Here is a 240235-nt window from a genome sequence, read left to right on the forward strand (position 1 = left end):
TTGCCATCATGATTATTGGTGTGTGCACATGCGCGACGCCATCAACGTCCATTGTTTATTTGTTCCGATAAAATCGTTTTAATTTCATTAGTTTTCGCTTTATTGTGTGTTTTGTTGGCCGAATGCCTCACCCAGTTGTTTGCATACTTTTGGTCTCGACTAAAAAATAGTCGTATTGTTCTCTGTTTATCTGTGACAAATGTCAGACATTCGATTTAATCTTAACTGTTCAATTGTTTTGGATATTGTTATGAATTCAATTAATAATACACATTATGAATCGTTGTTAAAGCTTTCCATAAAAAGGTTTGAACAAATTTACTACTGATTGGCAGTGCAATACACGACATTTATAAATACTTGCAAGAGTGATTTAATTATGAAAATATAATTTGTAAGCCAACAAATAATAAATTGTTCAATTGTAATTAAAAATAAAAAGGTATTAAAAAAGTATACCTGATTGCTTGTGTTAAACACACTTTTTTAAAACGCTTGTCGGCTTGACTTAATTATGAAAATTAACATCATTCAATAATCACATTTTGTGATTATTGTGTGGTCTCGTAATAGATTAAAATCGTTTATATATATTTTCATTTAATCGTTGGACTTACTTTACAAAAACCAAAGGCTTTTGTAAAGTCGTAAGCTGCCGCGCATATCCTCCAGACTACTTTTTACATGTCAAGAAGGACAATGGCCGACTTCAGCTTCCTGTTTGGTAGTTATCTTGAAACCTTAGGGGTCTGTCCATAAAGCAAACAATGCAACCCCAGAAAACCCAAGTAATAGCAAGAAAATCTATTATACTTGGAGAGCATACATATAAAGGGAGTAGACTCTGAAAGTTGTAATGAATGGAAATAATGGAGCCGCAGGTGAATAATCCGACACCATATTTGCTTCTCGGCTGCACTATGACGCAAATTTTTTCCTCCTTTCAAACCTGTCTGTTTTATATCAACATTTGCATTGTGCATTTTTGTTTTAAGACAATAGAAAAAATTTCCCCGGCCTTTTAGTTTTTTGGTCTCTCGATTTCTGTCGGCATATCAAAATCAGTCACAGACGCGATTGCTCCTGACAGCACAGCAGGAATGATATTCGTAAAAAACATTTCAATTAAAACATTGAACATTATCTTCAATTTAAGCTTCACTAAATAGAAAAAACACGATTGTATATTCTTAGATTTAATAAATTTAAATAAGCAAAAAGGAAGTATTCTTATTAAATATGTAAAAAAAATTAGATGAAAGTATTTCTGCATAAACTACGGATTGTATCCCCCGAATTCGTAGTTATTTTCATACAAAAAAAAAACACAGCGGTGATAAGCCGGGAATCATTTTTTTTTTATCAATTTTCTTCGCGAAACCTGGGCAGATGTCAAGCAGGATAATGAGCCTAGATTTGGGAATGCGGAAATGCCAGGGAGCTCTGAATTTGCCTGCGTGGAAAATCAGCTTAAGGCGTGCATGATATTTGAATATATATACATAATTTTTGGGCTCCCCTTTTTGGGTTCACAATGACTTTAAGGCGGAAATTCCGCATTTGACTAAGAAGAATGAAAACCCATGGGATTTTTATAACAAATTGAAAAGCATAACAATAAGAAGGGGGCATAGACTAAAGCTCATTTTTATTATGATTGTGTTAAAAATTTGTTAAACCATAGATAAAGTGATCCTTTTAAACAAAAATACTTTTGTCCCCACTTCAGCAATAAAAGCAGCGGTCGTTAACCTTGGTCAAATCAATTAAATGTGCAATTTTGAATTGTCGTGAGTGTTATGAATATTCACGAACTGTGCGCCACGAAATAAATATTTAAATAGTTTGAATATAAACGCGTCCCAGGGCTAGTGACGCCAGGACCTCCAGTCGCCGAGGTACTTTAGCCAGAGAGGAGCAGATCCACCAACAAACCGGAAAGTATTCAGCCGGAAAGAGTTTGCCAGAGAGATATATACATATGTACAGGCCCACGGTCCACGTCTAAATTAACAAATGAATTATTTAGTGCCAACACTTGTGTGGGCAATGTTTGGATTAGAGCGATGTGAATTAGGTGCGAATGACCAGGCGGGGATTACCCTAAATGCGAAACTGTGTAATTTGCTTAAAAGCGTTGACCCTCAGGCAGCTCTTTAATACGATGCTTGCATAGAGTTCTCTTTACTGCGCTCAGCCAATTCGTTGATAAAGAATTGGTTAATAAAGAAAAATTTAATACCAGTCCAATTTAGGATTTATTTTTACAATACATTGAATTAATTATTAAATCGTTAGGACATAATTTTCTATTCTCTATGCTTTGCATCATCTGGCAATCATTTCCGACTCTTTAAGTTATCCGCACTATAGAATATCAAATTTTAAATTCATTTGAAAAAGTCAGAACCAAAAACGTTGTGCACGGAAAGTTCCAGTTCTTGTTTGTTGTCAGTATACTTTTTTTTTCATACTTCTCAAAATAACTACGAAAGCAGTATTTTGTTTTGGCAGCACCTTTCCTGGAGATGAATGTCCGTTGAGCAGCTGTTGCCGAGCAATCCCCATTCCCAGTCCAGGTCCTGCTCCGATTCTGTATGCTAAACGTGTCAACAAGTCTGCTCAACACACTGCAATGCAGTGAAGCGTAATGGGTAATTTTATTAAATGCGGTCGAAATCGAACAGGAAATTTTGGGGGTTGGTGTGAACTGAAAACGATTAAGTTAGTGGAAGAATAAGGGTATTGCGCTGCTGCCAAGCAAAGCAGTGAAGCCAGCAATTGTAAGAAACATGAAAATCGCGAGGACACTTCCTGCTAGCAACTAAAGAGGCGGATGAGAGGTGTATTTATTTGTTAGCTTCACATACTTACGAATTGGAACGGTCTTATATTGCCCCAGCCGGCCACAATAATGTTTGCGGGGCAGCTCACGGGCAGCAAAAACTGATTGTGCAAAGCCGTGGCAAACGGCAGGGCAAAGGCTGCTCCCTGTAATATAACAATATTTGAAAATAATATTTTAATGTATATTGTGGATTTTATACATATACTTGTTGATTACTTACTCACCCCTCTTATCATGGTGGGAAGTGCTATTTTAGCCACGGTAGTACCCGGTGATAGATTCGTCAGCAGAGTTCCGTACAGGGCGCCAAGGATGAACTGCTGGCTGTCGAATTTACCATCGGGACTACCCATGGATCCTGCCACGAGGGCATTCAGTCCGCAGGCCTGGGCACAGAAGACACAGCAAACGGCGGCGCCCAGCATGAAGATGTCCGCCCAGGGAGTATTGTTGTTCACCGCCTTCCAGCTGAGGAGCGAAGGTGCAGTGCCCTCCTTTGTGGGCCGTCGGCAGGCATAATATTTGCAGAAGAAATAGTTGGCCGGGAGCGCAAAGAATACAATGGCCATGCCAATGGCCGTCACCGAGAGACCCGACGAAATTTTAAGGTTAAGATCATCCCAACCCAAGAACACTCGCGGTTTTCGAGTGGCGGCCAGTATAAAAGTCACAAGAATGAGGACAAAGACTAATATGGGATACAATGGCCAGGGTCCCATTGCCTCCTTCTTGTCGGCTATGGTCTGTTTAAATCCCGCTTTATTTCCAGCCAACTCGGCTAAATCGCGCTTCACACTGCCGCCGAAAAGTCCAAGGAAGAGGATTTGAATCCAGAAAACCATAACAACAAGTCCAAATAAAGCCGGGACCGCCATAATCATCATCATGCTGGTTACGCTAAAAAATCTGGAAAGAAGCAGTTACTTACCTTACTGCAAAGGTAGTAATTGATTACTAATTACCCCCAGAATGCGTCGACAATTGAACCGTTGGGATTCACGAAGGGCGAAAGACAGCCGGCCAGTGTACCGGCATAGCAACAGGTTAGATAAATTCCGATTACAGGACGCGTCGGATATAGTTTACTGGGGGCCGGATTAGCAGTTTACTTTAAGTGGGAGCAGTGCTATATAACTCGAGACTCACGCTCCAACCTCGTAGGTCCGTTCATCTGAGTTCATTTTCACCACGCCAGCCTACAGCAAACGGTACACAGATTAGGACTGTAGCCTATATTGGTAACACCACCTGCTTACATTATTGTATTCCGTTATGACAGCTTGGGAGACCTTCATCCAAAAGGCAGTGGCTAGAGTTGGATGCACCAAAAAGGCAACAATAAAAACGGCAACGGTCATGAAAAGCTGCAGACTGCGGATTGGAAACATTTAGAGTTGGAGTTCCCTGAGTTAGGATCTTACAATTTCAGACTGCTCCCAACAATGGCGATAACACACATCGCCAGGCGTTCACTGAGCTTCGAAGAGTCCATCATAATGCCAAGGAAGACAGCACCGTACACCAAGAATATTAGATCGTTGTAGTAGGAGGTACTGACCTTGCCAGAGCCAGCGATTCCCGAAATGGGTATAAAGGTGATGAAGATAAAGGCTACAGCCCCTCTGGCCATCACATTGAGGATATAGTACAAGTAAAGACATAACGATATGTATAGAAAGCGGAAAACCTACAAAAAGTAGGTTAATTTGATTTTTAGGATATGTGCAAAAACCTTACGAGTACTGGATGTCCGATTAAAACAGGTCCAAGTAATATAGGAATGAGCAAAATGAGAACGCCCTTGTAGTGGAATTTACAAAACAATCTGCGATCATCTTGCTCCTCCAATGGAACGTCGCCCGGCTTGTAATCTTGAACACTTAAGGAGACGAATACTTTTCGTTAAAATTCTCATTTGTCCATTTATATACTCACGCTGCCATCTGGTGCAACTACTTTAGTTTTCTCGAAATAGTTAATTTTGTTTCGTATAGATTTAATATTTGACGTTGAAACGGTTGCTGTGCTAGGTGTCCATATTTATTTAAAATAATTATTGATTTTCCGCCCGCAACATAATTTTAATTTTTCCAATACCTTGCATAAAATTGTTTAAACTTTCATCTAATGTTTTAGAAATATTTAGCCAATCGTTGGAATTTTTATTGGTAAAGTTTTTTCTTAATGGCCAAGTTAACTCACGTAGTAGGTCAAGATTTCTTCACTGACTGCAAGCTGCAACGCGAACAGCAGCAGGGAATTTGGCCAATAAAAACTTTGGTCGGCAGTGGTCGGTGGAAAGTGAGGACGGAAGACACCGCGACGCACTGCATTGTGGGTCGATTCTGATGGCGATGGCAACTTTGTGGGAACACGTGGCGCGTAACAACGCGCGGTCGTCGGCAATTTTGCGTAACTATTCAGCGTTCTGCTTCGTTAGTGCCCAAGCAGAAGTAGAAGTCCCTTCGCAGTGGAAGATCCTTAAAGTTGTCAGATGAGTCAAACGCAGTTGCAACTGCAGATAGTGTTGAATCAAATATTTTTGAGAGATTTAGTTTATTTAAATTGAAGTTAATATTTAATGGCGAAAGCGAACCTACAGTTATTTTATTAAGCTATCAATACGATTCATCCTGAACTGTTAGAAATAATTACTTAAATATTCTAAATATTATAGAATATCATTTATCAAAAAAAGCTTTAATTTTTAGATAAGTAAGCCGATTTAGCAAATAAATAGCAAATAGAAAACCAAATGTCCAAAAGCACGTCAAAACATAATTATAGAAAAATGACATAGCCTTTGCCACATTGCTTCAATGATTTTGAAAAAAAATATTATACAATTATAATTGTAGTATTTATTATTTAAATAAATAATAATTAAAAAAAAAACCAACTACAGAGCGCTTGTGAAATAAAATACTTTTCAGCATAAACAAAGTGCTGAAATGTGGGTATTAGTACGCCTGTGACATGTATGAAATCCGCATACTTTCACCGGGTATTATATTCCCATCTTTTCACTCTTAAACAAGCTGTATTTACGGGCGCCAACTTTCCGTTACTGGTTTGCGGATTGACACTCGGTATTTCGGCGTTTTAGTGGCTATGGCAACCATGCGAAACACTAAAGGAAAGAATCCTGAGATTAACTGGCCAAACATGCCAAAAAAGACTACGGCAAAGCGGAAGTTGATTGACTCCTTTGGACACTTTTTTTTCCATACGGAAGGTTGATAAACAAAAATGGCCGACAACGCTCTTTCAGCTTCATCCGTCGGCTATTGTTGTTATTTGCCTGAGGCGGCCTGACAAGCCAACATGACGTATATACACATAACGAACCATTTTTTGATTAGGGTTAACACGAATATATGATGGATGCTTCAGTTTTATGGCAGCATAGAGCCTGAAATCAACTCTAAAATCTGGGATCTGTGTGAAATTTGCCATTGTGTTCTTTATTTTCAGGCAAACGAAACCTTCGAGGATTTGGTTATACTTTAAAGCCTCCACACTCAGGCTATCTTACGGCACCGCCTTCCAGTCAGCACCCATCCGGACCAGCAACGCTTTTGAGTCTCGAGTAGCATTTCACCTGTCACGCCGAGCTGGTTGTTCAGAATAGAGGCACAACTAGTGTTTTCGAGCACTATCCGAAGGATCCGCTGCTGGAGGGCCCGGCAATAGGCCAGCTTGTCTGGCTGTTCCTGAAGCTCCAGCTCGATTTGAGCCGACCAGTTGGCTGTTTGAGTGTCCTGCTGCATCAGGACCAGAGGCAGGATTATTAACAATCCAAATGCCGTTGTCGTCGACGTGTTCATGGCGACAACTAGCAGCCAACTGAGCCAATGGTTGTTCAGTTGAATCCGACCAGCTGTTAATGATTTTTCGCAGTTTTTCTTTATTTGCCTTGTTACTTCGAAACATAATCGTTAGGTTCCATAGCAAGCGGTATGACTTGGATTACGGGCTTATACTTAATATACTTAATACTTAATTTAAAAACCAAATTGTAATTTAAAACAGTTTCACCAAATTGTTTGAGCAATTCAATTTTTGAAATCGGTTTTCCTTATTTAATTTTCTTGTAACCTGACACATTTAAAATGAAATTTTCAATATGTAATTTATGTGTTTCACGGACAGTTCTCACAAGAAATTTTTTATATAACACTTTGCTAAACAGTTAATTTTTCTCAAGCCACATTATAGCACAACCACTAACAGATAAACCATATTTAGCGACTTTAAAATAGCGTAAAAGGAATACTAAAATTCCTTAAATTTTTCACTCGAGTGAGGAGTGATCTGTCACCCATATCACCCCCCTTGGATCCGCGCATGATTACTTTTATCTAACGCTTTAATATGTAGTATAGCAGCCGGAGGTCTTTAAATAAATAGCATCGAATATTGTACAAGATAACATTTAAAACTTTAAAAAATATATATCCTAATGTGCCTTACACAAAGTGATTGTAATTGCGATAAATTTGTAGCCCAGTGCTGCATCAGATTTTACAAATAATTTCTTTCATTACCATTTTTTAGGCAAGCTGAATTTTAATCAATATTTTTTTATGATCCCAAAGTGAAATGCCCTATAATATTGTATTATTCGTTCCCCTTTGCCACGCTTTAATTTCGCACAAAGTTTTCGTTTGTTTTTAGCCCCTTTCAATTGCTTGTTAGCCATTTTTTCTTTGTTCGCCCCTTTCATTATCGCCACCTTTATTTTTTTGGACGTCGTCATTCTTCTGGTTGAAATTGCATTCGGCGAAATGAATGCACGGTCCTCGTCCCTTTCGCCACCCCCGGCGTGGAATCGACCTCGAATGATGCATGCAATCGAGTGTAAATTTCTCCGTTTTATTATTTAATAACGTGGCTGAGGAAGTAACTTTTATGCTATCTATATGATGGTTACTGTCGGTTCGCGAGACTCTCATATTTACGCGCCCATTTCCGTTTTTTCCCGCCGTGTCGGGCTGTATAAACAAATTGTCTGTGTAAATATAAGTGCAAATTGGACAACTGAAATGGCACCTTACCTGTGAAAAGTCAACAAGGAGAGAAAAATAGTTTTACTAGACATTCCGAATTTATTTTTGATTTTGATGGGTCTTTAATAAAAAAGCTTTAATTTTCTGTGTTAACCTCCCTCCTACTGAAAGGAACGCCGCTTAATAGACAAGTCTCAGCATGGAATTCATTTGGAATTACGCAAAGGATTAAGGTAACTTTTTGAAAAGGCCAGTATGACGGTCTTTTTAGCTCCAGATATTTTTTACAGCTCAAGTGGAGTCTGCCAGCCATTGAAAGTAAGTGCAATTGGGGGGCAAAGTAACTTAAGCATTTAAGTAAATTTAAAAACTTGCTAAGCCCTTTAATGAAGCGATTTCCACCAGTGCTCAGCGCCAAGGCCGCGAGGGAATCCAATATTGTTGGGATCTCGGTGTCTACGCAGCTTTTAAACAGCGATTTTCGTAACTTTTATTAATTAGTCGTACTATTAAATCAGATGGCAGGCCGACGAGCTTAACCTTTAAGATGCCTTCGCCCCTGCTAATGATGTTTGTACAACACGGGTGAGCCCCGGTAATGGCCCGGCCATGTGCCAAACATCGATCCTAGCCCGAAAACAACTCCATTAGGGCCAAAACAGACACAAAGGGCTGTGAAATCCAAAGGGCCCACCTGCTGGTTTTTTGCTTTATTGTTGATGTGGGTAGCTGCAGGAATTAAAAAATTCTCAACAGAAAAATTCAATTATGCCTTTCATTTCTGTCACTGAGGTGGCCTGAGGCCATTGTTCGCTTCGTTGAAAGCCATGGTTGAATCTGTGTAAAAATTATACATTTACAGGCAGTTGGGGTCTCTCACGGGCTTTCACTCGTTTTCGATTTGAAAAAATATTAAACGATTTCATAGATATACAAAAAATGTAAATATATATTCATTAATGGATTTAATTAATTTTATATGGATTTTGTTGAAAGGAATTCTTATTTCGAAGTCCTTCTCGTGGAGTTGCAAAAGGGAGCAAAGCTCCTTTGAATCGCATATTTCAATACTCGCGTTTCCGGAGCCAAAGTGGCGCCATTACTAATGACGCGCCGTAATTACTCCCTGCAAATTACTGCAATTATTTTTATGGAAGATGAGCAAGTTGCTGGCGCAGAGCTATAATCGCAACAACTATGCCCAACGCCGGCACACACATGCATATGTCTAATGCCCCATAAATCTTCATTCATTCGCTTCATCATGCAGAAGCCACGGGGCGACAATGTGCGCGTCATCAACATCATAGTCGATGTCGACTTATCCGCATCTTGCCGTACATTTGTTTCTCTTTCGCCCATTGTGCTCCCGGGGAGGCGTCATTTATCATTTGGTCTCTCTTAGTTGTCATATTTCCACTGCAGCTGGGTGCATCTGGGTAACTGGTAAACTGGCTGCGAGGATGATTTTTCACTTCCCATCGACAAAAGTTCGCCCGGCAGTCAATCGCCTCAAATGGATGATTGCCATCAGACATTAAAGCCATGCATGGATATTCATGGGGAATTATGGCAATGTCGATTCTTAATTTCCGCCGGAAATAATTCCATTTAAAAAGTGCACTTTTGAGCCCCAGCTCCAGCATGCGTAATAATAATAAAAAGGAAATGAGCTCGAAAACAACATCCCCGTAATGATAGCCATTGTTAATCGTGAAAATGTCAACACGAGCCTGCGTCTCATAATGCAATTTGAGCATTAAATAGCACAATTCGTTTATAACAATAATTAGTTTGGCCTTCCATGGCAGCTTCCTTTGTGCGAATTCAATACCATATTGTTGTGAGAATAAAATGCTTCTTGTAACTTATTAATCGGATGAAAGGAACTCTCTTGACCTTATTGTATCATAACTTAAAGATACCTAAACTGCTGAGCTTGTAAAATAAAAGATAATGGGGAACTTGCAATGCACAGTATTTATCATACTTACACATTCCTTACCGAATACCCTACTTATAGTAAATGAATATTGTGTACAAAATGTTTTATTTAAGTGAATATTAAATGCCATGAAATGGACCTGCCCACTTAAGGGCTCAACACCCTTTACTCTATTTGGTGAAACATATTTAATTTTCTGACCGGGTCCTTTCGCTTTAACAAATGTATTTACCAAGGTGCGTGGCCTAACACGCCCACAAGTTGGTAAATATAGACAGGCCGAAGCGCAAACAAGTGGCAATATAAGTACGTAAGTAGGTATATTTATGTATTTGCCCATACATGAATGCTGACTGACCCAGCCGTACCAAATAGGCAAACAGAAGTAAAAAACAGCTAGAAAGGACTTAGGACATTTGATACCTCTCAACTTTAAGGGTCAGGCGTAATTTTTGATTATATTTTAAATTAGCCTTTTAGTAAAAACATAGACTTTCTAATATTATACAAAACATAAAGAGCTAATTTCTAAAAAATTAAAACTATTCAAGAGCCCATCATTTTATCCCTGAACTTTCTTGAAGTTGGCAAAAAAAATATTATTTTATATATTTATATCGAGGAAATTATGAAATCCACTCTTCCAAGTCTTCTGCTTTCAAAGCCGCAATTTATTTCTCAGCTCACGAGCAGATCTGTAAAGTATAATGTGCAAGTGAGTGTGTGTGACTTTGCTGCAGATGTGTTTACCCTTTTTAGCATGAGTTGCTCTTTTTCAGTGGCTGAACGTGTAAATTTATAATTAAACGCCAACACTTTTTTCCCAGGAAGGTCCCAAAACTTGGACTTTGGGCCAAACCAGAACTCCAGCCGATGCCTGCTGTTTCCGCCTTCGTTTTCAATTTTCGTTTACATTGTGTGTTCTGGCCATTCCGGCATTGTGTCCCTTTTTGCTTTGAAATCTTTCGTGTAAGCACTTAATTAGTGGTAAAAGTTAAACAGAAACCGGCGCAAACATGCCACACAGAAGGAAAAAGAACAAGAACAATAACAGCAACTGGGTTGTTAGTCCCATCCCGCAAATAGGATGAATTTATTTCATTGGACGCAGATTAGATTAAATCGTACAGGCTTTTGCATTTTGGCCCGTCGAAGGTGGGCGACTGGTAACTGGAGGCCAAGTGACACGGGGTTTCCGCCCACCACGTCTGTGGTTTCCCGGGCAAGTGCCAACGTCAGTGGTTTTCCCATTTATTTATGCGATAGTGTGGGCCATTTGCGAAGATACTGCAGTAAGGGGTCAGCAAACATTATTGTTAATAGATGGCAGTTTTTTGGCATGTAATTTATTTTTATCAAGCTAATAATGCTTTTTAATAAGTGCCTTGTTATGCAAAATTTACTGGTATACACAATGGTGTACATTTATGGCTGGGATGCATGAATACTGTGGGTTAAGAAATATTTTCATATGGTGATTTGCATGTCAGCCGATGCATACAAGATAGTATAGTATATACTATCTATACTATCTATATACTATCTATCTATATTATAGTTCAAATATATTTATATATATCAACTTGATATTTTAACATATCAGGTAAATCATATAAACTAAAAAATACTATTTTAAAATACCAAATTTAGTCTTTTTTGATCAAATAATGTAAAATTAGATAAACATAATTCTTTTTCATATCAAAATAACTTGTTTTACAAAAATATAGAATTGATATATAATATATTATATTATAATATATGATATGATATATTTTTTTTTTCCTCAGTTACCTGTTAGTTCCACCGTACCACTCGTATCCAACTTAACTGGAAGTCATACAATGTAATGATTTGTATCTCAGACCCATTTGCACGCATGCAGCAGGGTTTGCCATCCAAAGAAGAATATTCCCCCGGCACGCTCCATTGCTCAAATAAAATTATGCTTAAAAGTGACTTACAACTCCCTTTCCTCGCTATTCCTCCGTCCATTTGCTTGCGGTGCTTAATTAACTTTCGCACTGTAATTGCTCCGAGAACTTTAAAACGATAAAACTTTTTATGAGCTGCCGTTTTTGGCCCGTTTGACTTTTGTCTGCCGAAATTACAATACCAAAATTTAGTTTCGCATACCGCCGAAAACAATTAAAGTTGAGAAAACGCCCGCACATAAAGCCGGCCGGGTGGGACGCTTCCTTCTCCGCTGTCACTGCTGACGTTCCGAATTGCATAAATGTTTGCCTTTGATGACAGCAGGAGAAAAAAAAGCAGGGAGTAAGGAGCAAGGACCAAAGAGCAAGGATCTGGGCCCGACGGGCAGACAGGTGACGAGTTGGACTTTTTCCGTAGCTCCTGTCTCGTTTATTGCGGCCCTGCGGTTATTTCTCCGCAAGTAAACAACAATAGCAGCGGAAAAACAAGCAAAATCGACTGGACGCCCCATCCTGAGCTGGTAAACTTTCTGACTTTCCGTGCTAATGGTTCAATTTATTTATCCTGCCGAGTTGCCTCGACAGTTTACAAAATATGACTGCAAAGACAGGAGCAAGAATTCAAGTTGCCATGAAACTATTTTCAGATTTTAATTGCAGCCGCTCACGGACTGACAAGCTTAATTAACTGCAAACTTTATTTGTCTTTCGTTTTAAATTTTTGCTAAAATTGCTGCGAAAGTCGCAGTCATAAAGGGTCTGTAAATTAGATTGTAAATAGGTTTTCGGAGAAACAATAATGGCTTTCCCTTGATTTTGCATTTGCATTATTTCCACCCAGTAACACATTTTTATAGAATAGCAGACACCCAGGCTGATTTAAATTAAACATAATTACGTTAAAAGCACGGCTTGTCAGTGTCCTAAACCATTTCAAATTACCAGCAAAGTCAGCTGAAACATGTATCAATCAGTGTGAATTGCGCTCGTCTGGAAAATATTTGCACACAATTAAGTGAAAGGCCGGCGAGTGTGTGCGGATAATTTATGATTTCATTTAAGCGACTCAACTGCGCGTAATTATGCGGACTCACAGCCCAGTACACATATGTACACACGCGCTGCGGTGGCTGATAATCGCGCATACGCCCCGTGTGGCTGGCGCGGAAAATTAGAAAGCCTAACGTATTGTTGTTGACCAGCGCGACCCCAACCCTTACTACCTTAAAGCACCGATTGTTATCCTATATCCTCTTTTCCCCGCCCCAACGGCAGTCAAGTGGAGCAGGTGAGGTCAAAGTTCGGAATTAAGTATACGCCGCATTGTGCACCTGGACTGCGTCTGGGAACTGATGACGCGTGGTGATGGCTTATCGAGATCCGCTTAATTCGAAATGCTTTGGTTGGCGCTGCGTTGATTAGACTTTCCGTGTTTTCATGTCAAGGCACGAATTAATCGAAATTAAATTAAGCCCACGCACATTATCGAGCATTTAACGATGTAATGATTAAACAAAGGGCATTTTCAAGTACGGTTAACTTACATAATTACACCATTCTGGTGGCAGAGAAATTTAATTAATGTGCTGGAAAATCGATACATGTAACAAAAAGAGCAGGTGAATACAGAGTAAAGGTGGTTAAATCAATTTTTTATTTCAACAAAATACCTTTTATTGTTTCTCATTGAGAATTTCGATATATATGGTTACAAATCGTTCATTTTGCACACTGATATCTATAACTAAATTGAAGTGAAATTAACTGTGGCCGTTTTATGTTTACGCTGACAACGCAATTTAAAAGTGTTTTTATTTTCAGCGCCCGTCGCTTTAATGAGAGTTGAGTTCAATTAGTTTTCAAGTGTTTTCACAGTGACAAATATAATTAGCTAATTGCAATAACAGAAAATACCCGAATAACAATATTTGCATTCGGAAATTAATGCAATGCAGTTTTGTGTCCGTTATCGCTATTAAATGTTATTATCGGGCGTAATTTCGTTAAATATTACATTTGATAATTACTTGGGCACCATCTTTTATTTTTATCGTTACAGAAATATTTACGCTAGGCATAAAAATTAGCATTAAATATAGTTATAGTTTAGTTTAGAGTATGTCAGATGGGAAACCACTTTAATTCTGGATAAATGCAAAATGCTGAATGTTTCAGAAACAAAGTTTGATAACCGAACACTGAATTCTGGGACGAAAAGGCAGTAACATAAACTAATTAATGTATACATTGTACAGTTTAGCGGTCTTCCCATCTCTTATCTCTCGGCTTTACACAAATAATTACGCTTAACTATGAATTCAGTTTATATACAAGATGTTCCTTTAAAATTGGCTACTACTTAATTATCATGATTCGTCCGAACACCGATGCTTCTCCAAATGCCTGGTGATTTTTGCGTGCAGGTTGCTATAATTGATATGCAGAGTGGATAAATTCGAGCGGGGTTCGCAGCAGCTGTCGCTGATGCCGATGCCGATGTGGCAGCCACCAAAAAGCCATCGCACGACGGAACTGGCCACCATGGCCAGGAGGAGGACCAGTCGACTGCTGCGACTGCTGCCACTTGTTCGGATGGCTCTGCTCTTCTGCATCGCTGCGGGGCTCTCATCTATGGCGAACAGGACAGGACAGGAAGACAAACAGAAAGTGTGGCTATATCAGATATACAACGGGTAAAGTCCGGAGCGCTCTTACCATTGATGACATTGACCACCACGCTGGCCGCTTCCGCTGTGGTCGGCATGCACGTATAGTTGCCCGTGTCCAGGAGCTGAGCATTGGCAATGCGTAATCTGGAAAACATGGAAACCAAAGCGCAGAGAAGCTTAAGGCAAACGTGCAGCTTAATTGCGTCAACTCTGTCCCCTCCCCGATTAAATCAACTTCATCGATCAAAGCTCGGCATACCGGGCATGAAGCAACTGGAAAACTCGCACCTGACGGCACGTTAAATCGCCTCTGGCATGCCAGCTGGGAAGCTGGGGGAAAATTCCAGCACTTGAAAGTTCAACGCTCATAGCCTGTTGAATCATTAAAAAAAGAAAGACGTTTCCCTATATTCCACAACAAATTTTGTCTTTTGAACCCAAATATAAAACCAAAATTTATAAGGCAATGTAAATACTTACGAAAAATCAACAAAAAATATTTTAATATGTTGAAGTATTTAAATGTTAGATCTATGTAAACATCTCTGACATCGGTAACAAATGAAAACACAATTAAAATTATAGGGGAGAGTGGGGGAATTTCGTCACAGGGGCAATTTCGTCACCTGCAATATCTCGGAATCCATAAGTCGTAAAAATATATAATTTTTTTGTTTTAGTCCTTCTAGACGGCCAGACACAACCAATGCATTTGTTTTGCACAGAAGGCCAAAATAATTAAGCTATAATATTAAATGTGTTTTAAAAGTTCAAAAGCTACATTTAGTTCTCGACGAAATTTTTTCTGTATGCCACAATTCAAAAGGAATAAGATACACGATTTTTTATATAATACACAATGCTATAATGTGCATTTCTGCGTCAGTGATTTTTAACTTCGCGCCTAATTTCGGAAGAAAAATAATTATTTCTAAAAAAAGTACTGTCTGGGGAAATTTCGCCACCCTACGCTAAGGGTAAATTCGCACCTATTTTAAATACATATTTTTATATTTGACGAGCTGGCTAACGAACAGACTACCAGCAGCAGCAACAAATATAGGACGTCAACAAAAATGGTACGCTTGATCAGTGTAGCATATTTACAGGCGTTAAACTCCCTACATTTTTCAGGTGACGAAATTGCCCCGGTAGTGTGGTGATTTTACCCCCCTGTGTGGCGAGATTGCCCCAGTATATTGGTTTTACATTTTATTTTTTTATAAATCACCAAGGTAATTAAAAAAATAGGGGAATGTCACATTTTAAAGCTTGGTGCTAACCGCATTCAACAATAAAAATAGAAATATGATAACGTGTCTCAAGATGGACAAAAAATAGCTTTGAAAAAATGCTGACGAAATTCCCCCACTCTCCCCTACGCATGTATACTGTTATGTGAATCATGATTTCACGACACAGACGAAATAATAAAATGATGTGAGCAGGGTTGCCACTGCAGTAAATTAATTCAAAATTTAGAGGTGAGATAAAGCAGATATATTATTAGATATTTACAATAAAAAACGAAAACACACATTTTATTAGGCAACAATTCCTCATGAGTTATGGCAAAGCATATTTTTTTATTTTATTGGCCTGTTTTTCCCAAGTGTAGGCGTTCAACCCAATGCTCACCTGCTCTGCAGCTTCTCTGCCAGCGTGGACTCCATGGAGATGCGCTGCAAATCGATGGCCGCGTCGTTCGGATGGGCCACGAATGGTGTCAGTATGTAGGGCCCGCGGTACCAGTAAATTGGCCCAATATCCTGCGCCGACGTCGCCGGCTGCTTCACGAGGCATGTGAGTGTTACGCTGCTGCCCACTTTGACGTACAAGTCCGTCGGGCCGGCAATAATCGCCTTGGCATCTGGCGGCGTTACTGCGATTCGCCGTGGAACGGAATGAAACGAGCCCGAAATTGATTAATAGCATTTCTAGGCGCTCCGACACCCTCCAGGCCCCAATTATGGGGTCGGTTGGGCGCTTGGTCGCTTGGTCGCTTGGTGGGTGTGGGTGGCAACTGCATCTAATCATGCGTCCGGCAAACGCAGATTTCAATGGGCCTCAATTGATTGGGTTGAAGGTTGAGGGCCGAGCAGGGGGAATGGGATTGGAATGGGTTGGGCTCAGTTGAATTGGGTGGATTGTATTGCCGGCATTTTCAGCAGGGCCAACATGCAAACCGCCCCTAGACGAACGTGTGCATGGTCGACCGGAATACCTGGGAGGCACAAAGCAGAAGCCTAGATTTCGACTGATAATGAGCAGTGTGAGGAGCCAATTGGCTCCCCACAAATAGCCACTCCCTAAATGTATATATAACCCCCCCACCTAGGATATAAGTAATTAAATAAGGCTAGAGTTAATCTAAAATAGTATTATAAGTTAGGTTTAAGGCTACAAGGCCGCACCCGATAGTTAATAAAACTGTCATCGCCATCGATACTTGCATCGCTAGCCTGGAAGGCTTATCCCACACCAACACACACATACCAGCGCTGAAACGAGAAATTCACCACGAAAAGCGGTCACATGACCCAGCTTCGCATAAGAGCGAGCGAGAAAAACGCATGATCGCGTTGGAAATCAACCCCCGAAAACTGGCACGCGCCCATGAGGGAGAGCGAGAGGAAGATATGCCGAAGCTTCGAGAAGCCAGGAAACAGAACGGCGAGAAGTTTCGCGAAACCGAGAACTCGGAGTTCTTTGGAAGAGGTCGACTGACGCGGACAAGGAATTTAAGTGCGGAAAAGAGTGGGCGATTTTTGCCACTCCGGGAGTGAAAGACGACAGAAAACACGAGGAGAAGCCGAGCAAGCAACGTGCTCGACGTGGAAAAAACACCAGGACACCGGCGCTACCTGAAAAGCAGCGGAACACCCAGTCGTCGAGTGACGGCTGATGAGGAGAAGGACAGCGAAGAAGGACAGAGGATTCGTGGATCACAGTGGTGCCGGCCCAGGACCAGCGGCGGAGCACCCCCAGTTTACGCGCGGAAACTTTGCGTGTGTGTGTGTGTGCGGGAGCGAGACGGGTGAGTGCCAAGCCAGTGAGACCGCAACGAGTGGCCAGCGAAAAACAAGTCTGGCCAAAAGGTGCAGTATGTGCGCTTAGAAATCTCGGCAGGCCTCGATGCGGTATCGCTTAATAGAATCCGGCTATATCAGCCATAACCCTTGCTTAAATAAAATACCCAACACATGTAACCCTAATGGGACTGAAAACCTAACCTCAAAACGACAAATGCGAAACATAAAACACTGTAGCTAAATATGAAGAGCTCACATACCAAATGCGATATATACATTTAAATAAACCCAGAATACCATGAAAAACCTTAGATATATCTTTGTCAAAGCAAATCGTTAAAGAAAACTGATCAAGATCCTAATAAACAGCGAAGATTCAACTTGAAGCCTAGAAATCCCACTATATTTTCTTGCCCATACTTGAACCGCCTCGAAATGCCCTCCAACGGTACCACCCCCGATTTATTTAACCAGATATTTTGTCAGAGGTCAGGCTCAGCCGACCGCATAACTTATTCCGACAGCGAGTGCTGGCGGCTCTTCATGTAAGGCAGCCACATGGCCTAGAATTGCCAGGCGTCCCCTAATCGATTCCCTCTCGGTCTCCTCGTGGCGAGTGCCGCGAGTCAGACCCAGTACGCGCTACCGCTGACCCCTTTTGCTTTTTGTTGATGCCCAAATCAAATCGAAACGGTGTTTTATACGATAACCCGGTGGCTGACACACTACATCTCACGTCAGCCCACCGCTCATCGAAGACCCTAGTCTCAATCTTTATAAATTTGTCTGTAAAGAGATCCTGGCGTGACCGAGCTTCACCCCAGCCTAAGAAACTACTTCACAGTCTGGCGCCCGAACAGGGACTTGAGGCTTATGAATTTTAGATGATTATATGGCCTAAAGACCCATCTGGTTACTTTCCTCGATTTGTGTTTTTTGGGTACAGCCATATAAGAGCGAATTTTTGTTCAAGTGGGTACGCACGGAGAGGAATAAATATCGAGGGACATGCAAATCTAGAACCAAAATTATCAAATATATATATATAAGCAAGACACAAGCGGGAGAACTTTTACCAAAGTATACCCAAAATCAAGACCAAACATAACCAAAAAAAAAAAAAAAAAAAAAAAAAACGAGAGGTTGTCAGAGGTAACAGACCACGTGGCCAACAGAACCACGTGAGTCGCATACAGGCATAGCAAAGAGAGAAAGAGCGGGCCCTCTATAGGTGAACCAGTCAGGCCGCGAGATTTTAACAGCACAAGCTAATCTATACTCCCCACAGCGCAGCCATCTTGTCTTCGCTCTCATCGTCGTCTCTCTCACATCCACAGCAATCGACTGCAAGTACAGTCATCGGAAGCATAGAAAAGGAATCTGAAAACCACTGTCGCCGAGTCAACACATTTTTCACGGAATTTTTCCGCTACATCCAGCTTTTACATCGCCGTCGAAGAAAATCTAAATCGTCGTCTTACGCCTTATTGTGGTTGCCATCGTTCCGCTAGGCAGTTATTAATCCGTTAGCCAATAAATAAACATTTTTCGCTGTTAAATTTTGTTAAACTTTTGAGCTTCGTTTGACCCTCGTTAAAAATTTCTTTCGCCGCACCAAAAATCTGGTTTTTCTTCGTTCTCCGTTGGATTATTTTCGCAAACATGGGGGCACGTTGGATTTCGTATCTCAGGAAGCGGGAATTGGAGGCAATTCTGAAGGAGTTCGCCTTGGACGGAACAGGAAACGTGGAGGAGATGAGGAGCCGGTTGGCAGCCTTTAATAATCGTGACGATCACGTTTTGGAGATAGCCGAGCGTCTTCAGGAATGCGAATCGGAAATATTGGCCGCGATCAACGAGCGGAAGCAACGGACGCCGAGTCCAAACCCTGCGGGTCCGACTAAACTCCATGTCCCACTGGGATGCGCCAACCCCGCTGAGGCAGGTGTCGACATAGAAGTCAACACTGCCAGGCGGGATATTTCTCCCAGAAAGCTGGAAATGACAGCGGCAACTCTAGCAGAAAAGCTGAGAAACTGGGGAATCACCTTCGACGGGACAACGGACCCGATCTCGTTTATTCAACACCTCGAGGAACGAGCAACAGCTTACGAAGTCAACGTGGAGAAGATGCCGCAGGCCATCCCTGGTCTTTTGACGGACACGGCCGAACACTGGTTCAGGACAAGCCAGCTATTGGGCGAATCCTGGGCAAACTTCAAGAAGGCATTTCTTGACTTTTTCCTACCACCGAGGTATTTCCAGAGACTCGAGGATGAGATTCGTACCAGGCACCAGCGACCCGGAGAAACATTTAAGCAATACCTTGTAAACATTCGATTAATGATGCACAGAGCGGGATATAATTCAGAACAGGAGTTAGAAAGGATTTATGAAAACCTACAGTCAGACTATCAACTGTTTACCAGGAGACATGAGTTCACAACGCTGGAACAGCTGACCGCCTTGGCAGTGACTTATGAAGTCACCCGCGATCGAGACACAGGAAGTCATGCAAGGATGCTGTCTGAACTGCAGTCACCGCCGAAGAGAATCGACCAGATCCCGTCGTACTCAGGGGCGCCACCAACGGGTCGCCAAGATACAGCACGATCACCCCGATCACAGCACATTTACACCGGCCGCCGTGGTACCGGAAATAGTTCCTCGGGTGGGGAACGTGTCCATCGTGCCAAACTTCAGACTAGCCTGCAGGAATTGTGCGCAGGCTGGGCATTTTTCACACGAGTGTCGCAATCCCCGAGTTCTCTTTTGCTGGGAATGCGGTCGCCGAGGAATACGAACCAACGAGTGTTGTCGTCGCAGTCATCCGGGAAACGAGAGGAGTCTTCGTCCCCTCGGGGAGCGGCCGGAGACTGCCAGGAGGAATCCCCAGAATTAAAGGATATTTTACAAGTCCAGGCGAGCAGAATCATCGCACAAGTACAAATCGAGGGTCGACTATTTAATGCAACCATAGACACCGGAGCCAGCAGAAGCTTTGTGAGCGAAAGAGTCGTTCAACTCGTGGGCACACCACATAACGTACGGACGGTACGCACCCAAGTCAGCCTGGCCGAAGGCTCCCGCAAGGAAATAACCAAGTCACTGGTGGCGAAAGTCCAGTTGGACCAACGTTGGGTCACCTTTCCACTCCTAGTCTTACCCTCAATCCTGGAAGATGTGCTTTTGGGCATGGACTTTCTCTGCGGCGTGTCCGCCACCCTCCAATGTGGTCGCGTTTCGCTACAACTTAACCCTCTTCTCGTAGCCAGCACCAAGAGCGACTCAGTTCTGTCTCCTCTCCTCATAAATGAGTCTTCGTCAGAAGAAATCGACAACTTCGATGCCACCGTCCCAGAACTACAAAGCAACGAACCAGAGCGCAGGATGCCAGCTGCCCCAACAAACAGTATTCTAGGGCCCAGAGAGGACACAGCCGTGCGAAATAATCCATTTCGACGGAACCCGAGTTCTGTATCGGCAGAACCAGCCGAAGAAGCGCGATTGCCTTCCCCAACCAGACCAGCGAATGCATCTGATACTGGAGGAGCATTAGCAGTAATCAAAGAGACCCCAGGGCCGGAGGATCTAGAACCCTGGGTACACAAATTTCTACAGGAGGAATTGGCCAAATTTGACGGACTGACCGGAGTGTCACACATCGCCGAACACTCGATCACAATGCGGGATGATAAACCCATTAAACAACGGTATTTTCCCAAGAATCCCGCAATGCAGAGGATTATTGACGAGCAGATCGACGATTTGTTACGCAACGATTGTATAGAACCTTCTCGGAGCCCCCATAGTGCCCCTATTGTACTCGTGGGCAAGAAATCGGGAGAGATGCGACTCTGTGTTGATTTTCGGCAACTGAATGCCCACTCAATCCCCGATGCGTACCCGCTGCCCAGGATAACTCACATTCTGGAGCGGTTGCGCCACGCCAAGTACATCTCCACTCTTGACCTGAAGAGCGGATACTGGCAAATCCCCATGGCCAGGACAAGTCGCGAGTGCACTGCATTTACAGTTCCAGGAAGGGGACTGTACCACTGGAAAGTCATGCCGTTTGGTCTTCATTCAGCACCGGCCACATTCCAGCGGGCGCTCGACAGCGTAATTGGACCAGACATGGAGCCCAACGCGTTTGCGTACCTGGATGATATAATCATCATCGGGCGCACGTTAGAAGAGCATGTGCACCATCTTCGAGAGGTATTCCGACGGCTACGAAGAGCGAACCTTCGCCTCAATGCAAAGAAATGTAGTTTCTTTAAGCGCAGCCTGGTATACCTGGGGCACGTCATCAGTGAGGAAGGGATCCACACTGATCCCGACAAGATTTCGGCAGTACGGCAACTGAGTCCGCCCACTTCATGCAAGGAACTACGTAGATGTCTGGGTATCGCGTCATGGTACAGGAGGTTTGTACCCAACTTTGCCGGCATCGTACAACCCATGTCTCTGTTGTTGAAAAAAGGAAAAAAATGGCAATGGCAACAGGATCAACAAGACGCGTTCGAAGAATTGAAGCGGAAGCTCACGGAGGCACCTGTTCTCGCCTGTCCGGATTTCAATGAGAAGTTTGTCTTACAAACCGATGCCAGTGATATAGGGCTAGGAGCCGTCCTAACCCAGAATATCCAGGGAGAGGAACGCGTCATCGCATTCGCTAGCAGACGTCTCATCGCCGCTGAAGAGAACTATTCAGCCACTGAGAAGGAATGCCTGGCCATTATATGGGCCATAAGGAAGCTTAGGTGTTACATCGAAGGGTATCGATTTGAGGTGATCACGGACCATCTCGCATTAAAATGGCTCAACTCAATCGACAATCCCACCGGCCGAATCGCACGCTGGGCGTTAGAACTGCAGCAGTACCAGTTTGACGTCACCTATCGGCGCGGGAGCCAGAACATTGTCGCGGATGCGCTGTCACGACAGCCCTTGGATGTACTGCAAATGATTCAGGAGGATAAGCCTGGGTGCACATGGTATCAGCGAATGCTGAAACTCGTTCAGGACAAGCCTGAAGATTTCCCGGACTACGCGTGTGAGAACCAACAGCTATATCGGCACCGCGGAACCCGACCCGACGATGAAGACTACGTCCCTTGGAAATTGTGCGTGGCCAAGGATCATCGTCAGCGAGTGCTGTCAGAATGCCATGACCAGCCCACGGCTGGACATCTCGGAATCAGAAAGACAACAACCCGGATCGCCCAGAGGTATTACTGGCCGGGACTCTTTCGTGATGTCGCCAGGTATGTTCGCAAGTGCGACACTTGTCAACGGTTTAAGGTAAGCCAAAACAAACCAGCGGGTAAGATGTTCACCAGGCAGATCAGTGAGCCCTTTGACACTGTCTGCGCCGACTTCATTGGACCCCTTCCGCGGTCTAAGAGCGGGAACAGTATGCTGCTAGTATTTTTCGACGCCTTTTCAAAATGGGTTGAGTTAGTTCCATTAAGAAAAGCTACTTCGGCACACCTTGAGAAATCCTTTCGGGAGAGGATTTTAAATCACTTTGGGATTCCCCGTACCTTTGTTTGCGACAACGGGACCCAATTCACAAGTCGGTCTTTCAAAGCTTTCTGCAAACAGGCGGGAATGGAGATCCAGTATACGGCACCCTATACTCCGCAGCAGAACCCGACAGAGCGGGCCAATCGCACCATTAAAACTATGGTCGCCCAGTATATCGAGGATAAGCAGACGACGTGGGACGAACTGCTCCCTGAGCTGAACCTGGCTATAAACAGCAGCGTTTCTGACTCCACCGGATTCAGCCCGGCGTTTGTTATACAAGGCAGAGAGCCAAGACTCCCAGGGGCCTTGTACGACGAAGTCACGCCGGGACCAAGCCATGTTCCAAGATCACCCGTCGCGAAAGCGGAGTTGCTGCGCGACGTGTTTAAGGCGGTCCAAACAAACACTCAGCGAGCTTCGATGGATCAGCGGAAGCACTACGACCTCAGAAGGCGCGCGTGGAGACCAACTTTGGGATCACTGGTCTTTGTAAAGCAGCATCACTTGTCCAGGGCGGCGGATAACTTTGCTGCAAAGTTAGCACCCAAGTATGAGGGGCCGTACGAGGTGGTCAAATTCATTTCGGCCACGATCGTGCGTTTAAAACACACACGAACTAAACAATGCAGGACGGCATCGCTCGGAGACCTAAAGGAAGCAGTCGACGACCCGGAGACCCAGGGTCCGGTACCGGTAGAACAGGACAGCCCAGACGTAGCCAAGACTACAGAGCAGGTTTAGTGGTCGGGTGACCCTAAACTCCAATACAGAAAGCCCGCACCGCGGCCTCATCGTAGAGAAAATACACATATCAAGCCAGCGGTCGAGTGACGCTCAAAAGAACCCTGGCCGAGGCAAGAGCCAATCCACAAGGACCACTGCGAAAGGAGCCAAGTTTGAGTCAGTGGGGGCCACTTGCTGGACGGTGCGCTTTCCCAACGTCCCCACTCCCCTCAGGGGAAACTCAATGCTCCCAGTGTCCACCGTAGCTTAGCCCCTCTAACTACAAAACTAACCAAAACTAAAACGGTAACCCCCCTTTTCCACAAACTAAAACTAATAAAAGGTTATCTTCCCAACAGACATGGCAGCGGGCGACTTCCCCGACTGGAGGCACCTGGTGAGGTGCGTGGAGGAGGCCATCGGGCCGTGCCCTGGCCAGTACGCCGAGCCAAGTGACCCCACCGCCACACTGGAAGAAGCCCCCCAGCGTGGCCAAGACGCATCCGGCCCGGAACACGCCAGGGAGGCTGACGAGGCCCCCGTCATGGAAGATTTCGCGGGCCATATATGGCGGGTGCAGGACAACGGATCCAGCGCAGTCCTGGAGAGGATGGACCCTAACGGGGTCATACTCGCATACGCGGATGAGAAGGGCAGCGTCTCGGTGACTACAGCACCGACACCCCCCTTGGAGACGATCGAGGTCTCCGATGAGGAGGACCTGCGTACCACACGGGACCCCCCACCGGATGATGAGATGCCCGTCCTCGTTCCAATCGACACCCCCGGAGAGGATGCGGTGATGGGACTAGCCCTGGTCGCCACACCTCCGCCGATTGCCCATTCCGAGGCAGACCTTCCACTCATGTTCGCGAGCTGGGCCGCAGAAATGGAGTGGGAGGACCGTCTTCGCGAGCGGGAGACAGCAGCAGCCGCCCCTGTAGCCACCAAACCAGCGCTACCAGCGAAGCCACCAGCAAAGCCACCAGCCGAGGACGACAGCAACGCTAAGGGACGTCCCCAATATCCATCGCCCGACGAGGATTGGGTGTTGCCACCGCGACACTGGCGTATTCGCGTGAGCGGTGGACGAATTCCCCGCTCCCTTGTCGAGCACGTTCGCCCACAGGAGGGAACCCGACGCCGTGTGGATCGGAAGTTTCTCTTCCATGCCGGAGGGGAGGAATTCCGAGTCCACATCAACAAGAGAGATGAGATCGCCGTCTCGTCGCGTCCCCCGAAGAAGGAGGGGAATGTGAGGAGCCAATTGGCTCCCCACAAATAGCCACTCCCTAAATGTATATATAACCCCCCCACCTAGGATATAAGTAATTAAATAAGGCTAGAGTTAATCTAAAATAGTATTATAAGTTAGGTTTAAGGCTACAAGGCCGCACCCGATAGTTAATAAAACTGTCATCGCCATCGATACTTGCATCGCTAGCCTGGAAGGCTTATCCCACACCAACACACACATACCAGCGCTGAAACGAGAAATTCACCACGAAAAGCGGTCACATGACCCAGCTTCGCATAAGAGCGAGCGAGAAAAACGCATGATCGCGTTGGAAATCAACCCCCGAAAACTGGCACGCGCCCATGAGGGAGAGCGAGAGGAAGATATGCCGAAGCTTCGAGAAGCCAGGAAACAGAACGGCGAGAAGTTTCGCGAAACCGAGAACTCGGAGTTCTTTGGAAGAGGTCGACTGACGCGGACAAGGAATTTAAGTGCGGAAAAGAGTGGGCGATTTTTGCCACTCCGGGAGTGAAAGACGACAGAAAACACGAGGAGAAGCCGAGCAAGCAACGTGCTCGACGTGGAAAAAACACCAGGACACCGGCGCTACCTGAAAAGCAGCGGAACACCCAGTCGTCGAGTGACGGCTGATGAGGAGAAGGACAGCGAAGAAGGACAGAGGATTCGTGGATCACAGTGGTGCCGGCCCAGGACCAGCGGCGGAGCACCCCCAGTTTACGCGCGGAAACTTTGCGTGTGTGTGTGTGTGCGGGAGCGAGACGGGTGAGTGCCAAGCCAGTGAGACCGCAACGAGTGGCCAGCGAAAAACAAGTCTGGCCAAAAGGTGCAGTATGTGCGCTTAGAAATCTCGGCAGGCCTCGATGCGGTATCGCTTAATAGAATCCGGCTATATCAGCCATAACCCTTGCTTAAATAAAATACCCAACACATGTAACCCTAATGGGACTGAAAACCTAACCTCAAAACGACAAATGCGAAACATAAAACACTGTAGCTAAATATGAAGAGCTCACATACCAAATGCGATATATACATTTAAATAAACCCAGAATACCATGAAAAACCTTAGATATATCTTTGTCAAAGCAAATCGTTAAAGAAAACTGATCAAGATCCTAATAAACAGCGAAGATTCAACTTGAAGCCTAGAAATCCCACTATATTTTCTTGCCCATACTTGAACCGCCTCGAAATGCCCTCCAACGGTACCACCCCCGATTTATTTAACCAGATATTTTGTCAGAGGTCAGGCTCAGCCGACCGCATAACTTATTCCGACAGCGAGTGCTGGCGGCTCTTCATGTAAGGCAGCCACATGGCCTAGAATTGCCAGGCGTCCCCTAATCGATTCCCTCTCGGTCTCCTCGTGGCGAGTGCCGCGAGTCAGACCCAGTACGCGCTACCGCTGACCCCTTTTGCTTTTTGTTGATGCCCAAATCAAATCGAAACGGTGTTTTATACGATAACCCGGTGGCTGACACACTACATCTCACGTCAGCCCACCGCTCATCGAAGACCCTAGTCTCAATCTTTATAAATTTGTCTGTAAAGAGATCCTGGCGTGACCGAGCTTCACCCCAGCCTAAGAAACTACTTCACAGCAGGTACTGGGCAAACTGAGGCCGAGCAGTCTATATAGCTAGGAGCCCAGTGTTATTAGCTGGATTCAGTTCTGACTTTAATACGGACATAACGTTGAACAGAAAGCTCAGGGTTTAAATGGTATTGCCTGTACTGAATACATTTTCATATGGATTGTAATGATTAAGTTTAATACGAGTTTCGAAATCAAGCAGGTTAAATAAATTAATTTAAACTGAATTTACTTGGTGTTATTCTTCAGATCGCTTAAATTGAGTAAATCATCTTTTATTCCAAAAAAATCGAAAGCCAACACTTTAAATTGTATACTAAAATGCCAGGATGTTGTAAAAATGTTCAATGTCGTCGAATCGAATTTTCATTCTTCTGGTGAACAACAAATTTTATAGTTTTTCACAGTAGCAAACGCTTTTCCCTCGATCGTGTAAAAAGACCGAAATTAATGAAAAAACTAACACATAAAAATTTGTTGGGTTTTTGATGGCCTTGGCTTTTGGGGAACTAGCCCTTGCTACTCGTGTCCGGCCAAATCATTGACCCATTGTTTGTCGATGAAGCTGTTGGTTTTGGCTGGTGGTCTCGCATTTTACACACATTTTAAGTGTTGTTAGCCGGTTGTTATTGTGAGCCAGTCGGTGGGCCATTGGCCGATGTATTAGTAGCCCCGAAAGCGGACGTGCCATTAAATGTTGTTCCCGCATACGTATATGTTTGTACGTGTGGCTTTTCTAATATGGGCGATGGGTTCTCGGGAGGAGGGATCAGCCCGCCAGCTGCCGCAGACAGAGACAAATGTGTGGGGGGAGGACCCAGCCTCCAGCCTCCTGTTACCACCACCACTTCCCCGTTATAGGCACTGAAAATTGGTTTAATGTTTTTTCCGTGCGTCGACCGACCGTTTTTGGCCAACACAGCAGGCAGTCAACAAAGTCAAATGTTGACGTTGTTAATGATGTGCGGGGCGGAGCAGAGGGCCGACTCGACCAGGATGGGTTGGCGGGCAGTGGGTCATGAAAGCGGATTTCGGAGCACCCAAACAACTGAGCAGCCGGAGCACACACTGCAGTGGATTCGGCGGCGAGAGAGCGATTCAGTTAGTTAGTTAACTAGGCATTAGTGTAGCCCATTGACACCCTCGTAGATAGCGTCTTAAGTGCCAATGCCTTGCTGAGATTGGAAATTCGAGGAATAAGCACGCGTAAATGTTTACTATTTTATGCAGGGGTCGACATCCTTTCATTGCTACAGCTCGATACATGAATTTTTCTTAAGGAAGGTCAAATCTCCCGATGAAGTTAATCAGTAAAATCGATTTAATACTAAATGTATTTTGTAAAACCTATATTTTAATTTATTATACCAAAATTTTTTTCGAATTTGTCTCTATAAGTCTTATAAACAGTATCGAATGCCAATGGTAAGATAGTTTATAAACGCCACGAGTTATTCATTAAAAACCTATAACATATTTCTCATTTTACATCATTAAACCAAAATAATATATTTCCAAGTGCTATATTTTAACCTTCTATATTAATGTCCCTGAGAATTAAATAAGCTGAATATTATCATCGTAATAAACTCCACTGCTATTATTTCCAACTTCTTAATTCCTGATTCCGGCATAAATCAGGGTAAAATATTTCCTTTGGCGCTTTACGTGATTCGCGTGACGACAGCGTAAATATTTCTATCACGATCTCATCGCAGTCGAGCGTTTCAGGCGGTGCAAATCATTAGCATAAATTCCTTAACTTGGCAGCGCCGGTCGCTTGAGTTTCTCCTTTTCCAGGGAACAACATGTCTGTCGGCTTCCTGTCGCCGATGAGCTCCACTCTCCGAAAGGAGCACGGCGAAGGATTACAACATCCGCAGTGCAGTTCCCGGGCGGGCAGGATGTTTTCCACCGCCAGGTTGCAGGCTAGCAGCGGCGGAAGCTGAAACGCTGATATGACTTCGGCTTTTGATGAGATTTACACCCTTTGACTCCAGTTCGTTATAAACTGGAGGCATGCAGCTTGCCGGTGGCAGGCAATTTGTTCCCGGCTGCCTTTTATCCTTTATCAACGGGGGTTACGCGCCCATTTAAGACGGATTTTCAACGGGTACTTAATTGAAAAAAAAATTCTTCGAAGGCTTAACTTAGCTTCATATTAATTTCTAGTTATTATTAGGTCCGAAATATAAATAATTTACCTGTAGTGCGATTAAAAAATATTTATAGCGAATAAATATAAAACAATGTAAAAAGTCACAAAACATTAAACTTTGTGCAGATTTACTGGTCGATCCCAAGAAAACATTGAACTAGAAACTAAACCAATCACTGCCAAAGTAGCAAACTCCGCCCGATTATTTCAATTAACTTTCACGCTGGTCAAACAAAACTTTCCGAGGACGACAAACGAGGAGACTAACTGCGAGGGACGTCGGGCAATCCGGGGACTCCCGCCATGGAGAATACTTTCTTGCTCGCTTGGCTGCCCTGGCACGGCGAAAAAGTTTCAAATCAATTTTACGTACATGAATGAAACATGAACGTGCATGCTTTGTGAAGCAATTTATAGCAACACACAGCCACAAACAAACAGGCTATCGCATCCTATCCCCCGACTTACCGACCAACCCGACTTGCCTCGGATCGCAAGCGGAAATCCATTGTAGAAAACTTGTGAAATGGCAGAACAATGAGACAAAAAGAGGGTTCGTGGTTCACTTCAAGGCAGGGCGTACCGCACAACAGCAAAAAAAAACCCCATCCCCCCTAACACCTCTCGCCAGTTCCAGTTCTCTAGTGTGTATTACAACAGCCAGCATATGAATTTAGTATTGAATTTAAATGCAAATTGCGTTTGCATGCAAAGCGTGTAGAAAAATAGACAAGCCGAACTTCGTGGCGAGAAGGGTGCTGTGGGGTGGGGGTGGGGGTGTAGGTTTTAAGGGGGCTGGCAGGTGCCAACAGTTGTTATTCCACAGTCTGACCTACAGAGCATCCACTTCACCTTTAAATCCTAACCCTCTAACACTTGCAAATGCCAGCCTCTATGCATACTAAAAACAGGAATATTTGATCAATTTATTTGTGGTTATTTTTACCTAAACGAGTCTCTGGGTCTTTCCCTCGTCTCTGTTTTATTTTATGTTATAAACTTAGAATGCTTTCTAAAAATATTTGGGAAAATGACTACTTATTAATGCGATTTTGACAAATTTAAATTGTAATACTTTTCGAAATCGTTACTTACAAAATTTAATTTGAACTTTATGGGAATTAAATTACTACCGAATTATATACTACAAAAAATAACATTACATTTTTTAATAGGTTAGTGTAAAAGCATAAAATGTAGTATTAAATTTCCTATCGACCCATACCATTTACATTAAGTTTCCAGACTCTTTCAATCAACAAATAAAATCTCTTTCCCTTAATGGCAAGAATGTCCTCGATGGCAGGGATAAACCATTATGACGTACGGGCAGAGCCATTTCCATATAACGAAGGAGGAACTTTTGCCGCACCCATAGCACTGCCAGTAGATCTGGCCAAACCCTCAGAAACTGGCAAAGTTTACGGCCAATTTACAAAGCCCTGCGCCGGAGTGAAATGCAGAGTGTATAAAAAGTTGCCATTGCAGGCAGGTCGTGCGAATGCCAGCAACTCGCTGACAATGCGTATGCATCTGGTGGAGGTAGGATTGCTGCGGGGGGGTGGGGAGGATCCTGGAGCCAGGACTTGGGGGGAAATGGAGCGGACAGGGCTGCCTTACTCACCTATGACATTCAGGCGGAATGCCATCGAAATCTTTGGCTCCGTATTCACTTGGCATTCGTAGATGCCGCTGTCACGTGGCTGGGCATATTTCACATGCAATGTCCAGTCCTTGGAGTCGGCGGTCCGCACCACCTGCTCGGGTTAGAGGGAGACGGTTGCACAGAGCGGGAAGGAGACAGAGACAGAGAGATAGAGCGGGTGAAACAGGATGCCAAGATAAATCGTCGCTGGGGTGTGGGTGTGTGGGCCCGAGTCCTTGGCAAATTTAATCAATGCATACAAGTTGCTTGGCCCGAATTGCATACGCAATTAAGATGACTTTGCTTACAAGCCCGCCGGACATTTAATAAGCTACCTGGGCCAAACGTGGAGATTGCGAAGGGGACGATAACTTTGGCCCAGATTACGTATACGCACCTTGAAACGCTCATCAGATGTGTAGGTCAAAATGCCTGCAGTCAGAATGTGCAAATCGCGTTTTCTTATCCAGGATACCTGCAATAGAATCAAAAAAAGGGACACCAAATGCTGTTAGTGCCAGTGCTTAAGTCAATTTTAAACAAGAAAGGAAGCTAGCTTCGGCCAGCCGAAGCTTATATACCCTTGCAGATCATTCCTATTAATTAACAAATTCCTATTAATATCCTAGAGTAGAAGATAATACAATAAAAACCAAAGAAGCTAGAATTTATTTCCTATTACTTTTCCATTAATTTTCCGATCATTCCTATGGCAGCTATATGATATAGTAGTCCGATTTTTAAAATAATTAATTCGAAATTCAGAAATATTTAAAAAATAACATCCCCAAAAGTAGAAGGTAATATTTCAAAAAACACCGAAGCTAGAATTTTTTAAAGTTTTTTTTATCCGATCCTTCCTATGGGAGCTATAAGATATAGTTGTCCGATCCGGTTCCGACATATATACTACCTGCAATAGAAAGAAGACTTTTGCGAAAGTTTCGTTCCGATAGCTCAAAAACTGAGAGACTAGTTTGCGTAGAAACAGACAGACGGACAGACGGACAGACGGTCAGACGGACAGACGGACAGACGGACGGACAGACGGACAGACGGACGGACAGACGGACAGACGGACATGGCTAGATCGACTCGTCTTGTGATGCTGATCAAGAATATATATACTTTATGGGGTCGGAAACGTCTCCTTCACTGCGTTGCAAACTTCTGACTGAAATCATAATACCCTCTGCAAGGGTATAAAAATTGCCTCCGGTCCTGCCACTTGGCTGCTTAGGAACTCGTTCGTCGAGAGCTCCGAGTCCCAAGTATAGATACGAAAATTTAATAAACCAAGCGGCAAAATGAACTAAGCAGCCAACTCTTAAACCTGCTGAAGGTTACTGCAAATACAGTGGGTCCTGGCAAAAGTGAAAAGATGTCACCTTACTTTTCAAACCTGATTACAAATTTAAAGAGTGCCTGAGAAAAAGCCATTCCTTTTTCGGGGAATTTAATCGGATCCGATATTCAACTGAAATCGATTGCATAAGACAATCACATCGAACTGAGGCATTAACTCCCCAATGGTTAAAAAAAGTTAACGATCTTAACTTAAAGTAGATTTCACCGTATCTTATGCCAAGTACATTTTTTATATTCAGTCAGCGCGAGAAGCACGAAAAAGGAGCAGATGGGGAAGAAAAATGGAGACAAGTGCGTGCCCAAAATGTCAGCAGCTTAAAGTTGCCAAAAGCCCCGCAAAATACCAGGCGAATTGAAAGGAATCCTGCCGCTACTGCAGCAGGCAAAAAGTAATCTCCCAGACGGCCGCGGGCAAACAAAACTTTTCGGAGCCCCAAAAGACGCAGAACAAAAAATGGCAGGGGGAAAGGCGAGAAAAACCAGGCAAAATATAAACGAAACTAAAAGTGTCAAAGTGGCGAAAGGGAACAGCATCTCAGACGAGCTCGCGGGAAATAGATGGACCCACAAGGTGGGCGATAGTAAATCTGGATCAGAACACGCTGCTAGTGAGCAGGAGATGGATGGTGATTGCGAAGGATGGTGAGCTCGGACTTGAAAGTGGCGGAATCCAAAAAAACTCTCGGAAAAATAAAACTCAAGGAAACGAGATTAATACTAAAACAAACACCTACCAAATTTTCCTTAATAATCCAAAACATCTTTAATATTTTCGTTACAAACATGCTTAAACTTAAAACAAATAAAAAATAAAATCGTACAAAACCTCTAACCTGCTTCGAGTTTCTTAAGAAAATAAATCTACTTTATTTCCTTATTTTTGAAAATTTATGAACCATTTTAAATCTTAAAGGGGCTTTCGTCACTAGTTTCCAAACTTGCTTAGAGATTTTTCGGTCAGATTTAATTAAGTACAGGACAGACTTATACAAACTCGAACACAATATACCCTGGAATTTGAAGGGAACGTGTATATTAAACTCAAAGAAAAAGAAAATAGGGGAAGTGAAGGAAAACAAAACGAGTTCGCAAAGTAAACTCGGCATTGGTCAAAGGGCAGACTGGAGGGTTTGAAGGCGGAACGCACAAACTTTGTCATTGAACCGGCAAAACAAGGGTGGCTGAGAACCGAGAGATGGCGACGAAAGCGATGGAAAGACGTTGCTCGGAAAACTGCATGGAAAAAGTTAGCGCTAACTTGATTTTCAGCTTGACTGACGATCCAAATATTTTCCTTAAAAATGCATTAAAATGAAAATCCGCCAGAGAAAAATCTATTCAATGATAAGCTGGTAAATGCAATCACTTGACTCACTCACCGATTTATCTCCCAGATTGTCGACGCGGCAGTTGATGGCCGCTGTGTGTCCCGTCCTGGTCGTAATGTTCCTGGGCATTCCGAAGTCAAAGAGGGGCGGCGGATAGGTGGTCTCATCTGGCTGCTGCTCCTCGGCCTCCTGGTCGTCGTCCAGGGAATTTCCGAACTGGGGAAACTTGCTATTGACCGATGCAATGTAAACGTAATCATTATCAACGCTCGATGGCGCGGAAACTATGGGCAACAGGTTGTTATTGCTGTCCACGATATTAGCTGAAGAGAAAAAGCGAGAAAAGGTGCTTAGAAACATAAATAAACATGGTAGTAAAAAACATTAATAGCTTAATTTATAGGTCTACAAAATTCCATTCTTCATGTGCCTTGAATTCTCAACCACTAATCCATTCGTATTACATATTGTGATTCCAGTTTCACAACTACTCTTTTCAACACAAAGTGGCAAATAAGCTATGGCCAAAAAATAAAGATAAATATAAACCGTTTACAGAACCACGCAAAACTACTTTTTCAACTTATACTTTAAAGGGTCGGGTCAAAAAAGGGATAGAAGAACGACCCTTATTGTCTGGACAGCGGAAAGGAATAGTTCAAAAGGGAGAACATTAATTAAATGCCACTCAATGCTCAGTGAAAATGTTCTCTTCCTCAGAGCCAGGAACTATATTACTGAGCTGTGCACAAGTGGGTGTGCACACTCGAATTTATTTCAAAAATTCACGATGACATACCATTTTACGGCTCGTTAAAATGTAAGGACAAAAAGCGGGAGAGCAATTAAACTAAAACAATGGGGATATTTCCCATAATAATTATATATCACACATGGCAAGCAATAAAACGATTTCCGTACTAGTTGAAGTCAGAGGACGCAGCTGAACAATGGAAATAGTTTTTAATTAAAACAAACGCTTGCTTTTAATGCCTTAAATGATTTCTCTGGAGAAACCCACCAAAAACCATGAAGCGAAATCATCAAAGCCAAACATAAAACTCATTTCCCCTTGTTGATGAGCTCAGGAAGAGAGCACTTAGGAATCCCGACCAATAAAAAAAACGAAAAGAGCAGTTAAAACCTATCATATTTCTCCGGCCAAACGAGCCGATTCAACTTTGAGGATACTTATGTATGTGAGTTCATGACACCTGTATTCAAACTTATGCTGTTTCAGTACTCTCATTGCCAAACCGCAACGTGCTCGGTTCAGCAAAGTTCAAAGTTCGCCCCGACAAACGCGTATAAATTATAAATCACTCAGCAGCAGCAACTATGCAGCGCACTGCGTCACGGACTATCTTCATTCCCCGTGAACTGCAATCCACACCTCACGTGCGGCACACCCATGCATTCGCACCTCGTGGCGAAGAGCGAAAAATCATGTTTTCTGCATTTGAATTTATTTGACATTTTAATGAGCGCATAATGGCGACGCGACTCGCTTGCTGATAATGGCCATGTAGTCGACGGCTCGCAAACTGGCAAAAGCTGACTTCCACCCACCACATATAGCATATACCATCCACCTCCACATCCACATCCTAGTCCACTTCCTCCTGTCAGTCACTGCTTCCAATCTCTAACTGGGTCACTCACTTTTGCCGGCTGCACTTGAATCTTTTAGGCCATTGGGGTGGCACTTGTGCATGTTAGACACAAAAATCTAAATTATTTAAGTGCCCACCCCCCACACAGGCACACCCATGCATGCATATGTGAGGGAGGGGGCGAAATAGCCACATGCAGATACAGCGATTTACAGTGGGCCACAGGTCAGTGGTATCCATTTGTCTTATTAAAAGAAACCCATTAGCCAAGGCTGTTGTATTCAATTTTAATCATATTTATTCAAATAACCCGCCACCTAATTCTAGGATTTGCCTGATAAAAATAAAATAAATATTACACCCAAAAAAACTTGATATGAAACGATGGTCAATTTGATATTATGTGGTATCAATTTTGACTTAATATGCGGCATATTAAGTCGATATGCTCCCACTATTTTAGAATTGAGAGAATTAGCTCTTGCTCCCACTCACGTAATATAAGTGAATATGCATAGCTCTTTTTTTCCGATGCCTAAAAAATTATTTAGGGTGTTCAATTGCGTTGCAAACTTTGTAAAGTGTAAAAGTGTAAATCAATTCCAACAACAATTTCTATACAAAATAGTTTTAAAGGCCTACTTTTGAAAACTATTTTGTATAGAAATTGTTGTTGGAATTGATTTACACTTTTACACTTTACAAAGTTTGCAACGCAATTGAACACCCTAATTGTATTATTTTAAATGAATACAAAAACCGAAAAAGACGTAATTATTATAATGGAAATGAAAAGAAAGTTTCATTCGGACAATGCTCACTGTAAAATATGCGGCAAAAGAACTCTCCGCTTTTATGGAAAAGTAGTCTAAACATGGAAAAAAACTGGCAAAAAATAAAACTAGAAACGAAATGCCAAAGTGAGTGCAGCACTTTTTGCAGCTGCAGCCTGCGCTCCTTTCTTCTCTTGTTGCTGTTGTTTTTTCTTGCTGTTGTTGCAGTCCTGTACACACACACAGATACACTTTCAGTTTTGGCATCATTTAGATGCTCGTGGAGCAACTGATGCAAATTTAATTTGGACACCTCGCAAAAAAAGCGGCGCATGCGAGTGCCTCTAAAGAGGGGGCAAAAGCGAAAAAAGAGGTGCCCAGGATGAGTTCGGGTGGGAATCGGGACGGGGACTGGGGATGGGGCAACTATCTGGTGGCATAACTTGCACTTGAGTGTGTGTGAACTGCAACTAATGATGTTGCAGGCACTCGCATGCGGCTTTTTGATTTAACGATCGAGCGCAGTTCGCGTTTTTTCCAACTCTTTGTGTTGATTCCCCCAAAAATGTTGAGTTCAGTAGCGGAGGAGCTTAATGGCTCGGTTTGGTTGGTTACCCGCACCCGATTGCTGCGGTTGATGGCCGCCGTCCTCTCGTTTTTTCCACGCTGCTGTCATAAACTTCATGCTTTGTTTCCGACAAGGTATATTTTTATTCGCTTTAACTGCTGCGAAAATACCAACAGCAGGCAAAAAGTATTTCACCTCCTAAGAGGGGTCATAAAAGACAAATAAAGCCTTCAGTCAACCAACAAAAAAAAGGCGTTGATTGTCCCTGAAATCGATCTTCTGCAGACGGAAAATCGGCTTTTCTTTTGAGTGCTAAGATTAATTTGGCGCCCCTAAGTTAGAGACGATTTTACTTCTCGGCTTTAGTGTAAATATTTAAGCCGATTTTACGCTGACAAGATTTTCGTGATAATAGACAGAATATTTTCAAAGGTGCACCAGACTGCGTATAATAGTGTCATTATTGCCCATTGAAAAGAGAAACATTTTGTAGTTGAACAAAAACCAATGGTGACACAGGGCAAAAGGATAACAATTTTACTTATTTAAAAAATATTTCGGTATAACGTAAAATAGTATACAATTATACAAATTAAACATTCTATAAGTAAAGATACAAAATATCTTAGTTCCTCATCCCTTCAAAAACTATATGGTTTTTTCGAGGGCAACATCTGATTAAATCTTAAAATCTTTAACTTCGAATAAACCCAAGCAAAAGCCCTTTAGCACTTGGCTTTAAACACTTTAAACACATTTTCCTCGGGGGAGTTGCTAAAAAAAGAAAAGGGCTTTTGAAAAATTCAATAAGCAGCCCGTTCTATCAATGTCCTCGAGGAGGTTTCTAGTTGTCTGTCTGTGCCGTCGTCACTGGCGAGTGGGTGTGTGGGGAATATTTATTAAAATCGTTGTTCACAATTTTTATTTAGCATATCAAAAGGCGTCCGTGGGCTGTTTCCCAACATTCTTGTGCGGAAACATGTCCCAGAGGTTTTCCATTTATTTTTCTTGCTCCCTTCTTTGGATATATTTGTTTAAGCGGAGTATCATTTCGCCACCGGCCAGCCAAACATATTTGCGGCTTAGGCCCATTGAAGTTGACGGTGGCCAAAGCAAATGGGCCTGCGGCCAGGGAATCTCTGCTAAATGGACACAGCCGAGATGGCCCAAGATTGTACGGCCTGCCTAGAATACCGCATACATACTGCATAAAACATCCGCTCGCGACATTCAGTCGCTTGGTGGACTGTGCAACGTGTTGAAGTTGAAAGTGCACCATCGCCAAAGGCTGTTGGCAAATGTCTCGCTCTCATGAATTTCTATGTGGCAGGAAGATTAATGTCCTCAGTTCTCACAGACAGCTCCTGCAAAGGCGTCGAAAGAACATAATGGCTCATGGAGGCAAAGTGGAGCGTTACTTCACAAATGGCCAATGGCTATTAATTGCCAAGAGTTATAGGTTCACTTGAAAATTTAGTTTTATGTTTCTAAAAAAATCTAAGACAAGTTTTAAAATTTGATAGGCATTTTGAAAAATCATCCAAACATTTTATATTTTGATTGAAATTGCTAAAAACAAATAAGTAATATTGGTAATATTAATTTTAAGGGTCTTATGTAAACATCGGGATCAAACGATTTTTATATTCTGGTCGGAGCATTTACCAAAGAGTATATTGTATTCGAGGAAATGTATGTAACAGGGGAGAAGAAAGCTTTTGCGACCTTATAAAGTATATATCTATTCCATTTCCGTCTGTCTGTCTGTCCGCATAAACCGTTGGATCTCTGAAACTACAAATACTAGAAAGTTGGGATTAACCACACATATTCTTGGGCTTCCTACGGAACGCAACTTTGTTTAAACTGAGCGCTACGCCAAATTTTTAAAGATTTCGGAAAAGTATAAGTTTAATTTTGTTGTGTTTGTTGTAGAAATGTTGAAGAAATTTATTAAATCTGACTATTCATTTAAGCGTTATGAGCGAACAACGGAACTCAAGCAATGTAAGCAGTCGCTTTGCTGCATGCAAATCTCCATCTTCCTTGCACTTCCTTTAGCTGAGTAACGGGTATCTGATAGTCGAAGTACTCGACTATAGAGTTCTCTCTTGTTATACCCTTTACTCGAAGAGTAGAAGGGTATATTGTATTCGTGCAAAAGTATGTAACAGGAAGAAGGAAACTTTCCGACCCCATAAAGTATATATGGACACTTCCAAAAAAAAGTCCACCAAGCCAAAAACCTTGAAACTTGAATAAAACATATTTCCACATGATTTTGCCCCGATATTAGTTTCTAATTACAAATTTGGAGTATAGTTTGATTATTTTTATGACAAACCCGACCAATATACGCAAAAATCAGTTTTTGGCTATTTTTTTGTTATTTTTTGGACTTGTCTTCTGTTGTTGATTTATCCTATAGGAATGCTAATATGTGACATTTTTCTGTACTGAATGCTTCATTCACATGCTAAACTGATAAGTTAAAAGCAAAACATCCAGCAATTGAGAGATAGAGGTAAAGAAATCCGCTTTACAAAACAGTCGGAAAAAATGTCCCGAGCGACATGTCCCGAGCGAATGTGGTTGAAACTGCATAAAAAAAAAACGGCAAAGAATTTTTGAGTAAAACCAAAAGCATTTCACAGCTACATGTTTGAACAACATTCTAAAAAAATCGCATTAAAATATTCCATCAGAATTCGCTTATTTCTGGTGTTGTATGAACTTCCTCGAAATCCACTTCTATTTTTGTCCCGAGCGAATACGGCAGTTTTTTACCGATATCTTAAAAACTAAAAGTGGTACAAAATCAAGATTTTTACCAAAAAATAGAGCTTGGGAAGAGTGAAAAGAAAAGCCCATAATTAAAATTAAAATCCATTGTTTTACAATTTTTTTTCAACTTTAAAGGTGTGGAAATGTCCCGAGCGACATTTTGGAAGTGCCCATATATGTATTCTTGATCAGGGTCACTAGCCGAGTCGATCTTGCCATGTCCGTCTATCCATCTGCCTATCTGTCTGTCCGTCCGTATGAACGCTGAGATCTCGGAACCTATAAAAGCTAGAAAGTTTATTATTACCTAAAAAATATTTTAAATCGGACTATTTATATATCCATCTCCCTCGAACTCCCTTTAGCTGAGTAACGGGTATCTGATAGTCGGGGCACCCGACTATAGCGTTCTCTCTTGTTTTTATGTTAGCTTACTTCAGCAAAGCACATTCATGACTAGACTTGCAAATCCCTCCGTTAATGAACGTTCTGGCAGACCAATTGGTTTGAGCTGAGTTTGGTCCCTTATCCTTGCTCGGGCAACTTTGTCACAGATTCTAGGCCAGCAAAGTTTCAATTTAATTTCATTAGCAATGCAGGGAAAACGACGATTTTGCTGCCTAAATCCAAAGTGGAAATTTGATAAAAATCAGTCTGCCATCGCCAGAACAGAGAGATTGAACTGGTCCCTGCCATTGCAACTAAGTCTCACAGAGCTCTTTGGACACATTTCTAAGCTCAAGCATTGGCACACATAAATATTTACGACTATTAGTTTTTACTCGAAGATCAAAACTTTTTCGATTTACTCTCGAGTCACTTGGACTTGGGCAAATTTGCATATCGATGTGAGCAGCAAGGAAAAAGCCAGAGCGGAGGCGCCAAAAAAAACAATTAAAATAAATTTTACATAAGTCCTGGCACATTGCTATTACTTTGTCTAAATGTTTTCAATATTTTATGCTAAATCTTTGCGAAAACAATTTTGCTGCACGAATTGAGTTGAGGAAAATGCAAATTAAAAGGCAAAAGAGCAGTTCGAGCATGAAGCTTCGACTTGAAGCCTTGTAAATCAAGACCCAAGCCAGGGGAGCGTAGGAAAGATGCTCCACGTATACGGAATACCATCATCATCAGCAGCCCGAAAGGTCCCTAAACCCCGAATGTGTCATGTTGTGTGTATGTAGGCCAGTGCTTGCGCCTGTATATTTATTATTTATGTAGCTCAACTAAACGTTTTGCCGCAGGAATTATGGCATAATATGTCAAAAGGCAAGCCGAGCCCCACGCCTTAAATAACAAGGAAAGACAGCTTCCCTGGTGGGCTCAGCCCAAAGTACGGATACTCTTTCTCCGAAAACGCCAAGGGTTTTTGTAAGCCTCTAATTGGTGACCCAGAACCCACAGTACCCACCGAGCCGGGAGAAAGTATCATATTACAGTTGTCTTATTCACGATACCATCAGGCCCCTAAAAGATACAGCAGCCAAAGCGAAATAAATATCAAGTCGACCTACTCGCAGGGGCAAATCACTTCGTCTTCGTTCCTAAGCCGTCTGGCAGTCCGAAAACTCTATAAATTTTAAAGCCGCTATTAGCCGAGACTTAGCAGCAGTAATAGCAGCAACGGCCCCGGCAACATCTCATAACTGCCAACGGAGGCCGTGGCAAGTGGATTTTTGTTGTCTGGCATGAATTTAAATGTGTTAAACGAGCCGCAGCACCGAAACATCTAGCGGCTGTCCAGTTTTCAGAGCGAGCTCTTAAACTTCCGCGAACGGAAAGCAGAAATCACCTTTAATCATATGATTTGAGGCATTATTTAAGGTGCAAAAAGTTTCCATTTATTGTGTGTGGTATTTTGGAAGAACTTTCCTAGGGTTTGCATGGCCGGGGCGCTGTAAAAGTTTTTCCGTCTCTGTTCCCCCCAAAAGTTGTGAAAGAGCGTAGGCCCCACAAACACCGAAGTCGGCAAAACTTCCCGGCCATTTAAATCATCGCCTGCCAGAAGCAAAAGACGCACAATTGAAAATCGTCTGCACACCTGTACTGCTATAGAATAAGGAAAATAAAATGAATTTACATCTCGATACGCGCACTTGTATAAGAATATAAATGGCGAAAGGAGATGGTGCTTGAGCTTTCCATTAAACGTTTTTTTACTGTCCACACTCTAAAGACTGAGGCTAACCTACGTTACCTATCGGTTGGGGAAATGCACAAAATAAATATTATACAATAAAATTGTAATCAAGAATAAATAGTTAAAGTTAAAGTTAAGAAAATAAAGAATGTAATAAAATTCATATGCTTTTATGGTTGCGATTTCATTTAGTTTTATTTATTGTCAATTCTTTCTTTATGTTTATTTGTTATTTAATAATTAAATAAAAATGTACCAGGTTTGAACTCCTTATCAACATTTCCATTCAAGAGTGATAGCTTATAGAACATTATTAATTTAATTTTTCGCCTAAAAAAGAAGTCCAAAATATTAGTTTCATCACATCACATATCGATCGATAGCTTAGCTTAACTGCAGCAGGACATTCTGATGCTCCAGAAAGGAGGCTCCCATCTCCACATCGCACATATATCGCCAATATATTTTGGAGTATTGGCATAGTCGCAAAGTAATGGCTGGCAATTTGTAGAGCCTACATTCGGGCACTGCCAGACAATGAAATATTCTTTGGCAAACACACGCTCGCACACACGTGGCGCACGTTGGTTTTCGTATATTCCCCTAAGCACCATCATCAGTTGCAAGTGTGAACAATAAATTGTCATCAGCTCGGCTCGACTCGACTTTGCTTTATTTCTTTTCAGTCAGTCTCCGCTCGCCAATTTATGGCGGATTTCAATTTGTGCGGGGCGACGGGCCTTCTTCGACTGCTCACACATACATAAGTATGCTCTACAAATGCGCACACACACACACTTGGAGAAAGCGGAAGTCCTGGAAAAGGAAGTCGAGGAAAACATGTGAAGTTTTCGTTTGTAGCTGACATTTATTGCGCACATGGCACTTGCCATTGATTTTTTATGCGTTTTTGAAGAAGTTCGAAGCACTTGGAGGCCCGAATAAGTGTGCTACAGTTTTTCAATTTCCATCCTATTGTTGTTGCGGCTCCGATTATCAGTTGTTGTGTGACACACTTTGCTTTATGATGTCGGCCATTCTGCGCCCCACTAATGTTGGCTTTTCTGATGTTGCCGAGTGCTTTTTAATACGGTTAACGTTCGCCCGGAAAACTAATAAAAGTTTGTTTTTCTTTGCCCCTCTGGGATGGAAATGGAAATGGCGATTGCGATGGCGATGTCGATAGAGCGCAAAAAACACGAACGCCATTGACAGGCCACGGCAAATAAGATTTACAAAGTTGAAAAGCCTGCAAAAGTAGTTACCTATGAATTTCCTATTATATTTGACTGACATTTCAAAATTGTGTTTTCATCTTGCTTACAAGTTTTTTTGGCACCGGAAGGAAAGACAGGAATTTAGCACAAGCACTTTTTGGTAACCGAACTTCAATTTCTTGGAGCTAAATGAAAGACAACTGGCAGTTCGTAGGCTGAAAATCCTTAACCCTTAAAACTTAATAATCAATTTAATTTTGATATGCTACTGTTTCATTTTTTCTTCTCTTTTATTTGCTTCTAAAACGATCTAAAGAATATCCAATTAAGCCCTTAACTTTTGACACCAAAAACTAAAGTAATCGCCTTTCAGAAGCTCAGAACGTCCCCTCATCATTCTCAATCCCGCCAATTTGCATTTTCCTCGTTTTTGGTGTCTCGCTCAACTAATATAAATGTATGGGCACAAGAGCGCACAGTGCGACGCAGACACGAAAGGCGAATGGAAATCAACTGGGGGCAGTCATTATGGCGGCTTTCACTTTCGCTAATGTGTTATGAGAGGCGAAAGTAGAAAGTAGAAGACGCAGCCAGCCGTTTTCCGAGGGCGCAGTTCTTTGCTCGGAGGCGTGGAGAAGTGGGCTGAGTGCCAGTTAGAGTGTGTTTAAGCAAATAGGTCGGCACACACAAACCCCCACCCCACCCCATCTCCATGCAAAGCCACTGAAACACACACACAGCCTCACTTAAACGCGCCGCAGCTTACATTGTAATCTGAAGAACGGAAAACCCACAAAAAAAGACGAAAAGTCGCACTTTCAGGCTGTCAATCTTCAAACACCCTTTCCTTCTGAAATGTCTTTAAAAAGATTGCAGAGCATTTTATAAAACAAGTATAATATTTCTAATCTAATTAATCAAATACTCAATCCATTAAATTTTGAAAATTAAAAAATAAGTGTACTTGGATATCTTCCTTTTATTTACGTAGCCAACTTGAAGAAGTGTTCTGAATACCCAATACGCTTTCGACAATCTAAGAACTTTAATGAAATTCCACAGTGGAATTCTCTTTGAAACTTTATTAAATTATCTAAAAATTAGCCTATTTTCAGCATTATATTTTAATTCTTATCAAAATAAATAATTTTTTTTTTTTAGCGTTTTGTAGTGATTTGGCTCACGTAGCATTATGAAGATTTACAGAGATAACAGAAATAAATAATTACGATAACAAAAATCATTTATGGAAACAAATTGAGGTCCAATAAAAATCATTAAACATTTTGCAAACTTCTTTCTAGGCTTATAATTAGCATATCTAAAGAGTCCACTGTACTTGTAGTTTTGAGTGGGCAATGCAAAAGTCAAAGCAAGAATTAAAGTCGAGCTTAAGGCAAAGGCAGATGAATTTTTTGGGCGAGGGACCCGAAGGGGGCTGCTTCTTCCCCTCGGATCTCCACATCCGCTGGGGATAAAAGTCATATAAGCGGGGCCCAACTCACACATATGCATGGGCATACACACTTGTATTTAATCAGATGCGCATACATACATATTTGAGTGAGCATCTCGGGTGTGTGTAGTTCCTGTGTGTGTGCGCGAGTGAATTTTTGTCGTATTTACACTTATTTCATTTCGCCCAACGCTTTGTTTACTATTTGCCTTTGGTGCGGGGAAGGGGGCACATCTTTTCTCTGACGTAAAATTTGTTTTCCCTCTGCCGGCGCTCAGGCTTTTTCTTTGGCGCCACGGAGCGTATGAGTGATTAAAAGTTTTAGCATTAAGCAAATTGCGTCTAAGCCTGGTCTTTGCCGCTTTTCTTTTTTCTTCCTTTTTTCCACTGCCTCTGGTGCCGAATCCGTGTCGATGTTATGCTAATTATATCACGCCTCAATAAACAGCTGACAAGGAAACGTGCCAGGCCAATCAACAGAGATTCGACTTCGCCAATCTGCTGTATTATTTTTGGTTTCCGGCTGCCTTTGGCGCAAGTCCTGGATTCGATTCTTGGCATTTCAAGTCGCCCATACTGCCTCCAATTATTATGCAACAAACAAATCTCATTTTTCCCCTTCGGCAGCTGTCGACTACAAGTTTCGCTTTAGCTGGCTGATAATGCCTGGGCAGCCCAAAAAGTTTTTAATCGATGAAAGTTTTCCCGAGCCAACATCTTGAGATTCGGCCACATTGATTTACGTGATTGAACTCTAACTTTAACCCAATTGACAACCACAGCTGCTCTCGTACATTTATCAAACACTTCGATGGGATTGGTCCTAATAGGTTCATACTCTTTGCTGCGCGAAATAAGTCCTAATATGTATTGATTAAAATAAAATATAGTTCCTCGTATAGGACCTAAAAGGAAAATATTCTTTATATTAATTTATTTTTGTTCTGAACGAGATAGATAAAAATAGTCCTATATACTTGTATAGAAATACATCAATGACTTTATTATCTCCTTGGTATTAACCATATTACAGAAACAACTATGTAGATTTCTTTCATAATTTACTTACGCAGACATATGCATATGTTAATAGCATGCCAATCCAAAACAGACCTACTAACTTTTATCTGATGTGTCATATAAATTTACTGATGATTCAGGGACAGGCATTCAAGTGGCATGTAATAATTATTAGGCACACGAACAGACACACACCCGAGTAAAAGGATAAATCGGAGTCCCCGAGGAAGATAAGCGGAGGCACACCCGCACACTGTGGCAAAAGCCATAAATAATAATTAAATGCGTGACTAATTACTTGTGTAATATTGCTATTATTAGGGCCGAGACAAAGCCGCAGAATATGTAGAAAACTGACAAAAGAAGGCATACCCATTGCCCATTAGGCGTAAGACGTTAGACGCTAGACATTAGACACTCCCACACTTGCAGACGGACGGGCGTAATGAGCTGGCAATATGTCGTGTTATCGCCAGAAAAGGAGTTGAAATTCCACTCCTAGAGGCGCTGAATGAGTTGTCTTGACGATGATTAAGTTGACATCGACTGTCGACTTTGCTTTGGTGCACTGAAATGGGCGAAATCGCAGATGGGAGCACAAACAACTCGTGTCGTGTTTACCTCGAGGCCTCTAATGAGCCCTGATTTATTTCATTTCCTTTCCATGTCATCAGGACTCGGCGGCAAGGACACATGGCGTCGGTGGCAGCTTATTGAGTTCGTTGCTGTCAATTTTGGATGCCATCGGCGTGAGTGACTGCAACAATTTAGCTTCTACTTCAGCGACTAATAAACCCAAAATTACTTAATTAGGAGCATTTAAATTTACTCCAAGTGTTTGTGTGCCGTAGGACTTGTGACATAAAACACACAAATGCTTTTGGTTACCTCAGATAGTATCGGTATAATTTCCATATAAAAAAGTGGTTTGAAAGGTTTGGAATATAAGTTCCTAGCCCCATTCAATATCATTTGCATGTAAAACGATCCAAACATCTTATTTCAATATAAAATTGTATTTTAAACGTAATCAACCAAATAAATGGTTATAAAACGCATATATAAAACATAGAAACAAATATGTGGAATGATAACATAAGTGTGGAAATAACCATTTTATAACATTGACAATACTACGTTATGCTACTACATACTACAAAATCAATAAACATAAGTTTCATTTAAATTATGGAATTCATCCGATCCAGCCTAGTAATATTCAGTTCGCTCTTTTTAGCTCTTCTCTCTTCTTACCTCCTAACCCTATTCGCATTTTTCTCAGTGTCTACCGGAAAAGAAATAAATAAACAAACTGTAAATTTCATAGAGAATCGAAGTTTTATGAGTTCGACATTCCACTTTTTCATTTTTTCTCGACTGGCATTCCCAATATTCATTCCTGTTTATTTGTCTAAGCGCCATTCGATGCTATGGTTTTATTTCCGGATCTGTTTACACTTGCTGGCTTGTATTTCACGTGGCGCTATATCTTCTTTATTTACTTTTTCACTGCAGCAGCTTGAGCATAAAGCTCGTTTATGGTGGCTTTTCCAACTTTTGTTTGGCGTTCTTTGGTCGCCCATTGCGAAAAATCAAAAATTTTACCGAATAAACATATTTTTTGTGTGTGCCCAATTTGATTCTGATTTATGGCTAACATGCGCTTAGCTTGTATTTGTTTATATTCGCGGGAAGATGACAAATGAATTTTAGAAATTCTAAGAACAATCAACCAAATCGAAATGGAGTCTAAGAAAGAATATATTGGCTTACATGGGAACTCCAAAGGCGCAGAAGATAGTTTCTTAAAAACAACTCCATATTTCTAGAAAAACGGCTTAGTTTAAACAGTTTTTACTTTTCAGAGCCAATTAAATTAGTACTTTTCAAATAAAGCGCTTTTAATTTTTTTCAATTCCGAAATAATAGTTTCCCCTAAATCGTAGTTTTATTTCTGGTTGTAATCCAAAGACTTCATTTGCAGTACACTTGCCAGCTGAGTAAGCATTTCTGCCTTGATTACGTGTCAAAACGCTACACTTCTAGCGCGACATCGATGAGTGGTTACGAAAATAAACAATCTGCAGGCCCAGATAGGAAGCCTTGGGACAGGGGCTGGGATGTGGGTGGGATGGGGTGGGGGTCGGAACGAATTCACTCACACTATGCATAATGTAAACAAATTGCAGGCCAATAAATGGTGACGAGCCCGAAGCTCCGACAGCAAAGACAGTTCGCCTCAGACCTCCAACGAATCCGTTTGCCAAGCTGGAATCAGCGCCATGGATAACTTCAAGTACGCGGTCGAGTTTGCCCACGATGAGAATCTGCTGAAGAGTCATGGGAATGTGGTAAGCCCAGATCCGATTAATGATATTTGAAGGTAACTCCGTTCCTTCCCCTAGTCCCACCTGTCGGAATTCCTGGCCTTGCTCACCCTAAAGTCATCCGGAGAACCCAATGAAGACTTCCATACTTTACACGATAAACTACAGCAGCTCAAACGTGAGGCGGACCTACTAGACAAGAATATTAATTCACCCGACTATTACACCAAGAAGGAGGAATTAATCTTCAAGGTCGTGTGCGAAATTAAGGGTATTGACCATGACGAGTGGCTTAGAGATGAAAAGGGATTCGTGGACGCCGTCTCACTTGGCAATTTTCTAGAGGACGAATTTATCTGCGATGGCGTTTGACAAATCACCCCTTGACTTTAAGCATATAGATCGAAGCTTTTGTTTATTTTAATAAACATATATATTTTGGAATCAATTTCTTACCTAAAACTGAAACGCTAGGACTTGCGGTTACCTGAATTAGCTGAAGAAACGCAAATCCTCAAATTAAATCAGCTCATCACTGGCTTACCTTTCTGTCGGCTTTTTCTTAAGCACTCCCTTTTTCCTTAAGCCACCAGCTCAGCCCCAGGTGCTGCACAAATTGTCCTGGTTTAGTCAACAATTAATGTTTATCTGGCAAAACATTTTAATTTAGGTTATTGCTCCAATCGCCCCACATTCGCCCTCGTTAGTTAACCCAAATTCAAATAAGAGAAGCCCAAAAAGACGACGATGTGATTGTGCATGCGGGTTGGGCCGCCTTTCATACCTTGTCCTGATATTAATTTAAACTAATGCCACAAGACAAAACACAAACAAGCACAAACACCCGGCCAAACAAAAGGAAGCAACCGAAGCATTCAAATCCGAGACGTGTAATTTGCCAGGAAAGTAGGGTAGGGAAATGGGGTGAGTGCTGGTCGGGTTGGCGGGTTTTCGGGGGTCGGGATGTGTGTCCCGACGACAAAGTGACTTAACATGTCAGCCCGCCCGTCTGATTATTCCGTTGACAGTGAGAATATTCCAGAGCAGAACGATTATTTGCTAACATCGATGGGCGGGGCTCATCAATGTCTTTGCCAAGTCAATTTAGAACTACATTGAGCGAAATTCCTCTGTCTCTTTTTAAAATAAAAATCTCAAATAACGACTATTAACGTTCCCTGGTTTCTATGCACTTTATAGACATGAACAAATAACAGTTAATTTGCTTTCAAGAATTGTTGACATGCACATACTTTGTGGACAAGAGTAAAAATAACGTTATTTTTGACGATTAAAACAAAAAATCACAGTAGTATATTTTTTAGAGTTAGTTTCTTTTTGACCATTAAACTCTAAATTCTTCGATGGGCCCATTTTTCTCTTCCGTATGTTTAACTTAAAGGAGGATTAGTAGAATCTTGAAAATGTATGGACACAAAAAAACTACGCCGCAATCAAATCTATATGCGCATGGTAAATTTATGGCATCTCGTTTTTGGGAGAAAGAAAGAGAGCAATAAGCAATATGGGGACTTAAATTACGTGAGTGGAAGAGAGAATATTCGAGCATATCAAGTCAAAATTAATACCACATAACATCAAATCGACCATCTATTTATATCAAGTTTTTGCATGTGAGTTCCGAGATTAAAGCATATTATAAACTTGACATGCGAGCGATAAAACTTGCTTTAAGGTAACAGTCTTTAATTAAGTACACATTTTTTTTTTAAAGATAATTATATTTATTTTTTTCCAAAATATTTTCCGCGGTGTATTTGGTCATGCGGGCTTAGCAACCTTTGGTGATTTGGCAGTCAAACATGATAAGGTGAAAAGTGAGTTTTTCTTCGTTGAAATTACTGTAAACTGACAGACAGACGGAAGCGGCCTTAAGATGTCTAGGAAATTAGCCACTAAATTAGATTCCCTACTTCATTACCATTAGTTAAGCTTGCATGCCTTACGCATTTCAATGAACTTGTGGCCGAAGGAATTTCCTCTTATTTAATTAAGCCACCTCTCTGGCTGCAAAGGCAGCCTGTCCCACATTCATTTCTGTAGCACATAAATTGCGATCGAATTTTAAGCAAATAAATGTAGAGCAGCATCTTAAACGTTAGGGCTCTGTGACGTTCGAAATTAATTTTCCCTTCGAACTCCTTGTGCTGGCGACCGCACTCGTCGGGTGTCTGCTGCGGATAAGCCGTGTAATTAAGCAAAATTCGCCGTCATTTGGTTAGCGATTTTAGGTGCGTGCGTGGCACTCGAGGCCCCAGCGTATTAATAACGTCAAAGTGTTGCGCATGGAAATTTATTAAGATGCCGACACCGTCAACGGCAGGCAGCCACTTCTCGTCGACCTCGTCCCCATTTTCCCGTTCCCGTTCCACGGTTTTTCCGCCCCTCCGTCAGCTGTCGCCGTCTAGTGGAAATTCAGCTCGGCTCCAACCCGTTTCCCCAAACTCAAGCGCCAACAGCTTTGGAGGCCATTGCGCCTGACGGCTTCGCGTCCATAATTTGGGTAATTTATTAACAACACGCAGTATGCGAAATATTTAAAGTTCCGCTTTTGGGAATGCTTCAGGAAAATTGGAGCTAGGAAAGGAGAAAATAGAGAAATATTTCTTGTTTTCTAAAATTTTCTTAAAGTTATCCCAGTCGAACCTAAGCCATTATTTCTGCGTTCCACCGGCAAAACAAACTGATATACATTACTCTCCATTAAAAAGCAAAGTCAATGCGAAAAAGGCTTTTTTGATATCTGTTCTGTGAAAATCTGGACGCGCCACAGATGCACGACTGTAAAATATTTTATGGCGTACATTTGGGTGCAATACAGAAAGCGATCTGAAACTCTGCTGCTGACTAGTGTCCTTCGGCCTTAACTGTTGACCAAACGGCTCTAAAACTTTTACGCCAATAAGTCACCAGGCGAACGTAAGGGGTGAGTTCGGGCAAAAAGCTCAAAAGACGGAATGATGCGAGCCATAAAACTGTCCAAAAGTCGCAGTCGAGGTTCTTTGAAGAATGGCAGGACGTGTGTGTCCTGGTGTACTTAAATAAATAAATTTCATGGCAAAGGAGCACAACAATCGCCGCGTGAAAGCAGCCCCTAAATCATACATTTAAAACTAGCCCCAACGCGCATAGTAAAAAAAATAATTATTTAATTATTTTATTACTTTAAGCCGCATTACAAATGAATAGAAAGCACGCGCCAACAATTAACAATATAAACAAAACAAAAAAACGACAATTGCACCAGTCCGCTTACATAAAAAACACAAAAGGCGAGTCAACATCCGTTTACTTACTATACTTAAGTGGGGAAACAACCAGCTAAAAGGGCATCTGGCACTGACAGAAAGAAAAGAGGGCCAATTTTATGAGGCTTAGATTTGTTAGACTTTTTGAATGCTTTGGGACTTTACATTCTTAATTAAAATCCTAAAAAATGTATTGGTAAAATGTACAAAAAAAGACTAATTTCTAATAACATTTTATGAAAATATTTTCTTTTAAAAAATCCTAAATTTATTACATTATCCCCCATAAAAGGGGATGATAGTTATAATATTTATTTAATACAAATTAAATCTTTCGCTGAGGACATGAAATATATTTTTTTGTACTAAATAATAATAATTATTTTTCCAAAGAGTATATCAATCGTAGCTCATTTTCTGCACTCTATCCAGAAGCTGCTGCAGATCTTAAGTGATTATTTCAGACTTGGCAGTGTGCTTAGCTGGTCTGTTTGTTAAATGTCACAGTTGCGCTACCAAAAGGCGTCGCCGCAATTACCCAGCCATGAACGCAAACATGAACACAAAGCCAGAGCTAGAGAGTGGGTCTGTGAGTGCTCGCATACTTTTTACCCGCACTGTACTGTGTTTGCCTATTATGCCATGGAGGAGAAGTCATCGCATGGCTCTATTTCTATTTCAGCAGCAGCTCGACAACTGCGGAGCAGGGGAATCGGGAATGGCAATACGAGCACTGAGCAACTGTGTGTGATCATAATTGTGGGCCACCGACGACTATGGCAGCGGAAATCACAAAACAAACAACAGAAGCTCTGTTCCAGGCGGTGCTCCCTCCTCTGCACTCTATATCCCTTTCATGGCAATGCCTACTTAAAACGTCAGAGCTGAAAAGTCTGCCAGCCTGTAGTTGAAAGTGTAATTGTTGTGGGCTGAGGTGGCTTAGTGTGCTCAACTGCCAGCGCTGCATTTCATTTAAATATATTTTCCATGCGGGAAATGGAAATCGAAGGATTACAAGCTAAACAATTTTAAGCCGAAATGCCAAGGAATCAATACTGAGGCGCAAAACTTTCTTGGCCAAATGCATTCCAACGAAGGGGTCGCAGTTCAAGGAAAGGGAAAGGGTTAAGTAAAAACAAAAGAACTATGCAGGCATTTGAATTTATTTTTATGGCAAAAGACCCCATAGAAACGGGTTCAGAAATTCATACGATAAATGCTAAAAGTTTTCCCATGTCGCAGCCAGAGCGGAAACGGAAGTCGCCTGGACGTCATGTGTGCGGAAAGGCCGCCTGGTTTTTGCTCAAAGCTCATAAATATCTTTAAAAGATGTGAATAAAGCCACAGTTTTATTAAAAAAGAGTTTAAGCGCAGAGAATGCGGGCAACTTAAATTCATATATTCAATTTCCCATTAACGTATGTATATTTCTTACATTTTTCACTGACACAGCCAGCTTCCCATGATTAAAAATATTTATACAATATGCGTAGGCCATAAGGCCAGAGGAACTTTTTCAATGGCTCAGATCAATCAAGGAAAAACATTTTTAAGGGCAACCCGATTTCATTACCGCATCGTCAGCAAATGCCGGCCACATATCCCGGTCCCAAGAAAATATGGGTCAACCAGATTTATTCCGAATGTATCAATTATGAGCAGCGTTCATTCAAACGAGCCTCCAGCAAATCGACCGAAAGGCAGACAAATGGGAGCGAGATGCTGACGGTTAAATTGGCCCCAGAACCACCCACCGAGATGGCCGGAAATATATATGTTCCTTACACACATATATGCACGGAAATACACATACGTCGGCTAGGCATTATAAAAGCTATTAATATATACCGACGCGGACCCCGAAGTTAGAAACCAAATCAAAATGTGAAGGCATATCAACACTTTGCCCCACAAAAGGGTGGCCGATTGCGAATCTTGACCATATCGGGGTTCTTTTAGTCAAGCCACAAACAAATTTACTGAATGGTCGAGCCATTTTATTGTTTGGCCACAATAAAACTCCAGGAAAAAGGGCGGAAAATCGTTCATTATTCATTATAAGCATTCACCCTCAGCAATAATTTTCCGCAGATACACATGGTCAAATACATAAGAACATACATCCATACGTATGTATAAATATTGTGTACGTAAAAAAGAAACTCAAGTCATTTATCTTGACAGGAATTTTTCCGTTGGGCTGCTCACTTGATAGTTAGAAAACGAGAAAGCCAAAACTCCTCGGCCGCAAACTTTCATCAATCTTTCAATAATGTTTGAGGGGTTCCAAAGTGTTTTAGGGGGAGGCAGGCTGAGGGAGGGGGCGGACGAACTGGCAGGTAAACACCTTTCAGTTCAGTGTCATGTAAATTTGTTTGCGCAGTTGCACGTAGCCAATAAAATACTCGTGAAATGTGTGGGGAGGCCTCCACTCGAACCACAAGTGGGGGTCAAGAGTTGGCCATGAAAGACATTCAAAAGTAAATAAATCATGATGGTTTTTTCCTCGGTCCTTGATCTGCTTACTCTTCCCACGCCTCAGCGAATTCCTTTCTTTTTTAGCACTTTCCTTTGACGTTGACTTCCCTGCTGGTTTTTCTTTTTTGTAAGCTCTCCGTTTATTGGTGCTTGTAGCTGGCGATTTATTGATTAATTTTTGGAGAGAACAGTCGGAAATCTTGTCCTCTTCCGGATCTGATATATCGCGTGCACCCAGCACCCAGCTCCTTGCTCCAGTGAACTTAATGAAGTTATTGCTCCCCTCTTTTCAAGCAATATGTTTTCATTATCCACCGCTGTTTGTGGAGTTGGCCCTTTGTGCTCATCCTCTGGCCAAGGCAGTGAATATTATTTTAATTTATTTAATTGGCTAATGGACGGCCAAATGCTAGGTTTCTCGAAGCGCTTCATTAGCCTAAACGAAGCAGATGGCGGCATAAAAATGAAATCGTTGTGTAATTTTTGGATTGCAAATTCTGAAAATTATGGCTTTAATTTACGCTTTCCATTATAGGATTCTAACGCATCAGCCTCATTAAATCATAAAAAATATAAGTGCCTTTTTAACGAGGCCAACTTGTTGAAATGAATTTGCAGAGAGTGAGGGACCGTGCAGCATTCCAAAATTGCCTTTTAAATATTTTATTTCATAGATAGATTAACTAGGCTAAATTAACATCGCTTATACTTATCAACTATTAACATTATGGCTCTGGTATAAAATGAAATATAAATATCAATCATTAGTTATTATAATAATTAAGAGCGAATCACTTGCATCTTGTTTACTTTATCATCTTGAATACCTTCCCCAAGCGCTCTTACTATTTTTGTATGCCTCCAGTTTGAAAAGACTCGAGTTTTTAGCCTATTCATTTTCACGGGTTTTCTTGGGTGAGTCTCACTCAACCAAACGCGAATGGATTTCATGCCATGCGATCGAGAAACTAATCCACCAGGCGGGCTTTCAACGGAAATTAACTGCTCAATGTATTCCAAGAACATTTCAGACGAACGATTCATGGCGACGAGCAGGCAGTAAATGTGGTCAAGCGAATTGAAAAACCAGCATTTATACAAACAGTTGGTCGATATCGGGTAGTCGATTGCTTATTGTCTGATTATAACATATTTTTTCACTTTCATTTATATTTCTGACTTGAACATTACAAATTGTTGATTTAGCTTTTCACTGTTACTTGCGTTCTTACCATGATTAAAATTTCATTAATGGTTTAATTGTTTTTAATGCTTAAAGGCTTTTCTAAACATATTTCTTATTATTTTATAATGAAAGATTATACCTAATTTAAATCATTATAATAACAAATATTATGACATTTAATCTAAGACTTAGCAGTCATCTGGACTGTGACATTTAGAAAAGAGTCTATAATCAATTTGGAGTTTTCGTTTGAAAGTCAAAATTTTTGTGAGAATGAGTGAAGCAGAGGCGTTTAAGCACGCTAGCAGGCCGCATCTTCCGGTCGACAGGAACAGAGGCAGTAGAGTGACCCTTGCAAAGGGTCGTTGGGTGAAGACTTATGACTCAAGTTTGGGCGTGTGCATGCGACCCATCAAACCGCGTTACGGCCGCTACGTCCCAGGAGGCTGCAACATGGGTGTCCTCGAGGAGGTCCTGCAGGAGGCAACCAGCAAGGCAGACCTTGGCCAATTGCTCCTGTTGGTGGCACACGGAAGCCGCTCGCTGTCGCGAAAGGTCCATTGCTTTGAGAAGAAGACGCGAGAGCATCTCGGAATGATCGGCATTACGGAGTCGGAGGTGGACATGCTGAAGAAGTACGAGAACCTGATCAAGTACGAGCTCAGATTCACCGAACAGTACTTCTCTGTCAAGAGGATGTCACGCGACAAGGAAATTATTGCAAGACTCTTCGATCGGAGATCTGGTGGCGACAGAAATGAGGTGAATCCGTTTTCTCAAAGCACCTTAAACTTCTTCCCCACTCGAGTGTGTCCAAAGGAATTCTGCAGTATTGGCATTCAGGTGCAGATGAGTAAGCCACAGATCAGGGCTTTGAAATACCCGAAAATACCCGTTCGCCTGCGTAATATAGAAAATATCCGACGGTTGCAAAAGCTTCTGGCGCAGGAAAATATTGCCTTAAAGTCTTAGGTTTACCCATTTGGACACTGTACTTTGTATCTAAAATTTGTACTCTTATCTAGAATTCTTAGTTCAAATGCGGTTGATTTTGCCCAAGACGTATAAATTAATAACTTTCGTATTTTTTCTTCCGGAACTGTTTTTGGTTTCTTTGTTTAAAAATGTTTTGGGTAAAAAAATATAAGAAAATTTAATTTCATGCAACTGTAAGATCTCCGTATGCTTGGGGAGAACCAAACTCAAGATGCTTAAAAAATAAACATTTTTAAAAATTAATGTTGAAGAAGAACACTAATTGTCATAAGTTTAAGATTTTACGAGCTCTGTCAATGTCAATATGCAGTGCCGAACAATTGTAATCTTAAGTACAGGCCACTTGAGCCTGCTCATAAATATAGTTCTCACAGTGTACAAAGGGTCGCCTTGCGGAAGGCCGTTGATAAGGCTCCCGCTCAGGCAAACAGATGTGGTCTCTGCGTAGACCATAGATAAGTATATTATACGAATTTCATGTTAGTTACGTAAGCGAAGACTTAGAAAAATAAAATCAGTTTTTATACAGAACTCAAACGTGAAGGTTGTTTTCCTTATTACAGGATTCCCTTTCAATTAATTTTTAACGATGCAAACATTTTTACATTGCCAAAATTGTTATGTCCAAGCAATAGTAATTACGAAGCTTTTTCAAGCAGGGCTACATATTTTCATTGCGGATTTTGGGGCGAAATTGTGATTTAATCGAAGTGCGATACACTTTAACCTTCACTAACAGCTCGGTTCATTAACTAGTTTTAGAGCCATTTTCTCGTCCGTTTGTTTAAAGTAAATTTAAAGTAGGGTTAAAACCTTGAAATCGTATAGGAAATCCGAGTTTTAACCCTACTTTAAATTTAACAGGCGGACGAGAAAACGGCCCTTAAACTTTTAAGTTAGCTTTTAAATTATAAAAACAAATGGTTGCAATTAATTGTTTGTTACACAAATTAATTTATGTAAATATTATCTATTAAATTGCATTATGCCATTTTTCTCTGCGTGTAATCATCCAACATGAAATGAAATAGCTCTAGCTCTTTCCCTATTTATCGCAAACTTTCCACTCTTGTCCTGCAGCGAATTTGTGGCAGCTCTTCTGCATTTCACGAATTCTGACAGCTTTCGCCCAAAAATACCATGGCGATGCTTATGAAAATTTCAAGCGAACAGTGTTTAAAATTTCATCCACTAATCCAGCCCGCGAGTCCTGGCCCTCGGTAAATTACCGTATTTGAGCTGCACCATGTGTTTGCCCCCTAACATTGCATACCGATTTCAAACCAGTATATTGCCGAATTCTCTGGCCCCTGTCAGGACCTAAATAGACCCAAAGGCCTGGGATATGTTAGCAGCAAACAGACCCCTACCATTTCAACGTTAATTTGCATTTAATTATGCTTGACGCATTGCATATCTGGAATTGTCTACACTCAAAAAATTTTTTTTCCTAAATTTTAGAAAATCGCCATAAAATGAAATTTTTACTTAATTTTAGAAAGTTTTCTGAATTTTAGAAATTGTTTTCTTGAATCTAGGAAAAAAGACCATAAAAACAGAATTTTATGAAAAACCTTTCTAATATTTAGAAAAATGATTTTTTTTCTTAAATCAATGGTGTTTTTTCCTAGTTTGCTCTCCAAAAGTTTTCTTAAATTAACGGCGATTTCGCCATTAAATTAAGAAAAAATGTACTTCACCCCTTCCTATAATCTAGAAAGTCGCCATAAAAAATACGGTAAATTTTTCTAAATTTTAAGAATTTTTCTGAATTAAAAAAAAATGTTTTCTTGAAAACAAAAAAGTAGAATTAGAAAATCACAATAGATTTAAGAAAAACTTTTTGTATTTCTTTTATGCTTTTCACTCTTTCTTCGAAACGAAAAAGAAGAAGACAAGGGGTTAGTCCGCGGCGCGTTGCGACGACAGTTTTGGCGTATGTATGTATATGTTTATGTGTGTTTGTGCGTATGATCGAGAATTTTCTTGTGCGTAGCTGTAACTTTTATTGCGTTGTTGTTTTGGAAATGCAGTCTCTCGCGAGAGAGTTGCTTGCGTTGCGCTGCATTTTGAACCCTTGTGCTCAGTTTTGGATGAGCATTCAAAGTAATAAGTTTGTGTTGAGCCCATTTAAGAAAGTTAAAGTGCGATCCCTCTAAGAGGCAATTAATAGGTAAGCAATTTAAATAAATTTAAATATAAATTTGGTAAGTGTGTGAAAATTTATGGTAAGCAAAGGCCATACTATTGCAGGCCGCAAATACTATCCTTCTCTAATATTAATTTTTATTTTCGATTGCAGGAATAATTTCAATTTCAGGTATTGTTGATAATTTGGAAGTAAGTAAATTTTAATAATAGGTAATATATTAAATACCTACTTAATATTAATATTAATAATTTTTATCTTTTTGTTTTGTTTTGTTTTCTTTTTTCTTTTTTGTTTAGGAAATATTTATAATGTAATTTGTATCTTTTTTGTTTTCTTTTCTCTTTTTTCTTTAGGAAATATTTATTATCTTATTTTTATCTTTTTTGTTTTGTTTTCCTTTTTTGTTTAGGAAATATTAATAATTTTCTTTTCATCCTTTTTATTTTCTTTTCTCTTTCTTGTTTAGGAAATAAAATAGTAAAATAAATATGTATACATTTTATTAAAATAAATAAAATTTTCTGAAAATAAAAAAAGTCCTTTCTTATTTTAAGAAAAAACTTCTATTTTCAAGAAAAGTACTTTCTGGATTTAAGGAAATTTTTCGCAATTTTATGGCAATTTTTCTTGATTTTAGAAAAGTATTTCTGCTTTTCAGAAATTTTTTTCTAAATTTTAGAAAATTCCTTTCTAAAAAATACGGTAAATCGCCATCGACTGAAATTCATGGCGAATTTCTTGATTTAATGGCGATTTCGGGCTGTTTTTTTTTTGAGTGTACGCTGATTAGCCTGATTGGAAAATACACGGCTTCTGAACGTGGACATTTTCCAGGATTGAGACCACCAATAAATTGTGCAATTTTAGACCTTTTTGGCAAGTTAAACTAGTTGCATTTCAAATTCAATATAAAGTTTCCCCTAGTCTAGAGTCTATACTAAAGCAGCGAAGTAAAAAAAAGAAAACGAAAAAATGTCCGTAAAGTGTAAACAGGTTCGAAAAGTGCTATACAAATAGCTTCCTGTTAAACTAAAAAAGCTGATGAAACAATTTTTAGACAAAATAATTATAAATAATAACAAAACAATTATTATTATTTTAAATAAATATACTCCTGTAAAAAAAATACTTTAATTTAAAGCACTTGTATATGCGCAGTTCTCTGAGGATGTCCACCAAGCCAAAAAGCTTGAAATTTGATAAAAACATATTGCTATATGATTTTGCACTGATTTTTGATTCTAGTTAGGGGCTGTCCATATATTACGTAATCACAACTTCAATTCTTCATACAGAAAAAAAAAAATTGCACTACAGTAATCATTTGGTGGACCTCCCCCCCCCCCACTAGATGATTACGTAATATATGGACAGCCCCTTAGATGGATCCTCAACTAAACTAAGTAATTTGAGTATCCCTGGAAAATGATTCAATAATATGGACAAAAAGTCCTTTTTTAGTATTTTTTAAAGTGGCTCTTAAGCGAATTTCTTGCCGTTAAGGTTAAAGAAAAACAAGGGAAAAACGCTATAGTCGGGTGCACCGGCTATCAGATACCCGTTACTCAGCTTAAGGGAGTGCGAGGGAGATGGAGATATAAAACTTTGATCGGGCACAATTTTTTAAGGAATGGTCCGATTTGAAAGGTATAAGTATACACAACAAAATTGCATTTATAATTCTCCGAAACCTTTAAAGGTGTGTGCGATAAACACATTTTAAAGTCGCATGTGGGGCGTTAGCAGGGGCGTGGCGCTCGGTTGAAATAAACTTGCGCTGCGTAGGAAGCCCAAGAACATGTGTGGGTAATCCCAACTTTCTAGCATTTGTAGTTTCCGAGATCTCAGCGTTCATCCGGACGGACAGACAGACAGACATTTTTTAAATCGGACCATTCATTAAAAAGTTATGCGCAAACAAAGTTTAATATATCCATCTCCCTCGCACTCCCTTTAGCTGAGTGACGGGTATTAGATAGTTGGGACCCACCTGTCTATAGCGTTCTCCCTTCTTTGTTCAATACATTTTGTACTATAAGTACTAGTAAAATGAACTACTATACTCGCGTAGTACATATTAGGTACATCTGAAGCACATATTTTACTATTCTATTCTTTAGACAGAGTTGACTTAACAATAATAAAAGCTGAAGACAGGAACTATGTGTTAACTTAAAAAATAATATCTGTAAAAGGAGAGCATAAATGTTGTTGAGAAAATGTGGAATAAGAAAACTTCGTTCAAAGACACATTCACTAACAATAAGGAAAATGATGAGCCTGCCTCTGAGTATCTCGTTATTTTTCTCTGCTCGTCCAACTTGTTGCAGCTAATAAATGGCAAAACAAGCGAAAATAGAAGCCACAGCCAACTGTGGGCAAAGTTTCGATGCATTCCTCAGATCCCATGTAATCGAGACCTGAAAAGCATAAACTCGAAATTAAGCAAGGCACGTAACAAAACTCGAGACACTGGAACGGCAAAGATGAGGAGGGCACGTAGTCATACAGCTGTGGGTAGCACATATGGATATCTAAACTAAAGCATGCGGCTGGCGCCCAGTTAAGCAGCGCCCTTCTTAAATTTCCCGCAGCTTCTCTCGATTCCGGATGACGCCGAAGGAAATCATTCTGGTGTGAAGTTCTCTCCTCCATTTTCCGTGGAGTGTCTTGCTTGTGTGTGCTGTCATATAAGCTTGCGTTTCCACTTTCCCCTCAGTTGTTTGTTTTGCAAGGGAACTAATGAGGCGCATATTGCTTAAGTGTTGCTCAATTACATTGAGTGCTTAGACGCCTTTGACGTTTGCAACATTCGCTATGGGAGAACTATTCGGAGAAGCTGAGGGCGTCTTCTGAGTAGTTTACCGACACTACTTACCTTCAAAACGAAGCTAAACACGAAAAGTTGTTCTCTCTGCTTTGTGGGTAAGTAAGAACTTTCTTAGAACAAATTGAGGAATATATGTAAAATATATGCAAAGATATGTTTAAAGCTACTTGTTGACAACTTTTCTAAAGATCCTTCTACAATTTAAATACTTTGTGTGAATTTCGAAAGGGTCGGCACCCGTAGCATAGAATATTACACATTTTGAAGTTCTAAATAAATCTTTTGAGTGTTTGTTAAATTACCACGCTAAACAACTTTCCGACAAAGCAAAAGCGGCTAAGCTCTATTAAAATCCACATGCTATTAAACGTAGTTCGGTCGAATACAGTGTAAGCTCCGGAATTCGAATTTTATTCGAAAGGTAATATTTGGAAACGTATTACCAAAAATTTAAGATATCTAAAAAAAAACGGTAAAGGCCTCTGAATTCTGGTACTACAACCAAAAAAGACTTCATTTTATACGGTGATAAATTTGACAAATAAATCTGGACTTTATATGTGGAATATTAATTCGATAAACATCATGTTCTAAGTAGGCCAGTTAGAATTTCAAGTGTGTCTTTCTCCCTCGCACTAATAAAACTTTAAGCGCTATCCCGCTCTACTTCGAGTCAGGAGAAGTAGTTTTTCCACTCGCGAAATTGGGGTCGCCATATTGCTTATGCCGACATTATTGACATGATGACATTATTTAATATACATTTTAACAGTATTGCATGGTAAATATGATATGCGTGTCGATTTGAACGGCGTCTTTTTTTTGTAGGCTTTCTTTTCTATTTTTACTATTAAACTAAAGATCATCTCCATCCTAGTTTTTCAAACAATACCTAGGGCCTAGGTCCAACTTTGAAACCATTTCCTCAATTTGTCAAACGTCAATTCACTCGTCAAAACTTTCAATCCCAAAAACTAACACAGTAACCAAAAATAGCTTTTAATTGATTGCCTTATAAAAAACTTTCTTAGTTTTGGCACAAAACTGTTGAAGACGTCAGAAGGAACTCAAGAAATTGGCAACATCCGACAGGCATGTAATCGAAACGAAACCCATTCAAAAAGGAGACTTCAAAACAAAGCATATAACCATTTTGTTATATGGAAATTTTCCACCAAAAGTGATGGATGCTTAAAGTAACCCATTTTTTCCCACAGTTAGTGATATTTATAAGGGATTATCATGGTGAAAATCAAAGCTCTTTAAACCTCTAAGTTGCAAATAGTTTATAAACTATAAACAATTTTTAAAATTCCAAAACAATTCACAAAAACCTAAACAGTAAGGACATAAGGTATTTTTGGGTCAAAAATGCATTGTAGAAGAAAATATTTTTATTTAATTTTTAAACGCTGTTCACAAATGAAGATTTTTAAACTTTGCTGTGACTTTAAAATTTTGAATGCGCCCACCTCCTCTTGTGGTTGAGTTAGATTGAATTTTCCAAAACGACAGTATAAAAGAGACATGTAACTATTTAATTCCGAAAAGATTACCCAAATTGGTTAACCACTCTTGAAGATATATCCCAAAAGCCGAAGAAAATTTGTGATTTTCTTAAATTAAAGATACCGCAAATACCAGAGCTGATGGACTATAGGCGTAGTGGCAACTTATGCTTAGAAAAGCCTCATTTATCGAAATAAAATGGTGGCAGGCCTGGACACCGACTTATGTCACATTTTGTCGGCCTGTGTAATTAATCTAATAAATAAATATTTTATTCTGTGAAATAAATTCAAGAAGCAATCACTTTCGTAGTAAATTTATAAATTCAAGAAAGTTTTCCTTTGGAATTGGAATCGGTTGGGCTTCGCCTTGCGTCTGCAAAGTTTGAAATGATTTAAATTGAGTTTATTTGGCCGAAAATCACCTGAAAAGTGCACAGAAAATAATGACAATAATTCGGTAGCGATAACACACTGTCAAGTGCTCGGCAAACTTTCTGGTCGCGCTAATTGAAAAACGTCTGCCAACTTGACAGCGACAACTTTTCAAAAATGCGGCAAATGAGACGAGAACAATCAGGTGTGTCAGACAGATGTACATAACCGATAGATGGAGACGGGCAATGGCTTGTCAAGGACAATTTATGGTGTTGATTTATACCAAAACCAAAGCCCGGCCTGGGGTCCGTATGTATATACATACAAACATATGTATGTAAAGGGATGTCAACGACACTGCGAGGCGCGTTCAATCACAATTCTAATTACCAAGCTCCCCGAGGTAATTAACTTTGCATGCATTACACAAATTACACAAACAGTGCGAGGAGCGCCGCACCGAAGCTTTATCAACTCAATTACGAACGAAGGGGGTTCCCCTTCATTTCCCAGTCCAGTCCTCTGCCGTCCCTCCTGGCAAGTCTGCCGTGGCCTGAAAGTGTCACAGAGATGCTTTACACAGATAAACAACAAATAAGCATTGTTTGTAATTTAGCGAAATTGTTGTTGCTGCAGCTTTTCCACTATGTTCCGCCTGGGGCTGCTCGCGATTTCCCCCCACACTTCCCTAACTCCCCCTCGCGAACCCTCCAGGCTCCAGGAACTTACTTTATCAGCTGGCAACAATCGGGAGTGTGGAGATGGGACCGACAAAAGGTTACTGCTAGTTCCGAGAACTTCGGGAACAGTGGGCATTCGCAGCTACTACATTTCATTTTAATTAATTTCTGCGGCATTATGGCTGTCCTGAGCCCGATCTTTCTCGGAAAGCATTATTTTCGCACCTTTAAAACATGTGATGCCATTTAGAAATCCCGATTTCCAATTATATTTATTCAATTAAATATTTGTGTAAAAATTACTAACTGTAAAACCTGTATTAATACTAATTTTGCTATTGTTACTTGCTGAATTTGATAGGAGAAGTCTTGTTGCGAAAAGGTAGGCATCAATTATTTTAGAACCGCACTGTATGACATAATGTAATAGATTAAAACCTAATAACTGGTTTCCATTTAATACGTCGAGGGCTCACTGTTGTCCTGCGTGCATGTGTGGACTTATTTTCGTATCGTTAACAGTCAGCTTGTTTGCTCTCGTGTCTTTTACACTCTGCCCCTCTAGTTTTAAGCCCAGCATCATTTGTTATCGTTGCGTATATTGCAACTGCTAGGTCCACGTCCAAATACTTTGTGTAAAATTCCCTGATAGGGTAAATTGTATCCACGTATTTGTTTTTGTGGGTTTATTATAGTTTGTTCTGCACTGCAGCGTAATAACAACTTCCTCGACAGTTTTAACTACAAAGTTTTATTTCGTGAAACTATATTAGAACATTCATTTTATTTGTATTTTTTAGTTTGGATAATTAATTCACATTAATATCTTGAATCTATAGTCCTGAATAAAGGAAAATTCGACTTTCATGGTCGTCCGTTGGGCCAAAAAAAAACAATATTGAAATGAAACTTCATAAATTGACGGCAACAAAAATCGACCTTTTAACTGTTGGATGCCACGCCCTCAGTCGGTATGCATAACACTATAACTAATACTAGACCCGCCCGCAAACATAAACCTATCTTACCAAACGCAACAAAAACACAGAACAACCAAACAAAAAAGTTGCAACAAAAGTGAGAAAAAAGGAAATAAATTTAACAGAACGGCTTTAGGAGCATGCGACTAGGGGGTTTTTTCCTCCAAACTTCGCACAAACCCCCGAAAATGTATACCCCATGTACATATGTGTGCCTGGGCTTTTGATTTCATGTTTATTTTTTGGCTTATTGTCACAAGCAATGCGGACCTTTACATTGTAGATTTGTATGTGAGAGCTATGTAGGTGCGGCGCCTGTTACATATGTCAACTTGTATGCCTCGTAAGGGTAATGTTTTCACAGTAGAAAAGATTTGTTACACATTTCGCCACACCAATAAGAAATCCGAAACCGAAACCTTTGTATGCCAGCATTGTAGCCGCTGCAGAAATGTCCTCACCCACATTCTGGCCAATAAAGTAGTATATGTTTTGATTTTTTTAGAAATGTTAACTTTTTAAAACATGATGTACAACACAAAATAATGTAACTATAAGATTTATATTCAAAGCACTCAATAATTGGTGGGTTTACTAAGAAAAATATTTTTTGGGCAAAGCTCACAAACAAATCTGAATGCCCAATGCGATAAAAAGGTAGCAATGCTCACAACAAATAAAGTTTGATGGTTTTTGTTTTAGACATGCTTTAGGTGAACGGCACCCAAAACTAATATTTTTTCGGGGCAAAATTTATGTGTAACGATTATTTTGCCTGAACGAATACAACTCACTCTACCGACCGCAAAACAAAATCATTATTTACACATGTACCGAAATTGGTTTTTTAGCCCCAGAGTTCATCGTGAATAACTTAATGAAGTTCTGATAAAAACCTTTTAGTTAAATTAAGCAATTCGGATATTTTTGATTGCGTCCAAAAGTGCTTTCCATACCATGTAAAAATGTATAATAATATATGTTACTATCTTAAAAATATCAAAAAGAGCATTAATAAATATAATTTAACCTTTACACCTAAATTTTTTGAGTAAACCTTATGCATTTGATATTCAGTTAGTAGAGTGCAATTACACGGGGATACCATGCTTATCTGCATCTCTGACTGCAGGAGGAGCAGGAGCATTATTTCGACATATGCGACATGAGCAACTCTCATTTATCCTTACCCAGGAACATGGCATCCGTTTGTTTTGTGTGTCCATTTCGGCCCAACGTTAAGTCATTTAAATTAGATTGCATTTTGGCCAACGTGCTTGGCATATGCGATTATTCGAAAACTGTGGCTAGAAATGAACAGCAATGTTTAGTTCAGAAAACATTTTTAAATTCCTTATAATATAACACCAGTTTACAAAAAAAAAATCGACCTTTTCCTACTCGAAGGCAATATTGGTTTTCCGTTAAAGTAAATATCCCTGATTAAAAAATGGGTCCTTAAAATTTTTGTTATGGTTAGTTATAAAACTAATATCGGTTTTTAGGCGTGTATTTTTAACAAAGCCAATTATCCCATTTATGCATTTTTATACTCTTGCAGAGGGTATTATAATTTCTGCTTGTTTTTATGCGAACTAGTCTCTCAGTTTTAAAGCTATCGCGATGAACCTTCCCATAGAAAAATTAAAAATAAATAATATAAAAAACATTGTAACTTTGTAGGATGTAGACGTTTTGATTTTTGACAATTTAAAAACAACCTTTAAAATAGGCATACCTGCAAGGGTATATAAACTTCGGCTAACCAAAGCTAACTTCCTTTCATGTTTTCAACTTTTTTAACTTTGACGAGGTGTAGCTTCTAAACTAATGACTTGAACTCATTGCTGTGTATAAGTTGAAGATCATTCTATTCCCTGAAATATGAGGCTTTGATGGCCGCGTTTTTAATATAACATGTCAGGAGGATAGGCGCATTGAATATGCTAATGATATTATCAATTAGTTATTAATATACATATATACACCATTCAACACAAAGGACATGCAACCATGTTTTTTATGAGCCTTTATTTATATGGTTTCCCATATCCACGCCGTAATAACCAGAGGTCCTGGTTGCAGGACAACACAATCAACAGGGGAAAAATAGGGTCAAGCTAACGTGGAAAATAAGATAGAAAATAAAATGCCTTTCTTGTTGGCGATATATGTTTCTTATTTTCGTAACCTTACAAGGAATTTTATGATCATTAAATAACATTCTTATAGTAGGATATAATTTCTTTAACAATTGATAGCCGTTCCTATCGGCCTTTTAAAAAGAGATGGTAAAAATTACATAAAATCGATTTAACTAACCATTTAACCATTAAAATAAATAACTAGTTGATCCATCACGTTGGGTCATGAATTTAAGAACAATACTCTGCATTAATATAATTACCCACATTTCTTGGACTTCCATTCAAAAGGCTCTTAAAATGACTGTCTGAAATATTTAAAACCACTTAAAAACATATTGCATAAAACCCTTTTTATTTACATTTTTATAGCTATTTTTAAATGAGGCAACAATAGTCAGAATGGCCACGCTTCCATCTTCCATGCTGCTACAAAATAATCGTAACTTTTATTAATTGAAACGACAACTGCTTGGGCGGAATTTTTGAATTTTAAATAATTCCGCTTGATGGTCTAAGGATTTCGCACAAACCCGAGTTTAATTGTGCGGCCAGACTGGGGGGCAATAAAATGATTTTACGATCAGTTTCCTGCTTCCCCACTTTTCCTTGTCGTTCGTTCGTCTCCGAAGTGAAACAACAGGAAAGTTTGAGTTGATTTTTCCGGACCCTTCAGTCAGGTGGCGACTGAGAGTCCCATGGGTCTGGGGGTTTTGCTGGCCATCTTCCTCTCTTGCACTTCCTTCGATTTTCTTGTCTGCAGTTTGTGGCTGACTTTTGCCCAAAAAGCGACAAAGTGGGAAACAGCCGGCTGAGTTTCCCTTATGACGGGTTCTTGCTTCTGGTATTGCCCACATCACCAAGTCACTTGCAAGAAAAGTCAATAGCAACATAGAGGGAACAATGCAAGCAAGAGCAACCGAGTACAGATGCAGGTGGATTACAAATAGTGCAGAAGGAATACTCGTAAATTGTTTCTTCTCTGGGTTTATTGGGCGAACATTCAATACCAAGAAGGCCACACTCTTTAAACTACAATTGAAATATAGATAAGTCTGGTTGAGAGACGTGGGAATAGAAATCAAGATAATTCAAAAGTTATTTGTGATTTATTGGTTTAAATATGAAAATCATTTTAAAAATGAAAATAAAATTTATTAATTTAACAATCAAATACTATTTAAGAATATCTTACATATATTTCATTTATTTGCTTTTTAACTCAAGAATATATTTTTTATTTTATTTTCAGTAACAAACACTTTTATTCAATTTATTTCCCAACGGATTTCACGTACCAGAAGTCACTTCTTAGCTTTTGCAAATAGCACGGCATTATTGTTGTGTGTTTACTTGTACAGAAAGCCAGCAACATGACCAAGTAACGCTAAGCATAATCATAAAAAGCCGAGGCGCCTTGACTCCCGACGTCTGAAAGCCACAACCACAACAGAGTTCGGGGCTCAGATCCCGTGTCCCTCCTCAAAATTCTCCTGAAGGATGAGCTCCGGCTGGGTGTCTGCAGATTAAGATGAAGGCCGCGATGGCTCGTCGGTGTCTCTTCTCGTTCTCCTCTCGGCCATGATTTAATTAAAGTCTACATGTGCTAAGTAGATTTTATTCTTTGCTTGCTTATTTGGTTTATTTGCCTATTTTCTTGAGTCTTCTGTTCGCCCTCAGCCTGCTGGCCATAATTGATTTAGGCATTTACTGCATTAAGCTATGCCAAGCCGGAAAAAAGTTCCTCATACACTAAGAATTAAAGCAGGGAAAAGGTAAGTGGAGAAAGCATCTCTGATTCTTTCAGGGAAATGTGCTGTGACCACGAGGTAAAGTGGCTTTTTACTGTACAAATTAGCCACGTTTTTAGTAGTTACTGCTTCCCGTAATATCATAAACAAAAATGCACGAAGAAAATGATTTATACGGAGAAAATATGATAAATACCCTAATAATAACAGAAATCTTACATGCCGATTATATGATTCTATAAATATTCAGCATTTGACCAGGCTTAATTTATAATTGCGATTACTTGATATACCTGCAATTTAAATAAACTTAATTAAGTGTGTTGAAACTTAAGATGGCAACTTTGCAGAGGCTAATTTATAGTTTTAAGGACCAATCTACCCATACACATAATTAAAGTCACACAGAATTGAGTTACATTTGAGTGATTAAACGTGTGAGAAACTTACATAATGATTTAATTCCAGGATGCTGTTGGATGGCAGGACTTAAATGTTGGTGCTGCATTGTCCATGCTCTCGAAATGCTTATCATTATTACGAGGATTGACGTAGCGATGCAGCCGAGGCATTTGCCTTCCATGGCCATGGTCCTTTTAGCTGGCTGGTTATGCTTGATTTTAATTAGATATATTTATTCACCCCAAAGGCGGTTGTTTGAGTGTCCCCCAATATCAGCTATTTTGCTTTACATAACTGCAAATTAAATGATGAAGAACACGCTCAGTCGTTCTTGAAGTGCATTCTAAAAAAAAAGAGAAGAACTTTTTAAATAAAATAATAGGTATATATTTTTGGAAATAATTTCCATAATAAATTTTATTTATTGATGCTATTTTAATGTTTATTTGCTTACATTCAAGTGCACTGAAATATTTTTAAATAACTCAATGTTGCAATAATGTTAGCTCTAAGTATTGACCCATTTTAATTATTTATGATGTTTAAATGTCATTTTGTGCTTGGACTAATGCATTTAATACCCATAAAATAAAAGTTGTAATGCATAATTTATCCTCTACCGCGAAGTTAAGTCCGTCTCAATCGAAGACTGCGAATGGTCCCCTCCCCTCCAAATAGAACTACGAATCAAACACTACAAAATATGTTCGTGGTGCAAAAATAATTTATATAACTTCCTAATATACTCCATGTTCTCTCGCATACCACTAAAGAGGGGAAAATAAGATTTTGTACAGTAAAGTCATATTAAAAAAAGTTTTCCTCATTGAAATCAATGTTCGTACATAATTTAACTTAAGCAAACATTGATATTATCCATAGGCCTTCATAATAAATGTCCCTCACTCGCATCATTTATCCCGTATCAAACTGCTGTCGCATTTATTCTTTTTTCTGGCTCCAAATATGTTTGTATTTGTTAAGCCCCCATATATTGTCTGTTGGCAAGTTGCTTATCGCCACCATGTCACATGGATACCTGTTCTGTCCTGCGGAACTTTATCCAATGCTAACCACTGCATTAATATTTACCTCCCACACCGCTTTTTATTGGCCCATAAAGTTGCATAAAGGTGTGCAGTGCGGCGCTAGCCTTGATCACTCAGAAATATGTAAAGGCCAAAATGCAATTAAAATGTTAATTTTTACACAAACGGCAGGATGTCGAGCGAGCGAGTGCAGCGTTGTATTTAATGTAAGCCCTCTACAAACGATCCCATAGATACCAAAGACTCGAATCAAATTGAATCGATTCCCATGCCCCATCGACCGTCCAGGTAATCACAGCATTTAAATGCTTTTATGCTGGTGTCGTGGGCGCTATTGTGTAATGAGCTGTTCGTTGTTGCGACGCCAATCAAACAATGGTCGTCAAATTAACATGGAATCAGCTTAAAATGCATGCTGTAATTGTTATTTTCATGGCAGCGATGTTAATTGAATTTAGTGGTTTTCGCTACTCATGAGAAATATAATTTGGGGCTTATTAGATGATTTAAAACAAATTAACAACCACTGCACACATTTTCGATACAATAATGGTGCACCTATTGTGTTTACTCAACCTATTTTAAGTGCACAAATGCAGTCAGTCATCCATTTATATATGGTGGAGTCACTCAAATACAAGTGAGCACTCTATCAATGCTGGCGTCTGAATTTTGTCATCCTTAGTGTACCGCAGGCACAAATACAAGTTAATTAAACAGACAAGGTTGCACATTAATCACCTGGACATCGGCCAAAAAGCCACGAAAGCACCTGGAGACCACTTGATCTTAAAGGCGAAAATACAAAAAAAAAACCTGGAAAGCAAATTCAATTAGAAAAACACGAATGAAGGTGAAAAGGACGAGGGAAACGGTTCGATTTCAATGTCGTTTCTTGAGATTGTCTCTGAATTTACGTACATATGTTCCGTTTATGTCGTTCTTTATAAGGCTGTAAGATTAATGGGAGACAAGCTCATTCCTTCAAGCAGCACTTAATTAATGGTCAGGAAAGGGCACATGCAAAAAGTCCTGAAAGGTCTATGGCCTTTGACGAGTCCTTTTAAAGCTAGCTGGAAAATTATCCTTCATATTTCTACAATAAGCCTATTTTAAAGACCTTTTGCCTATTAAAGTTATTATTCGGTAAAGTAAAATCGTACAAGATTAAGTGGTAATAATAAAATAGTAAAGGATATAAAATTAAAGAAGGAAGAACACATCTGACCAACAGGTCTGCATTCAACTTATTTGAAATCACTCTGAAACAGTTTTTGCTTTTGGAAAAGCTTCATTTTTTCTCACAATGTGTCCATGAATCGAAGGTATCCGTAAACATTCTTAAAAGTTTAAAACTGCACTTATTATTGTTAGTTGAAATTGGGCAAAACTTTCCCATTTTCCGTTTTGTGGCTCCTGGAATTAATTACCCGCCCTCACTTTAGATAACCACAAAAGCTCACAACAAATCAGGGCTTATTTCAGAGTCAATCCATAACACACGTGCTCATTAGGATGTTTGGAGTTCTCCTGTCATCGACTTAAGGAAAAATAAAAGAAGAAAAACTTTGAAAACTTTCCATTGGGTGCAAAAAAAAAAAACAATAATTCCTGCACAAAACTTTCGTTGTTTATGCAACTGACACTAGTTTGAACTGAAGTCTGTAAAAAAAATGCTTTGTTTTTGTTCCATTCCTATAATTGAGCGTGAAATTTCAAAGAAACCTGAGTAACAAATGCATTTTCGATTAGCATTAAATCGCGTCGCCCGTCCGAGTTTATTTCCGATGAGGAATAAATATTTTTCTTTAATTTATCTGTGCTTTGTTTTTAGCGAAGGGGAAGCCATGCTCGTTGGATAGGAAAAACTAAGGTGGGAATAAAAATAGTAACGTAAATGACGGCGTTTTTCAACTCACTTTGGGTTCAAATATCTCCATTAATTTTCTACTTTAGGTCTGTCAGTATTTTATTGGCTTAGCTTGACAATATATTTCACTGGCCGCATAAGCGGCTTCACTTTTGATTCAAGAACATTACACTGAGCGAAATTGAACCGGATAGATCCTTTACCTTTTTACTTTCGTCACGCGCTAGTTGAAAAAACATGCGAAACGTGGTTCCACGGCATTTAAATGCTGTCCTACGCGAGAAACCGCGACACCGCAGTAGAAAGCGCTACTGCGAGATATCCTTTCGAAGCGAAGTTTACCATCTGCGATAAGAAGGACTTGGATTCACAGTCGCGCCAAAGGACAAAACACGTGCGCCTCGACTTGGAATTCATTTGATACTGCGGCAACCGAGGCCGGAGCTTTCCCATATTGTTGTTTCCTCCTCGCTGAAGTAACCGTTCCGATGTGAACCGAGTCCTGCGAACCACGAGCAGGACTCAACCAAAAACAGGAAGGGGGTGGCTTGTGGCGCACTCCGAAAATGTTCATGTTGCGGCGAATTAAGAAAATCCTTGTATTCTAAAAGGGGTGGTGCTTAAAAGGAGAATCTAAGAACCTATAATTCGTCAGCTGCAGTAACAAAATAAAACTACAAAATAAAAAATTTTTAAAATACGGTTAAAATAAATTGCACAATTCAATACTACTCTTTTTTAATACATCTAGTCTATATTTAACACAACGCTTAAAAAGTTTAAACATTTTTTTTTATTTTTAAAAAATAAAATAATTTATTACTATACATACATTTATCCGACAAAAAAATTGCATAAATAAAGAAAAATAATTTAAAATATATACATATTCTTATAAAGCCATTTTAAGTATACAATTTAAGGACGCGCCTAAACATTTATTGAACTAATTTCTCGTTCTAAAAATGTACAAACAGGGCATTTTTTTTCTAAACGCTGTCCAAACAGGACATTTTGTGCTGTGTACATGTTTCTAGTTCGGAAAATATCCTTCACTGAAATTTCCTGCACTGCTTAATACTGCTTTCTCGTTCTAAAAAAATCCAAACAAGGCGTTTTTGTTCTAAAAATGATTCTTGGGGAAATTCAGGAGCGCTGAACTAATTTCTAGTTCAGAAAATATCCAACACTGAAATTTCGCGCACTGCTTAAATACTGCTTTCTCGATCTAAAAAATCCAAACAGGGCGTTTTTGTTCTAAAAATGTTTCTTGGGGAAAATCAGGAGTGCTGAACTAATTTCTAGTTCAGAAAATATCCAACACCGAAATTTTCCGCACTGCTTAAGTACTGCTATCTCGTTCCAAAAATTTCCAACCAGTGCGTTTTCGTTCTAAAAATTTTTCTTGGGGAAATACATGAGCGCTGAACTAATTTCTAGTTTGGAAATTTTAGACAGACCAATTAAAGACGGTTCGAATTCGGGCGGACTGGCAACTCTGGACGAGTCTGGCGCCAAAATAAAATTTAATTTGAAAAGCCGCCAAAATTTCAGACTTCAGATTTCGCCGAGACTTTGCTCACACAAATTATTGCTTGCGACATTATAAATGTATTACATTCTATTCGTGAGAAATTATGTAACAGGTTGAAGCAAGCTGACAGCTCCAAGTGAGCGCCGAGTTCAAATGGATCATTTGAACTTATGATCACTCTAATTCAAGACAAAATAATGGCACACCCTGTAGCCCTGTTTTCTTCGAGTTTTCCCGTGGTTCTCGCTGCCGCCCTCGTTTTTTCTCTCATTGTCTGATTTTGTCCTTTTTTGTAAGAAAGTCGCAGGGTTCGTAAATATCACTCATTTTAAATATCCCTCAAAAACAAGCCGACTGTGATGAAAATAAATAAATATCAATCAAGATACAAACAAATTGTCATCTTTGCTCATTCAAATACATATCGCTCACTGATCGAAAAATATTCATCATGAGTGAGGAAAATAAAATGTTAAAAAAAATGAGGAAAAAAAATTGATAATTATACCCGTTACTCGTAGAGTAAAAGGGTATACTAGATTCGTGCAAAAGTATGTAACAGCTAGAAGGAAGCGTTTCCGACCCCATAAAGTATATATATTCTTGATCAGGGTCACTAGCCGAGTCGATCTAGCCATGTCCGTCTGTCCGTCTGTCTGTCTGTCTGTCCGTCTGTATGAACGCTGAGATCTCAGAAACTACAAAAGCTAGAAGGTTGAGATTTCCCACACATATTCTTTGGCTTCCTACGCAGCGCAAGTTTATTTTAGCCGAGCGCCACGCCCCCTCTAACGCCCACAATCGCCCACTAACGATTTTAAATGGGTCCTTTAAAGATTTCCGAGAAGTATAAATGCAATTTTGTTGTGTATATTTATACCTATCGAAATGTAGAAGACATTTTTCAAATCGGACCATTCATTAAAAAGTTATACGCAATCAAAAATTATATATCTATCTCCCTCGCACTCCCTTTAGCTGAGTTACGATTATTAGTCGGGACATCAACCCGACACAGCGTTCGCACTCCCTTTAGCTGAGTGACGGGTATTAGATAGTCGGGACAACAACCCGACTATAGCGTTCTCTCTTGTTGAAAATAATGTCAAAGCAACGACAACTGATATAATGGGACGAAATAAGGAATTTGATTCACAGGCTGTGGTAGAATTAACGGACGATCCAAAAGTAGTAACATGCGTTTACTGCAATAAATCGATGTCAAACCATTCAGGTAATATAAAAAGGCATTTTAAGTTACAACTTGAAGTAGAATATAACGAAGCAGAAAGTAATGACCGAGTGAGTATTACAATTTTTCAGAAGGAGAACTTATTTCAATGTAGCTTTGCAGTTAAAGGGATCTTTAAAAAAACCACGGAAACTTACTTCGGCTGTACTAAAATCAACTAAAAATGAATATCTAATTAATATTACAAAATTGGTGGCCTCCATCGCATAATCGGACACCTACTTTCATAAAATAAACATGCCAAAAAAATGAATAAAATGGGTTAAATTCGTCGTTTTTTTTTGCTTTTACTTATACATAATGCTAATATCTTCCAAAAACATAAACAAAAATTACATATTTTCCACGAAAACACTTAGTTTTCCAACAAAAACAACAAAAAATCCGATTTTTAAGGTTCAACGAATAATCGGACACTCGCTAAATATGGTTATTTTTTATGGAACTTGCTGCAAACTTGGGGTTTTTGGCATTGAGATTACTTTGTAGTAGAAATTAAGAGAAGAAACCATCACTACACTGCAAAAAAAGTGAAATGACTCCAAGGAAAGCCATTTTCTGTGAAACATCGTCAGTTCATTGGAAAACTCAATTTCGAACTGAAAACTGTACGGTAATTCACTGCATTAGTCGGAGAAGTCAAGTCCATTGTCCAGGACATTATTATATAGTTCCGGGATACATTTTAATTTGACAATAGAGGCGGGGAAGGCCAAATCAAGATGTTAATGACGGCGTAATTCCAAAGGACCCTAAAAATTTAAAAAGATCAAAAATATTTAAAAAATTATTTTTTAATGTAACTTCTGTGGTCTGATACACTGCAGAATACTTGAAAACAGAAATAATTAGCTGTTTAAAAAAAATTCGAAATTAATATTAATAACATTTATTCAATGACAACAGACAACGGTGCCAACGTCGTAAAAACCGCCAACATTTTAAAAGAATTTGAAGAAGCTGGCTTGTTAGATGAGGAAAACTGTGATAACTTTCTTGACATAGAAAAAAATTTAAAAAGTTCCCTAAGCGTAGTACATTGCGCTGCACATACACTACAATTAGCTTCTTGGGATGTGATCAAAACAATTGAAGAAAATTTGGATGAATGCAGAAAACAAGTTAAAAAACTTCGAACCGATTTCCGTAGGCAGAACGAGCCTCTTCCTGTTCTGGACAACAACACTCGTTGGAAGAACAAAAAAGGATTGCCACTGTAAGTTAGTAATAACAAATTTAAGTAATTTAAGTAATTAAAGTTATACTCTCAGAAAAAATTGCTGTCTATTTATAAAAATTTAATGAATACCAAAAGTGATGCCGAAAGTTCAACAACGGAGGAATTTCCAGAAACTTCATCAAGTTCCAGGTTCAACATTTTAAAATGCGACCCGAACCTCTTCAGTCAAAATAATAACCGCTCAATTGAAACCCAGATATCTAATTTTCAATACGGAGATCATATGGAGATTGACGGGAATGTTTTAGAATATTGGAAACGATTTTCGGTTAGGAACCCAATAATTGGAAAAGTTGCTGAAGTAGCTTTGTCTGTACCGGCGACCCAGGTATCTGTAGAGAGAATTCAGTTCTCTGCCCCATATATTTACCCGGCTAAGGACTCGACTGAGCCAAAAATCTTTAGAAAATATTTTGATTTTAAGACTAAATTCTGAAGTGCTTAAAAATGTTGAATTTGACGAAGGGACAAACATATGAAATGTATAATAAAGTCTAGAACTAGTTTTGTCTTGTCTAGAACTTAAAGTAATCGAACTTGGTTTTAGATGCCTTTTTTTGTTTTTATTTTCCTCATTTTTCCCTCACAAAATGTCAAAAATGAGGGAAATGTTTTGAGGAGAAAGCAGCATAAAGCAGTTGGGATTTTTATCAGAAAAATATTTATCAGCCCTGCTTGGTTACTCCTCATTTTATTGTGACAAATATCACCGCCCTAGGTTGACATTTTTTTATTTTAACAAAATGACAGATTTTGAGGGATATTTTACGAACCCTGACAATGAGCCTCTGTTACGTTTTGATTACACTTACGTTACGTGTTTAAAAAAAAAATCGTAAGTCGTAAGTCTTTATAGTGTGACCGAAGTTTTCAGAGTTAACCAGCAACGCATGTATGATTGTCTTTTATATTTAATTATGGACCGGATGGGAACATCCCAGTGGACTGGGTGAGAAATCTAAAATGCAAATCAATGTTTCACATCATTCATAAATTTAATCCGTTCTTCAATTTTATTAATCACTGTTTGTCATTGATAATCTAATAAATAAATCTTAGCAATTAAATTGTTTTTCTGAATAAGCTAAACTAGTTATAAAATTTTTTATACTTTTTGCGTAGAAACGGACAGACAGACGGACAATGCCATAACTTATGGGGTCAAGAATGTCTGCTTCTCTACGTTGCAAACTTCCGACTGAAATCTAGGGTATAATTATTGTAAAATATTGTTACTTTGAAGGAAGTTTAAATAGCTAGTAGCATATCTGGAATCCCTGGAACAACACGGATTGAACGACCATTTAACTTTAAGTATTTATTTTAACTGCAAGGGTATATAAACTTCAGCTTACTGTAATTAAATAAACTGTTGAATTGCTGACTGTTGGTCAGCTGTTAATTAGCTTTTTCTTACAAAGTCAACTTTCAGAAATTTCAACAACCCATCCCAGACATATTTTACCACCAGTACGTATTATTTCATTCAAAATCAATTCAGAAAACATATTTGTGGTTATAATACCCGTTACTCGTAGAATAAAAACATATTTTGTATTCGTGCAAAAGGATGTAACAGGTAGAAGGAGGCGTTTCCGACCATATAAAGTATATATGTTCTTGATCAGGATCACTAGCCGAGTCGATCTAGCCATATCCGTCTGTCCGTCCGTAGGAACGCTGAGATCTCAAGAACTATTAAAACTAGAAAATTGGGCTTCCTACGCAGCGCAAATTTGTTTCATCGAGGTGCCACGGCCCTCAACGCCCCCAGTCGCCTTAAATGATTTCACAATGTGTCTGGCGGCCCGATTTTTAAAGATTTTATTACGCAATTTTTTATTATAAATGCAATTTTTTAATCAGGGGATTTCCTAAACTGTTGAATTGCTGAATTGTTCAATTTTGGTCATCTGTTAATCAGCTGTTCCATACAAAGTGAAGTTTCAGAAATTTCAGCAATTCAACAGACCCGGGGCTGTTGAAAGGGGGATTGCTGAATTGCTGAAAATTCAACAGAAAATTTCAGCAATTAGGGGAACGACCCAAAATAGTTCCTGTTGAATTTTCAAACAGCTGTTATAGGGAATAACCTGAGTGTTTATTAATACCTATCAAAATGCAGAAGACATTTTTCGAATCGGACCATTCATTAAAAAGATATGTGCAATCAAAGTTTTATATCTCTATCTGCCTCTTGTTTTTACCTCGGTAACAACTTAGGACAAAAACTATTAATAAAAAATCAAATTTTACATGTTTTAAGTTTCGTGAAACTTTTCAACAAATAATAGCTGTTTGAAAATTCTACAGGAACAATTTAGGGTCGTTCCCGTGATTGGTGAAATCTTCAAATGATTATTGCGTCCAAAAAGCAACAGGGGGATTCCCTAAACTGTTGAATTGCTGAATTGATTAATTTTGGTCAGCTGTTAATCAGCTGTTCCATACAAAGTCAACTTTCAGAAATTTCAGCAATTCATCAGCCTCGGGGCTGCTGAAAATTTTGTTGAATTGCTGAAAAGCCAGAGTTGTCACCTTTTTTTAAAAGTCGTGGCAACTCTGTAACATTTTAGTATCACCAGTACGCATTATTTGTTTTAAAATCAACTTAGAAACTCGTCTTCATCGAAACGATCTACCAGCCCAGCAATAAATATTAGGGCCCGTTAGTCTAAATTCAGTCCACGTGACTGTAAGTTAAGTTATATTCTTAAGATTTGATACACTTATTGTTAGTCTCATATAGAGAAGATTCAATAAATAAAGCACATATGTACATAACAAAAAAAAAACTTAGAAAGCATATTTGTGGTTCTTTTTACCTTGGTAACACCTTTAGACAGTAACTAGCAATAAAAATTCAAATTTTACATGCTTTAAGTTCCGTAAAACTTTTCAACAAATAACAGCTGTTTGAAAATTCAAGAGGAACCATTTTGGGTCGTTCCCTTAATTGCTGAAATTTTTTGTTGAATTTTCAACAATTCAGCAATTCAACAGTTTAGGGAATCCCCCTAACATCAAATGGGTTCAAAAATTCAGAATTTATCGGAAAAAGCACAACCGATAACCGAAGGAACATAAAATTAGTTCCAGCCCTGGGCGTTCCCGTTCATTTCCGTTTTAATTTTTGTGACGCGTGTCTGGGAACTCTTCGAGTACAAGGTGAAGAATTAGTAAAGAAAAGATTTCTTAAGTACAAAGTGTTAACTGATATCTAAAAAGATATAAATAGTTAAAAATGAATTTGCCACCCAATACTGGAACCGCTCGCGGACGCGGTCGCGGGAACAAGCGAAATGAAGATGCAAACCGCGGCATGGCTCCCCAATTGGTAAGCAATATTAATTAATTGTCAAAATTGAATAGAGTTAAGCAGTACATCAATAAAAAAAAGAAAACAGTTTTTAGTTGAAAGGGATTTCTGAGTCTGAGTAATAATTAAATGAATCATTCGTGCATTTCAAACACTATTTCAAACGCTTTACGTACAGTGCTAAGAAATGCAGTTCTATAAACATACATATGTATACATGTATGCAGACTGCGTTAATAAAAGCTTTTTGCCCATGAAAAAAAGAAAATATAAGAACAGTTGTTTTTCATATGTGGCCATTTCCTTGATGATCATCACCACTCTTTGTTTATATGCATCCCAAATCAGAAATTTTCTTATCTTAGTGCAAAATCGGCGTAAAAAATGCTAGTCTCGCAAATACTTACACATGTACATATGTACCTCCAAATGACTTGCCTATGTATACATACGTACATATCCAACCATTCATGAAAGGACTGGAATCTGTATGAGTGTATATATATACATACTTATGTAATTATGCATGCATTTGCAGGTACGCAAATCAGACAACATGTACATCTCCAGTTATATACATAAAAATGTATTTGTACATTGTACAAATGTAATTTAAAAATAAAATAAAATTATAGAAAAGTTTTTTTTTTAAACGGCCATATACTATTTTCTTTCAATTTTAATTCGCAATATTTAAAAACTTTTAGACTTAATGTTTAGAATATTTTTTTTAAAACAAACTCCTCAAGATATCAAGTTTTTTAATTACGCTGAGTGTGTTTCTTATGCAGAATTTGTTGCAGTGCGCATAAAATGGATGACCACGCAGATCAAATTTTATAAAGACACAACATAACACAAATATTTCTTGATCTTCTGGCCTTACTTATGATGTTAAAAAAAGCTCAGGGAACAATTAAAAAACGAAATTACAAGGAGGTGATTATAAATGTATGAATGTAGAAATGTACGTACAAAAATGAATACAAATGTACATACATATGTACATACATATGTACATACGTACGACCCTAGCGTAGCCGAACGGAATAGGACCGCGTACATACAGTGGGGTGCAAAACTGAGTACATGCTTGCCACTATTGACTTTCGGTACTATTAAAAAGTTATTAGATAAGGAAATTAATCCAAATTTTTTGTGTTTATTCTTGAAATATTTATTAACAAATTCGTATACAAAATATAACTAAAGCAAACTAATTGGTCTCATTAAGAAATAAAAAACAAAATAAACTCGCAATTTTTTATGAAAGTCAAATTTTAAACTTTTTTTCTGGGGCTTAAAACAAAAATTAATAGCTGAAAAAAAAAAAATTTCAAAATATTTTTCCTTGTATTTTTTATGATTTTTTGAAAATGACAATTTTAGCCGCTTTTTCCTCCTTTTCATACAAAATTTTACTGAGATCTTTCCTGGTGCTCTTAATCACTACGTGGAGTGCTGTTCACAGTGATATACTTCCACATTAGCTGGAAGTCAAGTGCAACCCGCACCTTTATAAGGTTTAGAATGAAGTCACTTTTGTAAAAGGTAATAAGACAACTACCTTTTTAATGTTACTTATAAATAACTTTGCTGCAGTGAAATAACTATAAATAATTGTATATTTTCTATAAAAATAGTAAGTTAACTACAATTAATGGTTTGAGCACATTCTAACCTTTTTTACAATTGCATAACTTTTGTTTTATAGTAACCCTTACTCTTACATATTAGTAAGAGTAATTATTTGATTGGTTGGCGATTGTTTGACAATTCTATTGGTAAATTTTACCAATAGATTTTTTTGTGTAAGTTAATATTAACCAATAACATCAATAAGTTTATTATTACTATTATATAAGAACAAAAATGTTAGTCAAGGATGTACTTAAAATTAATTATTACTATTTATTTGTTTATAGCAGCGGTCGGCACACACATACGTTGACATTTTGTTTTATATTTGTGGGAGTAATTTGCACTGGGCAGCTCATCGATGTGTGTGTGCAGACCGCTGTTCTACGTTATACATGTGCGAGCAGCGCGGCGGCAGAACAAAACCCTATGCTCACTTAATAGGGCGCTGCCGACCGCTGGTTTATAGACAAAGAATTCGAATTGGAACTTTGTCTTACATCAATTAAAATTCAACCCAAAATTCGAATTGTGTGCAACCCCCGTTAATTTTTTGCCTTTCAAGCTTCTAACTTATAATTTGCTTAAATTATGTTCCTTCCAATTGTGATATTGCAAAACCAGGGAACGAAAATAACTGTTATTGTAAATTTTTCATACAAAAAAATCACGCACTTAGAAGGGTCCTAAAAATTTTTTAAATACACCACAATTTTTATTAGCCATTGTAGTTTACAAATCCGTAATGATTTTTATTTTTTGATTTTTATAATAAAACTCAAAAAATAACTGTTATTTTTTGATTTTTATGAATAACAGTTATTCCCTTGAAATTTTTGAAAAAATGAAATAATTAAAAAAAACATGATCCCCGTGCTTTTTATAACTTACTAAAAATTTGTTAAGAAAGGCAACCGCGCATATTTTATGCCTATATTTTTTTAAAATTTTGTTTACCCACAAAATCGCCATAAATCAAGTTTGAGTTTTATTTTTGATCATGACGAATAACTGTTATTTGTCAACTTTTATTATAAAACTCAAAAAATAACAGTTATTCTTTGAGTTTTACTTTACAAATCAGAAAATAACTGTTAAAGTGTGATTTTTAAAATAAAACTTATAACAGTTACGTTCCCTGTGCAAAACATTAATGTATGTATGCCTAGAATGGATAAGCTTACTACATAAATAAATTCATAAACTTTAAAAATAACTGCACTTAACAACAACGTTCTCTTTGCAGGGCCAGTCTCCGCATTCCTCGCAATCAGGAAGAACTGAAACAATGAGGTCGGGAGGTCAGGGTTCATCGAGTGAGGTACCGCTGAGCCACTTGCAGCAGTCGGGAGACACGAAGTCGAGCGAGGTGGAAGTTCAGAGCTCTGAGGGTCAGTAGTTGTTTTGCCTTATTTCCTTAGTTCCTTTTTATTAGACCTCTAATTTTATCGAAAATAGGTGATCCTCGTGGGTCGGTGCGTGGTCGTCGTCTGATTACGGATGTCGTACACTCCCGTCCTCAGGGACTGACAACCAAGAATGGAACATCTGGAACCAAAATAACTGTCCAGACCAACTATTTCAAACTTCTGAAACGCCCAAACTGGACCATCTACCAGTACCGCGTTGACTTTGTCCCTGATGTGGACAACACGCGTTTACGTCGGGCTTTTATGAACCACCATCGAAGCGTTTTGGGTGGCTACATATTTGACGGAACCATTTTGTTTTGCACCAGTCAGTTTAAGCCGGTGCAAAATAGCCCCTATGTTCTGGAACTCGTCACGAAGAGTCGTGAGGGGGAAAACTATGAGATCAAAATCAAGTCTGTTGGGTCCGTGGAGGCAGCTGATAACCAGCAGTTCCAGGTCCTGAACCTGATCCTGCGCAGGGCAATGGAGGGCTTGAACTTGCAGTTGGTGTCTCGCAACTTTTTCGATCCTCAAGCAAAGGTTTGCTAGTTTAAATAATGGTTTATAAATTGTTAATTATCCTTATTATTACCAATAGATTAATTTGGAGAGCTACCGCATGGAGCTCTGGCCTGGATACCAGACATCGATTCGCCAACACGAAAGTGATATTTTACTTTGTGCAGAAATCGCACATAAAGTTATGAGAACTGATACCTTGTACAACATTTTATCCGAGGCTATTCGAGACAACGACGATTATCAAACCGCATTCAAACGAGATGTAATGGGTGAGTTGGTTACTTATTTTGTAACCTTTTCATTGTTTAATCTCCAAAAAATATGTGTTTGCATTATTCTAAACAGGTATGATTGTGCTAACTGATTACAATAATAAAACTTATCGCGTCGATGATGTTGATTTTGCTTCGTCGCCATTATCTAAGTTTAATACCAAAGATGGCGACATTTCTTATGTGGAGTACTACAAAAAGGTAAGTGCAAGAACGCTTCCCAAAATGTCTGAAAATCGAATTAATTTTTTATTTTTTTAGCGATACAACATCACTATCCGAGACTTCAAGCAGCCTCTGGTCGTGTCTCGACCCACCGAGAAAAACATTCGTGGAGGTGTTGATCAACTCATCATGCTTATTCCCGAGCTGGCTCGGGCCACAGGCATGACCGACGCAATGCGCGCCAACTTCCGGTAAGTTTAAAGTGAGATTATATCTTTTGAATATCTGCTAAGTTCTCTGTTCGTGTGTTTAGCTTGATGAAGGCCATGAGCGAGCATACCAGACTGACTCCGGATCGTCGCATTGAGCGCCTGCGCGTGTTCAACCAGCGATTGAAGTCTGCCAAGGAGAGCATGGAAACCCTCAAGTCCTGGAACGTCGAACTGGACTCAGCCCTGGTGGAAATCCCAGCTCGCGTTCTGCCACCGGAGAAAATCGTGTTCGGCAACAACAAGAGATTCTTGTGCGACGCTCGCGCCGATTGGACCAATGAGTTCCGCAACTCCTCGATGTACAGTCACGTGGACATCAAGAGGTGGTATGTGATCACTCCGGCTCGAAACTTGCGTGAGACGCAGGAGTTCGTGAAGATGTGCATCCGGGCAGCCAGCGGAATGAAGATGCAAATCTCTGAGCCTCGCTAGTAAGTAATAATTTAATTTTGAGAGTACTCAATTTGATGTGCTGTCTTTTGTAGCGATGAAATCAAGGACGACCGTAATGGCACTTACTCTCAATCGATCGATAATGCCGTGGCCAAGGATCCACAAATTGTGATGGTTGTGATAAAGACTACAAATGAAGAGAAGTCCGTCTGATTGCTTTGATTGTCCAGAACAAGTTCTAATATTCTTTCCGTTGCTAAACAGGTACAGCTGCATCAAGAAGCGCACCTGCGTGGACAGACCGGTGCCCTCGCAGGTTGTAACTTTAAGAGTTATCGCTCCACGGCAGGAGAAATCTGCTGGGCTTATGTCAATTGCCACAAAGGTGGTTATACAGATGAACGCCAAATTGATGGGTGCGCCCTGGATGATTGAGCTGCCTCTCCGCGGCTTGATGACTGTCGGTTTCGATGTCTGTCACTCGTCGAAGAACAAAAATAAGTCATATGGAGCTCTGGTAGCTACCATGGACCAGAAGACTTCGTGCCGCTACTTCTCCTCGGTGACCGAGCATATGAAGGGCCAGGAGTTGTCCGACCAGATGTCGCTGAATATGACATGCGCCCTGAAAGCCTACCGGGAGCACCACGGTACCTTGCCCGAGCGCATTCTTTTCTTCCGCGACGGTGTCGGCGATGGACAGCTCTACCAGGTTGTCAACACCGAAGTAAAGTTCCTGAAGGCCAAGCTGGACGAAATATATAAATCGGCTGGCAAGGAGGAGGGCTGTCGCATGGCCTTTATCATCGTGTCCAAGCGAATCAACTCTCGTTACTTTGTAAATAAGAGAAATCCGCTTCCGGGCACGGTTGTTGACGATGTGATCACCCTGCCCGAGCGGTACGACTTCTTCCTGGTGTCGCAGGCAGTTCGTCAGGGAACAGTGTCGCCCACGAGCTACAACGTCATATCCGACAACATGGGCCTGTCCGCCGATAAGCTTCAGATGCTGGCCTATAAAATGACCCATATGTATTACAACTTCTCCGGGACTGTCCGGGTCCCCGCCGTGTGCCAGTACGCCCACAAACTGGCATTCCTTGTGGCCGAAAGTATTAATCGCTCCCCTTCTGCCGGATTGGAGAACCAACTATACTTTTTGTAAACACCCACCACCGTGCCCAAAAAATATTTGCGAAGACGGAAATCTATTCGGATACAAGTTCTAATCGCATTCTGCACTGAGAAAATGAAAAAAAAAAACTAGCTTAATCCAAAAGTGAGCTCCTTATATTCAATTTGGATTCAACTACATGTAGGGCCTTTAATCGTCCGCATGTTAAATTTATAGCATGCTTTAAAACTTTAAAAACTGATTTAAGTTTAACAAGCGGACGAGATAACGTCCTAAAATATTTTACATTATAAATTTTACCAACTATTTGCGATTTTATAAATTTGTATCCAAGATTGATATATTTATATTAAATAAAAATAAAAAATTGAAATTTATGTCTGAAAGCACATTTACCAACCTTATAATCGTAACGTAATCTTTAAAGGATTCTAAGCCATATTGGCGAACAAACTCATGGTCTAAATGACGTTTAACCGCCCAAACGCGAATGAAAAATGTCGCTTTTTTTGGGGGAAAAATATAGTAGCAAGCATAAATATATAACTGAATATAAAATAAATATTAAAATTTGTATTACATCCACCCATACGGCTTGTGACTTTTGACCCAATACAAATCGCCCTATACCTATGTTTTGGTTGAACATCATTCTAGTTTCACTCATTCAATAAAAACAAAAATTGTTCTGTACTTCACTTCTTTCAATTTTATTTTATTTATGCAAAATCGTGTATTCCATTAAATATACAAATGAGATTTAAAATCGAATCGAAAGGATAGCGCTTTATGCAAATATTGAGGAGTCTACAGAAATGCACACACAAAATAAGAAAACTATGAGTAAAAGTATAAAAATATATGAATCTATTGTTTGCCTTCAAAATGCAGTTGGAATTGTTAAGTTCAGTTAACACAATAAAGTTAACAGTTCGCGCATTGCCACAAAAAACGCACTTAAATAATTACAATTACAAAATTTTTTTTGATAGACCTTTTTACAAAACTCTTTAGCCGTTGCAAACAAATTTAAAAATAATGTTTTCTCTTCTTGGAGAAAAATGTTTAAACAAATGTTGCACAACAGAAATTTTTTCGGGTTTTTAACTAATTTATCAGTATAGAGGTGGAATTTACTAGGTTGTTAGTGTACACTATCGGCATCCACAAAGATTTGCTCGTATTGCTTTTTTCTTAATTAGACTGACGAGAAGTTGTTAATGAATGTGAATGGCTTCTTGAGTTTCGACTGATAGAACATTTTCCGGTTTTTTAACTAATTGCGAAAAATTAGGGTTTCCTTCACTATTTACTATGACGCGTTTTGTGTTTGCTTCTGCTGCAGCTGCTGATGATGTTGCTGTTAGAGAGGTGGTAAGCGTGCCTGACGCTTAGAATCATTTGAGCTTGGCGTATGCGTCGACCTTTTTGTGAAACTGGTTGTAGAACTCCAAGGCCACGTTACGCGTCTGGTTCAGCGCCTGATTGATGTTCTCGGGCGAGAGACGGCCACTAATAAAAGTTCAGAATTATAAGGGTTGCCTTTTCGGAAAAACTTGAAAACAGTCAAACTTACACAAGCACCTTTTCCTTAACGAGCGCGGCAGACTTGTCGTAGCTGCTGACGGCAAAATCGCTGACGCCCGCGGCAAAGGCTTCGATCTTGCCAGACAAATTGGGCACGTATTGGTCAATCTACAAAAAAGAAAGCATATTAACAAAGGAGCCCGAAAGTAACACAGAGATTAATTTAAAACTGGTTTGCGCATATCCAAACGCGATATGACCTCATCTTCGCATCGATTAGAAGACACTTACGAATTTGGCCACAACGGGCCACTTTGCGCCGAAGTATCCCTTGCCGTTCTGGTAAACGTTGCAGGCCGCATTCCTCGCCAGCTTCCACAGGTCGCCGGTGGTCTTGATCGCCGGCTCTGCGTACGGCGGGACATTCACCTCCGCCCACTTGTAGCCCCGTGCTCCGGCGCTCATAACCGTGTACCAGGTCTTCTGCACGTGCGGCAGCACTCCGGCGTTCTTCAGCACCTTGCCGGTGGCCGATTTCTCGAACACCCCCTTGCCGTTGACCTCGGTGTCGTAGTAGAGAGCTCCGGCAATCAGGGCAATGATGAAGAGGCTGCCCAACGTCCACTTGCAGCATCCGCATTTCTTTTTCTGTGCAGCAGCATTCTGTTTGTTCTTCTTCTGCTGAGCGCTGCTCTTCTCCTGGACACTCTTTGGGATACAAAAATCATAGAATCAATGAAAATTAGAAGCTGCAGGCAATTTGATTTTGGGGCACTGTTTAAGAGTCGCTTTGTTTACCTTCTTAGCGGCCGGCGCTGGTTTGCCGCCCTGTTTGTTACTTTTCGGTTTAACCTGAGCCATTTTCTACTTTAATTTCACTTAGTTTCGAGTATTTCTAGATTATTTCAGCTGTTTTCAGAAAATGTTGAATTAATTATTGTGTTTATCGCTGCAATTGTGTTTGCTAAAAAGAATGACGGGCCTTTGCGAGCTTTTAAACCGAGCTTTTTTTGCGACTGCTACGAAGATTGCTTGCGTATGCTTTTGCGGGATAAGAGCGCGATGACCTAAGATGCGAGAATAAGCTAAAACCGCGAGTGGGGATAATTAAAAGTCTTAAATACATACGTATACTCAGACAAAAATGTCTAGATACTAAAAATTAATATTTTTATTCGAGTTAACGGTTAATATTCAATTGGCGTATTTGTATGCAGTACCTTTTAAACTAGCATTTTAAGAGCCGTTTTCTCGTACGCTTATTAAATTAAAACTGCTCTTTAGATTCTAAATGTCCATACACTTTCAAGTCTTAAACAATACGTTAAATTTAACATGCGTTCGAGAAAGCGGGCCTAGATCTTTTAGTGCTGGCTCCCCTCCTATAAACTAATTTACTAACTTGTGTTTAGTTTAGGATGCCGTATAGAAAACGGATCTAAAAAATGTAAAATTTCAATAACTATTAATTTGAAAATAGATTCTAAAAGTTTTTAGGGTAATGAATGATATTGATATTAATATTTCTATGACCAACAAAGTTCGATGAACTTGGGCTCTGGCCTCTAAATATCTTCGCCTTTGTGCTTCCCGAGTGAAAGAAAGAAAGGTAATGAAGAACTCTTAAGGGCCGGCGAGAATCAGGGTCACAGTGGACATGCCACGTGTTGAAGCAGCCTAAGCTGGGAAGGCCAGAGCATTATTTCTTTTTTGTAGGAACTCGTAATCTTGGCGTTGGAAGAATTTAAGGTAAGACTGCGAGGGTGCACCACTGTGCAATAAGAGTGAGAGTGGGAAGAGGGGAGGAGATGAGAGTGCGCACAATCAGCAAGAGAGAGGGGAACGGGCGGTGGATGGCCAATCGCAGCTGGAACACATCAGTCAATAGGAAAATAAAAATAGGCGTCAGATCATTCGAAAATTGGGCGTGCTGATAAGAATATACATAGTGGCCTGATAAACTGGGATTTATGATGCCCATGATGCCTAATCTCTCTTTTCGAAAGCAACACGTCCGCTCGGAGAAATTTAGCGGCAACTGGAACCCGCATGGCAACGCTACGGGAAAAGTGCAGTTATAGCTGCCACCAATACCAATAGAAGTGCAGAGGGGCGCACGCACACACAACCGTTAATGATGACACGCACACATGTACGGCCGAAACGCACTTTGCACGGCATAAATAACAACAAAAACTGTAGCGACAACGCGATAATTAAGGTGCGGATTTATGCTCACTGTCGATGAAAAGCCAGTTGAAGTTGAGAGAAATTACGGGCGAACGCCGGCTACCGTTTGCCGTCTCTTTCTCGCAGTAACGTCGCGTTGGCAGCGTCCTCTCCCCTCTGAACTTTCGTCTGGTTTTCAGTTAATACTTGGGGTCTATCTACCTAAAAGGTCGCACCTGGCTAGCTGCGCAGTCTAATTATCCCAATTCATTCTTTTTAGCACCGATTGCAATTAATTATTCACTTTTGGTTGTCATTGAACAAATTTATACCTTCGTTTTTTTCACGAGAGCGGTGTGACCAGACTGATAAATGGAAATGTCCATCACCAGCGATTTGAACGCTTAACAGTGTGGCCAGAGGTCGGATTAAAAGCGCGTAAAATTCAAATATTTCAACAACGTTCCAGAGTTTGATTTCTCGAAAATGTACCTTTGAATTACTCGATTTCAGTTAACAGAAATATAATAACTAAAACAATTTAAAAAAAAATGTACATAAATTGTTAAAAGAAATTACAAAAAAATTTTAATACCTAGTCTAGACAGCGCCTTTTTGTTTAATACAAAAAAAAATATTTGTATATATATGAACCGTACTTACCAGCAATACTTCTTTTAAGCATTCGAAGTTGCCGTCTTTGCGCTTGCTGGCCTGAAGTTCTTCGTTCAGATTCTCTACATCTTGTAGAAATGAGTGGTATACAGGCGACGTAGCCAATTTGTGTGTAGACGTGGGCCAATTCTCGTCTAAACAGGGTTAATAGCTTATTAGTAAGGGCTTGTACTTAATTTACAAATAAATGGACTGTGCAATTCAAATTTAAATAGTTAGATAGTTTTCTAAAGTTTTAAAACTTAATCTTCAGAACTTTTTAAAACTCTCGGATCTTACCTATAGCTCTCAGTAGCAATAGACTAGGCAGCGGTTGCTTTTTGTAGTTCATGCGCCACACTCTGAGGCAATCGTCTCGGCCGCTGCTGAGCAGGCAACTAATACAGCCTTCGATCTCGTTGTTCTGCTTGGAGGATGCACTTATCTCGCGGAAGAGCGTCAGAAATATATTGGCATGCTTCACGGGACTGTCGATATAGTTTTGCTATAAATACAGCGGACAAGAGTCGGTTAAAAGACGCAGATATTGTGGGTTCCGTACGAGTCTTACGAGCAACAAGCGTGCACTTCGCTTCAGACTTTGCTGCCACTCCTTCGGCAGGTTGTTGTAGGACGCATTCAGGGCATTGTAGGTGGCGAAGAACTCCTGCTGGTTGAGTAGCAGCGGGTCCGCCGGCTTCCGGGCGGCAGCTGCACTCAGAGCCCGCTCCATGTACTCCACCACGAACTTGGTGTACTGCTTCAGCTCCATGTTGGGCAGCATCAGGTTATGCCACACCCTGACGCCCTCGTTCAGCGATTGGTAGCCGCCCTGGCCAATGGCCCAAAGAATGCTAAGGCAGATGTTGCTGCGGTTCTGGTAGGAGTTCCGCAGCAACGCAGTCTTGGCCAGGTTCCTTGAGCAAATACTCGGCCAGTTCTGACCGATCAGCTGGAGCACCAGCTTGTAGCCGGCCACCGTCTGGTTGTTGTTCAGATCCGTGGCCATGCTGTCCAGCAGGGAGTAGAAGAAGTACTCCAGGTTCTGCTCGCCAACGCTGCCCAGGAACTCCACAACGGAATACTTAAGCGAGGCACTGGCCAAGTTGCTGGGGTACTGGGCCGAGCGGCCGGAGAAGATGGGATCGCAGTCGTAGGAGAGGGCGCCATTGAAGTACTGGGCAATCTGCGGGTGGGGGAAGCAAAACGATTAGTTACCTGGATATACGGGCATTTACTTGAGCCACCTACGTGACTCAGCCAGCGCAGCTCGGAGCCAGGACAACTGAGCTTAACCTGCTCCAGTTGGGCGGCAAAGTCGTCCCGGGTGATGTTCCTCAAGGCCAGCTCCAGGGTCTTCGGCTTGGCCACCGCGGACGACGTGGACGACTTCTTCTGAGTCGATGTCGAGGCACTAGCGTTCTTCACGGCGTTCTTCTTCACAGGCGATTTATTGGCTTTCGATGAGGACGAGGCACTTGAACTGGATTTCGCGGGGGAGTGCGACTTGTTGTTGTTGTTGCTGCTGCTGGAGCCGAACAGATTGCGATATCGCTGAGTTGGCACTGTGGAGTGGATAAGGGAAGGGCTGAGTTGTAGTCGCGATGCCAGGTGCACTGCTCTATTCAAATTTCCTACACAGCTCCTCCAGTTTCGGCAGCTGGGCCGCAATCCGCTTCTGCTCCGTGTGGGCGATCACCTTCTTGTCCAGATTCTTCTGCTTGCGCGACTTGGAGACCACCTCCCATTGTTCCGACATCTTGAGTGCAGCTGCGTTAATTGGTGGAATTAAATTGAATTGTCAAATGCAGGCGGCCGGCAGAATAAAAAGCAACAAGCCGATGGATTAGTGTGAACGTTAGTTGCAGGGGCGTAAATGCTAAAGTAAATAAATTGATTTGTGGGGATTTGATAAAATAGCTTTGACCTTTTTTGTGTGCCTTACGAGTTCTGACAGTGCTGGAAACACCTACCAATCACCTGTAAATAACTGGAAAAAGCCTTTAAAAACTTAAGGGGGATTCCCTAAACTGTTGAATTGCTGAATTGTTGAATTTTGGTCAGCTGTTAATCAGCTGTTCCATACAAAGTCAACTTTCAGAAATTTCAGCAATTCATCAGCCTCGGGGCTGTTGAAAATTTTGTTGAATTGCTGAAAAGCCAGAGTTGTCACCTTTTTTTTAAAAGTCGTGGCAACTCTGTAACATTTTAGTATCACCAGTACGCATTATTTATTTTAAAATCAACTTAGAATGCATATTTGTGGTTCTTTTTGCCTTGGTAACACTTTTAGACAATAACTACCAATAATAAATCAAATTTTACATGCTTTAAGTTCCGTGAAATTTTTTAACAAATAACAGCTGTTTGAAAATTCAACAGGAACCATTTTGGGTCGTTCCCTTAATTGATGAAATTTTTTGTTGAATTTTCAACAATTCAGCAATTCAACAGTTTAGGGAATCCCCCTATAATTAATGTGTGTACTACCAGGGCTACAAGAACCGCCAAGTGCTGTTTCTATCCAAGTTGCAAACCCTCCGTGGTGTTTCCAAACCTGGTCCTACTGCTCGGACTGTTTACAAAAATCTTTGGCCAAAAATTCATAAAATTTATTAATTGTCTGCGTAAAGAAGGTTTTTTATATACTACCAAGCAAATGGCTGCTTCACGCTCCCGGCGCAACAATGCCGGCAACAAAATAGCCCACTTACTGAACGAGGAGGAGGAAGACGACTTTTACAAAACGTCCTACGGCGGATTTCAGGACGAAGAGGAGGACAAGGAATACGAGTAAGTTTGGATTTAATTAGGAAAATGAGTTGTAAAACCATTAAAAATCCACTCCCAGGCAAAAGGACGAAGAGGAGGATGTGGTGGACTCGGACTTCAGTATCGATGAGCAGGACGAGCTCGTTTCAGATCAGGAAGAGGCGCCCGACAAGAAGCGGAAACGCGGGGGAGTCAACACAAAGGCGTACAAGGTGCTACTCCTTTTTTACAAAGGGATTTTATTATTATTGTTTTTTAAAACATTCTTCATAATTTGCACTTGAAATAACATTATTTTATTATTTTATAGGAAACCAAACCGATAGCCAAGAAGGAAACTAAGGCCGCACCGGCCGTGCACAAAAAGCGGGGCGGTGGCGGGGTGGCTAAGCGCCGGGTTCGTCCCCGCTTTACCGTCCTTGACTCCGGCCGCAAATCCATTCGCACTTCGACGGCCATCAAGACGCAAGCCACGAAGATCCGGCTCAAGGAGTTGGACGATGCCCGCAAGCGCAAGAAGAAGAAGGTGCGTGTGGAGGACTATATGCCCACGCAGGAGGAGCTGCTGGAGGAGGCCAAAATAACCGAAGAGGAGAATATTTTATCCCTGGGTAGGTGCCCAAAGCGTTCGAAGGGGCTATTATAAAACATTCCCCCTGCTAACTTACAGAAAAGTTCCAGAAAATGGAGTTGGAGAAGAAAAAATCGAGGCCCACCAAGCGCACGTTCACAGGTCCTACGATACGCTATCATTCACTGACCATGCCCGCGACGCGAAAGCCTACTCGCGGAGCCATTCCTCCCAGTGATTCAAAGGATCCCGCCGGGAAATGCGAGCGCACATTCGTCACTGTCGAGAACGATTTCAACGACAAGGTGTTCCAGAACATCTTCCGCCACAAGCCGGCGCCCAAAGTCAGCAATGGCATATGTCCCATTACCAGGTTGCCAGCCAGATACTTCGATCCGGTCACCCAGCAGCCATACTACAGCATCCAGGCATTCAAGATCCTACGAGAAGCATACTACATGCAGCTGGAGCAGCAGGGCGGCAGTAGCGAACAGCCCGAGCTCACCAAGTGGCTGGAGTGGCGCAAGCTGGTCAAGGAAAATCGCCTCAAGGCTTCAGCAGCTGCCAGCAAAAATGGAGACAACTAGAACGTCTACGCATTCATTAGATTGCTAATTTAAATATCGAATAAAAAATGGAACCAACAATAAGTTACTTTTTTATACATTTCTAATCAAGAAAGTATTTTAAACGCAACCCTCCAATTCATCAGGCACAAGTCAAAGTTTATTGAACACATTCTCTCAAATATGTATTTTACAATCGTGGCCATGAAGCAGTACATAGGGTATTTCCCAAAACCTTATCTTTAAAATGTTATTTATAATCAACGCACAGTCTGTTTTGTTTGCTAAGAAAGAGACTAAACATGTACATCCGGTATATTGGCTTAACAAAAAGATAATACTGTTTAATCTGCCCATCCAAGTTATATACAACCTATTTATAACGTTTTGCATATCGTAGTTTTCATTAACGCTATGCTTTGAATTGTATATGATTTAATTTTAAGAGCTTCATAAGTCTCTATTAAGACTATTCGTATATAGTGTTTTGCTTAATTTCCGTCAAATGGTCAAGTTGATAAGAACACAGCCTCCGTCCATTAAGTAACAAAAAGTTAGAGGAAATATGGTTGTTCCGACACCTACTAGCTACGCAAATTGTTCTAGGTTGTAGCATCATCCTAACACTCAAAAAAATAGGATCTTTTAATTTTAAAAGTTTAAAGTCAAAACTGATTGAATTTGTATATTTACGTATAAGGTTTGATGTTTATAATCCGATAAAAAGGTAAGTTATATTAAAATTAAGCAATTCTCAATTACGAAAATCAAATAATTTCGAAATAGTAAAGTCTTACAGGGAATTAGTTTAGTGGACCCGACTGCAACCTTGTCCGATCTGTGTGTTTTTGTCTACTTATCAAAAAACAACGCACGCGCTGGCTATTTGGTTTGTCTGGACGGACAAGGTATTTTCATGTCTAAGATTTAGTCAAACCCGTGAGCTCAGATTATTCAAACGTCTTGCGGTTAACCGGAACAATGAAGAACTGGGCTGCTATTGGGGTCCTTCTGGTACTTGGATGGCAGTACGGCGGAGTTGTCCTGGCGGACAGTGACAGCAGCGACAGCAGCAGCAGCGGGGAGAGCAAGCACAAGAACAAGTACACGACCACCGAGCACAAGTACAATTATCCCGCATATCCGATGCCCTACGGTTATGGGTATCCGTATCCACCATACAACATTCCAATGCAGCCATATGGACCGCCGTACCCCCAGTATCCGCCTCCGCCCATGCCCGGCTACCCGCCGTATTCCTACAATCCGTACATGCAGGGTCTACCACCGCCTCCACAGCCGCAACAGGCTCCTCCGCCTCCAGCCCCGATGTATCCGCCGGCCGGAGCTGGTCAAAGCCCCGGCTACTACCCCAACTCGCTTCCAAATCAGCCTCAACCACAACAGCCTGCACCTGGACAAGGAACCGGACCTTCGGCCAACTATCCTCCAGGCGGCTCAAGCGTTATTAACCACTCCCTTAAAGTCAACAAGGAATACAACGAGGACGGCCACCACTCGACCTCAACATAGTCGATCACTAAAACCTCCGGACACTTTTAATATTCGTTTGTCTTAGAAAAACAAAAAAGGTATAAACTATAGTTTTATATACTTGAAAACAAAATGATACTTGTGAAATTGTCATATCTTAAATACTTTTGTTTATCACATGCTAAGCCAAATTCCTAATCAAACTCCTCTTTTGACACTTCAAAGGTAAAATAAAATCTGCTCTTCCCAAAATCAAAGAAGGAGTGTTTATATCAAATGTAGGTAAACATATCACATGTATTAAACATACCTATAATATAAAATATTAGGCACTTGACTGCTCCACCACAGTACTGTGATTGTACAGATGCACATGGTAGGCATAGCTGTTCATGCATTTCTGAATGCTGAGCACTAGCGGTTCGAACGGATGCCAAATGAAGGCGCACAGTTCGCGCGGTGCCAGAGGATTGATATGCCTACGCGCCGTGGCGTGCAGTCTGAACTTGACTGACTGCGAGGTGCGATCTCGGAAGACAATAGGCTCCGCGGAGCAGGGATTGGGTCGCTCCAGCGGAGACACGTGGCGATCGTCGAAGCTGAATTCGTTGAACCTCAGGTAGGGCGAAGGCGAGAGGCTCTGGGAGCTCACGGGTACGCTGGGGTTGAACCGCAATGCCGCATGACGAACGAAGGGAATCGACTCGTTGGCGTCCACGAAGTTTTGTTTCAGGAAGAAGTGCAGTGGCAATGAGGGGGCGTCTCCTGTTTGCAGCGATCGTACGTTGCTCATCTCGTCATAGAACTGCAGAATGATCTGCAGCAGGTCGACGGAATAATCCGGATACACGCCAACCACTTCCTCGCCAGAAATGGTATAGAACACGTATAGGCGGCGGGGAGATGTGGCCATGGGCATGGTGTCGCTATCTTTTGGCCGTTCTTCGTAGCGCAGCAATAGAAGTTCCTTGTTCACCAGTTGCATTCTCTCCATGATCATGTGCTCTACCTGAAAAAGGAAAATATTATGAATTACTTTTCTTTTGGAGAGATTTCTGGGATTATAAAATTGGCCCGAAATTAATGGCCACTTCACTTACAAACTCAAAGTTTTTGTAAAACTCCTTCTGTTTCTCCGTGGCACTGGGACCCTTTGGATCAATTTGGCGATACAGAAAGCTTAGTACGCGTTGTTTTATGTCCGTAATGGGCAGAACCGTAGTCGCATCCAGTTTGCCAATATCAGCGGGAGCCCTCTCGATGAAGTCTCGCGGCCGGGGACCGATCGTCTCCTGCTCGTGGAACTTGCCTTCCGACACAGAGTAGACGTAGACGCACTGATGCAGCCGCGACATGATCGCCACCTTGGAGCCGAAGACCGAAATGCCATGATTGTGGGCAATGACGATCGAATCGTGCGGCAAGAGAAGCCGGTCAGTTACGACCCCCAGTTTTAGGTCCACCACGAAGAAGACGTACGAAAAGGCGTCCAGCTTGTCGAACAGATCTGGATACCGGACGTAGACGTCGAAGGGCAGGGCACCCCGCAGCACGGACATGGCCGCCAGCAGGACATACCGGCCCTCCTCCAGGAACACACTAAACTCCCGGTGCAAATAGTACAGGTTGTAGTCGCCCTGGCACAGTCGCAGAGTCAGGGCCTCCTTGGTGACGAACAGGCGCTCGAAGATCGTGCTGCGGAGGACGTTGTCCTGCCTGCTGAAGCACTCGGCGCTGCCCACGTCCGCCTGGCGGATCAGTTCGCCCACCGCCGCACAGCTGAATCCCCTGTATCTGTAGATGTGCAGGCTGCGCTGGTCCTGCGAGAAGGCCAGAAGTTTGCTGCCATCCGGCGTGAACTTGCGCAGATATACCGGCGGAATAGAGACCGAGTCAATGGTCAGGCTGGGAGTGATGCACTTGTAGAAGGAGCGCTCGTAGGCCAAGCGGGGCAGCCTGGCCGGCTGACTGCCCGCACAGGTGTATCCGGATTCCCGGCTCTGCAGCAGGTGCACGAGGTTCTGCGATCGGAGGCGCCGCTCGTAGGCCATCCTGGCTGACCATGGAGCAGTCCTTGTAATTCCTGAGAACCCTTTTGGCGGTTTCCGATCGCCCCAAAATAACTCCAAAATAAAAAAATAAATAAATTCAAGTGTGACCGTGACTAGACTCTCAAAATATACTACCACAGCAGAACATAACCATTAAATTAAAAAAAAAAAATTAATAATTTTTAATCGAAAGGCAATTTTGAACTGAAATATTTTTAAAATAAATAGACAGTTTTAACTATTATGTAGAACTTTCTATTAAAAGGCTTAACAAATTTAAGAATCCGGAAATATTTTTTCGAAACCTTAATTTCTATAAGTACTAAGATGCCGACAGCAAAGATCAAAAATATAACGCTTTACTTTTTCGAGGTGTCACCCAAGCCTTTTCCAATGAAATTTATTTGGAATTTTTAATTCTCTTTTTGGTTGTATGATATAAGAAATATGTTATGTGCTTCAGCTTTCTTCATTAATTTTTTTCTATGGAAAAAAGTTTTCGTAGATGCCGATTCGCTATGGCCAGAATTTGAGCTTAATAATCTCATAAAGGCTAGCCTTAAACTTTCACTTCTAATGGAAAATCATCTCTCATGTTTCTTCTATGTTTCCGGAAAATGGTAATTTTGAAATCTTTAAAACCATTACGATCATTATTGATGCAAAGTAACTAAATGTATTACATTTAACTTAATCACCAATTTTGTTCACTTGTCGTCCTTGTATAACTATGAATGTTTATACATTGTTTTCCTATTTTGTGATTACAAACTGGATTGTATTAGTCTGGAAAAATCATATATCCACTGAATAATTAAGTTTTTACAAGTCTATTTTTGTTTTTTTCGAAATTTTTCGGAGCTTTAAGTTACTACATATTTCACTTTATTTGGGGTCGAAATGTTTCGTTTGCCATTCCAGAGACTACCAAGCGGAGACATTAATAAGATTAGACATTGTAGCCCACAATGTGGCGCTTGCCGATGCACTCGCCGATGTAGAACCAGAAGATGACCTCGGCGGTCACCAGGGTGTTAAGCCAGGCCTCGCGAACGGTGAGGTTCTTGTAGGCGCCGGTCTTGGCTCCCTTGACGAGGTTGCCGAGTCCCTGGCGGATGGCCGGAATATCGGCGGGCGTCGGGGGCGTCAGCTCCACCTTGGCGTACTTCAGGAACACGTCCAGTTGTGGCCTCGCCTGCGTGAGGAGCCCTGCAAAAATGATCATTACATAATTTTGCGATTGGTAGGCGCTGAAGGGGGAGCAAAAAACTGTTGGCGTTCAAATCTCGGCACTTACTGTTCACAAGTCCTGATCCCTTGGAAGCCAAACTCGCCATTTTTCAATTTGGTTCTACAAACAGTTGGAATTATACAAGAGGAAATTAGCGAAATGTGTGGAAAACCTTACCTTTTCAGTGTGCGACGAAACAGAGATGTTATGGATCTAGACCAGGGTTGGCGGAACACTTATCGATTGGCGGTCGAACACTACCAACTGCACGGTTATTTTTGGTGGTGTTCGACTTCCTATTCCATTTAGTGAAATCATGATGCTGTTTTTGATTTTAAAGAATAGTTGTCTAGAAATAAGCACAAATGTTTAAAGTTTATAATAATGCAAATAAAGTGAATATTTTATTGCAATATTTTTCGAGCTATTGCAGCCCTGTGTTATTTTCCAATGGCAAAGCGACGGTCACACTGCAAAGGTGTGGAAATCTTAGTTTCCACAAATCGAGCAAATATTTGCATTTTTCAAGCCCCCAAATTGGCTAATTAGAGTTTTTATTGGATCGAATTGGCCACCGAGCCCCCGAAACGGAAGTGGCAGTTTAATGTTTGTTGTGTCGCCTGCTGCGGAGCGAAAAGTGTGACGGCGGTGAGTGTGCGGGGAGGTATGAACTAAAACTAAAACCGAGCTGAGGCTGAGTGTTTTAAATCGAAGTCTGTGCGAATAGAAAGTGCTGCATATAGATACAATGTGTATTGTTTAGTGCAAATGTTCCAGTGCGAAACTCGCGTGAAGTCGCCCCAAAAGCCACACACTCACACACTGACGTGCGTGTACTTGGGTGCTGGTGCTGCGGCGTGTGTGTGAGTGCGTGACGGTCTAATTTGCGTTGGTGGGGGCCCCAAAGATATACGTATACGTATGGCGCATAGAGGTGCCCACGTAAAGCCCTCAGGTCGGAGCCCCCAGATAATGCCACCGAAAGGGGCGCATTATCGACTAATCTCGCCGGGACTGAGTGAATGCATCTGCGGGGGTGACTAGGGCGTTACGCCCTTATCACCTCACAGTGGGTATCATTTCCGTGGGGTGTGGTCCAGACGTTGCATATTCACCAGTCGGGCATATCACAAAACAATTCAAATAACAACTGGGTGATTGTGGATAAGGAGTTTCAAATGGATAAGCCACATACAATATCTACCAAACTTTTGAGGCTATTTTTAGTCAACTGATTAGTGCTCTAGTGACACATTTTGGTGCTTTTCCAATTTTTAATTTAATAAATCAATAAAACATTAACCACAGGGGCTTAAGTGAAATGTACTTTTTTACATACATTTTGTTTAGTGAAGTTCTGTCTTAAATATTTTAATTTTCCCAACCTATAAATCGTTGGATATCTATAACAATATCTCTAACAATTGAAAATGGTTGGCTAATCAGAACTAATAATAATTCATAATTGATAATGATCATAATTTTATTAGAATAAAATACCACATTGTTCATATTGAGTTTGTAAAACGTTTATTTTAGCTTAGTTCTATTCACTGCTAATGGTTTATAAGAAAATTACACATCAACCATTTTTATTTGATCATTAAAATCATAATCAAATTTAGCGTAAATAAATAATTTATGTACCAAATCCCTATTTTGAATTGACACGCAATCACAATTATAAAATAAACATTTTTATTTGTTTAATAAAGTCATTATCAAATGTAACGTAAATAAATTCTTTATGTACCAATTTCTTACTATAATAATAACTACACTCCACACATTCGAATTTTTGACTAATTAAAATTTTGTCTTTCAGTCGATGAGGACGCGTTAATTTGCGGGTGTGCCAAGTTGGAGATAATTGTCTATTGCGCCCGACCATGCCGCTGCCTAAAAGATCGATAGAACCCGTGCATGTGGCCCGCTCCGTCTACCAGCAGGATGAGCTGCAGTCCGTGGAGCTGGAGACGGTCACCAACACAACGCTGACAAACATCATCCGCCAGCTGTCCTCGCTGTCGAAACACGCCGAGGATGTGTTCGGCGAACTGGCCCGCGATGTGGGCAACATCGGGGATCGGGCCAACTCGTTGCAGGCGCGAATCGATCGCTTGGCCATCAAGGTGACCCAACTGGATAGCACCGTTGAGGAGGTGCCCCTGACGGACATCACCCGCAAGAAAGCCTTCAAGTCGGCCAAGGTCTTTGACCAGCAGATCTTCTCGCGCGCCACAATGCCGGCGCCCATGATGGACACATATGCTCAATGCGACAAGCCGCCGCCGCTGGACAAGCTCAACGTCTACCGAGACGATGGCAAGGATGGACTCAAGTTCTACACTGATCCCAATTACTTCTTTGAGCTGTGGCGCCAGGAGATGCTGAAGGACACCGAGCGTGTGATGCACGACAAGGGCAAGAAGCTAAACAGACCGCGGCAGGAGGGAGCCGGCGGAGCGGCTGGACGTGGCAACAAAAAGCAGAAGACCAAAATAAGGGTGCCGCACAACACGCGCGAACAGCAACGACAACGTGCTCTGGTGCACGGCGAAACCTTGATGCCCAACAACGTTATCTACCGCACACCGAACTCCATGGTCAACGAAGAAGCCGGATACGGAAGTAAGTACCTGGCAAAGGGACTGGTTACCGGAGGAGCCAAGTACTCAGTGCGAACCAAATTAATAGGCTGTTATTGGAACGTTTGTTTCGCGCACTGAATATTGGCACTTGTCTTGCAATCGAATGGAACATTTTAATTATCAATTATGTCCTGTCTGCCCGTGTAGTTCAGCTAGTCAAAATACAGACCGTGGGCGAGGCTGACATCGATTTGCGGCAAAGCACTCTCGATGCGCACCACCAAGTTGTCGGTAATATCCAAGACGTAGGTACGATGATGGGGCCCCACGTAGCTTTCATTTGCGCCCGGCTGACATCCCACGATACAGATGTTTTCGCCATTCATTCACCTATTTCACTCAGAAGCTCGCTAGTTTTTGATACGCCTCAAAACCCAGATCGGGGATCACTAATTCGTATTATTTTGCAGTTGCTCTTAATTAGAATTATCCCAAATCATCATGACCCAATGAAAGGCGGCCGAAACAAAGTTTCCAGCTCTAACAATTGTTATACCCTTGCAAAGGGGCTTATGATTTCAGTCAGAAGTTTACAACGCAGTGAAGGAGAATTTTCCAACCCCATAAAGTATATATATTCTTGATCATCATTACTAGACTAGTCGATCTAGCCATGTCCGTCTGTCCTACGCAAACTAGTCTCTCAGTTTTAATCAGATATCGGGCCAAAACTTTCCCAAAAATCCTATTTCTGTTGCAGGTAAAAATCCTATTGGATCGGACAAAAAAAGCTTGGCTGTTTTTTGACATATTTTCTTATTATTTTGGGAATATCACTTTTCAAATGCTTCTAAACTTAGAATTTAATTTTATAAAAATCGGACGAATATATCATAGCTGCCATAAAAGCGATTGGAAAATTAATGCAAAATTAGTAGGAAACAAATTAAAGCTCCGTTGGTTTTGTATTGTAATCTCTTCTACTCTGGGATATAACTCTTTTTTAATATTTCAGAATTTCGAATTAAATTTAACAATAATCAGACGACAATATTTAATAGCCGCTATAGGATGGAATGAAAAATTAATGTAAAAATAATACGAAATTTAACATTTTGTAATTTTTAATTTATAAGGAATGATCTACAAGGATATATAAGCTTCGGCTGGCCGAAGCTAGCTTCCGTTTTTGTTTTTAGATAAAAGAGATTTTATTATTTCTTAAAACTGTCGATAAGGCGATCGTTTATTAACAAAGTGTTTAGATATTCAAGCATTATATTTTAGTAGGTCGTCTCTTACTTTAATGCTTTGAGTACAATTTAAGCAATAGATAACGAAAAGCAAACATAATAATTGGATTTTTGATAGGATCTTTTGAAGTGATAGAGCATTTCCTCTAAAATAATCCATTTTGGTGATGTAAATACGGTCAACGAAACTTTCTACTTCATACTTCGAATCGACGACTGTTTTTCACAGCTTTTGTTTATCTGCATGTCGTTTTTATAAACTCTTTTATTATTTTTCGTTACAATACTAATGAACGTAATCATAATTAGCTCTGTAATTGCGAATGGATCAATCGCGCATAATCATCTCATTTACAGATACAATAAAGCCTTATAATATGCTTTCGCATTTGGAGAATAACAGTAATGTCACCAAGCAAACCGCCGTTGCGATTGCAGGTTAGACATCCACACACCTTAAGCAAGCTCAGTAAAGACTATAAGTGTTCTTTCACACGCTTCTATCCTTTTACCTTACTAGCAAACCCTTTTGATTTTCTTAGCATAAGTGTGTACAGAGAAATACTCTTTTCAAACTATCAATCGAGGTCGCGATGATTTTATGAGTTCAATGTTAATGCAAAAGGCAGATCTCTTATCACAAAACACTGTAAAACTAGACATTTCTTACTTTGTAATATTTAATTAATGTGTCTGCACATTATGGCTACAATTAATTAATGTGTCTGCACATTATGGCTACAATGCTTTTTGCATAATGTTCAAATTCATTTCTCACTCGCGATTTACGATTGAGACGCCGTTTTTGTTTAGGATCCTCCTATCTTTCTGTTGTAGTTCAGTCAATTTCCATATCTACGTCTACATGTCACTCTGCAGCTTTACTAATTCCTTTCTGTCGCCACATCTTGTTCTATGAAAGTTTCTCCAAATTGTTTTCTGTGCAACGAGCCTAAAAAGACTGTTAATCGGTATGATGTTTGTATTTATCAAAATTTTTATTCAAGTCCAGCGGTCGCTCTCAGCTGCACAGAAATTCCGAATTGCTTGTAATTACATACATGTCTTAATGTTACTCAAGTGTAATTACACAATAATTGGCGTGTTTTTAAATGAGATGTGTGTCCTGTCAAAACATTGCTTGCAGTGGCCGAAAGTCAATAGCTCTAATTTTCCACCCGTTTTTCTAGATATGGGAGTTTACGATACTCGTCCACCTCGTCCCAACTCGATCGAATTGAACCGAAGTTACCATTCCGAGCAGATTGATGGTAGTACCTACGAGCAGCTTCCTCCCCAGATGGGTAATCAGTATGCGGCCACCTTCGGCAACGGAATGGGTAACCCCCAGCAGATGCACATGCAGCACCAGCAGATGTACGACGCCGGGCTGTATCAGTCGCATGCGCTGTACGGCCAAACGGGCCAGAACGTCATGTCGCCGGAACCCATCTACGGACCGGGCACCCCGTCGCGCAACAAGCCGCGACCCTCGCAGCCGCCACCGGCTCCGCCGTCCAATGGCAGCGGTGGGGGCACGCCCACAGCCTCGAATGCCAACACTCCGACCCGGGGCAGAAGTATGTCGACCAGTCGGGACGCCTTGCCACCGCCGCCGCCAGTTCCAGACGTCATTTCACCAATGTCCGCCATGAACGGAGGCAACGGTGGCCACATGGCGGCCAAACTGCTTGGCCGGGCAAACAGTTCGTCGGGAGCTGGCTCTCCGCAGATGACTCCCAACAGCGTCCAAAATGCCAATGATATGGTCATGACGCAGCTGAGCAATACTTTCCACAGCATCGGGATGGGCGGCAACCAGCTGAACTCCCTTAGCGACTTGCCACCACCACCCCCGGTTCCAGATCAGGTTTGTGAAAGTAAATCACCATTGGATTTCGTTAATCGCAATCACTTGCAGCACTCTCCCAAGATGTCGCCCCCTAATGCCGCCCCACCGCCGCCGCCTCCACCACCACCTGTAGAGGATGGCATGGGTAGTGGCAACCAGCATACGCTGCGCCCGCACCAAATTCTGCCCAAATCAATGGTCAATGGCGAAATGCAGCCTGGCCAACAAAATGGTGTGCCGCACATTGTCGCACCTAAAAAGATGTTGCCTCCATTCCACGATCCACGCAACGATTTGATGAAGGCCATTCGAGATGGTGAGTAAATGCATAAAGTCTAGACTCGCCACTAGTTCTGTGTGGCCTGGCTTGCTTTCTTAAAATAAATGAGTTCTCCTAAATAAAAATGTATTGCTTTCAGGTATTACTCTACGCAAGGTTGAAAAGTCGGAGCAGAAAGAAATCGAACGCAATGCGGCGCCACTGGATGTGGCTTCAATCTTGGCCAGACGAGTGGCTATCGAATTATCTGAGTCGGAAGATTCCGATAGCGAAGACGACAGTGAGGGCTGGATGGAACCGAACGAAACATCGGCTTGATCCCTGATTAACTCGTTAAAGCCCGACATAATTCTAAAAAACAAAAAGAAAAAGTAATTCCAAAGAGAATTAATCCATACGATGGTCTAAACCAAGCGTGGTATACAATTGGATTACACAAAAGCACCAAAGCTTTTCTACCACCCTTTAAACGATATACACCTAATCCTAAACAATATATCTAAAATCAAAACTTTAATAGAATTGTATATACACCAACGAGTAATTATCGCTAAAGTAATCGCTATAGTAAACGCATTTGAATTTTAAGCCTAGACGACAATCCAGAAGAAGCTACTAAAACACTAAATTGATTTTCGCTTTTTTTGGAGTCAAGGTCTAAATAGATATGGGCTTCTGTATCATAGTAGTCGGTGTTTGGATATTAAATTATAAATAATCGATATTATCACTAAACTCAATCCTACCCCAACTTGGAATCGAAACGATTAATATAAAACACTTATCCAAATCGAAAATTTAAAATTTTGTAAATACAAATACATTAAAATATCGAACTCCGTAGCATTTCAATATACTCAACAAGCTATGAATTTGTATTATCCTTGTGAAAGTTAAATACCTGTATAATTAATGACATCATATGTTTTACGAAAGTAAACAGCCATGGATATGAGTGGTTGAATAAGCGAATATGGATGTATTTAATTTTTCTTTATATAAAGTAAAATATATAATATAAATAAAGTAATTATAATCCAAATTAAACGAAATGGATTTTTTCATGTAGTTGAAGTTTCGTTTTATTGATTTTTAGGAACTCTGACAGTTTGTGCTTAATACCAGAAGCTTTAGATGTCAAATTAATTTTAATATTTAGGATGACCTAAATAGGTTTCCACTTGAATGCCAATAAGGCAACTTTTAAGCGCAAGTGCTTACGGAAAAAAAGGAAATATTCGTAAAGCAAAAATGCCTGGGCTAGTTTCTTTCACTGCCGGTTATGGTTCAACGTTATCTTAAGGAATATGCATTCATAGGTAATAAAACTTCTTTTCAAGCGCATTCTGCGGAATAGAGTGCAAGTTTGTACCGACAAGGGTAGCCAGTTTTTTGGCATATTGACAAACGGCAGGGACACGTGTGGTGCCTGACCAATTGTAGTAAAGATGGCACATCTTGTACGTGAGTTTTTGGATTTTCTCTGGGCTGATGCCCATGTTGCTGTAGAGAACGTTGTAGCTGGTCGGCGACACGGTTCCCTGACGAACTTGCTGCGAAACAAGGTAAAAATCGTAGCGTTCTGGGAGAGTTATAACGTCATCGACGATAGTTCCGGGTGGGGGATTTTGTCCATTGAGGAAGAAACGCGCGTTCATCGACTTGGTAACCACAATGTAAGATAACTGCGGTGGAGTGGAGTTGGCGCGCTTATACTCGGCATCCAGCTTTTCTACAATGTCCTTCACCTCATATTCGAATAGCTGCTTTAGAGAGCCTGAGCTCACACCGTCCCGATAAAGTAGGATACGGGCTGGTAGCTTCTTATGCTCTCGATGATACTGACGCAGGGCCTTTCCAATCATTGGCCAAAGGGTGTTGGACAGGACATCAAAGGCACTGCACTCAGAGACAGTGCTAAAGTACGTGGAATTTTGTTGAAGATCCATCGAAGCGACCAACGCTCCGTATGCCCTCTTGCGATCACGTGTGCTCTTTGCAATGTCAAAACCGATCGTCATTAGCCCAGACAATGGCAGCTCGATCATCCAGGGAGTATATCCCAACTTGCAATTCAATTGGATTGCTATTTTGGTGGCTATACTCATTAATGTTCGATTGTTAGCCGTTTTAGTCGTGACGACTTGGGTTGGAACAGCTCTATCTACATATCCTCTCTTCTTAATTGATGAGTATCTGAAATGAAAAAAAAAGGTTTTAGTACGTATTCGCATTACCACGTATATATCTATAATTATAACTAAACGTCGGATTCTATTTGAAATAACCATTTAACATAAAATCCGACGTCTAGTTAATATAACAATGAAATCTTGTTGAACGCAAAAATAATAAATTACATATTTAAAAATTGAGTAAATACCTTTCAACGTTGTTGTTGGGAACAAGGCATAAGATGAGTTTGGGATCCATCCGGGCACAATCGTCCATAGCTCTTACATAAGTTGCTGTGCGATCATCATAAATTTTGATTCTGTAAGTTATAGTTATTCATACAATAATAATCCAGAAAAAATGAAAATAAATTATAGTCATCAAAAACCTCTCTTTACGGATTTCTCTCGAACCGTTAAGTGAGGTAATTGTGCTTTTTATAAGCTCACTCTTGTGGGCTTCTAATTTGAAGGCCCATTCCTCCAGCTGCTCTAAACAAATTTTCAAGCAAATTTCTTAGCTCACGAGAATTTCTCTCTGGTGCGATGACTGCCCAGCGATCGAGGCCACCGGTCGGAGTGGTAAGCATCTTTTGATCTCTGAAGGATCTTGTCCAATCAGCGGATTCGCCAGCCGGAACCCTGAAAACATTATTTAGTTAATGCATTCCAGTATGTATTTTCAGCGACTCACTTGGCATGTTGGAATACGATCTTCTGCGGTTCAATTATGCGGCCTCTGACTTCAGTGAGATTCTTGTCGAGATCCATGTGCCAGTCTCTCAAAACTTTCACACTTTCTGGAGTGCTTTGCAAGCGGTGATTAAAAGTGCGCAGACGATCTATGCGTTGCTTGGGATTCATTCGCGTGTACCCATGCATAGATCTCATTAGTCTGTTAATAAATTAATTATTATACCAGTTTCATATATTATACCCGTTATATAAAGTATGTAACAGCTAGAAGGAAGCATTTCCGACCCTATAAAGTATATATATTCTTGATCAGGGTCACTAGCCGAGTCGATATAGCCATGTCCGTCTGTTCGTCTGTCTGTCCGTATGAACGCGAAAGATCTCGGAAATTACAAAAGCTAGAAGGTTAAGATTTCCCACACATATTCTTAGGCCTCCTACGCAACGCAAGTTTATTTCATACGAGCGCCACGCCCCCTCTAACGCCCTCAATCGCCCATTAACGATTTTAAAATGTGTCCTGCGCCCACATCTTTAAAGTTTTCGTTTTTTAAAGCTTTCCCAGAAGTATAAATGCAATTTTGTTGTGTATATTTATACCTATCGAAATCTAGAAGACATTTTTAAAATCGGACCATTCATTAAAAAGTTGTACGCAATCAAAATATATCTATATAAATCTATCTCCCTCGCACTCCCTTTAGCTGAGCTACGATTATAGTCGGGACACCAAACCGAGTACAGCGTTCGCACTCCCTTTAGCTGAGTGACGGGTATTAAATAGTCGGGACACCAACCCGACTATAGCGTTCTCTCTTGTTTTTTGTATTCCCTTGCAGAAGTATTATAATTTTGGTCAGAAGTTTGAACGCAATGAAGGAAATGTTTATGACCCTAGCGATCTCAAACTTTCCCAGGCGGATCAAGTTTAAAAACAACCAACTCGGATGTCTATATCGTATAGCTCCGATAGGAACGACCGTATAAAACTTGCAAAATTAAGATGTAGCTCGAGAAATTTCTACCAGTATATAAGCTATTAGAACGAAACTATCATAAGCTTGCTAATTGGACGTTTATATCTTATAGCTAGCAAAGGAACAATAAGGTAAAATAGATCAACACTTAATGTCTTAAAATATTTGCCATTTTGATTTTTGCGTTCGGGTTTAAATTAATACATAATATTATTGAAGATATGAATGGAAATATGTATTTTTATAAGATTTAAATAAGCACTCAACATTACACGCGTCCAAATATACCAATACCAACCGCTGCTCTAAGATAATGAAAATATTGGCAGTGTTCTAATCACTGAGGGATTTCTTACGACACACCCTTTTAAAAGCCTGTTGCTCATATTTGCTAAGACTTTGCTCGAAATAAGCGAAATTACTAACTGTCAATGAAAAAGGTGATATTCTTAAAATATATGGGGAAAATGTAAATTCAAAAACGTGAGTCAAATAGGACTATGCTAAGATATAAAAATAATTAAAATCTTACTGAAAGTTTGATCGCATATCGTCAGTAAGGCCAGTTACTCGGCAAAGCTCGGGAATAAGGACCACCAACTCACTTGCGTTGGTTTTTTGAGCAGAGTCCCTATTTTTGGATATCAACAAGGGCTGATTATGATCCCGGATGCGAATGTTATATTTCTAAAGAAAAAATGTGTTTAATAAAATACACCAAAATCTTTTGCATATTCAGGACTTACAGTCAGGTAGTACTCCACAAAACTAACATCCCTACCCTTGCAACTAAATGTCGACTTCGGAGTTTGCCCAAAGTCTACATCATTAATTCGGTATGTTTTATTATTATAATCAGTTAGAACGATCAAATCCAAAACATTTACACGGAATTCGTCCTGGTGTCGAGCCGGATTTTGCGAACAACGTCGCAAAATATCATAGACTGTTTCAGTTCGCATGACTTTATGCGTTATTTCAGTAGACAAAAGAATGTCTTTTTCGTGTTGCCGGATCGATGTTTCATACCCCGGCCACAGCTCCATTCTGAACTCCCTAATTTCGACCTAAAATTAAAAGTATTCATTATTTATCACCTATTTTAATTAATTAGTAATTTATTTTACCTTAGCACGGGGATCAAAAAGATTTCGTCCCACTAATTCCAGCTTCAAGCCTTTCATGGAGCGGCGCAAAATCAGATTTAAAACTTGCAAAAATCGAGGCTCTGCGGTAGATATGTATCCAACAAACTTGATTGATATTTTGTAATCAATGTCAAGTTTAGACTTTCCGCTGAGCACAGTTAAATCCTGTTCGAATTTCCGGGTGGTGAACAATTGTAGCCCGTCGAAGAGATAACCGGATCCCAGAATGTTTGCATGATTCGACAATATGCCCATACGGACACGAGGGTTCTCAATGGTCGGCTCGAACTGCACATGGTAATGGACGATTCGCCACTCCGGCTTAGTATTTAGACGGAAGAAGTTTGTTTGCAGCATTACTGGTTTTCCGTCCGTCCCCTTTTTGGATACCAATTCAATCGGACGGGTATTCACGATGTCAAAGCGATCGCCCCGCGGCCGACGTTCTGTAGGACACCCTTCTTCTCGCCTGGGAGCTCCATCATGACCTCCTTCCTCACGATCATGAGTACCCCCGCGATCGACACGGGGATCTGCTCTCGAAGATCCTGCACGGGAATCTTGCCTCGAGCCATCCAATGAAGAACCTTTAAATATTTTACTTTGCTGCATAAAATTGAAGATTAATTAACTAGTGATCGCTTCTTAAATATGTTGAAAATATAAAAAATATCGGAGATTTTAAAATTAAAATTTTAAATTATAAATTTAGAGTATCCTGGGATTAATGTTAAAAACTGTAGTTTTTAAGATATCAGGTATAAATCTTGTGCAGATCCTAACAGGCTTGTTAACTCGTTCAAGCACTACATTTCAAAATACACTAACCAAAAAAAATTGTTTTTTAAATTTCTGATGATCATGTGATTATTGCTGCTTTTTATACCTGTTGCTCGTAGAGTGAGAGGGTTTATTGCATTCGTGCAAAAGTATGTAACAGCTAGAAGAAAGCATTTCCGACCCTAGTAAATATACAGTGGTGGTCACGAGTTTAGCATACTTTGCTCGCCCATTTTATTTTCGCCATATCTCCTTTCCCGTTAGAGATTTTGACTTTCTGTTTTCACCCACCTTCGTGCTGGAAATAGAGCAACTTCCACTGTTAATATTGTCCCATTCGCTTTTTCCGTTCTTCTTTGGCGATATTTTGAGTTGTGCAACCTCCAAAATGAGCTGGACACGAGTTTAGCACACTTTAGCACATTCATACCTTTTCACCCTTCTGATACAATTTTTCGACTTTTTACTCCTTATTCTTATAAGTGAGCCTTAGTAAGGTACAAAAATGTAGAAACTAAAAATCTAGATAAATCACAGGTACTCTGGTACATAAAGAACTTAAATTATATAAATACCCAATTTTTAGGCAGGATAAGTGTCCTAATTGGTCCTAGTCAATTATATTTACTTGTTTTACTTTAAATTAATCAATCATAAGATAATGCGGTTGAAATCATAGAGCTGGGACCCGTTACGGAGACTCCACCTTGCATGTCATTTCAGCAGATCCTGATTTTCGGGTCCTTTCAAATGGTCTAAAAATATCCGGACCACATATTTTTTTAGCCAATTAAAAGACAAATGATGTATTAGTAAGATTAAGATCGGTCGACAACTTCCTGCAACAGGCATAAAGATCTTAAAAAAAACATTACAACTTTAACTTAAAGCAAAATTTGCATACAAAATTTCATAGAATCGAGACTACACCATAAATCCAATTCTCCATGGATCGGTAGGATGTAAACTTAAAGTGTGTACCCATTATGATTTTTTAACGGATTTATTTCGAGTTTTTACAATATACATATGGGCAACTCTCTGCTGTCGCACGCGACGTTCGTACGCTTTGCAGGTGAAAAAACCATCTTTCAGGACTTCTTTTCTTTTGGCACTAGGCTTAAATTAAAGGTATTGATTTCAAAATATTTTTCCTTGTATTTTTTATGATTTTTTGAAAATGACAACCTTTCCATTCAAAAAATCATAAAAAATACAAGGAAAAATATTTTGAAATTTTTTTTTTGAAGATATTATTAATTTTGCTTGGAGAACATTTTTGTTTTAAGCCCCAGTAAAAAAGTTTAAAATTTGACTTTCATAAAAAATCACGAGTTTATTTTGATTTTTATTTCTTAGTGAGACCAATTATTTTTTTTTGTTATATTTTGTATACGAATTTGTTAATAAATATTCAAAGAATAAACACAAAAAATTTGGATTCATTTCCTTTACTAATAACTTTTTATGGGTACGCATTAAGTCAATAGTGGCAAGCATGTACTCAGTTTTGCACCCCACTGTATAAAAAAACAAAGATTTTCGCACGCCACACCAATAGAAGTGACTTTTTTGTCTTCCTGCTGAACTTTCGATTGTAACGAAACGTGAAGGATTATTTGAATGCAGGTCCTTTTAAGTGTTCCTTGTTCTTTCTTCATTAAAATTTTTTTAAGAGCCACCTTAAAAAATACCGAAAAAATACCAAAAACAAGAAAGGAAGCTAGCTTCGGCCAGCCGAAGCTTATATACCCTTGCAGATAAAGTAAATACCTATAGTTTAATGCTCACTCGGTGCAGCTCGGACAGTAATTTAAACAAACTAATTTTACTCGAATCGTGTGAATGCAAAACTCAGAAAGGTAATACTCTAGTTTACGGTCCTCACCCCCGAAATTCGCGAAAAATTCGACCAAAATGTGTAATTGTTTTTATAGGGGGCCAAATCCTACAGCCGCGAACTAAATATCCTCGGTGGACAGCGATTTCTTATGAATTTATTTGACCATGGAGCCCCAATATATAACTTTTTAAGGCAAAGCTGAAGAAATCGCGGTCCAACGAGGATCATTTCCTTTCACCTATTTGGTGGTATTGGCCGTCACACAAGCCCAATACGAATATTTCATACATCTCAGCCATAGACGTTATTTATAATTTTAAACGCAACGTAAGCATTAAACAAAAGAAAAACTTAAATAAAAAAAATTGCGCCACAGGCCAGCAAAATGAAAAAAAAAAAAAAACAAGAAAGGAGATCATTCCTATTAATTTAAAAATTTATTATTTATTATTTATTTTTTCACATTAATTTTTCGATCGTTTCTATGGCAGCTTTATGATACAGTATTTCGATCTTTTTAAAATTTAAATCGAAATTAGGAAATATTTAAAACTAGTCATATCCCAGAGTAGAAGAGAATGTAATTTGCAAATCCCAGAAAGTCCGAGGTTCACTCCTCATCGAGTGCAGTGTGTTGAAATGCTAGACTGTTGAATTATAAACTCAACTTCTAAAAATGACCTCGAGTCCCCTAAAGTACTCAATAGTAAACATAGGTCGATTAAATCACTAATTAAAAATCAACAAAGATATAATTTTTTCCTATTAATTTACATTTAATATTTCGACCGTTCCTATGGCAGCTATGATATTCCGATTTTTAAAATATTTAATTCGAAATTCAGAAACCTATAGAAAATAACATTCCCAAGAGTAGAAGGTAATATTTGAAAAAACACAGAAGCTAGAATTTTTTTAACGCTTCCTTCCTATAGGAGCTATAAGATATAGTTGTCCGATCCGCTCGGTTCCGACTTATATACTACCTGCAATTAAAAGAAGACTTTTGGGAAAGTTTCATCCAGATAGCTCAAAAACTGAGAGACTAGTTTGCGTAGAAACAGACAGACGGGCAGACGGGCCTTTCGACACTGAATTTTCGATTTTTATACCCTTGCAGAGGGTATTATGATTTCAGTCAGAAGTTTGCAACGCAGTGAAGGAGACGTTTCCGACCCCATAAAGTATATATATTCTTGATCAGCATCACTAGACGAGTCGATCTAGCCATGTCCGTCTGTCCGTCTGTCTGTTTCTACGCAAACTAGTCTCTCAGTTTTTGAGCTATCGGGATGAAACTTTCCCAAAAGTCTTCTTTCTATTGCAGGTAGTATATATGTCGGAACCGACCGGATCGGACAACTATATCTTATAGCTCCCATAGGAAGGATCGGAAAAGAAAACCTTTAAAAAATTCTAGCTTCGGTGTTTTTTGAAATATTACCTTCTACTTTTGGGGATGTTATTTTTAAAATATTTCTGAATTTCGAATTAATTATTTAAAAAATCGGACTACTATATCATATAGCTGCCATAGGAACGATCGGAAAATTAATGGAAAAGTAATAGGAAATAAATTCAAGCTTCTTTGGTTTTTATTGTATTATCTTCTACTCTAGGATATGAATCTTTTTAAATATTTCCGAACTTCAATTTTAATTTAATCAAAATCGGACGACTATATCATATAGCTGCCATAGGAACGATCGGAAAATTAATGAGATTAATGAAATTAATTGAACATTTTTGCGATTTGGTAATTAATAGGAATGATCTGCAAGGGTATTTATGCTTCGGCTGGCCGAAGCTAGCTTCCTTTCTTGTTTTTATTACAGTCGAAATAGTCACTTAAAAGATACAAGCCAAATTCGCAATATTGATACCACTCGTTTACAAAATAATATTCTTGGTGTGCTCCCCAGCAATTGATGGCAAATTCTGTTGGCGTTGGACCCCTAGATCACAAAAATACCACTAACTTTTTATTCGATGGCACAGTTCTTTTTATACCCTTGCAGAGGGTATTATGATTTCAGTCAGAAGTTTGCAACCCCATAAAGTATATATATTCTTGATCAGCATCACAAGACGAGTCGATCTAGCCATGTCCGTCTGTCGGTCTGTCCGTCTATCTGTTTCTACGCAAACTAGTCTCTCAGTTTTTGAGCTATCGGGACAAAACTTTCGCAAAAGTCTTCTTTCTATTGCAGGTAGTATATATGTCGGAGCCGACCGGATCGGACAACTATATCTTATAGCTCCCATAGGAAGGATCGGAAAAAAAAACTTTAAAAAATTCTAGCTTCATTGTTTTTTGAAATATTACCTTCTACTTTTGGGGATGTTATTTTTTAAATATTTCTGAATTTCGAATTAATTATTTAAAAAATCGGACTACTACTATTTTTTGACGCCGTTGCCGTCACCACTCATTTATGTTTACATGTCGCCGCCTATGAAATCTTAAATTTGGACTCTGTCAACCGAAAAAAGTGGAAAAATCCAAACTTTAAAAATCCACCATAAATCCAGTTTTCCATGGAAATAAAAACAAGAAAGGAAGCTACCTTCGGCCAGCCGAAGCTTATATACCCTTGTAGATAAAGTAATGCTCACTCGGTGCAGTTCCAGGGATTCCAGATTCAGCGTTTATATTTTAATTTTGTTTATACATAAGTAGTCAAGAATCAAAACGCCTACTTCCTACAAAGTTACAATGAATTTTCTTGTATTTGTTTGAATATTCCTATGGGAGCCTTAAGATATAGTGGTCCGATCCGGTTCTCTCCGACATATGTACTACCTGCAATAGAAAGAAGACTTTTGGGAAAGTTTCATCGCGATAGCTTTAAAACTGAGGGACTAGTTCGCATAGAAACGGACAGACGGACATGGCTAGATAGACTCGGCTATTGGTGCTGATCAAGAATATATATACTTTATGCGGTCGGAAACGTCTCATTCACTGCGTTGCAAACATCTGACTGAAATTATAATACCCTCTACAAGGGTATAATTAATGGTATTTTCGTGATCTAGGGGTCCAACACTGACAGAATTTGCCATCAATTGCTGGGAGCATTTTGGCTGTAAACTAGTGTAATTAAATATTTTTGCAAGCAAATCAGACGCTGACGATTTAGCCAGTCGATCTCTATCCCTCTCTTTTGCTCGTCTTACGCAAAACGGAAAAATAACAAGAAAGGAAGCTAGCTTCGGCCAGCCGAAACCGAAATTCGGAAATATTTAAAAGAGGCATATCCCAGAGTTGAAGAGAATACAATAAAAACCAACGAAGCAATAATTTTTTTCCTATTATCTTGCATTTAATTTTCCGACCGTTCCTATGGGAGCTATATGATATAGTGTCCCGATTTTTTCAAAATTTTATTCGAAATTCAAAATATTGTAAAAAACACAAAAGCTAGAAATTTTTTACTTTTTTTTTTTTGATCTTTCCTATGGGAGCTATAAGATATAGTTGTCCGATCCGACCGGTTCTGGCTAATCGACTCGTCTAGTGATATATATATGGGGTCGGAAACGTCTCCTTCAGTGCGTTGCAAACTTCCGACTGAAATCATAATACCCTCTGCAAGGGTAAATCGCGCGATTTATGTTATGTTTTTTACTTATGTTTTTTATAGAAAAGCACTCAAAATCAGAGAAGAGGCTACTTTATTTTTATAGGAAAACACGTAACTTTGAAAATCGATTACAAGAGAACCATGGCGCCTATATTTCTTTATGTAAATTCTTAAGAATTCGCGGTCCGTCGAGGATAATTTTTTCGCGAATTTTGGGGGTGAGGACCGTAAACTAGAGTATTACCGTAGATTTCATCGAAAATAATAAACGTTAGTCCAATTATATAGACCACATAATTTAAAGTGTCGGCAAACATCGGTTTTTTGTATTCTTAGCTATACCGCGGAACCTGTAGGTGATGGGACATAAGTTTGTATGGGACTTTTACTCAGGAGCACCAAATTATCATGGAAACCAAGAAATGATTCGTCGAAATTTCACAAAGTTCAGTTTTGTGTTCCTGTGTAATTGGCACTACAATAAAAAAAAAAAAAAATTTATAGCCATAACTTACAAAATATAACAAATTAAAAGTTTTGCACGAAAAAAGATGTGACATTAAAAAAGTCAATGTTTTTAGTCTTTTTTTTAATTTTAAGTGTTATTCTTGGAATTTAAAAATAATTAAGTGTATTAATCTACCTAACATAACTGCATTTTAATTTTGGTTAATTATTAGCTGTACGAGTTTGAATTTTAAGTTAACCTCTGCACGAAGTAAGCTGTGAGCCACTGTAAGTAACGCAAAGCGAGTCTTCCAATATTAGAGTGAGCGGGACAATTATATGCACTATTCAAGGTAGTTCATTAGGAAAGAGAAAGCGAGATAAAAGCTTGGCGGTAAATGACAATTGACATCTTCTTCGATGCCATCGATCCGTTTAATATGCATTTCTGACGAATTCCCAACAATGAAATATTCAACTAAACTGCGATTTTATTCCTACCCATGCAAGTCCATATTTATTAGTTCCTAGTCTTATCTTCGATCAAAGACTGCTCGCTTAGGGGTGTCACAGATTTCTTTTCATGGTTATGCTTTTTAAAAAATAAATGGACACTGTGCAGCAAAATTACTTCGAAAAGTATTATTTATTGAAAGCAGTCTGAAATGTACATACATACATACATATGTACGCTTATTCAAGGAATATACATACATAAGTATGTATGGAATTGATTTTCTTTGAAAGAAGCGCTTGGCACAGCAGAAATTTGAGATGAGTTTATGCTTGCACAAGAATTTGTCTGATATCTTGATATTTTCTTACAATGTACTGTACGGACATTTTTTTTAGCACATTCATAGCGGCTTCTTGTTTGTTTATTTAATGTCGATTATCAGTACTTCTCTTTGGGACAAACTTCGAAAAACACGCAGCTTCTTGTTTATACACTAAGCCATTTACATTTTATGGCCGCGTCTCTTTCTTGTACATAATATAAGGTATATATATACATACTTATACAAGCAAGATGCCATAACGGAACTTCTTTAAATGTGCTTATAAGGGGCAACACCATTTGCCGTATAGTAAGTAATTGGTACTCTGAATGTTTTACTAAAAATTATGTAGAACTTACCGGCCCATCCCTATTTCCTCGAGAAGTAGAGGGTTCTTCTTCATCAAGTGGACGCCTGCGCCCACGTCCCTGTTCATCAGCCATTATTTCAACACTTTTGGACTTCAACACTTAAACTCACAAACAGAGTGAAAGAGAACTTCAAAAACGACGCGCTGGTAGAGGAGTGCTGCCAGACAGGAGTAAACTTTTGTGACTTTTATCGATGTTGATTAAAATAGTTTTTGTAAATGTTATCGATGTGTCGACTTATAGGCCTTTTTTATATTTTAGTCCCACTGAGCACATCCCTGTGAAAAAGTTGGATTTGTAAAAAACGCTATAGAGTCTTCCCACAGAGATCCGTTGGACGGATGGTCCGTAAGGTTTTGCCGTTTCGAAAATGTCCCAGTTAGTCCGCCATCCAGTTTTTACGGACTTTGACGGGCTTAGTTAGGCGACTCTTAATTCTTTCTCTTGACTGTGAAAAATGGAACGATGACTGTGAGAACAAATCAAATCGATCGCTGGAAAAAAAACTAAATAAACTAATGAATTATTTGTAGTTTGTTACGAGTGGAAAAGCGTTTGCAAACAGGTTGCTATGAGTGGGCCAAAATGTAAGCTGTTCTGCGTACGAAAACATCAATGTTTGCAGCAAAGTCTCCGAAAATGTCTGGACCTTCGTAAATAATAACTTATATTAATAAAAAGTGTACTATAAAGGGGAGAGGGGCAATTTCGTTACCTGCAATTTTTCTGAATTCATAAGTCGAATAAATATATAATATTTTTGTTTTAGTCCTTCAAGACGGCATGACAAAACCAATGCATTTTTTTGCACAATAGGCCAAGATAATAAAGCTATAAATTAAATGTGTTTAAATAAGTTAAAAGCTACATTTAGTTCTCGAACCAATTTGTTCTGTATGCCACAATTGAAAAGGGACAAGATACAGGTTTTTATACCCTTGCAGAGGGTTAATAATTTCAGTCAAAAGTTTGCAACGCAGCACACTGGGCCAGAAAGTTAATTTTTTGGCCAAAAATCTATAATTTCTTTCCTAGGACAGTTAGAAGGATGCAGTTTTTTGCGTTTTTTTCTTAAAAGATTGAACTTTTCAACGAACTACAAGTAAAATTTCTTGGAATTTTATATGATATAGATAATCCAGACCAAAGTCGGAAAATTTTACGTACTTTTCGGTTTTTTATTTTTAAAAAAATAACTAGAAGACGCACTTCTTTCATTTTCGAAAACAATAAAGTATGAGATAAAACAAACTAAAAAAAATTAACATCACTAAAAAATATTATGTCATTTAAGATTTATGAACCGTTAAAAAGTGCAACTTTCGGAGGCTCCCACATCAACGTTTATCAAACAATCGATTTAAAAAAATTTCTATTTTTTTGTTCTTGTTACCTTTTAAGTTTTATATAATCAAATTATGTAAAAAAAATTGTTTAAAAATATTGTTTTTTGATTTGTTTAATGTTAATTTGACATATTCTGAAGTCATCACAAAAGTATGCTACATTTTTATTTGCATAGTCCTGATTAAATAGATAGATATAGGTTTGGAAAATACCATGATCGATTAGTGTACTTAAAAAGTAGATTTAAGATGTTAGTCACACTAAAATCACGCCAAATGTCCACTAAAACCTGAAGAAAAAAGTACGGCATACTTTTGGGCTCTCTAGCAAAGCTCTTCAAAATAGCTCGACTTTGAGTTAAGCCTTCAATTAAAACTAAAATTACCGGCAACTAAGGCAAAACCGCATCGAGTCGGTGGGCTACGCTTTTAGTAAATTGATCAACGAATTTTTTTTTGAAGGAATGAACTAATTTGGGGATGGCACTCGAAGGCACTCGAAAAGCAAAGTACTCATTTGCTAAAAAAAAGCGTAAAAATTAACAATTACATTTATTTTAGCAAACAAGTAAGACATACGAGCTATATTATATTTTTTACTTGTTGAAAATAATCCCTTCTGCAAGTTTCGGAAAGAAGTCGAACAGCAACATCAGCATCTTTGACTTCTAAATTTTTTTTCATTTCCATCAATATTTTATGAATTTTTCACTTTGAAAATATGGTAAAAGAAAACTACTTGCCCGAATTCTTTGAAACTTTGGCATAAATTAGTTTAATGTATTATAAAAAGGATCGCAAACTCAATTTGGTCATTTTCTTAAAAAAGAAAAACGTATTTTTGGCCAAAAATCTGATCGGCTGGCCCAGTGTGCGCAGTAAAGGAGACGTTTCCGACCACATAAAGTAGATGGGCAATTCTCTGCTGTCTGACGTTCGTACGCTTTGCGGGTGAAAAAAACCATCTTCCAGTACTTTTTTTCTTTTGGCACTAGGCTCAAATTAAAGGCACTAAAATAGGTGCTAGGGCTGACTTTGGGACATTTTCGTTTTTAAGATATATAAAGAAACCAAGACTTTCGCACGCAACACCAATAGAAGTGGCTTTTAAGACTTCCTGCTTAACATGCGATTGTAACGAAACGTGAAGGAATATTTTAATGCAGTTAATTTTATAGTGTTCCTTGTTCGTTCCTTGTTCCTTTCTAAAATGTAATTGGATTGGTTAATTTTTTATTGGCATCGAAGTGACTGTCACGCTACATGTCGCACGCGACAGTAGTATACATGTAGTATATAAGTCGGAACCGACCGAATCGGACAACTATATCTTATAGCTCCCATAGGAAGGAAACGTTAAAAAATTCTAGCTTCGGTGTCTTTTGAAATAAAACCTTCTACTCTTGGAAATATTGTTTTTTAAATATTTCCGAATTTCGAATAAAATATTTAAAAAATCGGACGACTACATTATATAGCTGCCATGGGAACGATCGGAAAATTAATGGGAAAGTAAAAGGACATAAATTTTAGCTTTTTTGGTTTTTATTGTATTCTCTTCTACTTTAGGACATGATTTTTTTATATATTTCCGAATTTTGAATTAAATTTAACAAAAATCGGACGACTTATTCTATAGCTGCAATAGGGAAGAATAGAAAACATAATATTAAAATAATACGAAATTTAAAATTTTTGCGATTTGTAAGTTAATAGAAACGATCTGCAAGGGTATATAAGCTTCGGCTGGCCGAAGCTAACTTTCTTTCTTGTTTTTCTGTTACCTTAACGTCAAATAAACCGTTTAAGAGCCACTTTAAAAAATACTATTTTTTGTCAAAAAAACTGGTATTGTCCTGGAAAATTATCCAAGGATACTCAAATTACTTAGCTCAGTTGAGGATCCATCTAACTAGAATCAAAAATCAATGCAAAATCATATATAAATATGTTTTTTTTTAAGTTTCACGCTTTTTGGCTTGGTTGATCAGCATCGATAGCTGAGCCCATAACTGGCCGTTTCTATGCGAACTAGTTTATCAGTTTTAAAGCCATCGCGATGAAACTTTCACAAAAGTCTTATTTCTATTGCAGGTAGTGCATATGTCGGAATAATACATTTTAAATACATGTTTTTTGACCAGTTGGCTACCGAAAAGAATACCGGCAGCAACAACAAATATAGGACGTCAACAAAAATGATACGCTGATCAGTGTAGCATTTTTACAGGCGTTAAATTCCCAACATTTTACGGGTGTCGAAATTGCCCCAGTGTTGTGGCGATTTTACCCCCCTATGTGGCGGAATTGCCCCAATATATTGGTTTTACTTGTTAATATTTTACAAACCACCAAGGTAATTACAAAAAAGTAGAATGTCACATTTTAAAGCTTGGTGCTTTGTTTACAAATTTGTCTTATTAATATTGGCTAGACAGAGGCGTAGTTTGAGTTGAAATTCCCCTTCGTTAATGTTGAGCAACTGCCCTTTAGGTCAGAGGTGGATCTGGATGATGCTTTGTGGGAACACACAGTTTCATATTTGTCAGAAATCCCAAAAGTTTCACACGCAGAGCACTTCTACCCACGGTTGAAATTTATTAAAAATTTATTATGAGCCAAAATAAAATTAAAAATGAGCCAATTTGAATAAAAGCCAAATTTCTTACCATATACCAAATTACCATACCAGCGGAACAATTTAGTTTCGATCTGGCACTTTTGGGATTCAGACATTAATCACTTTAAAAATTGCAAACAATAAATGCCTTAATACAAAAATGAATTCGTTTTTTTCAAGCTTAAAATATTTTTATTGCTATTAGCAAAAAAGAGCCAAATTCAATAAAAAATGGCCAAAAACCGTTTCACACGGATGGACTGTGGTAGTATACGAAAATAATTGAAAACGTATAAGGGTTTCCAGGAAAAGTCTAATGTGGTTTAAAAAAATTCATGAGTATCTATATTTTGTAAATCAATTACATTTCTTTCCACTTTAAATTTTAACACGAAGATATGTAGCTTTAAAGCACGAGCAACACATACTGTACATCTCAGCAACATTTTGTTGCGTTTTCCTAATATTGCTATGCCTTCGTCAAAAACGTCAAAGGCCTTATCATTCCTTGTCATATACTTTATTTTAAATATTTGTATTATTCACAACACATTTTGCTATTAAAGAGAGAGCACTTATCCGGTCCCCTAAGATGTGCTGTGTCAATGTGCTCAAAAAAATATACACGTAACATAGCTTCTCTACATCTTGCCAAAGAAGTGGAGGAATTTTCATTACCACTACAAGATAAATGGAAAAGTGTTGCACAGATTCCAAAATACACCATGCACTCAGTAACAGACAATTCGAATTGTTGTGGGTCCTGCCACCCTTTACCCCATTAACCCATTTTAATAAAATACTCTATACGTGCACATAATTATAACTTATAATTTATAAGACTAACACATTTTTTTTAAGATAGGGATATATTCTTTAAAAGTTGTGTTTTTATTAGATTTCTCCGTTACCTGCAGAATTTTTATTTAATTCTAAGCACTTGGTCATATGACTTTCATGGAACGATCAATATTAAAAAGAGGTGATTGAGGCTAAAATAATTGAACCAGAATTTACAGTAGGAACTTTAATAGCACATAAAAAAGCTCTGCAACATTTTGACAAAATACAAAGTTGCAATTTTATGTTAAGTCGCGACCGTAATTGTAGCGTCCGTATTCTTGCACTATTTTAAGAAGAAAAACAAGAGAGAACGCTATAGTCGGGTTGGTGTCCCGACTATCCAATACCCGTCACTCTGCTAAAAAAAAAGTGCGAGGGAGATGGATATATAACATTTTTTTGATTGCGCATAACTCTTTAATGAATGTTCCGATTTGAAAAATGTCTTCTACATTTCAATAGGTATATATATGGGCAATTCTCTGGGGATGTCAACCAAGCCAAAAAGCGTAAAACTTGAAAAAAACATATTTCTACATGATTTTGCACTGATATTTGATTCTAGTTAGATGGATCCTCAACGAAGCTAAGTAATGTGAGTATCCTTGGATAATTTTACAGGGTAATACCGGTTATATGGACAAAAAAGTCATTTTTTGGTATTTTTTTAGTATTTTTTAAAGTGGCTCTTAAACGGTTTTTTTGACGTTAAGGTTGCAGAAAAACCACCTAAGAAAATGACGGAAAAAACTGTCGCGTGCGACATGTAGCGTGTGACAGTCACTTCGATACTAATAAAAAATTAACCACTCAATATTTTGAATTCAAACCAAATACATTTTAAAGAAGAAAGACCAAGGAACACTATGAAATTAACTGCATTAAAATATTCCTTCACGTTTCGTTACAATCGAAAGTTAGGCAGGAAGTCAAAAAAGTAACTTCTATTCGTGTCGCGTGCAAAAGTCTTGGTTTTTTTTATATATCTTAAAAATGAAAAATGTCCCAATGTCACCCCTAGCACATATTTTAGTGCTAATCAAGACCTTTAATTTGAGCCTAGTGCCAAAGGAAAAGAAGTACTGAAAGATAGTATTTTTCACCTGCAAAGCGTACGAACGTCGCGTGCGACAGCAGAGAATTGCCCATATACACAACAAAATTGCATTTATTTCATTTTAAAATCATTAGTGGGCGATTGTGAACGTTAGAGGGGGCTGAAATAAACTTGCGCTGCGTAGAAAGCCAAAGAATATGTGTGGGAAATCTCAACCTTCTAGCTTTTCTAGTTTTCAGCGTTCAAACAGACAGACAGAGAGACAGGTTTAGAAACGCTTCCTTCTCCCTGTTACATACTTTTGCACGAATACAACATACCCTTTTACTCTACGAGTAACGGGTATAAAAAGCTACATGTTTTGCCGCCGAACTTTCTTTGGTGTGTTCTGTTACTCAGCAGGTATACTGTAAGAAAAGCCAAATAATAAAAAATATAAGTTTTCCCATTTAAATTAATATGATTGGATAAGTAATGGAAGCGCAGCAGCTCGACAAAATTGAAAAATGTGTTATTCTTTTTTTGTTCGCCAGAATCAAAGTTTAAGTTTTATCCCATGCGGCGACATGTAATCAAAAATGAGTGGTGACGGCAGCCGGGTCAAAAAATAGCTACATTTTAAAGCTAGAAAATTATAAAAATTAATCCAATTTCTGGTGTGCATGGTGCATGGCTCTCTGTGTAATGACACTTATGATTGGGGATGGTGAATGTGCTCTGTGGAAACGGCGTTTCATATATGTCGAAAACCCCAACGTCTTCCAACAGATGGACTCTCTGGGAAGAGGGTATAAGGCCTTAAATACCAAAAAAAATACTGCTGTCAGTCTGCATAGGTATTTTCAACTAGTTGCCAAACAACCACTTTGAGTAAAGTACAAACAAAAAATCGAGTGAAAATGCAAGATATACAACGATTTGAGCGGTCCCTGAAAGACTTTGAATACTTTAGAGACTTTCAAAGTTTTCTCGATCCCAAAAGTAATTCTCGTAAAGTAGCGGAAGTAAAGAAGACGCACCCACGCTTTAACCCTCTGACTGATCTAAATGAGCACAAGTTTCGCTTGAAGTACCGGTATACTAAAGAGAATCTCCGTCGAATTATTGAAATTGTTCGCGACGACCTCGAAATTGAATATTTTGAGCCATTGAAAAGGGAGCAAGTTCCAATTGATCTGCAAATCCTATCCGCAATTCGTTTGTGGGGTGGAACCGAGGTAAAGCAAAAATGTCTATATGCTTAAGTTTTGTAAATTTGTGTATACATCAGAACCGCGAAAGACCTCTGCATTTAAAATTTCACACTAAAGTCTTTCCCAATGAACCGACATTGAGTTGATAAAATGATTAATTTTACTGTTTTTAGCACCCAAAATTAACTGCAATGGCCCACGGCGTTAGTTTGCGTACGTTGGCGAAAATCACAAGGCGCGTTGCTTCTGTTTTATCATCGAAAGCCTCGAGGTATATCAGAATGCCGGCAACACTATCCGAAAAGGAGCGAATGATGTGCTCATTTCAAGCCATTGCGAATATGCCGCAAGTTATCGGGGCCTTACTGCAGACAACAGTGAGATTTCAACCGGAAAACTCTGCAACGGAAGATCTTGATGGGGAGGTCCGGTCTCCTGCTTTCACAAAGGAGGAGGAGCTGCACCTACAAATTGTTTGCGATGCAGCCCATAAGATAAGGGACCTCGATATTCGTCTGATCGAGGAAAATGCTATGCTAACCGACACCGAGATGTTCGGTCTGTCTAAAATAAGGGAGCGGTTCGAACAAAACGAGTTTCGCGGTCGAATTCTGCTGGGAAACGAAATGGTCCGTTGTTCCTCCTCTCTGTTCACACCAGTTCGGTTTCCAAGGAACCAATCCGAAGAGCTCTACAACCACGCTCACTCGGTCACTTATGCCTCAGCCAGAAAATGTCTCAACCTGTTAATGAGTCGCTTCGGTATCCTTGGAACTGAAATACAGGGCTCTCACGGATCCGCCAAGCAAACCATAACGGCCCTATCCATTCTGCACAACATGGCTATGGAATGGGCAGATCCCAGTATTGGTAAGTTATTACAGTCTATGATAGGACCTCAGTGGATTGCTCTTTAATACTTAAATCTATTTTTACAGATACGGAACAGAACATTTCGCCATTCAATTCAACTTTCTTCAATTCTATAGGAAGGGCACCAAAATCCGGAGAAGACAACAATAGAAGACAATTTATTAAAACTCATTTTGCATCCCAATAAATAACATTCTTAAGAGAAAACAACAAAAATAATTTTTAATAAAAAGTGCATATTTATTAGTGACTAAAAACGATTTCTTAAAATAAAAAAAATAATATAGATTATGTATGTCCAAAAAACATGTTACATTTACATTAAGTGTTAATAATATTAATGTTAATGTTTTAACATGCTCTCTAATGTACATTAGAATCGTCTCTATGAATATACAAAAAACTTGAAATATGAAAACTATTGAAGCTAGCCATTAAGTTAAGGTTAATTGCCCGTTGACTTAGCTTCAAAAGGAAAGTTCCCTTTTGCGCTTATGAACACCGAGGATATCTTTGTAAAAAGATTTTTCCATAACATGAAATTAACTATTATGGTCCATTTATTATTGCTATAGTTTTTTCAGGGAACTCCCCCAAAATGCCTAGAGAATAGCTATCGGAAACAGCTGCTGCGTGCGCAATCGATACATATCGCGTGGCGTTACTTTGAAGTGCCCACGCTGCCATCTCCAAACTGTGCACATGGATATTTTATTTCTTCAAAATACAGTAGTTTAGTTTTTTTTTGTCGTAGGCTGTGAAAAGTTTAAGTGAACGATTAAGAATTTCAATACAAACGTTAAACTGGAAGTTACCTTATAAGCCAAATAAATATAGACAAAATTGTGCATTTGCTTTTAGTTATATTGTAGGTATGCTGTCTTTTCGCATTCGTCTAAAATCCATCGTATCTAAATTGAGGATCTGCGTTTTTCTTTCAGTTTTGCTTCCATTTATATTTACTTGGCGCAATTTTCTTGCTGGCAATGTAATCACACCGAGCTGACGACAAGTGCTAGTGACCTAGATTTTGGGAGTCCTGCGCTTGAGAGTAACGCCACACCACCGCCACCGCAATCCTGCTCCGTTCGCCTGTGCCTGTGAATCCTTTCTGCAGCAACAAAGTAAAGGTCACAAATCGCGAGGCAAGTAAGTTTTTGTACATTTGACCTGGTTTACGGAGGAGTGGTTTTCGGAGCGCACGGGGCCGCAGGGGGTTAATATATAATGTATATTCACCGTCAGAGTGCCATCATGCATTCTGCCTTCTCTCTATCCACCAGATATGATTAATCCGCATCCGTAATCTTACGTCCAACTCCGATCAGAAATCATTCACAGCATATAAACTTTTTTTAAGGCCTTTTTCGGGTTAGCGGAGAGATCAGAGATCAAATCGAGCTTAGTAACCCCCACTAAATGTGACTGGGTGACCAGGACCTGACATGCGTAACAACAGCGGCTATAATATCCCGGCCAGCAACAGTCTGAATCTGAACAACAACGGAGCCCCAGCCCCACGATACTGCAATGCGGACAATACGTTTTGCTACTATAACTACGATAACTGCAACCTGATCGCTCCCGCGTGGAGCAGTCGTCAGAATCAGGGGCAGAGTCAAAACCAAGTACCCAACCAGAACCACAATCTGCCGTCAAAGAGAATTCCCACCAAGCATGCAGCCAGATCGAGCTACCATCCATCGGCGGCCAATTCGGCGCCGGACTCCTCAATCTATACCGATGCATTTGGCCAGCATTCCCTGCTCAACCAGCGGGTAGCTGGCAACAAGAGCTGCGAGTACGTTTACCAGACTGTTCGCCGATCGGAGGATCAGCATTCCAATAGGCAGTACAAGCTGACACGGACCTATGTCGCTGACAAGGAGCAACAGCAGATGCTGCTGCAGCCATCCATCGTTTACTTCGATCCGGAGCTAAAGAAACGGAAAGCCCGAGGCGGTCGTGTGTCCTGCGATTATCTGGACAATAGTCCGGACCGCTATCGGGCCCTCAATTCCCCTTCACCAGAGCCAACCTGGGATAATATACTGTAATTTTGCCAATGCATTTTTGTTACTTGTCCTGCTTGTTGAAACTACATACCTCCAGTACACGCACACACACACGTATTTTGTTGTTGTTGTGTTCGAGTCTTACAGTTACCATTTGGAAAACTACCGATAGATACGATACCACACAAACTCTAGTTTCGAGTACATAACTTTCTATACCCACAAACACCCATTAAACATACATAGATGTGTAAACAATAAACATATTCCGTTGTCCGTCATTTTGGCATTAACCGCCTTCTGTTCTCGTTTTTCAGCTCGGAGCGGCCGGCGCAGTATCAGACGACAAATCAGCACTACCAGCACTATTTTTCGTACTTTTACAATCGTGGAGCGGAGAAACAGTCCAAGCCAACGTTTGCCGTTGCCAATAGCCGCAAACTGCCAATGAGTAAATTCCAAAAGCCCAGCGCCAGTCGCAGAGATTCGCGAGATGTCGATGACACCCTCATCATTGGTCGGAGAGACAATTCTGAGGACAGGAGCTGGCAGAGTCCAAAGTATGAGAAGCACGTGCTGAAGGAGAAGCTGCCGAGCAATGACTTGGATGACGATTACCTGGACAATGGATGGGGAGAGCCTGGAAGTGGCGAGGATTACAGGGATGTAAATGATGTCTATGAGCCCGCTGTTGTTATTGACAACGGGCTAGAGCAGGTCCATAGACGCTATTGCAGAGTGTCCGAGAATACGGTTCTAAATGATTCCGGCGATGCTCTGATCAATAACAACAATAATGAATTGAAGGTGTTGCGCAAGTCGACGGATCAGTCGACCGTCCCCCGCTTGCCGATGACGCCAAAGAGGGTCAAAGGTGGAGCCGTTTCCGCCAAGAAGCCAATGCCCACGGTTCACCGGGTGCTGCTGTATAGCACCCAAAGTCCTCGGATGGGGCGCAAGCAACAGTTTGCCACGCAGCGACTCAGTATAAAACAGCAGAGCGCCAAAACACTGGGTGGAGGAGACGAGGGGCAAACGGTCATATTGCTGGAGCCGGAGGAAAAGCTGGAAGACCATCGCAGTGTCATAGACTTCGAGCGTAACGACGACTTCGACGAAGATGATGACCTCGACAATCGTAAGAATGGTTTTCCTTTTATTTATAAAATTTATCATTTATTTGCCTGTTTATTGAACGTTGTTTTTTCCATACATAATAGTTTCAAATTTCGACGAAAGCGACACGGCGAGTGTTTTGTCAGACACGGAAGACGGTTATCGTGCCCACGCCTACAAGCTCACGCATTCTGCGGATCGATTTTCATCGCCCCAAAGCACTCCCAGCTTTTTGTCTTCTCAGTCGTCTGAAGACGACCTTAAAAACCCAGACTCCCTCCTGGTTCCCAGTTTGTTTCCCTACGTGCCCCCCTATTTGTCCTTTTCGTCGAACACAAAAAAAGGTCCTCGGGTGCCGCCGGATCTTCATAGGGTCCTCAAGTGGCGCATCACAAACATAATGCCAAAGGTCGTTCGGCTAATTTTGGCCAACAGCGGAATGCGAATGTTGAAGAGTAAGTGCTAATCAACATAATCAGACTACAACTAATTTACATTTTTCATTAGAAACCAACGATTGGATGGGTGTGTGGGGCAAGCACCTAAAGTCGCCGTGTTTCAAAGCGATTCGGTCCTATCAAAAAATAAATCACTTGCCCGGTTCGTTTCGTATTGGTCGAAAGGATTCGTGTTGGAAAAATCTACAAAGGCAGATGGGCAAGCACAGCAACAAGGAATTCGGATTCATGCCCCGCACCTATATTATTCCGAATGATCTAGGCGCATTGCGCCGACACTGGCCGAAGTATGCTCAGCGAAATACGAAATGGATAATAAAGCCACCAGCAAGCGCTCGAGGGGCTGGCATCAGAGTTATTAACCGATGGGGCCAGATACCCAAGAGAAGACCACTAATTGTGCAGAAGTAAGTAACACATAAAGATTGTTAAAGGTGAATTATTACTTTGAGTATCTCCCTTAAATTTAAAAACATAATCACACACAACTAAGATCAGTTCCATAAACGACACCTAGATTAATTAAATGTACTATTACTTAAATCGACCTTTTGTTTTATAGGTATATTGAACGGCCACTTCTTATAAATGGAAGTAAATTTGACTTGCGTCTTTATGTCCTGGTTACATCCGTAAATCCCTTAAGAGTTTTCATGTACCACAATGGACTGGCTCGATTTGCTTCTGGTAAATATTTGTTGATGACCATTTATGCAATATTTAATGAACTTTCTTATGTGCAGTGAAGTACAGTGCCAAGACAGACACTTTAAACGACCGGTGTATGCACTTGACCAACTACAGCATCAATAAGTTTTCTTCAAATTATTCGAAAAACGAAGATGTCAATGCCTGCCACGGTCATAAGTGGACCATCAAGTCTCTGTGGACGTATTTGGCTAACCGAGGAGTTCGTACCGATTGTCTGTGGGAAGCTCTCAGGAGTTTAGTCCTTAGAACGATTCTCGCTGGCGAGAATGGCATTAACAGCATGATAAGAGCAAATGTAGAGTCCAAATACAGCTGTTTCGAGCTATTTGGCTTTGATGTGATTTTGGATTCCGACCTTGTTCCTTGGCTTTTGGAAGTGAATATATCTCCCAGCTTACACTCGGAACTGCCACTAGATGCCCATGTCAAGGCGCCTTTAGTGCAGGGCGTTCTTAATACGGCACTCTACAACGTGAGTAGTGATGTGAATTTCTTTACGACGATTTTACATGCCGTAAGCATATTTTCAGGTACCTCCAAAACTATCTTTGGATAAGCAAAAAGAACTGGCTGCAGAATTTTCATTTCCTCCTGGCACACAAATGTGCTATGACAAACGGCTTTATATAAACTATTTATCTCGCGAAGAAAAGGTCAAACATAACACCTTCACCAGAAAATCGATGGAAGATCGGAATGAGGTATGGCGGAAGTTAAAAGTTTATACTTTATCACATTTTACGAAACTTAAATATTATCCCAATAGTATGTTAATGCGATCCTGAATAATCTAACTCCCGATGATGTGAGGTGCCTTATCATAGCGGAGGATGAATTGGCGCGATGTGCACCTCTAGAGCGCATTTTTCCAACTGATCAAACCCATAAGTACCTTAAATACAATGACAGTCCGCGCTATTACAATCGCCTTTTGGATGCCTGGGAATCGCGCTACGCTAACAATCGCACGGAAGGCATTGCGTTGTTGCGCGACTATTGTCAAAACAAATATCATCTTCAGGTCCCTACACCTCCAGCCAAAAAGGTGAGATCATTATTCATCAATGGCGCAGAAGCTTTTCACAAGACTCATTTGAATTAATCATAAATTTAAAAAAAGATTTTGATAGGTCAGGTTACTTTATTAATCTTAATTTGGTTACCCTATTTTGTTTACCAAATATAAATTGGTTTTTTTAAACTGAGTGCGTATCGCGCTTCTCTATGCATACTATGTATTTTTCTAATTATAATTATTTTGTACACAACAGTATTGTCCTAAATACCAGTTTAAATATTCATAAATTCTCGACTTTTGTTAAATTTTGAGGGCTGTTGGAGATTTATACAATCGTTCTTTTGGCGGTGCCGTGCTCTTTGTCATCGTAAGTTTTATCTGTTGACTACGCAGAGTCATCGTAAAATAAAATCTCGAATATTAGTAGATAGAAGAATACCAGTAAGCTTGTTATAATATCGTATTGTCTTTATTTGAAATATATCCAGGACAACAAAGTGTATTTGTCATCTCTACCGGTTAACTACCGTAACGTAAAAATATTTTGTTTTCTTTACCAGTAATGCATAGGTAAATAACGAAGCTTAAATAAAGTTATAAAGTAGAGGGATGGTCAAATAGTGATGTCCTCTTTTGCCGACAGGCCCCATACTTAGTTATAAATCGAAATGTTTTATGTAATTGAAATGCTCCTATAGAAGTTATTTTAAACAAATTTTCACGGAATCCATATTTATTGCATAGCGTTACCCTCTTGTGTTTTTCTGTTCGACGTCACCATCACTATAATTTCTTTTTATGTCTCTACGTATATTGAAGTACATTGAAGGTGATCACACTGCATACTCCTTACACCTGAGTCCAGAACAAGAATTTCTTTCAACGTCAGGTGGGTTTTTACACAGTAGTTCAACTCGAACGGCTGTCCATAACTAGCTTTTCCAACGCTGATCTCAAAACTTTCACAAAAACATTGTAAATTTGAAATATCGGACCATCGCAAAAATAATTGCATATTGCAGATTCTAATCTTAGCAAAAGTAGTGTATGATTTTAAGAAAAACTTGCATTAAACCATCAATTTATAAGGTTTATAATCCTAAGAAATCATAGTGTTTACTGTGATTGAATTTGGCTAATAATATAGCTCATGAAAAAATTTTAGGTACCTATACATTAGTTAATATTGATTGGTGATCAATCCAAGAAGGTAACACTCTTCAGTCTGAATTGTGAAATCGTACTCAATCGTAATTAGCAATCGTTTATAAATATATTAAAAATGTTCTTTGGTTTCTTTGTGGATGCTAAAGTATTTTAAAATTGTGTGGAAATCACTTACAGAACGGGAGATAATTATTTGGTGAGCAATAGTTTTTACATATTTGCAAAGAGTATTATAATTTAATTTAGGAGCTTTGCCACGCAGTGAAGATTTAGGGAAGAGGTCTGTAATATTAATTTAAAATTGTATTTTCAACTTAAAATTCTAAAAAATTATTTAAAAAATTAATAACGTCCTTTAAATTACATTTCTAAAAAGTTTGAACATATTATTAAACTCTTAGCAAATACTTAATAAATTGATTAATATATTTATTTTAGAGCTAAAAGATGCTTTCGGTCGATCGGTACCAAACTCGTGAAAGCGTACTAATCGACAGACCTGTCCTCTGATAATAGTATTTTTGATATCCGTTTCTAAGTAAACTCTCAGGCATTTAAAGCTTTAAAGCTACCAGGATAAAACTTTAAAAAACTTTTTTGTAATTAGTATGTAAGTCGGAACGGTCCGTATCTGGCAAGTGTATCGCAAAGTTCCCAATGAAATAATCAGAAAACAACAATTATAAAAAATGGTATTTATGTGGTTTGTGATCATTTTTTATTCTATTTCATAATACTTATACAGTTGCGGCAACAATAATAGCACCATTGTGTAGGCAATTCTTATTTGTGCTATAAAATGGCTATTTTTTGCAATATTTGCATTCTGTAACTAAGATAAGGGTAGTTAGGGGAACAATACGGATGGTTTTTGTAAATTGTTTTGGAATTTTTAAAATTGTTTTTCTTACTTCCTTCACAGTGACGATTCACAAACAGTGCCCAAACCTGTCACTATTTTACGTAACTCATAACTATTTTTAAGCACAAGTTACCCTTGCTTTAAACATATTTATACATGGGCGTAAGTTAAAAGCTGGAGGGGGATTTCACTTCAGGCATTTCAGCCCCCAAAGCCAAACTACTTAGACCGTTTAGAATTATGTTATTTAAAATTGTGACAGGTTAGGGCACTGTTTGTGACTGTTTTAAAAATTCCAAAACAATTCACAAAATTATGATGAGTGTCCTAAAAATTAAGGACATAAGGAATCTTTGGGTCAAAAATGCATTGTAGAAGAAAATATTTTTATTTAATTTTTAAACGCTGTTCACAAATGAAGATTTTTAAACTTTGCTGTGACTTTAAAATTTTGAGTGCCCCCACCCTCTCTTGTGATTCAGTTAGATTGAATTTTCCAAAACGACCGTAAAAAAGAGACATGTAACTATTTAATTCCAAAAAGATTTTCAAAATTAGAAGATATATCCCAAGATGTATCCCCCAAAAGATACTGCAAATACCAGAGCTAATGGACTATAGGCGTAGTGGCAACTTATGCTTAGAAAAGCCTCATTTATCGAAATAAAATGGTGGCAGGCCTGGACAACGACCCATGTCACGAATCGGACCACTATATGTTCCTATAGGATAATTTTTGATAAACATACACAACTTTTAATACTACTTAAAAAAAACAAGGGTTAATACACGTTTAATTTTCCTAATCCTATATTCCAACAAATCACAAAAGTCACTACTTCCCATATATTTTCATGTGTCAGTTGCTAAAATTTATTTTAGTATAAATCGGTATTTATCTGTAGACATTCTCAATTTAGGCTTTTCATATAATTAGAATTATATTTTTGGTATTTATACAAGACATTCATTCATTTTGAAGCCTTGCAAATCACCGCAACGAAATCCTTTTCTTTAAAAAGTTAACAAGATTTTAATTATTTAATCGTTGCTGCAAATTAAATCAATGTGTTTTGCTGTAATTATAAATTTGCAGGATTACTTCATCAAGTTTATGAGATGGATTTTAAAGTGACAGTCGCTGCCATCGTATTATTGGTAGTCATTATTGTTATTGTTAGTGCAATTACATTAGTCTTAATAACATATGTATATATTTGATATTTAATATTAATAAATTCTGATGTATTTGTAAATAGGTTATTCAAATATTTGAATCAAAATGTACTCTGTTGGGACATTACCAAAATTGCATAACTCGTAACAAAATTGTGATCTTGTTTTTTATAATAGATTGGAATAGTGTTATTAAAAAAAATATTATATAATTCTTAGAAGTCAGCAAATTCATTGTAATTGATTAATTATAGTAATCTGCCAGTCATTTATAACCCAAATAAATGAGGTGTTTACAAACGAAATTTTCATAAAGTCTAATAAATTCTCGATTACCGTTAAGAAGTAAACATATTGTTGTATTTATTAAATATTATTTTTAACTATATTTAAGGTGTTACACAATAATATTAAATGCGTTTTGTTTTTTCCTTAAAAGGGCATTAAAAAGTCGCACCAAAAGCTCCAAACTCTTCAATATTTATTTTGGTTACCTGTACCATAATTTAAATATTTTTGCTTTTAATTTTAAATTTGGAAAAATTTACACAAAAGTTTAATTTTACGTAAAAAATTTAATCATCAAATCCCTACAGTAGAACATTTTCAGAAAATGTCACAACTTTCAGACTAGAGCCCTGCACGAGTAGAGTTTAAAACAGCTCTGAGCTTGAGCTTGAGTTGTTTGTTTGTGACTTTGGAATCATAGGTCATGGGATCATAGAATCATCGAGTAAGAGCTCCTCCCATGAGCCTATGATTCCAAGAGCCCTTTCAAACAGTTTGGCTCGAGTAGCTCATGTCAAAAAAACAAACCGAACAAACAGCTCACGTTATTCGAACAAAAATAGCTCCAAGGGCTTAATGTCATTTCCATTTTATTTACAAAAAGAGAAAACGATTATAAGAGAATCATGGCCGACCGCCAGTACTTTTTTTTAGCAAACTCTTAAGAAATCGCGGTCCATAGAGGGTAATTTTGTTTAGGGGGGAGAAACGTTTTATTATTCACTAGAAGAAGCAGCAAAAGAATTATCCTCGGTGGACCGCCATTTCTTAAGAATCAACAAAAAGAATTTTTTTTTGGCAAACTGTGTTTGGCAAACTTTGTTTTCGAACGAGTCGAGTAGCTCATTGTAAAAATTTAGGAGCTGAGCTATTCGATTTAAAAATTTTTGTGAGCTGATTTACTCGAGCTGTTTTTTGAAATGGGAGAAAAAGGGCTCTACGAGTATACTCGTGCAGGGCTCTATTTCAGACCCACTGAACCTTCTTTGAATTTTTTTTTCAACATTTATCATTATCACTTAGTGTGCGAAATGAGTATCTATAGAAATGCAATAATTTAATTTATATACCCGGGGGTAAGTACTCACTTGTCATCGTAAACAAATTAATTAAATACAAAAAAAACAATCAAAATAATTTTTTAAAATAAATTTCGTAAATATGATATTTTTTTTAGTTCTGGTGCTACTTTTAAACAATCGCTCTCCTTGGATTAAAAAAATATGTTAAATATCAAAAAAAAAGCTTTTAAACTAGTATTTTTTCTGTTTGTCTTGCTAAATTTTGAATTACTCATTTTTATTTATTTGTAGTTCGTAATTGTTAGAGAACCAAAAATTATAGCTTGTATTTATATATATTAAATTTTTTTTAATTTCTATACAAAAATTAATACAATGCAAGAAATACTTAAAAGTGTTTATAGTTTTTTTTTGTTTAAGGATGCGGTGGGTACACCTTTAATTTGGAGTGCACAATAATCCTTTTTATTATGACTAAATGATGTTCTAAATTTTATTTCTTGTTTGCTTCTTTGGGGCTATCCATATATTACGTAATCACATTTTCGACCATTTTTGACACCATTCCCCCCATGTAATCAATTCTTCATATAAAAACAAAAACAAATTTTACAAAAACTTAAATTAAGTTTGGCCTAAATCGAATGATAACTTAACAAATAAAATTTGTAACCAATCAAATGTGGCTTTTAATCGTATTTAAAAAAACGGTTTCACCCTAAATCCCATGTCTAGTAATTACGTAATATATGGGACAGCCCCTTTAGATATCCTGCACTGGTCGAACATTGTATATTTTGGTGAGATTGGGTTTTATACATAGTTCTTGCATATAGTTAATTTTAAAGCTTCGGAAATCCGATAGAATTTTGTACTCGTTTTTCATACTTAAAGCTAATATTTCAAATTGTGTGTGAGTTTATATCTAACGTCTAATTTTATATATAGGACTTGAACGATGAAGAAGTAAACTTAGTGACTCCAAAAATTACAAGAGATGATTCCGAATCGTAGCATCTGCAGTTTCAGTCATTGACCAGGTACAGTGAGACTATTAAAATGTTTGCTTACAAGTATTAACATTTTATTTTTAATTTTCTCTTACAGACTTCAAATTTCCATCAGAAACGAACTTTTCTACTGAGGAATACCCCGTTTGGCCTATAGCAAAATATCTTTGATTTTAAAATTTCATTTTAGGATTACACGGCATTGTACGTGTTCGGCAACCATTGAAATTTGTATGTAATACAATTAGTAAAAGTTAAACAGTGAATTATTAAATTGTATGTTAACTAAATTTATGTGGTCCTTTCATTCTAAGCGAAGTCCGTTCCTAAATCGTGACCACTTGCACTATTAACTGGTATCAAAGACAATGCCAAATATTGAATTCTAGAAATATCATAAATATCTTCATCCAGTTTCAAAAAGATTTGTTTTTTATAAATACTAATTGGCTTTGGTAGAAAAATAAATGTGCATTCTTTATTGAATTTTAATGTATCCATTCATTTTGATACAAATTGTGTCAATATAAAATCATGTCGTAAAATGTTAATAGTAAATTTGATGCAAGTCATGTGTTTACAAAAAGTATAGTTGGTTCTCCAATCCGGCAGAAGGGGAGCGATTAATACTTTCGGCCACAAGGAATGCCAGTTTGTGGGCGTACTGGCACACGGCGGGGACCCGGACAGTCCCGGAGAAGTTGTAATACATATGGGTCATTTTATAGGCGAGCATCTGAAGCTTATCGGCGGACAGGCCCATGTTGTCGGATATGACGTTGTAGCTCGTGGGCGACACTGTTCCCTGACGAACTGCCTGCGACACCAGGAAGAAGTCGTACCGCTCGGGCAGGGTGATCACATCGTCAACAACCGTGCCCGGAAGCGGATTTCTCTTATTTACAAAGTAACGAGAGTTGATTCGCTTGGACACGATGATAAAGGCCATGCGACAGCCCTCCTCCTTGCCAGCCGATTTATATATTTCGTCCAGCTTGGCCTTCAGGAACTTTACTTCGGTGTTGACAACCTGGTAGAGCTGTCCATCGCCGACACCGTCGCGGAAGAAAAGAATGCGCTCGGGCAAGGTACCGTGGTGCTCCCGGTAGGCTTTCAGGGCGCATGTCATATTCAGCGACATCTGGTCGGACAACTCCTGGCCCTTCATATGCTCGGTCACCGAGGAGAAGTAGCGGCACGAAGTCTTTTGGTCCATGGTAGCTACCAGAGCTCCATATGACTTATTTTTGTTCTTCGACGAGTGGCAGACGTCGAAACCGACAGTCATCAAGCCGCGGAGAGGCAGCTCAATCATCCAGGGCGCACCCATCAATTTGGCGTTCATCTGTATAACCACCTTTGTGGCAATTGACATAAGCCCAGCAGATTTCTCCTGCCGTGGAGCGATAACTCTTAAAGTTACAACCTGCGAGGGCACCGGTCTGTCCACGCAGGTGCGCTTCTTGATGCAGCTGTACCTGTTTAGCAATGGAAAGAATTTTAGAACTTGTTCTGCACGATCAAAACAATCGGACGGACTTCTCTTCATTTGTAGCCTTTATCACAACCATCACAATTTGTGGATCCTTGGCCACGGCATTATCGATCGACTGAGAGTAAGTGCCATTACGGTCGTCCTTGATTTCATCGCTACAAAAGACAGCACATCAAATTGAGTACTCTCAAAATTGTATAAATACTTACTAGCGAGGCTCAGAGATTTGCATCTTCATTCCGCTGGCTGCACGGATGCACATCTTCACGAACTCCTGCGTCTCACGCAAGTTTCGAGCCGGAGTGATCACATACCACCTCTTAATGTCCACGTGACTGTACATCGAGGAGTTGCGGAACTCATTGGTCCAATCGGCGCGAGCGTCGCACAAGAATCTCTTATTGTTGCCGAACACGATTTTCTCCGGTGGCAGAACGCGAGCTGGGATTTCCACCAAGGCTGAGTCCAGTTCGACGTTCCAGGACTTAAGGGTTTCCATGCTCTCCTTGGCAGACTTCAATCGCTGGTTGAACACGCGCAGGCGCTCAATGCGACGATCCGGAGTCAGTCTGGTATGCTCGCTCATGGCCTTCATCAAGCTAAACACACGAACAGCGAACTTAGCAAATATATTTGAAAGATATAATCCCACTTTAAACTTACCGGAAATTGGCGCGCATTGCGTCGGTCATGCCTGTGGCCCGAGCCAGCTCGGGAATAAGCATGATGAGTTGATCAACACCTCCACGAATGTTTTTCTCGGTGGGTCGAGACACGACCAGAGGCTGCTTGAAGTCTCGGATAGTGATGTTGTATCGCTAAAATAAATAAACCATTAATTCGATTTTCAGACATTTTGGGAAGCGTTCTTGCACTTACCTTTTTGTAGTACTCCACATAAGAAATGTCGCCATCTTTGGTATTAAACTTAGATAATGGCGACGAAGCAAAATCAACATCATCGACGCGATAAGTTTTATTATTGTAATCAGTTAGCACAATCATACCTGTTTAGAATAATGCAAACACATATTTTTTGGAGATTAAACAATGAAAAGGTTACAAAATAAGTAACCAACTCACCCATTACATCTCGTTTGAATGCGGTTTGATAATCGTCGTTGTCTCGAATAGCCTCGGATAAAATGTTGTACAAGGTATCAGTTCTCATAACTTTATGTGCGATTTCTGCACAAAGTAAAATATCACTTTCGTGTTGGCGAATCGATGTCTGGTACCCAGGCCAGAGCTCCATGCGGTAGCTCTCCAAATTAATCTATTGGTAATAATAGGGATAAATTACAATTTATAAACCATCAAGTTGATGTACGAAATAAACTAGCAAACCTTTGCTTGAGGATCGAAAAAGTTGCGAGACACCAACTGCAAGTTCAAGCCCTCCATTGCCCTGCGCAGGATCAGGTTCAAGACCTGGAACTGCTGGTTATCAGCTGCCTCCACGGACCCAACAGACTTGATTTTGATCTCATAGTTTTCCCCCTCACGACTCTTCGTGACGAGTTCCAGAACATAGGGGCTATTTTGCACCGGCTTAAACTGACTGGTGCAAAACAAAATGGTTCCGTCAAATATGTAGCCACCCAAAACGCTTCGATGGTGGTTCATAAAAGCCCGACGTAAACGCGTGTTGTCCACATCAGGGACAAAGTCAACGCGGTACTGGTAGATGGTCCAGTTTGGGCGTTTCAGAAGTTTGAAATAGTTTGTCTGGACAGTAATTTTGGTTCCAGATGTTCCATTCTTGGTTGTCAGTCCCTGAGGACGGGAGTGTACGACATCTGTAATCAGACGACGACCACGCACCGACCCACGAGGATCACCTATTTTGGATAAAATTAGAGGTCTAATAAAAAGGAACTAAGGAAATAAGGCAAAACAACTACTGACCCTCAGAGCTCTGAACTTCCACCTCGCTCGACTTCGTGTCTCCCGACTGCTGTAAGTGGCTCAGCGGTACCTCACTCGATGAACCCTGACCACCCGACCTCATTGTTTCAGTTCTTCCTGATTGCGAGGAATGCGGAGACTGGCCCTGCAAAGAGAACGTTGTTGTTAAGTGCAGTTATTTTCAGAGTTTATGAATTTATTTATGTAGTAAGCTTATCCATTCTAGGCATACATAAATGTTTTGCAATATCACAATTGCAAGGAACTTAATTTAAGCAAATTATAAGTTAGAAGCTTGAAAGGCAAAGAATTAACGGGGGTTGCACACAATTCGAATTTTGGGTTGAATTTTAATTGATGTAAGACAAAGTTCCAATTCGAATTCTTTGTCTATAAACAAATAAATAGTAATAATTAATTTTAAGTATATCCTTGACTAACATTTTTGTTCTTATATAATAGTAATAATAAACTTATTGATGTTATTGGTTAATATTAACTTACACAAAAAAATCTATTGGTAAAATTTACCAATAGAATTGTCAAACAATCGCCAACCAATCAAATAACTACTCTTACGTAGTATGTAAGAGTAAGGGTTACTATAAAACAAAAGTTATGCAATTGTAAAAAAGGTTAGAATGTGCTCAAACCATTAATTGTAGTTAACTTAGGGGAGTGTAGGGTAATTTGACGAGTAGGGTAATGTGACGAACTCGTCGAATCTCATATATGACGTCACGACAAAAATTCCAAATAAATGTAGTCGTCTCCCCTTATCGTGTCGACAATGTATTTACAGTAATATTAATAAGAAGTCCCGTAATTTGTTCGTGAGGTAATTTTCGCTAAAAATGTGGTGCGCAAACTAGCAAACCCATTCAATTTACTTGTGTTTCAGCAGTGCCAGAGCAAAGATGAGTGAAAAAAAAAAACAAGCAAATATATGCACGTATACATGAGATCTTTATCAACAGTTTTTGGTACCTCGCGTTTTTTTCTTTTGCGCCGTTTGAGAGTGACAACGTTTTTGCTCCAAGTCTACCTTGTAGGGTATCGTGACGAACTTTTTGTAGGGTATTGTGACGAACTTTTTTTATTCAAGAATTTTAACTGTTATCGTTGATTATTTGTAAAAAAAATATAATAATACCAGATAACATTTACTGCTGCAGTTTGGTTGTTGTTTTTAATAGTGACGTCAGTTTAATTTAATTTAAAAAAAATTTGCACTTTGACCATTTTTTTTTTGTAAGTTTGGGTATTATCTTATTACTTTTTTCTTTTCCGTATCGAAAATAACCTTTCCGTAAATAATATATAAAAAAATGTATTTTTTGTTTGTAAAAAGGATGGTTTACACCAAACTTTGTGGGATTTGGCTACGTTGAAATTTCGAATCCAAATTTTTTTAGAAATATGCTCAGTAAATGTAAGCAACTTTCTGCTTTTACACTTTTAAAAAATATTGATTTTTGGAGAAGTTACATTAAAGAACAAATCGTTCGTCACATTACCCTACAACTTTTGAAACTGCAAAAAAAGTAGGGTTCACGCCAAACGCTGTGGGATTTAGCTGCATTGGAATTTCGAATTTCGAATTTTACAGGGATATGCTCAGTAGATGTAAGCAACTTTCTGCGTTTACACTTTTGAAAAATATTGATTTTTACAAAAGTTACATTCAAAAAACGAATCGTTCGTCACCTTACCCTACACTCCCCTACTATTTTTAAAGAAAATATACAATTATTTATAGATACTTCACTGCAGCAAAGTTATTTATAAGTAACATTAAAAAGGTAGTTGTCTTATTACCTTTTACAAAAGTGACTAAACCTTATAAAGGTGCGGGTTGCACTTGACTTCCAGCTAATGTGAAAGTATATCACTGTGGACAGCAGTCCACGTAGTGACTAAGAGCACCAGGAAAGATCTCAGTAAAATTTTTTATGAAAAGGACGAAAAAGCGGCGAAAATTGTCACTTTCAAAAAATGATAAAAAATACAAGGACAAATATTTTGAATTTTTTTTTTTGCAGTTATTATTAATTTTGTTTGGGGAAAATCTTTGCATCAAAACATTTTTGTTTTAACCCCAGAAAAAAAGTTTAAAATTTGACTTTCATAAAATATTGCGAGTTTATTTTGTTTTTTATTTTTTAATGAGACCAATTAGTTTGCTTTAGTTATATTTTGTATACGAATTTGTTAATAAATATTCAAAGAATAAACACAAACAATTTGGATTCATTTCCTTTACTAATAACTTTTCAATGCGTACCGAAAGTCAATAGTGGCAAGCATGTACTCAGTTTTGCACCCCACTGTATGTACGCGGTCCTATTCCGTTCGGCTACGCTAGGGTTGTACGTATGTACATATGTATGTATGTACATTTGTATCCATTTTTGTACGTACATTTCCACATTCATACATTTATAATCGCCTCCTTGTAATTTCGTTTTTTAATTGTTCCCTGAGCTTTTTTTAACATCATAAGGAAGGCCAGAAGGTCAAGAAATATTTGTGTTATGTTGTGTCTTTATAAAATTTGATCTGCGTGGTCATCCATTTTATGCGCACTGCAACAAATTCTACATAAGGAACACACTCAGCGCAATTGAAAAACTTGATGTCTTGAGGAGTTTGTTTTAAAAAAAAAAATATTCTAAACATTAAGTCTAAAAGTTTTTAAATATTGCAAATTAAAAATGAATGAAAATAGTATAGATCCGTTTTAAAAAATAAACTATTCTATAATTTTATTTTATTTTTAAATTACAATTGTACAATGTACATATAAATTTTTATGTATATAACTGGAGATGTGCATGTTGTCTGATTTGCATACCTGCAAATTCATGCATAATTACATAAGTATGTATATATATACACGCATACAGATTCCAGTCTTTTCATGAATGGTTGGATATGTATGTATGTATACATAGGCAAGTCATTTGGAGGTACATATGTACATGTGTAAGTATTTGCGAGACTAGCATTTTTTACGCCGATTTTGCACCAAGATAAGAAAATTTCTGATTTGGGATGCATATGAACAAAGAGTGGTGATGATCATCAAGGAAATGGCCACATATGAAAAACAACTGTTCTTATATTTTCTTTTTTTCATGAGAAGAAAGCTTTTATTAACGCAGGCTGCATACATATATACATATGTATGTTCCTGGAACTGCATTTCCTAGCACTGTTCGTAAAGCGTTTGAAATCGTGTTTAAAATGCACGAATAATTCATTAAAATATTACTCAGACTCAGAAATCCCTTTCAACTAAAAACTGTTTTATTTTTTTTATTGATATACTACTTTGGATTTGGAGATGTGGACAGTTAATGTTGCTTACCAATTGGGGAGCCATGCCGCGGTTTGCTTCTTCATTTCGCTTGTTCCCGCGACCGCGTCCGCGAGCGGTTCCAGTATTGGGTGGCAAATTCATTTTTAACTTTATATATCTTTTTAGATCTCAATTAACACTTTGTACTTAAAAAATCTTTTCTTTACTAATTCTTCACCTTGTACTCGAAGAGTTCCCAGACACGCGTCACAAAAATGAAAACGGAAATGAGCGGGACATCTTAAGACGCCCAGGGCTGGAACTCATTTTATGTTCCTTCGGTTATCGGTTGTGCTTTTTCCGATAAATTCTGCATTTTTGAACCCATTTGGTGTTGCTTTTTGGACGCAATAATTGTTCCGAAACTTAAAACATGTAAAATTTGATTTTTATACCCTTGCAGAGAGTATTATAATTTTGGTCAGAAATATGTAACGGAGCGAAGGCGACGTTCCCGACCCCATAAAGTATATATATTCTTGATCAGGATCAATAGGGGGGTCGATATAGCCATGTCTGTCTGTCCATCTGTTTCAATACCGTTTGTAAGCGCAGTTTAAAAGCTAGTGACTTAAAACTTTCACAGATCAAGTTTGAAAATCGATCCGATCGGATGTCTATATCCTATAATCGGATATAACTCATAAAATAGAAGATATTTCCGGCAGTGTGAGAGCTATTCACATGCATCTTTCGCAATCTTATTCTTTTATGCATACCTTGATCAGGGTACAATCCCGTGCCGGTCGGACGTCTATATCCTGATGTTTTTCAAAATATTTCGAGCAGTATATTATTAAAGAGCTATTGACATGAAACATTCCAAATCATGTATTTTAATGCATGCCTTGATCAGGGTAAAAGCGCTCGGCTTGCCGAAGCTAGCTTCCTTCCTCGTTTATTGATAATTTTTGTCTTAAATTGTTACCGAGGTAAAAACAAGAGGGGGATGGAGATATAAAATTTTGATTTCGCATAACTTTTTAAGAAATGGTCCGATTTGAAAAATGTTAGGGGGATTCCCTAAACTGTTACATTGCTGAATTGTTTAAAATTCACAAACAATTTCAGCAATTAAGGGAACGACCCAAAATGGTTCCTGTTGAATTTTCAAACAGCTGTTATTTGTTGAAAAGTTTCACGGAACTTAAAGCATATAAAATTTGATTTATTATTGCTAGTTACTGTCTAAAAGTGTTACCAAGGTAAAAAGAACCATACAATTGCATTTAGACAAACGCATACACATTTTAAAAGATGAGATTGAGATTGTGGGCGTTAGGGGTGCGTGGCACCTCGATGAAACAAACTTGAGTTGCGTAGGAAGTCCAATTTTCTGGCTTTTATAGTTTCCGAGATCTCAGCGTTCATACGGACGAATATGGCTAGATCGACTCGGCTAGTTATCCTGATCAAGAATATATATACTTTATGAGGTCAGAAACGCTTCCTTTTACCTGTTACATCCTTTTGTACGAATACAATATACCCTTTTACTCTACGAGTAACGGGTATAATAACCACAAATATGCTTTCTGAATTGATTTTGAATGAAATAATATACTGGTGATATTAAAATGTTAGGGGTGAGCTGCTGAAATCGCTGAAAGTTGAGTTTGTATGGAACAGCTAATTTACAGCTGTCAACAGTTAAGTTAAACAGGATGTCAAAAAAGTCACTTCTATTGGTCTATTCTATTGGTCGCATGCGATTAAATTAGATTAGATTAAATACTTCATTAAGAACTTTTTTAAAAATGTTGTGCAGTAAAAAGTTAAGTTATACCACCAAGAACAGTACAACAAGACCAAGTTTCGAAAAAACCAGGGACCGAAAATAACGGTTTTTGTAAATTTTTTATACAAAAAAAAAACACGCACTTAGAAGAGTCCAAAATTTTTTTTAAATACACCACTACTTTTATTAGCTATTGTAGTTTACAAATCCGTAATGATTTTTATTTTTTAATTTTTATAATAAAACTCAAAAAATACCTGTTATTTATTTGACATGTTTGAAAAAAATTAAATAATTAAAAAAAAAACATGCTTACCGTGTTTTATATAATTTACTAAAAATTTGTTAAATAAGGCAACCGCGCAAATTTTATAACTATTTTTTTTTTAAATTTTTGTTACCCACAAAATCGCTATAAATCTAGTTTGAGTTTTATTTTTGATCACGACGAATAACTGTTATTTGTCAACTTTTATTATAAAACTCAAAAAATAACAGTTATTCTTTGAGTTTTACTTTACAAATCAGAAAATAACTGTTAAAATGTGTGATTTTTAAAATTAAACTTATAACAGTTACGGTCCCTGGATAAAACTTACTCTTCGTATACAAGTAAGCCAATACCAATAGGTGGTATTTACTGCCTACAAATTTCCAAAAAGTACCCAAAACTTTATAATACCCTTACAGAGGGTATTATAATTTCAGTCAGATGTTTGCAACGCAGTGAAGGAGACGTTGCCGACCACATAAAGTATATATATTCTTGATCAGCATCAATAGCCGAGTCTATCTAGCCATGTCCGTCTGTCCGTTTCTATGCGAACTAGTCTCTCAGTTTTAAAGCTATCGCAATGAAACTTTCCCGAAAGTCTTCTTTCTATTGCAGGTAGTACATATGTCGAAGCGAGCCGGATCGGACCACTATCTCTTAAGGCTCCCATAGGAAGGTTAGGTTAGGTTAGGACGGCTGCTAGACTATAGCCTGGCACACTTAGACCTCTGTGGGTCCATTGTGATACCGTATGATCTCTATTTTTGGGTCCCCTATCCGTTAAGAGTCAGCCTGTAGGTTGGTCGATCAGCAAGTCCCCCATCCGGAGGATTTAATAAAAGAGCTTAGACTCTTCAGATTAATCTGCGATATTTCGGTCAGGTCATTTATGAAAGGATATCCCAAGTGATTCAGTCTAAGCCTGCATAGGGCTGGGCATGAACAGAGTAGCTGTAGCCCTGCCCTGAGTAGCCCTGCAGCTTCTACAAAAATCATTTTTTGGGGCTTTTAGCCTGCCGGCGTGTGCGCCAACGAGCCAGTGGCCCGTGAGTACTCGAATTAGCATGCCGCACTCAGTGCGGCTGAAATTAAGTAGGTCTGATGTTTTCTTATTGTTTATTGCAGGCCATGTCTGGTGAGAGATTCGGCACTGCGGTGTGTTTTGCCAATTGGTGTTGGCTAATTTGCAGAAATGGTTTTTAATAATTAGCTTACAGGTAGCCATAGGCATGCCAATATTCTCCTTTCCTGGAAGGAGAGGTATGGTGGTGCCTTGCCTGGCTAGCTCGTCTGCTATACAGTTGCCTACGATATCCCGGTGACCCGGAACCCATATAAGGCTGACAGTAAACTGACTAGCCATCTCGTGAAGAGATTTGCGACAGTCTGCTATTGTTCGGGAGTTTGTATTCGTCGAGTATATTGATTTAATAGCCGCTTGGCTTTCACTATATATGTTTATGTGTCTGTTCTGGGTGTTTAAGCCCCTTAAACAGACGAGTGCTTCCATTATAGCATACACTTCCGCTTGGAAGACACTGCAGTGGTCAGGAAGTCTGAATGACTGCCTGATCTCTAATTGCTCGGAGTATATGCCTCCACCTACGTGTCCGTCGAGTTTGGAGCCGTCTGTATATATACAGATTGCGTCTATTGAGCCCGGTCGGCCCCGATCCCATGCTTCCCTGCCTGGGATCAGAGCTTCGAAGGGCGTGTGACTGTATTCACGGGTTTTACATAGATCCGTTTTTGGCGGGATCAAATTGTCATGCTGAAGAATCTTAGCGTAACCATACAGTTGGGATTTCCATTGCCCCGTATCCCTTAGTCGAATGGCTGCCGATTTCGCCCTTTCCATGCCTGCTAAGTCCAGGCTCTGGAGGTTCAAGATCGCATTCAGCGCTTCGTTTGGGGTAGTTCGAAGGGCTCCACTAATACACAAAGCCGCCATGCGCTGTACTTTGTTAAGGGGAGTTAAGATACATTTGTTGTGTAGAGCGGTCCACCACAAAGCCACTCCATATAGTAGGATTGGCTTGACTACCGCTGTGTATATCCAATTGACGATTTTAGGGGACATACCCCATCTTAGCCCGATTGCTTTTTTACAAGAGTAAAGTGCAATGGTCGCCCATAGGAATATTCAAAGCAATATAAGAAAATTCATCGTAATTTTGTAGGAAGTAGGCGTTTTGATTCTTGACAACTTAGAAACAAAATTTAAATAGAAACGCTGAATTTGGAATCCCTGGAACTACACCGAGTGAGCATTAAACTATAGGTATTTACTTTAATTAAGAGCAACATTTCTAAAATAAACTTGGTTGTGACTTTTGGCCATGAGTTACTTCGGTATCTTGCCGAGGTCTAGACTTGCATAAATAAGGAATAGGTTTTAACGCAACTTGGTATTGCTGTACTGCTCTTGGGGGTATAACTTAACTTTTTACTGCTCAACATTATTAAAACAGTTCTTAATGAAATATGTAATCTAATAATACACACATTTAGTTCGATTTTTTTAATTTAACTACATAAAAAACGATTGGACCACCCAAATAGGCGCACACTTCTGATCCTTAATTACACGAATTCCCAAGTTAAACTGCGTTTTCCAAAAAGTTCCCCGACGCCAGGATTCTTAGCAAAAGTACCTCAAAGTTCGAAAAATGCTGAGATTGGCCAACTTTGCGGAAGTTTAACTTCGAAATTCGTAACGAATCCAAAAATATAGCATCCATCGAGGTAAATTTTTGATGCTGCATAGTGTTATTGGTTTATAAACGTTCTAGTCGGTAAATTGTAGATTTTATGATAGGTTTCTACTCTTAATAGTGTTAAATTAATCGAAAAGGTACAAAATGATGTTTTTGCATTTCAACCACCAAATTTTATTGTTTTTTTGTTATTACCGTTTTAATGTGTTTCCCAAAGGATAACGAGTATGATCGTCCAGCTAAAAACTTTTTGTAATAATGATGAACATAGTTCATTTTAAAAAAATTTGCCGATTTAAAACATTGCGTTTTAATATTTTTTTTTGTCATTAATGCTGGCACTACTATTTTAATGAGCGGCCGAATTTTGACATAATTTTTAAAAATTGGTATAAACTTGGTGTAAACCAAAATTTGGTTCCGGTTTTGGCTGAATTCTACTCTATATAGTCTTATCTAACAAAAAAATCCGAAACGGTTTCAATCGGTATAGAAATATAGCCACATTGAAACTTTTAAGAAGTAACGTAAGTGCACTACTATTTTCGTGGTCACAGCTGTAAGTCGGAACCAGCCGGATCCGAGAACTATATCTTATAGCTCTCATAGGACGGAGCAAAAAAATATTATATAGCGGCCGAAAAATTAACATTTTGTCATTAAATAGGAATTATGTTTTTATTATTTTTTAGAAAAATCTATATTAGATAAGATGCGGAATTACCGATAGAAAACTCGCGGAGTGTGCAAGCACTATAAAATTCAATGGACGAAATGAAATAGAACATCTTTTCTTATCGATAATGACATACTGCAACTAAACTTTAAAAATAATTCCGCCAAACGATCAACAAAACAAAAAAGTATGTTATTTTTAAGATCATTAAAGTTTTAAAAATTAATTAAGAAAAAATAATCGAATACATAATTTATTAATATGTATTCAAAATATCTGCAAAGATAAAAAAAAATACGTTCGATAATAATTGCATAGCGATATTGTTTGATTTATGAAGTTCTTAAAAGGCAAATAACTTCTTTTGTACACTTTCACAACATTTTGTTGTTTCCTGATAATCTCGAAATGCCTTAATTAGGCGGATTGCAATTCTTCGTTTGTGGTGGTTTTATTGCCCAATAATTGTGTTTGCTTAAGATAACTCTTAAAAAGTCTTCCCATTTCAGAGCGCATAAAAGCCGGTAGCTTCTCGTGAAAAAAACAGTTGATCTTAAGAAATTAGCATGACCAACAAAGAGATCATTTTTGTCGTTCTTCTAGCCGTAACATTGGGTATAACTGCGGAGATTTGTCCATCACCTTTTGATCGAGTTGGCAACAAATGCTACCACGTGTCCTTACAAAAGGTAGGATTAAGAAAACACACCTGTTACTGAAGATATACACATTTCGTTACAAAAAAACCATATATTTTTAGGCCAACTGGCATGTTGCCGACCGCAGCTGTCGAAAGCTCGGAGGCGAACTAATGGTGTTAGATGACCAGGAAGACAAACTATTAACGACCGAATATCTGAAGAGTCTGGGGCTTTCGTTCTCCCAAAGCTGGCATCATTCCGTCTGGGTTGGGATCACATGTCTTGGAAACACCCGCACGTTCCTCCTCGCCAAAAATGGCGATAATGTGCCATTCCTGAACTGGGTGCCCAGAGAACCAAACAATGCGTCTCCCGAAGAAGATTGCGTGGGTTTTGCAAATTACAACGGAGCCTATGGGTACCACGATATAGAGTGTAAAGTCCAGTTCCCTTTTGTTTGTCAGAGGCAAGCAACGGAGGATTATCTGTGCCTTAAACGGCAACAGTTCTTGGAGGTACTCTTGTGATAAGCAAACCACCAGCTAAGAAGATAAAATAAATAAACTTACTGCACTCAGACCAGATTTTAACTTGGATACTCTTTAAAACCCATTTTTAACGAATAACAGAAAAATGTAGATTTCAATTTTAGTTCAATCGTATGTCGTAACTCGAAATTGTTGTTGTCAATTAGTCAAAACAGAAATACAATTTGGTATTTATCCTTGCATTCTCGGCAAACCGGTTTGCATATGTAACTTGACATTATTCAACACACTTATACCATCACTTATTTTTCTATACTAGACAGAAGATTCAGGTACACTCAATTTCTTATTGAAAGTTTCGGCCGTTGGTTTTTTTTATTAACATTTTAGGTTGAAACATATTATAAAAGTCTAAGACTCTAGCTTCACAACGGTCGTCTTCTCGGACACGTACAGACCGTCAAGGAATTTACGGATATCCTTATTCTTGACGGTGGTGGACTGCTGGATGAGGGCGGCAGATCCGGAGACCGACTCGATGTCGTTTCCCTCCACGATGAGCTCGTCCTTCTGGGCAGTGGAGTTGACCACGGTGACGCCAGCTGCCATTTCCACACGACGGATGTACTTCTCGCCCAAGAAGTTACGGATCTCAATGACCGTGTTGTTCTCGGAGGTGACGCAGTTGATGGGGAAATGAGCGTACACAGCGCGCATCTTGTACTGGAAGCCGAACGTGACTCCTGGGGATAGAATATAGAAATAAAATACAGTCAAAGTTAGTTATAAATTTAGAGCAGGCTTTTCTGACGAAGCCATTCCTTTTTCCTTTTCAGAAAACCAGGACACTCTTTGGGACGTTTGGTAGTCAAAGACTACCAGGGGCGTTGATTGAAGCTACCCACCCCACCCTATGCTTCTGCGTTGTTTACCCCGTGTAATTACGCACCCTTGATCATGTTCTCGATGTGACTGCAGACGGTGCGGACGGCGGCCAGCTCCTTCTTGGTGCCGAACCACTTCTCGACCTTGAGAGTGCGCTTGTCGGGCATGTACATGTCCAGGGCCAAGTGCTTGAAGCTGCGCTTCAAGGTGCCGCGGGTGCCGGTGATGGTCACCACACGGGCCTTCACGGAGGCCTTGATGTCCTTGGGGATCTTCACGCACTGGTTGGAGTTGATGGTACGCATGATGACACTGTCGGTGGAAGCAAGTGGTTAGTTTATCACAGATAGTCCAATTGGCAGGTCAGCCAAAATAACATTCCAAACACCGAATTGCACGTCTGCACCAAGCACATCATTTATTTATATGAATTTAGGAGTATCCATCTCAGTAGATGTCCGTAACAAAAACGCGGCTCTTTATTTCACGGTGCCACACGCTCAGTTGGACTTTGAGTAGATCATTGAATTCGATGTTTGGAAAGTCCTTTTAACACAAAACTTACGCTCCGTTAGTCCGTCGTTTGTGTGAGACAAATTCTGGATGGACTCCTCGCTGCAATGGGGGATTTAATTATATTTTGGGTTAAAACTTTAATAAAAATATAACGCGGACACACACTCACCGGAAACGGGGAAAAGAAAAGAAGGGAAATTTAATGTGGCTGTGTGAAGCGCACAAAATGACCTAAATTTGCACGCCATGTGCCGTCGGCGTGCTGTTAACGTGTTCAATTTGGGCTGTTAGGCGCACGCATTCAAGAGTCGCTGTTCAGTAGGGAAGTGTAGCCTAGTACTTAGTACGACGAAAACTGCTAGCTAAGTATAGGAGTAAGCGAGAGGCAAATACGCAAAAAAAATACCAGATTTAGCGGATGATGTCCGATGAACTCCTTGTGTCAATAACACATTTTAATGGAAGTAAAAACCCAAAAACTAATGGAAAACTGCCTGTAGCAGTTGCGGCATTACATATCGCCATGCCAACACCAAAATTTAAAGCTTACGACCCAGGTCGGCTCAACATTTTGTAACATTTTAAAATTAACGCCAGTTGATTTGTTTGATGTTTGTGAGTCCAGTTCGCTCGCAGAACAGCTTAAATTTTGTCCCACACATAGCAACCTGTTGGCGAAGGCTGTTCCGCATTTTTTTAATTTTTTCCGCCACCGATTTGATGTGTTCTTGTAGAATTCCATTTTTCATAGTCAAGAGGAAGAATTCAAAAAACATCGCTTAACTATCGGATAAAAGAGCCCGTCAAAATTGGATGGCGGACTATTTGGGAAATTTGCGGAACGCAAAACCTTACGGACCATCCGTTCAACGGATGGTGGATGGATCGGGAAGACCCCTATAAATTCTTCGACTATGAAAAACGGAACGATGACAGCGAGAACAATTCAAATCGATGGCGGGAAAAAATTAAAAAATTCGGAAAAGAAATCAGCTGTCATTTTGTCATTACGTTTTGATTGCACTTCACGTTGTTTCGTTACGTTTTGATTGCCAGCGGAAAAGTATTGAAAAAGACAGCCGAGTACCTTTAGATTGAAAAAATCTGTATTTGTATATTTATTTGTATTTATTTTAAAAATCCTTAGTTTATTTTTTATTTTATGATTTTTATACATTATATACATTATTATTTTGTACCTAATTGCCCTGACAACCCTTAAATTAAATTATTTGTAATATATTTCGCATTAGCTTTCAGTTGTTCTATTTTACATAATATTACACCTGTTGCTTCCAAAAGCCCAGTTTGTGTGTAACATAATTTCCATATCTTCTTAGTTCTGTAATCAAAAAAGCTTGAAGAAGGCTTATTTATTGGCCCAGCATTAAAAAATGAATTAAGGAATACTCAGAAAGGGAGAAGTTTATGAACTGGTTCCGGGATGAGCCCGATTGGGCAGCACTGGCACTAGACGGTGATGCCGGACCAATTTAAAAATACAATTGGCGGGGAGCGTGGGTAAATCAGCATCAGCCGGCCAAAAAAATTGCAGATTAGTTTTCCCATCTAAAAATAAGAGCTTGAGCCCGTTTCCGAAGTTCCCTTGCACCCGTGTTAGCCCGCCCTAGTATAGTATTGCACACGATGACAGCTCCGCAAGCACAGCTGGACTTTTTTGTGACGGCGGGAAGTATGCTGGAATGGCATGACAATCTGGACAGAAATAAGCCGGGTCTGCTGGAAGTGAGTATAGCATTCGGATCTTGGCCCGCCCACCATGTCTAGCGAGCGTCTTTCCCTCACAGCTGACCGGCGTTAGCCAACATGGAAGGGCCACGATGAGTGGGCTCAATGACTACGACTACCAGACCCTGTCGTTCCTCAAGTCGGATGAAGCACATAACCTACAACAACTGCGGACGGTGACCAAGTCGGCCATACCCAACGAGATCCTGGAGCACTTCAAGCGTACGTATGCTCCGGGTGCCTCCTGGTGCCCCCTGGTGTTCGCCCTTCCAATCTCCGATCCCTCCTTGCAGACATCAAGTGCCACTGCACCATGGGCCTGTTCCCGGAAATCGGTCGAGCCTGGCTGACCATCGATTCGGAGATCTACATTTGGACCTTCAACCAGACGCGGGACGTGGCCTACTACGATGGACTGAGCCATTTGATTGTGAGCGTCGGCTTGGTCAAACCGAAGGCCGGTGTCTTTGTGCAGGATGTCAAGTACCTCCTGCTCCTCACCACGCCCATCGAGGTCATCGTTCTGGGCGTTACCTTCGGGGAGGGTTCGTGCAACGAAATGCAGCTGATGAATCGGCCCATTTTTGTGATCGGCACCGACAACGTTTCCATCAGCGTCATCAAGGGAACGGACGACGGACGGATCTTCCTGGGCGGCCGCGACGGCTGCCTCTACGAGGTGTTCTACCAGGCCGAGTCCAGTTGGTTTGGAAAGCGCTGCAAGAAGATAAACCTGTCCCAAGGGCTGGTCTCCTACATGGTCCCCAGCTTCCTGAAAGTTTTCTCGGTAACACTCGTCACTAGTTTTATGCATTGAGTAGACTAATTCGAAGTGATCTCTCCTTCAGGAGGTTGACCCAATCGAACGCATAGAGATTGATAACAGCCGCAAGCTCCTCTACGTTTTAACGGAAAGGGGTTCCATTGAGGCTTGGGACATCAGTACGGATTACACAAATGCGCGAAGGCTGGGACGGATTACCCAAAACGATATTACAAACCAAGCGGTTAGTCTGATAACGTGAGTAAATGTTCTGCTCACTGAAGACAAATTTAATTAAGCCTAATTACATCTGTAGGACTGTGGACCCGTCCATTTTCAAAGGTGTCAAGGCCATCTGCCCTCTGAGCGCTGACGACGCTGGCAAACTGCACCTGGTGGCTGTGACGCAGTGCGGCGTGCGGCTCTATTTCTCCACAACATCCCTAAATGTGCAGCAGCAGTTCAGTGCCGCTGCGGCCTGCGCCCAGGGCGAGAATACGGGATTTGGTCAGTCGGTAGCGCAGTCGGTGGCGCCACCACTGTCGCCCGGGCCCGACTCCCCAAAGGGACTCTATCTGCTCCACGTCCGACTGCCACCTGGCTACACGCCGAACGCCACCACCAACAAGCCGAAGCAGGTGCATGCCGCGCACTACACGGAGGGCACCATGCTGATGATCACCACGCAGCAGCAGGAACAGGACCTACTGTGGTCCGTCAGCTCGGCTCCGTCGGTTAACTTTACATACCTGGTGGAGTCGACGGCCCTGGAGAGCCTGGACGGGGTGGTCTGGGGTCTGGCAGAGGTGCACGAGTCGTCGACGCCGCTCCTTAGGTCTCCCTTGAACAGTGCTCGGCACTCGCGCAAAGTAGCGCTGCTTACCAACCAGGGCACACACATTATAGAGCTGCTCAAAATGGTGGACATTCTGCGCCAGATTCTCCTTTCGTGCAACGGCCCGCACCACGAGGAGGTTAAGATGTTCTTCCAGTCGCAGAATCAGCGGGAAGCCTGTGTCACCGCTCTGCTGCTGGCCACTTCGGATAAATATCGGGGCGGCGACGTCGCCTTGTGGGCCACACAGGCGTTTATGCTGTACGGCGGGGAGCCATGCTTCCAGCATCAAAAGTTCCTCAACGCCAGCAACCGCAACATGGCGAATCAAACGCTGGGTGCGAATACGACGACCGGAAGGGACCGACTACCCATGTTTATGTCCACGCCAATGCCGAATGCGGCGATCAGTCCGGCGTCCTATCCTGGATCACAGTTCAATCAGCCCATCAGTCCAAGTGAGTGAAATGAGACTTTGCGACTATGAAACAGTTTAACCAAATCTATAACTTGCAGTAGGAAATATGCAGCCATCGCAGGCGGTTAGCAACGAGAATTCACCGATTGTATTTTCGGCCAAACACGACGGACTTTACTTGTACGTCTCGCGGATGTTGCGTTCAATTTGGCAAATGCGCTGCGTAAATGAGCACTTTTGCTCCAATTTAAGCCACAGCGACTGTGCCCTCTTGCAATCCGATCTGCGATCCCTGCGCACCTTCCTGGAAGTGCACTCTGTGCACGATATTTCCTGTAAGTAGTTATCCTCAGATGTAATTAAATACTTGGTTTGCATGTTTAAGAACGCAAGTCTCTACTTACATATTTATCTTATCTTTACTTTTTTAGCATCTACCAGAGTCTCATTTGACCACTTGGAAAGAACAAATTCATACAACACCATCATGATGAACAACACTCTTTTGCCAATTCCTGAGCAACGGATTTTGTCCGAGCAGGCTCAAGTCGAGGAGAAGCGATCACTCTCCGCTCTCAACCTCTTTGTCAGTAAGTTGAAATACAGGCCTTTATTATGTTAGGTCCCAACTGATGAACCACTCTTAACAGAACATGCCTGCGAGGTCATATCACTTTGGAGCATTCTAAACTCGCATTCCTTCCAACTGATTTGCTTGCAACTCAGTCCCGAACACCAAAAGATGCTGAGGTGCTGTACCTTCCGTGACCTCCTTCTCACACGGTCCGAGGTCTGCGCGTTCCTAATCATCTCGCTGATTAATCTGTACCTTAAGGACAAGGCTGGAGTGTCTGAGGTGTCGAGGAACTTGCGTCAGAACTGCCCCAATCTCTATAGGCACGAGGATGATGTGACCTACAAGGCCACCGAGCTGTTGATGAATGCAAAGAACTGTACTTCGCCCGCCGAAAAGGAGCAAAAGCTGCGGACCACCCTGCAAATGTGCAAGGAAGCCGCCCCCACACTGCCACTGCATAGTATTTGCCAGCAGTTCATTTCCGCCGATTTCTTCGAGGGCGTGATCGAGCTCTCGGCCGTGTGTGCGTCAAAGAGCGATCCGGAGGAGGTTGGTGTCCACTTCTATAACAACGGAGAGCCCGCTGAGGACCGCGAGGGGTACACTTGCTTCGCCACAAGGTAGGCCAACCGTATTATCAATAAGAACTCTTTCTCGGCTACTAAACATAACTTTCAACCTCAGAATGACCTACTACAAGGAGGTGCAACTTATGCTGGATCATATCTACCAGACTGCATGCAACAAGTCGCAGATTCAGGACCAAACGCAATCGCCAGGCCAGCTTAAAGGTACAGGCAAAGCTTCGGATTCTAGGAACGCCGCCCAGCAAACGATTCCCAAAATTGTGGCTCAGACCCTGCGGGTAAAGGACCCCCTCATCCATGTAACTCTCTACGAATGGCTGCTCGCCCACGACATGCTCAGTGAACTTTTGGACGTGGTAGAGCCATCATTGGGAGAGTTCTTGCGCCGCAGTGTGTCGCGAAATGGAGAGAATGTGGTGCTGATCGATTTGTTGTGGAAGTATTATGAAAAGAATGGCCATCACTCCCAGGCAGCCCAGATACTGGACAATTTGGCCATGACACGCAGTGAAAACATAACTCTGGAACAGCGCATCGAGTATTTGGTGCGTGCTGTTATGTGTATGCGAAACGGGAACGTGGGCTCTTCAATAACCAATGGCATATTCCTGAAGGAACTGGAGGATAAGGTAAGATATCGTATGCTATGTGGCAAAGATACTTATACTCTTGAATTCACACTATTTAGCTGGACATTGCTCGAGTTCAAAAGGCAGTGCTCGCCGCTGTGACTGAATTGGCTCGCCATAAACTGGAGGCTTCCACGGCCGTAAAGGAGTTAAATTACGCGCTGTACGATATCACACAGCTGTACCAGCACTTTGCCGAGCCCTTCGACCTCTGGGAGTGCCAGTTGTCCATACTGAACTGCTCCCACCACAACGACCCCCTTTTGATCGAGTCGGTCTGGGGTAACATAATCAACAGCGTTGTGGAGGAGCCGGGCACCACTCAAGATCGCAGCAATAGGTTGTTCACGAAAATTGAACTGTTGGTGAGGGAGTACGAGGAATCGGGGGCCTGCTTTCCCTTTGCCTTTCTCATAAGAGAACTGGAAGTCAAAGCCTGCCAACTGCGCCTGCCCGAGGGAATAGTGCCGGAAAAACTAGTTACCATGAATCTGGACGTTGAACTGCTCCTGGAATACTACTCGAGGTGCGTTAGGTTCAGCTTTTGCCTATGCATATATATAATTACTCCTTATCTTTCAGGATGATTTCAATGAACGAACGTGTTTGGGCAAACGAAGGCAACGAGTGGCACTTAATCCAATCCGCCATACGAGTGGTGTCCCTCCTGGCAGACAACGCACAATCCATTTGGTACCGTTCAAAGTAAGTGCAGTGACTGGAAAATGTAGAGGATTAGGTTATTTTACATTGGTGTTTCTTTTGCAGAAGACGGATTATTGGCAAGGCTCAAGACATTGTGGCCGGCTGCTTGAACATTTGCTACCAAAAGCCCGATACCAATCGTCTTCAGCAATCGCTCAAGGAGCTTCAGAGTCGGCTGCAGCGATTGTTGGTTTGAGATCCCCGCCCTGCTTAAAGTAATTACTTTGATTGAATTTGAAACCGCTGGACTAGACGTTAAGTTTGACTGAGATATATATTGTATTTGTATTAAACATGTTAAATAAATTGATTTCCCCACAGTTCGTTGGCCCGTTCGCCAGGCAGCATGAACTCATGAGGTGTCCATCATTTTTAGGTGTGCTTCCGTCAGGATGCACTTGGTCATGTGGCAGGAGCATGGCACCGGGTGCTCCTCTACGTTGGGATCCAGCAAGTCCACCTCCAGATTGTACTTGCGCATGTCGCCTGCACTGCGCTTCATGGTGATTTGAAAGGCCACGGGTGCTTTCTCGTCCAGATTCTCGCAGGATTCCTCGGGCAGCACGACCACACACTGCTTCCAATGCGTTGGCGGCGAGAGAGGCGAGGTACTCAGTACTGAGTCTTCGCCAGGGAATCGCACATCGAACCAAATGCAGAAGCCCTGGTGGTTACCCGCCTTCTGGGCTGTCACCACCTCTTTGAACTGGATGCTGTCCAACTCGGTAGACTGCACATCAAGCAGATTCATCCAGTGAAAGACGACGCCCTCGTGGAGCAGGTCCTGTGGATTCAGGTGGGTTATCTCCGGCCTGGCTGACTTTTGGGCTCGCAGTTTGCTGGCGAAGGTGTCCATTTTGATGCCATCCACGCTGTGCCAATCGTCGAAGAGTGATGGCACCGAGCAAGGTGCCACGAAAATGGTGCACTCGCTGGGGAACAGAAGGCCGCCCTCTTTGAGGAACTTGTCCCGCGCCAGGAGCACAGAGTCCAGCATGCCCTCGTGCAGCAGGTAGAAACCCATCCACTCCGACACAATGATGTCCACCTTGTCCGCCTCGGCGGGCAGCACGAACTCCTCGACTCGGGATTGAATCACCTTCACCACGTTCGTCAGCCCATTGTCTTCGATCAGATCCAGGGCGACCTTTGTGGCCACATTGGATGCCTCCACGGCATAGACTAAACGGGCTCCTGCCTTCGCGCAGAAGGCGGACAGAATTCCCGTGCCGGCACCTACATCCATTACGATCTTGTCCTTGAAGAGATCCTTATTTCCCAAAATCGCACTGTAGTAGGCGGCTTGTCGAGGCCGATCCTTCAGCATAAGTTCGTGGATCTGCAATAAGGATTGGTATCAGTTGTGTTATCCTATGTTTGGGGCGTGTCTGAGAAACTTGCCTCCAAGTTTTCGTATTCATCGAAATAGGTATTCGCCATTGCTGCAGAGTAGAGCTATCAAAACATTTGCAGATCAGTGGGGGTTTTCAAATAAAAAACAACGTGCACTTCCAGTGTGACCGACGGTGCTAAGCAAAAAAAAACCGTATAATTAAGTCTAGTCTTTAATTACTGAATTCCGGTCAGCTGCTTATCAGCTGTTCAATAAAAATTAATTTCGACGAAATTTTATTTTGCTTTAAAACATTTTGTCTTTCATTTGGCTTAGTAATTTGCACGGATCAGCTTTTCAATGTGTTTGTGCTGGGAACCTTTGTTCCTATGCCCTTTAAATGGGACACTACCGACCGCTGTTCTAAAGTAAGGAGCTTATTTTTAATTGTAGACAATAACTAATTAGCGCCAAAAAATAAGAAAAAAATCACAGATGCTCATAAGTTCTCTATTGCGGAAATTTGCTGATAAATTTTCCATTTCATTAATTAATTGGATATGTTTTGATGTTTGCAATATAGATTTATAAGTGAACTTTTATTATCTTTATTATTTCTAAGAAATATAAATATATATTTTTTCAATCTGAAGTGGGTTTTAAAATTTAAATACCTACATGAAAACTAAACTAAAAAAAACATTTTTTGTAGTATTTTGGTCAACTTTCAACTTCTGCCACACTGAAGACCGCCTATTTTTTAGACGCTTGGATTCGCGCCATTTTCAGACGACAATTTTGCAAGTAAGGTGAAAGAAGCTTAGAAGTTTGACCCAGTCCTATTAAAGTTCAATTTGCCCTGCTCCAGATGCCATCAACCGATTTCATCGACATTCCAGCTGCCAAGAAAATGAAGATCGACAAGTGCATCCTTCGTTTCGCCAAGCTGACCGAAAATGCTCTGGAGCCGGTAAGGGGATCGGCCAAGGCTGCGGGAGTTGACCTGCGGAGCGCCTATGACCTGGTGATTCCGGCCCGTGGAAAGGCCATCGTGAAGACCGATCTCCAGGTGCAGGTTCCCGAGGGCTCCTACGGACGCGTGGCCCCGCGGTCCGGACTGGCGGTGAAGAACTTCATCGATGTGGGTGCTGGCGTGGTGGACGAGGATTACCGCGGCAACCTGGGCGTTGTCCTGTTTAATCACTCGGACGTGGAGTTCGAGGTGAAGCGCGGCGACCGCATCGCCCAGTTCATTTGCGAGCGCATCTTCTATCCGGAGCTGGAGTTGGTTGACAAACTGGAGGACACCGAACGCGGAGAGAACGGATTTGGTTCCACCGGCGTCAAGGATCTGCCGCCAGTGGCCAAGGCGCAGAATGGCAATGGACAGAAGGCAGCCGAACCTGAGGAGGCTGCTCCCGCCCCCATTGCCACGTAGAGGAGATACTATCGTAATATTAAGCACTTCGTACTTATGGGCCAATATTTCCTGGGCCCCTCATGTTCATAATCCAAAAGTTCCATCTTACTCTATAGAGTCTGTATTCTAAATATTTATTTGTTAAATAAAGGCCGCCATTGAAGATCGACATAATCCCAAAGGGTTTTGTTTTCCCACAAGGTTATTAGTTTGGTTGCCTGGTGAGTCGATTTACCTCGATTGTTTCGATATTTCAAGACCCCCATAGCTGGAGGCTCCACAAAAAATCGGTATTTGGAGGACCACTGAACTTCTGGATGAGCGTGTATTATGTATATTCTACACGTCGTCTACTAGAGCTGCAAAATAATCGATGGAACCATCGATAGTATCGATGGTTGGCCTCCGGTGACCGACATCGATATTTTTCAGACTATCACGATAGTTTAAAAAACCATAAATTCGGTGGAATTCTTTATAATTGTTCAGCCATTTTTAATTTTTATGAAACAACATTTTTTTTCAGATTGCGCGCGCACTGTTTTTTACTTTTACGTCATTGAAATTTATCACAAGCGTTCAGCAGACAAAATTGATCACTGATTACTGATCCATATGTATGGATACGTATTAAAAAGATCTTACTTTAAATTAATCTAATTGCGTTTTGAATTTTCAACAATTAAAATTTTTAATTTTTTAAAGGATTCTCAATGTTTATGTATGAGCGATACTATCGCGATAGTATCGAGGTTAATTCTGCAAACTATCAAAACTATCGATGGGGCCTACCATCGATGTTTTTGCAGCTCTATCGTCTACTTCGCTTCTACAAGTTTGTTACATTTCCCTTTTTAAGACCATTTTTACATTATTAGTTATTATACCCGTTACTCGTAGAGTAATTATACCCGTTACTTGTAGAGTATGTAACAGGGAGAAGGAAGCGTTTCCGACCCTATAAAGTATATATATTCTTGATTAGGATCACTAGCCCAGTCGATCTAGCCATGTCCGTCTGTCCGTCTACAAAAGCTATGCCCACAGTCGCTTTAAAGGACTTTTAAAACAAGAAAGGGAGTTAGCTTCGGCAAGCCGAAGGTTATATACCCTTGCAGATCATTCTATTAATTTACAAATCGCAAAAATGTTTAATTTCCTATTATTTCACAATAATTTTTCGATCGTTTCTATGTCAGCCATATGATATAGTAGTTCGATCTTTTTAAAATTAAAATCAAAATTTGGAAATATATATATATTTTAAAATGGTCATATCCCAGAGTAGAAGAGAATGTAATAAAAATCAACAAAGATATAATTTTTTTCCTAATAATTTCCATTTAATTTTTCGATATGATGATAAAGTTATCCGATTTTTTAAATATTTAATTCGAAATTCAGAAAACGTTTTTTTTCCGATCCTTCCTATGGGAGCTATAAGTTATAGTTGTCCGATCGGGTCGTTTCCGACATATATACTACCTGCAATAGAAAGAAGACTTTTGGGAAAGTTTAATTCCGATAGCTCAAAAACTGAGAGATTAGTTTGCGTAGAAACAGACGGACGGACGGACCGACGGACAGACGGACGGACAGACGGACATGGCTAGATCGACTCGTCTAGTGATGCTGATCAAGAATATATATACTTTATGGGGTCGGAAACGTCTCCTTCACTGCGTTGCAGACTTCTGACTGAAATCATAATACACTCTGCAAGGGTATAAAAAGGCTGGCGCCCACATCTTATTATTATACTAAATACGGACAATCCATTAAAAATGTATGACCAAAAAATGAAATGGCCTCTAGATGGAGCCACTAGCTTTGACGACTGCATATCCCCATCTCCCTACACAGAAAAAAATATGACAAAATATCAAATTGATATTTGTTGGTTAATTTGATCTTTTTTAAGGATCAAGTTTCGTCATATCATTCTAACATGAAAAAATATTATTTTGATCTTATTTCATATTAATTTTTGAAAAAAAATACTGAATTCGGTATTTAAAACAAGTATATTTACAATTTATATGAAATCGTATGACTTTGATATGAAAAAATATCAAATGTCGTTTCGAATTTAGTTCGAAAGGGAGAAATAGTGTTCCACAGTTTACAACACTGAGATTGTGCAGCACTGCAAAAACAGCTGGCCCAACTTTGAGACCAAAAATATTCGAGAACAAGGTGTTTTTATTGTCAAATGAAATCAATTTATTTTTTTATTGAGTGCTAAGTCGAAACATTACAAAGTTGTGGTGATTTTAACTTTGCCGTCGAGTTAGCACACAATTTAAAGACATTTCGGTTCTGAATGTGCGTGTGTGTGTGTGCCGGCCGCAGTTTTACGTTGTGTGTGTCACAGGCAAAACTAAAATAATAAAATATTGAAGATTTTGCTGGCCCACCTATACATATGTACACCGACTCAAAAAAATGTGAAATGATTAGAATTAAATTGTTTTAATATAAAATAAAAATTTCTGTTTTACTGGGGGGTACTAATATACACGAAATAATATAATTTTGATGAACAAAATTGATATAAAACAAGAGAGAACGTTATAGTCGGGTGCCCCGACTATCAGATACCCGTTACTCAGGTAAAGGGAGTGCGAGGGAGATGGAGATAGAGATAGAAAACGTTGATCACGCATAACTTTTTAACGAATGGTCCGATTTGAAAAATTTCTTCTACATTTCGATAGGTATTGATAAACACAATAAAACTGCATTTTTACTTTTCCAAAATATTAAAATTTTTAAAATCGTAAATAAGCGATTGTGGGCGTTAGAGGGGGCGTGGCACCATTTTGAAACAAACTTGCGCTGCGTAGGAACTCCTAAAATCTGCATGCAAAATGCCAATCTTCTAGCTTTTATAGTTTCTGAGATCTCAGCGTTCATACAGACAGACAGACGGACAGACGGACAGACGGACAGACGGACAGACGGACAGACAGACGGACAGACGGACAGACGGACATGGCTAGATCGACTCGGCTAGTGATCCTGATCAAGAATATATATACTTTATGGGGTCGGAAACGCTTCCTTCTCCCTGTTACATACTTTTGCACGAATACAATATACCCTTTTACTCTACGAGTAACGGGTATAAATATCATTTTGATGACAAAAATTGATATAAAAAATATCATTTTGATGACCAAAAAGTTCAAATGTTATTTTAAACACTAATCTTTCTTAAGATTGAATTGATATTTAAAAATATCAACTTGATATTCTCGAAAATATCAACTTGATATGTTCGAAATATCAATCTTGCATTAATTAATATCGGCCCAAATTTGATATGAAATAATGTTATCTTGAGTGCAATTTCATATCAATTTTTTTTTCTGTGTAGCACTTCCTTTAGCTGAGTAACGGGTATCTGATAGTCGAAGTACAACACTATAGCGCTGTCTCTCGTTGATGCTAAGGCTTTTCAGAAGTTGGTTGGCTTAGAAACAATTTAGGTTAAAGTAGAAAAAGTTAAATTTTCAAGATTTAAGCCTGAACAACTGGGAAAAGAAAATGTACCAATCTTTAAATTTTTGTATACCGTATTTTTCCGAAATACGTCTCTTTGCTACGATGCTCCATTGCAGAGTTATGCAATTTAAACAGATTTGAGGCCATTTTTAAATTGAGATCGAAAAGTATGTATGCCTGTTTTTTTTTGTTACGGTCCTGGGATACTTTTTGTCTTATTAAACCAATTTAACTGAAAATCATTTTTATAAAAAATATTTGAAAAATCCGACATTCCCTACCGAAAAATAGTCAAAAACTGGACGTTAATTATGCTAACAATTAATTTTAATTAAATATAAACAATAGTGCGGAATCACATACTTGCACCTGGTATACCAAGCAACCCCTCCGATCTGAATTAAAGGAGTTACTCCTCAGAAGTGAAGCAATTATGGTTCTGAGGAAAAGCAGAGTGGTCGACCGAGTGGGGTTTATGGGCTTTTTAAAGGCTAGGGATACTTGAACCGGACAGGCGCAGTGAGTTATGACCGAGTAATGAGAGCCAAGAAGCGCCGATGGCCCACAATATCAGCTCGCGTGTCTCAAGTGCATTGCTGCACAATTTACGCGGCCGATTTTAATAAATTCAATGACTCCAATTTGTAATTAGACGCTGGAGGTGCGCTGCGTGCTTTTAATTGTTTTGCAGCCATCCTTGGTTGCCTTTTGGCGCAACGGTTCCGCTTGACCCGCAACGCATCGAGCGGTCCGGAGGTCATCCGCGTGCCCATAACGCCCCAGAAATCGGAGCCCGACGCCCAGAGATTTGCAATGTGCAACTTGCAACCAGCTGCCGATTGAACGAGACTAGTTTTTGTTTGTATGATAACTGGTATAATTTATTTGCTTCAGCTTGTGGAAAATAGCTATAGTTCATTAAGTGTATATTATAAATCATGTTTATGTTCATTCCTATTTTGTAGAAATATGCTTCTGTTTTTTAAGTTCATTGCATACGGCCTAGGTGTTAGAAAATGTTTTTGTGTCTCTCTAAATGACTTACAACTAATTAAATAAACAATATGTACAATGGAGCTAAAAAATACGTTTTCTATCTGCTTGTTTCTTGTTGTTTTCTTTTGTGTATGGTGTGTGTGTGTGTTTCAAGTCTTGGAGCTCTTAAAAGGATGCATAGTTCTAAAAGTTGAATTTTGAATTCCTTTGTGCAATGGCCGCGAAAAAAGTAAACATAAGTAAATAAAATTTGAACAAAGCATTGCGGGGCTCAACAATTCTGCCGTATCGTAGGATATATAAAAATAAATAGCCTTTTACATCGATTTGCAAAACAATAAAATTGAATTTTTAAGTTTGCTTCACATTTCGCGGAATTCTATTAAATATATATTTACTGACTAGCAGTTAAAAACGAAAAAGTCATAGAAATAAATAAAATCAATGCAAACTGCGCTTTGCACTTAAGTACGTAAACGGAAACTCTCTCATTAAATTGACTAATAAATTGATTAATGTTATACAAATATGATTTGTGTATGTGCAAATGGAAGACTTTGCGATTATTGTTGTTGTCACTTAAAGTTTACAACTTTAGCTAGTCATTACATATTTATTGTATAATTTATACACTAGGTATTGTCTCCAATCCGATTTGCTTGTGTGTTTGATTTCTTTTGTTTTTTTGAAAGCTCATTTGGTACAGCAATTTTGCAGTTGAAATGCAATTCATTTAGCATAAATATTTATGGGGACCGCTGATAACTAGCTGGCGTCGTGCAGTCCGCTGCACGGCAACACTGGCAGCAACATGTTGCTGCTGGGGCAGCCGGCTGTTGCTGGCGTAGCGGCAACATCGCTGCCCTGATTGCTGTTGCTGCTGCTGCTGCTGCTGCCGTTGCTGCCGCCATTAAAGATCTCCGACTTGATGCTGCAACTAGTGGCTGCGCCTGCTGCTGCTGTCGAAGCTGCTGCTGGTGTTGCAGCTGCTCCTGGTGCTGCCCCACCCGTTTGCAGTGCCAGCATTTGTTGCGCCTGCGCAACGCATGCAACACACGGACACGGCCCGCCCAATTTCTTCGCCAATATGGAGCGCAGCTTGAGAGCCGGCCCCAGCTTCATGCCCAGCGAGTTAACCAAGTGATCTTCAGTTAAGAGCGGCAGGCCAGTGCCATCGATGGACTGATCACGAAACGACTGTAACGAGAAGAGAGCCGAAGAGAGAATTAGTGGGGTGTCTTCGGAAGAGTCATTAGATTTATGGCCACCATGACCACTTGCACAGTGCTTTGTAATATGCAAAAGAAATGGTATACAAATATTGTTTGTAAGTATTAAATTATTTGTACATATATTGAGAAAGAGAATTGTTTACAGATTCTGAAAGACTTTAAAAAAGATCTTAACCTCACAAATGGTAAAATTTTTTCTAATGTTCCTTTTCTTGTGATTAGTATGACTGTCTATTTAAATACATTTATGAGCAGTTTTCTTGGTCCACCGTTCCTTCGTCGAGAATTCGTAGGCGCAGGGCAACCTGTATTTTTCTTTATTCTGAATTCTGCATTTCGCTGTGTGTGTGTGTCTGTGTACTTGTGATTAATGCGCGGCTTTTAAAATTGTTAATGAAAAACGATTTTAGCCCAAGCTGCCTGACTTGGCTGCCGTTCGCTGCAGTAGCATTTTCATATTTGCAACGCACGATCGATTGAAAGTGGGCAGAGAGTGGGCACCCCATTTCCCTCCGCCTCTTTCTCATCCTTTGCGCTGATCTCCAGTGCCACGCCCCCTGCTGCTGCTGCTGCAAACTCCCCTTTGGGCAAAACGAAGCTCGCGCCACATGAGATTTCTATTATAGATTGGCCCTGATTGAATTCCACGTAGCTCTCTTCAACGGGGGCCAACCTGTTTCCGCGGCAGCTGCTGATGTTGCTGCTGCTGCACCGCTGCAACTTGGACAACTAACAACTGCCACTGTTTTCTGCTCCCCAGCAAATGCCCCTTCTTGTTTTCTTTTGGTTTTTTTGCCTTGGCCCCGCTTTGGACACGCCTTTATCGGGCTGCCCCTTTTTATGGGCGAGAAGAGCCATGGACGGAGTCAAATCGATTCGATTCCGGGCGGCGGCGGTCATCTCTATATATAAGGGAGGGTCGGCCAGCCCGGGCAGCTCAGCGTTGCAGCGATGTGGCGGATGCGGATGCGGCTACTCACTGGCTACCTGGTCCTGCTGGCCCTCGGCCATCTGCCGGAGCACGGCGCTCTGGGCCAGAAGTACTACATGAACTTTGCCTTCAACAATAACAATCCGGACGCCGAAGGCGGCGGAGCCGGCCCCGATGGTGGTGGTGCTGCTGCTGGCGGACCCGGTGGCCACGGATCCCACGAAGAAAGCGCCGGCCATCCAACCGACGCGGATGCCAGCGGTTCGACGGACGCTCCAGTAGGCGACACACATCACTCGAGTGAAGCGCACACTGCGGAAGCTAGTCACTCCGGCGATCATTCCGGTACGGATGGAGCCAAGTCCAGCGCGGATTCCTCTGGAAGCCATTCGAAGGGCAGTTCCAAGGGCTCAAGCGCGGCCCATGACGACGACGACGACGCTGGGCAGGATGACGACAATGACGATAGCGACAGCAAGGACGCCAAGGATCGGCGCACCAAGTTGGAGGCGAACGAGCGCAGGGAGGGCGGGGGCAAGCGCAACGATCACAGCCATCACAGTAGCTACGAGATCAGCATCGACGACAGTTTCGGCGGGCGGTACGTGCGATCCATCTACGAGAGCAGCGAGAGCCACGGACATTCCGGCAGCAATGCGGGCTCCAACCAGCGGGACAGCGCGGCTCGCGAGAGCAGCCAGGAGGGAGCCCACGAGGGCAAGGATGCGGCTGTTGTCGCCGCCGGCAGTGTGTCCGATGCGCCGGAAACTGGAGCTCTGGACGGCAAGCAGGATGACTACGAGGAAATGTAACACCACCGGGACATCTGAGAGTAAGGGCCGCCTGACCGTGGGCCAAAGCGATCCAGACTAACTATTTTTGTGTCTTTTCTCCTGCAGTACGATTCGCTCGAGGGACTTTGGGAAGACGCAGCCACTTCAATTGATTTTATCATTAAAATGACAATAAACTTTAAAATACTAAGAATGTTTTTTTAACTTAATGGGTGAAAGGTCTAAGAGCGGTAAAGGTCCGAAAATATTTTAAAAAGTTGCAGGATTTAAGGACCAAAAAAAATTAATTAATTCAAAAGATAATAAATCTTAACTAAAAGTGTAAATTTAAAAAATTAAATTATTAATTTTTACATATTTTACTAAAGACTCTTTTTCAAACTTTTTTTTTTAATTGTTGTCAGAAGTTTATAATTGAGGGAGGCTTTACCAAACTACAGAAATGATCTGTTCAAATTAAATTATGTAGTAAAATGTAATTTAATGTATACATTTATTTCGTATATTAGATGTTTGTCTTTATTTTTAGCTTTCAGAATACTATTTTATAATAATTATTATAAATTTATATTTACTGTGTCTTGAATTTAATTTAAATTTCTCCCAATAGCGTGAACATTTCTTAAAGTAATTAAGAGCCGTCTTAGTTGTTCAATTTGGGAGAGCATGCTTTAAATTTTACTATCATTAAACTGGTGGAGCATTTTCGGACTGAACCTTGTTCAATTTCAAGTTTTAAAAGTGAACTGTGGCATCAATTAGCTCGATAAGCATATCGAACCTTATTAAAATTGATTTCAATTTAAAATATTTAATTCCATTGGTCACAAGTCAATATGGCGAGGGTATATAGGGAACCCAGCTACCATATTCGGACCTTCACTCTGGTTTCGGTGAAGCTGGAGGGCGTAGCTATGCTGATCTCCTGCCTGTGGACAACTCTTCCATGGATTGTAATGGGCCAGACGTACTACATGAGCTTCGTATTCAACAACTATGGGCCCTCTAGGATAAGTGCGCCTCAACTGGGATTCAACGGCACATCAAATCCGCAAATGGACGGAGGTACCCTAGAGGTCAGCTCGGAAGAGCATTCACGCGGCGGTGAAACCCTAGAAGTCAGTTCGTTAGAGCACTCAAGGGAATCCCAACAGAGGCCATCCCGTAAAAAATACAAGGAAATGGAAACTCTTGAACTGAGTTCAGAAGACCATTCGCGGAAGACTCATAGTAACTCAAGACCCGCTGTTGAAGATCAGGACTCAAGCGATTCGGATGAGACGTTGAATTGGTCCACGACTGCAAGGATAAGGCCTACGACTTCAAAGAGGAAAACAAAGACTACGACCAATGAAACTCCTGAGTGGCCCACCGAAATCACCACGCAGTCAACAAGAGTTACTGTTATAGAAACTGTTCAGCTTCCGGGAACCGTTTCCCCTGAAGTCACCGAGGATCCCCAGACACTCTACACGGATCCGCCAGAACTCGGATCATCGGCGACCATAGATCAACAGGAGAAGCCAACAAGGACTCCTCCCAGGACTTGGGTCGAGACCGTTACACCGCATCCCAGCGAATTCTTCGATTACCCACAGGCCACGTGCAGAGAGGACATGGATCTGCACGAGGTGTTTGGCATTACTCTCGAACGAGACCGCGGCCTGCCCACCAAGATATTGTGCGACTTCAAGAACAGCTGGGGGGGTCCCTGGCTGCTGATGACGCGGATAGAGCTCCCAGTGCGCATACACCTGCGACACTGGTTCTTCGGCTACGTAACGCCCGACTACAAGGACATTAACATCAACTTTCTGGGCCTGGCCCACATCATGAACTCGATGCGAACAGCCATGCTGATAATCGGGCAGGACAGGGACAACAAGTTGGTCTACAATCTGTACGACGATGTGGTCATCTCGGCCTTCAATGATCTGTTCATGTTGCGCAAAGCCGAGTTGGTGGAGGCCAACACCACGGAACTGCTGTTCGTGTCCGTGGGCAAGGTGATGAGCTCGTATGCGGGCCGGAATCGATCGTGTCCTCTACAGGTCCTCGGCAGCTGGTGGGGTCATCATGTGGTACAGGAAATGTACCAGGGATTTTTCTGGTAAGAGTAAGGGTATTCCTGCTGATTAGACCACTGTTCATTCATTGTTTTCAGTGTCTTCCCCAAGGATCGGGACATTTCCATGCCTGGCTATGTGGCCATTTTTATCAAGCCCAGTTTATTTCCGGCAAACCACACAGCTCTGTACAACAAGCCCATATCCACGCGACGGCCCTGGAAAACCAACCTAAATACGAAGATATTGAATGAAACTGCCATAAACTCGCCGACTAAGAAAAGCCAAAAGTCCGAATGGGATCGCAACAAGGTGGCTGTCAACAAGGAACTGGTGCGTCGTGCAAGGATCTTCGAGACAATCGATCGGTTGAGAATGGAGGAGGCAAGGCATAACAGGGGCATTGGGTAGCATTAAACGGGGTCTAGATTTAGGTTCACAAACTAAGGCTGGGAATTCTCCATTACTCAAGAAAGATAAGTATTTAAGTTTGGTAACGTTTAAATACTAAATCACTCATTAGATTAAGCTAATAAATACGAATTGAAGTTGTGTTTTATTTGTGTTTTACTAAAAAATTAATGTTTCCCCCTATGAGCTTTCTTCAAAGTAATCGTAGAATATTACACAATATTCTGACGACACTTTGGGGACAATTAACGTTTTTATTGTTCTCGAATGTTTCGATTAGATTAAGTCTAAATTACTATCTGTATCCCTTTCCCACAATGCGATGGTCAAAAGGTAAAGAGAAAATCTAAACGAGCTAAAAACTAAGCAAAGACCACGCTCTAACCGGAAATTGGTGGCTTTTACTCCTATGGCCACAGCTCTTAGGCTCTGTCATAATTTTACTCAGACAACGTAGAACGAAAAAAAAGAAATACAGGGGAGAACGTTAGGGGCAGGGGTTTTGATTTGGGTGGCTCTGTGGTTATGGTTATGGTCAGCCAAGTGCATTCTAAATTCTGTGCCAATAATTGACAGAGCCAACAATAGCAACAACAAGTTGGCATTAACTAGAGCCCAGGAAATGGCCAGAAAGCAAGAAAAAGAGCACAGCTCGGCCATAACAATACGGGCCAAAAACAGATTTGAATTGTGGGTCTCTGAGGCTCTCGGCTCTTGACTTTGAACTCCTATTCCAAAGGCAAAAAGTGCAAGAAATACAAAAAGTGCAAAAAATAAAGGAAAAGTCCAGGGCCGAGGCCATCTGGAGATCCATACACGCAATGTAATTGGACTCCAGGTCTCGGGCCTTCGTTCAGTTGAAGGCAATTTAAGACACAGGCACAGGCCAGGAGGAAAATGTGTGGAAAATATGGAATATGCAAATCATTTGGCTGCATCAAACAAAAGACTTTGTTAGCGTTAGGAGACCTAATTTAGTTTGCTATTTTCAACAGAACATCCGACGTTAATATTAAAGAAATGCAAGAAGGTTATCGTTTGGGTATTTTGGGGATTTGATAGCTTTCGCAGCTCATATCTCTTCGACATACTCAAAGGAGACACGCTTTTTGATTGAATATATACATAATTCAAGGAATTCGCGAATATTCACCATGAAATCAATGTGTTCCCAAACGCAGACACGTGAGATACGCATCTTAGAGCTCCGCCCGAACCCAAACCCAAACCCAAATCGAAATCAAAGTCTTGGTCTTCAATCTAATTAAACTTTATAGTTCAAGTTTGAAGTTTTTTGCCTGACTGGGATTTTTGTTTGGGCCAGAGAGAAGCGGAGGTGACCTGACTTGACCATGGACAGATGGTTAAATATCAATGAATGTCCAAGATCAATTTGCATATGTAGCCGAATGATTCGTCAAAAGTTTGCTTCGTTTGGATTTCGGTTCCGATTCTGATTCCGAACCTGGGACTTTGGGTTAAGCCAAAGAACTCGTAAATATTTTCTTGTTTTATACGACTTTAGGTTTGCCTCAGCCTTTTCATTCTTTAATAGAGCTATAAAGTTTAAGCCCAATAAAGTTATTTTGTTGCGCAATATTTACATAGAATTCAAGTGGGTTTCAATCATAAAATAGCCACATAAAATCGATTCTTGTTTTGGTAAAATATACAGATAAGAAAGGGATATACGATAGAGACGATTATTTGGGGAGGGACTATCGGTATGATAAAAATGGGGAATTTGCGGACTCTAAAGTTCTATTTGAGTATTATTAAATAATTAAAGTCCATTTCTCAAAACGATATTCCAGTCACGCACACATCCCTAATATGCATATAAATGGATCCAAATTGAATGGACGAGCATCTGGGGATAATCTCCAACTGTGGAATTTTTTGCAAAATAAATTAATAGCAGGGTCAGCGTATGGCGCGTCAAATGTGAAACGTGCCAGGTCCTCATCCGCGGCCTTCTGCTTCAGCTCGACCGAAAGTAAGTCCAGTCCAGGCCCCCGAAAACTCGAATCCAACCCCGAATCGTTTTTGCCCAAAAGACACATCACACTAATAAGCAGCTACAAAAGTGCTTCTGGCTGCTTCTGGTCACCCAGAGTGGACGATCCCCCCGAACTCTGGCCGCCAAAATACATTTTAATTTGAGGAGCCGACTCTGTGCAACGAAAAATGAATTCTCCCGGGTTGAAAGGGGCCTCTCTCTCTTTCTGCTGTTCCAGCCCAATTGTATTTCTGGTGCTCAATTTAGTTGTACGGATTTTGACCTGCTTAACCCTAAAGCCAGCCGGAAAGAGATCGCCGAGGGATGGGGATTGGGGATTGGGGAACGGGGGGAAGACAAGAAGCGAAGACAACAATTTGAATTCTAAATTGAACAGCTTTTTGTGCTACCTATGCCCGGGAGCTCGCCCAGCCGCCAGTTGAGTAGAGCGCTGATCGCAGAACGTGGGCCGACCTGCTGCCAACTTGCAGAGGTTGAAGCTGTTGTTTCTTTGGCTTTGGCTTTGGCTTTAACTTTGGAGCTAAGGCTGGGGCAGAATCTGAGGCTGAGCCACCGTCAATTGCGCCCAACTACCTACTCATTGTAATTCTTCATGTCTGGCCACGTCCCGGCCGGCCAAAAGCACAGGCGAACCGAAAGAGCTGGCCAAGAGTGAGCCAGAGACTGCGACCTGATTGCCAGCAGTGGCAAGTACCCAGTTCCAGTTGCCCATCAGCAACCTTTGGCTCGGTTCGCTCGTATCGGTGGCTGCCCACCTAAAACAAAAAAGTGACACTGCAAAAAGGTGTGCTGGACTGAAAGATATCCATTGGGAATATTTTTTGTAACTTTTTTTATTTTAGATGTACTAAAATAATTTAAAATAACTTGGGTTAAGACCATTTTACATTACTGGCTTTCAAGTATTTTTTTTATATCATTTCAGTATTAATATATTGGGACACATTGGGACAAATGATTGCATGATAGGTAAAACCATAATTTAAAATGAAATAAAATCACTAGGGTTGACTTTTTTAAATTTAATGATTTTCTATAAAACTTAATGATTGGTTGTTCTATACAGACCTTACAGAGGCTTAAACCAATTTTTTATGTTTAAATCTTCAACAGAATTCCGATTTCGGATATACCCAAAATCTAGCCAGCTCAATACGGGGTATCGAAAAGTTGACTTGTTGGCTTCACCATCGCGGCTTCACTTCACTTGTGTCTTTGGCTTTGATTTTGGTACCGAGTATTTAATGATATTTCCCTCTTTTTATTCAGCCCAGCAACCCAACAATTACGCTTAATGCCAAACATCCTCTGCCGTCCAACTGTTTGGCTGTCCCAGCTCCGAGTTCCAAGCTCCAAGCTCCCGAGTGCGGTGGCTGTGGTTTGATCTTGTTACGCATTCGAGGCTCTCTTTTACTCTGCCTCTTGGAGCGACGACTACTAGGTGGCCCGGCCTCTAGATTGTGTTCTGGAATCTGTGTTCTGGCATCGGGATCTGCAATCTGAGGTAGCATTTGATTGGCATGTAGAGCAGAACAGCCTCGACTAGCTATCTGTCTTGGCGGATACTTGCTTATCGGAGATCGACGAAGGGCAGGTTCTAAACTCTCGCTGCACTTTCCACCGAAAGTGTTGGAAATTGCCATTCTAGGCCATCCGCCGATTGATTTGCCCACTAACTATCCATCCGCGCTCTAAGAAAACTGTATTCTATATCAATCATCGTAGTGTTTCAACAACAGCGAATCAAAATTGCCCTCCTATTATTTAAATAATTTATTAAATTATTGAACACTCGCCCTGGGCCGAGTAATGAACCCGGGCTTTGGCTCCGACTTAGACAGATGTAATAAATAAGTTTTATTTTTATTTCACAGCTACTGCCGCTGGCGGAACCAGACGACGCGACTGGGACAGTGGGCGAGTTGTGCAAATTGCTGATAAACGCATGGATAAGAAAAGGACTGGAGTGGGGATATAAAAAATATGGTATTTTGTAACAGTGAATTTAATGCAATAAAAACCTTATTTTAATAAATAAAAAAAATTATGTAAGCTAAACAACATTTTTCAGAAATAAATAAGTTAGATTCCAAACACCAAAGTATTTATTTTGCCTAACAACAATCGTTAGTACTAATCCATTGGGAATAAGAACTTCCGTAAAGATAATCCCTAAACTTTAGTTTACTATGAAGACCAAAGGTTACATTTTTATAAATTTAAAGAAAAAACCTTCTATAAAAATTTTTTAATTTTAGAACATTTTCCATTAGCTGTTTACTGGCTTACAACATTTATTAATCCACCTTTCCTGTTAGTTTTTGGCCACTGTGCACAATGGGGCCAGCACAGATATTACATCTTAAGGTCAAAATATTAGCAAATTTTATGTGACCCGCTCACCGAACCAAGCCGCCAGGGAAACACAGAAAAGAAGGCCAGTCAATCCAATCCACTCCAAAGGGGAGAATGGGGGAATCTGGTAGTGGATTGGGATTGGGATTGGGGGACCTGCACCGGCTGGGGAGCTGGGGCTGCTGTTAATTTCGCTGCAGAGAGCGGTAGGCACATAATCAGTTTATTTTGTTGCTTTGCTTTCCTCGGCAGCAGTAGGAGCAGGAGCCGAAGCTCAAGAAGAAGAAAAAGTGCCCCGGGTTACACGCCAAAGATACAATTTTAGATTATATGGCCAACTGCGCGCATGCGCATAATAATAATGCATGCAACAAGACGAAGACGACGACGACGATGGCGACGAGTAGCCAATTGCAGGCAAGGCTCAGTTCAGTTCAGCTCGGCCCAGCTTCTCTCAAGACCAAAAGCCGGGTCGTCTTTGGGCCTCCGCTTTGCTTTGGCTTTGGCTTCCTGTAGGGGCACAAAAAGGCGTGCAAGTGGGTATAATCATCATCAGCTTTGATAACACACCACGAGCGACGTTGGCTGCAACGACCTGCCTGCCTGGGTCCGAGGTTTTGAAGACCCGGGACCCCAGACCCTAGACCCCCAGACCCCAGACCCGGCATGATCTGCTGCTTGGCATTTGACTTTCGGGCCGACTTCTCTTCTTCTTTCGCTCTTTGGAATTTTTTTTCCTTTTGGTCTGGGGGCTTCCAGTCATGCGCTGACTTCAACTGCGAGTCCGAGTCTTGACTTTGGTTCCGAGGTCTCTGGGGTCTCAATGGGGGCTGCTGCCTGACTTTGCTGCTGCCCAAGTTGCTGCCTGCTGACTGTCAGTTAAATGGCAGCTCTGTTGCCGTGGCCACCTTATAACCTCCGCCTGGTGCACATTTCATCTAACCTCTGCTCCAGTCCGGCAGACACAGTGGAACAAGAACGCTTCAAAGAGGGAGGAGTTCAATATTTCCATTCGGGTTTTTCATATTTTTCTAATTTTAATGATTTATCTGTCGGCCTAGAGATATTGTGAAAATTTAATAAATTTTCATTTATATTAAATGTATTTAATTAAATAAGAAGATTTACCAATGTTATCCATTGATTTTTGAACATTTATAAAATATTTATTAAAATTTAAATTTATTAAAATTACCCAAATAAAACATAGATATTAATAAATATTTATTAAAAGGTAATTTTTGTGTTCATCAATGGGTAGCTGTAGTTAATTTTTTGGTGAAGAAAAAATAATAAAATTCAAGTGCGAAATACCTATTTAAGGTTCTGCCAATAAATCCCGATGTTGAATAACAAAATTTTAAGAAATATTTTACTTAGTACCCTACCGTGCTGCATAATGTTAGAATGGGAAAGATGGTGAGCCTTGCAGGTCTCCCCTCGATTGCGATCAATTGCTTTCGTGCTGTGAATTCTGCCCCCAAACCCTCTAAAGAACAGAACCTTTCCTTCAATATAGGTGATTGTTTGGTGGATCCTGTTCGCTTCGGCTCGGCTCGGTTCAGCTCTGTTTTCTTCTAACTGCCACAGCAGGTCGGCTTTGCCGCTCCGAGGCCCAGCAGCAACATCATCAAACAGACGACATCATTATCGTGCAACATTATCAAAAAAGAAGGAAAAACGGCAAACGCGAGGCAAGAAATTGCTTGTCTTTTGGCCAATACTTTTTTGTTCGTACTTTTCGTAGGCGGCCGAAAAGTGGAAGCCACAAGAAGGGGCAGCAACAAAAAAAAGGAAAAGCTGGGACCAATATATTGAAATATGGCGGTAAGCGGGCAATTTAAATGTGGCCCCGCAACGCTTCCACCCGCCGCTGCACGGAATGTGGTTTTAAGTAATTCATGGATTAATGGTAGCATATTGGTCTCGTGGCCAAGTAGAGATGGAGGAGGAGCTGCCGGAGGAGGAGGTGGTTGCCGCTGTCTCTTGAGTGAATGGTCGTGTCTGAGGCCGAGACTAAAGCTGCTGTCTGTCTTTCTGTCTGCGGGGCCTTGGCCGTGGTAAGAGTAGGAGTTGCATGTTTAGCACGTGCCTTCGGTTCCTCTTGTTGCACACTCAAATGTTGCCGATGTTGTTGCTCGTGTGCGGTAGTTGCTGCCGTTATTGTTGCAGTTGCTGTTGCCGCTGCCGTCGCTGATAATGCGTTGACCGCCAACGCCGCAAACTAGATTGTTACGTTTATAATCATTAGGCAAGTCGGTGATTTGTTTTCCTTTTCCTACATTTTTTAGCATTGATTCTTTGGGCTATGAAAGTTGTTGGTTGTTACCACAAAGCACCGTTAATATGAGGTTGCATTTTTAGTCGAAACGAACTGCAGGCTACTTTTGGTAGCAGAGAAGTTCGAGGGTTGCTCTAGTTAAAAGCAATGAAAGTATTTATAAAATTGTTCATTTTTGGTTTAACACATGTTTTTAAAGTAGTTTAACACATTTTAAAGAAATATTCACGGAATCCAATAATTTAAAACTTAATCAAATCCCCTGCAGTTACATCACAGCTCGGAGTTTTAAACGTTGTTTTCTTTCACATCTCTGTCATTCGGCTTAACCGAAAATTAATTTCGATTTTTGTTTTTTGGCACATAACGCCTAGTCATACTTCCTGTTGCAAGAAGAAAAACCCCAACTCACCGGCTACATAACACTCTTAGTCGCCGCACTCACACACTCAATGAGAAACCAACAAATTGCATTTTAATGCAACTTTCCAAATCAATTTTCAAAACCAAACAGAGAGCGGGGTGCATTTCCCTTTGAAAAGTTGAGGCGATGGAAGGGGCGAAATTGTGAAAGAAATGGCCGGCGGGATATGGCGGGTAGCCGGGGTCGGAGTTAGCCACAAGAGAGCCTGGCCAAAAGGCCAATATAAAAATAAATAAAACTTAAGTCAGCCATGTGACAGTTATGGATGAGAAGGCTGCACTCCAACTGGGGACTGGGTACTGCGGATTGCGAGCTGGAGACCCAACTCCAAAGTCAAGATCCGGACTTGGAGCCCCGGCCTAAGGCAAAGTAACGAGTTGACTGTGCGATAAAAAATCTAACTTTAATACGAATTAAGATAAACAAATAATGAGAAAGGGAGCCGAGTAGAGGGGGGCTTAGGAATAGGTATATATACATATACATATGGGGTTTGGCTTTGGATCTAATCGAATGTTTGTAGATGGCAATGGAGACCTCCAGGCCCAAGCTCAAGTGACAAGTGCGAGCCTAGCCGGGGCTTTTGACATTTGCTGACTATGAGACTGCGACGAAGACGATGATGATGATGATGACTACGTGGATTTGCAGTCGCTGTTTATGTTTACTCGAACGATGAAACCTTATGCCTAATAATAGGGTCGACTTTGAAATGCATACGAAAAGGGGGGTAGAAAGGTACGGGTACTGGAGACGTATAGTTCGCCTCGCTTTTTGTCGGGGGCGTTAGCCATGGTGCAAAATGTAGAGCTGCGGAGTTGATCTCCATGTTGCCGATGCTTGACATTTATGTGAACCGAGGCAACAATAACACGTTGGTGTACCTCCGACAGAACGACACGATACGATGCCGAAAAAAACAAACCGAACCGAACCAAACCGAACCAAACTGGAGCCGTAGTTCCAAGATCCAAGAGATCCCAGCGATCGTCGTGGGCAAGCAGGCAAAGTCAACTCGTTCGAGTCATGAATCTTATGACGCCTACGTGTACTTTTGGCATTTGGCATGTCAAATACAATAAGTACTAGGGGAGCCCCGGTGCCAGTGCCAGAGATCAGAGCCACAGACCAAGCTGGAGACCCAAATGCGGAGCCTGCGATGATTCTTCGGGTTCAAGACTCTCGCAACTGCGTTGGCCGCTGTTGCGTTGACTTCTTTCCGACAGCTTCGGTTTGGGCCCGAACTCGTTTTGGGCCAAAAGGGGGGAGGGTAGGAAACATTCCTGGTCTGTCATTAACCGACAGAAACTAATTCTCTCCGAATAAGTTCAAGGCGGAATGCTGATAGATTGGCAAGGCAAATGGGTTGAGATGTTTGCCTGGGCTCTTGCTACAATTTGCGAATTTGTCATCTTGCGATTCTTTAGAATTTAGATGGAGATGTCCGTAATGGCTCGATTGTGAACTTTGATAAGTTTAAGGGGTTAAAGTTGTATTCTCAAGTCCGAAGACCGCAATTAAGTATTGTTATCTTTGGTTGGTGAAGTTTATTGATGACTTTAATTCTTGTAGAAAATGCCATAAATAAATACAAATACAAATGTTAAATAAAAGTTTAACAATCTTATGGTGCACTGAAACCGATCGGTAATTTCTACATATCTTCCTTCTTAAGATCACCTAATCTAGTGATACCCTTTGAAAATACATAAAATCATCATAATTGTTTTACACAATGGTTTTTGCTTAACCAACGGATTCCCATGACTTCCAATCTCCACCGGTGATCTGGCCATCTTCTATCGATCAAATTTCTATCCTCCTCTCGAGTTGCCTCGCATTCCAGAGATCCAACCCACCTGCTACCTGAGTGCACTTAATCAGCGAATAATTCATGACAAACTGGGGAGAGGGCCCCGTAAAGTGGGCGAAAGGGGGAGTGGCGGTTGGCTCCCTCCCGTAGCTCGTGTCGCTGATCACGCATAGAAATTATTATTGTGCTTTAATATAGCCATAAATCTGAACATTTAAAATGCAGAAAATATCGCATCCTGCTGCGTTTGCCAAACCAGAATGCCGAGGATCGCAAAACTGGGGTTGGGTCCAACTTATGACTTCATCTGCATTTTTATGGCGAATGCCCTGGCGATAATAAACCCTGGCAGGGATCGAGCCACCCATGCGTGCTCCTAGAAAAGGGGGCTGCTGAGGAGGAGGATGGGGAGTCTAAGGCACTGAGGCAATATCAATAACACTTGCAACTCTGTCCGTTGCCGTGCGACGACTGCAACATGATGCGACAACGTTGTTGTCGTCGGACAATGTCACTGAACCAGTTCTCAATGTCTTCATATAGATTTCCACGGCCTGTGAGAGTCAACCTCTGCACTAAATATTTACAACCTCCACAATATCTCAACGACCGACAACGACGACAAAAAAAAAAGACTGAAAAGGCTTACAAAAAAAATAAAAATAAAAATAAAAAGAAACAGTAACAGAAACGAGGCTGGTCTTTTCTATCGCCCGGCCTGGCGGAACAAGTTCATGCAACTGCAGCAGCCCCAGCTCCACAAAAGGTGTTCAGGCGACCAAGACCAAGACTGAGCCCAAGACCAAACCGAACCAACATCCAGCAACCAACTACCAACGATCAACGACCAACGACCAGCGGACCAGTGTCGTTGTGGCCATAAATTCAATTGAATATTACGCCAATTGCCTTTTTGTCTATCGCGAACCTCGTCGGGGAGGAGTCGAGATGTCGGCCTGGCCTCCAAACTGGTTCCATCATCATTACTTTGCCAGATATGTTTTTTAAGCAGATTTAGTTCATCTTTGAATGCACGCTAAGCCGCATTCGGCGTGCTAATTAGACGACTTTCAAGGCCCCATCTGTTAATGGGATAATATGCATCAAAATGTGTCAACACCTAGAGGAGCTCGGTGTCCTGGCCATCTCGGCCGGCTTAATTGTTAGCTCTCTTCTTTCGATCGGACTGAGTTCAGGCCATGTTTTCACTCCATTAACGCGTTGTTAGGTCGGCGGCTTGCGGAGTGGAGTGGAGTGAAGTGGAGTGCAGATCCTGGACTGGGTCTGGTAATGATGCCTGACGTTGACCGATCGTCGACCGCAAAGCAAAAGCCAGCCAGCAAAAGCGGAGCCATGGCCAAAGTCAAAGCCAAAGCCAAAGCCAAAAGCCAGAGGAAAAGCCAGATCGAGAGCCACAAGAGCCGGCCCAGGCTGACCGAGCGATCAAAAGTCGTTCAACTTGCCGGAACTGGTCGTAAAGATCACCTGGCAGCCACCATTCCAAGCGAAGCTGCCTATGTGGAGCATTTTCATCTCCCGAACTTGGCCAACGCAGCTCGTACCTGGGATCTGGAGCTTAAGCTAAGGCTGAATCTCGCGTGGCACAATATTAATGGCCGCCACAGAGTTCAGCCCGGCCATGGTGAGTTCAAGTCCCAAAACATAGTTAATCTTCGCTGTCCGACATTCGTTCGGTTTTCGGCAGGAAATCCCAAGCCGCAGCAGCGAGTCAGCTGAAATAAACGATCGGTGGACTTCCATTGGGTAAATGACCTTTGACTCCTGCGATGGGGTTAAGAATCCACGGGTCTCTTTGATTCCAAAAGGTCTCCAGAGCTCAGTAGTTTAGGACTTTTCAAACTATATGAATCTAGATCGATTTAATTGGACTAACTATTTGGCAAGATTTTTGCATCATAATTTAAAGATCGAAGATTTTTTGGTTAGTTTCAATGAACATTTAAAACTCTTTATATTCTTAGGATCATTGACAAGAATATTTGAATTAAATATGCATTAACTGCTAGTTTAAAAGGAGTTTCAAACCAAACACAGGGTAACTTAAATTCCTTGAATAATGGGGATTACTGCAACACCAATCTTTAGTTTACTTTCTAAGGTCCGATTTATTCACCCCTGCCAGTTGGGCCATAAAACTCAATTAGTTGCAGACGAAAACCTTTCTCCTACGAATCTATTTGCTTAATCAACTACAAATGGGGTACAAAAAGGGAGAATGTCATGTTTAGTTGGTTGCTTTGCCTACCTGAACATATTCGGCGCATATATCAATTCCGCCCACAAAGCCGCACACATCGTCCACGGACCAGGAGTTAACCTCCTCGCTCTGCGCCTGACACCGTCTTCTGGTCTTGCCAACTCCTGTTCCGGCTCCTGATCCCGATCCCGATCCCGATCCCGATCCCGCACCCTCTCCCGCTTCCAAGCCCGTGCCTATTCCCGCGTTGGCGTTGGCAGAATTGATATCGTCGTGCTGCTCCAACGGTAACGGTGGCGGGGATGGTGTGGATGTGGAAGAGCCTGTGGTCGCTGTTGTTGCCGTCGTTGCGGTGGAGCTGGCACGACGCTCGGCCTTAAAACGCTTGGCGGCCGGCGGCTGGGAGCTCAAATCCAATGGCGCCGCCGACGCAATCGAGGAGCCACCGATGGGCGCCGCCACCGTCGAGGAATCGTTGGTGGAACGTGGACTAGACTGCCGTGAAGCGTGATGCGATTGCTGCTGCTGCTGCCGCTGATGTTGCTGCTGCTGCTGTTGCTGTTGCAGCTGGGCCGAGTAGATCAGAGCGGGTGTAACAAATTGGGCAGCCTGATGCAGTGCGGCATTCAGAGTGGAACTGGAACGTGGCGTGCCCGCCGCACTCGCACTCGGCGACGATGCATTCGAACCGGACCGCTGCTGCTTGGTGCGCAGAATCTCCTGTATTTCGGCATCTTTGACAGCACGCGCCTGAGGAGTTTGAAAAAATAACGAAGAAGAATCATTACTGTAATTAACAAAGCCTAGGATTTAATGTGCTATGGGGTAGCTGTGGTAACTGGATGGATTTTATAGCAAGCAAAAAGTTTAATATTTTGCCAATACGCTTAAAATTAAAACATAATTGTTAATATTTGTAATAGATCTACATCGTTTGCAAACACAATACTAAATTCAAACATAAATTATTTTGATAAAATATCTCTAGGTATATTCTAGCTTCAAACCACCATCGAGAGTTCTGTATATCTGGAGATCCCTATATTGTATAGGTAGTACTTACCAGAGTCAGAAGCGCCTGGGTGCTGCTCATGTCTATCAGCGGCGGAAAAATGCCGGACGAGAAGGGCAGAAAGTTGGTCATAAACGGCGAGACACTCGCTGCTGCCACAACGGCAGCCATTTGGCTCTTGGCCTGCTCCGTTGGCGAGGGGGCGGCGGGCGGTGGGGCCAGTTGCGAGAGGGTCGCGCCACCGCCTGCGGCTGTTGCACCACCCACACCTGCACCACCGGCCACACTCACTTTGGTCTCCTTGGGCAGGTTGACGGCAGCAGTATTCGCAGCTGATGTGGCCGATGGGGAGAGCTTCTTGGCAGTGGCAGTGGTGAAACTGTTGCCAGTGGTGCTGCTAGACGACTTGAGGGCGGTGCTTGCGTTGCCAGAGGTTGCGGCTCCTGCTGCTCCTCCCCCGCCTCCAGTGGCTGTTGTCGCCGAAGTGCTGCCACTGTTGCTGCTGTCGTAGTAGGAATTGCGACGTGTTGCATTGTTGCTGCACGAAAGGAAAATATTGTAGAAATTTGTTAGGTAATTTATAATCTATTTTATATTATACTAGCTATACCCGGAGCGACTTCGTTCGCTCAAAATTAGTTTGCAGTTTGGAAATTAGGTTGTCAGGACTTTCTTATATCTTATTTGCGCGTTTGTTGAAACCCTTTGCGTAAACATCCTTTCTAGAAGATTCTTCAAGAGAGAGATTCCGAAGACTACTGGTAGAGCTATATCAAATAAAAACACCCCTTAACGAGGTAAAAAACTAGTGACGATCGCACCTTCAACATACAAAAGTTCTGATATCAACATTTGTGACGAAAAATTATTACACTCTTCATTAAATAGACTTTCTAATATTTTCCAGTTATTTGTTTCTATGTTCTAAATTATGCGTTTTATAACCATTAAGTTGGTTGATCAACGCTATAAATAAAAATATGCTATATAAAAAAAAAAAAAAAAAAAAAGCTGCACGAAAGGAAAATATTGTAGAAATTTGTTAGGTAATTTATAATCTATTTTATATTATATATCTAATAGTATTTATACCCGTTACTCGTAGAGTAAAAGGGTATACTAGATTCGTGCAAAAGTATGTAACAGCTAGAAGGAAGCGTTTCCGACCCCATAAAGTATATATATTCTTGATCAGGGTCACTAGCCGAGTCGATCTAGCCATGTCCGTCTGTCCGTCTGTCCGTCTGTCCGTCTGTCTGTCCGTCTGTCTGTCTGTATGAACGCTGAGATCTCAGAAACTACAAAAGCTAGAAGGTTGAGATTTCCCCCACATATTCTTTGGTTTCCTACGCAGCGCAAGTTTATTTTAGCCGAGCGCCACGCCCCCTCTAACGCCCACAATCGCCCACTAACGATTTTAAAATGGGTCCTGCGCCCACATCTTTAAAGATTTCCGAAAAGTATAAATGCAATTTTGTTGTGTATATTTATACCTATCGAAATGTAGAAGACATTTTTCAAATCGGACCATTCATTAAAAAGTTATACGCAATCAAAAATTATATATCTATCTCCCTCGCACTCCCTTTAGCTGAGTTACGATTATTAGTCGGGACACCAACCCGACACAGCGTTCGCACTCCCTTTAGCTGAGTGACGGGTATTAGATAGTCGGGACAACAACCCGACTATAGCGTTCTCTCTTGTTTTTTTCTATCAATATCTATCTCAATATACCCGTTACTGAGCTAAAGGGAGTGCGAAGGAGATGGGGATAAAAACTTTGATCCGCCGTAACTTTTTAACGAATGGTCCGATTAAAAAAAATTCTTCTACATTTCGATAGGTATTAATAAACACAATAAAACTGCATTTTTACTTTTTTATTAAAATTTTTAAAATCGTATATAATGATTGTGGGCGTTAGAGGAGGCGTGGCACCCTTTTGAAACAAACTTGCGCTGCGTAGGAACTCCTAGAATCTGCATGCAAAATGTCAATCTTCTAGCTTTTATAGTTTCCGAGATCTCAGCGTTCATACGGACAGACAGACGGACATGGCTAGATTGACTCGGCTAGTGATCCTGATCAAGAATATATATACTTTATAGGGTCGGAAATGCTTCCTTCTAGCTGTTACATACTTTTGCACGAATACAATATACCCTTTTACTCTACGAGTAAGGGGTATAACAAGAGAAAACGCTGTAGTTGGGTGCCCCGACTATCAGATATCCGTTACGCAGCTAAAGGGAGTGCAAGGGAGATGGAGATATATAACTTTGATTGGGCACAACTCTTTAACGAATGGTTCGATTTGAAAAAATGTTTTCTACATTTCGATAGGTATAAATAAACACAACAAAATTACATTTATACTTCTTTGAAATCTTTTAAAATGTGGGCGCCAAACACATTTTAAAATTGTTTGTGGCCGATTGTGGGCGTTAAAGGGGGCGTGGCTCTCGGCTAAAATAAACTTGCGCTGCGTAGGAAGCCGAAGAATAATCCGAACTTTCTAGCTTTCGTAGTTTCCGAGATCTCAGCGTTCGTACAGACAGACAGACAGATGGACAGACAGACAGACAGGCATGGCTGTATCGACTCGGTTAGAGAACCTGATCAAGAATATATATACTTTATAGGGTCGGAAACGCTTCCATCTCCCTGTTACATACTTTTGCACGAATACAATGTAACCTTTTACTCTACGAGTAACCGGTAATAGATAAAAGAGTAATTAAACAAATGTATAAATTATTTCTTAGTAAAGATTGGTCCTAATATAACCCTGTTGTCAAAATATTCATCAATGTGCCTTTTTCATTGTTCATTGTTATTATGAAATGTTCAAAAATGTCTTACAGTATTGCCAATTTGATTTTTCTCTACGCTGTTTAATGCTACAAAACTTACTCATTGGGATTCGTGTTGTTGTACTTGGCCGCCAGGCACCGCATAATATCCGAATAGTTGCGGGTGGAGAAATCCGTGGCATTCGATGCGGCACCACCCTCTGTTTTGGCGGTGCTGCTGCTGTTGCCACTGATGTTGCTGCTGTTGCTGTTGGTGCGATGTTGCTGACTTGCAGCCTGTTGAATGCTATTTAGCAAATTCGTTGACAAATTGTGCAGCGGCATGTGTGTCGCGGCAGCTGCTGATGTTGCTGTTGCTGTTGCCGTTGATGGGCCACTGGGCGGACTTAAGCGTTGTTGCTGTTGCTGCTGGGACTGTTGTTGTTGCTGTTGCTGGCTGGGTGAGACACCACCGCCTCGAAACGATGACGAGGAGGGCGTGGCGCTGCGAGATCTGTGACCAAAAAAATAAAAAAGAAAAGGTCGATTAGCTATGTTAAAGACAACATTTAGCAGATGTTGCATAAGTGGGAGAGTGAATGACATCAGCGTGATATATTTACGCCATTCTAGCCCATCATTTCTCATAAATTTGCATTAATATTTAATTATCTAGAGTTTTCATTCAACGACCGAATAGGTGTCGCATACAATTGGATTATTTGTCATTCTGCGAGCTCTTCGCCAGCATCTGAGCCAAGTTCTCTTGGCTTATTTGACATGCTAATGAGTGGCTTCCGTGAGATCTTGTATCCTCAAAAAAAAAGCTCCCAAGAGTTTCAACCAGGTGCGAATACGATCTTGTGGATACTTAGTTAGATTCTGTGAAGAAGTGGCAAGGCATTGGCCATAATGCGATTACAAATACGATTTGACATGGGAACTCTTTTGCTAGGAGCTGCTTGTGGATAGGAGTCCAATAACTGGTATTCAGATGAAAAGCCTGGGAGTGTTACCTCAATGTTATAATTAAATCTGGTATATAGTTTAATTTATATATAGGCTGCAACCGTAAGGATACAAACTCTTGAGTTTATAATATATAATAAACTCATTATATAAAATTATATTAAATAAATAGGTACGGAATATAAATAATACAATATAATTACACTTTTAATTTTAATATTTTACTTTTTTTTAAGTCCCCTCTTTCTGGTAATTCTGGTAATCTACCCATAATTCTTTTGGTTATTTTTCCATCTTTTTTAGTCAATCGAGAACATTTCCTAAACAATTCATTTTGGATGCTCTCGCAGCGAAACGAAACAATTCATGTTTACCAATGTCGAGCATTTGTGGACTACAATCTGGCTGGCATGGCCATAACTCATATGCAACTACCACTGGAGACATGCCACCAACATGGAGCATTCGCTGTCCTCCCCCTCCCCCAACCACCTCTCAATATCCACCCATTAGCCATTCCTAGAGCACTCCAACACGAGCCAAACCAAGGCAAGGCTGGCCAAAAAGAAAATAATCAGAATAGATTTGTGGCCAGATCGGCAGTGGCAGCGGTCACCTCCTAAGCCAAGCCATGCCGCAGCCAGTGGCAGCTGCAAGTGCCTGCCTCTATTTCAGCTCCGCCAAAGCGTTGTGTTGCATGCCACCAGAGATGCCAGCATAACTCTTCCATTCTAAATAGTTATAAGCTATTATAATAAAAGCTTAAAAATGTTAAATTTTCCAAATATCTTTTACCTATAGGTAATACCTATCAGGCAAACCATTTTCGAAATTTTTGCATTTGTTTTTGAAGAGTTGACTCTGAAAAATTAAAAAATATGGTATTTCAAATACGTTCATATAAGACATTTAATTTATCACTTGACCTTAAATTTAAGCAATCAAAACTTGTATAAAAATTGTAGGTACTAAATATAGTATTTCTAGTAAAAAGTGAGCATCACTGGTTGCATGCCACATGGCTAGGTGGTTGTGGCATGGACGGGCCAGAAGAGAGTAACTCGTGCTGCACGTCGTGGTCGCTGGTCGTTGGTCATGTCGTGTCGCTCTTTCGGAGGCTGCGGCACAAATTTATATATAGCAGCCTGCCGCCCAGCTCCCCGTACCGCTTCAGCTCCCCTCGCAATCCTCCACCTCCCCCGCCCCTGCAACGCTCCCTGTTTTCCTGTTGTTGTTGCCATTGATTTATCGTGATCTGTTGGTTGTCGATTTTTTTGGTTGCTGTTATTTTGTTCGTTGCCGGTTCGTTGTTGCCTATGCTGCTTACAACTCTGTTGTTCTTTTTTGTCTCGTTTTTTTTTGTTGTATCTTTTTTAGTACTTTTTTTTCGGTTTTGTTAAAAATGTTGATTATTGCAAATTGCTTTGGCGATTGGTAGCAGCTACTTAGTTGTGTTTTCTTGCTTGTTCTTGGCAATTGTTTGAACAGCAACCAGATCAAAAAAAAAGCCAGAAAAAATGGTTTATGGTGGCGATTATGTTGGCTGCTGCTACTGATCCCCCAGTCCCGACTTCACCTAATCTCGATGTGTGTCTAACGGTTTGGTTGGCTTCGATTTTTAGATCGGTGGCATGCCTAATTGGTTTTTATTATACAACCGGCAACATGTGCCCGCCCCGGTATGCAAATGGTGTCTATTGTTACGCCTACACAAGGCCCGATAAGTCCCTAATAAAAATAAATGTATGTGGGTACAGTGCGGTACGAAACTCTTACAGATATTTAGATATTTATTCGACCAAATTGGAATTCCTACTAGATAATCAAGATTATATAGTGGCGCATGTTAAAATTCGTTTATCCTAAAAACTACAGATAACTAAATATTAAAAAAAAGCTAGTATTCAGATTGCAAAAAAGATTTAAAGTTTTGAAACCCACTGTCTGAATCTATTTAAATATATCTGAATATCCATAGCTCCAAAACAGAATTTGTTGACGAAATGTTCCGCAAAAGAAGAAATCAAGAGACAAAAGAACAAGAAAAAAAGTGTATTTTGTCGGGTTATGTTGATACATGATATAATACTGCACCCTTTTGAACAAGAAGAAGTCTGACAAAAGCTTTTAAAACCCACAATTAGAAATTCCACTTTTAAGTGTCTTAATGCTTTTACACCCAAGGTTTAAATATGCAAATAATCTAATAAATAAAATAGAAATATCGCCAAAAGGTCAAACCAAACTGAATGAAGCAGACAGAAATCAAATTTTTGTGAATGGGAACTGAGGAAAATAAAGTTATGCCAAGAACTATAATGTTGGGAATCCCAACTTGGGAAACATTTGGTCAGGCGTGTTCGACAGATGATAATTCGCATTTCATTTGCATTAATTCTTCGATAGTCTGAACTTTATTTATGATATAAACACAGTCAGCAGACAAGATCTTTGGCTAGCCCTAAGACATTCATTTGTCATATCGTATTAAGGCATCTGCAACTTGCCTTAATAAGCCTCCCTAATTTGTGGATAAACAATTATAAATTATGAAAATTATGCGGCTAATCCAACCTTTTCAGACGACCACCAGATGCGAATCGAATATGTTAAGTCCGAATACCACTCAACATCCACACCTCAGGTGGCGATAGACCAGCATGTCTCATTAATATTAATATGGACAGTCGTTTGCCCAAAACATATCGCCCAACTACTATCTATGTATCTTTGTATCCATCTGTTCTGCGGCCTAAGGCTTGTTTAGGTTTCTTGTTTCTTCTTTTTTTGCGCTTGGGAGATAAATCGCCTTTATTTACATTAGTTAATATATAATCTTTAACGCCATTAATTTAGTTGAGCGTATTAATTGCTGTTGATTTCGCTTGTCAAATCACATTTTGTCTTTATCTCAGTCGTTGTCTCTGGGCCTTATTAATTTTTTTGTCTTATTTGTATTTACATTTCAAGTTTTTCAAGTTGTTTTTCTTTCCTTTTCTTGGCGGGTTCTTTGTTATTGCCCCTTTTTGACAGCAAAAGCGTGCTCTTGTGTAGACACATTCGTGTTGGCTGCTTTTTGTTTCTTGGTTTTGATTAATTTACTCTTGGCTGCGAACAGAAGCCGCATCGATTTGGTTTCTTTTCGAGGTATTAATTTATTAAAATGTTAATTAATTTGTCAGGCGTCGACAGCCGTCGAATTCGCTTGATAAATGGAGCTCAGAGACACGAGTTCGTTGGGGAAATCTATCCCCTTTCCCAAATCAACATGGCTGTGAAATTTTTGTGATTTATTACCAAATAATATTCATAGAGCAGTTTCTAGAATATGTCTGACAAGGATAAGAATGATCTGCCAGAGCAGTTGGACGAAACTAGTCAGAATGAAGATCCCAATCAGGACGAGCCCCGTTTGGACGAGTCCATTAGCGCATCGCCCTCGATTCTGCGACCCATCAACACTCCTAGGCCCGATATCTCGAATGCTCCCTCGATTGTTATTTCGTTGCCAGAAACCGGTATGGATAACGTGGCCGGCGAGACCCCGGAGCAGCGCCAACGGCGAAGGATGAGATTCCTCGAGATGCGGCGGGAGCATTACAATCACTTGCACCACAGTGAGCAATGCAACATGTCGGAAACGGAGGATGAGGATCATGCAGAAACCCAACCAAAGACTCAGGAACAGAACAAACCCAAATAGAAACTTAGGTACAGTTCTTGTCACTTTAACCTTATCCAAGTCATAGGCATCAGTTCATCACTAATGGATCAATACTTTCCAGTTTTGTAGATGTCAAAGTTTGATTAAATTCTACAAATTGGAAACACTCTTTAGCTACAAAAATAAAAAGAAAATAGAACACTTGTTCAAAAAAATCGGTTTCAGGAATACCTATATATTAGTCTTTGTTTTTCGGATTTTTTTTTTAATGTTCTTTTAACTTCTTTAGTCATTTAAATTCCAATGGAACAATATTTAACCTATTGTAACCAAACAAAAAGAATTATTATAAATTTTTTGAAGTTTTTTAGTTTTGAATTCTTAGGTGCTATTTGAAATATGTGTATATATTTATTTATCTCGTTTTTTGGGAAACTTTGTCTACAGGGGAGTTCAAGAGCTTTGCTCTTATAAGTTCATCTAAGCTGAATCATTTCAAACAGATCACGTGGGTCACGATTATATTACGTATCCGAATGATTTAATAAATCAATGATTCAATGGGCAATATCTGGGAGGTGGAAAGGCGGGGGAAGGAGGGAACTATAACTTCCCCTTACTCACCTGGCAAATGAGCTGACGGTGAGTTCGCCGTTGTGGCTGCTGCTGTTGCTCCCTGGACTGAGCCGCTCCCTTTTGACGCTGTGGCCCAGATGTTGTTGTTGACTCGACTGATGGTTGTTAATGCTGCTGCTGCTGCTGCCGCTGCCGCTACTGCTGTTGTTGTTGTTGATGGTGTTATTGTTGTTGTTGTTGTGTATAATGACCATCGGCGCATCCTTGTGACTGTCCATCTGCAGCGGCGACAACTTCTCATGCTTGACCTTTTCCAAGTACAGAGCGGCATAGGCAGCAGCCATCGATGCCGTATTTGCATTGGTGGTGCAGGCAGTGGTGGCGGCGGAGGCGGAGGAGGACGACGATGAGGAGGAGGAGGCTGAGGAGGCTGGTGCACCCAAATGAGCGGTGGGCGTAGGCGTTGCGGCCTGACTGACCGCCCCACCACTCGAGCCACCGGTGGCCGCTTCGCTCATTTTCTTGGCACTGCTATCGATGGCCCCATAACCGCTGAGCAGCAGCGATCGCTCGCTGAGCATTTTGGCCGTTTCCGCAACGGTGGGGAGTCTGCAGGGGCTAATCGAGCGACTCCGGCTTTTGCCGCTACTCGTGCCCTTTTGACCCAGCTGCCGCTGCAGATCGCTGGCCAGGCGCTCGAGATGCTTCCTCTTGGTGGCTGTCTTCGCGGACGTGGAAGATGTGGCCGCTTGCTGGTCCTCGTGGGTCGCCGGTTGGGCTGCGCTGCGACCGCCCACAATGGCGGTGGTGGCCTTAGCTGGCTTCTGTTGCAGTATGTCGGTGGGTGCGTTACCTGGAATCGGACCAAACATAGCGTGAAATGGCTAAAAAACATGACTGGTTGTAATTATGCAACAAAAAATTATTTCAAAATTTGATTTTTATTTTTTGGCTTATATTGGCTTCTGATAGAGAACCCCCGTCCCGCTGAACGATTTAAACTTGGTTTTGAGCTGGGATTTCTTTACGGTCATACTCCTCCAAAGAATTCGCGTTTTTTAATAATTTAAGATTATTTATCTTCGGTCTCCATGCAATTTATTACCTTGTCAGCAAAACAATATAAATTTAAACAAATATTTAAGAGTATACATTAACATTTTTAATGTTTTAATTTAAAATTCAAAGCTTACCAACAAAAACTTTACACTTTAAATATTTAAATAACTAAATTTTTAACCGTGCACGGAACTAGTAGAGCTCCCACAAGAATACACTCGCAATGACACGCACCCATAGACTGAGCCAAATACATTGTGGTGTAAAAAAGCTCGTGGCTTGCGACGCGCATGCAAATCGGCCAAAGGTTAAAATAACTTATAATATGTTAACAAAACCATTGACCTGCATCGTTGAACCCTTAAGCTAATTATCGGGGTGAGCCAGGGGCCGCGAAGTGCACAGTACGACGGAGTGCGATTCGAACAGTTACAGGGCCCGGAAAAAACAATCATTAAACAAACAGACAAACAGCAGCAAGCCCAGACAGTCGCAACAAAAGCTTACTGAAATAGGGAGTTAGGTGACATCAACAAGCGTACGCATTCTACTTAGAGATAAGAACACTTTTTAGGGGTTAAGAGAATTCGAGAAGGAGAAGTGATCGGAAAAATGTTGAGTTGTTTAAAAGACATGCTTTCTTAAAAACATAGCTTTAATAGTAGCAAGAAAGAAGTTCTTATTACATCTTACATAGAAAGGTCCCAAACATAGAAAGAAGCGCAAGCACTAATAAAGATATTCAAAGTCAATAAACAATTCGCATACATTTAACTTTTATGGTGCGGTTTTAACTTCCCTCGCACAGGCAGAGCAAATAATTTGTTTATTTACCTAGGCATTTATTCCCAATTTTCGGATCAGCCAGAATTGACTATTTACTTTGGCTCGCACATAAATAATTTAATTGTAATTTAACTGGCAAAAATAAAAAGCAAATACGTGTATCAATGCGTGCACAAGCATTGACCTTTACCTGTTCGTCGGCCAAGTGAAGGAGCTATCGGAACCCTCTCAGCCAGTAGGTGTAAATTGATGGAAGCCAAGCCACACCAGTCTCAGTCGCAGGCCCACAAACCAAGTCTTACCCAAATACCCATACCTACATCCATATACTCACGGGCACAACTGGTGCCAGATCCATTCGCTCGCATGTTTGGCAGCCAAAGCACACAGCATAAATAATTAAATGAAATATTTACAAGCGAAATTAACAACAATTTGTAGTTTTAAGCTCGTTACGATCCCAACAATCGGAGCCCGAATCAAAACAGAACCTGAATCGTAGCTTGGGATTGCATTGGTTTAGGTTTTGGTCAACAGAACGAAAGCTCCCCTGCCGATTTGCTTCATATCAGATTTCACCCTTCAGTTTGGAGTTCGGAATATGCCTATATATGTGCTGTTTAATAAGTTGTCCATGCGTTATCATAAAATTAAGTTTATCATTAGTTAGCATAGAAATTAAGTTGCGGGTATAGAACAACAAAATTGAAAAAACCAAAATCAACCGCCCCAAAGTGGTTGAGCAGTGGAAGGCGAACGGATTTGGACTAGTCATGTTTTTAGTTGTGCGAATTTTACAATACAATTATCCCAAGTCTAGGTCTCTTGAAAACCAAGAACATCAGTTGAAAAGAGGTTTATTTATTTCTCTATTGATAATTTAGGAGAAAATTCTGTACTTCTTACTGCCTTTTATCTTACGTGCCTTACATGAAAGAATTGTAGGTATTAAAAAATAAACACACCTCTTAAAAATAGATTGCATAAGTTCGCATTATTTAATTTTTTAACTGCATTTTCTAATACCATCGGCCCACTGTACCGCTTCGTTCGGTCATCGCGATCCCCATAGACCCCTGATTGGCATTGCTTGGTGCCAATGGTGCTAAGTGCCGAATGTCGAATGGTGAAGATCATTATGACGATGATGATGATAATGACGATGGAAGGCGGACCCGATACGGGAGTACGAGAAAGGGGGAGCTATGGGGAAGCAAAAAAACCTCGACCCAACATGTGCCATGCGCGACACTGTTGACTTTTTCCAGTTGGACGTTATGTTTTTTCCCCACCGTGCCCATATACCTGAGTATCTGGGTATCTGAGTACGAGTATCTGTGAGCGATCCGCACGGTGACAGGCCACCTTTTGGTCGTCGTTGGGTCGACAAGTGTCAATAGTACTAATAGACGACGCCGACATCGAAACTTAGGACCGGGCACGTTCACAGTCACATTCACAATCACATTCACACCATAGAAAGTTTAGGAACGCGGGTGCACAGAGTTCTGGGTAAAGCGGTAAAGTTCATTGCCATTGAGTGCGATACGTACGTATACGTATTCGAATTCTGGCAAACACAGCTGCCGCCGACCTGTCATGTGACCATTTTTCATACACCAGCAGCAAATAAATAGTACGAGTGTACCATGCAACAAGCCATAATTACAATTGTGATAGATTTTGTGACCCAAACAGCTGCCTTTGATGGGTCATATACTGGACCGTCTAGACCTTGAGAAAAAATCCCAAAAACGAAATAAAAAATATTAAATACCCCTAACCTCTGACGCAAGCAATCACCGATAGTTGATTTCGACCCTCGAAATAAAACTTGCATAGGTCCAATTGGGGAGTGCGGCTTATCAGCCGAATTTTATTATTTCTTTTGACCTCATTTGAAAACCAAATAAGCCGCGGGACCAGCTGACTTCCCCCTTGCCCTTTATGCAAACTCTGCTCTGTTCCTATCGCGCCCCCTCCTCGAGAGAGCGACAGGGTTCAACCTTTGTTCCCGGTTTGTTCCGTAAGTAGAGTAAATAAACCAAATATATACGAGTATCAGTAAGTCAAGAAGGTAATACTGAAGCACGCTGATAAATAGGGTCTCTGGTTCGGGTTGGCGTATCAGGGCAGCGGGAATGGAAGCGATTCGGACTATCTACGGCAAAAGGCCCTGAACCGATTTCGTGTCGAGTTCTATTCGCTTTGGCCTCTTCAATGGCTGGCTCTTTTATTTCCCCTATTTATTCTTTGCTTCGTTTCATTCTATTCTTTGAATCTGGTAAATTTAAACATAACAATTCAATAGTTCAAAAGTCCAAACCGAAAAATGCAAACCAAAATTCGCTTATCTTCGGGGTCTTTCCCCAACTGTCTGACGTTTAAAGTCCTGATAAATTATTTTTTTGCAAAAATGGAAGCATACATCGGTCGAAAATTTAAATCCTTAAACTTGTACACTATTTATAGAGATAATTTTTAAGGATTTCTTTAAATTAGACTATAGACAGCACGTTCCAGCTTAATTTATAAAGTATTTTGACTTTTCAAATAGCCTACACTTGAACACTCGGAAAACCTAGCCTTAGCATTCCTGCTCGACAGTTTCTATTCGCTCTTTTTTGTCACATTTCTTATAGATAAACATTTATGGTGGCCTATCAGTATCTGTATCTGCATCGCTCTACTCTGCTTCAGTTTCAGCTCGAGTTCAGGCAGTTTCAGTTTCCTTTTTACGTGATTTCTTGTATCTCAAGTGTTGTGCTCTGGTCCCGGGGTCTTATCGCCTTGTTTGTCCAAGTGCCAGTTGAACTATATATGTATGTTGGCGATGGTGATGATGATGATGGTGACGACGATGATGATGTATGTATTCCTATATAGGGGGCTTAGTACTCGTATATGGCCTTCTCATGGTTCACGATGTTTTCGTCAGCGTGTGTTTTCCCCCTTGCTCTCTTTTGTTGCTCTCAATTCTTTGGGTCGTTTTTTGTGGTTTTTGAAAATCATGTCGCATTTATTAGATCATCAAAAGGTGTTAAAGATTGTGGGGCACGTTTCACTGATAATATTTGGCCTGGCCTTTTGAATGGCTTTCTAGAGCTCTATTTCAATTGTTGTTTGCATTATTGGGTGAAAGTAATTCAAAGTTCATTAGAGATCTCCCATCTAACTGTTTACTGGGCTTGTCCGAAATTTACCCAGCTTGCCTACCGTATGCTTTTCTGATTTGTCATATCTGTCGGACAAATTCCTTATCTTTATGGGATAGCAATCTCAGGGGAATTGCAATTTGCCACAACAATAGCGTGTGGAAATTACCCGGAATACAAATGGAAACAAAAGGCCAAATTTGTTCAGATTGCGGATTTGCCCAAGGTTAAGTGGTGTCAGTTAACAAGTTCATGGACATCAACAAGAGCCCGTAGATCTCAAGATCCCGTAACCTTTTTAGGTTCCTGATCATGTTATTCATTAAGGAGGTATCTCCTCCAACCCCCACATTTTTATGAACGTGCCACAATTAATTGATTAACCAGTCACTGCCAAATCGACAAGTGACAGACCGCGGAACGGCTTAGTAAAGTCCAATAATAAAACCCAGAGATAGCGAACTGGATCGGACGCCAACTAAAACCATTGGACAACCGCAAAAAGTAAAGCGCTCTAACGGTTCATGACACTGTTCCCCACAGGTCCACGGCAAATTGAAATTTCAAATCAAATCAGAGCGCGGCGCAAGACGGAAATGGCAAATGATTTTCTTCCAACATTCTGCGACTCCATAACGGACAGCCAAAGAAAAAAAATAGCCAAGAACCAAAGGAAAAATTTCATAAATTATTAACACCTCTGCCATTTGAACTGGACAAACTGGTACCCGTTCTATGTATTTGTAAGTGTGTGCAAGTGTAAGACGCGCCTCTCTTTGCGCTTCTCATTGAGGTGAGCTGCTGCCTGGCCCATGTCTTCGGACTGCATAATTGCTTTAATGGAATTTGATTTTACCCAACCTCTCAACACGCTTAGCTAGAGACAAGTGTCAGACCCATCGTCCCGAACGGAAGGCTTAACTCTCAAGAAGAGATAAGTGCGTGACTCACGGGCTATATAACCATATAAGGCGGCATTCTCGAAATATGATATCCTCATTTGAAGTTAATCAACTGCCTTATAAGAGATTAAACTAAATAATTTACAAATATTTGCTATACAGATTTTCTGAAAAGCCGTAAAATTCTTCACAATTCTATGGTTGACTATTTAATAAAAAGTTTATTTTTTAACGAAATTTTATACACTTTTTAAGAAGAACGCAAACATTATGCATGTATCGAGATTCTATATATAATTAGGATCCTTTTTTTAAATTAAATCCTTAATGCGAAGAAATCAATTAGTAATTCATCGTGTCACGTTCGCAGCACTAGACCCCACCTTGTCGTTTTTTGGTCCATAGTAGATGATGTACAACCACTATTAGCATTAAAGTTTATTATCGACAACGACGCTGGTTCTGAATTCCTGTAAAACAGGTGCACCATAGCACATAGCACACATATGCATATGTATACTCCATTGCGCAGTGAGGCCATCAGAAGAGGCCTTTCAACTTTTAGCTAGAGATTTCTCCACCTCTCCACCATCCGTACCAAACTAAACCAAACCGTACCATCCGATTCGATCCGATACGATCCCAACCCCGTCCACTTGGTTGCATGCAATGCAGCGGCGCAATGCATTTGGCCGCTAAAAGCGCCTTATTTGGTTAAATTGGTGCAGATTGCTGGCAGGCCAGCTCTAAATAATAATTAGCACAGGTTTTTTCATCTTCTTCTCCTGCGTCGCCGTCGCTATCTCACTTCAGCTGCTTCTTGTTCGCCTCGCCTTGCTGCGCTTTTGGTTTTAGTTTGGTTTTGGTATTGGTTTCGGCTTGGTTTTGCTTTTGGTCATTCACCAGGCGCACCGCAAACCAACAAAAAAATAAAACTAACCGAGAAAAAAACATCTTGTTGCATGCCACATACGGGGTGAAATTTCCTTAGAAATTTCGTGCTTGCCTGCTCTGGTTTTAATTTGATTTTTACTTGATTTCCCCGCCACTCTCCATCACCGTCACCATCACCATCAGCAACAGCAGCAGCCTCAACCTTCCCCAGCACCATCCCCATAGCCTCCGTCCGCATCTGGTGGCCCAGGTTCAGGTTCATAAATTTACTAGATGTTCGCCCGATTTCTTGGCTCTGCGTTGCATGTTTAATGTTGCTGCTCCGTTGCATATTCGCGTGTGCGCCATGCCTCTGTGGGCTGCACTCGCAGCCCCAACAATGTGGTTGGTGTTGCTCCTCGCCACCCCATTGAACCCATCCGTTCCCTTTTCGCTAATAATTATTTTCCTGGACTAGGATTTACGACGCTGCAGGATCGCTAGTTATCTGGCATGCTTGTCTTGGTAATAACTTGTATTGTTGGATGTAGTGCCACACAACTAACATATCTTAAGCATAAAATAATTCAAACAAATATAATAAAACATAAGCAGGTAAGTAATATCTCAATAATTAAAAGTAAAACTTATAGTTGGTGTCCAATATATTTTCTAGTACATATTATCGTTGCTTACACGTATTCAAATAAATACTGGCTACAATTTAAGAAATTTGTATTACTTGCCTGAATTTTAAAAGAAACTATCCTTTAATAGACCCGCAAACAATAATATCAATATACTTTTTGCCTTTTAGTTAATTAAATACTTACCCAAGGAATGCAAAGAAGTAAAAAACGTATAAAACAATTTGCCAGTTGATGCCGATATTATAGTTACAGCGAGACTCGCGGAGGAGTGAGGGCCGTGATCGGGAGGGGAAGTGGTGGGGAGGGGGAGGGGAACCGAACCGAACCGAACCAGATGTGCGCATGCCTCAAAGGCACCTGCCAAGACATGAGGTGCTGGAGGTGCGACACAGAAGAGCAGTAGATCGGCTTGATTCCCGTCCAAGTCTGAAGCCGAGGCGAGGAAATCAAGTGCAGATTAATTAAATTCGATAATTAAATGAACGGGCCGCGCCGGGGCTAGCAGATCGTGTCTGCCGGCAGCATCGTGGCTGCTGCTGCTGTTGGTTTTAGATGAAAGCTGCAAGTTCCCCAAACAGCAACCGCAGCACCAGTGGTATAATAATAAAAAATAAAAGGAGAAAAAGAAAGAAACATTTGCACATTGGCTGCACATTTGGGATTGAGGTTGAGTCTCTCGCGACGGGTGATGATGGCGTTGGACCAGCCACGACCAGCGACTTCTTCTTGGCTCGTCTCCGGCTAATGCACTTCTGTGATTTTAGGCGCAGCGAATTAATGTGCATCGCTCTATAAATTTGTCAGCAATTAAACGAGCCAGTCGCCCGGCTGAGCCACTAAAACTGTTTGCACAACTTTGGCCAATATACCAGGGTAAAAGTTTGGCTGGAGAAGGAGACTTTCTGATGAGGTAGTCCTTCATAAATGAGAAAAGCTAATTTTTAAAAAAATAAATGTGATTTATGAATTTAATTGAAGAAGCAACGCAACCCTTTTAAACAAATACCTCTTAACCAGTCATTAATTGACATAGGGTATACCATCTTAAGTTTTAAGTCCAACTACAACATCCGGCAAGCAAAGACAAACTGCAAAGGCCATTTCTGTGATCTTTTATGGATTTTAAGTCGATAAAAGCCACAAACTCCTGAACTTTATATAGTAGACAGACTATATGCTCGTAGAGTCCTGAAATGTGCAACGAATATCAGTGGACTTGATTGATATTGGGCGATAAAGAAACCGCTAAGGAGCCGCTCTCAGTCTCTCGGCATCTGGCTCTCTGTCAGCATCCGTCTATATGCTTCTCTATCTCCATATAACATGTGTAGCAGTTGTAATGTATAGCTGGCAAAATCGGTGCATGTTGCACATAAATTTCATACGAGTTCAAGCTCAGTTCGCCACAAATTTATGGCCAAAGCGAATGAGGGGACGACTGGGACTTCGACTTGATATTGGTTCGACTCTATGGGTCTGATGTTTTTGGGGGGAAGTGCACTCACTTTTTGGGGCGTGTTTCCTTGTGCTCTGTCCTGTTAACAAGTTTTGAGTGTTGCAGCAGCATCCGCATCTTGTTTAATGTGTTTGTGGTGGCCGTTCGTAAGGCCGTTGAAAGCCTGTTAAGGCCAAAGATTGATGGCACAAGGTTAGAGCGCACATAAAATGGCAAATGAATTGAAGGTATCAGAATAGTTGAGAATAGTTGTGTGTTTTTTAAACTTGACACTAATTTGGTTTTATTTCATAGAAATTTCTTTCATATCAATTTTTATTGTAGTAGGTCTCTGCTGATTGTCGCATTGATAACGTTGCGTATACGTAATGACACTCACTGAAAGGTCTTTTGTAAAGTGCTTTGTGGTTCAGGTGTTGCAATTCGAGAATATCAGCCATTTGAATACGTTTTATTGCTTTAATATTTATTTTAGCTTTTAACATTGCTTTCTTGACCTATTCTTTGAAATTACGTGAAGCTCATTCCAAAAACAATTTAATTGTTTTTAAATCATAAATTATACTTCTCATCATACCACCTGACCCAAAACATCTGCAATCGTTTTTCAACCCAATAAAACCGTCTAAATGATTAAAGCCTGACATGGTATTCCACACCCCCGCCGGCCGACTCGGCGTATGCTTAATATGCAATTATAAATCTTAAACACGATCGCCCAGAAGGCAGTCAATAGTATAATTTCCTGCTCACCAAGTATATGGGTTATTCTGCCCACATATTGTACATATGTACATCCGTGTGAAGGTTTGTATGTATGTATATAACGAACCATACACATTTGCTGCCGTTTTACCAGTAGACTGGTGTGTACCAACGAGTTCAAGCAGTTCAAAACCTTTGCACGCGAACTTATCGCACAAGGCGACTTCGTCTGGTTAGAGTGGAAACAAAACCAAACCAAAACAATGCGGCTCAGGCAATTAGGAATGGGTGGGGTAAGAATTTCAGAAAATAAAAACCTTTTTGGAGATCATAAAGCCAATTGGTAGCTTTGCTTCTTTATGATTTTTACACATATTTTAAAATTTTAAGGTAATCAAATGTAATTATTTGTATAAACATATTTCATTGAATTTTAAAAAATGATCTAAGTTTAAAAACGAGATTTTATAATAAACTGAAATACATATTAAGAAGTAATAATGATAAAGGTAAAAGGTTTAAAGTTCATAAATCTAAGAATCAGTTTTATATAAATAAAGTCGATTTTATGTACAAAGATTAAAAAAAAAGATAAAACAATTTTTAAGGCATCATGTTAACGTGTGGTAAAATCCCTACACTTTTCATATATGTATGAAAAAAAGTTTTTCATACTCCCTGTTGGATGTGTCACATCCCTCGTGTGCTCGGTAATTTTGCCTTTCTTGTTGGGTTTTTCATTTCGTGTGGACTGTTCCCATTTTGCCCCCGAAGCGAGATTGGTGTATATATTTAAAATAAAATACAACAACAAGGAACGATCGCAGAGCAAAAAGTCAAAGCGGCAAAACAGCGGTCGACGCGTACAAAATGCGACAGCAACAGCAACATATAGTACACATATAGTACACAGATCAGCCACAACAACAACAACAATAGAAACAACAAAATCAGCCGTGGAGAGTGTATACACAAACGTCAAAAAGTCAACTGCGCCGCTGCCATTTGATAAGAGGCCACAAGTGTAAATATAGACGGCGACAACAACAAAAACGCGATGTCCACGACCGCTGACTCTCTCTGTCTCTCGCTCGCTCGCTCTGTGCCCCCTTACTCACTCTCTCCTTTTTTTCCCCTGCGGAGAGTACTCTTTTTTAGATTTCTTGCATCTCCCTCACTCCCGCTCCTCGAATTGATTGATATTGCCATTTTGCCTTTGTCGCCATTTCATTTTTGCGTTCAGCAGTTCACCAGAGTTCATATTCATACATACATATGTATCTTTATATATAGGTAGGTGCATATATACAATGCGTGTGTGGGTGGCGTAAAAATGGGAAAGAGGCGAGAGGCATGGAATATATTCGTTTCCAACTACGTGCTGCAATGCCCCACGAGGTGGTGATTGAGGGGTGAGGAATCGTTTGCATTTAGGGTTAACCACAAAATAGGTCAACACACTTGTCGAGGGAGCTGAGCCCCGTGAGTCAGATAAGAATTTATAGAGGATCGACAGTTTGGGCGGGCACAATGAGTCAGTATCAGTTCCAATAATAAGCTTGCGATTAAGAATTAATAAACTCAATTCGTAGGTCGATATTAAGTTTTACAAAAAATACCTTTTAATAACTGTTTTAATATTGTTCTTAGTAACGAACTATTGCAAGAGCTTTATAGTTGTAGACATATCCTAAATATTTATTTAAACTATTTCTTTTTTAAAGGGAGTAACATATATTATCCAAAGCTTTGGTTACTCTTTTCTATGGTTGATAAATATTTCAACGGATTCAAATTCATAAAAAAAACTTTCAAGAGTTGATAAAATAGGATCGTTCGCTTAAATACCCAAATTTCCATACCAATTTCGTCCGAGAAGGAACGAGTTCCTCGACTTCTACGTGTTCCTTGTTTTTCCAGATTGTACTCAACTTAAGGTCTGCGTATAAAATTCTTATGAAGATTTCTTCTTTTCCTTATATGACCCAAGCACGAATAATCGTTGACATCAAAAACAACGATCAATTGATTTGCAATTTCTGCAAATGACAAAAGATTGAAACGCCGTAATTTATGCAACATAAACGGCTATAATGATACACAAGAACGTAAACAATCAGCGATTTATATGGTGTCTTTAATTTTTGTCGATTATTTTTATCGTATTTCATTCCTTACCGCGCCGGGAATAAAGACCTAAAGAATAAATATCGCGTGCACCATACAATTTAACAGCTTAATATTTGCATAATAGCAGCGCGTGACAACAACAACAAAGGCGCGGGTGGAGCGGGCGGATAAAGACAGTGAGTGAATAAGTTCGGTCAGACAAAAGATCAAGCATAATGGAGGTTATGACAACTGGAGGATAGAAGAAACCAACCGATAGCGGGATAGGTAAAAAAATATACAAAACATCAAGTAATAAAAATGATCGATCCGGAGATTACAATTAATTTACTTCCTTAAATACCTATCAATTAAAAAATTAAAGGCATGTACTATACTGAAGATATCATAGTTATACGGTACCGAAATTCCATTGACGTATCTTATGGATAGGATTGAGGAAGTGAGGTAAAGAGAACGACTCCTTCATAAATTGCCTGACTAAACAACGGCGCTTCAATGACGGATTGACAAATCACACACAAAACCCAGGCACAAACAGGGACCCAAGACTGGGCAAACTTTATGTAAGTATATATATTTTTGTGACAAATTTATGACTGACTTTGAGGTCCCCCCGTCTCCGTCGCCGCTCTGGCCATCCGTTTTTGCCTGCTGTATGATCAACAATGATGATGATGATGAGAATGGTAATGATGATGATCGTGGCACGTGAAGACATGCCAAAATGTTTATGGCTCTGGCCAAGGTAATAATTTGCCAACAACAATTTTGCGAACAGACTGCAGATGGCAGAGGCTGTCCGACGATGATCATAACGATGATGATGATGGGCATGATGATGGCCCATCATAATGATGATAATTTGCATTTTAAATGCGCGACAAACTGCCACAAGACAACGGCAGCAATCCCGCCACCTCCACCACTCCGATTCCTATTCCGACTCCGACTCCTCCTCATCTTTGCCTATATCTTTGGCCTACCCATTTGAATGCTCGCACAGTCAAATCACATATCTAGGCATAAAGTACTCCCATCGCAGGTCTCCTCCTCGTAGAAGGAGTCACCATATTTGGCATCACAGAGGCCCAAAACGAAACGCCAAAGAAGCCACAAAGAGATCGTTTGCAAAAGCGAACTGGCGGGCCATACAAATTTGTCACACGAAATTGGTGTTTGTGACAAATAGAGAAAGGCGCGGAGAGTCCGGCAGGGCTGCTGACTGAGATGAATGCGCTTTTGAGGCGACAAGTGATTGAACTATTATGCTGCGGGCCTAAAATCGCCGAAAGGGAGGGGGATAATAAACGTTTAAGTTGCCTCTCCTCATATGCATATTGTACAGTTACGGAATTTTTGCATAATTCTTCCCCGTGTTGTTCAATTCGGGCCTAGAATTTGGAGTGAAGTCCCAGGAGATCCTCCTCCTGTTGAAAGGCTGGCGTGTGTGAACTATTACTAAAAGTCCTCAAAAGGAACGACCAAAAAGTTTCTTTAAATGGAAGTAAGGGCATACAAAATGGGCAACTCAGCTCAGTTTGTAATTGACAAAGTTTGTATGCGTACGTCTTCTTATATCAGCATAAAAGTATACGAAAATTCTAAAAATCTAAATAAATATGATCTTATTATAATATCTTTCTGACGCTTTTCTTATCTCAACTCCTACTAAATGTATTTAGCTATTGATAAAAAAGTAAAATCGCAAAATGAGGACAAACACATATTTACTATCCCAAGACAGATGACCTTTAACCAAGACTTTGTAAATCGCGTATCCAGGTAAACTACAGACTTAAAGTATAGTTTGCTAGATAACAGACCCAAAGATCATTTACAAGCAGCCAGATAAGCGGAATGTGAGCTTAGACAGCCAGGCGATGATCGCCGACAATGATGCACGAGATACACAAGATATCATTATTATCTCCTAGATAAATCACTATGTTCGCAATATCCGGCCAGAAGATAACGATCCCCGTGAAATGGCAAAGTTGTAGCACTCACATACACGCGCGAGCGTTTTTAATAGTTTCTTCAGCTCTTGGGGCAAGCCACAAAAATCCACAAGAGACCAACTAATTGAGACATCATCAGCAGATGCTGAAAGTGGGAAGTGGGCAGGGGGAGGAGCCACAGGACTGGAAGAAGGCTAAGTAAACATAAAAAAGAATGCTTCAACTTCAACTAAAGCAGGCAGAAGGCAAAAGTGTAAATAGCTCTGAAAGCGCCAGAGGAAGTCGAAAAGGTGAGCCAGACTGCACTGAAAAAAATACATACTGATTTAATTTTTATATCTATATATATTTATATGCATTTTAAAAGTTAGGGAAACTCTAATGTTTCGGTTTTGAATAAATTATAATTTATATCTGCAACATGTTTATACATCTTAGGTTGCTTATTCGCTGACTGTAAGACCCGACAACATAAAAATCAACAGGAACGGCAACTATTTAATGGCAATTTTACAGCCTGCCATCTTCTATCCTCGCCTGAGCCTGCATCCCAACTGGTGCCCTCCCTCTGCAGTCCGATGATGAAGATTAGATGCCAGGGCAGGGTCCAACCAAAGCCAAAGTGATCGCAGATCTCGAGTTTGTTAATTTTTTGTCATTTGCGGTGGCAAGGACAAGACAGGAAACAGTCTTGTCCGACTGCAGCGTTTAACGATGGCACTGTGGCAACTCTGGCGGCAACTAATTTGAGGTTACAGACGTTTGGGGTCGTAAAAACCGAGGGACCGGGTGAAAACTTCATTAGAGGCCACATAAAAAACGTTCAAAAACAAAAAAAAAGCTGGCAGATAAATAATGTGTCAGAAATTCAATTTGGGTAAAAGATTTTTGGCCAAGCTGACTGGCGACTGACTGATTGACAACTCTGACTCCGAGCGTTGACCTCAGCGGACGGGGCACAATTCGGCTGCTTCGAGTACGTGATCGCATAATGAATAACTTTCAAATTGAATAATCAAACAGACTCACAAAGACCCATCGAGATCTTGGGGTGTGTGTGCGTCTGTGTGTTGGGTGTCATAAAGCCAAGTCGAGGCCGGCACAGAAAACGTGGCCAAAGTGTTTGCTCGAGTCTGACTCGCTCATCTTGGGGTCACGCGCATCGTGAAGGAGGCAAACAGAAACAGAACGAACAACAAAAGCCTGGACAATCGGAACGGAAAAATTCTTAAAAAGCCGTAAAGAGTTTGACAAGATCTTTACTGCGGTTTTACCGGGGGGAGCTTTTGTCAGAATTAAACCTTTCGAAGTAATCGTTAAAGATAAGACTTAAAAGCTCCGATCAAGTTAAGGCCAACAATATTTAATCGCTATTTTCTTATATTAGTTTTAATATTTTCAATTACCCTTTAGTATTAAGAAATACCTATAGGGTAGTCCAACCTGCTCCAAACTTCCCGATTAGAGCCCTGGCTTTTTTGAGGTCGTTTGCGGTCTCCCGCGCATATCCCCCTTCACAAATTGCTTAAAAATGTTAATAAGCAAAGGCATTTTGGGATACACACGACACTTGCCGATCCCCGATCCAAACCGATCCTATACTATATGGTGTGTCGTCCTCTCCCTTTCGCTCTTACGCATCGATCGATTGTTCTTTTGTTTCTGCTAACTCATCAATAATTTGCTCACGTTGCGACATTTTGTCAATATCTGCGCCAATGATCGTCGCCGTTTGGTCTGACCTGCCCCTAACCCCCCTCAATATTCCCCCGACCCTCTCTTGGCACTATAATTTCAACTGGTGATTCCTCTTCTTCTTACTTTTTTGAACAGGGCGCGAGCGTCGTTCAATGATTTTTTAATTGAATTCTAAAAGCGTTGTCAGTCCTTTGTTGTTGTTATTTGGGAGCTACGCTTTGGTATCTTTATATATATGTGTACTCTATATGGGTTTATGTGAAGAGAGAATCAACCTTGTGTTATGTGAGTTTTATAAAGAAAAAAAAAGAACAAGTTGAGGCTTGGACTCACAACTTTTTTAATGGACAAGGCGCAAACTTTGCGTGGTGGTTTTGTTGTTTTTGCTGATTTTATTGAGCGGCAGTTGTGTATTTTTTGTTTTTAATTTTTTCGCGCGCTCTTGGACTTGACAATTACATGGACTTTTTTCATGGCATTTCAATGACGTTCGTTAAATTTGTTACAGTCATGGTTAACACAGACACAGATACACACAAACACACACTCAGACACCAATAAAGAGAGACAGATACACTTGAAATTTATGGGCGCCTAACGTTTTTTTAAAGCTCGTTATTTCGTATTTCGTTTTGTTTTTGCTTATACGGCAGCTCAGTTCAAGTTCAATTGTTAATGTAAAAAGCTGCACACACACTTAACAACAAGAACAGCAACAACCAAGCTTAAATGCCATTAACTTGTTCGTTTTTTATTTGTTATTATTTAATTATTTGCCATTTTGCTTGACCAAAATGTGTAGGCAGGTATTCCCCGAACTATGTATACAAAAAAGAAACCATCTCAAAGAGTAAAAACCTAAAGAAGAGGAGACCTTTTGATATCGCTTAATTAATATCAATTACTATGCAATTAGAGATCGCTAAGCTAAGCAGTCGGAATTAAGAAAGAGGTCACTGGAAATTGATGAACTTTTGGCTTGCGGTGGTGCGGTGCGGTGGGATCAAACAATCGAAATTGGTCGAAAAGCAGCAATTTTGTTGTGGAATAAGTGGTAATAAAGGAAAAAAAACGTTGATGGGGCGGATTCGTTTAAGAGTTGAGCTTAAATTGATAGAAATATAGAAACAGTGTTTAACAAGATGCGCTAAGTCATTCTGGACTTCCCACGTTTACAAAACTTACATGATCTAAGAACTTTTGTTAAACCACGGAACAGGTATAAGAATGCTTTTCAGAAAAGTATTCCTGGGTAAATTCAGGCGTAACTTTTAAAGTTAAAGGGCCCAAACCTGAGTAAAACACAGCTCAACAGAGTCGGTTTAAATAGAAATGGCATTGGTTAGACCCTTTAGAAGGTCCTTTGTTATAAATTCAATAAAAAGATCTTCAAAATATCCATATCACTTCGACAAATCGATAAGTATCGATCGTTTTTATTGCTTCTGCCATCGCTAATTCAATGTTTGATGAATAAATGTCGATTGGCTGTGCGGGTGTGTCGCCCAAACCCATTGAGCACATTGGGTGACAACGACTAAGCAGTGAGCTCGACTTTGACTGAACTCGACTCCAGCTTGAGTGGCAGCCAATGATCGTACATGAGTGTCGCTGGTTGTAAGTAAGTACATATGTACCTTCGGTCCTTACCTTTCGTTGGGTCGCAGCCAGGCGGAATTTTTCGATTTTTTTTTTATTTTTGTTATTTGCTTTGGGCTGTGACCGCGACGCGTATAATTTACACGTTTTGCTCATTTGCGATTCTAGACTCGCAAGTTGCGACCGAAACAGAAACAAAACAAATGAATTTAAATCCGCACATATCCAGTACCTGTTACAGTAAAGTCTCGTTTTCTCATGTTTACTTAAGGGTTAAAGGTTAAGAAATACGGTATTTAAAATTATGGAAATCGTATGATATTCCAATTTGGTGAATTTTTCTATACTAGAAATATATGGACCACACTGTACATTATAAAGTGCAACTATAGACGTTATGTTATGCTTACTAAGTTCTGGATCTGAGTATTCACTGTGCTATATACTCGATAACGAATACTCAGCTTGAATGAAGAAAAGGGGAGAGCTCCTGCGGCGGCGCGCCGGTGGCTTTATCTGCTCTTCTTCCTCTTCAGTCTGAGTGAAATTCCGACAAGTGGCATAATTGCGCCCTGCGGCGGCTACCGTGCTAAGAGGGCATGAGGGATTTCGGATTCGGGGTGTGGTAAAGACAAAGGGGAGACAAGGGGACCCAGGCCAAGGGGCCATCGATATGCGGGAAAAAATCGCAAATCATAACCACGGCAACAACAAACAATAAATAAGTGCAGCAGCAACGTGCAACGTGCCTTAACTTGCATGCCACGTAAGGCAATTCCAATGCCAAAGAGCAACAAGTGTGCGTGTCCCAAGTCGTTTTGACTTTGCTCTGAGTGCAAAGTTGAGCATACATAAAAAATACGAGGATGACTTTACCGGAGGAGGATGACGAGGAGGGGAAGGAGAGAAGAGGGCAGGGGTGAAACTGGTGCGCAGTCGCCTTTAAAAGTCATCAGCGACTTACTGCACGCTATTCGGCATATAAAGCATACATAGGACCTAAAAGCATTGTTTAATTCACATGGCTGATACCCTTTCGAAGAGGATGTGCTTTGGATAAAAGTTACTTGTAATGAGAGGAGATTTCATTTTCTTAAAAGGAGATATCATATCTTAAAAACCTTTTTTTTTAATAAAAATCCTTGAAAAGTAATACTTTTTGAACCAGGATTTCTTGAGAACCAAAGTGCCATAACCAATACTGCACAATCTGTTCTAATTACTAATGCACATATTTTATGTCATATTGATCAAATACTTATTTCAATCAAATTTTAGTTTAAATATATATATTAGAGTAATTCAGCAGAGAAGTGTATTAACAAATCGGAGGACTGCCAATGAAAGCTTCTTATTACCCCGACTTCATCTTCTGGTCCCTCTGATTTCTGCCTGACTGCGACTCTTTCTCATTCGCCATTCTCGGCTTCAGACAGACAGCAAGTCAACATTCCATGGCCACTCGCAGGGCATAAGTTCGCGTCAAAGGTTTCGGAGTCAAGTCAGGCAAAAACAAAAAGCAAATTCAAAAAGCAAAAGCAACAAGCTGAGCGGAGTGCCAACGAGTGAAAAGCGCAAAAGGCAAACAAGAACAACGGCAGCGGATCGGCAGCAGAGATGGAGATGCAGTATAACCTTTGCCGGCAACTCATATTGATATTATGTGGGTACAGTGAAGCCTCAATGCGGCTTTTAAAGGTATTTATATATCTATATATTAGGATTGTTAATACATCGATAGTGGACACCATCGATGTTTTTGGCTATCGATGGTGGTCACTATCGATACTATCGATACAATTAAAGAAAATAAAAAACAAATTGTTAAAATAAAAGAAAAATTATGAAAAACAAATTATGGAAAATGTGTGGTTGACTCATAAAAATTAGGGGAAAGAAACGGTCTAACTTTTACAGCGATTAAAGTGAAACAAAATTCGATGTTAAGCCTTAACAATTAAAGTACCGTCGTGTTCTTAAGTACATATATACATTAAAACACTTTTTATACCCGTTACTCGTAGAGTAAAAGGGTATATTAGATTCGTGCAAAAGTATGTAACAGGTAGATGGAAGCGTTTCCGACCCTATAAACTATATATATTCTTAATCGGTATCACTAGCCGATTCGATCTAGCCATGTCCGTCTGTCCGTCTGTCTGTCCGTCTGTCTGTCTGTCTGTCTGTCTGTCTGTCTGTCTGTCTGTCGGTATGAACGCTGAGATCTCGGAAACTATAAAAGCTAGAAGATTGACATTTTGCATGCAGATTCTAGGTGTTCCTACGCAGCGCAAGTTTGTTTCAAAAGGGTGCCACGCCCCCTCTAACGCCCACAATCGCTTATATACGATTTTAAAAATTTCAATATTTTGGAAAAGTAAAAATGCAGTTTTATTGTGTTTATCAATACCTATCGAAATGTAGAAGAAATTTTTTAAATCGGACCATTCGTTAAAAAGTTACGGCGGATCCAAGTTTTTCTCCATCTCTTTCGCACTCCCTTTAGCTGAGTAACGGGTATCTGATAGTCGGGGCACCCGACTATAGCGTTCTCTCTTGTTTTCGTTAAAATATACCAAAAGTTGCATGTAAAATTTAATAATTTTTTTGGAGCGATATAACGATTGTGGGTTCAAACCATTGATGTTTCCTAAATTTTAAAACCATCGATAGTATCGATAGTGCTATCGATTTTTATACCAACCCTACTATATATGTACATTTACAAATTGCAATTTAAAAATAAAACAATTTTCATTGTGTCTTAAGATATTTAAACTTCATTTACATATATTATTCTTGTTTAAGGTTATTAAACACATATGTTTTTTAAGGTAATATCCAATTTCGTTATAGTTAAAATTTTTTATTTCTATAAAACTACGAAAACCTAGTTATGTAAGAGAGATTCCTCTTTTCCGAGCTAACACTTTATTTTTTGCTGACTTTGGTGTTAGCCTGGCCGCGTTGGAGATGTGAACGGGTCGCTTCTGTATTGGATGGGCGATGGCGATTGCCCTTTTCTCTGCGACTTGCCGACGGTGAGACTTCGGTGCTGACTCGTTTTGCATTTTAATTTTGCCCGCCGAGCGATCTTTTTCATCATTATCATCATCGGCGACGGCGTCTTCGCCGCTGTTCGGCATCAGTCGCTTGTTTATTTTTATTTCTGATTATTTTTATATTAAAGCTGCTGCAGCCCGATACGTTTCTTTTTTTTATCGCCACTTGTCGGCCATTTGGGCGTTCATTTGTCTCCGCATCCGTCCCTTACCGTTTGCCTTATTTGGTCAAGCTGGAGGAGCCGGTCAAAGTCAAGTCAAATCGGGGGACGCATTTTATTCTGGGAGGGGAATTTACTTTTATTTAATGAACATTTGCATGCTGAATGCTTAATTTGCCGCTCGAAAATATTCGATGAACTCGCCGATTTTGGGAGTGGTTTTGGCCAGATTATTTGCATGGTCAAAAGGTTGACAACTTGAAGGGAAATCCGGATACGACTCAGGTACAGTTTGCTGAAGTATCCAATTAAAGTTGAATAATAATTTTTGCTCCTTCATTTAAAGGAAATCATTTCTTTGGACTTACAACCACTGTTGGGATACTTTATTTGATCGGTAATTTTGTTATTCCTGAGAAATTGAGTTTACTCCAGTTAAGTGAAATTGGAACAATGCTAATTAGTATCAAAAATTATATAGGCATGACCCAATATATAATAGTTATATATAATAAATATAATAGTTATATTTGAAAGATAATAAGCATAAAAACAGTAATTATAACGTGCGCTCCTTCTGCAATTTTATAAAAAAATCTTAACAATTCTGATGTCATAAAAATAACCAATTCTCTCCCTCGTTTGGTGACTGTTCGATAATTTTTTCGCGACTTCAGTTCTGCCTTTTACTTTTTACTGCTTCTGTATATATATTGTTGTTTTGGCATTATAACTTTTCGTGTTTCACAATGTGCATGTCGAACAGAAATTCTCGTTTTTGCATGCTGGCTGCGAGTGACCAAAGCAAAAGCAAAAGTCAAAGGTGAGACAAGATACGGAGCCATGACATCATGGCTCAGATACTTGACTCCCGAGAGCAAGTGAAATGTCGAAAGATATGAGCGAAAATTCGAACTGAGCAACACTAGTCAATCTAATTAATCTATCACGGAGCAGCAGAAAAATGTCACACGCCCATAAATAAAGTCAAAATAAAAAAGACTCAAAACAAATCCACAAAAGCAATGGCAAAGGTCTCTGGGTGAGACAAATTTACGGCAGCAGCAGAGAAAAACTCGTAATAAAAAACCCAAACCAACAGGAGGGTCGAAACGGAAAACGTTTGATCATAAACTGCAGCAGCAGAAACATTAGGCCACAACTCCACTGACCAGGCGTTGACAGCACCAACAAGCAAAGCTCAACAATGGCCATCGGCCTTTCAGCGCAGTTCAGTAAGAAATATAAACCCGAAAAAATAAAGCGGACAATAACAAATAAAGTAAATAACAACAAATAGAAATGCTGCGGGGAAATCGTGATGTTTGGTTAACTTCTGAGATACCCTGTGAGTCATAACTTCCAATAACTACGCCAGTTACAATTATACATCACTTAAAAAGGGACTATTAACGGTTGTAACTACTTTATATCCCAAAGAAATATTCCATATACTTCGTTGTACTTCTTAAAATTATTTTTTAATGATTGTTTGTATAACTAGATACCTTTGCAGTTGAAAATATTATTTTAAAAATTTCTTTTTTCCAAAAATCTCTGGTATCAGTAGGTCAGTTACAGGCCCCGACAATCCAGCCCGTCTCATCATTGCAGGGTAGTATGTAGCGGCACAGATATAATAACGTAAAGCGATGCTTAGCTTTCAACAACTTTTCACCTCCCTGGAACACTATTGTTGTCATAATACTACGAAGCACTCCATTTTGGAGTTGGGAAGCTAGTGAATAAGTAACGGGGGGCTGTGGGTCGGCATGACTTACCGGAATAACACCAGGCTGGCCATACTACTGTTGTCTCCGTATCAATTTCCTTCATTATGGGGGCTCAACATATTGTCAAACCTCCGCCGTCGTTAACCGATTCAATTTGGCCTCTCTTTCTGGCGATCCGCTTTTGTTTCTTTCGCTCTGCTGGCTGCTGCAAGTGAAGTGAAGGCAGGAAATATATAGTGGGCAAAATACAAAAAAAAGAAATAGACATGCGGTAAAGACAAATCATGGGATTTATAAAGTTATTTTAACACTTTACGCTCGACCACTTCTTCAATTAAGTTGCCAGGTTTTGTTACCCGTTTCAGTTGTTTTGACCATTTATGCTGCTAATTTATCTCTGTTCGTTTTGTCCAAGTCGCGGTAATCATTACGGGTTTATGTAGTTTTTGTATCTATGTAAGTATCTTTGTGGACTTGCTTGTCTTTGGGTGTTTGCTTAATTAATTTGCTTTTGTCAAAAGGTTGTTGCTATTTCAGTATGAGTGTTGCCATTCTTTTCTGTTGTTTTTGTGATGTGGGTAATTAAATGATATTAACTGCTGGGACACTTAATTTGTCGATTGTCAAATGTTTGACTGTGTCAGAAATGACACCAGAGGTGAATTGCCTTAAAATTATTATTTAAGTAGTTCTTTCATTATTCTAAATAAATAACTGTTGACTTGGTTGTTCCTATGGATTATGCCATAAATTTGACCGATTTTTCATTGATGTAATACAATTTTGTTTTGAGGTAACATTACTATTAAAAGATATGAAAAAGATTTAATAATTTGACCTGAAATGGAAAAACCGATTTAAAATTTAAGCTTTAAACATTTGTCTAGATAAAAATATGAAACAAGTAGATTAAAACAGTTGCTTTGAACACATATCAAAACTGACAACCAAACTTGTTTGGGATCTGGTTAAAACTGTATCGACACTTTAACCTTTTCTGAACAAAACAAAGGAAAAGTGTAAGGTCGGTCGGTTGGCTATCAAATATTTAAACAGCTTTTGCATTTATATTATGCATTTGTTTCTCGGCCGGTTGTTTCAGTCTCTATTTCTTTAAATGTTTTTTATTTAACGACAGACTCGTTGATTTTTTTCAACTTAAATTGAAATTTTAATTTACCTTTTTGATTGTTTCGACGTTGATTGTTGCCCGGCTAAATAATGTAAGAAAAGTGACAGACTGACTAATTGTATTATTGTATTGTATTGCCGTTCGTTTAGAAAAAGTCGAAGTAGGTGCAATTGTGTGGCTAGATTATTTTGTTTAGTGTTTACTTTTGAAGTTTATTATATATACTGCATGGATACATATTATTAACTTGTTAGGAGGTGTGACCGATATTCAACATTTGTTTTACCCTATATTTGGCTTTTAATTTATTTCCGTTTGCTAAATGTATATTTTTATGGCTCAGCTTTTAATTTTCTCCACAATTAACATTTGTGTTTTGTAGCTTTGAACTTTTAAAGCATTGTTTATTTAATTTAGCTTGTGACTTTTGACTTTTAAACTTGATTTTTTGCGTTTCACTTTTTGTCGCTCGATTTGCATAAGATTCGGTATTTCTTTCTTCGCGGCGTTATCACTTATCTCGCTCGCACTCTGCCCTACCGTTCCCTTTCGTCACTGGTGCAGTCATTCATTAATTGGTGGTCACGTGCTCAGCTTCCCAAGCAGATTTGTATCTCTATTGTCAAAGTGTCGTTAGACACGTGAGTTTGTTGTAAATAAGGCGAATAACCACAAACAAAAATGTCAGAGTGATTTTTTATCTCTCTGTGGACTATTTTTAGCTGGGATTTGTTGCGCTGTTTCTGTGACTCTTTCCTGCGTTTTTTCCTGTCAAAACTGTTACCGTTACGGTTATGTGATTTGCTCCCGCCGCAAGCACTTTTTTGTGGACTTTTTTAATCTTTCATTTTACACAACGCCCCCACACTCACACTTTTCACGTCATTCGTTTTCTGTATGCTTTTTTATCAATCCTCTTGATTTATATTTTTCTCTATTTACGCGCGCTTTGCGCTCGGGATCGTTGATCGTCGATCCGCCGATCGTTGAATTGTCGATCACTGATAATGCCGCGGCTTTCGATACTTATTTTCGCATTCGCACGAGTTACCCGCCGCACGAACGAAATCGTACTGAACACAATTTCGAGAGAGCATGGGAGCGGGCCCCAACAAATAAGAAAACAAAACGAGAATGAAAGCTGTCGAAAAACAGGCTGACGAATGTATACTCTCGCTATAATAAAAAAAACAGATTTTATTTTTAAGGGGTTATATACCTTTTTGAGCGAAAAAAATTGAGGGAACTTTGGATTTTTTTTCAGGTGTGTAGCAATTATTTTATGAAACTGAAGTTAATATTTATTGATAGTACATGTTTTTATCGAAACAACAAGCGTTTGATCTTGAAAATATATGAATAATTTACAAAGTTATGGCAATTCTCTCGGAACCCTTTTTTTTATAGCGGCTTGCGGTGACCACGATTGCACAAGAACTATTTGATCGATCTTCTTCATTTTTTTAAATTATTCGTAATGATTGTGCCGAGTTCGTAAACGATTCAGTTTTTATGCGTCAATTTTGATTTCGCAAAAAAAAATTTTTTAATAAAATTTGTATTACTCGAAAAATTAACTTTTTGGAAAAATTGTTACTGTATGCAGAAAAAAGCAAATATTCCTGAAAATAATCGTTCACGAACTGGGCACAATCATTACGAATAATTAAAAAAAAAAATGAAGAAGATCGATCAAATAGTTCTTGTGCAATCGTGGTCACCGCAAGCCGCTATAAAGGGTTCCGAGAGAATTGCCATAACTTTGTAAATCAAGATCAAAGGCTTGTAGTTTCGATAAAAACATGTACTATCAATAAATAATAACTTCAGTTTCATAGAATAATTGCTACACACCTGAAAAAATCCAAAGTTCCCTAAATTTTTTCTCTCAAAAAGGTAAAATATTTATATTTATCCATCCTTACCATTCCTTTAAATAAGTTTTTATGACATCATTTTAATGAAACATTTTCCGTATAAATCCTCGATATAAGCTTATCTGAAGCTGCAGATCGAATTCGAATTTTCAAGATACGTTTAAAAAATCTGACAAAAACTATACTACCTTCGAAAGGGTATAAAAAGAAGCGTAGATATAACAACAAACCAAAAGATACTCCAAGCACACACGTGCAGGTAAAAGAGAGACCGAACGAGCATCAAAGAGCACGGAAAACAGCTGTGTAGCAAAACAACCGGAACGAAGAGATCGTAAGCTAAGAGCGCTTTATCAGTACAGTGAGTGCTCTGCGCTGGCGACAGGTGTTTGAGTTTTGTATCATATTGAAAATCAGAACTAACCAATTAGCTGCCAGTAAATTGGTATATACAAATATTAAATTATCGGTAGAACATTTTTGTAATATTATTATTATTGTTGTAACCACACATTTGATTGTTGTATTAAAGGAAAGAAGGTTTCTTTATTTATCAGTATTGTGAATACTAGATTTAATCCCAGATCGTGGTGCAGTTTTTACTGTATATAATGCTCTGCGGTGCCCAGCACCGTGGGTCTCTTTTTCTATTTCCTTGTCCCCGTCCGATCGCCCCCAAGAGGCACACACACATCGAAAAGGGTTCACTGAAGGTCAGCTGGTCAGAGTTCAAGTGACAGTGGGAATGAGGTGGCTCACTGAGCAGAGCGAGTGAGAGAGAGAAGCGCAGCAGCGATAAAGTCATAGAAAGAATAACATCAACATCAGCGACTTTACTTCAGAAGACCTCAAAAAGGGCCAAAAAGGGGTCGTGGAGGGGGGTTCTGATGGATAACAAAGCGTAGGCGTGTTTTGTATCTGTATTTGTATACGGAGGCATATCTGTGTCGTCGCTGGCCATTTGATACTTTGGCCTCGTCACTCGTCAATCAACACAAAAAAAAGAAAACAAAACAAATGGGGTGGGGGTGGGGTGTCTGCGGGAGGAAGCGGTATAGGGCGAGAGTGGAGCAGACATATTGCAGTTGTCTGGTGGTGTTGCATTGCACTTTCCTATTTGCCCAGTTGTTGTTCGATTGAACTTCGCAACAAAACCAACAAACGGTCGAATAGGAAACATATGCATATTAATTGCCCATATCGCATTATTCTAATGAAAAAAATCGCTGTTTCCTTTGTTCCTCCGCTTTGGAAACTTTCGTTATCGAGAGACAATTTCCAATGTAAATCGAAATCGATTAGTTTCTAAACTAGTCAAACGATGGAAACGATATCGAGGATAATAATTCCAGATTAAAACACTTGACATTCTTTAAAAGTCCGTTTTTTTAAACAAAAGTAGAATAAGCCGATCGTTGTATTGTTTTCAAATGTCATTTGTAAAGTTATTGTCAAATGAACTTGCGACTTAAAACTACTCAGATCTGTGTAGTTCAATATAACCTTTTGGAAATCTTCAAATTCTTTTATTCATTTGTGTGAAAGACATTTTTACAAACTTTATAGAGCAGAGTACTTTATTTACAAAGATCTACTAACTTTTCGAGTTAAGGAAGCTAAAGCATTAAATTTGTACCATTTTAACTTAAGAAGGGTGTTTCATTATTCCCAATCTTGTGGGCCAAATGGTATTACCCTGTGCCAGGGTATATTAAGAAATATATATATACATAAATATATAGGTATGGACGTGTTCGTATATATAGCCAGGCTACAGATGCGAGATCCGCACACTTAACCCAAAACGAGACCAAAAAGGCGAACAGAGGCGACCGGGCCATGACGGGATCTCGCGACGACCGACGATGCGACCTGAGTTGGCGGCAAAATATTTTTAGAACTCTGCGACCGACGGCGACGACATCGGCGGAGGGGTCGGCTAGGGGGGAGGGGGTAGCATGGGGGCAAAGGGGACATGCATATATTGTGGTACTTCGGTATCTGTATCTCTGGCAGCCCCAACTCAGGTCTTTTTTTATTTTTTGCTCGTATATATTTTTTGCAGGGCGCTCGGCGAGAGAGCGAGAGGTCAGAAGGTCTGTGATCTTTTGCAAGTTCGCTTAAGCGCAAATAAAATTCTCCGAACTGCCAAGAAGAACAAAAGGCAGCCTGGGCCGTTCAAGTATCTGTGAGATACATTTCGGCCGCTCATATGTACATATACACGTACATATAAGCGATATAAGCATCGTATATGTCGGACAGGCAAAAAGTCAAATGACAGCAAACTTTCGGTTAGATAAATAGGTGAATATAATAAGATATGTATCTATTTAGCCGTCTGAAATACGCAGGCAACAAAATTCGAGTGTATCTTGGAAAGTGGTTTATAATAAAACAACTATTTTAATTAAATTAAACATGCTTTACTGCATTTCGAGTTTTCACGGGAATTGCACAGTTTACCGATACCTTGGGCGATTTGATATGTTTTTAGTTTAGAAACAAGTGTTGGCCTACTGTTGTTTTTAACACATTTCAGATTGCACTATTTGCTCAACTACTTGTCAACTACTTGCACTTGTAAAACATCAATAAATCATTGATATACAGGTGGCTGAAACACACAATGCTTTTGGGATATTAAATAAAATCATTTAATAAAGAGTATGAAAAAATGCATATGTATATCTTGAAAAGATACGCTTGGTTTTTCATTCGACAAATTTGTTAAAAAAGTATTTCCGATTAAGTCCTTAAATCACATTCTTATAAACAGCAATTGCAATTTATCTCGAAAAGAAATGCATAATTTGGTCAGGGTGTAGGCCATATATTCGCGGGGCCAACATTTAGAAATCCCTATATAACGAACGATATGCACGCAGTACATCAATGAATCAAATATGTGAAAAAGCGAGGAAAGAAGAAACGAGACGAAGAAAAAAGCAGCAGATCGATGGAGGTATACTTGGGGACAAGGTGAGAGGGCGCAGTGCCTTCCAAAAAAAACTACAGTTGACAACTCGAAGAGAGATACCACAGAGTGCCGCCAGGTTTGCTGATGAGGGGCAGGGCAAGTCAAGATGTGTTGAAGTATTGCCCGTGTCTTCAGCCGACCGTATTTGTGTGGGACGATCTCCAAAGTTTGCTAAATCGCAGGCCGTAGACAGAGAGAGGCCATAGCCACGGAAAAAGAGATTGATGCAGATGCCGCTTTTGTGTCCCCAAAGCGAAAGACAGTTCGACAGTTCATACCAATTGACTCGTTTGGCAACACGCTTCTCCAGGAACAACAGCAACTATCACAGGTAACATCCAACATCCAAAGCCAGCAATGTGATTCAGAAAAATTTTTAAAAGCTGCACTGCATATGGACAGCGAAAAATATCGGGAATAACACGTTCTTAACCTGTCACCATCGACTTCAGTAATCTTTCTTTTCGGTTCATTTTATTAGCTTTTCGTGGAGATGGGATTGGAATCACTAATAAGGTAATGTCTTCAGAAATCAATGTAAATTAATGTGCAAAATATAAAAAATGTTACATATTTTATTAATTTTTGATAATAAAAATACGTATTGATGTAATTTTTGACCAACCATTTACTATTCACAAAAAAAATTGTCAAACAGTTCCCAACCACAAAAAAATGTCAATTCTACCAAGTAAATAGGTATGTGTCTTTGCTAATTGTGAGTATTTGTTGTTGTGAAAGTAACTATTAATTAGTAAAATTGACAATTTTTTGTTGTTGGGGACTGTTTGACAATTATAACAGTTGATTTTACCAAGTTTTTTTTGTGTGTACAATTACATTTTTTTAAATGCTTTGTATTAAATTTACTTTTTATCAGGCAATAGTTGGCGTACGCAAGTTTGCCTGGGATTTCCGGAAAATTGTATTTTTATTTTAAAAAATCATCTTAACCAGACTTAAATATTTATTGTCGAAAATAATAAAAAAAAAATATTTAAACCTTGGCTTTCATTTGCTGATTCGTGATAAATTTGATAGATTACTAACTAATCCTTTTGCTGCTGTATTGTTGTGTAATTTATTATTTTTTCTAGGAATACATTTATTTTTCTTGAAGTTTAGCTGGCAAATCTGTGAGTTTCCTGGGATAGTAAATTATCTTTATACCTCCTTTGTGCCTAACAGAACCTTAGCTAAATGTGGTGCAAGAAGGCTTTGGCACTGCTGGTCACAATGTCAAAAATGTCGTTGGTTAGGCAGTCCGTCAGTCTGTCAGTCCATCAGTCAGTCACCTCTGAGGAATATTGAAGACACATATACAGACACTTGCAATTTTTGTTGGCTTTTTTGTTGTTGGCTTTTTTTGCGCGCATCTAAAAATAAAGCAACACTGAAAATGCTAATGCCAAGCGCCCGACCGAACGACCGACTGATCGACACCGACATCGACCGATGCCCACAGACCTCAAAAACGAACGCCCGTTTGCCCTCACACAGATACACACATGCAGCCCCAAGCACGCACACACACACGGATACTCGATCGGCGACACACATGCAAACTTGTCCCCAAAATGACAGCGACATATTGCGCGCCTCGAGTTCACTTCATTCGAGAGTTTGAACCGATCTGAATATAGTCAGCACCAGGGTGTGAGTGCGAGTGGGGTTTCTGGCATATACGTGGATATAGATACTTGTAGACTATATACTCTAGATGTGCGGCACACGCTGCTCGAATCTTAGCCAATGTCTGCGAATTGCTAGGACATACATAAATACAGTACGTGCCGACACTTTAATGCCACTGGAATTATGAATTTTTAATTTTTAGGAAAGAAATAAAAAAAACTTAAAATAAATGCCAATTCTTCTTAATCTTCTGTAAATCAATAATTTTGTTAACTAAATTGCCATCATATTAATATGTTTTAAATATTTTAACATCTCTCCAATTATTATTGTAGTTTCTGTTCTGGACAAATGGCCATAGGCCGCACTGTAGAAACTTAAAAAATGTGTTTATTTTTTTTGGCTTTTTCATTTTTGAACCGAACTACAACTCAACTCTGTCAGACGACAGACTGACTGCAGAGTCTTTGGGTATGGGGTTTTGGTAGAGGAACCTGGGACTGAGACCTGGGATCTGAGACGGGCCAGGCCAAGTCAAGTCAAGTCGATGTCGAGGCGTGTGGGCAGCATCATCGTGTTGGGTTCAGTTTTGCCGTTTTTTTTGCATGTTTTCTTCATTTTTTGCACCAGTTTAGGCGAAGGCTGTCGCCGGGGATGTGAGGCAAAAACATGGCAGCTACAAAATCAACGACCGAACGAAAACTTTTAAGGCGAGAAGTGCTGGTCGAGACGACAAAGATCGTTATGGCCCAGCTCAAGGGGTCAGGTCGGTCGTGTGGCAACTGTACTCGAAAAGTGACACCTGCAAAGGCCCAGGGAATGGAGGTCAAATATAAACGAGGCGGAAGCGCACAGCCAAAGTGTTTATGGTCATGACTGACGGGTTGTTTGCGTGCAGCCAGATCGGAAAGTGAAGACGTGAGGGCTCCAAAATGTCCCTATATGTATGTAATGTATCTGCTTTACAACAGAATACATTCTTAGTCGATTTCCTTTTATTGCACATTTTTAATTAAATATTCGTTCCGCGATAAGTTTGGGGAAAGCTTCGAAAATGGTTTATTAATTACTTTCAAAATAAGTTGTTTAGTCGGTTTGAATTTGGTTTGAAAAAAATTATAAATACGTAAATATATTTAAATAGCTGAATAAAACTCTTTAAATATTTACATCTATCTCATTTTCTCCAAAGTAATTTAAATTTTGATCCGCAACACAATTAACCATCGAACTGTATATTTAAGCGGTTAAGCAAGCTAACACCTCACCCACTTATCTTCAGCCATCTTTCAACTCTTGACCTACCGAAGCGAACACGCTTAGATTAACGAAATCCAATCCTTACCCGAAACAAAACAAAACAAAACCAGTAAGCCATTAACGAGATAAAAATGCCTAGACATAAATATTTATATTACAAACCAAAACAAAATCTAAAATTGTATAAAATATATGCAAGCATTAACACGTTTCTGCTATAAACCATAAAAGAGGCAAAGAAACAGCCACACATTTGTAATAAAATTAAGGTAAAAGTATATGAACATTAAATTTTAAACGGCTTAGGCAAAGCTCGGATTGGTCAATCCGAAGATAATATATGCGTCTGGAGCCAAAACGTTTAGAACAATAAAAATGGTAACAAACCTACGTCAGAAAAATTGAAAGGTAGTCTAGATTGAGGGAAAATCACGCACAGACCTGATGAAATGTCCATATTCTGCTTACCCACGGAATACAAAATTTTCATTGGAATACAAAGCGAATACCGAGATTTTAAGTCAGAATTTGAAGAAATTCTGAAAAATCTTTGTGACCTCTTGGGAAGTCTCAACTTCCGTTAAGCCAACGATTTGTGAATGGAATTTGCCGGCTCATTGAAAAGTTTATCACAAAAACACGCAGAGAGTGAGAAATGGTTCAGGTATCATCATATAATCAGGCTCATAACTGCTTACCTCACAAACTCTCTTGTCACTTGATAGAGGTTCCGCCGAAAAAAAAACAAAAAGAAACTCCCCAAGCTGGAATCGTAAAATATATAAAATAATAAATGCTAATAATAACAAATTCAAGAGTTTCCTGCGGCTCACATCACATTTCGCCGTCTCCCCCGACCATTCTGTCGTTTCATGTCATTAGCGGACTCCAAAGTAAATATTTGGTGAAGACAAACGAACCTCCGCCGCACAGCAAACTTCATCATCCCATCATAACCCGTTCTCTCCAAAATAAAGAGGAATAATAATAATAATAATAATAATAAAAAGCAAGTGACGATCAAGGAGGGCGTTCTTTACATTCTTTTTTTGATTGTTTGCCGAAGATCGGTTGGGATCCCTCAGTGTGAGGGTCTGAGATGAGTTTGGGAGTTGAGTAAACCGATCGGCTTCAGCTTTTTGTTTTTTGCTGACTGTGACATTTTTGTCACATGAACTTGCCGCCGCCGCGATCTCAGCAATCGTCGAGCAGGGGTAACTTGAAGTTTACTTTATGTACTCACCATACTGTTTCGTCAGCGTTTTTCGCTGCGAAGATCACTGCCCATAATTGAACCGATTGGCCGCGTTTTGTTATGGTCCCTGATTTTTTTTACGTTTTCATAATTTGATCTTTTGACAGATCAAAGATCGCTACTTGAACTTAAGGTTAATCACTGACCGCAGCACCGCAATATCTGTACATATGCCTGTTGTTTCTGCTTCGGTTCGCTGTTTGTTTGATTGGAGCCGCCGCATGAAATCATATTTCTCCATAAAGCATCCACTTTGTCTGTCCTAGCTTCCACAGATGATCGAGTGCCGATCTGGGCGCCCACACTCGATCGCATGTGTGCCTATATGTATCTCTGCCGCTCTGCGCCTCTGTGTTAATGATCGCAAATGTCGTGATTTTAGTCGAGTGGGTTGAGTGAGGTGCTGAACTTTAATTAAACGCGAACCGAAATGTGTTTTTACATTCTGAACTTTGAGACATCAACTGCAACCGGGCAAATGCATTGCAGTCACTTTGAGATCGGTTAATCAACAGATGGCCTGGCCTTATGTCTCCTAGAGAAGTTATAAAACTCAACAAGCTCAAGGAAAACCTTCAAAAATTGACACAGATATTAAAACACTATAATAATTAAATAAATAATCATACATGTGTTGGTTATAAATAAGAACTTCTGTGTCCCCATTTACCGAGGTGTTATACTCCTTTAGAATGGAACCTGGATACAGATTTGAACTTTTCCACATGTTAAACGCATTGGTATCAAAAACATTTGAATGTTTTGGATTTAAGAAAATATTTAAGTTGATTACATAAAAAGGAAAAGGTCTAAATTGAAAACATGCTACAATTAGGTGAACATCCAAAGTATTAATTGAGCCATGGGAAAAAACAGTTGGACATTATAACCAACAAGCTTTAAACTGAATCACATCGGGTTGGAACAACTTAAATACAAAAACACAAGGGTAAAATTGAAAAAGCAAGGCCAAAGAATCGGGAAAGGGAAAAAGTAAAAAGTGACTAAAAATGTTGCAATCAAAAATGCGAAATGCAAATAAAATGCAGGTAGAGGCTCTCACACACACTCACTTACGGCAACTGTAGCAATAACGGCGAGCGGAGATACAAAAACAACAAAATGTGAACAGACAGTGGAGTAGGGGGCAATTCAGGGGCGGGGCGGGCGAGAGGGCGGTGAAGGTGAGTGCGCTTATCAGGCCCAAAAGCAAACGTAAAAAGAGTAAAAATAAAAAAGCTACAACCACAAACGCCGGATATGAGCGCCACTTAAAAACTGTAAAAACAATGAACAAGCAACAAGTGCTCGAGACGACTACACAGAAAACAAAGTTAAAAGAGCTGTTTTTATTTTCATATAAATAATTTTCATATTCAGAATAGAGATTAGACTGATATACTTTGGATATATTGTTTGAAAATACCAATTCGATTGCAGAGCCTAGAATATTGAGCAAAGTAACCAAATAGATGAATAAATCATACACAGTTTTCCAATCTTCAATGCGAGAAATAGAGTGTAAGCGGACCTGCGGCGAGAGCGTTAAATTTGCACTTACAGTTCCACAGAGAGTCAACCAGCGGACAACTACAAAATCCACAAGAGGAGACAGGTAGCAGTTTCACAGGCAGGCCAATTAATGAAAGCGACAAAATGGCAAATAATACTTTGGGAAATGTCCAAGCCATGACCATAAAAGCCAAGCGAAGTATAGGTCGACCTGGCACACAGCGTTTACATTCCCGATAAATCCCTTTAGAAAACTATTTTTTTAAGTTTCAAATCTATTTTACATATGGGACGTTCCATGTCAACCCGGCAACCCCACTTTTTTATTTTTTTGTATGTGGACAGTACCACATTGATTGCAAAGCCACTTGCTTCCAATAGTTTACCTCATACCTATTTTGTCAATGTTACCACTCTTTCGCCGTATAATCGCGTTGAAAAGAAAACACAAAATCATTTTTATCCTGCGAACGGATGAAACAATTGGCATGGTTCAAAAGCAGAAAAATCTGTCTTTCCATAGCCGATTACGAGAAAAAAAATAGATTTTATTGGACCGTAGGTGACCAAGCGATAGCGTTTTTAAAGTCTAAAAATAGGATTTCGTCCAAAGGGCCAGTCTGCAAAAATACCATTATATTTTTTTCAGAAAGCCCCATATTTAACGGATTTTATGCCACTGGTTTTAAAGTGGGATCTCTCTTGAGGAATTAGCTATGATTTCTTTTCATTGATTTGTTAATTTTTTCCAAAGCATATTCGATTATTTTATATTACTTATTAGCTTTTTCTGACAGTTGACTACTAAAAAAACGTAGAAAAGAATTCATAGCTAATTTTGTGTTTTCTTTTCAACGCGATTATACGGCGAAAGAGTGGTAACATTGACAAAATAGGTATGAGGTAAACTATTGGAAGCAAGTGGCTTTGCAATCAATGTGGTACTGTCCACATACAAAAAAAATAAAAAAGTGGGGTGGCCGGGTTGACATGGAACGTCCCATATGTATAAGCTTCTAGGTACTTTGAATTGGATGTATTAATTTTATTATTAGTAAATTTATGTATACCATCGTTGAATTTATTGTTTAAATATTTCTTGTTTTATATTCACCTCTAATTAATTAATTTCGTAGCTTTTCAAGTATAAAAATATGTATTTAACAAAATATCATATGTGTGAAAACAACGAAGGGTAAAGGAAAAAGGTATAAAGGGTCTCTCTGTTGAGGGTTTACTGTGGCCATGCGGGGGAGTCGCAGAGAGTATGGTGTAGCCAAGAGAGCAGGGGTGGACCGAAACAGTTACCCACTAATTGCAAGCATGCGTCGCCGCAGCTTTTTTTGTCACCCGCCGAAGTATGTAAGTGTAGTTGTAATTGCGGCTCAATCAAATGTCTCGGTGCGCAGCATTTACAGTTGTTGCGGCGGACATTTGCTGAATCATTTGTTTATGGCCGAATCAAGAGTGTGTTTGTATTTATTACCGTTTTAAGCTGCCTCTTCTTGCTTCTCCTGCTTGTGCTTCTTCTTATTCTTCTGGCACACTGCTATGGTATTCGAATTGGAATTCTTTGCTGTCAAACACTTCAATAAAAACTTTTATGTGGAGCAATTGATAAAGCCGCTCACGCACACACTGGCACTCTGCTGCCGGACTCTACGCATACACACTCACTGGTATTTGTACGTTAAAATTAAGTACAATAATTCACTTGTTACTGACTCTGTTGCACTTGTTGTTGGGCTGGCCTGGCATGTGTTAAACAAACATTTTGATGTGTATATTTCTCTTGCAGTAGCAATAACAATATTCATCGATCGCCGCGTTTTGATTAATTGTTTAAATTACAAACGTTTATTATTGTTATTGTTTGGCTGGGGCCACGAAAAAGCTTCCGCATCGAACCGCACTCGAGAGCTTTGGAAAAATAACTGTGCAGCAGCAAGCGATCAATCGACTTTGGGGCTCTTTTCCTCGATTGCTCTCTCATTCTTTCGCTCCCGCTCTCTCTCTCCCTTTTTGGGGAGCGACCAGTGGGGACTACAACAACAACTGGTTATATGAATGAATTTCGCTTGGCACGCTCGGCTTTAAGAGAGAGTGGGGACAGGCGAGCAAAAGAGAGCGTTCTCTTACGATTTTCTCATAGCATGGAGCAGGTTATTTCTGCTGAGTGATTATTATCATTATGAAGTGATCTGATTTGCTGCTGATATTAAAGTAAGACCGGTCAATAATTACACTAGGCAACACAACAAATAATGTAGTTTTAAAGGGCCGATTAGAGGGCTAAACTTGTTTTAGACCATGTGAGCTGCATACATGTTTCAGGTCCTGAATATAAAACTTCATTGGAGAACTGATTTATACAATTTACTAAGGAATGCATTATGACCCATGATCGCCATTAAAACGACCCATCTGGATGGATTTCAAAAAGAAAGAAGACTTTTGGAAAAGTTTAAGCCCGATTCGTTTAAAACTTTAGTTTGCGCAGAAGAAGCCAATCAGATTGACATGGCTAGATCGACTCAGAAACGTCTTATAATCAAAATTTATTTTATAGTATTTTGAGCTTAAATATGATTTATTTAAAATTCATGAAAAATGTAAAATTCTCTCCCTTCATTTTTATTTTTGTTCCGTAATCTTTGCAACCCAGTGTAATTATAGTTCTTATAGGATTCATTCGAACGGAAGAAGATTAAAATGCTTTGAATAATAATATGGTATGTGATTAAAACAAGAGCGAATCGTGTTCCCGATGGGATCATCAGAGATCCCCATTAGGGCGACAAGATGGAGATATCTCCCAGAAGGGGCACAATGTATTAGGTGATAATTCACTTGTACGTCACCCGCTCGCATTTGCATTCGCCATTCGACTCCATCATTCCCAGTCCACTAACTACGGTTATCCTCAATCAGCTAATTTATTTCCCTGGAAAATATCGCCCCCACCTAGAGTAAGGCGAACGATTTTCCCTGCCAAAGGGGCTCCACCTCCATTCAAATGGGGGAAACCAAACAATTAAGCAAACAAAACGACAGCGACCACGGCTGCAGTCTCCAACTGCAGATCCAGCTCCAACTTCAGGTCCAACTCTCCAACTCCGACTCTTGATAGCCCCTCCAGATAGAAACTGTCAAACAAAACAAACTACACGATAGAAGCCAAACAAAGCGAGGCTCCCAAAGTGTGCTGCGTTTTAGTACCCGCTACTTGAAGGGTATGTTTGCTATTGAAAACATATTTTCAAGTCAAGTTCATTTTACTCATTCAGTTTAATTCCGAATGAAAAATAAGTTATTTAGGTACTAACAATGCAAAGATATCGCGAATTACAGAGCTGATTTCCTAAATGCTATAATTTCTCTGAACCACTTATATGTTTAAATATTATAACAGGTATCTTAAAGTCGTAATGTCTAACCTCCGCGTCTGGCTTGTTTATGGTTGCCCTGCCTTTGTCTTTTGTTTTTGCATGGAAAATGGAAGACTAAGTACAAGGAAAGGCGTCAATGACGACCGACGAAGACGACTGACGTCGACCTTCGGCAACAACGCCAGCGGCAACAACAACGACTCATCAAAAAGGAAGTTAAAAATAAAAAACAAGAGAGAACGCTATAGTCGGGTTGTTGTCCCGACTATCTAATACCCGTCACTCAGCTAAAGGGAGTGCGAACCCTGTGTCGGGTTGGTGTCCCCACTAATAATCGTAACTCAGCTAAGGAGAGTGCGAGGGAGATAGATATATAATTTTTGATTGCGTATAACTTTTTAATGAATGGTCCGATTTGAAAAATGTCTTCTACATTTCGATAGGTATAAATATACACAACAAAATTGCATTTATACTTCTCGGAAATCTTTAAAGATGTGGGCGCAGGACCCATTTTAAAATCGTTAGTGGGCGATTGTGGGCGTTAGAGGGGGCGTGGCGCTCGGCTAAAATAAACTTGCGCTGCGTGGGAAGCCAAAGAATATGTGTGGGAAATCTCAACCTTCTAGCTTTTGTAGTTTCTGAGATCTCAGCGTTCATACAGACGGACAGACGGACAGACGGACAGACAGACAGACAGACAGACAGACAGACGGACAGACGGACATGGCTAGATCGACTCGGCTAGTGACCCTGATCAAGAATATATATACTTTATGGGGTCGGTAACGCTTCCTTCTAGCTGTTACATACTTTTGCACGAATCTAGTATACCCTTTTACTCTACGAGTAACGGGTATAAAAAGCTGAAGAGGCTAAAAATCGAAGCCCCAAGAAAGGGACCAGGAGATGCATCGAATATAAATTAACTGCAATGAACAAGGTAATGGAGCGACAATAACAAGAGTAAGAGTGGGAGCAGAGAGAAAAATAGGACATATATTCAAAAATATAATGTAAGCAGTAAAAACATTTTAAACGATAACTGAAGAAAACGTTGGGAAGACAAAGTTTTAATATTCTTCCACATTTTTTTAAATTTTAATGTGACCATATAAACATAAATACAAAATGTGCAAATATTCTGGCAAATAACTCGAAAAAGTAACTTAAAAAACTTTAGAATACAATTTGTAACAGAAATAAATTACCAGAGTGTTGATCAAAAAGAACTTCAAAATTTCATGTTAATAGGTGTCACACAGTATAATTCATATGATAGGTAAGGCCTATACACAGAGAGAAAAATGTAAGTACGTTTGTTCTTAAATTGAGAAAATTTGTTCGTGTAAGCTTGTAAGCATGCATAAGCATTAATTGGGACTACATTTGATTTTATGTCATTTAGATTATCTCTGTCCCTGAAAGTTAATAAAAATATACGTGGCTATTGAAATGTATTACGGTTTTACTTTCTTAATGCAGTAACTTTATTTTTGAGTGCATTGGATAGAAAAGCCGTAACAATCAAGGTTGCTCAAAAGCCCAGAAAGCAAAACGACATAGCTGCGATGCTAGTGGGCGTGTACCGCTCCCCATCCGCCCACAGCTACTCCGACCTCCCCTTCCTACCGTCCCCCTTGCAATGTGCAAGCCAAGTGCAATCTATGCCAGCGATCGGCTAAATACAAATGGTTAGGAGATGCAACACAACAGTAAGAGCGAAAACAGCAACAGCAACAATGGCTGGCGAGGTCAAACAGCAATCAATAAAGGTCAGCGACTACCGCCAGGGCACGCCTGAGTGCCTACCGTCAATGCCGGATTGCTGGATTGTCGGATTGTCGGATTGCGAGATTGCCAGATCAGAGGTGGAGAACCAGCTCCCAGCCCACACCCAATCCACCCCACTCCCTTCCTCCAGTTCCACACACTTGCCCATTCATGCGGCCCACGATGAAGATGCTTTATGTTGCAAATTGAAAGCTGGACTTCCAATCGACTGAAGAAGAACAAAACGAACACGGCGAAGAAGAGGCACTGGCGGCAGGATGGTGGGAAAGAGAAGGCTTGCCGACAAATGCAGACAGTTGCGACTGCGCAGCCGCAGCAGCATCAGGAGCTAAGCAGAAGAAGCTGAAGAAGCCGCGTCAGAAGCCATGAAAAGTGGGAAAGAGAAGGAGCTAGGTGACTGTTGGGAGAAACGCTGACTGATGGAAGACTACTTAACCCTTTGGTGCTAGTGCTTGTAGATTTTACCCGATTTCGTTGAAGTCGACGGTTCATTAATGAAAAACAAAATTAATTTCCTAACTCATCGTAATATATTTAATTTTGATTTAATTGTATTTTATTTATTTATTTATAGTGAACAACTAAATTAATTCAATGTAAAAATTTAAATAATTGTATATTCTTTACGCCAAATATCCTTTTGCTTACCTGATTATGTCGATGCATTAAGATTTACAATCATTTTATAACGCTAAGCGATAATTTATAATTCAAGCAACATGTTTTATTTGTATAAAACTAAACCCACATTTTCCTTAAATTAATTTTTTTATAAACGTATTTATTTAACCCTAACTGAAGAATAGAGTTATATTTTTAGAAAAATTAATCAAGAATGCAAATGTTATTTCTTGCAGCCCTTTTATAATCCCGACCCCTTTAGATCCTTTGGGTTAATTAGCTAAATGGCGGATGTCGATGACTGTGGCATTAGGCGTATGTTTCTTGGCTATTCCTTAGCTGCTCGTGCCCCAGGCTGTCGTTGTCCACCAACCGACCAACCGACCAGCGACTGTCCCGCCCCGTCCGCCACGACACCGCCCCCGCAGATGGGGATTTCGAGGATGCAGCTCCCGGAGCTAAAGCCGCGTCTTAAACCGACGACGATGATGATGATGATGATGCTACCAAGTGGCTTCCCCTGCCTTTGTGGCTGCATCATCTTCTCTTCTGGCGGCTGCTATCTGCCTCGCCGTGGCATCCACAAGATATTTTTAATGGCCCAGCTTCCTTTTTGCAGATGCTCTGCTACTTTGCTTCTGCTCCTTTTGCTTTTTTTGTTGTTCCGATTTTTGTGAATGAAGTTGTTTTAGATACTCACTGGCCTCCGTTCGCTGGAGGAGAAGTAGCACTAGCACCATTATCGCACTGACATGTCTGCTCGATGTCGCGGCTGTCCACCACCCCCTTTACGCCCGCCACTGCCCACCTCCCAGCAGCCCACTTGGCGGTGTGTGTCACCTGTTGATGGATTTCGTTGTTTGATTAACATGAAATGGCATCGCATCCAATCCCAGTTGATCTTGATGCCTTGAGTGGACTGGAGTGGAGTCTCCGACTATAAGTGACTCCGTCCCCAGAAGGATCGCTTGGCGGATAGTTAGCCAAATGTCCGAGATTGATGAGGTGGATGGGTTAAGTGATGGCCCCGAGTGGAATGGCCAAGGAAATTGTGGGTTTTGATGGATTTCAATGTACTTGCTCTTTGAAAGCGTTTATCTAAATAGCCCACAGCCTTTGAGAGCATTATATAAATACAACATTAAACACTTATCAGTAGAATTTATAAAAAAAAAAAAGAGAGAACGCTATAGTCGGGTTGTTGTCCCGACTATCTAATACCCGTCACTCAGCTAAAGGGAGTGCGAACGCTGTGTCGGGTTGGTGTCCCGACTAATAATCGTAACTCAGCTAAAGGGAGTGCGAGGGAGATAGATATATGTTGACAATTTATAAAGCGTATAACTTTTTAATGAATGGTCCGATTTGAAAAATGTCTTCTACATTTCGATAGGTATAAATATACACAACAAAATTTCATTTATACTTTTCGGAAATCTTTAAAGATGTGGGCGCAGGACCCATTTTAAAATCGTTAGTGGGCGATTGTGGGCGTTAGAGGGGGCGTGGCGCTTGGCTAAAATAAACTTGCGCTGCGTAGGAAGCCAAAGAATATGTGTGGGAAATCTCAACCTTCTAGCTTTTGTAGTTTCTGAGATCTCAGCGTTCATACAGACAGACAGACGGACAGACAGACGGACAGACGGACAGACGGACAGACGGACATGGCTAGATCGACTCGGCTAGTGACCCTGATCAAGAATATATATACTTTATGGGGTCGGAAACGCTTCCTTCTAGCTGTTACATACTTTTGCACGAATCTAGTATACCCTTTTACTCTACGAGTAACGGGTATAAAAAGAGTTGAACATTTTTGGCTTTTTTATATGTAGGGGAGAGTGGGGGAATTTCGTCAGCATTTTTTCAAAGCTATTTTTTGTCCATCTTGAGACACGTTATCATATTTCTATTTTTATTGTTGAATGCGGTTAGCACCAAGCTTTAAAATGTGACATTCCCCTATTTTTATACCCGTTACTCGTAGAGTAAAAGGGTATATTAGATTCGTGCAAAAGTATGTAACAGCTAGAAGGAAGCGTTTCCGACCCCATAAAGTATATATATTCTTGATCAGGATCACTAGCCGAGTCGATCTAGCCATGTCCGTCTGTCCGTCTGTCTGTCCGTCTGTCTGTCTGTCTGTCTGTCTGTATGAACGCTGAGATCTCGGAAACTATAAAAGCTAGAAGATTGACATTTTGCATGCAGATTATAGGAGTTCCTACGCAGCGCAAGTTTGTTTCAAAAGGGTGCCACGCCCCCTCTAACGCCCACAATCGCTTGTAAACGATTTTAAAAATTTCAATATTTTGGAAAAGTAAAAATGCAGTTTTATTGTGTTTATCAATACCTATCGAAATGTAGAAGAAATTTTTTAAATCGGACCATTCGTTAAAAAGTTATGGCGGATCAAAGTTTTTCTCCATCTCCTATGCACTCCCTTTAGCTGAGTAACGGGTATCTGATAGTCGGGGCACCCGACTATAGCGTTCTCTCTTGTTTTAATTACCTTGGTGATTTATAAAAAAATAAAATGTAAAACCAATATACTGGGGCAATCTCGCCACACAGGGGGGTAAAATCACCACACCACCGGGGCAATTTCGTCACCTGAAAAGTGTAGGGAGTTTAACGCCTGTAAATATGCTACACTGATCAAGCGTACCATTTTTGTTGACGTCCTATATTTGTTGCTGCTGCTGGTAGTCTGTTCGTTAGCCAGCTCGTCAAATATAAAAATATGTATTTAAAATAGGTGCGACTTTACCCTTAGCGTAGGGTGGCGAAATTTCCCCAGACAGTACTTTTTTAGAAATAATTATTTTTCTTCCAAAATTAGGCGCGAAGTTAAAAATCACTGACGCAGAAATGCACATTATAGCACTGTGTATTATATAAAAAATCGTGTATCTTATTCCTTTTGAATTGTGGCATACAGCTTTTGAACTGTTAAAACACATTTAATATTATAGCTTTATTATCTTGGCCTTCTGTGCAAAACAAATGCATTAGTTGTGGCTGGCCGTCTTGAAGGACTAAAACAAAAAAATTATATATTTTTACGACTTATGGATTCCGAGATATTGCAGGTGACGAAATTGCCCCTGTGACGAAATTCCCCCACTCTCCCCTATATATGAATGTCTTGTTAAAAGAATCTAAAAACTTTAGAAATCACATTTAATGTAATATTTCATTTAATTTACAATGTAGGACTTATTATTAAATTGATTAATTGAAATACTTAAAAATTGTCCAAGAAAGCAACAAATTAAATATTTTTTTTCGAGCTTGCTCAAGAATATTTAACAATAACTTACAACAAAATGTCTAATATTTATAGCTATATTAGATTCCGGGATTTATATATTTCTAACAGATTTGTCGGCAATAAAAGGTAGGTAAAACCGAACACATGGCATCATTATGAAATACTTAGAGGGTAAGCCAAAATGGCTACCTGGGCATATCCTTACCACTATAAATACCGCTACACCGCAAGCCCCTCAGCACATTCAGCCCATCTGCCAAGCAGTCAAGATGTCGAGCTCTAAACTTGTCCTTCTTATCCTGGTCATCGCCTGCTTGCTTTTCATTACCTGGGCACGCCCTAGGTCGAGGTCTTCGATATACAATGAGGTTAATTCCTTGCCGGCCGAGAGGAGGATGAGCAACGAAATCATGGACCAGATATCGCCCTTGAGGGTGCCACATAAAAGAGAGTTCTTCCTGAAGAGGCGCTCCTTCGCCAGTCCAAAGATGATGATGTCCAGGAGTCCGTTCCTCGAGCGTTTCTACAATCAGCCGGTACCCGAGATTGCTCCTGGTGGATCAAACTACTTTGGCAATAACGTCGAGCCGCTGTCCACCTTCGAGATCCTGGAACCAGAATCATTATTTTAGGAATTAATTTTATATAAATCTTTCATTCCTTACCTAAACGAATTAAATTAAATTTAATTTTAGTACTTAAATTTCCTACAACTGAAAAACAAAAAATATTCTAAGTGTAACATAGTAAGAAAAACCACGAAATTAAATTTAAATAAAAATATAAAAAATCCCAAATAAATGATTGTTTTTAAATACTGGAATATTCAAAGAAATGTTTTTAGTCAACATGGTGTTTTTAAAATAAAGGTGAAATAAGATCTCGCAACCAATAACACTGGTCGACAAAAAAAAAGCCCAAGAATAAAAGCTACCAAACCTGAAAGGATTTTAGCTGTAGAGAACTACCTCATACTTGGAAACTTTCCATCACGTCGAAGTTTTGAGAAATCCGTGGTCAAAGTTCCAAATTTTCGATTTTTAGGCACTTTTTGCGGCTTAATAGCAAGAAAACCCTTCGTAGCCCAGAGCCAAAATTAAGCGGAAAAGGTACTTTGAACCTTTAATTTCAAGATTGCCCAATCACAAAGTTGGGCGTCCTCTACTTCATTAGCTACAATGGATTTTACTCAAGTACTTTTTGTAACTTTTTTTCATCTATAGTAGCCTGATATTTTTAATGTATTGTATGTGTAGTACACATTGTGTACGGGTCTCAGTTCAACAAGGAAAATATCAGGCTACTATAGATGAAAAAAAGTGACAAAAAGTACTTCTGTAAAATCGATTGTAGCTAAAGAAATAGAGGTCGCCCAGCTTTGTGATTGGACACTCTTGAAGTTAAAGGTTCAAGGTACCAGTTCCTCTAAATTGTGGCTCTGGGCTACGAAAGGTTTTCTTACTATTAAGCCTCAAAAAGTGCCTAAAAATCGAAAATTTGGATCTTTGACCACGGATTTTTAAAAACTTCGACGTGTTGGAAAGTTTCCAAGGATGAGGTAGTAATCTACAGCTATAATTCTTTTAGGTTTTGTAGCGTTTATTCTTGGGCCAAGAAAAAGTCTTGATTTTGTCGACTTGTGTAATGTGACTTCCGATCCCCAGCGGATCTACCATTCAGCTAATCGATCCAACAGCTCAGAGGGACGAACCCATTCCGCTAGCAACAATCAACACTCAAATCAACAACAATCTGAACAAACTACAACAACATAATCAACGGCAGCCTCTCAATCCGAGGGCAACAACAAAACGCTTAAATACGCATACCAGGGAACGGGCCGAAAAAAATAAAAAAGGAATGGAGAAGAAGCATCGGGCATCCCAAATGCCATGTAGGAATCCATGTAGGAACATCGGGTTGGCGTGTGTATCTGTGAGTGGCCAATGGCCACATCCCCAAGGAACGAATGTTTCTGGTTGTCGTTCTGGCCGGAGGACCAATCTATAAGGCCAGAGGCGGAGAGCGGTCCGAATGAATGCAACATTGGAGGCAACAAGTGTTCCAAATCAAAACGGAAGCACAGCCAGGCCAAGCCGCTCCTTTATGCCACATATGTACATGGCTTTTTGGTTCGACATGGCAAAAGCATTTGGAAAATGTAATTTACAACGCTCAACGCGGAGCAGCGACTACTTCGCACACACAAACACCCATTCGATATTATATTCGCCCGGGGAACTGGTCAACTTTGGTCGGTCTCGGTCGCATCAAGAGCCACTCAACCTCAAAGTTGAACGGCATCGGCATCACCTGCCACCGATCTCACACCGCTCTCACAGCCACCGATTCGCCAGTGAATCGCGCGCGGATTGAAATCCAAGCAGCTAAAAAAAGGAAACAGGAGCCCGCCGGCAGGATAAGTGTGATCGAGTTGGATATACCCTATGTATACCCTATATAAAAAATATTTTTGTGTATATTTAAATTGACGGTGAGGCTACTAGCATGCCGTGATTAAAAATTATCCATTAATTTATATAAAACGTTTCTACAAAATATTTATATTTTCTACAGTCTAAAGAGTTCAGATGAATAAGCTTAAAAATTAATTAAAACCTTTGAATTTTTTTTCCTTTTAAAGCCGGGTAGAAAACATTTTTTGCAAAGTTTGTAAAAAATTGTTTTCTTACCTTACCACTTATATTAATAATCTCCCTTTAATAGTATTCGCAACTAAATCACCCCAATGATCTATTTAAACAGGGTATACTAAAAATCAGTGCTTAACTAAGAAGAACAAGTGAGCGCAGATTTTAATTTTAACCTTTTTGTTCTCGTTCTCTTCAATCCACCTCGATGGCTTCTGTGCGCTTTCCTGGCTGTTGTTTCGGTTTTTTTTCTGTTTTTAATTTGCAGCACCGCTTCATAGAGCATTTTTCATTAAATTCCTGAATTAAGGCATTCCTTTGTGGCCTCCCATCGGACGCCGGTCATGTTCTGAAATAAGAGCAACATAGCAACATGGTCCAAGACGACATGACATGGTGACGACGATGGCGATGGCGATGGTTTAGGCCACGGCCAAGTGGATGTGGCTATTGGGCATGGCCAAGAGCTGCGACTCCAACTACCGGTTACGCTGAAAGTTGGAAAGCCAATTGGATCACACGCTAAAAAATAGTATTTTATTTAATTATTTAGAAACTAAATGAATGCAATTAAGAGCCTGAAAACTTGACAATTATATTAAATTGAAAATTTTTGTTTGGTTATACACGACGTTTAAATTTACTACGATTTTTAATAGCAAATGGTTATATTGTTATTTGTTATTTATTAAAAGTACTTTGGAAATGTATATGGGATTTTTTCATATTGTCGCTCGGGACATTTGCACCTTTAAAGTTAGGCTCTATTTTGTGTAAAAATCTTGATTTTGTACCACTTTTAGTTTTTATGATATCTTTAAAAAACTGCCGTATTCGCTCGGGACAAAAATAGAAGTGATTTTCGGGGAAGTTCATTCAACATTAGAATTTAGCGAATTCTGATGGAATATTTAAATGCGATTTTTTTTACAATGTTGTCCAAACATGTCGCTGTGAAATGGTTTTGGTTTTACTCAAAAATGGTTTGCGGTTTTTTTTATGCAGTTTCATCCACATTCGCTCGAGACATTTTTTCTTAGCGTTTTGTAAAGTGTATTTCTTTAATGTCACATATTAGCATTCCTAAAGGATAAATTTACAACTGAAGACAGGTCTAAAAAATATAAAAAAAAAGCCAAAAACTAACTTTTGCGCATATTAATGGGGTTTGTCATAAAAATAATAAAACTATACTACAAATTTGTAGCTAAGCTCAGGATCAAACTATTTAGAAACTAATATGGGGGCAAAATCATTTGGAAATATGTTTTATTCAAGCTTCAAGATTTTTGGCTTGGTGGACTTTTTGGTGGAAGTGCCCTATCTCAAATTTAATATAATTATTTTCGCAGTGCACCCTCCCATTCAGTACCCCAAGTTGTTTGCAATTTCATTTTTCTGCTGTTGTCTTGCCCTTTTGAGGCATTCTATGATGGGGGCACTGAAGAGGCGCAATTGTCTACAACGATTTGGCGGATTGAATCCTCTCATAACCAAAAATTAAATCAGTGTTAAAAGTGCTTTATGATGTTCTAACAGATTTGGTTTGAATTCTATGTGATATTAAGATGTTTTTGATAATGTAATGTATGAAAATGCTTTTGGAAAGAGAAAAATAGGGCTGAAGCGCAAAAAAAGGAAATAGATTTCAATAAACAATTTGTATTAACTAATAATAATAATGAAATCAACAATGTGCAACATATTGAAACTCGTTCCATTGAAAAATATATTTTTTTGAACTTTCACTATTGCCGACTTAAATCAACAACGACTGCGGCAAAGTTTCATGACTTTAAGCCAAAACAAATCCATCTTCAGATTCCCTCCCTACGATCCCAACTAGGCCCAGCTGGTATCCAGCACAATTCACTTAAGACCAGAGGCCCCTGAATCGAGAGCATTTTTCTAACTTCCTTTTACCAATAGAACAAAAACCAGCACACAGCGCCGCGGATAAAGTGGTATGACAACGGGCAGGAGAAGATCGAGGAGGGACTGGAGATCGGGGCGATGGAGAAAGAGCCAAGCGGTGGCGACCCAAAGCTATGCGAGAAAGAAACGGGCGCGAGATCAAGCCAGGTGAAGTCAAGTTCGAGTCGCCGGTTGCATAGTTGACCAGATCGGGACAAGCGAGAGCAGGCTATCCCGAGACTTGCCACTCCATTGGCCAGAGGTGAGCGTGATTCGTGACTGAGAGGTTTCGGATGGCAACTCGGGTAAGTATGAACATATATTGAACCAAAAATAAAATATCTAAGTCTTTCTAAAAATGTTCTTAAATGACAGATATTGCTATAAGAAGTTTTTGATTTTTTAAATAAAGACAAGATAAACGAATATTATAGTGCATGTTCACTACTGCTATTTTTTACCTCTCGGTAAAACTTCGAAACTTTTTCTTGCAATCTACACTATACCGTCCCTATTTTCATAGTAGGTCCTTAGCATTAATGAACCAACACATTATTTAGTTCACGAAATCTTGACTCGATTGCATACATTTAATTAATATATTCATTATAAATCTGTGAAATCTTTTTGGGAAAAATCTCTTTCATCAACGGAAATTGTATTTTTTGGAAAGTATACCTAAGATACCTTTTTCTGCTGCTCAATTCAAAATAGTTCCTGCAGTCTCGATCTTACACCAACAATATAATATAATATAATACTAAATAAACTGACATGACCACATTAAATGACTAATTTGTTTCCAACATTTTTATACTCGTTACTCGTAGAGTACGCAGCGCAAGTTTATTTTAGACGAGCGCCACGCCCCCTCTAACGCCCACAATTGCCCACTAACGATTTTAAAATGTGTCTGGCGAACACATCTTTAAAGATTTTCGAAAAGAATAAATGCAATTTTGTTGTGTATATACATACCTATCGAAATGTCGAAGACATTTTTCAAATCAGACCATTCATTAAAAAGTTATACGCAATCAAAAAAATGTTATATATCCATCTCCCTCGCACTCCCTTTAGCTGAGTGACGGGTATTAGATAGTGGGGACACCAACTTGACTATAGCGTTCTCTCTTGTTTTGGGTAAAAATGAGCAAAGGGTTTAACCAATAAAGACCTTCTTAATATAATTCATGTTAATTTTGAAGTCAAACATTTAATGTCATATTAGGCTTATGGATTAGAATAGCTTGGTTTCTCATGATGCTTTTCCATCTTTATGGGAGTTTTCTCGTCCGCCTGTTAAATTTAAAGTACGGCTTAAACTCTGATTTCCCATACGATATCAAGGTTTTAACCTTCCTTTAAATTTAACAAACGGACGAGAAAACGGCCCGTAGTCCTTTTAAAAGCCAAGAAAAGTGCGCAATAATAAATTTTTTCCCGCTTGGATCGTGTCACGCCCTCATCTCAATTTGGAGCTACCAACTAGATACAGATATGCGCGGCGACCGCGACTTCTGCGCAGGCGCAGCCAGAGGCAACTGGACTGCTGCGCTGCTGCTGCTGATGCTGCTGCGACTGCGCGGTTGCAGATACACTTTAGGGGCATGACATGACTCGCATACGAATTATTATAAACGATCTGGCGCAAAAACTAACAAGCGATGGGGCCGGGACTGGACTGGAATGGAATGGACCTCGCTTGCTGCGCTGTGGGTTGGGAATGGAGATGGGGATGTGGATGCATGTGAAGGCAGAGGTAGAGGTAGAGTGCATGTGGATGTGGATGCGGCGGCCAAATGGGCGGCAAGGTGACGGCGACGGGCAAAAGGAAGGCGGGCGACCGACGGACGAGTTATGGTGGCCAATTGCAAAGTTAATGGAGTTTGGCTACTCCAGCAGTGAAAGATCGCATGGATGGAGGTGGAGGGGAGATCAGGGGCCTCGGGATCGGGCGACTCGAGCGGATGCTGGCCGAAGAGATACAGCTACTGGTTCGCGACTCTGCCAAGATTGAACTTAATTTTGCACAAATGCAATTTATAGAAAATTGTTGCCACTTGTTTTCACGTTGATGGCACTCGGCCCGAGTAGATCAACGGGCGGGGTGGAGTCGGGCAGATAATAAATGCAGGTAGCCATTGGATTCCTGGATTCTCGCTGCTCCGGCCGCCCGATGCCTGCAGCTTGGCCATTATTTAAATTTCTCCCCCTCCCAACTTCGTTTTGCAAAAATTAACAATTAAAATGTCTAATGGCAGAAAAAGTGAGGAGCGATAGACAGACAGAGAGAGGGACTGGGATCATAAAGGCGCTGTCCCACCAGGTAGGTCGACATTGTGACTCCTTCTTGGAACTTCCACTCATCAGACAAGGCAATTAGTTTTCCCTTATTTGTATCGGGTGCAGTTCATCTGGGGATTCGCGAAGGATCGCGGATTCCGAGCAGAGGAAGTGGAAATGAGCGAATGGATTAGCGCGGAATGCTTTATTGACGAGTCGCGGCCATAAAACCTCGTCCTAATCCATCAACGCACCCGGGAACCCTCTCGAAGGAAGGGTCTCGAAGGACAGGTAGCTAATACCTAGAGAGACCCAAGGACCTCCTGCTATAAAAAGACGCACTGCAGCCTGTCACCCAAACAGTCTTGCTTGCCAGCAGCATTTGTCACAATATGCTAATTGTTCGCTATCTAATCGCCTTGGTCTTCTCCGTTTTCATGGTGGCCACGTCGCTGAAGATCGAGGAGCGCTACCGGCGGTGCAATGGCTACAAGATATCCACCCCGGATCGATTGGTCATCAAAATGGAACGTCGCGGTGTTAAATGTCAGTCCAAAAACCTGGAGAAGAGGCGTTTATATATCTGAAAGAACAAAACTGGACAACGTGATCGAAATGTGAGGGCCCTAAAGCCATAGATCAGTGATAATGAATCGGGAACCCTATGCCGAGTGAGCTCGAAGGAAAATAAAAGGATACTGCCTCAGAGGCAACAATAACTTTAAACGAAACCATTATTTAGATTTAATTATAAATGAGTTTGAAATGCACTATTAAAATGACAATAATAATTATAATTATAAGTATTAGTTAATAGTCATATTGCTAAGCAAAAACATGCAAAAATATTGAAAATTTAATAAAGGTTAAAAAAAGAAAAGTTTTATAGTTTTTATAAAAAATGGTATTACAAACTTGACAGAAATATTTAATAATAACTTAAAGATATGCATGTAAAATCTCCCAAGTGGGCATCCCCTTATCAAAAGGCCCGATTTTCATCAAACTTGTTGACTTTTCCTGTTCAGAACGACAAAATAAAAACTTAATTCATTCTTAAATTTTTGGTGGCCGCTCAGCGTTTTCCCATACAAAAACGGCTTGCTCGTGAAAATTTGCTGGTCAACACATGCCCTAGCGAGCGTAGCGTCAGCCGACTGCAGCTATCAATAAGGGACTTTTTGACGTTTTGTAAGAGAAACCGCTGGGCGTCCAGCGAAAATAGGGGCCTTTGGCAGGGCCCCTCTTTCACTCGGCTAAAGGGAGTGCGAGGGAGATCGATATATTATTTTGATTACGCATAACTTCTACATTTCGATAGGTATAAATATATGCAACAAAATTGCATTTATACTTCTCGGAAATCTTTAAAGATGTGGGTGCCAGACACATTTTAAAATCGTTGATGGAAGATTGTGGGCGCTAGGGTGGGCTTTTTGCTCGGCTAAAATAAACTTGCGCTGCGTCGGAAGCCCAGGAATATGTGTGGGAAATCTCAACCTTCTAGATTTTGTAGTTTCCGAGATCTCAGCGTCCATATGGACGGACAGACAGACGGACATGGCTAGATCGACTCGGCTAGTGATCCTGATCAAGAATATATATACTTTATGGGGTCGGAAACGCTTCCTTCTAGCTGTTACATACCCTTGCACAATACCAAATACCAATACTTAACACAATATATTTAAAAAAGTGTCAAAAACGTTTTTTACACTTTAAAAAAAATTGGTACCACACAAAAAATTGTAAGTGCCCTTTTCTTAATCAGAAAGATGTGCCTAACCGAAAAGCAAAGTGCGTATCTCATCGATTTTGTTTTTGTAAAACCATCATAAAGATATCTCACACCGTCCCGAAGATATACAATAATTACTCAGTGCATTTTTAATGATTTTTTAATAACACAACAGACAGACTCGTCGAGCATTGGACTATATCGATATAAATAGTGTAAATATCTATTGATTTTTTATGTGGAAACTTTTCCATCACTAGCTTTTTCTGTCTAATAATATTTTTAAATATTAAAGTTAAAAAACGAATAATTGTTTATTAATATTAAGGTCAAATATTTGTATTGAATTGTGAGTAAAAATCGAACTCAAACAATTCCTAAATTTAAGTTCTTATGGACCAATTTTAAGGTTACGATGGCCATAGACCACATGCTAATATTTTCAGGTAACCCATTACCTAAATCTGAAATTTTAGACTATTTTAATTTTGTAGGTCAAACGTTACCTAAAAAATAGTCCCAAATTTCTCTGGGTGCAGGAAAAGCCAACCAGTTTGATGAAAAGCCTTCGGATCAGGGGTGTCCCACCGTGTAATTTTCTCAAATCCTTTTTAATTTTGTTCATTAATAAAACGTTTTAGTAATAATCAAAAAGTTTGTTTGATTTACAATTTTGCTATAATCTATATTCCTAATTATACCCGTTACTCGTAGAGTAAAAGGGTATATTAGATTTGTGCAAAAGTATGTAACAGGTAGAAGGAAGCGTTTCCGACCCTATAAACTAAATATTCTTGATCAGGATCTCTAGCCGAGTCGATCTAGCCATGTCCGTCTGTCCGTCTC

At 40.1% G+C, this 240235-nt stretch overlaps 27 protein-coding genes, 2 long non-coding RNA genes and 1 pseudogene across 59 annotated transcripts; 17 read left to right on the forward strand and 13 right to left on the reverse strand.

Moving 5' to 3' along the window:
* Positions 1-2617: 2617 nt before the first annotated feature.
* On the reverse strand, positions 2618-4942 carry LOC108056261 (protein I'm not dead yet). 3 transcript variants are annotated; one of them, XM_070219493.1, is made up of 9 exons: positions 4784-4942; positions 4586-4727; positions 4270-4535; positions 4105-4219; positions 3995-4044; positions 3811-3933; positions 3069-3754; positions 2875-2991; positions 2618-2824 (listed from the first exon to the last, which is right to left on the reverse strand). In XM_070219493.1, the coding sequence occupies exons 1-9, from the start codon at positions 4789-4791 to the stop codon at positions 2721-2723; spliced, it is 1611 nt and encodes a 536-aa protein (XP_070075594.1). In that variant the 5' UTR covers positions 4792-4942; the 3' UTR covers positions 2618-2720. The 3 variants fall into 3 exon arrangements, with proteins under 3 accessions (XP_070075594.1, XP_016995477.2, XP_070075595.1); XM_017139988.3 differs by having other exon boundaries at positions 3073-3754; positions 4784-4941; XM_070219494.1 differs by lacking the exons at positions 4586-4727; positions 4784-4942 and having other exon boundaries at positions 4105-4212; positions 4270-4403.
* Positions 4943-5420: 478 nt separating this feature from the next.
* Positions 5421-6702, reverse strand: LOC108056265 (uncharacterized). The gene has a single exon (XM_070219495.1). It carries the CDS (start codon positions 6673-6675, stop codon positions 6370-6372), a length of 306 nt encoding a protein of 101 aa, XP_070075596.1. The 5' UTR covers positions 6676-6702; the 3' UTR covers positions 5421-6369.
* Positions 6703-13429: 6727 nt separating this feature from the next.
* On the reverse strand, positions 13430-70752 carry dpr2 (defective proboscis extension response 2). 7 transcript variants are annotated; one of them, XM_044393504.2, is made up of 8 exons: positions 70670-70752; positions 67750-68044; positions 33098-33369; positions 30748-30825; positions 30330-30462; positions 16044-16287; positions 14452-14549; positions 13444-14365 (listed from the first exon to the last, which is right to left on the reverse strand). In XM_044393504.2, the coding sequence occupies exons 2-8, from the start codon at positions 67886-67888 to the stop codon at positions 14103-14105; spliced, it is 1227 nt and encodes a 408-aa protein (XP_044249439.1). In that variant the 5' UTR covers positions 67889-68044; positions 70670-70752; the 3' UTR covers positions 13444-14102. The 7 variants fall into 7 exon arrangements, 5 of the variants coding, with proteins under 5 accessions (XP_070067937.1, XP_044249439.1, XP_070067935.1 ...); XM_070211834.1 differs by lacking the exon at positions 70670-70752 and adding an exon at positions 69492-70150; XM_070211833.1 differs by lacking the exon at positions 70670-70752 and adding an exon at positions 68794-69446.
* On the forward strand, positions 24045-67272 carry LOC138912049 (uncharacterized). 4 transcript variants are annotated; one of them, XM_070211837.1, is made up of 2 exons: positions 24045-25715; positions 66801-67272. In XM_070211837.1, the coding sequence occupies exon 1, from the start codon at positions 24057-24059 to the stop codon at positions 24978-24980; it is 924 nt and encodes a 307-aa protein (XP_070067938.1). In that variant the 5' UTR covers positions 24045-24056; the 3' UTR covers positions 24981-25715; positions 66801-67272. The 4 variants fall into 4 exon arrangements, 1 of the variants encoding a protein (XP_070067938.1); XR_011417697.1 differs by lacking the exon at positions 24045-25715 and adding an exon at positions 59820-59953; XR_011417695.1 differs by lacking the exon at positions 24045-25715 and adding an exon at positions 61622-62147.
* LOC138912050 (uncharacterized) lies at positions 41521-45473 on the reverse strand. Its single transcript, XR_011417698.1, has 3 exons — positions 45242-45473; positions 42252-45188; positions 41521-42192 (listed from the first exon to the last, which is right to left on the reverse strand). It is a non-coding gene; the product is annotated as an uncharacterized lncRNA (long non-coding RNA).
* Positions 42208-47391, forward strand: LOC108056262 (uncharacterized). Its single transcript, XM_017139989.3, has 3 exons — positions 42208-42304; positions 46810-46971; positions 47026-47391. The coding sequence occupies exons 2-3, from the start codon at positions 46903-46905 to the stop codon at positions 47317-47319; spliced, it is 363 nt and encodes a 120-aa protein (XP_016995478.2). The 5' UTR covers positions 42208-42304; positions 46810-46902; the 3' UTR covers positions 47320-47391.
* A 7028-nt stretch (positions 70753-77780) lies between the features above and the next one.
* Positions 77781-83970, forward strand: LOC108069438 (protein aubergine-like). The gene is made up of 9 exons (XM_017159531.3): positions 77781-77983; positions 80850-80994; positions 81062-81555; positions 81614-81806; positions 81883-82010; positions 82071-82225; positions 82288-82677; positions 82732-82842; positions 82904-83970. The coding sequence occupies exons 1-9, from the start codon at positions 77891-77893 to the stop codon at positions 83802-83804; spliced, it is 2610 nt and encodes an 869-aa protein (XP_017015020.3). The 5' UTR covers positions 77781-77890; the 3' UTR covers positions 83805-83970.
* Positions 83971-84457: 487 nt separating this feature from the next.
* Tmem214 (Transmembrane protein 214) lies at positions 84458-90061 on the reverse strand. Of its 4 annotated transcripts, XM_017159525.3 has the most exons (8): positions 89763-90061; positions 89376-89689; positions 88696-89310; positions 88425-88629; positions 88134-88279; positions 85593-86009; positions 85351-85469; positions 84458-85286 (listed from the first exon to the last, which is right to left on the reverse strand). In XM_017159525.3, the coding sequence occupies exons 1-8, from the start codon at positions 89881-89883 to the stop codon at positions 85172-85174; spliced, it is 2052 nt and encodes a 683-aa protein (XP_017015014.2). In that variant the 5' UTR covers positions 89884-90061; the 3' UTR covers positions 84458-85171. The 4 variants fall into 4 exon arrangements, with proteins under 4 accessions (XP_017015014.2, XP_017015015.1, XP_070069492.1 ...); XM_017159526.3 differs by lacking the exons at positions 88134-88279; positions 88425-88629; positions 88696-89310; positions 89376-89689; positions 89763-90061 and adding exons at positions 86100-86210; positions 87803-87941; XM_070213391.1 differs by lacking the exons at positions 88134-88279; positions 88425-88629; positions 88696-89310; positions 89376-89689; positions 89763-90061 and adding exons at positions 86100-86210; positions 87541-87559.
* Positions 90062-90671: 610 nt separating this feature from the next.
* YL-1 (Vacuolar protein sorting-associated protein YL-1) lies at positions 90672-92117 on the forward strand. Its single transcript, XM_017159530.3, has 4 exons — positions 90672-90917; positions 90976-91108; positions 91207-91507; positions 91567-92117. Exons 1-4 carry the CDS (start codon positions 90784-90786, stop codon positions 92052-92054), a joined length of 1056 nt encoding a protein of 351 aa, XP_017015019.2. The 5' UTR covers positions 90672-90783; the 3' UTR covers positions 92055-92117.
* An 835-nt stretch (positions 92118-92952) lies between these two features.
* LOC108069425 (uncharacterized) lies at positions 92953-93787 on the forward strand. The gene has a single exon (XM_017159509.3). The coding sequence runs from the start codon at positions 93015-93017 to the stop codon at positions 93564-93566; it is 552 nt and encodes a 183-aa protein (XP_017014998.2). The 5' UTR covers positions 92953-93014; the 3' UTR covers positions 93567-93787.
* abo (de-etiolated protein 1 abo) lies at positions 93664-95705 on the reverse strand. Its single transcript, XM_017159508.3, has 2 exons — positions 94628-95705; positions 93664-94536 (listed from the first exon to the last, which is right to left on the reverse strand). The coding sequence occupies exons 1-2, from the start codon at positions 95576-95578 to the stop codon at positions 93853-93855; spliced, it is 1635 nt and encodes a 544-aa protein (XP_017014997.2). The 5' UTR covers positions 95579-95705; the 3' UTR covers positions 93664-93852.
* A 687-nt stretch (positions 95706-96392) lies between these two features.
* ATPsynG (ATP synthase, subunit G) lies at positions 96393-97086 on the reverse strand. The gene is made up of 3 exons (XM_017159510.3): positions 96987-97086; positions 96876-96929; positions 96393-96787 (listed from the first exon to the last, which is right to left on the reverse strand). The coding sequence occupies exons 2-3, from the start codon at positions 96913-96915 to the stop codon at positions 96528-96530; spliced, it is 300 nt and encodes a 99-aa protein (XP_017014999.2). The 5' UTR covers positions 96916-96929; positions 96987-97086; the 3' UTR covers positions 96393-96527.
* A 149-nt stretch (positions 97087-97235) lies between these two features.
* Positions 97236-103837, forward strand: SCAR (wiskott-Aldrich syndrome protein family member 3 SCAR). 3 transcript variants are annotated; one of them, XM_017159481.3, is made up of 6 exons: positions 97236-97457; positions 98635-99440; positions 101011-101091; positions 101844-102523; positions 102587-102821; positions 102925-103837. In XM_017159481.3, exons 2-6 carry the CDS (start codon positions 98699-98701, stop codon positions 103101-103103), a joined length of 1917 nt encoding a protein of 638 aa, XP_017014970.2. In that variant the 5' UTR covers positions 97236-97457; positions 98635-98698; the 3' UTR covers positions 103104-103837. The 3 variants fall into 3 exon arrangements, with proteins under 3 accessions (XP_017014970.2, XP_017014962.2, XP_017014978.2); XM_017159473.3 differs by having other exon boundaries at positions 97240-97457; positions 102575-102821; XM_017159489.3 differs by lacking the exon at positions 101011-101091 and having other exon boundaries at positions 97242-97457; positions 102575-102821.
* Positions 103838-103841: 4 nt separating this feature from the next.
* piwi (P-element induced wimpy testis) lies at positions 103842-115748 on the reverse strand. The gene is made up of 8 exons (XM_017159461.3): positions 115576-115748; positions 107760-108386; positions 107379-107699; positions 107165-107319; positions 105654-105854; positions 105410-105601; positions 105169-105279; positions 103842-104981 (listed from the first exon to the last, which is right to left on the reverse strand). Exons 1-8 carry the CDS (start codon positions 115657-115659, stop codon positions 104099-104101), a joined length of 2574 nt encoding a protein of 857 aa, XP_017014950.2. The 5' UTR covers positions 115660-115748; the 3' UTR covers positions 103842-104098.
* Positions 115749-122296: 6548 nt separating this feature from the next.
* On the forward strand, positions 122297-123791 carry LOC108069350 (putative nuclease HARBI1). The gene is made up of 3 exons (XM_017159407.3): positions 122297-122670; positions 122820-123516; positions 123585-123791. The coding sequence occupies exons 1-3, from the start codon at positions 122353-122355 to the stop codon at positions 123704-123706; spliced, it is 1137 nt and encodes a 378-aa protein (XP_017014896.2). The 5' UTR covers positions 122297-122352; the 3' UTR covers positions 123707-123791.
* Positions 123792-124226: 435 nt separating this feature from the next.
* Positions 124227-134642, forward strand: TTLL4A (Tubulin tyrosine ligase-like 4A). Of its 6 annotated transcripts, none has more exons than XM_070211547.1 (12): positions 124227-124391; positions 124461-124668; positions 124803-125572; positions 125852-126672; positions 126755-127105; positions 127158-127515; positions 127671-127795; positions 127852-128291; positions 128350-128520; positions 128586-128864; positions 134301-134392; positions 134460-134642. In XM_070211547.1, exons 3-11 carry the CDS (start codon positions 124965-124967, stop codon positions 134364-134366), a joined length of 3219 nt encoding a protein of 1072 aa, XP_070067648.1. In that variant the 5' UTR covers positions 124227-124391; positions 124461-124668; positions 124803-124964; the 3' UTR covers positions 134367-134392; positions 134460-134642. The 6 variants fall into 6 exon arrangements, with proteins under 6 accessions (XP_070067648.1, XP_070067650.1, XP_017015002.2 ...); XM_070211549.1 differs by having other exon boundaries at positions 124848-125572; XM_017159513.3 differs by having other exon boundaries at positions 124880-125572.
* Positions 134643-134813: 171 nt separating this feature from the next.
* Positions 134814-141939, reverse strand: aub (piwi like RNA-mediated gene silencing protein aubergine). 2 transcript variants are annotated; one of them, XM_070211552.1, is made up of 9 exons: positions 141846-141939; positions 137766-137910; positions 137205-137698; positions 136941-137133; positions 136737-136864; positions 136521-136675; positions 136067-136456; positions 135902-136012; positions 134814-135840 (listed from the first exon to the last, which is right to left on the reverse strand). In XM_070211552.1, the coding sequence occupies exons 2-9, from the start codon at positions 137866-137868 to the stop codon at positions 134940-134942; spliced, it is 2475 nt and encodes an 824-aa protein (XP_070067653.1). In that variant the 5' UTR covers positions 137869-137910; positions 141846-141939; the 3' UTR covers positions 134814-134939. The 2 variants fall into 2 exon arrangements, with proteins under 2 accessions (XP_070067653.1, XP_017015004.2); XM_017159515.3 differs by lacking the exon at positions 141846-141939 and adding an exon at positions 141136-141347.
* Positions 141940-143945: 2006 nt separating this feature from the next.
* On the reverse strand, positions 143946-145281 carry LOC138914837 (uncharacterized; annotated as a pseudogene).
* Positions 145282-146655: 1374 nt separating this feature from the next.
* On the forward strand, positions 146656-147756 carry lectin-33A. Its single transcript, XM_017159533.3, has 3 exons — positions 146656-146718; positions 147027-147220; positions 147292-147756. Exons 2-3 carry the CDS (start codon positions 147098-147100, stop codon positions 147697-147699), a joined length of 531 nt encoding a protein of 176 aa, XP_017015022.2. The 5' UTR covers positions 146656-146718; positions 147027-147097; the 3' UTR covers positions 147700-147756.
* A 246-nt stretch (positions 147757-148002) lies between these two features.
* RpL9 (ribosomal protein L9) lies at positions 148003-148850 on the reverse strand. Its single transcript, XM_017159532.2, has 2 exons — positions 148610-148850; positions 148003-148403 (listed from the first exon to the last, which is right to left on the reverse strand). Exons 1-2 carry the CDS (start codon positions 148848-148850, stop codon positions 148072-148074), a joined length of 573 nt encoding a protein of 190 aa, XP_017015021.1. The 3' UTR covers positions 148003-148071.
* Positions 148851-150544: 1694 nt separating this feature from the next.
* Nup154 (nuclear pore complex protein Nup154) lies at positions 150545-155675 on the forward strand. 2 transcript variants are annotated; one of them, XR_011419677.1, is made up of 13 exons: positions 150545-150807; positions 150870-151032; positions 151104-151597; positions 151659-151831; positions 151890-152866; positions 152925-153161; positions 153258-153416; positions 153477-154023; positions 154088-154619; positions 154679-155145; positions 155202-155324; positions 155388-155578; positions 155646-155675. XR_011419677.1 is itself a non-coding variant. In XM_017159523.3 (12 exons), the coding sequence occupies exons 1-12, from the start codon at positions 150709-150711 to the stop codon at positions 155518-155520; spliced, it is 4104 nt and encodes a 1367-aa protein (XP_017015012.2). In that variant the 5' UTR covers positions 150545-150708; the 3' UTR covers positions 155521-155647. The 2 variants fall into 2 exon arrangements, 1 of the variants encoding a protein (XP_017015012.2); XM_017159523.3 differs by having other exon boundaries at positions 155388-155647.
* Positions 155574-156875, reverse strand: Art8 (Arginine methyltransferase 8). The gene is made up of 2 exons (XM_017159524.3): positions 156726-156875; positions 155574-156663 (listed from the first exon to the last, which is right to left on the reverse strand). The coding sequence occupies exons 1-2, from the start codon at positions 156762-156764 to the stop codon at positions 155677-155679; spliced, it is 1026 nt and encodes a 341-aa protein (XP_017015013.2). The 5' UTR covers positions 156765-156875; the 3' UTR covers positions 155574-155676.
* A 494-nt stretch (positions 156876-157369) lies between these two features.
* Positions 157370-158249, forward strand: dUTPase (Deoxyuridine triphosphatase). Its single transcript, XM_017159394.3, has 2 exons — positions 157370-157461; positions 157526-158249. The coding sequence occupies exon 2, from the start codon at positions 157526-157528 to the stop codon at positions 158093-158095; it is 570 nt and encodes a 189-aa protein (XP_017014883.1). The 5' UTR covers positions 157370-157461; the 3' UTR covers positions 158096-158249.
* A 4188-nt stretch (positions 158250-162437) lies between these two features.
* Positions 162438-223639, reverse strand: Samuel (SAM-motif ubiquitously expressed punctatedly localized protein). Of its 5 annotated transcripts, none has more exons than XM_017159520.3 (7): positions 223209-223639; positions 210120-210273; positions 188190-188994; positions 183054-183446; positions 180189-180675; positions 179174-179875; positions 162438-163777 (listed from the first exon to the last, which is right to left on the reverse strand). In XM_017159520.3, the coding sequence occupies exons 2-7, from the start codon at positions 210172-210174 to the stop codon at positions 163346-163348; spliced, it is 2874 nt and encodes a 957-aa protein (XP_017015009.2). In that variant the 5' UTR covers positions 210175-210273; positions 223209-223639; the 3' UTR covers positions 162438-163345. The 5 variants fall into 5 exon arrangements, with proteins under 5 accessions (XP_017015009.2, XP_017015007.2, XP_017015008.2 ...); XM_017159518.3 differs by having other exon boundaries at positions 210120-210276; XM_017159519.3 differs by lacking the exon at positions 223209-223639 and adding an exon at positions 211252-212278.
* On the forward strand, positions 164744-165730 carry Acp32CD (Accessory gland protein 32CD). Its single transcript, XM_017159521.3, has 2 exons — positions 164744-165575; positions 165643-165730. The coding sequence occupies exon 1, from the start codon at positions 164764-164766 to the stop codon at positions 165553-165555; it is 792 nt and encodes a 263-aa protein (XP_017015010.1). The 5' UTR covers positions 164744-164763; the 3' UTR covers positions 165556-165575; positions 165643-165730.
* Positions 166397-168155, forward strand: LOC108069328 (uncharacterized). Its single transcript, XM_017159369.3, has 2 exons — positions 166397-167647; positions 167702-168155. The coding sequence occupies exons 1-2, from the start codon at positions 166452-166454 to the stop codon at positions 168012-168014; spliced, it is 1509 nt and encodes a 502-aa protein (XP_017014858.3). The 5' UTR covers positions 166397-166451; the 3' UTR covers positions 168015-168155.
* LOC108069432 (uncharacterized) lies at positions 187137-187801 on the forward strand. Its single transcript, XM_017159522.3, has one exon. It carries the CDS (start codon positions 187230-187232, stop codon positions 187602-187604), a length of 375 nt encoding a protein of 124 aa, XP_017015011.1. The 5' UTR covers positions 187137-187229; the 3' UTR covers positions 187605-187801.
* On the forward strand, positions 209233-235395 carry LOC138911823 (uncharacterized). 4 transcript variants are annotated; one of them, XR_011417458.1, is made up of 3 exons: positions 209233-209380; positions 209441-209686; positions 235381-235395. It is a non-coding gene; the product is annotated as an uncharacterized lncRNA (long non-coding RNA). The 4 variants fall into 4 exon arrangements; XR_011417459.1 differs by lacking the exon at positions 235381-235395 and adding an exon at positions 215969-215983; XR_011417460.1 differs by lacking the exon at positions 235381-235395 and having other exon boundaries at positions 209441-209573; positions 209639-210237.
* On the forward strand, positions 231062-231543 carry LOC108069381 (uncharacterized). The gene has a single exon (XM_017159446.3). It carries the CDS (start codon positions 231070-231072, stop codon positions 231430-231432), a length of 363 nt encoding a protein of 120 aa, XP_017014935.2. The 5' UTR covers positions 231062-231069; the 3' UTR covers positions 231433-231543.
* A 2600-nt stretch (positions 235396-237995) lies between the features above and the next one.
* Positions 237996-238531, forward strand: LOC108069335 (uncharacterized). The gene has a single exon (XM_017159382.2). It carries the CDS (start codon positions 238044-238046, stop codon positions 238236-238238), a length of 195 nt encoding a protein of 64 aa, XP_017014871.1. The 5' UTR covers positions 237996-238043; the 3' UTR covers positions 238239-238531.
* Positions 238532-240235: the final 1704 nt, after the last annotated feature.

The sequence above is a fragment of the Drosophila takahashii genome, chromosome 2L, assembly GCF_030179915.1.
Source record: "Drosophila takahashii strain IR98-3 E-12201 chromosome 2L, DtakHiC1v2, whole genome shotgun sequence".
Classification (NCBI taxonomy): Eukaryota; Metazoa; Arthropoda; class Insecta; order Diptera; family Drosophilidae; genus Drosophila; species Drosophila takahashii.

Excerpts from the sequence above, each read along its gene's own strand:
- Acp32CD (XM_017159521.3), top strand. The coding sequence starts at position 164,764 with ATGTGGCGGATGCGGATGCGGCTACTCACTGGCTACCTGGTCCTGCTG.
- LOC108069328 (XM_017159369.3), top strand. The coding sequence starts at position 166,452 with ATGCTGATCTCCTGCCTGTGGACAACTCTTCCATGGATTGTAATGGGC. Across the intron at positions 167,648-167,701 it reads ATGTACCAGGGATTTTTCTG|TGTCTTCCCCAAGGATCGGG; the intron begins GTAAGAGTAAGG and ends CATTGTTTTCAG.
- LOC108069425 (XM_017159509.3), top strand. The coding sequence starts at position 93,015 with ATGAAGAACTGGGCTGCTATTGGGGTCCTTCTGGTACTTGGATGGCAG.
- YL-1 (XM_017159530.3), top strand. The coding sequence starts at position 90,784 with ATGGCTGCTTCACGCTCCCGGCGCAACAATGCCGGCAACAAAATAGCC. Across the intron at positions 90,918-90,975 it reads GAGGAGGACAAGGAATACGA|GCAAAAGGACGAAGAGGAGG; the intron begins GTAAGTTTGGAT and ends ATCCACTCCCAG. Across the intron at positions 91,508-91,566 it reads GGAGAATATTTTATCCCTGG|AAAAGTTCCAGAAAATGGAG; the intron begins GTAGGTGCCCAA and ends GCTAACTTACAG.
- abo (XM_017159508.3), bottom strand. The coding sequence starts at position 95,578 with ATGGCCTACGAGCGGCGCCTCCGATCGCAGAACCTCGTGCACCTGCTG. Across the intron at positions 94,537-94,627 it reads TTTACAAAAACTTTGAGTTT|GTAGAGCACATGATCATGGA; the intron begins GTAAGTGAAGTG and ends TTCCTTTTTCAG.
- LOC108069335 (XM_017159382.2), top strand. The coding sequence starts at position 238,044 with ATGCTAATTGTTCGCTATCTAATCGCCTTGGTCTTCTCCGTTTTCATG.
- LOC108056261 (XM_070219493.1), bottom strand. Across the intron at positions 3,934-3,994 it reads CGGACCTACGAGGTTGGAGC|TAAACTATATCCGACGCGTC; the intron begins GTGAGTCTCGAG and ends TCCGGCCCCCAG. Across the intron at positions 2,992-3,068 it reads CACCATGATAAGAGGGGTGA|GGAGCAGCCTTTGCCCTGCC; the intron begins GTAAGTAATCAA and ends GTTATATTACAG.
- LOC108069350 (XM_017159407.3), top strand. The coding sequence starts at position 122,353 with ATGCAAGATATACAACGATTTGAGCGGTCCCTGAAAGACTTTGAATAC. Across the intron at positions 122,671-122,819 it reads GTTTGTGGGGTGGAACCGAG|CACCCAAAATTAACTGCAAT; the intron begins GTAAAGCAAAAA and ends TACTGTTTTTAG. Across the intron at positions 123,517-123,584 it reads ATGGGCAGATCCCAGTATTG|ATACGGAACAGAACATTTCG; the intron begins GTAAGTTATTAC and ends CTATTTTTACAG.
- RpL9 (XM_017159532.2), bottom strand. The coding sequence starts at position 148,850 with ATGCGTACCATCAACTCCAACCAGTGCGTGAAGATCCCCAAGGACATC. Across the intron at positions 148,404-148,609 it reads CATCGAGAACATGATCAAGG|GAGTCACGTTCGGCTTCCAG; the intron begins GTGCGTAATTAC and ends TTCTATCCCCAG.
- LOC108056265 (XM_070219495.1), bottom strand. The coding sequence starts at position 6,675 with ATGAACACGTCGACGACAACGGCATTTGGATTGTTAATAATCCTGCCT.
- ATPsynG (XM_017159510.3), bottom strand. The coding sequence starts at position 96,915 with ATGGCGAGTTTGGCTTCCAAGGGATCAGGACTTGTGAACA. Across the intron at positions 96,788-96,875 it reads GGGATCAGGACTTGTGAACA|GGCTCCTCACGCAGGCGAGG; the intron begins GTAAGTGCCGAG and ends TCATTTTTGCAG.
- LOC108069381 (XM_017159446.3), top strand. The coding sequence starts at position 231,070 with ATGTCGAGCTCTAAACTTGTCCTTCTTATCCTGGTCATCGCCTGCTTG.
- piwi (XM_017159461.3), bottom strand. The coding sequence starts at position 115,659 with ATGGCTGATGAACAGGGACGTGGGCGCAGGCGTCCACTTGATGAAGAA. Across the intron at positions 108,387-115,575 it reads GAGGAAATAGGGATGGGCCG|CAAAGTAAAATATTTAAAGG; the intron begins GTAAGTTCTACA and ends AATTTTATGCAG. Across the intron at positions 104,982-105,168 it reads CCCAACAACAACGTTGAAAG|ATACTCATCAATTAAGAAGA; the intron begins GTATTTACTCAA and ends TTTTCATTTCAG.
- lectin-33A (XM_017159533.3), top strand. The coding sequence starts at position 147,098 with ATGACCAACAAAGAGATCATTTTTGTCGTTCTTCTAGCCGTAACATTG. Across the intron at positions 147,221-147,291 it reads ACCACGTGTCCTTACAAAAG|GCCAACTGGCATGTTGCCGA; the intron begins GTAGGATTAAGA and ends ATATATTTTTAG.
- LOC138912049 (XM_070211837.1), top strand. The coding sequence starts at position 24,057 with ATGGCAGCGGGCGACTTCCCCGACTGGAGGCACCTGGTGAGGTGCGTG.
- dpr2 (XM_044393504.2), bottom strand. The coding sequence starts at position 67,888 with ATGGCCATGGAAGGCAAATGCCTCGGCTGCATCGCTACGTCAATCCTC. Across the intron at positions 30,463-30,747 it reads CATCTGATGAGCGTTTCAAG|GTGGTGCGGACCGCCGACTC; the intron begins GTGCGTATACGT and ends TAACCCGAGCAG. Across the intron at positions 14,550-16,043 it reads GCAGAGAAGCTGCAGAGCAG|ATTACGCATTGCCAATGCTC; the intron begins GTGAGCATTGGG and ends CATGTTTTCCAG.
- Nup154 (XM_017159523.3), top strand. The coding sequence starts at position 150,709 with ATGACAGCTCCGCAAGCACAGCTGGACTTTTTTGTGACGGCGGGAAGT. Across the intron at positions 151,832-151,889 it reads CAAGCGGTTAGTCTGATAAC|GACTGTGGACCCGTCCATTT; the intron begins GTGAGTAAATGT and ends TTACATCTGTAG. Across the intron at positions 153,162-153,257 it reads CTCTGTGCACGATATTTCCT|CATCTACCAGAGTCTCATTT; the intron begins GTAAGTAGTTAT and ends TTACTTTTTTAG.
- SCAR (XM_017159473.3), top strand. The coding sequence starts at position 98,699 with ATGCCGCTGCCTAAAAGATCGATAGAACCCGTGCATGTGGCCCGCTCC. Across the intron at positions 101,092-101,843 it reads AACCGCCGTTGCGATTGCAG|ATATGGGAGTTTACGATACT; the intron begins GTTAGACATCCA and ends CCGTTTTTCTAG. Across the intron at positions 102,524-102,574 it reads CACCCCCGGTTCCAGATCAG|CACTCTCCCAAGATGTCGCC; the intron begins GTTTGTGAAAGT and ends AATCACTTGCAG.
- LOC108056262 (XM_017139989.3), top strand. The coding sequence starts at position 46,903 with ATGGATAACTTCAAGTACGCGGTCGAGTTTGCCCACGATGAGAATCTG. Across the intron at positions 46,972-47,025 it reads TGAAGAGTCATGGGAATGTG|TCCCACCTGTCGGAATTCCT; the intron begins GTAAGCCCAGAT and ends TCCTTCCCCTAG.
- Art8 (XM_017159524.3), bottom strand. The coding sequence starts at position 156,764 with ATGGCGAATACCTATTTCGATGAATACGAAAACTTGGAG. Across the intron at positions 156,664-156,725 it reads ATGAATACGAAAACTTGGAG|ATCCACGAACTTATGCTGAA; the intron begins GCAAGTTTCTCA and ends TCCTTATTGCAG.
- LOC108069438 (XM_017159531.3), top strand. The coding sequence starts at position 77,891 with ATGAATTTGCCACCCAATACTGGAACCGCTCGCGGACGCGGTCGCGGG. Across the intron at positions 81,556-81,613 it reads TTTTCGATCCTCAAGCAAAG|ATTAATTTGGAGAGCTACCG; the intron begins GTTTGCTAGTTT and ends TATTACCAATAG. Across the intron at positions 82,226-82,287 it reads GCAATGCGCGCCAACTTCCG|CTTGATGAAGGCCATGAGCG; the intron begins GTAAGTTTAAAG and ends TCGTGTGTTTAG.
- aub (XM_017159515.3), bottom strand. The coding sequence starts at position 141,228 with ATGAATTTGCCACCCAATACTGGAACCGCTCGCGGACGCGGTCGCGGG. Across the intron at positions 136,865-136,940 it reads ATTCAAACGAGATGTAATGG|GTATGATTGTGCTAACTGAT; the intron begins GTGAGTTGGTTA and ends TATTCTAAACAG. Across the intron at positions 135,841-135,901 it reads AAGGCTACAAATGAAGAGAA|GTACAGCTGCATCAAGAAGC; the intron begins GTCCGTCCGATT and ends ATTGCTAAACAG.
- dUTPase (XM_017159394.3), top strand. The coding sequence starts at position 157,526 with ATGCCATCAACCGATTTCATCGACATTCCAGCTGCCAAGAAAATGAAG.
- Tmem214 (XM_017159525.3), bottom strand. The coding sequence starts at position 89,883 with ATGTCGGAACAATGGGAGGTGGTCTCCAAGTCGCGCAAGCAGAAGAAT. Across the intron at positions 88,280-88,424 it reads ATTGCTACTGAGAGCTATAG|ACGAGAATTGGCCCACGTCT; the intron begins GTAAGATCCGAG and ends AACCCTGTTTAG. Across the intron at positions 86,010-88,133 it reads GCTTAAAAGAAGTATTGCTG|AGTGTCCAGGAGAAGAGCAG; the intron begins GTAAGTACGGTT and ends TGTATCCCAAAG.
- TTLL4A (XM_070211547.1), top strand. The coding sequence starts at position 124,965 with ATGCGTAACAACAGCGGCTATAATATCCCGGCCAGCAACAGTCTGAAT. Across the intron at positions 125,573-125,851 it reads CCAACCTGGGATAATATACT|CTCGGAGCGGCCGGCGCAGT; the intron begins GTAATTTTGCCA and ends CTCGTTTTTCAG. Across the intron at positions 127,106-127,157 it reads CGGAATGCGAATGTTGAAGA|AAACCAACGATTGGATGGGT; the intron begins GTAAGTGCTAAT and ends ATTTTTCATTAG.
- Samuel (XM_017159520.3), bottom strand. The coding sequence starts at position 210,174 with ATGAAGGAAATTGATACGGAGACAACAGTAGTATGGCCAGCCTGGTGT. Across the intron at positions 183,447-188,189 it reads ACCGTCAGCTCATTTGCCAG|ATCTCGCAGCGCCACGCCCT; the intron begins GTGAGTAAGGGG and ends TTTTGGTCACAG. Across the intron at positions 163,778-179,173 it reads TATGCGCCGAATATGTTCAG|TCGTTTCGTGATCAGTCCAT; the intron begins GTAGGCAAAGCA and ends TTCTCGTTACAG.
- LOC108069432 (XM_017159522.3), top strand. The coding sequence starts at position 187,230 with ATGTCTGACAAGGATAAGAATGATCTGCCAGAGCAGTTGGACGAAACT.